This window comes from Rissa tridactyla, chromosome 18 (genome assembly GCF_028500815.1).
Source record: "Rissa tridactyla isolate bRisTri1 chromosome 18, bRisTri1.patW.cur.20221130, whole genome shotgun sequence".
In the NCBI taxonomy this organism is placed as follows: Eukaryota; Metazoa; Chordata; class Aves; order Charadriiformes; family Laridae; genus Rissa; species Rissa tridactyla.
The window spans coordinates 1,653,754-1,924,758 of record NC_071483.1 but is presented as its reverse complement, the minus strand read 5'-3'; the positions used below and the strand labels follow the sequence as shown (position 1 = coordinate 1,924,758).

The 271,005-nt window shown below is 52.0% G+C and overlaps 11 protein-coding genes across 25 annotated transcripts in view; 8 read left to right on the top strand and 3 right to left on the bottom strand.

Moving 5' to 3' along the window:
* The first annotated feature begins 16,112 nt into the window (after positions 1–16,112).
* On the top strand, positions 16,113–20,068 carry C18H1orf216 (chromosome 18 C1orf216 homolog). Its single transcript, XM_054224016.1, has 2 exons — positions 16,113–16,165; positions 17,578–20,068. The coding sequence occupies exon 2, from the start codon at positions 17,594–17,596 to the stop codon at positions 18,434–18,436; it is 843 nt and encodes a 280-aa protein (XP_054079991.1). The 5' UTR covers positions 16,113–16,165; positions 17,578–17,593; the 3' UTR covers positions 18,437–20,068.
* Positions 20,069–58,079: 38,011 nt separating this feature from the next.
* Positions 58,080–69,254, top strand: PSMB2 (proteasome 20S subunit beta 2). 2 transcript variants are annotated; one of them, XM_054223776.1, is made up of 7 exons: positions 58,123–58,252; positions 59,184–59,310; positions 60,733–60,855; positions 61,412–61,482; positions 66,375–66,537; positions 68,050–68,099; positions 69,024–69,254. In XM_054223776.1, exons 3-7 carry the CDS (start codon positions 60,744–60,746, stop codon positions 69,129–69,131), a joined length of 504 nt encoding a protein of 167 aa, XP_054079751.1. In that variant the 5' UTR covers positions 58,123–58,252; positions 59,184–59,310; positions 60,733–60,743; the 3' UTR covers positions 69,132–69,254. The 2 variants fall into 2 exon arrangements, with proteins under 2 accessions (XP_054079750.1, XP_054079751.1); XM_054223775.1 differs by lacking the exon at positions 59,184–59,310 and having other exon boundaries at positions 58,080–58,252.
* A 12,551-nt stretch (positions 69,255–81,805) lies between these two features.
* TFAP2E (transcription factor AP-2 epsilon) lies at positions 81,806–104,549 on the bottom strand. Of its 2 annotated transcripts, XM_054223679.1 has the most exons (8): positions 104,440–104,549; positions 103,879–104,325; positions 103,517–103,568; positions 88,849–89,067; positions 86,068–86,296; positions 85,682–85,800; positions 82,654–82,795; positions 81,806–82,223 (listed from the first exon to the last, which is right to left on the bottom strand). In XM_054223679.1, exons 1-8 carry the CDS (start codon positions 104,464–104,466, stop codon positions 81,935–81,937), a joined length of 1,524 nt encoding a protein of 507 aa, XP_054079654.1. In that variant the 5' UTR covers positions 104,467–104,549; the 3' UTR covers positions 81,806–81,934. The 2 variants fall into 2 exon arrangements, with proteins under 2 accessions (XP_054079654.1, XP_054079655.1); XM_054223680.1 differs by lacking the exon at positions 88,849–89,067.
* A 6,204-nt stretch (positions 104,550–110,753) lies between these two features.
* On the bottom strand, positions 110,754–114,624 carry NCDN (neurochondrin). The gene is made up of 6 exons (XM_054223435.1): positions 114,411–114,624; positions 113,021–114,007; positions 112,590–112,816; positions 112,190–112,414; positions 111,825–111,967; positions 110,754–111,498 (listed from the first exon to the last, which is right to left on the bottom strand). The coding sequence occupies exons 1-6, from the start codon at positions 114,510–114,512 to the stop codon at positions 111,062–111,064; spliced, it is 2,121 nt and encodes a 706-aa protein (XP_054079410.1). The 5' UTR covers positions 114,513–114,624; the 3' UTR covers positions 110,754–111,061.
* A 104-nt stretch (positions 114,625–114,728) lies between these two features.
* Positions 114,729–148,077, top strand: KIAA0319L (KIAA0319 like). Of its 2 annotated transcripts, XM_054223433.1 has the most exons (21): positions 114,729–115,019; positions 116,218–116,384; positions 121,636–122,330; positions 127,709–128,000; positions 130,113–130,214; positions 131,074–131,171; positions 132,361–132,448; positions 133,679–133,771; positions 134,460–134,592; positions 135,720–135,948; positions 136,703–136,826; positions 137,392–137,524; positions 138,421–138,569; positions 138,891–139,042; positions 139,232–139,370; positions 139,708–139,867; positions 142,038–142,180; positions 143,178–143,300; positions 143,839–143,929; positions 144,288–144,379; positions 146,374–148,077. In XM_054223433.1, the coding sequence occupies exons 2-21, from the start codon at positions 116,243–116,245 to the stop codon at positions 146,559–146,561; spliced, it is 3,366 nt and encodes a 1,121-aa protein (XP_054079408.1). In that variant the 5' UTR covers positions 114,729–115,019; positions 116,218–116,242; the 3' UTR covers positions 146,562–148,077. The 2 variants fall into 2 exon arrangements, with proteins under 2 accessions (XP_054079408.1, XP_054079409.1); XM_054223434.1 differs by lacking the exon at positions 116,218–116,384.
* A 9,177-nt stretch (positions 148,078–157,254) lies between these two features.
* On the top strand, positions 157,255–160,269 carry LOC128918766 (interferon alpha-inducible protein 27-like protein 2A). 4 transcript variants are annotated; one of them, XM_054223344.1, is made up of 5 exons: positions 157,257–157,401; positions 157,708–157,776; positions 158,068–158,106; positions 159,675–159,836; positions 160,003–160,269. In XM_054223344.1, exons 2-5 carry the CDS (start codon positions 157,773–157,775, stop codon positions 160,077–160,079), a joined length of 282 nt encoding a protein of 93 aa, XP_054079319.1. In that variant the 5' UTR covers positions 157,257–157,401; positions 157,708–157,772; the 3' UTR covers positions 160,080–160,269. The 4 variants fall into 4 exon arrangements, with proteins under 4 accessions (XP_054079322.1, XP_054079319.1, XP_054079321.1 ...); XM_054223343.1 differs by having other exon boundaries at positions 157,307–157,431; XM_054223347.1 differs by lacking the exon at positions 158,068–158,106 and having other exon boundaries at positions 157,255–157,401.
* A 5,945-nt stretch (positions 160,270–166,214) lies between these two features.
* ZMYM4 (zinc finger MYM-type containing 4) lies at positions 166,215–209,931 on the bottom strand. 5 transcript variants are annotated; one of them, XM_054223339.1, is made up of 29 exons: positions 209,754–209,931; positions 196,121–196,163; positions 195,193–195,723; positions 193,551–193,618; positions 192,786–192,956; positions 189,916–189,994; positions 189,235–189,487; positions 187,484–187,658; positions 187,155–187,367; positions 185,705–185,855; positions 184,923–185,038; positions 184,520–184,792; positions 183,877–184,027; positions 183,429–183,601; positions 182,926–183,076; positions 181,162–181,302; positions 180,831–180,868; positions 179,503–179,647; positions 178,390–178,505; positions 177,869–178,040; positions 176,751–176,804; positions 176,464–176,643; positions 175,850–175,944; positions 175,113–175,284; positions 173,251–173,402; positions 171,791–171,902; positions 170,206–170,454; positions 169,479–169,608; positions 166,215–168,039 (listed from the first exon to the last, which is right to left on the bottom strand). In XM_054223339.1, the coding sequence occupies exons 1-29, from the start codon at positions 209,793–209,795 to the stop codon at positions 167,832–167,834; spliced, it is 4,554 nt and encodes a 1,517-aa protein (XP_054079314.1). In that variant the 5' UTR covers positions 209,796–209,931; the 3' UTR covers positions 166,215–167,831. The 5 variants fall into 5 exon arrangements, with proteins under 5 accessions (XP_054079314.1, XP_054079315.1, XP_054079317.1 ...); XM_054223340.1 differs by lacking the exon at positions 209,754–209,931 and adding an exon at positions 208,548–209,543; XM_054223342.1 differs by lacking the exon at positions 196,121–196,163 and having other exon boundaries at positions 209,754–209,845.
* A 12,149-nt stretch (positions 209,932–222,080) lies between these two features.
* On the top strand, positions 222,081–237,225 carry SFPQ (splicing factor proline and glutamine rich). 5 transcript variants are annotated; one of them, XR_008469737.1, is made up of 12 exons: positions 222,081–222,846; positions 223,186–223,374; positions 223,471–223,772; positions 223,887–223,982; positions 225,352–225,548; positions 225,846–225,930; positions 226,242–226,359; positions 226,576–226,624; positions 226,704–226,825; positions 235,813–235,857; positions 236,149–236,223; positions 237,144–237,225. XR_008469737.1 is itself a non-coding variant. In XM_054223576.1 (11 exons), the coding sequence occupies exons 1-10, from the start codon at positions 222,199–222,201 to the stop codon at positions 235,831–235,833; spliced, it is 1,827 nt and encodes a 608-aa protein (XP_054079551.1). In that variant the 5' UTR covers positions 222,081–222,198; the 3' UTR covers positions 235,834–235,857; positions 236,149–237,225. The 5 variants fall into 5 exon arrangements, 1 of the variants encoding a protein (XP_054079551.1); XR_008469736.1 differs by adding an exon at positions 229,453–232,651 and having other exon boundaries at positions 236,149–237,225; XR_008469735.1 differs by having other exon boundaries at positions 229,453–235,857.
* A 2,896-nt stretch (positions 237,226–240,121) lies between these two features.
* Positions 240,122–241,555, top strand: TMEM35B (transmembrane protein 35B). The gene is made up of 3 exons (XM_054223788.1): positions 240,122–240,245; positions 240,806–240,986; positions 241,078–241,555. Exons 1-3 carry the CDS (start codon positions 240,138–240,140, stop codon positions 241,206–241,208), a joined length of 420 nt encoding a protein of 139 aa, XP_054079763.1. The 5' UTR covers positions 240,122–240,137; the 3' UTR covers positions 241,209–241,555.
* On the top strand, positions 241,250–244,673 carry LOC128919013 (platelet-activating factor receptor-like). Its single transcript, XM_054223957.1, has 2 exons — positions 241,250–241,291; positions 243,615–244,673. The coding sequence occupies exons 1-2, from the start codon at positions 241,250–241,252 to the stop codon at positions 244,671–244,673; spliced, it is 1,101 nt and encodes a 366-aa protein (XP_054079932.1).
* Positions 244,674–266,811: 22,138 nt separating this feature from the next.
* The window catches only part of DLGAP3 (DLG associated protein 3), a 6,622-nt gene continuing 2,428 nt past the window's right edge, over positions 266,812–271,005 (top strand). Inside the window, exons 1-6 of the mRNA XM_054223698.1 lie at positions 266,812–267,831; positions 268,748–268,953; positions 269,364–269,478; positions 269,613–269,847; positions 270,300–270,640; positions 270,768–270,853. Coding sequence (XP_054079673.1) covers positions 266,812–267,831; positions 268,748–268,953; positions 269,364–269,478; positions 269,613–269,847; positions 270,300–270,640; positions 270,768–270,853 — 2,003 coding nt within the window. The remainder of the gene's footprint in view (positions 267,832–268,747; positions 268,954–269,363; positions 269,479–269,612; positions 269,848–270,299; positions 270,641–270,767; positions 270,854–271,005) is intronic.

Here is a 271,005-nt window from a genome sequence, read left to right as displayed (position 1 = left end):
TTCTTAGGCAAAACTTTCCTTATCTTTGGCTTGAGGCCTGCGATTGTAATAATTAGTATAGCTGGATTTGGGATGTGAGGTTTAGGGAGGAAAGGTCACTTATCAGATGTTTTTTGAAGAACAACATAACTAACAGGAGATGTCTGAATATCCAGTTAATTCTTTATCACAGTGTTTGCACTGATTTCTAAGTGGTACTAATTCAGCACAGATTTACTGGGCAAAACCATTTGAAGCTGCAAAATTCAGCATCTTCTCTTAAGTTTGCCACTCCTGCCTGCCACTAGAGAGCAGCAAGAGAATGCTCTTCCTCTGGCAAAAGGGGAAGGAAGAATGATTACAGCTTAGGCTATACTCTTGACTCAAGGGGAAATTCTTAGTTTTCCATGCTCTATGGCGTTGCAAAGGATTAAATTTACATAGACCTGTAACTGCTACATTTTTGCATTAGAAGGTAGTAGCTTGAAGAGCGCCTTTAGAAGGTTGGCTTTGTCCTAGTGGTCTATAGTGGTCTCTCCTCAGCATATGCTAGCTACAAGGATGGCACTTGTTTCACTTTTAGAATTTTCTCTTCAGAACATGTTTTGCTTGTTCTAGAGCCAAGAGTAGAAAAATATCGTTGGCCTTGAAGAGCTTATAAATTGAAATATGTAGAATGGGAAGACTTCTGGCTACGGTTGTTCAGAGTGAATGTTTCCCCCCCTCCCCAACAACCTTTTATGAGTTGAGATGCTGCTGGTGAGCACTAAATCGTGTCCCAGAAATCCCTTGTGGGGCGGTGTATTCCACGTCGTGCGTGGGGAGGCAGGGGTGGGAGGCCAGGGGTGATCCTGTAGGAGCCAAAATCTCACTAGCAGGAGGGGTTGAACATGTCCTGAGGTGCTGCTGCTGCTGCTTATTGTGCCAGACTCCATGGTCCCAGCGGGGAGGAGAGCTGGGGGTTTGGGCTGCCCCTCGCCTGTACTCCCACCCGTCCCCTGACCCGCTCTCATCCATCTCGCTGCCCCCCCACTGTCCGTCTGGCACATTAATACGGCTTCAGCTTCTCATTTTCAGCTATCGATTCAGCTCGCCCCTCCTGGCACTGAGATGACGCTGCTGTGCTAATGGGGAGAAGAATCCCCCCTGTTGCTGCTGGAGGTGCCGAGAGGGGTCTGGGGCCGGGAAGGAGAGGTGGAGGAAGGATTGAGGTGGAGAGGGGTGATGGGGGGGAATGAGGGTCCTGTGCGCAGCCCTGGGGCATCTCAGCCTGCACAGAAACAGCCTCTGTGGGGCCCTCCTGGGCTGAAGGAAAAGCTCCTTCCCCTGCCTTTGCTGCTTTTCCCCTCTAGTCGTGTCTCCTGCAAACTCCGAGCGGTTACAGCTGGGAGTTGGGGTTGGTGATGTTTGGTTTTGGCTTTGCATGGCTGCAAAAAGTGGCTGTGCCTTGGTAGGACACCAGGGTTTTCATCCGAGCTGGGCAGCTGTGATAACTAACACCTCTTTGTGCCTCAGTTTCCCTTACCTGTGCAAGGGACAGGACTAAAGCCTTTGGGATCTGATCCAGTCCTCGTCTGCGGTGTGGGAGCATCGGTGAGAGGAGCGCTGCCGAGCGGGTGATGTTCCCTGCCGAGCCTGCAGAGAGAATGAGCCCTCAGGAGTACAAACGGTAGTGGAGAAATTAAAAAAAAAAAAAAAAAAAAAAAAAAAGCTTACAAGCAGAGGAAGGAGCGGCCTTCGCTCTGTGTTAAAGGTTAACATTGCAGACACGTTTATAATCATAGCTTTCACCACCGCACGGCTCCTGGGGGGCTCAAGGCAGTCACTGAATTATGTTTTCTTTTCCCCCTTTTTTTTTTCTTCCTTTTTTGCCAAGAGACTGAAAGGGGGAGAGAAAAAAAACTATTTGTTTGTCTTGTCTAATTTAATTTATGTTATTTATCAAATAGACAGGTTATTTGGGAAACCAGATGGACCCAGGCTAAAATCATCAGTATTTCCAACATGTGAAAAATTATGTCAGAGTGGACACGTGAAAAGAAGCGTGCTGTACGTTTTGTGTGTGCTTATCACGTGAGCTTCTGCACCTCGTCTGTCCTGCACCTTTAATTACTTGTCCCAGACCCGCTATGAGGGTTAAAGGACAAAAAGTCCTCCGGGCATCCACGCGTGGGGACAGGAGCGTGTCTTCCAGAGCAGCCCTGGCACAATTATTTACCTTCTCTGGCTTTCAGCCCGCTCCTTAGCGGGTGCATCCTTTCTCCAGGAGTGATGAACGGCGCACGGTTTTGGGCCCATGGAAATGGCTTTAGCGTGCGCTTGGCTTCGGAGCGGAGCAGGTGATGTTTTCAGCATCTGCTGCTTTTCCTTTGCGTTCTCCCTTACAGTAAAAGGAAACACGACAGAGCAGCAGAAATGGTTGTAGTCGAACTGAAAGGGAGTAGATAACTCAAGAAATACAGTGTAAGAATATAGTAAAACAAGAGCCCTGTGTTACTAACAGGCGCGTGCTTTCCTCGCTAAGGAGAGAAGGGGGGAAAAAACCCCTGTGGCGCTGGTGCTGCCGAGGTGTTGCCTTGGGCCGGTAGGAGTGGGTGCTGGCGCTTAATTAGTGATCTGAAATCAAACGGGGAAATCGACCTTCCCTCCCTGGGACCCGCCAGCTCCTGCCAGGAGCCGGGCAAGGCTGGGACTCCCCGATCCGAGCGGAGCCTGTGACATGGGAAGTAGCTCTGGCAACGGGGCTGGGTTTATTAGGTGACCTGTAAAGAAAAAGTTTTGTTCTACATTAACTATTAGTCATTAGTATTAATTATGACATTGCATGTGCTCTGTGTGGACAGATGGTCAGTCCTTGGGGGTTGTTATTTTCTCTTGTATCATCCAGAAGCCCAATTTATGGCTAACTCCAGCTACGCTTCTCCAGGCAGCAGAGATCTAAACCAGCTGTAATTAAAGAAAACGACATAAAAGATTGCAGCGCGGGGAGGGGGGGGTGAGAAGCAAATCTTACAGCTTTGCTAGAGATTAATTTTATTTTTAGCTAATATTTTTCTCTCTGCTCCTCAAGGCTCTTTTCATGCAACACGCTCGGTGCTGCTTCCCTTAAGAGTGGCCCGTTGATTTTCTTTTTCAGTATTTGATGATGTTCGTGCAGGTGGTGATGGAGCAGCCGTGTCCGAGAGGCATGTTCCCTTTGGAGGGGGAGACAAGCATGTGTTCACGTGTGTCCTCGCACCCCCCTGGCACGTCAAAAGCCGCTGGCAGCACCCAAACCCTCAGCTCTGCCACAGGGGGCTGCTGCGTGGAGTCCGGGCATCCTGCTGCATCCTGGTGTGGCTGGTTGTGGCCGCTGGGCCATGCCCAGCCCCAAGGTCCCTGCCTTGGGATGGGAGATAAAGGGACCACCCGCCGCTTTGGGTGGCTTTTTCCACGTGAAAAATCATAGGTGGTGTCATGGGATGGTGCCACCGCTTGATTCTGCTGTGGGGCGACTCGCCGAGGCACCCCGAGCCCGCTGGATGGCAGTCGCCCCGCAGCAGCAGCCCCATGGAGAATCCAGGTAGAATTTTTGGCATCCAGGATATTTCCCATCCCATCCCGGCCGCAGCAGGATGCACAGCCCCGGCTCCGTCAGCCACGGCTGCAGACACCCCAACCAAAGGCAACGCACAGAAGATAATTAAAGCAACAGGCAATTATAGCTGCCATGTGTTCCCCATTTTTGCATGACGTGAGGGCGATGCTCTCAGTACAAAGCTCTGCGCGAGGCATCCGGGGAGGGGGTGGTGGAGGGGGAAGATGATCTCACTGGCCGTATTTTGGTAGCCTTCGCTCCACTTGCGGGTTTGCTGAGCTTTGGTGATCCTCGGAGATGGGATGACACGAGCCCCCAAATATGATAACAGCTCCCGAGGCTGCGAATGGCCCCCAGCCTGATCCGTCGCCCCGTCCCCTTCTGCTGGCAAGGGAAAAGAAAAGGAAGGAAGAAAAGCTTAGACGGGGTCAACGCAGTTGGCAAAGACCCCTAAACATCTGCAGGGGGCAAAAGCAGGGGTGGAGGAGCCGGATTTGATACTCATCAGCCAGCAGTGAGGCCCCAAACCCTCTTGAAGTCTGGAGGGGTTGGGATTTGTCTGTGCTGGTTCTTCTCCGGGGTTCCTGCTGAAAGCCTGTGAGCAACGTGGCCAGTGTCTCCGGCTTGAATGGAAACGAGATACCAAAACAAACCCCGTTGTGGGGCTGGTGGTGACCTCGGTCCCGCAAGACCTTGAGAAACCATCAGGCGTGGAAGAAGGGCAGAGCAGGGATGCGCGGGGGCTGGCACAGACCCGGCTGATGCCCACGGGCTGGGGGGTGAACCAGGCACCGGGTCTGCTCTGTAAAGGAGCAGCTTCATCCCTAGAGCTCTGCCATGTTCACCGTGGGGGTATTTTTAATTCAGAACTCAACAGCAAGATCCACAGCCAAACCTCGCTGGCTGTGTGGGTGTTGCCGGATCATCTGCTGTCACGGTGTCAGTGGAGCTCCCGGAGCCCGCGGCTGCCTGTCCCCACTGCCAGACACTGCCGAGGATGGTGACTGGAGGGGGGACACGTCCCCATGTCCCCACAGGGCACCCCATGAGCCTGGCACCACTGCCCGGGGTGACGGTGTGAACCCTGGCCATGGGGGACGAGCAGGAGGGGACATGGTTCCCCGCTCTGCCCCAGTTCCCCCACGGCCCCCGGGCTCTGGGGGTTGAGGGCGGCAGAGCCGGTGTCGCCGGGAGCCGCACAGGCACCCTGCGAGGGGAAGAGCATCGCTCCCAACATCTGCTCGGCGTTTGTTTATCTTTCATTCCTGTTCCTGCCCTGCCTCCCCCCTCCTCTTTCATCCTTCCATCTGCACAGGCCTAAAAATAGGGTGGCAGCCCGACTCGGTCTGCTCCTCCTCAGCCCTTCGTGACATCAGAGGGGTCCTGGTTGTGGCCCGGCGAGGAGGGATGGGACCCGCCGGTGTCTCTCCGGTGTCCCTTTCCCACCATGGAGCGGCGATGCCGACCGGCCGTGCCGGGGTCCCGGCACCCCCTGAGCTTTGCTCCACACAGGCGAATGTTCCCGGCTCCCCGCCCTGGCCCTGCGCACCCACCGCTGCCGTGGGGACGCCCGCATCCCGCCAGGAAGGAGCCCGGCTGCTGCTGGTGCCGACTGCTCTCCTTCCACACACCCGGCCACGTGCTGCTGCCCTTTCACCCCCTCCAACCCCCTGTTCCCGCTCGGAGCCCTGGCTTTGTCCAGCCGGCTCTCCTCGTTTTAGGCCATTCATTTCAGATCTGCTTTGTGTTTGCTCCCCCCCGGCCCCGTTCCATGAAGGCTCCTCTTGTTCGGCGGCGAGTGCTGCTGGGGGGCAGCTGAACCCCGGGTCCCCACTGTCTGACCCAGCCACCCCCCGCCAGCCCGGGCTGCCCACCCTGGCGGGATGGGGGTCCTTCCCGGCTGCAGCGTCCCTTGATGGGTATGGCCATGGCAGCCTGGGCTCACTTAACCCGGGACACCAAGTGCCAGCCCCAAAATGCCCATCCCGGGCATGGGGGGGCCACACACCGAGCCCTGTGTCGCCCCCGGCATCTGTGCCCACGCATGGCCCCTGCTGCTGCGCCCGGGGCAGGGGGGGCAGCGGCTGCCACCAGTGCCTGTGGGGCAGGGGAAGAGCAGAGGGGGTGTCCCCCAGCTCCTGGCTCCTGCACCCCCCAAAAGGTGCCTGGGCAGAGCCACAGGGACCCCCTTGCTGGGGCTACAGCGGGATCTGGCTCTGCCCCGCAGGCTGCTCCACGGGTCCCCATGGGCGACTCTGGGGGTCCCCATGGGCAGCTCCGGGGGTCCCCGTGCCTCCTGCTCCCCAGGCGGGCTCAGCCCCCGAGCGTCTCCCGGGCACGGAGCAGGGCGAGCATCACTTTAGCACTTCCCCATGTCCCCCCGCCCCTTCCCCAAGTCGCTATGAATAAATCATTGTTTTATTAAAGAGAAGCAGCTGCTTTTTTTCTTCTTCTTTTTTTTTTTTTTTTTTTTGTGACACTCCATCCATACCCACGCGAGCCCTTTGGCACATGCTCGAACGCCAAAAGCCCCATTGAGGGCCCCTGAAGCATAGCAATTGATACACAGAGATCCCCAAATCCTATTCAGGGCCCGCTTTTCTGCACGAGCAGCCTCTAAACAGCTAATTCACTGCTCTTTTTGTCGCCAGGGTTAAGTGGTTAAGTGTGTGTGGATCCCATAAAAGGCCTTTACTCCATGAAAAGCTATATTTACATTGTAATCACCAAAGAACTGTTTAGGCGGTCAATAGCAGGGATAGAAAGGGGCAGCGGCGGCGGGGGCTCGGCGGCGTGCCCCTCACCTCTCCCGCTGATCCCCCCGGAGTAGGACTTTTGTGGGATTACGTCCCCCCGCGCCAGCTGCCGGGGGGCCGCGGGAGCCGACGCTCTTTGTCTCAGCGCGGAGCTGGGGACAGCCCAGGCACCCGCCGCGCATCCCCGCCATGGCACCCGGCATCCCGCATCCCGGTGGCCCCGGCCCCCACGGCAGGGATGGCACCTCGGGTTCCCGCCGGTCCGGGGGCCCATCCTGCACATTGGGGCCAGGGGCCGGGGCCAGCAGCGTGGGCAGGAGCCCCTCTCCCATCGCCATCCCTCCCGCATGAAGGGTCCAAGCCCCAATTACCCCATCATTAACTAACCTCCCGTCGTTATCAGCCAGGGCCTCCCCCGGTACCCCTCTGTGTGAAGTATGAGCTAAAATTATATCACTTTAACAAGATTAATTGAGCACAGCGAAGAATGGCACAAGCTAAATTAATTCACCGAGAGCGAGGCGAGGGCTTCCCTTTCCACCAGGAGCAATTTCCACATAATCAATTAGATGATGTTCCAACTGATATCCCCGTCGGGGAACGCGCCTGCTCTCCCCACGCGGGTGTGAATATTCATAACGGCTACAATTTAAGAGTAAATACAGTAGAAATCCCCCGGCTCCCCCTACAAGCCCCCCCCAGGTTTGTCCAGGAGGGACCAGCACCAGAACAGCCAGTGGGAATGGGATGCTGCATCCCACCAGGCACAGGGATAGGGATGGGGATGAGGGTGGGGATGGGCTGGGGATGAGGATGAGGATGAGGATGAGGATGGGGATGGGATGGGATGGGATGGGATGGGGGCGAGGATGAGGATGAGGATGAGGATGAGGATGGGGATGGGATGGGATGTGATGGGATGGGATGGGGATGGGGATGAAGATGGGGATGGGGATGAAGATGAGGATGGGGATGGGGATGGGGTAGGATGGGATGGGGATGAGGATGAGGATGCTGCCAGCCATATGCTGAGATCCCTGTTGGGAACAACTGCAACCCACACCGGTCCCACTGCACACCGTGCAGCGTGAGGTGGCCACAGCCCGTCAGACACTGCCACCAGCCCCTGGGTCAGTGTGGGGAACAGCAGGGAACACGTGCGCCATCAGTGGGTGCTCCCTTCCCCCTGCCATGTTTGTCTTGTCTGCTCCTGAAAAACGGAAATTAAAATGTTTTTATAGTTATCAATTACACACACCAACTTTTTCTGGTGCTTAGTGTGAGCTTTACGATAGAACAAGTTTATAAGTGTTTTACTGCACCCTCCAGCCCTATGGAAGCTGTAATTGCGAGGCTGAACAGGCTGGTCAAGCGGAGGAGGCAAATTTCCCCAGTGGGCAAAAGTCACCCCCCCACCCTCCATGGACGGGGGCTCTCGGCTCCAGGACGGCCTGGACGATAATTTTCCCCCGGCACGAGCCAGGACAGGGGTGCCTGGTGCCCCACGTGTCCCTGTGCCTGGCAGCACCGCGGCTCTTTCCAGCATCACCCTTTGCACTGGCAGCACGGCCGGAGCCTGCGGCACCGGCACCGGCACCGAGCCGTGGCCCTGCGTGGCCGAGCCGCTCACATCACTGCGGGGTTTTGTTTTCCTTCTGGTTTGGCTCCTGCCTGGATTTTTCAAAGGCTCTGGAGCAGCGAGCGCCCTTCCTCCCCCGGCCGGCGCACATTGTTCAAATTAGTGCCTAAATGAAAGGATATTGTTGGTTCCTGTTCGGAGATAATAACCTCGGTAGCAGAGGGAATTTCACCCATGCAGAGAGAATTTGCCGGGCTGTTCCTGCCTGGAGAGTCCCTCGCCAGGGTCCGTCTCGCCGGGACCCAAACAGGCTGATGGGAACGGACCCGCCAGGAAGCAGGGGTTTATCTTGGCATGCCGCTCTAATTGCTGAAAACTCTGCTTTCTGACCTCAAAAACGTGCCACTGCTCCCTGTCCGGTGCGGGGGCACCTGTGGCACGGCAGAGCCCGGCCGCGGCCGGGATTAGCACCGCAGACCAGCAGCTGCCGGCCGCCCGCTCACGTCATCCCTGCCGGAAAGTGCTCCTGTGCCCGAGTGCCCACGGGATTTTGGGTTTCCCTCTCGCTTTCCATCCCTCTGCCGTCTCTCATGGCTTGGGGACACTCAATCCCCTCGCCCTGCTGTGGAAAAGGAAGGAAGAGGAAGGAAAATGAACCCAGCCCGGGAATTCCAGTGTTTCTATTTTTACTAAAAAGCAGAGGATGTCAAGCATAAGGAAAACGTCCTTTTCGGTTCAAAAGGCGCTTTCTGCCGCAAAGGCCGTTTCTGCTGGGGGGGGCCCGGCCAGCGCCAGCACAAACCCAGCGACTCCCTGTGCCACACCGGGGCTGGCACCTCCGACGGGCCACCAGCATCGTCCCCGGTGGTGGCGTCCCTGGCAGCGCCGGTGGGAGCGTGCGGCTCGCAGTGACACAGGGACTGCGGCGGTGGCGGCACCCGCGTGGTGCCGGTGCCGGGAACACGGGGCGGTGGGAGGCCCCTGCGGGACCCCGCTCCTCGCAGCCGGTGCCGGCCAGATCCACACCCTGCGAGCAGAGCCCCCGTCCCACCTGGCTGCAACGTGGGCAGACGTTTAATTGTACACCCCCAATTTTAATTTTTTCAGCCAGTTTTGCTCTGATTGAATTTTAACAGATGTTTTGACTTGTTATAGGTGAAGCTGAAGGGAAAAAAAAAAACCCACCCCAAAGGGTTGTTTGATTAGAGCTTGTTCAAAGTTCTCCAGTGGGGCAGTTTCCACATCAGAAAATTCCGACTATGTGCAATCAAACATTTAATTTCCATGAAGGCAATATAAGATGATTTCTTCAGGTTAGAGTCTGTTACAGTTATTAATCAAAGCGGGGCAGCTGAAACGAAACCTTTTATCGAATATTGTGACAAAGGGATAAATTAAAGCATTTATGGAATGCATCAGATTTGTGTCCAAGACTGAAATTTCAAAAATCCTGAAGTTTTCTGCATTATGAAGTCCAAATGTGGAGCTTTGCTGTTTCAGGACAAGTGTGCAGCAGTTGGGGGGGTGCAGGGCGCCGCGGGGCCGGGACCCTTCTGCGGGGGCGCAGGGACGGTGCCGCCGCTGTGCTGCAGGACGGGGAGCAGCGTGGGACGGGGACGGCACGGCCCCGAGGGCTGGCACCCGCTGTTTGCAGCGTGGGTGTTGGCGAGGGCAACGGCACCGCCGTGCCTTCCCAACCACACGCTGAGCAGTAATCCAGAATCCGCGGGCATTCCTGCCTTTATTATATTAATTTTGAACCCGGAGCTCCCTGCCTGGAGCACCCTGGTGTCACGGGCTGCGAGCAGCCGGTGGCTGGGTCCGGCGTGGGCAGGAGACGGCCCAGGGATGCTCCAGCCGAGGAGCCCACGCTCAGAGCACGCAGCCGCGGATACCAACTGATGGGACAGATTTCCTTCAGCGCCGCTGCCCTGGCACAGCCCATGGATGGCGATCCCAGAAAAACGTATACGCTTAAATGCACGCAGGGATTTTCATCCCTCCCCAGGCAGATCCCTCCGATGGTGAACTTTGGTTGGAGCCAGACTCGGAGAGCCCCTGGGCTGGGCTCGGGATGTGGCCCATGGCCGGAGCAGACGCGGGGACCCCGAGGCAGGGACGCGTCCCGCGGCGCGGGGAGGTGACACCGAGGGGCAAAGCCGTGCAGAGCCACCAGCCAACGCAGCGAGCGCCGGTCCCTCCCCCTTCCTTCCCATTTCCCAAACAATTTCCTAATCAGACCTTTCTGTCTGGAGTTTATTAGTGATTCACAGGCCAAGAGGAAATGGTGATTTTTGGGTCCCGCTCTGATGGAAGGGGTGGAGCTGGCGTCAATATTCCCCTTTTGTAGCTCTGCAGCGGATAAACCCCAGAGGAAAGGTCTGCGGGACACCGGCTTCACTCTCTTGGCAGAGCACATTCCCCCGGACCAAGAGAAACCCTTTTTTGGGAGTTGGGAAAGCAGAGAGGAAAGAGGCTTCTCCCTGGGTGCGGGCGGGGGGCGAGGGGGGTCTCTCCCAGCCAGGTGACGGGGCTGTGTGTCCCAGGGACGGAGCCGGGTCCCCATCACCGATGGCTTGTCCCTCCGGCGGGAGGTTCACACCTCCACTGGGGTCTCTGGTCCCACAGCCCCTTCCTCAACCTCCTCCTCCTCCTCCTCCTCTCCCCAGTATCCCAACGCATCCCAAGGGCTGATCCTTGGGGCTGGGAGCTGCCGGGGGGAGCGGACTCCGACCTCCAGTCCCATGGATACCATCTGGCCTCTGTGGGATTCCCAGCTCCTCTGAAACCCAATCTGGCTGGGGATTCCTGGCATTTTTCACCAAATACAGCGCATCTGTCACTGCCTTTGATTCTGATTGAAATACAATTTGGTTTACAGGTAGATGGCAGTCAGCGGGACCAGCCCGGGCGCCGGGGCTGGGGGGCTGGGGAGTGAGGCTCGCCCAGATCCTCCCCCCTCCACCTCCTGCCCCTTCTCTTTGAGTGGTGGTTTCCCCAGAAAACCCCTTGGGGAATGCAGGCGATGGGATGCTGCACGCGCGGGCACTGCAGGGATGGGATGGGAATGGGGACAGGGACGGGGATGGAGCAGGGCCAGGCTGGCAGCGATGCTCAGCTCCCGCTTCGTCCCTCGAGGCTGGTGGCTTTGCCGGCCCCTCCCCGGAGAGGAGCCCCTGCACTTGCACAGCCCAGGGGTTGCTTTTCTTTCCCTCAGCCTACAAAAGTGACCAGGATCTACGAAAATAAGAGCATTGTTTTTAAATTTTGTGAGGCCAAGACGACAAGCCCTTTATAGCACCCTTCTCCTCCTCCTCCTCCCTCCATCACCACTCCGGACGTTCGGTTTTCCAGCCCCAACCCCGCAGTCACAGGGTAGCGTGATGGTCCCAGCGGCTCCTGGCCCCACCGGCAACATCAGTCCCGAAGCCCCTCGCAGCCAGGGACGTGGCACGGCCACGCAGCCCGAAGATGTCAGTCCATGGTGTCCCCCGTGCCCACGTCTTTGCCCGGCTGCCGGGCCCCGGTTCCCGCCGGGTGCTGGAAGAGCGGCTCCTCCGGGACCCCCTCGCCGCCCCCCCCATCATATTTACTCGAATGTGTTTACAATTACACCGAATGCCGAGCCGCCGGTGCCGCCGCAGCCGGGCCGAGTCAGCGGCAGGGCAGCGCGGGGTTGGAGGTCAGCACGCTGTTTACTTTAATTTCTCTGAGAGCTTTTTGGGAGATTTCCCTCCTCCGTTATTAAACTCAGATGAGCCGCTGGGGAGGTTAGGTCGCATGTGGTTCAGGGCACTTTTTTCTTTTGTAATTTTTTTTTGGCAATGTTTCACCCTTAACTCTTTCGGGACGGGTTCCCCCCCTCAGCACCGGGGTCCCGGGCTGGTGGGACGGTGGCTCCTGGGTGCCCGGGTGCTCTCGGCCACGAAGGCGCCCGGCCGAGCCCCTCCCAGCATCGCTGCGTGGCCGAGCACGGCCCCACCATGGCCATCGCCCCCGGCGTGCGCTGCCGGCACGGTGCCCCGTGCAGGACAGGGTAGGAGATGGGAACCGATGGGAGCCCAGGAAGGGGAAGAATGTGGAAATCTCCCAAAAAACATGTTTCATTTCCTTCTAAGCGCTCCAGCCTCCAGCCCACACGCCTCCCCCCGCACGCAGCCTCCCCCTGCACCAGCGCTCACTTGCTCTCCCAGCCCGAGTGCTGGTGCGCGCACGCCGGGCGTGCAGTGGGTGTGCGGTGGGTGTGCAGTGGGTGTGCAGTGAGCGTGCAGTGCGTGTGCAGTGGGCATGCAGTGGGTGTGCAGTGAGCGTGCAGTGCGTGTGCAGCGAGCGTGCAGTGAGCGTGCAGTGCGTGTGCAGTGCGTGTGCAGTGGGTGTGCAGTGAGCGTGCAGCGAGCGTGCAGCGAGCGTGCAGTGGGCGTGCAGTGGGCATGCAGTGAGTGTGCAGTGAGCGTGCAGTGGGCATGCAGTGGGTGTGCAGTGAGCGTGCAGTTCATGCACATGGGCACGCAGTGCGTGGGCGAGCATCGCTGTGCACGCTGGCCTGGGGAGCAAGGTCGCAGGGTCTCTGCCCTCGGGCAGGAGGAGGCAGCCCCTGCCTGGTGCCGAAGGCTCTTCCTCTCCCTCCGCCATCCCGGTTCCCCAACCCACCCCTCGCTGGGCAGCTTTCAGCTCCCCAGTGTCTCCTTCCCAGCAGAGAGGTCGGACACAGGGCTGACACCACGCAGGCACGGGGCCAAGCGTGAGGGCTTCTTCTGGGACCAATTTTGTTCGAATCCCGTGGCACGTTGCATGGGTTAGCGGGACACGCAGCAGATGAGAAGCAGCCTGCCCTGCGCATGGGGCGAATGTGGGGCGCCAGGCGCTGGGTTTGAGGACGATTTCCACCACAGGCAGTGCCGGGTCCCGTCTCCAGCGTTTCCCCGCAGCAGTGCCGTGTCTCTGCTGGTGCAAGGTCCCAGCGGCCATGAAGTCCCTGGGTGCCAGGGGGTTCCTGTGGCCAGGACGCCTGCTGAGCCCAGGGGAAGGGTGCTGCATCCAGGGTCCCAGGGACCTGCTTTGCTGGAGGAATCTGGTGTCAGTGCCCTCTGCAGTGGCTCTGGTGGGTCACCCCCGCACTCTTCTCCCCTCTGAGCCCCACGGTGCACTGTGCTTATCTCGCCTGGGACGCCCAGCTCCGAAACCCCAGCACACCATGCCCTGCGCTTGGTCTTCTTAAATTATTTTTAATTTCCTGGAGGGAGAGTTTTTAATTTATTTCTGGAACAAAGCAGGGGAAGTGGAAGGGAAGACGACTTTGAAATCCATCACTAAGCCCCCTCCACCTCCAAATCTTCTCTTTCCCCCTGTCCCAGCCCAGCCTCCCCGTGTCCCTGCGTCCCCTCTGTCCTGCGCCCCAAGCTGGGGTCCCCCGCTGCCGTCCCCGCTGGCAGAGTCCTCGGGGCGGGGGGCAGCTGGGGCTGAGGGGCCGGCTGGTTCGCAGGGAAACGGAGCTGTTTTCATTGCAAGCAGCAAATCCCTCTGGTCTCCATCAGATACAGCTAATCCTGGGGCTGGGGGTGCTGGGCTGAACCTGAGCTGCACCAGTGCAAAACCAGCCCCGGCGAGACAGACCCTGCAGCCGCTGCTCCCGGCCCCCTCCGTGAACCCGGCACCCACCCGGCTCGCGCCAAGGCTGGCATTTTGGGGAGGAACCCCCAAAATGGAGGTTCCTGCCAGCAGCAGCGACGCCGGGGCTGATGCGCAGCAGGTTTGAGCAGGATCCGGCACGTCCGCACCCACCGGCCCCGTGGGAATTCCTGGGGTGGGGATGAGGAAAGCCAAGAGAGGAGCAAACCCCACTCCTGCCCCGCGAGCCAAACCGCAGCTGGACTTCCATCTTCCTTCTGCTCATTGAAATCTAAACCCATGATGAAAAAAGGCCTGTTTCAGCTGTGCCTCCTCTCAGTAAACCAGAGGAGAAGGTCCCTGAATGGATGAAACCTTCCTCCTCGCTCTCAGTGACGAATATTTAGCTTTGCTTTGAGTTCAGGCCCCTGATGGGAGTGACACACAAGCCAGCACGAAGACGCAAACACTCAGCTCAAGGCAACGCAGAGCGGAGCCCATTGTTTGCCCAAATGCTATTTTCTTTCCTGCCCATTCACAGACGCGTCTGAGCCAGTTTCTGCCTTTCCTGTGTGACAGGAAGGTTTTGTTTCTTCAGTCTCGGGCTCTCCGAGGAGCAGTGCTGCAGCCTGAGCACCCCAGTTACAGCTCTCGGTCCCACCCCACCGATTCCTGGTCGATGGAGGTGTGGAAGCCTTCGGGGCTGGAGGAGCCAGGAGCAGGAACGGCTGCCTAGGGGTCTGTCAGGCAGATGGGAAGTTAAAAGAACTTACTTATCACTTATTAGTGTTATTCCAGTGCTCCAAACCCTTGCGATGTCATGGAAGAACATCAGCTCTCGGCGTTTCTCCCCCACATCCCACCTCCAACAGTCCAGAGCTTTGGAGAGGATCTTCATCCACCCTGAAACCCCCTTCATCCCCTCCTTCCTCCTCCTCGGGGGGGGCAAGGGGTGCCGAGCCCTGGGTGAGATTCACTTTGGATGGGGCGGGCTTTACCTGCGGAGCCCATGGGGTGACGGCGCTGTGTTCATGCCACGTCTATCCCAGCGCTGCCACGGGATGCTGGTGAAGATCAATCACACTGGGTGGACCCCGCAGGAGATGGGAACATCCCTGCTTGGGGCAGCTCTGCGGGTAACAGGGTGTCTGTGACACCCCGGCTGCCCCTGCCCTGGCTCCCAGCCCCAGGCCACCGGCCTTGCCGCCGCGTGGTGCATCTCCCTCCGGCCCCACAAAGCCTCTTTATCTCCCAAAACACTCATGGTGCTTCATGTGACCCCCGGTGCCATCCCGGCACTCGTGGGAGCCATTTGATGTTGCTGAGCCTTTTCCTTTCCCAGCGCACAGACACCCCAGCTCTGCGCGAGGGGAATAAAGGCCCCATTGAGAGCATGGGTCCCGCCAGCCCCCCCAACCCCATGGGGACCTGCTGAGGCTCACGGGACCAATGGGGCAGGGGCTGGGAAGGAGTCAGTGTGTCCGAACCCCACGGGATGCACCCACACGCACCCAGCCTGGCGCACGGCTCCGCTCCCACGCTGGGGCTGTGGGTGGCGGGAGGGCTCCAGCCCATGGGCCCCCTGCCCCCTCCGAGCCTCTCCTGCCCTTTTCCCTGGGCTGACACAGGTGGAATCATAGTGTCACAGAATGGTTCAGGTTGGAAGGGACCTTAAAGATCATCTCGTTCCACCCCCCCGCCCTGGGCAGGGACACCTCCCACCAGCCCAGGTTGCTCCAAGCCCCGTCCAACCTGGCCTTGAACCCCTCCAGGGATGGGGCAGCCACAGCTTCTCTGGGCAACCTGGGCCAGGGGCTCACCACCCTCACAGCCAAGGATTTCTTCCTGAGATCTCATCTAAATCTCCCCTTTCAGTATAAACCTGTTCCCCCTCACCCTATGGCTCCCCTCCCTGATCCAGAGTCCCTCCCCATCTCTCCTGGAGCCCCTTTAGGGACTGGAAGGGGCTCCAAGGTCTCCCCGGAGCCTTCTCTTCTTCAGGCTGAACCCCCCCAGCTCTCTCAGCCTGTCCCCACAGCAGAGGGGCTCCAGCCCTCCCAGCATCTCCTCTGACCCCGCTCCAACAGCTCCGTGTCCTTCTCATGTTGGTGCCCCAGGGCTGGACACAGTACTCCAGGTGGGGCTCACCCCAGAGCGGAGCAGAGGGGCAGAATCCCCCCCCTCGCCCTGCTGCCCACGCTGCCGGGGATGCAGCAAGCGTTGAACTTCATGATGTTGGCATGAGCCCACCTCCCCAGCCTGCCCAGCTCCCTCTGGATGGCATCCTGCCCCTCCAGTGTGTCGACGCAGCTTGGTGTCATCTCCCATGGGATGCTACGGATGAATGTAGAGGCCCGGCACGTACAGATAGATAGATATGTACGTATATATTTATATATAGGTGTGCGTGCAGGGTGGAGGCGGCGGGCCGGCCCCGGGAACAGCGGGTAGCTCCGTCCCCCCCCCGCAGCATCCCGGGGGCGGCGGGGACCCGTGCGGGTGCGGGACCGGCGGGCAGCCCCATCTCCCCGTCCCGTCCCCCCCGCAGCATCCCGGGGGCGGCGGTGGCGCTCGGAAGTGCGGCCGTGGCGCCTCCCCACGCGGGGTGGCTTCCGCTCCCACCCGCGGCGGCGGCGGCGGCGGCGGCGGAGCGGGCCCGGGGCAGCGGTGAGTGCGGGGCCGGGGCCAGGGCGGGAGCGGGGCGCGGTGGGGGCCGGGGCGGGCTCGGGGGGTGGCAGCCCCCCATCTCCTCCCCGCGGTTCCCGGGCGCGGTGCGGATGCGGGCGGGGGGACCCGCCGCCGCTTCTCCCCGCCGGCGTTCGGGGAGGGGGGGGGGGATGTCTGCGGGTGCGGGGCCGCTCCTCGGCTCCCCCCCACCCCGGGGGCTGCGCATCCTCCCACGGGGCATCCTCCCACGGGGTGGAGCGGGCTGATGGCGCAAATGGCCGGTGTCATTTGAGGGGGGGGGGGCGGTGTCTTTTGGAGGGGGGTCGGTGTCTTAGGGGGGCCTGCAGTGCATGGTCCCGGGGTTCCAGGCCTTCGGGACCCCCGGGCCACTCCCAGGCTTTCGCCCTCCTCCCTCTGGTGCCATCCTCGCCCTTGCAAACAGCACTCGTGGGTCTGAGCTCTCCTAACCCCCGCCATCCTGGGTGCCGCAGGGCACCGCCAGCCCTGGGGTGCGCAGCCGAGAGGGTGGCAGCTGGGGGGGTACATCTCCACGGCTCTTCCCTGCCCCTGGCTGGGGCCATGGTACTGCTACGGCCCGTGTCCCACACCCCGAGCTGGCCACGCTGCGCCCTGGACCCCTCCGGCCTCTTCGCTGCTTTCCAGGGGTGAAACTGGGGCATTCAATGGGTTTTCCTTCATGCAGTTCCTGTGGGCACGTCCTTGCTGGGGGAGAGCTCAGAGATGGGCTCTCAATGCCAGTGACCCAGCAAGAAATGCTGGGTGAACCTGAGAAATGCTGGGAGAACCTTTCCTTTCCCGATCCCGTCTGCTCCCTCTCTGCTCCCTGCAGAGAAGGACGCGGCCTGGCGGGGTTACCAGTCTGGGCACTGGTGGAGACCAGACCCGACCCACAGCCTGCCCGAGGAGTGATGGCAGAGTTTGTGCAGAGGAGACCGGGCAGTCTCACCTGCTTAAATACATCTTATTGCTGTTGGAAAAGCATCTCCTTCCAAGCCAACCTCTACCAGCACTGGGAGAATTGCTGCTACCGCGCGCTCGAGAGTGTGCCGGCCGCATGCCGGCGCCCTGCGATGCCTCCAACAGTCACCGCAGGGGACCCACGGGAGCGTGGGTTTGGGCTGGAGCTTGCAGGGAGGAGAGATGGGTGGGGGGTGCCCGCCCCGAGCTTCTGCACCAGGTGAGAAGTTCTCCCTGGGTGATGCTGCCTGGGGACAAGCTGAGAGCGGTGGCCAAACGCCGGGCAAGGATGAGCCCATGACTTGGGCTCCGTAGCTTTAAACAGAGGCACACAAAGTAAGGGAGCATTTTATCTCGCTGTAGGTGGTGTGAGTTCTGGTTGTGCCAGCCCGCGTGCCCCGCAGACGCGTTACAGCCCTGCCTCTCTCTTGCAGGCAGGAGACCGGCAAGATGTTTGCCATCTGCCCGCCGGGTGTCCCGGCGAACGCCCCGTTCCGACAGGGCCGGGGGGGCCCGGCGCTGGGCATGGCCGTCCCAGGGGCTGGCTGCGGGCAGGACTCCAACTCCAACTTCGTGGGAGAGGTGTGTGACAGCAACGAGAACTGGAGCCAGCCAGCGCCGGCGTCCCCGCCGGAGGAGGGCTCCAGCCGGAGCGAAAACACCACAAATCCGTCCGATAATCTGCTGTTATTAATGCAGAGACAGATGGCCCAGGGCCGGCTTAGGGATGCCGCCCCGAGCCTGGGTGCCACGCGGCTGCATCTCCCCGAGCCGGGGGTGCGCAGCCCCCCCGAGGGAGCCGAGGTTGGCGGGACAGGGGGCCAAAACGCCGCCGCCGAGGAGCCGGCCGAAGGATGCGGCAAGCCCCCGAGCTCCCCCGCGGAGGACAACGGCTATGCCAGCAGCTCCCTCAGCATCGACAGCCCCGACAGCGCCTGCGGGAGCGCCTGGGACCCTCCCGCCACCGCCCTCCGCCCCGGGAGCCCACCCCAGCCGGGGGAGGCCGAGCCCGAGCCGGGGACCCTCTTCCCAGCACTGGCAGAGGCCGTGCAGCACCTGCAGGACAAGGAGCGCTTCAAGGAGCGGGAGAAGGAGAAGCACCACATCCAGCTGGTGATGTACCGGCGCTTGGCCCTGCTGCGCTGGATCCACGGCCTCCAGCAGAAAGTCGTGGACCAGCAGAACCGGCTGCAGGAGAGTTTTGACACCATCCTGGATAACCGCAAGGAGCTCATCCGCTGCATGCAGCACGGCCCGGCGTGTCCCGCCGGCACGGCCACCCCCAGCCCCTGACGTGCCGCTGGCGTGGCCCAGTCCCAGCCCTCACCCTCCCGGCCGGCGCGGGGCTGGCTGGTGGCATCTCGGTGCCACACGCTGATGCAGAGCACTCGCCGGGCGCTGGGGTGCCCACCCTGCCCCTTCCCATCTCTCTCCAGCGTAGCTGAGGGTCCCCGAAGCATCCATCTCAATTTTCCCTCTGCATGGGAGCTCGTCGTGTCCCACCAGCCTGGGGACCGTGGCACACGGGGCTGGGTAGACCTCAGGACCTTGTGGTTTGCTGAGCCTGGAGTGACGAAGCTCGTCTTTTACATCTAATTTATGGTCAGCGAAGCTTTTAAACATACCTGGGCAAAGCCTTCAGCACGTGCTTGGGCACCAGCACAAAGCTCATGTCATCCCCCGCATTGCGCCCGCACCGGTGCGCCCGTTTGGAAACAGCCCAGCCAGCGCTCAGCATCGCTCCTGCGTTCGGTGGGGGCAAAGTGTCCCGAGCTGTTCCCCGGGACTCGCCCCGCTGCACCGCCTGATGGGGCACCTGCAAAAGCTTCGCAGATAAGATCTAAACTCATGCAGAGAGATGGGGAGAGAGAGAAAAAAAAACATTCTGAAGAGTGACTTCAGAATGCTTAAAAACAAATTTAAGTGTCAACTGATTCAAATCCAATATATTTTTCTTTCAGATTCAGTATTAGAAAAGAGTTAATTTAGATTTTTCCTTACAGCCACTATGTATATATGCACATCTGTCTGTCGTGGGAGATGCTTTAACACGGTGCATGATCAGGAAGCTGCTTGCAAACTTGTGCTGTTGGTGTTTGTATTAATTTATCATTTGAAAGCAAAGAGAGTGTTTTTTTCTAATCTACATTTTTTCCAGCAATGGACTGCATGCAGAATACAAAGAAAAGTCGTCTTAAATAGAGATTAAAAAGGAGACGCTGTGTGTGTTTGCTGTGTTTGACTCCGTGTGAACGTGGCGTGCTCTGTTGAAGTTGCTGATGTGGCAGGAGCGCAGCGGGGCGGTTTCGCTGGGAGGCGAGGGCTGAGCCTGCCCTGGACGACTGCGCGAAGCCAGGCACTAATTGCACGTCTCGTCTGCGACAGGAGGGTGAGGAGCGATGTCAGAGGTGCTGTATCCCCAGCCAAACTCCTTCCTGCCGCCGGTCGCAGGAGTGGAGCCGAGAGGCGGCCGGGACCCCGCTCTGGTGCCAGGAGCAGCGTGTGGCCAGCGGAACGGCACGGCCGGTAGCCTGGGCAGATCCCAGCCTCACCCACCGCCAGATGCTACTGCACCCCGAATAAACCACCATGGCCGAGCGCGGCAGCGGGGCCGGGGCTGCACCGAGCCTCCTGCCGTCCCGTCCCGCAACGGGCACAGCCGGGCTCTGCTGCCGCCTGGGGCTGCTGCCGCCGGTAGGTAAAATATGGATCTCTGTAAAATTCCACTTCTGAAAAGGATGTTTTTTTGGTCCACTGGGCTCAAAGCGACCTGTGCCACTCTCTGCCCCCAGCGCTGGGGCCAGAGGAGTCCAGCAGCGTCCCGGCAAGGCTCGCGCTGCCTCGCTGCCCTCCCGCTCGCTCATCTCCAGCGCCGGTGTCATATCCCAGCCCTGTGATCGTGGGCATGTCGCACACCTTAACGAATAAAAGCCTTGCAGGTGAAAGCGCAGCGCCCCGGGTGGATTTGTTCCTGCGTGGCCCCTGACAAGCCTGCCGGGCGTGCAGCGCGGGGAGCAGCCGCCCGAGTTCGCCGCCGGAGCGCGGGCGAGCGGCAGGTTGATGTCCTGGCACCCTCCTCCCGTCCCTGCATCCCTGGGCGACGCGCTGGGACAACTCCAGCGGTTCATCCCTGCTCGATTTAAACGCCGTTTTAGCTTTTACAAACGGCGGTGTGACGCTCCTCCCGTCTCTCCCCGTGGCCGTGGGGCGGCGTGTGGCGGGGAGCCAGCGCCGGGGGTGCAGGATTTACCCCCCCTCCCCGCCCCGGGAGAGCCTGGTGGAAGTCGGGGGGAGCGGATTCCCCGGGCAGCCCCCGCCCTGCCGCGCTGATGGGGACGGCAGATAAAAACACCTGAGTATTGACCCAAAGGTGACTTCGCCTCAGGCCTTGCAGAGATTAACTAGAGATGAAAAACCCAAACTGCAGCAGGCCTTTGAACCTTCCTTCACCTTTTTTCTACCCCCCACCTCCCCCGGCCCCCCCTTCCTGCTTCTCCTTTACAGCCCCTGAATCTGTGGGAATTCCGGGATGCAATAGCGCCTTTTGCAGGGGCTGGGTTAGCAATTCAGGAAGGGCAGAGCGGCTGCATTTTTCTGTCCTCATACGTGCCCTGCAGCTGGGGCTACCAGGAGGTTGGTCCTCAGCCCTCCGGGACACGCGGGGGCGTGCGGGGGCTCGGGTACGGGCCGTGTCCCACCTGGGCTGCTGCCCACAGAGCTCCGGCAGGTTCAGGGGAATGCGAGACCTCCCAGCCCCGCAGAGAGACCGAGCGATTCTCTGTTTATCTTGGTCAAATGCTTTACACAAATAATTATTTCCAAGGTAAATATTGTGAAAATCCAGATTATTTGCTCAAGAAATGAAAGAATAACTGCGGGAGCACATCAAAGTGGCGGATCTGCTCCGTGAGCGAGAGGCTTCCTCCTCAGTTATTGGGAGCCCCGATGCTTCTGCCCCCGGAGCTGGTTTGCGATGGCCAGCGCTGATTTGCAAAATCAACTTCAGACAGAGTTTTTTCCACCCCCAGCTCCGGTGCCCAAATGAGATTTGGGAATTAATTAAAAACCCGACCAACCGAAGGCGAGGGGGGGGGGAAACAATAAAGACACAAAGAGCTGCAGGGCTGAGCCCGGGCCAGCCTGGGGGGAGCCGGGACCCCGCTCTGTCCCCGGGCACTTGCACCCCGGGGGGCTGTAACGCTGCAACCCCTCCCTGCGCCCAGCGCTCAGCCCCCTCTGCGGGGACAGGTCCAGCCCTGCGCAGGATGGGTGCAATGGGCTGGGGATGGGGACAGGGATGGGGGACATCCCTGGGACAGGGATGCGCCCGAGGACCACACCAGGGATGTCTCCATCCTCAGGGATTTCCAAGCCCCGGTGAATAAGAGGCTGGATTCTCAGCTCACAGAGGGGTAAGGCAGCTCTTGTGGGGGCTCCGAGGAGATGCTCCAGCTCCAAACCCCCCCCGCCAGGTCATTGGGAAGACTGAGCATCGCCAGCGGGGTCTGGATCAGGCCGTTGTGCGGGGATGGGAGAAGCGAGGGGCCACCTCGGGGCTGGGGCTCGCACGTGCTCGCTGCCCCGGCACACGGTGGGGGGGACGAGCTGCGGACCCCGGGGCGCGGGAGCTTGAATTTCCATGCACGGCAGATGGGGCCCTTTGTTTTTAAGGACTCCTCTGAAAGTTTATTGTTATTATTACATTAAATCCCTGTAACACTGGACTGGTTTTACTGCACAAAGCAAGATTTGGCAAACGTTGCCTTTCTTTGAAAGGTAAAATAATAGCATTAGAAAAAATAATCAAGTATTTATGAAGCTTTGGAGGGAAATATTTTACCTTGTAATTTGAATCCATTCTAACCCTTTCCAGTATTCTATGCGCTTAAAAAAAAGGCTTTAAAAATAAAATCGAATGATGTGATAACTGATGCCATGAAAGTACAAAAGAAAATTAATCATCTCGGGCCATTATCCAGAGATCCAGACTGGGACATACTTAGAGCATCCCGGGATCCCCTGTTTATTGTGTCTCGGAGACTTCCAGATCTCTCATGTTTGGTTTGCAGCGGGAAAAGGGCTTTCCTTTGCTCTCGGCTGGCAGGAGGAGCCTGGCCGGGGTTGCTCCCCTCGCCCTAGACCCGCCAGCACCCAGCGTGGCGAGGGGCTCCGTGTCCCCGGCAGCCCCGGCTCCCGCTGCCACCATCCGTCTCGACGCTACCCCGCGCACGGAAGAGCGAGGCTGCCCCGAGAGATGATCTCAGCCCTTATAGGATCCATATGTGCCGCCGTGCCGGGAGCACCTGCTGCTGCCTGGGAGGGTGGTGGGGAGCAGGGGGGCTCTGTCCTCGCCGCGCTCCAGGCTGGGCTCAGCCATCCCGCCTGCGGGCATCAGCCAGGCGGCTGAGAGCCTTTTCCACGCAGCCCCTGATCCGGCCTGGAGCAGCACGGATCCTGCAGCCCCCTCCAGACGGCCGGGAAGCATGGGTGGGGAGGCAGTGGGGAAAAGGGAGGGGGTGCGGGTGCAGGGCAGCGGTCAGTGGGGACCTGCCCTCCTCCTCCCTGGTGAGCGTCACCCATGGGACACCCAGACGAGCGGCCTGGAGAGAGCTCGGAGCGCGGGACGCCTTTGCTGCTCCTGCCTCTGAAGCAGAGAGGCGCTCCTTGCCCAGCCAGGCTGCGTTTTCCTGCAGCGCTGGGTGAGTGGCCCCGAGCAGTGGGCGCCCGAGGGCCGGGGAGACCCTGGAGACTCACACGTGGCCCTAAGCCTCGGTGCATCCCTCCTCTTCCAGCAGCATCCGCTGGGACAGACCCTCCCGGCCACCAGACCTGTCTCTGCAGCGTTTGGGGACTGTCCCGCAGGGATGCTGAAGCCATCCCACAGCCCTGCGCCTGTTGTCTTTCCTCTCTCGGCTGGGCGACGGCGCGGGTCCAGCGCTGGGGCCGCATCCTGCCCCGCGCTGGCTGAGGAGCTCCTGCAGCCCGCGAGCCCCCGCGCGTCCGCTGCTCGGTGACCCCTGCCAAAGCTGAATGTAAACCACTCTGAGCTGTTCCGTGCCAGCCAGAGCAACGATGACATTTCAGCTTATTGGGGCAGCAAGCGCCGTGCTCAGGATTCAACCAAAACCGCTCAGCCCTTTCCCTACCCAGAGTGCTCCAGGGTGTGGCTGGACCAAGATTCACGTGATTTTTCATGCTATTCTCATTTTGTATTTAATTTTAAATGCATTACATTGGTGGTAAGAAGATGGTCACCTCATCCTCCTGCTTGAAACAGAGCCAAGCAGCGCCGAAGCTGAGAGCTCGGGGTGGGAGGGGACTGCAGGCAGGTTGGGGATGTATCGGGGTCTTCCCCCCGCCCGCACTGCGAACGTGTCGGGGCACATCGCAGCACCCCGCTGCCCGCCCAGGGCATGTCTAAAAACTCGGGATGCATTAAAACCCGGGCATGGTCCCAGCTGGATAGCGCAGGTCACACTGCAGCCGCGCACCTGCAGCACCTGCAGCCCCTGCAGCCCCCGCAGCCCCCGCAGCCCCGTGCGCTGCCCACCCGCAGCCAGAGCCAAACCGCGCCGGGACACAGCCAGGCAGGTGGGCGCAGCCCCGGCTCGGTGCGTCCATCCTCCTTGCCATGGCTCGGACGTTTCTTTTCCTCCAAAGCTGTTTCTCCCGCATCCTTCCCAGCAGTGCCGGGATGGGCGAGACCCCGAGAGCTCGGCTCTGCCGCGGTATCTGATGAAAACGCAGTTTGAGCCTGCCTTCTTTAATGATTCCCTTTGAAATGTTGTTGCTTCCGCACATCCCCCTTCGGGGTAGAATATTAAGCAAGAGCTTAATTGGAAGTTGGAAGAAAATTGGAAGTTCCAACAAGAGCTTAGTTGGAAATTCAGATTGTTTTCGTGTCTGTTTTCATTTACATTTTAATGATAGAAAAATCTTAGAAATCAGCCTATTTGCAGCACGACTCCTCAAAAGAAAAGGGGGGGGGGAATCACCTGCAACCATCTAACCTTTGCCCTCTGCAAACAGCACCAGGAGCTGGGGGTTGCCAATAACTTTCTGGGTGAAAATGCTCTTTGCCCCGTTCTCCTTGGCTCCCGTCCGTGTCTCCTGCCCAGGCAGCGGAGATCGCAGCCGGCAGAAATGGGCTCTCGGGCACGGCTGCGGTGGCGGGGGCTTTGCCGGGGGGCAGCGCTGCAGCACGGGGACGCCAGGTGGGTGCCAGTGAAGGGGACACGGGGCGAGCAGCTGGGTGCTCTCTGTTGGGACGGCTGGGTGCTGGAGCCAGGGGGGCTGGGGGCTGCTCCAGGAGCTCCCCGCACCCGCAGGAGGAGGCGGAAAGGGGTCTGAGATGTGCCCGGGCCTCCTCACCCGCCTTGGGCGGAGATCGGGGGGATTTTCCCGCAGGGATTCACCCCGCAACAGCGGAGCCCCGTCCCGGGAACCGGCCGTGCTCAGGGCCTCGCCAGCAGCCCATGGCTCTTCGGATGATCCAGGCCTCCCCGAGAAAACAGCTGGGAGTAAAGATCACTAGAAGAGGAGCAATAAACTCTCGGTTATTCTTCTGCCATGGAGGCCAATCAAGCTGCAAAGAGTGCCTCAAGGCCAGCCGTACATCATTATTTCACAGCGCGTTCCCCGTATGATGTAGTGGCTGTCTTGCTGGAGGGAATGCCTTCCTGGGCTTAAGCATCAGCACTGAAATATCGAGAGCCCTGGAACCATCGGTTTGAATCCCAGAAGCCTCGATGCTGCACTTTATTCCTCCAAGGGGATAATAATCCGAGTGCCACGCAAGCTGGCTGTCTATGAGCATTTAATTGAGGGCTTAAAAACAAAGGTTCTGCTTGGACGGTCGAGAAACACCGACCCAGCCCCAAATGGGGCTGCAGAGCTCTGCCGGCTCCCTTTGGCCGGGACGGGGGAGACGACCCCCCCGGGGACTGCTGAACGTTGGGATGGGGCCGGGGGCTGCCCAGGATGGGTCCGGCTCAGCCGTGACACGTGTGGGACCACGGCAGCGCTGCTGGCACTGCGGGCCTGGGGACGCTGCGTGCCGCGGGAACGGGGAAGGCTCCCATCGGGGCGGGTGGGGGGTGGCTCCAGCTTATCCGTGTTCAGATTCAAACCGGAACGCCGGCTCTGAACAGCCCCAGCTTGGCTGCCTTCACCGGCTCTATCTGTGTTTTCCATCTTGGAATCTCCGTTTTTCTCTATCCTGCCTTAATTTCTCTGCTCTCTGGGCAGGGCCGGGAGGGAGACGGCAGCTTCCAGTTCCCAGTCATGGATGGAGGCCGCCTTTTGCACTAGAGCAAAACAACAGATAAATGCATTTGAGGTTTTTTTAAGTCCGTTGAGGAGTCAGATAATTTTGTTTTGCCTTCCAAGAGCCTCTTTCCACCCCACGGCTCCAGCCCTGCCCTTGCAAGTGGCACCATCTGTATTTTTACGTCTGAGTGATGCTGGCGGGAGGAGCGAGCGCCGGAGCACCGTGCCACCGAGCCGTGCCAGGACCCGGCCGGCGGGGATCTGATAACCGCGCCGGCCCTTTCATCTGCCGGGGAAATTTCATTTCTCAAGCCATCCGAAAACTTTCCAGGGTGGGGAGATCGAGCTGATTTCCCGCCTCCTTTGTTTTCTCCAGGAGGGCGAGGAGGGGGATGTGGAGCCTGCGCAGGCACAGGGGGACGCGTGCCCCGGCAAACCCACCGAAACCCGGCGGATAAGACGGAGGCGCGGAGAGAAATGGAAACTTTTTAAAAATTCATGAAAAACGAGGAATACAAAGGCGAATTAAGAGAAGCCAGTAGCGTTGGGCTGAGTCTGTTTGGTGTTGATACTGTGCAGAATTAAGCCACACTGGTCTTTCTTGTGGCCAGAGGGTAGGAAAAGGGCTCCCAGTGGAGAGGACCCAGCCCGGCGCTGGCGATGCTGAGCGGGGATTGATAACCCGGTGCGGGGGGGGGGCGGCGCGGCTCTGCCGGATGCAGCTCCGGGCCGAAAAGCCTGCATTTATCCCAGCGATAGCAGCCAAGCCAGTGCTGCAGGCCTTGGGGGTAAAAAAGGCTTAAAACCCCATCCTTCATTCATCAGGCAGCTGAGACGGAGAGAGGGAGGAGGGGAAGACAAAAATAATGGAGAATGAATTAAGAGTTGGGAGAAACTGTGTGTGTGGGGGGGGGTGTGCTGCCATGCCCCAGATGAGGGGCTCAGCCCTGCCCAGACCCCCAGCCCCAAAACAGCAGCGGGCAGGAACCCGGGTGGGGAGATGCCCACCCCACGCTGTGCCCAGGAGAGGATGAGGACATGCCTTTGAAACCTGGCTGAGATGTCGCTTCCCAATCCCCAGATAATATCCTTCCCCAATCCCGGAGCCACCCGTGCCGCCTCCGCGGATGCTGGCGGGCCGAGGGGCAGCGATGGGTGCTGGGGTGCGGGGTCCCCTCGGCTGCCGCCCCTCTCCCGCGCCCTGGTGAGGCCGGGCAGCCACCGGGCATTTTGCAGGCAGGGGAAGGAGGGAGCAGGGACGGGGGGGGAGGTTCATCAGTCACTTCTCGTGGAGCAAATAACGCAATGTGACAGCGAAAGGCTGCTGAGCGCAGAGAAGAGGGGGATGCACAGCTCTGCCGCACAGAAAGAAACCCGCCATGCGGAGACAATGCTGCCTGACAGCGCAGGCAGGGACCCGCAGCGGCCCGGGGAGGGCACCGAGGAGGGCACCGGGGGCTCTCGGGGCTGGACACGCTCATTGCCAGGACACGCCGACCCGCTGGGAGGCTGCCTGCCCCCCAAAACGCCCTGCCTGTCCCCCCAAAATGCCCTGCCCGCAGTGGGGAGGTCCCTGCTGCCCACGTGGGCTCTGCCCACAGCCCCCAGCTCTCTGGGACATGCTCACACTGGGGGTGGCTTGCCATGGAAAACTTTCAAAAGGGCTCACTTTGGTTGCACACTGGAAGAAAACCAGATTTTAAAACCTTGAACATTTGATGAAACAGTTCTTGTTCCCTGGCCAACCCCACTTCTGAGCCCGTCGGCTGCAGGGCCAGAAGGGACCGTGACGAGAATCGAATCTGACGTCTCACCCAGCACGGGCCAAAGGAGCTCACTCAGAACCTTCTCCACCAGCCCCACAATTTCTGACGGCACCGTCGCTTTTGGGAAAGCATCCATCATCTCCGCAGCTACAAACGAGGTCCTGGGCACATCAATTAACTTCGTGCACCCTCCCAGGTTCAAAAGGGCGATGACCACGGCAGGTCTAAGAGCAGATGTAGAAATCCCCCTCCCTATTCCCTGTTATGGGATCAGACACCTAAAGTACTTTTGGGGACCTGATGGACCCTAGGGAAGACCCTCTCTGGTCCGTGGCAGCCACCCGATGGCCATGAGGGTCACCCCCCCGAGGACCAGAAGTGCCACCGCCCAACTTCTCCCCATTGACAAGGGAGTCTCCTGCCAAGGTGCTTAGTAGGTCCAAAGCACTAGGATTGCACTGTGGAAATAATTCACATTAGGCATGCGTGTAATTACAGATATTTTATCCAAACAGGAGGAGCTGGAACATCACTGGGTATCTAGGGAATCAGCGTGCTAGATGCAAAGTGGGAAGCGATGTGGCGGATGGGCGACAGGCCCGCCCCCCCCAGCAGCACGACACCGACCCTGCGCGGGGCTGCGCGATGGGACAGTGTGACAATCAGTGTCCTGAGTCTGTGCCACTGGCTTGGGTGTCCCAGTCAAGCTAACTCCGGCGGCTGCGTCCTGCCTCCCGAAAACAGAGCCTTTGTCCTTCTCCTCCCCTGCTGTCCCTCCCACGGACATGGCAGGTCACGGTGGGACAACTGCCCAGGCAGCGGGTATCCACCGAGGGCGTCTTGCATCCTAAATGCTTGGAGGTGGCACACTCATGTCGCAGCCTGCTTGTTTGCCACCTCTTTTCAAGCCCTGCCGGAGGAGAGCTTTCTCCTCCCTGTCCTCTCTCCCTCTAACCGAATTATGTAGTTTTCACTCTTATTCAGGAGTGGGACGCTCAGGGGCTGAGGCTTGGCTGGAGAGATGCTGTGAGAAATAAAGACGAGCTGTTGTACCCGAGGCTGTTGCAGGGAAGCTGGGGTCCCCCGAAGGTCTGTTTGCCCAGAACACGATGAGCTGGTGTGTGTCAGGCAGGGCTGAATCCCTGCCTGCACCGCCGCATCCCTGCCTGCACCTCCTCATCCCTGCTCTGCCGTATGCCTGCCTGCACCGCCACATCCCTGCCTGCACTGCAGCATCCCTGCCTGCACCTCCTCATCCCTGCCTGCACCTCCTCATCCCTGCTCTGCCGTATGCCTGCCTGCACCGCCACATCCCTGCCTGCACTGCAGCATCCCTGCCTGCACCTCCTCATCCCTGCACCACCGCCTCCCTGCCTGCACTGCCATATCCCTGCCTGTACCACCATATCCCTGCACCTCCGCATCCCTGCCTGCACCACCCCATCCCTGCCTGCACTGCAGCATCCCTGCCTGCACCTCCGCATCCCTGCACCTCCGCATCCCTGCCTGCACCACCCCATCCCTGCCTGCATCTCCGCATCCCTGCCCCCCCGCATCCCTGTCTGCACCACCCCATCCCTGCCTGTACCTCCACATCCCTGCCTGCACCGCCGCATCCCTGCCTGCACCTCCTCATCTCTGCCTGCACTGTAGCATCCCTGCCTGTACCTCCACATCCCTGCCTGCACGGCCACATCCCTGCCTGCACCACCAGGCTGGAGTGTGCACCCCCTCGGCAGCTCGAGTGCGGAGGACGAGGCCGAGGCATCTCCTGGCCGTGGGACCTGGCAGCTGGAGGGTCAGGTCCGAAGACCTCCCAGGACCGCGGCGGGAGCCACCGGGAGAGCTGTCACTCGAATCTGGCCATGCTCCCCCAGGCCAGCCCTGCGCCAGTTCAGCTCTGAGCAGGTTTTTCATGCCCCAGGTTGGGTTTTTTTACTTGGAACCAGCCCAATCCACCAAGTTTTGCATGATTTTCTGCCTCCGGCTCCAGGCTCTCCAGAAACTCATCCTCTCGGCTCGTGCCAGGCGCCTGCCGCCAGCTCCCGGTGCTGCCAAAACTGCCCTGGAGGCTGCTTGCGACTCGCCAGCCCAAAGCCTGGGCACGAGCATTGCCCCATGCTCAGCGGCCCTGCGGGGACGGGGACAAGGATGGGGACGAGGGGGGGATGCGCCCCAGGGCATGGGCTCATCCCTGGTGCTTGGGCAGCCGCAGCCGTGCCGGTGCGGAGCGTGTCGGAGCAGGTTCCCAGCAATGAAGGTGAAACTCGCAGGGAGCTTCTCCCAAATGAAAGGCAGCCCCTGGAGCAACCTTTCCTCGGGAATTACCCTGCTGATTAATCTCTCCCGAAGTGACTGGTGATAAATGAAGCGATTCAGGGACTGACCTGCCAGTGGGGTTGGATTTTTTTTGGGGGGGGGGGTGGGCAGGGAGGGATGGTCTCCTCTCCCTCCGCTGCGTTTTGGGCTCTTCCCAGACCCAGCACCTCCTAAATCCGTATCGGGGAACCAGCCCTTTCCTGGCTCCTGCAGCTCGGACCGCACCGGGAGGAGGTTGTCCATGGCCACCCGCCATGCGGGGTCTGTCCCGGCTCGGGGGGGGCCGCGGGGATCTGGGGAGAGGGTGCAGAGCCCAGCGAGCCCAGAGCAGACCCCGTGCAGACGGAGGGGCGGAGGGCCCGGGGTGCCGCCGCTCTCAGCTGCGTTTGGTGGTCCCTGCATGTAGCAGGGGCTAATGCGTGTGAAAAGCAGATTTATTTTTGCCTACGTTTCATATTCTTCATGCTCCACAGTGGGAGACAAAGGATCAGCTCTTCAATGGAGTCCTAAGAATAAACCTTAAACCTCATCAAATCCAATCCGGCAATAAAAATTGCCCAAACAAAAGGCCAGGGACTCAGGGTGGTGGCAGGGGCCTTTTCGCCACGATAACAAGTTTTCACAAGACTGTTTATCCGCACAATTTGGAACGACACTTAAAATCTCTAATCCCAATAGGCATGAAAGTGCTTGTCCTGAGCAAGCAGGTGGATTGTCCCGCAGCGGCCGAGTTGCCAATGATGCTCGGTGGCCGCCGCGGTGCCCGTGGGGGTCACGGGGAATGTGCTGAGACGGGGCAGCTGCAGCCTGAATGCTTCTCTTCAACCTCAAAGCCTGGGCTCCTCTCCCCCCACACCCCTCTCCATCCCACCCCCTATTCAACCCGCTTTTAAAAAGGCAGCAAAATGGTTACAAGGTTTAAAGCAGAGGCGAGCAAAATGCTCCACAATAGGGAGGACAAAGGAGTGCTGCGGGGCCGGTCCCTAATCCAGCGCCCATGGCAATGACGCCCGGACCCTCTGGCTGCGAGGATTAAACCCGCTGCCAAGGGGAGGGTTTAGCGGTGGGGCTGGAGGGGGCGCGGAGGGGTGTCCCCCCCACCCCCAGCCCACCAGAAGGGGCTTTCTGCAGCAAGAGCCCTGCGGGGCGGTCGGGCCCCCCCCAGGGACTCGGTGCAGGAGGAGGGGTGGAAGCGGGGAGGCAAAGGGGGGGAACCGCTGGCCCCCTTTCCTGGGGGAAGCAGCAGCGATTCTCGGGATGGTGCGGACCCCGCGGAGGCTGGAGGTGGGATGTTGGGAGCCAGCTGAGGATGCAAACCCACGGATGCAGTTGGGCTCGGCAGAGATGCTGAGGGTGGAGCAAGAGCCACCATGTCCCCTGCCCAGCGGCCTCTCCAGACCCGGGGAATAATTGCAACAGCCCAGGGAACTGCAGGGCAGGATCCGGCCCCGGCCACATCCCGCAGCCGAGACCTCACGCCCGGGGGTTCCCTGGGACCATCCCAGGCTGCGGCTGCTGCTTGTTACTGCTCGTCTGTGGGCACCCACGGTGAGACCATCGGTGCCAGGCATGGGAAAGCACAAAGATGTGAATGCTGCGAAAAGAAATTGAGCGGAGCTGCACCAAGGGGTGAAAGACGTGAGCAAGGACTAGCAGAGAGCGTGGCCACGGGGCCGAGTCGTCGCGCCCCAGAGAGTCCCTTTAGCACCGCGGGACGGGCAGTGGGTGCCCTGCGGACAGGACTGACGTGTCTGACGCCGTTTAATAAATGTCTGTCGCTCGTCAGAGCGGGTCACAGCCCCTGCTGCCGCCCAGCCAGCCCGGTTCCTTGCCCTTGAACTGCTTTCCCAAAAGAAATCCTTTATTCCTCCTGCTTTTACACAAAATCCTATGAAGTGTTAAAAGCAAATGGCAGCTGCTAAGTAGCCCAACTTGGGGCCTTCCAAGGCTGCGCCACGAGCTGCCGGACCGGCTGCTTTTCCTTTATGGCTCTTACCTCCAATCTCCCGACTCGGTGCTGTGCCGGGAGCTGGTGCCACGGTGCGGGGAATCTCCCCTCGGGGCAGGGATGGGGTGAGCCCTGACCCCCCCAAAAGCAGTGGTCCCGTGACCACCAGAATGGGTGGCTCGGACACTCACAGCCTTTCGCCCCCCAGCCCCAAGACCCGCAGCCCCGCAGCATCCAGCACGGTCTCAGCTCCCGCCCCACGCTGCCCACTCTCATTTTAAGAAAATCTCCTGTCTCTGGGCCCAACATTCACCCCAGCGCCCGGGAAAGAAGCCGCCTCTCCCCATAGCATCGGGCTTCTCCTCTGTCTAAAGCTGCTCTTGAAATTAAGGTAATTATTTTTGCAGTCTCTGCTTCTGTGTTGCTGCTCCCGCATTATCTGCCGGAGCAAGGTGTTGTGCCCGCCTGGCGCACGAGCAGACGGCAAGGGCTGCTAATCCCTTTAGCACCCCATAACTATCGCCGAGACAGTAACGGGGCTCAGGATAGAACCAAACTGACATCCCTCTCACATGTGGGAGCGAGGAGAGAGGTGTCGGAGGGTCCTCGATGGGAAGCGGGGGGGGCTTGGACCCTGCTTGGGCCCTGCAGGGTGTCAGGGGACGCGTTATGGTGGCAGCGACACGTCCCACCGGCTCCTCGCCGGCACTCAGGGCAGATGAACGTTAGCACAACGCCACCGAGCCGTGTCTGCGGGTGACGACTGTGACACCCCTAATTGGCACCGCTGCCCGAGCCCAGCACCCCACGCCCGCTGCCAACCGGTCGGGGCATGGCGTTGCCGCAATGGAAACCACCGCTGGGCTCGTGCACGAGATGCCCCAGGTGTCCCAGGGTGGCAGGGACATCCCGGGGGAAGGACGTTAGAGGAGGGGTGAGGGATGTGCTGCATCCCGCTCCCCGGGGCTCGGCTGTGCCACCGTCCCCGGCTCCCGCCTGGGGTGCTCCAAAGCTCTTGTGTAAAAAGGCATTTAATTACCGTCAGCGCCCGAGTCCCACAGCACATAAACTGCTCTCCCTCTCCCCAAAGATGGACTAAGGGCAGGTCAGGGCTTTGGGCCATTTTCGGACACAGATTCACCATCCAAAGGGAAGGACAGGGATCCTGGGAGCCGTGCTCGCCAGTGTCGGAGCAGCCTGGCTTGTTTTTAACGGGTGGGTAGCGGAGAGTGTGGGCAGCGACTCAACCCCTGCACAAAGCCCAGAGTGAAAATCTCCTCTACGCACAGTTGTGGCCACTGGAACCATGTTTCGACACAGTCTGAGCCAGGCCACATCCTCCTTCCCTAAAATAATCCGCGTTTAAAACAACCTCTACGGAACCAAAGCAAAAGCAACACCCTATTTGGCCAAGTCGTTTATTTTTTCCCTTCCCAAGTTCACGGCAAAATTAAAGCGCTTGAATAAAGTTGGGGGGGGGGGGGGGAAGGAATACAGTGAGGTTGTGCTTTAAATTAGCATTAATTTACAAAGCCCAGACAGACCCGCTAAGCAAATTGTGCCCATTAATATATTAACAACAGATTTTCCCCTACTGCTCCTTTGGGTCCAGAGTGTAAACAGGGGCTGGTGATTAAGGCTTTTTTTTAATTCTAAGAGCCTGAATGACCGGGCTGGACCCGGTGCAGGGTGCCCACAGCCGCCTGCGTTCGGGAGGGTGTCAGGGTGACCTCAATAAAGTAGGTGACCACGGCACCTCTAATCCCCTCTTTTAATTGATTACTCTCACCCAGCCCCCGAGGCCATGAGAATGGGGGACCCACCCTCTATAGATTAGCACCCTTTAGTTTACAGATCAGCCACTTTTTCAGTCCTTTGCCCTGCAGCAATGCATGAAAATAACACTAATCTCATTAAGGACAGAAGGGAGCCCTTCAAAGTTTATTAATAATGGGAGCAGACAGGGAGAGAGCCAGGCTCTGGGTCAGATTTCAAAGCCGGGGAAGTGGCAGGAGCTTTCCAAGGGCCTGGTTTTGCCAGGGAAGAGGTTTTTTGCCATGTTTCAAGCCGGGTCCGGAGGCTGCCGAAGCCACCGGTGGGCGGCGAGGGGACCGGTATGGCTCCAGGAGCACCGGGAACCCCCTGATGTGGCTGAGCAGGAAGGGCAGGACGGTTTGGCCGCTCTAAGCTATTTATTTTGTGTATCGCACAGGGCTGTCTTCCCTGCAGCCCCCTCCAGCCCCCAGCTGAAGAATTTCTTAAATGACTGCAAGATCTCATCACCTGCAAAAAACTGACAAACGAGACCTTAAGCTTTAACGGCCAGAATGAAGAGGCCCACGTTAAAGAAGAGATTAAGATTTTCAAGACTAAAGCAGCCTCATAGCCCTGGTTTTGGTGCTTTTATCCTTTTTAGGGGGGACCGCGGAGTTCCTCCCAGCGCTCCCTTTGCTGGGCTCTGGCTGCAGCCAGCAGCACCCAGCCCCCAGCGCGGCGTCCCTGGCCTGAGGGGGGGGCCACAGGCTTGGGATGCGTTAACTGGATGGGAAAGCGAAGCTTTGCTCATCTCCAAGCAGGAGAGACCTCCAGGCTTCTCCCTCCATTTGCCTTTCCACCAGCGGGAACAGGCCAAGCCCCCTCTGAGAAGACGCCCCGTAGGAGCTTCACCATTACCCCGCTCCCCATCCAGCGAGAGCAGAGAGGAGCAGCCCGCCTTGCAGACACCTCTGAAAGAGTATGGGGGCAGCTGCCAGGCCCCCCACCTAAGGAAGAAGCCTCCAACTCAGTGTAAAAGCCCCTGCCCCTGCTGTGCCTCCTGTTTATGCTCCTTCCCCTCCCGCTGCCCAATTATCACCCTGTTAAACCGCACAGCTGTGGGGACTTTCATCTCCAGGCTTCTGCGCTGCAGGTTTTAGCCCAACCTCACACCACTGGTGTTAATGGGAGCTGCAGGATCAGCCGCCCTCCGGAGGCTCAGCTCCTGCTCTGCCGAGGGGTGGGCTCCTGGAGGGGCACCTCCATCTGCCCGGGCTTTTGCTAGAGCGAGGTATTATATTAATTAGTGGGGAGGAACCCAAAGGATGGTCTGAAACCCCAAGGACCGGAGCGGCACGGTCCCTACAAGCCGATGCTGGGGCTGTGCCGGGGGGAAACCCTGGAGCGGGGCAAAGGCTGCCCATTGCTGCAGCCTGAGGCGGGAATTGGCTCCTGGGGGCTTCAAGGGGCCGCCGGCACCCGGCTCCAGGCTTCCTACATGCAGTTCCCTTCCCTTTCCCCTTCCCTCGCCACGGGATGGGAGACAAAACCCCCTTTGTCAAGTGCTTTCAGACCCAGGGCTTCCAAGATCCATGCCAGTGAAGAGCAGGCTGTTCACTCCAGCGGGAGCAGTTCGTGAGAGATCACCCAATTTCTTCCAAGCTGCCCCAATCCCCACAACAAAGGCCATGCATTTTTAAAGCACATTCCGCGTACAGTGTTCCCAGGCTGAGACGCGCTTTAAGGGATGAGCCTTGATTTACTGCCTGACTTCGAACGGGAGACGAAGGTACAAATGCTGAGCCCTCTTCGGGAAGCAGGACCTCGGTGCTGCCAGACCAGACCTCCACGGCCGGGATTTCCCTGCGGGATCGGGGCGCTGGGACCCCGACCGCCCCTGTGGGATGCTGTAAATCCTGGGGGATTTACCTCACCTGCGGGATGGCGCGACGCGGAGGGAGGATTTCCTCGGGTTACTGACACACGGGGGCTGGAGCATCCCGTGCCTCGCTGCTGGCGCTCGGAGCTGCACGGACCACCCGGCCCCAAATCCATGGGGCTAAATCCAGCGATGCAGTAACCCCCCACCAGAGCTGGGGTTTTGGGGTGCAACCCCAAGGGTTTGAGGGGAGCTTGGAGGGAGGACGAGCCGGAGCGAGAGAGGAGGGAGGGTCCCGGGCTGCGATCCCTCCAGGCCTAACCTAATCACCATCGCTCTGCATTATTACCCTGCCTAACGCGGCATGCTTTTAAATAAAATATGCAAAGATTTCTCAAATTATTTCCCCGGGGCAAGCGCGTTTTCTATCTTCGCTCGTGCATGTTAATCTGAAAAATGCAAATTCCGCACACACCCCCATCTGTTGGGGCTCGGCCATTTATTAACTTTTTTTTTTTGAATGCAAAATGTTTCTTTCTTTTATATATATATATATGAAAAAGCAATGAGTTTTGTTATCTCTGCCCCTATTTTATTTCATTTAGAGAAAACAGGTTTTAATGGATAAAATAATAATAATAATAATAAAACGGCCCTGAGGTGGCAAGGATTACGACTCACTCAACACCGGAGTTTTAATCAGAGATTGGCGTTGGGGAGGATTACGGCTACGAGAAGGCTGGGCCTGTTTTAAGAAGAAATGCTAATGTGCAGGGAACAAGATTTACTTATTTATTTATCTGGGCTGACTTTGATACTCCGAGCTGAGCCAACAGCACGTCCCAAGAGGCTGTGGTCTTTGGGGGCGCATCCCCCGGGATGCAGGGCTGTCCCTGTCCCCATCGCCTGCCCGGGGGGGTGACGGGTGCTCAGGGGGGTCCCCTGATGCCGCCGGGAGCCAGAGCAGCACACGGGAACCCGTGAGCGCCCTCGTCTCCATCGTTAGGGCTCCTTTGCAAAAATCATTAAAAACACCAAGAAAAAAGCAACCACAGACCAAAAAAGAGGGGGAAGAAGGACCCCAGCGCGGCGTTTTCCTTGACACGAACCCGATCTGACAGAGCTGCGTAATTGGCAGCCTCTGCCCAGGAGAAGCCCACGCACAAACTTGCTCCCAGACGGAGCGATGCCCCGTCCCCCTGCCCCCGGGTGGTGGGGGGCGAGTCGGGGACCACGGCTCCGGCACGGCCGCCTTGGGGAACATCAGCCTTCACCTGAGTAATGAGACAAAAACCAGGGAAAACACACATGAAAAGGAAGGGAAAGAGAAACTCTTAGGAAATAAGATCAAAGTCCTGCCTTCAAAAATGTTGTCCTGCAGCTACGAAGAAACCCAGATAGACCTAATTGCGGCAGCCGCGCGCAGTGCTCGGTGCAGCGCCGGAGCAGGCGCCGGCCGTGATGGGGGTCGGCCTTGGGGGGCACCCAAAGTCCCAACCCCCGACCGGGAGGGACAGGAACACCAGGGACACGCTGGATTTGCCTTTTTTTTATGATTTTGGAGTACTCCTGGCCCCATTCCCATGGGGCCACGGAGCTTGGGAGCGATGCGGCAACGAGAAGAAACGCGGTGCTGGTCCTCGTGCGAAGACGGGCGAGGGTGAGTGGGGTCCGCTGGCCACCTTTAAAGCAGCTCCCCCTCCTGTGCCAGCTGACTGGGCCTTTTCTAGGGGATATTCCTGTGTGTTTTTTTTCTTTCTCCCTGGCTGGATGAAGGAGCAGAGGGAAGGTGCTGGCTTGGGACACATTGCATTGTGTATTAAATACAATTTTATTCACATAGTTCCCTCTAGACATTTGAAAAAGAAACATTGGGTAAAACTCGTGGCCAACTGCTGGGACGCGGCACTGTGCGGAGCAAGTTTATGCACAGGAAATGGTTACAAAGGAGAACAAAAAAGGAGCTGCCCAGAGCCTCTGGGGAAAAAAGTCTCTCTTTTGGTCACCTAGAAAAGAAACTCCAGAGCTGAAGCTCTCCCAGGCTTCCCCGTGCAGCTTCCCGAGCCAGGACCAAGAGATGGAGTGGAGGGAGCCCAGCCCCAGCGCGGGGCGGTGGGGGACAGGGAGACCCCAGGGGGCTCGGATGGGGCTCATGTGGGTGCCGACGGTCTCCGGAGCGGCTCCGGGCAGTGTAGAGGGCCACCGGCCCAGGCTGGCTATTGCAAACCCCCTCTGTTTATTAACATGTTGAGCGCACAGATTTATTCTGCAGGCAGACACTTATTGCTTGCCTTCACGCGGGTCTGGCGCAGGGTGATGAATGAGCCGACAGCTTTGCCTCCTCTCCGTCTCCTCTCCAGCCCTTCCTCCGCCTCTGGCCCTGCAGCACCCTCCTCCCCCAGCCCACCCGTGGACACCCGTCCCCAAGGGGAGCCGGGGGCCCAGGAGCCACGGCACCGATCCAGACCGACCCCCGCGACGGGTGCCTGGGTGCCCCGGTCCCCGCTGCAGTGGAGGGAAGCAGCTGGCTGGCCCTTTAAAGCCTTTTTTTTCCTCTCTTGTTAAAAGATGTCTGGGAGGGGAGCTGCCAATCTGAAAAATGATCCTTTCTTTTTTCCATTTTCTTCCTTCTCTCCTTCTAGCTTGTGCTCATCTGTTCAGGTGAACCGCAGGCACATTCATTAAATCTCTGTCTTTGACACCTCAGCTGCTTTGGAGCCCTGGGCTGCTCTTTCTCTTTCCTTTCTGCGTGGGTTTTTTTTTTTTTTTTTTCCCTTTCCCCATCTCCGAGCCCGCCTGCTCAGCACGCTAACGCAGCGAGAGCAGCCGCAGAATAGTTAACTAAGCATAACTTCAACTGCGCGGCCGGTTTTGCGGAGGGTGCTGGGTGCAGCAGCCGTCCCTGGGGAGCATTGGGGCACTGCGAGGTGCCACCGCCAGCATCGGGGTGGCAAGGAGGGGAGGGTGGCAAGGAGGGGATGACGGCACAGCCTGCACCCAGCCAGCGCCCGGGGCCGCGGCCAGCAGCCAAGGGCTTGGCTCGCTCCGCTTCCCCCAGTCCCACTAAATCCTGTTACTCCCTGCAGGAGCTCCTTCCCTGCTCCCCACCCGTTCCCGGCTCCCCAAATCCACCCGGAGCACCCTCTGCCCACCCTCCGCCCACCCTCTTTCCCCTCCCGCACCCACCCGGTGTGTAAATCCCGTCCTGACGGGGGGCCACCGGGACGGCTCAGCAGCTGCAGACCTGCTGCTCGGCCGAGGGGACGCAGCCCGGCTCCAGCAGCGCGGCTGCGGCTGCCGCTGGATCCGCTTCTGATGGCGAGCGGGGCTGGAGCGGGGAGATAACCCGCTTGCTGCCGCCAGCAGTGATTTGGCCTTGGCTGCGCTGCTGCGCTGGCCACAGGCCACGGTCCCTGCCGGCTGCTCGCAGCCCTGGAAAGCCCCAGCGTCAAGTGTGGTGGCGGGGGGGACGAGATGCTCTGGCCATGGCCGTTGCACGTGGGACAACCCCTTGCACCAGCACAGGTTGAGACTGACCTGCTGGAGAGCAGCTCCATGTCCTGGGGGACAACAGGATGCCCACGAGCCAGCGATGGGCCCTTGTGGCCAAGAAGTCCAATGGCATCCTGGGATGCATCAAGAAGAGCGTGGCCAGCAGGTGGAGGGAGGTCATCCTCCCCCTCTGCTCTGCCCTGGGGAGGCCACATCTGGAGTGCTGGGTCCAGTGCTGGGCTCCCCGGGTCAAGAAGGACAGGGAACTGCTGGAGAGGGGACAGCAAAGGGCTGCCAAGATGCTGAGGGGACTGGAACACCTCTCTGATGAAGAAAGGCTGAGGGATTTGGGTCTTTTCAGGCTGGAAAAAAGATGACTGAGGGGGGATGTCATCAATGCTTCTAAATACTGAAAGGGGGGGTGTCAGGAGGATGGGGCCAGGCTCTTCTCAGTGGTGCCCGGGGACAGGACAAGGGGTAACGGGCACAAACTTGCCCCTGGGAAGTTCCACCTCAACAGGAGGAGGAACTTCTTTGCTGTGAGGGTGGCAGAGCCCTGGCACAGGCTGCCCAGAGAGGTGGGGGAGTCTCCATCTCTGGAGACATCCCAGCCCCGCCTGGAGGCATTCCTGTGCCACCTGCTCTGGGTGACCCTGCTCTGGCAGGGGGTGGGACGGGATGATCTCCAGAGGGCCCTTCCCACCCCCACCATTCCGTGATCCTGCGTGACAAGGGATGGCCGGGGGCTCAGGGCAAAGGGGCAGGAGCAGAAAGCATCGCTCTGGGAGGGAGCTGGGCAGAGAGCTGGGGTCAGACCCGGACACCTCAGGAAAGCACGTGTCCAAATCCCGGCTCTCCCCGGGATGCAGCTCCTCGCACCCAGGGCGCGGCGTGGCCGGCGCAGGGACACGTGTCCTGCGGGAAGGGGACAGCCCGGTGCAGAGCAGTGAGTGCAGCTCCGGGAGCTCAGCGGGGCTGGGCCCTGTAAAGCTGTGAATTCCTGCAGAGTTTTGTTAGCGGGATCAGCGCGCAGCCTGGTGCCCTGCTCCGAATTAATTATCCACTGACACGATTTCGCTTCTTTCCCTTTGTGTTATTTTAATTAACAGAGATCTCCTCCAAGCAAGCCAGCTGTCATGTAAATTGTAAAACTGTCAGCATGTACAGGAACTTAACAGGGATTTTAAGAAAGCCTTGCACAAAGGGATGTGCTACTTTCCCTTTTTGTTTTTTCTTTCTTTTTTTTTTTAATCTGGCACATTTGTAAAGTTGAAAAAAAGTGTGAAGGCTGGGGTGGGGCTAGAGATGGAGAAAGCCCAGCTTTTATTTTAGATCTGTTTCTGGAGGCAGAGGCGAGGGGCGGAGGTTCTGCCCAAGTGCTTCTCATCAGCATCCCTTTCTCGCAGCCGCCCGGAGCCCGGAGCCCGGAGCCCAGCCGTTCCTCCCAGCTCCCTTCCCCTCCGCCCGGGCAGAGTGTGGGACGAGACCAACTGTAGGGAGGGCTCAGCATCAAGTCAGGCCAAAGCGAACATTCATAGCTTTGCTATAATTAATCTGTTCTGCGCCTATTGCAGATTCCACCTCATCCGCATTCGTCCTGAGCTTGGTGCGACAGCGTGTGCCACCGGGCTGGCACCAGCTCCCCGGTCTCTGCTTCTGCGCGTGGTTCTATCTCAGCTTGAGATTTTTAACTACGAGCTGAAAGGAGCCAGTTCTCCCTAAGATCGGGCTCTGCAAACCAGCAAAACCGTGTTAATGGGCCCCATATGTCTTTGGTTAAAAGCTGCTTCAGCAGCAAGAGCAGCAGATGCAGAACCGCACGCGTGTAGACGGAGGTGCGGGGGGGAGTTCATGCGAGGATACTCCATGGACATCCCATCTCCCCCGAATGACAGCAGAAGCCTGTGGTAACCCTGCAGCGATCAATTAATAAATGTTTAGGCGAAGTCAATGAAGGTTAGCAAGGCCCCGGCTCAACGGGAGGCTCAGAGAGGGCAGCAACAAGCAGAGATGCTCTGGAACAGCGGAGGGCTCCGGTAGACACGGAGGATACGGGAGCCCAGAGGGAGATGTGCCGGGGCAGCCGGGGGTCTCTGCACATTGGTGGGACCTCACGAGGATGTGGGGCAGCGGGGATGCCCACGAAACCCCCTCCCTGCAGAGAAACCCCTCAGGCACCCCCAGGCAATACGAAGGTCTGCGTTTTTCTCCCTCCCTGATTTTAGGTGCAGATCAACAGCTCTGGGAAGGGCCCGGCTTTTCTGCAGCGTGGCTTTCCGTGCACGTCTCGTCCCTACGGGCTATGGACCCGGGTTAAGTTTGGATGAGGATTGAGCTACTTAATTCTGTTTCCTCCCTTCCTCATCAGAAATTATTTTCATTGTCCTTTCAGAACAAAGCAAGAAGATTTCAAACCACATTTTGGTGAAGAAGGAGGGATTTTCTTTCCCAGCAGCAGCCAGGGATAAAAGCCTCGAGACAGCTGAGAAAGCTGCGGCATTAAAGCCCAAATGCCGAGCTTATCCGGCGAGCACAGCCGGGCTGCGAGGGGTCCGGCGTGACGCCGACAGTTTCCCAGCGAGGCCAGTTTCCCAAGGGCTTGGACATGCCTATCACATATGGAGGTCCCTGCTCAGCCCTGCTTGCCATGCCAGGCGTGCTGCCTTGTCCACCGAAACAAATGACCTTGAGCAGAGCTGCGGGTCAATAAAATAATTTGCTAACTGATCCATCTTCTGTGGCAAACAGATGAATCAACTTCGGCTCCCTGGGCTGTTTTATGTACGGATGGGAGAGCCGTGAAGTTAAAATAACGTGTGCGTACACATCCATCTCCATGCCATAAAAGGATGGCTCCGAGTGAATAAATTTGTGTATTTCAAGACAGGAAAAAAGCCTCTTCTGACTTTGTGAGGTGGGTGCCCTTCCCCAGCACAACGTGGCCCAGGCCGCCCTCTCCCTTGGTGCTGCGTTGTGCCCCCTCGTCCCCGCTTTCTGCCCGTCTCCCCCAGCAGCTCTGCTTCCCCAGCCCATCCTCCAATGGCCCTTCCCAGGGGTCCACCCTCGGCCACCCTGTCCCTGCCACCACCTCAATCCTCCAGGAGGGACGGATGAAGGCTCCGATCCCCAGGGCTGGGCTAAAGCTTCATCCACGGGAAGGCAACTTCCAGCCGGGAGCTGGAGCGAGGTGGGAGGCAGGCTCTGCTTTTACTGGTCTCCCGGGCAGCAGAGCACTAAAAGCAATTAAGAAACAGCCATTTCCACCGAGGTGACCCATCATCCCGTGGTGATTGGCAGGGGGTGGGAAGAAGCTGGAGCGAACGGGGGGAATGCAGAGCAGCCGGCGCTGCCTGGACCAAGGGCTCGTGCGCACGGCTGGCCGGCGTCTGTCTGAGCACGGCAAACTGGGGCACTCGGAGGTACAGGAGCAGAAAGGCCCCGAGGCAGCCTGTGCTCAGTGAGCCCCTAATCACGGCGAGGTGATTAATGCCCTTCTGCTCCCGTGCGTCGCTGCTCCGTTCCCGCACTCCCCGCTCCCAGCCCTGCTGCCTCGGCAGGTCCCGCACCGGTGGGCACCAGGCGATCGGCATCGCAGGGCACGGGGATGGGTTTTCCCGGTGCCGGGAGCAGGGATGGAGCTGGCAGCGCAGGGAAAGGGCAGGGCAGAGCCAGGGCTCTAACCCTGGGACTCATCCTTGGCCATGAAATGGGCAATGGATTAATGGCCATCGCCTGGAAAGGGGGGGGGTTGTCACTCAGCACTGAGTGGGTGACGCCAGGGCTGAGGCTGAGACCCAGCTCCTGCCCCACACAAACTGCCCAGGCAGGCTGGAGCTGCCCCGTATCGGTCGGTTTGCGATCAATCTGATGAGCACGCTGCCTTCCGTTTTAGGCTGCTGCGAAGGAATTGGTGGCTGGGAGCTGGGGACAGCCCAAATTTAAGCCCAGGAGCCCCCCAGGGAGTTGCATCCCAAGTTTCAGTGCTGAGGCAGACGTTGCTGGGGATAAAAATCCCCTGTGCCCCGCTGCTCCACCTGTCTGCTTTCCAAATCCTTTATTAGAATTGCTGGCACAAACACAATTTTGCAGGAGGCCCCCGCGAGCCGTGTGTGGAGCGGGAGGAGAGGTGCTGGTGACCATCCTCCGCACCAGAGACAAGCCTGGTGCCCCGACTCCTCCTCGGAGAGCCGGAGCTCAGAGCTGGGGGTAGGAAGGGGGTGTCCCGGCCCCCCCTTGCTGCACCAGCACTGGCTGATCCCAGCACTGCATCCAGCTGCAGGATGGAGCCCTTCCCAGGGGATGCAGGGTTCTGGCACTGCATCCAGCTGCCGGATGGAGCCCTTCCCAGGGGATGCAGGGTTCTGGCACTGCATCCAGCTGCCGGATGAGCCCTTCCCAGGGGATGCGGGATCCCAGCACTGCATCCAGCTGCCGGATGAGCCCTTCCCAGGGCATGCGGGATCCCAGCACTGCATCCAGCTGCTGGATGAGCCCTTCCCAGGGAATGCAGGGTCCCAGCACTGCATCCAGCTGCCGGATGAGCCCTTCCCAGGGGATGCGGAATCCCAGCACTGCATCCAGCTGCCGGATGAGCCCTTCCCAGGGAATGCAGGGTCCCAGCACTGCATCCAGCTGCCGGATGAGCCCTTCCCAGGGGATGCGGGATCCCAGCACTGCATCCAGCTGCAGGATGAGCCCTTCCCAGGGGATGCGGGATCCCAGCACTGCATCCAGCTGCAGAACTGAGCCCTTCCTGGGGTATGCAGGCGGGATGAGTTCCCTGGCCGTGCTCCCCCGGCTCTCCCCAGCAGGTTAGCAAGGTTAGGCACAGCTCAGCAAGGTTAGGCACAGCTCAGTGGCAGCAAATAATAAGTTAGTGAGCGGGAGCGTGTGGCCGAGCTTATTACAGGGAGGTGAGAGGTCGCGTTTGCACGTCCTGGAGGTTAACAAACCCGGCACAGCCACCCCCAGGGCAGAGCAGCTGCTTTAGCTGGACACCAGAGATAAAAGAGAGCTGCTCAGAGGGCTTGGAAAAATAGGATCCCTTCCACAGGGCCACGGGAAACACCTTGTGCCTCACTCCTCCTCCTCCTCCTCCTCGGCCGGCAGCCCAGGGGAGCCACGGCGGGCAAAGCTCGCTCCGCACCAGGATGGCCGCAGGGCACTTCCTGCGAGCCATTAAAGCAAGTTGGGTAATTAATACCTTCCATGCATGAGGAAAAATGAAAGGCAGGTGGGAGGAGGAGGGGAGGGGAGCAGAGAGGAGGCAGCTCCATTTCGAGGGCAGTCGGGGTGGTTTTCCCTCGGCGTGTTGTGCCCGATGGGGAGACTCCCACGCGCCACAGCCTTTGCGCCTCTCAGGCACGTTGTGAGCAGCCAGGTCCCACGCGGCACCGCGATGCTGTCGGACCGTGGGTCTCACTGCTGCCTGGGCACCCCACAAAGCCATGCAGGATCTGAGCAGGATCATAGAATCATAGAATCGTTAGGGTTGGAAGGGACCTTAAAGATCACCTAGTTCCAACCCCCCGGCCATGGGCAGGGACACCTCCCACTAGATCAGGTTGCTCAGAGCCCCGTCCAGCCTGGCCTAAAAACTTCCAGGGACGGGGCTTCCACCCCCTCTCTGGGCAACCTGGGCCAGTGTCTCACCACCCTCATGGTGAAGAACTTCCCAACGTCCAGTCTGAATCGACCCATTTCTAGTTTTAATGCATTCCCTCTAGTCCTACCATTTACCTGACATCCTAAAAAGTCCCTCCCCAGCTTTCTTGGAGGCCCCCTTAGGATACTGGTAGGCCACTCTAAGGTCTCCTCGGAGCCTCCTTTTCTCCAGACTGAACAACCCCAACTCTCTCAGTCTGTCCCCATAGGAGAGGTGCTCCAGTCCTCGGATCATCCTCATGGCCCTTCTCTGGACACGTTCCAGCATGTCCATATCTTTCTTGTAGTAGGGACCTGTGCTGCCCTGACGGAGCCACTCTCCTCCCTCCTCTTCCTCCCGGCCCCATGGGGGGCCAGGCTGGGGCTGCCCACGCTCTGGGCTCGGACCAAGCCGGGTCCTCCAAATCCCACCAGAGCTGCCAGGCTGCAGAGGTCCACGGGAAAGGCCCCTCAGTGCTAAAGAAAGCTCTATTTCAGCACCTTAAATACAGTTTCTTAACAAACAAAATGTTTATTTTCTAAACAATAATAAAAAAAAAAAAAAAAGAATTCCAGCCTCGGGGTGGTTAGCGAAATGGCTGCAAGCTCAGTCGAGCGTGTGTCCATTACTGTCCCCCCGCGACAAACCCCGCCGCGTCCCCAGCGCGTTATTCCAGGAGAGTGACTGACAGACCCCAGTCGATGCTGGTTTTGGTCTTAAACACACGCGTTGGCCCTGGTTCGTCGGGAGGAGTGAGGTGTCGGCGCCTGGCTGACAGGCGGAGAGAGGGCAAACTTTGCCAAACGGGTGTTTCTTTGCAATATATTTTCTCTTCTATCAGCCTTGTGGCACGGGAGCCGGGCAAAAGCCGGGATGTGGCAGTTAGGAAGGTTTCGGGGCATGGGTTATTTTGCATTTTCCTCTTTAATTTGTGTTTTCTGTAGACAGAATAACTGAGAGCTCAGATATTCCAGTAGTCTTGTCCTGCTGGAAGCTGTCAGACACGTCACTGTGGATGGATCAGGTCACCCCGCAGGGAAAGGTGCTGCACCGCCGAGAGCTGCTGGCAGGAGAGAAGCCCTTTGATAATTTGCTGAGCTATCGCAATTCGCTGCGAGAGCCGCAGAGCTCCGAGAAACCCTGAGATTCTCAGAAATGCAAAATGGGAAACTCCTCTCTGGCTCTTGCACCAGCATCGTGTAGTTCTTAAAATTATTAGAAATGGCACCTGCGAGATGAGTGAACCCAGGCTGCTGCCGGTTTGCAAAATACCACTCGGGTCATTTTTTTCCCCACTTTGAGCACCATTTTGTCCAGCCCATCAGTTCGATACATCTCCAGCGCCCGTTTCTTGCTTTACCATGGGGTCAGGCATCAAAACGGGACTAGTGGCAGATAAATAGCGTTTGCTGCTGCAGCAGCCCTGGCAATCTCCCCTGCACGGGGCACGATTCGGCCGCCCCGACCCAGATTCTGGTGGCTCATTCGCGAGGTGACGTCTTTATCTCCACATCTCTGACCCCTGCGTGCCGGGCGGCCTCCAGCCTGGCCAGAAATGAAGGTGCTCTGACTCGGAGGTCACAAGTTACTGAGCCGAACTGGGAAAGAAATTCCAGGAGAGCAGATTGGGATTGTTTTAATTAAAGGAGAGAGGCAAGGGGAAGGGGGGGGGGGCAAAGAAACACTTCAGCAATCACACAGCGTTTTCCCCCTGCAAAGACGAACGGTTTGAGGTAGGATTAAGAAGGCTGAAATTGTCTTCTTAAAGGGAGGTAAAAACGTGGATGTTGAATGATTGACAAATAAAGGGCACTCTCCTTTAATTTAAATATGCTCCTAGTTTGTGCAGAATATGTTAATTTATACATTGCCTAAATAGCCAGTAGCTATTGTCTGTAAAACCACATCAGATCAGGGCAGCAGGGCAGTTAATGTACTGGCTAGATGTTATGGCTGGTCAGTGAAGCGATCCGAGCTTCCTTCCACTGGCTCCCAAGCTCTAAATGGAATAGCTGAGCTGTAAAAAACTGCCAGGGGCATAAACTGAAGTTCATTCTGTCAGCCTTCAACAGGAGGAGGCTCTCCTTCCCACAAGGACCCCCGCGTCCCCTCCGAGCCAGCCCGGCTCCCGCCCCCCGCTGACCCCGGCACGGTTCCCCTCCCGCCGGGAGCGAGCGGAGCAGCCCCCGCAGCCCCGCGAGCCCCCGTGCCCCCCGCAGGGCTGACCTCGGGGTGACGGGGTACCCGCAGCCCGGCCCAGGAGATCGGGGGATGCAGAGGCAGCTCCCAGCCCTGCACTGCCTTCCTCTGTCCCCTGTGCTCCCCCTGTGCCTCGGTTTCCCCATCTGCAGGCTCTGCCGGCCCCTCCAGCCCTGCTCTCCTGGGGCTTCGGTCATGTCTCCTCTCTCTTGGTCCCACAGCAGCTCTTAGCGCATCCCAAAGGTCCTCTTCCCCTCCTGCCATGCCAAGCCCCGCTGTGGGGGTCCTCAGCTTCCAGCGGAGCCGTGGGAGTCCAGCTGCATTTTAACACTGTGACATTTGACAGCTTCTGCCCCAAACAAGACCTGGGTGTGATCCATCCCTGACCTGCCTGCACCTCTGCCGTCACGTGCAGCCACGACTTGGTCTGGTCACTAGAGCAATTTTTAATGCTTCTAATTAACAGGATTCTGAAGCTAATTAAGACAATCTTTCTTGTCTCATTTAGATCTCTCCAGGAGCGCCCACCAGGGCAACGCTGCTTCCCGGGAGCCTTCGCTCACCTCGCAGCCCTCAGCCCAGGGCTGCCGTGTCTCAGGGCACGGGGCTGGGATGTCGCCTTAAAGGCTGACAAGTCCTGGGACATAACGCTTGTCGAAAGGACCAAACGATCAGCACCGAACCTCAGGCCCCGGAGACTCCGGGAGCAGGCTCCAGCCCTCCTGGTCCCCCCCATTCACTTCTTGTACAAACCTAACGACTCCTAAGGGGAAACCGGCCTCTTGCCTCCCGTGTCAGCCCAGGAAACTGGCGATGTGATGGGCTCGTCTTACTTAAAAAAAGTCCATCTTCTGCATTCCCGATGTCTTCCCATAGATCAGTCTGGATTAAGTTTCGAGTGATATGATAAGTAGTAATAATACTGCTGCCTTGCCCCTAATTATTTTCAATATAATTACGTACCCTCAAGAAACCTTTTAAATAGCACACTCTCATCAGCGCTCTGGTCCAAGGGATTCATTTGTTTCAGGAAAGAAATATTCTTGGGGCTGAATCCTTCATTAGTCTTTACTAGAGAGACTCCTCCTGAAGTCAGCAGGGAACGTGTGCCCCCTCCGAGTCGGGGGGCTCTGCCCAGCTGGCAGCCGGCCACCAAAGGAAGATTTCTGCAAGCACCTCAGAATTCGGTTTGTTGGCAGCACAAAGCATTTGGCAAGAAAAAAAAAAGCCTGGAAGTCTGCTGGAAAGTATCAGCGAAAGACTCCTGAGTTTCACTGTCTTTTATCAGTTTATCACGCCTTCTTTTCTCGTGTTTTAATCCCCCAGAAGTGCTGCAGCTCTGATGTGCGAAAGAAAAAGAGAGATTAGATGCCTTGGCTGCTCAGCTCGGGCTGTGGGGCCGGGTGCCCAGCATCTGCCTGGGCACAGGGAGGTGCCGAGGTGCCATTTCACCCGCCGGCCCCCTCCCAACCAGCTCGGTCTGACGGGGACCCGGTTGCCCAGCGGCCACGGGTGCCCACGGGTGGGCTCTGGGGTGTGGGACGCAGACTGTGCAGAGTTGGGTTCTCACTGCTGGGGTTCAGCTGCAGCTCGGAACGAGCGGGAGGGCTGGGGAGGGACACTTCCCGAGCACACCCCGTGCTTGGGGTACCGGTGCTTCACCTGCGCGACTACAGCCTGGGTGCGGAGTGTGCAAACCAAAAACCATCACGTTACCGCGGCACGCTGCCCTGCCTTGAGATCAAAACCAGCAAGGAACAGTGCGTTTGGATGGGAAGAATTAAGTGCACACGTTGCATTTATGCAATATATTTGTTATACCTCAAGGGTGTCCGTTGTTTACTGAGCAAATCAGCTCTTCACTCAGGGTACTCTCAGGCAGGGTCCTGACTGTGGCAGCCCTGCGGAATTTCCTGTAAAAGCAAGATGTTCTTGGCTGAATTTTCCACTCTCCCCTGTACCCGCTGCCGTCCCACCCCACCGCTGGCAACACGTCCAGGGGCTGGGGTTCTCGTGCAAGCCCACAGCCCAAATCCCTCCTGATGCTCCTGCCTTCCCCAGTCAAACCTGTGGGATGCTCAAAGCGGAATTCAGTTTGTGGGTTTTAAGCCATTCGTGACCTTTTAAAGATGAAAAATCTGTATAAAGGGATGTTTTCCCATGATCTTTGGTTTTATTCACTTGCCGGCACAACGGTTGAGAGCCCACTGGGACTTGGATCCTGCAGAGACTCTTCTGTGCCCAACGGGGGTCCCGAGCCCTCCCCTGGGATCAGGGGGTTATTCCTGGCAAGGGAAGCATCTGTGTAGGTCAACGCCCGCTCGAGCCCCTAGACCGGGAACAGGTACAGCAGGATCCCTGAAATCCTTTGGGAAAGGGAAGACTGTGGCTGGGAAGTGAAAACCCAGCCCGGCCCTCCCCGTGCATCCCCACACAACCTTCATTTCAGACTGTCCCAGGGTTTCAAATCCAAGGGCACGTTTCCGAGGAAGTTATTCACTGAAATAGTTAATGGGAAATTATACCATCCCCCACCTCGCTCCCCCCAGCTCACCACCCCTCTGAAAAAAAATCAGAATAATAATTAAAAGATGCCTAGAAACGCTCTTGGAAGAGCATAAATTCTGAAGATGAAAGTAAATGATTAAAATAATTAAATACTTCAAGTTGACAAGCAGAAGCAGAATCTTGCCAACGGACATTTGTCGGTAATTAGTTAATTAATCCTAACACAAATTATAAGCCATAACAAACCAGTCAGGCTGAACGCAGCCGGCTGTTCAGAATTAAACTTAGAAAAAGAGGGAGTGAGAGAAAGAAGAAAGAAAAGTTTTAAGCTTCTTGCGGATCTGAGAGAAGATGCTGAGCAGAAGCTGGTGTCCCTGCGGGAAGAGCACTCGGGGAGAGGGGCTGGGGCCGGAGAGCGGGTGATGGAGCGCTCCTCTTCCCTCCTCCGCTCTGGGGATGCTCCCCGCTACCCGCCCTCAGCCCTGGCTTCACGCGGGGAGACCTTCCAGCGCCTCTCGGTCCCCTCCGCAGCTCCCACCCGGCATCTCCATTGGGAGTGTAATGATAGGACGAGGGGTAACGGTTTCAAACTGAAAGAGGGGAGATTTAGATGAGATCTCAGGAAGGAATTCTTTCCTGTGAGGGCGGTGAGCCCCTGGCCCAGGTTGCCCAGAGAAGCTGTGGCTGCCCCATCCCTGGAGGGGTTCAAGGCCAGGTTGGACGGGGCTTGGAGCAGCCTGGGCTGGTGGGAGGTGTCCCTGCCCAGGGCAGGGGGTGCCACTGGATGACCTTTAAGGTCCCTTCCAACCCGAACCATTCTGTGATTCTGGGATCTCCGGGGACTTATCTGCACCCTGAGCCCTGGAGGAGCGCTCGTGTCCTGCCCGCACCCCTGCGTCTCTGCACCGCTGTGGGTGACAGAAAACGAGCGCAGAAACCAGCACACCCGCTGGGAGAGGGGACGGGCGGGCGCTGGTGGCCCAGAGAGCTCCTGCGAGGCTGTTGGGGGTGATGGATGGAGATGGGGAGATGAGATCCCAGCTGGGCTGTGTGGAGCAGTGGGATGGGACAGTCAGAGCGGGCAGTACAGAGCAGGACTCAGGATTTCCACCCTTTTTCTGTGAGTAAATGTGAAACAAAGGCTTCCCAGTTCTGTTTCCAGCTCCTCCACTGACACCAGTGTCACTTGGCCAACCTAAGAGACAAGCTGGTCTGTGCAGTCGGGGTCCCCTCAGGTCCCCGGGCGGACGGTGACATTAATCCAGTTTTTTCTGGAAGATGAGTGTGGGCCAGCACCTCAGAAGGGCTCCGTCTTGGGGCGCAAACCAGCTGCCCATTAACACCCTGGTTTAGAAAGCGTTTCGGAGACAGGCTGCGATAGCGGGGTCGGTGCCCGGGAGCTGGGCCCAGCCAGGGAAACTCGGTGCAAATGACACCAGGCCAGGGGTGGCCGCCTGCTCAGCGGGGACGTGGCGAGCGCCGAATCGCTGGGCAGAGGGGGAAGAGGGAGCCGCCGCTTCCCCTCGCGCGGTGGGGAGAGGTTAATGAGCTGCCGGCTGGTTTCCCACCTACAGACACCTTGGCTCAAGCCCAATTTTCAGCCCTAGATTAAGTGATCCACGGGCAAGACGCAGTGAATGACAGCTCGTACGCGGCAGCGGACCTCTGTGTTCACACGTCGAGCTGGGGCTGTGGATGCACTGAAGGGCCAGGCTCTGCCCTTCCTCCGGCACGAAAAGGCTCTTGAAGAGAGCGGAGATGGTGCTCCTGCCGAGAGGACCTGCGCATCCCCGGCACGGGGACACTTCTGCGCCACAAACCGGGCCAAATGACAGCTGGCAACGCAGTTTAAGTGATAAGTGGGACATAGGAGTCGCAAATGGGTTTTTATCAGCAAGGAAAAGAAGCCACGAAATATTTTGAAAGAATAAACAGATGCCAGGGAAGTGTGACTTTCCAGATTGGCAGAGGAACTGCCAGCGACTGATGTGCCACGTCTGGGTACGTGTCTTGTGAGGGGAAGCATGAACATGTGAGCACACAGGACCATCTACTGATGGGTCTTACACGCGGAGGAGAAGGAGGTTGTTTACAAGACAATAGGAAAATTGAAGAAACGTAAGGCTCATCTTTTTTTTTTTGGCCAAAACTCTCCGAGACGCACGCGAAGTGGGTTCCTGTTTGCCATAAAATCCACCCAGAGCTTGGCTGAGGAGAAAGTTTTATTCCGCATGTGTGTGAGCATGTGTACGCGCGTGTTCTAAGTGTTTTGCATTATGTGAGCTCTGACCTTCAGAGGGGAACAGAAGGAATATTTTCCCCCCTGAGGCTAGAGTTGTCAGTGAAATGTCTGTCTTCCTTAATAATTTCAATCCGGGTGACAGGGGACAGGGCATTTTGCTCTGAACGAACGTACTGTAAAAACTGTCAGATAGAATTTGTCTCAAGAAGCAACATTTCTATCTATTCAGGGTCATAATTACAGGCATCTTATGACCTGTGGAGCAGCACATTTTTCTCAACTGAAAAAAAAAGGAGTCCTAAAATAGGTGGTTTGGTCTCCTGCAGAGTTTCGGATTAAACCTAGAAGGATTCTAACAAGCAATGGTGATGTCCAGCAGAATGCTTTCTTCGTTTGTTTGTTGGGGTTTTTTTTTAAATCCAGAATAAACCGTGCACAGAAGTGACGTAGCAGAAAAGAAGGGATATAAATTGCCATTCACTGGGCCGGAGTAATGGCCTATTTCGTCCCATATCCTGTCTCCTAACTGCCTGCCGCTCTGAATTTCCTCAAAACTGACAGTGGCCAGCGTCTTTTTAATGAACTGAATAAGTAACTAAATGGGTAATTAACCAAATGAGCATGACAATAATTTGATTGTGCTTTCCCCACTTTTAAAGCACAGGAAATGGTAAGAAAAGTAATAATTCAGTGCCCAGCAGGAATTCAAACAGAAGGACAGAGCTAGAGGAGCTGGGGGGGAGCTTTGAGTAGATGTTGCTGTCTATAAATCTCCCACAACACTGCAGAAATCTCTGTTTGTTTTGTTAAACGCTCTGATTTCTTGATTTGTGCCTCCTCAGTGGGGGAAAAAACCGATCCAATGACATGAAGCAGCTTTACTTTTTATGGTTTAATTTTACAATTAGCAGTGGTTATGAAGTAGCTCATCCCGCTGGCCCCCGCGGAGCTGTACGGTGGTGGGTCACCCCCCGCCAGAGCGAGAGGCCGCGGTGGGATCCCCAACCTGGCTTTGCAGCATGGAGCTTTTGCAAGATCACCCTGCAGTGCCTGCTGCCTCCCCGCCTCCCCGGGAAGCTTTGAGCAGCAAATCAAACTTGGGAGAGGGAACCAAAAGTCAACACAGCGGGAAGCAGCTGTGATGCTCCGCGCTGCTGGGGAGGCTCCAGAAATGGGAAAACTGGGAAATAACGCTCCCTGTGCCTGGCCATCCCAGCCGCCCGCCGTGAATCTCCTCTTGCCCGCCACAAGGAGACGATGATGACCGCTGCAGAACCGCTCAGGAGCATCCCGCCGCGGAGCGGGGCCCCAGCTGGTCTCTGAAAGGTTCTCACCTGCAAGATCAATCCTGCCAGAGACACAGAGAAGCGCTAATCAGCTCTATTGACGGGGCAGGCGGCAGGTTACAATCCATTTTCACCTGCACACTCCAATGGGTGCCCCGTTCTTGCCATCACAGGTGGAGGGTAAACACTCTGCAGCGGACCCGGGAGCAGGGACGCAGAGCACCCCCTCACCCCCGCCGGCAGTGGGGCTGCTGTGGGATGCCCACGGGACTGACGCTGCCAGGCATTGGCATTTCCCAACAAGTTTGGCAAGAGTAAGGACTCTTAGGAAGGAGTTTTGCAAGGAGGACACACTCCCTCCACGCTGACCTCAGCTCGCAGGAGAGATGAGCAAAACAAACACGTGAAAGAAGAACTCTGCAACTTTTGCTAGCTAAAACTTCAGCAAGTGCTGTCCTCCCTGGGGACCCAGAGCCATCTTGAAGGGAGGACAGAGACAGAAGCAGGCTTGCACCGGGGTCTTCCCACCAGCCTGGGAACAGAAGGAACAATGCAAGGCTTGTCCCTGCCCAGCCCTGAGGAGAATCTATTTCAATATACCATGTTTAGGCCCACAGAAAGTCAGCTTGAGGAGCTCTGTGGAGCCCAGACGGAGAGATTAAGAGCAAAGCTCCACGTAAGCCTTGCAGAGTTCATGCCGGGGTTGTGTGATCCAAATGGCACGCGCCAGCAGCTAGAGTGGAGCTCAGTGAATCAAGACATTACTATTCCTAGCCAGTCTGCTAACCTGCCCTGTGATCTCCGCCAAATCACTGCTCCTCTCTGCGCCTTCATTTCCTGCACCTGAAATAGCAGGAACACGGGGATCCTTTTCTTCTCTGGAAAGCAGGGAGCTCCTAGCAGGAAACCTTGTCTAGGCGTGACAATAACTGGAACACCATTCTTACTGATACCATATTGAGACGGATGATAGCAAAGGGCAAAAGCCAGAGCAAACGCTAGTCAAAAAATCTCTAGAATGAAAAATACCTCCCATACTGCAGTCATGCCTCATACCCCAGCCCCACGCCTGCTGGGCTGCCTCACGAGCCGGGGATGGAGCAGAAAGCCCAGCCCCGATGCTTCAGGCCAGCCCTGCCCAGCTTTGGTTCGGCACAGGGCAGCGGCAATGCAGCCAGGAGGGCCCAGCATCACTCTTCTGGAAGGGGAACGGAAACTTGGAATCACCAGATGGGAGACAGAGGTAGAACCTGCAGAGTTTTCCCCTTCCTCTGCCACATTTAGGGCACCGTGTGCCCTCTGAAGAACGTTCTGCTCTTATAAAAGGTGGAAGAGCTAGGGATGCCAGTTGTTGGGCAATTAGCCAGCAGCCTCGGCGTCCAGCAGGGTGCTTGCTCCTGGCCGAGTGACCACAAACGTGTCACAACTTCCCTGCACAGCAGATCCTCTGTCTAGAGCGGCGCTGTACCTGTGCCGCGTGTGAATTCGCACGGTCCCCATGCCCCCAGGTGCATGCAGACCTGGGACGGACCCTGCGGGAGCCCCGGTAAAGTGCATTGCTGTTTACAAATGTCACAAGAGCGGCGAGTCTGCGAAGCATTAACACAGGAACCGCGCACCGTCGGAGAGCAATAGCACTCAGGGTACCGGGCAGCTGAGGTCTGGCTGGTCAGGTAAAAACTGTGCAAAAGTAGGGAAAACAACTGCAATATCTCACAGACAACGTGTGAAGGGGTAAAAAACAACAGGGAAGAAGAAGAAGAAATGCTGAAAGGTTTGCAAAGCCAGCTTATGTCTTCACGGACACTCGTTTTCCAACTGGTGATGTAATGACTTGTCTGCATTCCCTGCTCAGCTCTGGGCTCTCTGCTGGAGCCGTCAGCACCTCGTGAAGAGACTGCGATGTTTTCCTCTGTAAATATAATCTTAAATGAGGAAGAGCTGGTCATCCTGCGTCACTGGAGATGAGCAATTCCTGCCTGGGCCAGATCCACGGCTGGTGCCAGCCCCAGCAGCTCCAGTGGCTGTAACGGGGCTCGGTGGGTGTATCCTCAGCACAGAGCTGTCTCTGGGCTGCACTGAGGACTCTTTTTACTAACTTTTATTGTTTTATAGGCTTCCCCACATGATTAACTGCTCGTCTGCCTCTGTGTAGAAAACATGACAGCTATTCATCCTGGAAGCTTTTCTATCTACTTCTCAGCCCTCCCGTTTTTCCCTCTCTCAACCAGTCTGTCCTTGCCAAGTTTCCTGGATCTTTACACCGATGTGTTGGTGTACAGCAGCCCAGGGAGTTATGGCAAATTACGCAATAAACTCAAGCTGCTTCCTCCTGTGTGGGTGATCTCTTTTTTCCCCCTTTTTTTTTTTTTTTTCCAATTTCAGGGCTCCTTACCTGAAGGGTCAGCCTTCCTGTTTTAGAAGATACCACATTTCCAGCTAAAGTATATTTTACACGCTGTAATGGGAGGATGGGAGGGCGAGCTCCCCTCTGTCACAGCTTCTCCCTCACTGTGCTCCCATTGCTGCTTTGTATGGGGATCCTTCAGCTCCACAGCTTATCTGGACCTACCGAGAAAAGACACCTTGAGGACCACAGAGTTGTTGGATATCCCCGTATATTGGGTGCAGGATCTCAGTATCGGGTATCTCAGTACATACGAGAGTTTTACGTCGGCTGCTTTGCACCGCTGCGCTATTCACAGCTTCTGGTCTTGGAATAACCCCCCCCACGGCTGCGTAGCACACGCAAGGGTAAATACACATAACCACAATATTTATCTTGAAAATAAAATAGGCAAAGGCACATTCAATTTTAAGACATATCGCAGCCTTTAATGGAAAATATCCCCCGATTCCTGCCAGGCAGAGATGTCCTGCTGTCCTTCTTATCCCCACGCAATAATGTCACAAGTGCCTTCACCCCAGGAAGAGGGGTAGGTGCGTACTGGATGCACGCGTGCTTCCTAAACAGGGAAATTCAATCTGTCAAGAAAATTCAATAACAACCTTAACATTTAATTGTACCCTAGGGCCCAATAAAAATCAACAAGGATGGTAGTTGTTGATTTTTCGTTAACCTTCTCTTAAAAAGGTCTCAAAAAATAACTGCTAAGCTAGACTGCCTGGCTGTATGTACATGTGCAAGACGGATGGAGTTCTATAGGGAAAAATGTGTTTTAAAACTTCAGATTGGATCCACACAGAAAATACTTAAGCACTGGCACAGAGCTTGGCCATTGTTAGGTAAACGAAAACATCCTGTTTTGATTTATGCACGTAGCACTCAATTTAACAAGTGTAGCTACAGGCAATTGGAAAACAGTCAAAATGGTGAATTTGCTGCTTGCGCTCATTTATACTGTTTCCTGAAGACAATTTGCTGTTGCTTTTTGGCATGTTTAGTATTTTTTAAACCACACAAAGGTTATGCCCAGTTCTCATAATTACACAGTGACTTTCTTGGTATAGGTGCAGTTGGGCGCTTGCCATGTGCTGTAGCATCCAGAGTTTTATTTCCCGGGGCTGCCTCCTTTACAGCAACTGCCCGGGGCGGGGGGGTTAATGCTTCGGTGGCCCCTTTCATTAGCGTGGGGCTCGGTCTTTGTGGAGCTGCACTTAGCGAGCGCGTGAGATGGGGCTCAGGCAGGGGCAGAGACTAATCAATAAACCAAGTGCCAGTTGGAGTTACTCTGCTCGTCACGATGGCGCCTGCAGTTAGACAGTGTCCAAGCCATTAGAGTATTTGTTTTGTTTCTCTTGTTATTAATTATCTACATTACAGCCACACCTGGAAGCTTCTGGGTGCTGCACAGCCACGTAAGACAAGCCATTTTTTGCCCTGAGAAATTTAAGTAGATTGAGAGTGGGGGGGAAGGAAGGGAACAGCAGAGAACAGCATGTGCTGATGGGCGGCTGTCAGAACCCACGTCCAGCCGGGTGATGAATACCACCCAAGCTCTCTACCTGAGCTCAGGGAGGAGCTCTGAAGCCACCAATTGATAGAAAAATCCGCAGGCACATCAGCAGGTCAGCAGTTTTCCTTGGTGGCTGGCATGGATAAAAAATCCCCTTTTATTGGCTGAATAGGTGAGTTAAGCTAGGCCTTGCCCCTCAGACGGTGCGGGGTTCTGCTTGGGGTGGTGTTCAGGGCGGCAGGAGGGGCTCCGGACCGGCCGGGCTGAGTGTGCACTCGCCGTCACCGGCTGCGGACCGGCAGGCTGTCGCCGCGGGGAGCTCGGGGCTCGGCTCCGCACGCAGCTGGCACTGCTGGCTAGTCCTGACACAGAAAGATGGGCAGCAAATAAATCACTCCATCGCTCCTGGAAGGATTTCACTGTCTCTTCACAGTTCAGTTCCCTTTGACTACATAGATCAGAGGCTGCTATGCGTCATGTATTTCCAAAAGAATTTGTGCCTAAGGAAAAGCTGCTGTGCGAGCTGGGTTTAGTGTTTTCTTTCCTTTCGGAGCTCCACAGGCCCCGGCATCAAGCTGCCCCCCATTCGCTCTAGCCGAGACCGCCAAACCAGTTTGGTTTTACTCCGGAGTGTGGGGTACATGTGATTATCACCACCCCATTGTCCGCACTGAGACTCTGCCTTGGGGATGTGCTCTTCAGTAGCAAACACTGTGTGTTTTTGCTGGGAATGGCGCCAAAGATCCAGAATTCACAGGATTTTTGTTCCGTATCAAAACCTCAGGCCTTTTGCCTGACAGGAAACCCAGCTTTGACGGACACCTCCATGAACCAGAAGTGTAGGAGCCCCACTGTCCCCAGAGTGTGTGACTGGAACGCTGTGTCCAGTGCTGGGCTCCCCGGGTCAAGGACAGGGAACTGTTGGAGAGGGGACAGCAAAGGGCTACCAAGATGCTGAGGGGACTGGAACACCTCTTTTATAAATAAAGGCTGAGGGATTTGAGTCTCTTCAGTCTGGAAAAAAGACGACTGAGGGGGGATCTCATCAACGCTTCTAAATACTGAAAGGGGGGGTGTCAGGAGGATGGGGCCAGGCTCTTCTCAGTGGTGCCCAGCGACAGGACAAGGGGTAACGGGCACAAACTGGAACATGGGAAGTTCCACCTCAACATGAGGAGGAACTTCTTTGCTGTGAGGGTGGCAGAGCCCTGGCACAGGCTGCCCAGAGAGGTGGGGGAGTCTCCGTCTCTGGAGACATCCCAACCCCGCCTGGACGCGTTCCTGTGCCACCTGCTGTGGGTGACCCTGCTCTGGCAGGGGGCCGGACGGGATGATCTCCAGAGGGCCCTTCCAGCCCCTGCCAGTCTGGGATTCTGTGACTGCGCCGGCCTAAGGCGGAGCGCGCGAGCACATCGGCCGCTCACCCGCAGGACGGGCCGATCCCCGCGGGACGGGGCTCCGTGAGGAGCGGGCGGGAAGCCCACAGCCCACCCAGCGCCTCACGCCATCCCCAGGCCCTTCCCGGGGCCGCCCCCCGGCTCGCTGGGGCCAGTGCCGTAAGCGGCGAAGGGACGGGGAATATAAAACGGGGGGAGCAGCGCCCGCCCGGCCGCCGCCATCGCCCCAGGCTGCCGCGCGCTGCCCGCGCCGCCCCACGTGACCGCGGCCCCGGCGGCTCTCGCGATCGCTGACGTCATCGCTGCGCGCCGGCGCCTGCGCGCGCGCGAGCGGGCGGGGCGGCGGCGCTTCGCTGTGTCACGGCGCGGCCTGAGGGGACGGCGGCGCGCGGGCGGCCATGGAGTACCTGATCGGCATCCAGGGCCCCGACTACGTCCTGGTGGCCGCCGACACGGTGGCGGCCTCCAGCATCGTCCAGATGAAGCACGGTGAGAGGCGAGGCCCGCGCGGAGCGAGAGGCCCTGTGAGTTCTGCCCTCCCGCGGGGCAGGCCCGGCGGGGAGCCCCGGCCGGCCCTGGGCGGGCAGGGTGCCCCCGGGCTCCGGTCATGAGGAAGCGACAAGGGGTGAGCTCCCTGTGTGCGGTCAGGCAGCTCTGAGCCTCTGGCGTTGGCTGCGGCTGAGGAAGCGCTGCTGGAATGGGCAGGTGTGGGTGAAGGTGGAGGCTGCTGAGTGTTTGGGTTTTATTCATGGATCTACTGGATGGAGAATGGCCCTGAGGAGGAGGACTTGGGGGTGTTGGTGGATGAGAAGCTCAATTTGAGCCGGCAAAGCCACTCGTACCCTGGGTTGCATCCCCAGCGGGGGGGGGGGGGGGGATTCTGTTCCTCTGGTCTGGGGAGACCCCCTTGCAGTGCTGCCTCCGGCTCTGGGGCTACCAACAGCAGAAGGACACGGAGCTGATGGAGCAGGGCTAGAGGAGGCCACGGAGATGCTGGGAGGGCTGGAGCCCCTCTGCTGTGAGGACAGGCTGAGGGAGTTGGGGGTGTTCAGCCTGGAGAAGAGAAGGCTCCGGGGAGACCTTCGACCTTGCAGTCCCTAAAGGGGCTCCAGGAAAGCTGGGGAGGACTTTTTACAAGGGCATGTAGAGATAGGATGAGAGGTAATGGCTTCAAATAGGAAGAGGGGAGATTTAGATGAGATATCGGGAAGAAATTCTTTTCTGTGAGGGCGGTGAGCCCCTGGCCCAGGTTGCCCAGAGAAGCTGTGGCTGCCCCATCCCTGGAGGGGTTCAAGGCCAGGTTGGACGGGGCTTGGAGCAACCTGGGCTGGTGGGAGGTGTCCCTGCCCAGGGCAGGGGGGTGGAACGAGATGATCTTTAAGGTCCCTTCCAACCCAAACCATTCTGTGATTTATTGTAGGAACTGCGGGCCGATCTCTGTCACTCAGAGTGAGCCTAGGTCTCAAAGGGCTGGTTGATCAGAGTTTCCAAGCCTGAGCCCGTATGACTGCACTGTGTTGGGTTGTCATGTTAACTTACCTGTTCAGGTAAGCCTTGACTTGTTAACCCAAACCTTGCTCTGTACCGCAGGACAGTTGTGTTAAAAACTGCACAGGGATAACAGGGAGTGAGGTTAAATGCTTGGTTGTGTCTAATTCACTGATAAATGTAATTAATGGAAAAAAGGGAATACTGAAAGGAAAAGCATCAGTGAAATTCATAACACAAGCCATGTAAGGCAAACTGTACTACGTTTTGGATTTCTTTATTTGGTAAAACATCTGGGGGGGAAACAAATTTCAGGTATTTGTTTAGAGTATTGGCATTTACTAATACTTGCTTTAGTTTGTAAGTCAATTGCAAGGGCTGATCAGTGTCCGTGGCCTTTCCTGAGCTTTCAAGACACGCAGCTTCTGGGGAGTTCTTAAGTACTTTAATAACTCTTGAAATCATATTAAGGGATTGTGACACTTCATACCTGTCTTGAAGCAGAGATTATTCAGCAGCATTTAGTAAACTGAAAACAAAGTTCTGAGGTGGAGATTTAGTGTTCGGTAAACCTACCTTCAGTATAGAGAAGTGGCTTTCCTTTCACACCAACAGCTACTTGAGTTTTTCTGTCTCCAATATCTAAGTGCCAGCCTGCTCTGATTAGGTGAGAGTGCAGCGTTAGACTGTGCACAGAATTGTCTGCAGTGTTATCATGACAACTTGAATTCCCTAAAATACACAGAGGCAAGTTTTTAAAACTGCAATTATGAGTAAAAGTATAGCTTATTGTTAATTAATTTCCACGTATATCAGTGGGCTGTGTTATAATTTATAATCAATACTTGAAGGTTCAATTTTTTTACAAAAAATAATGACAAGCAAAAACCTGTTTCTGAAAGTCTCGCTTGTCTAGATTGCTAATTTTTGAGACAGTCCTGGATATCAGGAAGAGGAGCATCACTTGGCATGGAATTTGTTTCTGGATTTCCTAAGATTGCTTTTGTTCAATGCATTGATGTTTCAGCTTATACTAAAGGATTTGCTTCTGATGTCATATATTTAGATAAAGTAGAATGGTCACTGAGTAAAATTCTTATTCCTGAACCAAGGAAGCGCCAGGCATAATGTTGAAGTTTGTCAGAACACAATATTCTGTGTGAAGTTTTAGTCTGTTTCTGTATCAGAAAGATCATGTATTTCTGAAATGCCTCCCTTCCTGAAGGGAGCACTTCGTGCATTTTGGCTTTGTTTCTCCCGGTGATGTGTTTAACAAGTCTTGTGTATTGTGCCACCAACTGTGAGACACTGAATGTTAGGGTTTGCTCAGGAAGACTTTCTTGGTAGTGCTCCAGGTCATAATGTAGTTATGCAAGTCTCTTACGTGTTGCTTATGAAAGATCATGATGTGTTATGACATTGGCAAAATAATTTATTCTTTCTCATGACCATGGCTCTTAATGTTATTTTTCTTTGCCTAGACCATGATAAAATGTTTAAGATGAGTGAAAAGATCTTACTCCTGTGTGTTGGGGAGGCTGGAGACACTGTACAGTTTGCAGAATACATCCAGAAAAATGTTCAGCTCTACAAAATGAGAAATGGTGAGTGAAGAAGAACAGGTACTCACTGACGGTTTGGAAGCAGAGTTAATAAGTGTAGTTAACAGTTGAATGTTGGTGGAAAGTTCTCAAAGCTTCTCTATCTTTAAGGATATCTGCATTTTTAGTTTCAGGCAAAGGTAATAGTTAAGGAGGGATGAAGAAATGAGATTGGATTATATAGTATAAACCTAGAGGTTTCTCCAAAGCCCAGCTACCCTATTTGTAATATAAATGACATAACAGATTTGTTGGTACAATATTTCTTTTAATATGTCCATTGCAGGGCAACTGTTATCACTTTTCCTGATGCACTGGACTGAAAAATGCAGGCCACGTGTCCATAGTATTGTAATTTTTTGAAGCTATGTGTTTTAATGGTCTGTACAGGTATGAGGGCCCATTTTATGCTTGTAGCTTTTAGAATAAACTGGAATTAGATGAATGACACTTTGTCATTAGAGAATATATGGTTATTTCAAAATAGGAATGGGAAGTCAGGAAGTGAAAAGAGAATATAGATTTGCACTGTTATCAAATACACATATTTCTTCTCCAGGTTATGAATTGTCTCCTACTGCAGCTGCAAACTTTACGCGGCGAAACCTAGCTGACTATCTTCGGAGTCGAGTGAGTAACAGCTGAAAGATTTTGGCAAAGGCTTACAGGGGAAAATTTCCATTTTTAAGTAATGGAGTCTGATGAAAAAGGTGTGGTGGCTTCTGTCTTTAGTGATGAATTCACTTTGCTGAAAGGATGTTTTATTAAAAAATAACTTGATTTGCTTATTTAAAAAACTTATCACATCACTTATCAATAACTGATACAACTATAGGCTTAAAATTCCAGCCTTGGGCCCAATAAACATTTTGTCACAAACACTGCAGACAGCTAAGTGAATTAAGCCTCTTTAACATTGAGATAAGGTTGTCAGTTTTCATGCAAATGCACTGAATCCGTTTAATCTTCTTGGAAAATGATTTAATAGAGCAAAGCTGTTTGATGTACTTAGCAAAACAAGTCCCTTTTGTAAACAGCAACATGAGGCTTTCAGTAAATATCAAATCCAAGTTGGAGCTGTATTTTCAAGTTACTAAACTGCAATTACTGATTTTTCTCATGGTAATCTTTTCAAAGTATGAAAAGATGTCATGAAGGGACAAACGGACTTTTAAAGATCCAAGGTTGGGAAACATTTCATTAGCATTCTTCTCAACACGCTATTTGAAAAAAAATTAAATAGGATGTTGAGAATGAAGTTGAACGACTCTGTCAGGAATAGGGCATGGGGTAAATTAACAGCATACTGCCGAGAACTGAAATGATGTTTTACAAAAGCAAATAAAGGCCAGTATTAACATTAGAGCTGTGTTGTTGAGAATTATACACGTGTGGAGTGAGGTCCAGAGTCTTCTTCAAGAACTTACCCACAGAAACAGCCTAAGATCACTCTTTTCATTTCTGATATGGATGACAGCTGAAGGTAGCAAGTTTTCAAGGTACTGAAGTTAGAACGAGTCACTAGAGCTCAGTGCAGTGTCTTGTCTCAGTCTCATACATGAAATGCTACTCTTGTGGTTTAAATGACTTCAGCCAAACACATGGATTAAGCATGGTTGGTAGATGATGGTTGGCAGTGATGCTGCTTGCTTTAGCTTTTGCTCAGGTGTGATTTGGAAGGTGTGTGTGTGTTTTGTGGAACTCTGTGCAGTTTTTGAGTTGATGTGGAGGAGCAGTGCTGCTTTGTGCCTGGCCCAGATGACTGTCAGCTGCCTGAGACTGGTGGCTTCTCTCAAGGGCATCTGACCTGCACAGATGGTGGAGGTGAGGCTGACACTGAAATGTCCTGCCCACTAAAGCAGAAGCAGCCATTTCTTACATACAATTTAAAGTACCACTAACAGGAGTGATTTGAGAGGCTTTTTGGTGAACTTGGCCAGCAGGATGTGGCATTGATGTGGCACTGTCATCTTTCTCTGTGCCACGTCCCCTGAGGCCTGATCCTCCCCGTGTCTCCCCTCCTTCGTGAGCCTACGCCTGTCTTCCAGCTCACCTGCTCCAGATGGGCAGCACAGTGGGGAGGACACTGGCAAAAGCAGATGTGTTTATTTACCGGAGACAAAATGTTGTGCTGTTGCAGATGGCAGTGCCCTGGAGCAAGCGGCGCACTCTGACACTACTGTCACACTACAGTGATCTCTATACTGGAGGGAGAACTCTTTTTCTTTGAACATAGCACTTAATGATTTGTTTGTGGGATTTGGAACTTGACGATACAAACCTTGCCATCAGAATTTTTTTCCTGTGAATTTTGTTACATTTTCCTCGTAATTTGTGGGATACCAGAAGGGTTAACACTAGCTCTCTGTATCTATTTAAATTGCATTTAGGATTCCTGGAGGCTACTACTTTAATTATGTGGATGATAAAAAATGAAAAAGTAAAACATGCCACCACCTCCTGTTAGGAGCAGGGAAATAGTTTAGAAGTAAATAGTTTGGTGGGGTAATGGTAGTTTGTTGCTGTATTGCCATTTACTATGTGAAGCCATTTCTGTTATGGAGCATTAGAAGATACGTAAAGGGGAGCAACAAACACTGAAACAGTAGTTTTTCAGACATTATACTGTTTTTGAGTCCCAGCCCAACATAGAGCTTGTTCTGCATTGTTAATCACCATCTGGATTCCTCCCTATGTTATCTAGTTCGATTTAATTTATGAACCTTGTGGCTTGTGTAGGCCAAGTTCCCGATGTCTTGGGGATTGCCCTTGTAAGGCAGCACCTTGAAGTTCTTTTGGTAGAACGTATCAAGTGTATACACTGGGCTTGTAACTTAAGGCCCTTTCATAACTGTGCTCTCTTCTTTTACTGAATAGTTAACATGTGTTTTTTCATGACATTTCTCTTTTTAAAACATGGGTTTTATACTCCAGCATAGGATCTGAGAAGAATCTTCCTTGATTTCCATTTCTATGTTGCAATTGAGGCAAACCTAGAAACTGCGTTTGGGGCCAAGGGGCTTTCACATAGTTGAGCAGGGCAGTAGTTCCTCTTCCACTGTTACCCACTGCAGCACCTTCACCTGCTGAATCAAGGGCTGAGTTGAATACGTTTAACATACTATTGAGGTTGCCTGGTGGTGGGGATCAGGAAAAATACCCACCCTGCCCCTCCAAACCCGATGAAGTTCAGTTTCTTGTTGTGATGCTATGTTTAATTATAGGTGACAGGGTCTGGCCTGAGTCCAAAGGAAGACTGTCAGTTCCTCTCCCCTTGTCCACGCTTGGCAGGATGCTTCCTCACGCCCACCTTTCCCCCCTTGCTGTGACTGTGGCTTCCGCCAGATGTCACACCGCTGCTTGTCACCGCCCGGCCTCCCACTGCTGAGCTTGTTGGTTTGGTGTATTTATCACAACTGTTCTCTTCAGCTGTAAATTTTGAAGAATTTCACACATCTCTTAATTGCTGTGGTTATTTTAAATCAAACAGCATAAAGTGCAAAGCTACTTGGGATAAGAAATAGTGCCTCTAATAGCAAGGTTAAGTTTTGGGGAAAAAAAAAAAGATAATCTATCCTGGAGTGTTAGTCGTCCACTCATTTGGTAGCCCTTTAATTGCACCAAGCTTCTGAAGAGTTTAGAACTGTTGGCGTGGATTTGGTTACAAAAGCCAAGGCTGCTGTTGGAATGCACAGAAGGAATGCCAGTCCCAGCATGGAGGTGTTAGTCCCACTAAGGCAGCACTAAGAGGTGCTGTCTGCAAATTTAATTTGTAATCACTGACTAGTAAATAGATGATGTATATTTTCTGATGTTTAAATCCTACCTCTCTTGAATAATCGCAAGGCCTGGGGGACACACTTTTTTACGTTTGAGTTTTAAGAAGATGTCTAATACACCATTAGCAGGAGAACTTACAGCTGAAACACAGCTTACAGATTTGTTTCAGTCTGTATAACACCATTTATTTATGGTTGACTATCTCGCATATGCCAATGTTGGTAATTCAAAGTCACACAATAATTTGAGTGATCTTGTGTCATGGCTCTTAAATATCAACTTGTGTGATGTTTCAGAATAAATAAATGATGAAATACAGACTAATTAAACGAATACAGCTGCTTGGTAACTTGGTTCCAAATATTTTTGAATGCTTTGAAGATTAAATCACACAATTTAGTGTTTGATATATAACTGTAACCTGATTTCTTCTTTCTACCTGTTTGGTGGAAGTGAAAATATAGTATCCTGTAATATTTTTTTGAGTGCAAATTCACTGTGCTTATTATCAAAATGAAGTTTTTCCTGTGGTAATGTGTTTGCTTGTTCCAATCTGTTGTTAGTTGCATCATCGGGTTTTTTCCCATTTTTTTTGCTTTGTTGATCTAGACTTTCCAACATTTTAAGAGGTACCTTCTTCGTATGATTAATAAGAAACATTATATAAATGTGGAAATACTGGAAGGATATAAAAGCAGTCTTAAAAAAAAATATATAAAATTACCAAATTTTCTTCTCAGCCTATATTTAAAAATAATACAGTGCATGCCTGTTTCATGGTCTTATGAAGTACACATCTTGGAAGAAGATGTATAGGGACATCTGCTTTATTCATGATGGTGGAACACACTAAGCCTAAACCACGAAGGAAACGGCAAAGGAATTGCTAAACTTGCAAGTACAGCACAATAAAAAGGCATGGTTACGTTAATGCAGTTGCATTGTATTTCTGGATAAGATGTTGATGTTTCTCAGTCTTATTGGATAGGTTCCTGCTGAAGTCATAAACAAGAATCAGAGGAGACAGTAGCTAAAGCAGACTAAAGTTTAGTTTAAGAAAACTGTTTCCAACCAAAGACAAAAGCCGCAGATGTTGCAGTGTCTTAATTTTGGATAGAAATAAATGGATTCCTTAGATGATCTTCATTCACTTGGTCAAGTTAGCCTAATATTAAAGATTAAACTTGGTATGTGCAATAAAAATCAAACTATCAATTAACAAGACAGCGTAATACCATATATAACTGTTTGCAGTGTATGTAAACTTTCATATGCTAAAATGGTCTATGGTTAGCAGTAGCGTGACTGAGAAAAGAGCATGGTAAATTAACAAAGAGGTCCTTACAAACTGCAAAATGTTCACAGTGTGCTTGCATCTTGAAGTAAAGATCCACAATATGGTGAGATGAAAGAATCTGGTGTGAAAACATAATTAAAGTTTTCTGAAGTTTGGATGTGCCACGAGAGCTTTTTTTTAAAAAAACAAGCCCAAACAGTAATTCTCAGGAGAATCGGAGTTTTATGGCTTTATTTGCTTTTGCATTCCATGTGATGAAGAGACCTAATCTTTTTTAGCTTGAGATGCATAATCTCTTGCAGACAGTACTGATGTTGTTGCTAGTAGCGTTTATGGCAAAGAATTGTGAAACCAAGTATGTTGCTGTTCTGTAGGTGGCACGGGGAATTGAGATTCGAAGATTCGGGTGTGGCTGTTTCAGTGAAAACATCCTTTTTCTCTGCAGACCCCTTACCACGTGAACCTGCTCCTGGCTGGCTATGATGACCACGAAGGTCCTGCCCTTTATTACATGGATTACCTTGCGGCTCTGGCTAAGGCTCCCTTTGCAGCACACGGATACGGTGCATTCCTCACCCTCAGCATCCTTGACCGCTATTACAAACCAAGTAAGTGAAGTCTATGGAGAAGAAAATTCGCCTGTTGCTGATTAATAAATTAAAGGCTTAAACTGAGAGATTGACATTTGCTGACTCAGATGGACTAGTGCAATTGCTGCGATGCTACAGATTTGAATGTGACTTTTTGTTAGAATAAGTGTAGCTTTAAAGATTGCCTTCTGTTTTTGCTGAAACGGTAATGTGAAACTAGTCAATTCCTTAAAGTGTTTTCCTGTTTGAAGCATAACAGACCATAAGTGAAGGAAGTTTCAATTTATTCCAAAACATGACTAGACTTTCCTGGACCATTAGCTGCTAGTAGTCTGTTTTTAATAAATAACACTTTGATAACTTTATCTTCTACTTGCTTGCCTGTTGGCTATGACATGTACGTTTTCCCAGAGTATCAATCCTTAGAGGGCAGTTCCAGATCCTATTGCTCCATATCTTAGATTGGCATTGTGGGTGATATATTAAAAACATACAAGTGAAAAGATATTCCTAGCAAGATTATCTTCAGTACTCCGAAGTGGTAGTGATGAAGATTGGTTGGTTTGGTTTACAGTTTTATGCATGTGGTAGCTCTTGAGCGTAATTCTTGTGCACGTCTCTACCTGTCTAAAGTTTTAATTTTAGAATCATAAACGAGTTCTTGCACTGCCAAGGAGTAAACATGGCCCCATCCCCACTTTACAGATGAGGAAATGTACAAAGCTTGGAATATTGTTAGTCTGACATCGTTGGCTTTAGCTACAAAACTGCTTTATTGCTGTGCACAAAGCTGAGTTTAATCTCATAGCAGAGATGTTAGCTTAGTAATCCTTTTGTCTGTCTCCTGCAAGAAATGTAGCTATAAACGGACAATTTTATTCTAGTGGGACTTCTGCCTGAACAGGGGATGCAGGTCTGGAACAAACTCTGGAAACAAGTTTTGTGAGATCTGAGATGCTTAGTCTTCTAGTCATGTCCCTTGAAAATGATACTGCTCTGTTTTCATCATTCCTTGTGAAAAGAGGAAGAATAGTGAGCTACAATACGTTGTCACGGCTTGCCATCTCAATGGAGTGCTGGATTTTATCCTAATGTGTGAGAATAGCAGGGGCATCACACACGTGCCTTTCCCATTATTAAAACTAATACCCAGCAGGGAACGTAGCACTAAAACCAATCCCCGCCTACTGTCACTGACTTGCAGCCGGCTGTGGACAGATGGAGCTGATTTAAAACTGTAATAAACTCGAGGAGAGAGAGACGGCTGGACTTCTCCAAAGCCCAGTCCCTGGCCATGGGAGGCAGAATTCCGTCATGCTTCCCATTCAGTGTAACAAATCGATTCTCAATGGCTTGTTGCAGCGTGAGCGCTTCGGTGCAGGACGTCCTCAGTACATCTGGAAAGTGTTTTCTGTGAGCTGGGAAGGAGAGGTTTTGGTGCTCAGCTGAAAAGTTGTTTAAATTTAATAAAGTTTCTGTTGAGAGGGATGGCCTCTAATTCAATCAATCTGTGGATGTTTTCTCTTTCAGGTATCACACGTGAGGAAGCTGTGGAGCTCCTAAAAAAATGTCTAGAGGAGGTGAGTTGCCAAACTTAGGCCCTTATGATCTTGAGAAAGGAATGTTTGTTTGCATTCATTTACTGATATTTTCCTGTTCCTCTTGTCGCATTTTTTTGCTGCCTTTGCCAGAAGGGGTAATAAATGCGCATTGACCAGATGTGAAATAGCTACTGAGGAAAAGGATTTGTGGGCACTTGCGTTGTCTTAGCATGGTTCATGTCCTCCAGAACATAAACTTGAAGCTTAATTGCTTTGCTTTACTTTTGCTTCTTCCATGCTTAGCATAATATTGATACAGACAGTCTTTGACTCTTTCCTTTGATATTTCCTCTGAACAGAATGCAAGCATCCTTCTGCTACTTGTATTGCACTTTATACTAGTATATACTTCTAAGCGTACTTCTCTTCCAGCTTGTGAATTGGTATCTGAGGTAAAAATTTGACCTTAAAGTTGATGATCAATTTTAGCGTAAACATAACCTTTCAGACCCCAAGGCTTTTATTATAGGAGAATATTCTTTATCCTTGTCTCTAAGAGGTTGAATTGAATGTAACTGGGAAGAAACATCTGGAGGAATATCAGGAAGAAGTGCTCTAAAGAGGTTCTGTTTGAAGTATCTTTTCAATACAAACATTTGTGCCCTAAGTTGTAGCCCACTCTAGAATTCTTCCTGCTTAAATGTCTTCCTTGTTAACAGGCTTGTGTATTTTGCATGTCTAGCCTGGACTTGTCTAACATGGCTAGTTTTAAAACGGAGAACAAACTCATACTAATTGATTCCTGAGCAGTGAAAAAACCACTCTAGTTCCTGATATTTCAGGTCACTAGAACCAGAATGGAAATTTTGATGTGCAACAGCATATTCCTTAAATTATGCTCTTCTCTTTTGTCTAAGCTTTGAATGAATCTCATCTCTTGTCTTTTTGTCTTTTGTTGAACAGCTTCAGAAACGCTTCATCCTAAATCTGACTTCTTTCAATGCCCGGTTCATTGACAAAGATGGCATCCATGAAGTGGATAATATCCCCCTTGCAAAAGCGATGTCCTAACCCCTGAGGTCTTTCTTCAGCAGTCTTCTTTTTTGTTCACTTTTGGTTTTTTCTATTCATTTGAAGCACACAAGTCATGTACTGCACTGGGAGATCGAATAAAGATTGACGTTTATATAGCCAGTTTTATCTTTTTATTCCACTGATCCTTCCTGAGAGTATTTAAGCAAATCATTCCACAGTGAAGGTGGAACGTGATTTACCGTTAATGGGTGCACATTCAGGTTACTTATCTTTCTTTCCTCTTCCGAGATTTTTACTTCCCCCATAAGTTTTCTTGTGTGGGGGGAAAACTGGTACTGTATTTTCTAGCTGATAATACGCTGTCATCCACTCTCATAATTAAAGCTCAACAAAAAACAGGAAAGCGTTTCGTGCTAAACATACAGCACCTACTTTATTTTTCCAAAGATGTTACCACGGTTTGCTTTATAAAATAATAATCAAGTTTTCAAAGACCTAATTTGCTTGTGTTATACTTTGTTTCAGTCTAATCCAATTGAAAGGTGAAAGAACAAATTTTCAAATAGACTAGATATTAAAATGCTAGTGTCATTTTTAACTCACCTGGTCATGGTTCTGTTACTGGGAAAGAATATTCTGCTAGCACAGTAGGCTCATAACTACATTAAGTGTTTTAAATACAAACCGATGTATCAATTGTGGGATTTTTCTTAATTCATGTGTGTCTATATTTAGAAGAACGTGAAGTTCAACGACAAATAAAAGTGCAGGACTTCTCATAAATCTTTGAATTACTCTCCACTAGCTAGAGCTTTGTTTTCCTGAGAACAATCACTGATGTCTAGGCTGTAGATGATGCTTCTGTGTAAAAACTCCATTCACAGAACAGCCTCAGATAATTATCGTGTGGCTGATACTTGTGGTCTGCCCAGAAGTGATTTTTGGGAGATTAATTGTCATTGAGACTGCTTCCCTACTTGAATTGTCCTGGAATTAGTTACCCATGTACAGTGCTCTGTTTGGGTGCTCATTTTATGTTTGAGTAAGCTTGGAAAAAGAATCTTGGCAATAGAAGGCTGGATGTGTAGAAGATTGTGTGCGGACTGTGTTACTTGCGTGGCATGGCGTAACACCTCAGCTCTCGGTTGGGAAAGGTGAGTGACAGAGTAGCTGACTGCCTTTATTTGTCAAAGCTTTTTTGGTCTTGCCATGGTAGTGCGTTTGAGAATGTTGGTCTCTTCCCCAAAAGTTTGTCAGTCTTAAAGACCAAGTTGTCCCATCTTACTGAACGTGTGAGAACTGGATTAGAGACTGAGACTTAATGTCACAGAAGAAACTTGCAGCTCCAGTGCCTTAACTCACCCTGCCTCTTAAGACTGCTCTTACTTAAATCCATTTTTTAACTGAAGTCCCATCGTGCTTTGTAGTTTAATTTTTTCCAGAATGAGTTTTATTATCAGCTGGTTTTGTTGTAGCCATGGCTGCAATGGCTTTTATTTAAAGCCAATGGCATATAACTCTGAAACATTTTGCTGAAATTTACTTTTTCTTTTAAAAACCTTTTCAAACCTCTTTTACCCTGTAAGAAAGGAAGTCCCAGCCTGATTATTTTCTCTTGGCAGGTCACATTAACATGAGTAGGGTCTGAGCGTTCTAGTTCTGCGACTGAAATCTCACCCCTTCATCTTGCATTAATGTATTTGTTTAGCTTAATATGCAGCATCTCTAATTTATTTTACCGCTGATGTTGAATGTTTTTGCAGCTTTCTTGTCTCTCTTTTCAAAGTCGTCGTCACAGCGTGGCTGAGCTGATGTGATATTTTTGTCACTGCATATCGAAGTAGTAATGCCTGGAATATTGGAGGTATTCGTTATTCCAGAACCCAAAACTGGGGTGTGGTGCTATTAGATCATGTGAGTCTGGCAGAGAATCCGCCTGGAGTTTTTATTGGCGCCTATTTGCATGCAGGTGATTCATAAACATAAAACAATTATTCCCTTGCAAACACCCTTGCTGGATTCGGGTTGGAGTGGAACATATGTTTTGCCCGAGGGCAGGGACGGGGGCTGAATCCCCCATTGAGGGGAAGATACGAGGGGTTGCATCAGAAGCCAACGGAGCAGCAACCTCCAGGAATGAATAAATACAGACCTTTATTGCAAAGCAGAAGAACAAAAGAATCGGCCTGCAATGAGATTGGACTCCAGCCTCTAATGAAGTAGATCCTTTTGAGGGCTTTCCAAGAATTTACACTTTTTAAGGAAAGGTGTAATACGCTTGCTGTGTAACTTTGGATTGTTTTAAAGGTCTACAGTGCTGATCTTTTAAATTCAGAAACATTCAAGTTTAATTTTTGACAGTAATATATGGAATCTGTTTTAAAAATCAATGTTTTAAGTTTCTCATCTGCATTACTTAAGGAGAAGAAAACTTCATACTTGCTCCAAGTTTAGCCCTAAAGCTTTTGCAAATGATATTTTGCCCAGAATCCAGGAATCCCTTTTGGAAAGAATTCATCTTTCCATTTGAAAAGCATCTGTATTTATCACGACAGGCCTCTCTTGTGTAAGAAATCTCTGGAAGAACTGAGCACTGCAGGAAAGTACTGCTTTTAGTAATAAGTTTTTTTTGTTCTTTGTATTATTAAAAAAAAAAAAATGTCGTAAACCAAGGTAAGGTATTCCTAGGGCATTGTAGGCACAGTGAGCTGTGCTGTTTTGCTTTGGCTGGTAATTCTGACCATATGTTTTAGTACCAAAGCCTCAGGGCCTAAAGAGTTAACAAGGCACTTTTTCTCGTGTTAGGTTTCCTGTTTAGAGATGGTCTGGTCTCTTCCTGAGCACTGTGGAACAGATCACTGCTCCGGCTCATCTCCTCAAGGGCTCGGGGTTTGCTCCGAGATTGGTTTACACGGGAACAGATCCTCTGTGCCTTCGGCCACGGTACGTTGGGAGTGCTTTGCTGAAAGAAGGATGTGAGTGTAGGTGCAGTGCTCATGGGTCTCTTTCTTGGTGATGAATTATACCTTTTCACGGAAGAAAATCTGCATTGTTAGACCTTCATGCCTACTAGAAACATTGGCACAGGGGGGGGTCATCAGTACTCCTGCTCCCACTGGCATAATTGTGCTTAGCACAAGTTCGTAATGTGGTCGAGACAGTTCTGCCGTCCTAAAAGTGCTGGCTAGAAGTTGCCTGGAGTGATGGATTCTCCCTGCGTGGGGTGGCAAGTGACAGCCGAGCACAGAAATTAGAATGCAGTTAGAAATTGAAGTGGCTGAAAGGTTAAAAACTACCTCCCTTATTGCTGTATTCAGCTTTTATGTGCAACTACAGGGGGGGGAGAGCGCCCCAGGTTGATTCACCGACACGTTTCCCCAAGATTTCTCCAGTCCAACAAATCGACGACCCTGTTGAGTTAAACACACCAGGAGACGCTTCAGCCGTGGGTGGGTGAAATGCCTCGGGCAGGGCTTGCTTGTTCTGTGTGAAGCTGAGGGCTCTCCGCAGGTGAGCTTGTAGAATTAGTGAGCCACTGTAGAGACTTCCCAGCAGTAGAATAATCAAGATACAGAAATAAAGCATGTTTGGAGCAATCCTATAGAGTATTGTCAGCGCTCTTTGACTTCTGTTCGTGGTGCAGCGATGAAACAGTCACTGGCAGAAACTGCAATAAAATGGAGCTGTTGCTTTTCAGGGTGAAGATGTAGGAGCAGAGGGGAGGGATCAGGCTAAACTCTCCCAAGGATGTGTCTGCCTTTGCTCTCGTCTCTAGTTCTGACTGCAGGCTCCTACAAGAAGTACTAGCCCATGCCAGGGCTGACATTATGGATTATGCTCATAGAGTTTAGGATTTGGTTGATTCCATTTTCCAATCTGCAGCAGGGACAGAATATTCCTTTTGCATAAAATAGCTTGGTGTCTAAGGAGGGGAAAACCTATGACTTTGCTACCTGTGGAGCACTGTATATACCGTGTCTGTAAATTTATCCTATGCATAAAAAGTTTATCCTTCAAGCCATTTCTAGTTCTTTTCCTATAAAGGTTTAACCTTATATAGAGTTTCCCTGTGTTGTTACCTGTCTGCCCTCAACAGTCATTAAGGACAGGAAATTTTCATTCGAGCACTGGTCAAACTAAATGGACAAGTTGTTTTAACAGATTTTAAAAAGCAAAATGGAAATGCTGGAATTAAAGCATGCAACTCCTTTTTTCCATGTTCTTGACTGTTGGTTTGAGCCTCTGTGCGCTCCTGACTTGCTGAGGACTATGTTAAAAATAAGTTAGTTGTCTTGAAAATGTAAAGTGACAGTTTAAGCGTTTTGTTTCTGTGCTAATGTGCAATTAGGTGGTTATCCAATAAGGTTATTCATGTCATCTAACTCAAGACAGCTGTGGAAGGAATAGAGAAAACCCTTCGCTGTTGAGGAATGGTGAGAGGGGAGAGAATATTTAAAAGGCTCTGTTTCAGAATTGCCAGTATGTTCTCTTTCCCCGTGTAATATAGCGAAGCATTAGAGGTTATCAAGATTTGTGAAAAATTAAATTCTGCTGATCAAATCTATAGGCAGGTGAAACTAAAACGTGGATAGATCTGAACGCCAGCAAATGCAGTATGAGTTTGGATCTATAAATTAACTAAGGCAACCGTACAAGGTGGGGCCACCTTGATAATCTAATAGTCTGAAATAATGACTTGGCTAAGTGTGTTTTGGTTTGGGCAAAGTACATTTTGCTTAGTAGCAGCTTCCTTGATGGCATCAAATACTTCTAGCGTTTGTGCACAAACATAAAAATAGTGCATCTCCTTTGATTTACAGAAGACAGAGCAGGCTCCATCGTATTTTGTGTATTTTTAGGATTATTGACTGTCCTGCTATAGCAAATCCCCAATGGCTCTGAGTTTACACGATGCTTCATCTCCTCTTGCAGATGTTGCATTTTGAAATGCAAGCCTTGCTGCCAGACCTGTGGTTTGTGCCGCAAACCTCTGCGTCTCACAAGCCTCTTCCCTTCAGCAGAGGGCAGTGATCTTGCGTGCACGTCGCCGCCTCCTTCCAGCGTGTCTGGCCTCTTCATCTCCGTGGGGATCGTCTGGTGGTCACAGACTCGGCCTCACGGAGAAGGGGCTAATGCCTTCTCCAGCAGTGGCAGAGAGGAGGTACCGGATTGTTTCTTCCCTTGGAAGATGCACACTTTGTTTTTCACAAGTGCTGGACAGTTGTCCCATGAAACAGATAATCATCCATGTTTTCACAAGTGAAGGCTAAGATAGCTTGTGAGTTGCCAAAACAACTAAAGAGAAGCTGGAGTCCATCTTCTACTACTTAGTCCAAGCACTAACAAACACAGAGATAAAGTACATCTTTTTTTTTTTTTTTTTAAGAAAGTACCATTTTCCCTTGCAAAACTGCTCTTGAAGTTTAGTATTTCGTGCTTGAAATGAAGATGCTCACAGTATTTTATAGCAGCAGTATGCTGGGGAGGAAAAGCTCCAGCACTGTGTGAACCTATTTTCAAAGAACTTTCTGTGATCCCACAGGAGGAAAAAAAAAAATGCTTAAGAAAAAAAATCAGGAGAAGTCTGAAATGGCTGGTTTGGAATGTGGCACATTATAACACATTCATTTGCTTCTACCCAACAAACATGTAGTGTGCTGAGGCCGTGGCTGAAAGATATCTTTATGGCCCTGGGTTTAGCAGAAAATGCACTTGTCTGTATAATTAAAATGTCTGCAGTGGGAGTATATGGGAATCAGAAACTTTAAAGTACCTAACCAGACTCTGACATCTGGGAATTGGGAAGACATTTCCTAAGCCGTCAGATCACTTTGTGGTTTTCTTTTTTGGAACGGCAGTTTCTTGAATCTTTGAAACTTCTGTTACCGGGCAAGGCCAAGTACAGGATATAAAAAGATCTCCAGGGTTTAGTTATTTCTTATTTTCTCTCATTTAGAGTGATAACGTTCAAACCTGTTTCTCTTTTCTTTTCTTTTTTTTTAATCATCCTTAAAATTCTGTAGGTCTGAGTGGGCACCTTCAAGAAGAAAACAGTTAAAACTGGCTTGTAACTTCATTTGTCTTACAATATTCACTTGAAGGACACGAGAAACCTGTCCAAATCGTCAGACTTCGGGCTTTAGTCTGCTACATCTGATATTCCTGGGTTCGTGTATTTGTGTTTACCTTAGTGTTTATTGCCCGTGCTTTGATGAAGCATCAGGAAGGCTGGTGGTGTGAACACTGCCAGAGGTCAGCTTGCCTTCATCTCCCATGTTTACACAAGGTGGTTAAAGATTTGAGGTTAACCTCTGCTGATGTTTTTAGGAGCTGTAAAGCCATACGTTTTTGGTTTTGGTTTCCGCGTTGGCTCCAAAATTTGTGGAGAACTAAACCAAAAGGTTCTTTATGTTCAAAAGCTGTGAAAAAGCTTATTAACACATGGCGTTAATAGGAAAAATCTTTGCCCTGAACTGAACAGAGCTATTTTTCCTCGCGGCACTCGGCTGAATTACTCCTTAGATTCAAAGGCACTATGACAACTTTTTTTAAGAATACTTTAAAACAGGAGTGTTCATTTATTTTTTTTAATCTTTTCATCAAAATCTTCAGACTTTACCAGGTAAGACCTATAGTGTAGGTTCTCTAAACTCTCCATCTTTCTTCCAAGTGTTATGGAAGATGCTCCATAGGATGGACAGATTCCCTACCACTTTTGCCTTGCTCATTTTGCTGGGGACAGCTGAACGCTTCACAGTTTGCCTGAATCCTGCCTTTTTCCCTGGAGCACGCGTGGCCATGCCACCCGAGGCGGCGATGAGGTCCCCATCCCGTGCTGGGCTGTGGCTGCTTCTGGCTCCGGAGAACTGTGCCGAACCCCGACTTCCTCACAAAGAGCTCCTGAACGGGGCAGAGTCAGAGTTATCTGTGCTAAAAGGCTCGTCTGATGTAGCGTGGTAATTACTGCGTTCTTCTGGAGGCTCCCTATGATGACCAAATTAGCAGGAAACTCTCAAAGGTATAATATGCTCCTGACGTATGACAGGGCTGGGGGAGAGGAAATGAAATGAAAATGGGTCAGGAGTGGGAGGCCTGGGCTGCAGCAATTCCCGCTGGTGCCAGGGTCCATTTAAGAGTCAAAACAGCAGCACATTACAAGGAGGGTGTAGAAAGGCTGTTTTCATTGTCCGAACTGAGCAAACTGGCCTTTCCACCGCTCTCCCCAGCAGCCCCGGCAGCACTAACACCCCGTGTGGTGCCTCCCTCCTTTGAATGCTCTTCTGCCGGCGTCCTTGCGATGAACCAACAGGCAGCAAAGTAGGACAGGGATTCTTAAAGAAGATAACTTTTGTCATTGGAAATAAAATAATAAACTTATAGTCTATATCTTTGAAACAGACTGTTGAAACTAATTTTGGGCTTTTTTGTAGTTACAGTGCTAGACTTGAATTATCTGGGTTTGGATCCCAGCTCTTTCCCAAAATCCCTGTGTCTCCCTTTGCAAATCACTTTAACTCTGTGTGTGGCATGTGTTTCTGTAGGATGCAGGTAACTGTTTCCTTTGTAATCTTGTCTACTGAAATGGGAATGTTGGGGTAACATCTCTTTGCACAGGGCCTAATACAAAGGGGAGTTGATGTCTGATGGCACAACAAGGTCTTACTATACTGTAAACATAATCTTCCTGAAACAAATAGTGGGATATGCTGATTGTGTTGGAGCGGATTAGATGTTTCATAGGAAATGCTCCTTTTTTGAAAATATTTGCTGCATGCTGAGAAGTAAACCTGTTGGGAAAAAAAGCATCCCTGGATGCTCAAATCCACATAGGAAATACAGGTAAGTCCTCTGTTTACAATTCCACGTACTTGTCAGAAACTAAGTCAAGTCTCCAAGGTGTGATGAAGCGCTTGTGAACTCCAGAATAAAAGCAGGCAGTATTTCAGCCACCAACGTTCTGAAGCTCGAGTAAAAACCTCCATGGATCCATTTTGATCAGGTCTGTAACACAGAAAGTTTGACTGTGGAAGACCTGGAGTGGTGTATGGAAAAAATGGGATTTAAAACTTACAGTATGCACTTGAGAATAAATAAATCCAAGCTACCATTGCAGAATTAGCTGAAACTTGTGTACTCTGCAAGGAAAATAAATAGAACCACATAGAATACAGGAAACTTTGGGTGTGGACAGAGGAGGATGGTGGACTGATTATCAGTTGGCTTGGGGTTTGTTTTTTTTTTTTTTTGTTGAGTGCAGGTCATTCAGTCACACCAAGAAAATGCTGCCTCTTGGGGATTCTTTAGCCAATTTAAGGCTCTGTACAGTGGAAAAACTCGAGGGAAACCCAAGGCACTTCTGCACGGACAGAGCCATCAGCAGGTGAGAAGACTGTGGCATCCAGACACATCTCGACGTGCCGCAGAACTTCTTGACTTGGAGCAGGAGCTTGATCTTTCTCTGAACTCATTTCACACCTCAAAAAGAGCTGAGCTGTCTCCATTTAACAAATTTTCTTTGGCTATAACCTTTGCTACTGAAATGAAGCTGTCCTTATGGGAAATACTTTTGAATTTTAGGGTATAATTTTAGCCTTTTCTCTGCTGCAAAAAATCAAATGAGAAGCATCAGAAGGCGTCAGGATAAAGCCCTACGAAGGAGCCATGCAGGATAACACTGGCATCGCTTTTGCTGCCTGCCTGTCCGTCTCGGAGGTTACCGGGATGCTGCAGCTCTGCGATTATGGGGTCAAAGCTTGGGTGTATATTCCATGTCTGGAATTATTATTGCTATTTATGGTATCCTGATGAAAATGCAGTGATGCTCAGGTGGCCGCAGTGGGAATTCTTTGCAATATAAAGGAGGTCAGGCAGGAAGACCAAAATGATACCTTCTGGCTCAGCGTGTTCGGATCCCATGTAATGACTGGGCTTGGGCTGTTTCTCCCGAAGTCTGTTAGGATAATTAAGGCTACAGTCGCATGCTGCACATGACTCTGTGCTATCTGTCTGGGCTGCCAGATCAATAATCTCTGAAACGCGCTTGCACCCTTGCAAATAACACTTGTTTTACTGCCTGATTTGAAAATGTTTTGGGTTTTGGTGGTTTGATTCAGTTGCACTAACAGGAAAAACTTCCTTTGCTCACTGATGGTGTGGCTCCTTGGATTCTCTATGTAAAGTTTGGAATTTAATGAACTCTCTCATATATGAAAGAATGCATTAACTACAGGTCAGCAAAGTCTGGTTATTGTGTCGGTTTAGTACGGAGAGCTATTATTACCCTGTTGCTTTTAAGGTAGCCTGCTTAAAGGTAATTATTTAGTCTATCCGAAGCCATGCAGAATGCCAACGCAACCTCTGCCTGTTTACGTTAAAGGTGCGGTAGAAAGTCACAGGTCAGTGTTAACGTGGCTTTACCCGCGGGAGAGCTGGCTCTTGGGAATGAAGAGGTTTTGTTAATGTTCTTCTTTCTCGCTTGTCAAGGGTTGTCATGTGGTTTCCCTGGACTTGTCGTTCATTCAGAATTAATTCAAAAAAGATTTTTTTTTTTTTTTTTCAATTCCCCTTTAGGATTGAAATTCCAGAGTGTTCTATAACAAGCGTAGAAACCATGGGTCTGAGTCTATTTTTACTCTTTGACACAATCCCACGTATTTTCCCACGATGATATTTGTAATCAGTGTGGGAATTTGTACCAGGGTTGAGCCATGAATTGTGTAAAATGCCCCCTTTTTTTTTTTTTTTTTTTTTTCTCTCTCCCATCTTAGGATGGAAAGGCAAAGAATGCATCAGGGGATGTTTGACAGTGAGCCGGGAGGGGAACTCGGGTACTAACTCATGACGAACAATAATTGGCCTGGTACAACCTCTGGCAGCCGTGCTCTTCTCAGGCATCTCTGCGGGCCTGCGGAAATGAAGATGCCCAAAGTTTTAGGATGTTGAAGTCTCAAAGCTTTTAGAAAGTTGATCCCACATGACACGTCCATCGTCAGTCTTGAGCATCTCTGGTAGAATCAACAAGTGAATCCAAATCATCAAACTTCCTCCCAATTAAAAGGTAATGGGTGGCATCCTGGTCTTTCGGGCACCAGACTGTTCCTCATAAAACATTCAAAAGCCTTGCAGTTACCCGAAGAGGAAAATAAGGAGGGAGGTATTTTTCCACCCGATGGACGTGGCATGTAATTACTGTAGGCATCTCCTGATCCTTTGTACTGCTCATCGCTGCTGTGTCTAAGAATTCCTTGATATTCAAAGAGTGCCCAAACGAAGTCAGGTTTTCATACTATGATTACATTATGAAATTATATTTCACGCCTGTATATTACAGTGTGCACACAGAGACTTTCATCATGTATTGGAGTGTAGTTTGCTCTTCTCTGATACTGTGCACCAGAGGATGTCTACAAATGGAATTATTTCAGGGTAGTTATCCTAAATAACTCCACGTAGGGTCCACGTAGGGAAACCTGTGTTGCAGCAGAAAAGCACCTTACTCTCCTTTATCATAATCCGTTTTAAACGTGGATTATGCTGATGCAGAACAGGGCCTCCTATTTTGGAATAATTTTAAATAGGAATAGTTTTCTGTGATTTCGGCTTACACCCTGCATTATCCAAAATAGCTTTGAAGTGTAAACAAGCCTCTAATGTGTCTGTAGTATTTCCATTCTGCTCCCTGGCTCCTCCTTGTTCCCTGGCTCTTCCTTTGGGAAGGTCCAGAGCAAACCCAGACCTGCAGAGCCTGTCATTTAGGTCTCTGCTTTCACAAACCTCATACCAAGGGACGTTTCCAATCCGATTCCCAATTTAAATGCATCCCTAAGCTTTTGAAGGGAGTATTTAGTTGCAAGTTTCTGACTCTGAGCCATCCCCACAAATTATATTAGTACGTAAAATATTTCCTTTCACGCTTTTCTAAAAGGCAAATCCCTCCGGAAGCCTGGGGTCCTTTTTGGGACTGTTTGATTATTTCTCTGTTATCACCGGCCTATTCTGCAGCCTCCAGAGAAAACTGATGGGTAGAACCCAGAGAAAAGTCCAACAGAATCCCGTGCAAACACGTGTGTGCGATGCAGTGCAATCTGTGTTCTGGTTTGTTAATCCTTTTCTAAAACTTCCCACTGTTTTCCTTGTATTGCCAACCTCCTGTGAGTACAAGGTGGCTGTTTTCAGAGTCCTGTCCTGAACAAGGCCATAGATGTAGCAGCTGATTTAGCGAGCTTCATTGCGTGTAGCTTAGTGGGGTTATTTTATCTGCTAATTTATCGCTCCTTGCCTTGATACCATGAGGTCCTGCTGCAGCTCCTCACAGACAGGTTTGGATTTGACTACCCTGAGTAGTTCTGGAGCATCTGCAAACGCATCATTTCACTATTCATCCCCGGCGGTACCGCAGGCGCCGGCCGGCTCGGCTGCCATGGCTTCCGAGACCGGGGCATTAACGCCGGCTCCTGGCGTCCCAAACGCTTTATTTGTGACTGCACAGGTCAGTCAAACGTCAGCCATGGAACTCGAGGAGATTGTTTCTTAAATCTAGGTAATATTTCAAGATACAAGCCCAGGGGTAGAAGGATCCTTGTTCACAAAGACGATGGAGGTGCTTTCTTCGAATAAAAAGAGGTTTATTAAGATAATGAGAATGACATCGTGGTGTGGGTGTTGTACATCTATTGCAGCATTAAGAGAAACAACAGCAAGTACAAAATCCTGCAGAACTTCTATAGTCATTATCATCACAGCCTATCTCGTCCATGCTACAGTTTTGTGTATCCAAAACTTCATTCCCATTTCTAATGGCAGAGAATCCAAGGACTTTCATTTTAAAAAAAAAAAAAAAAAAAAAAAAAAAAACAAACCCAAAAACAAAAAAAGCAAAACAAAAAAAACCCAACTCAATTTGATATAAATAACTCACACTGGACATTTTAAAACTTTCAGATTTTAATTACACATAAATAAATATATACAGATTTAGAACAGTTCAGTTTGGCCTGGTTCAAGTTCTGCTCCTTGTGCTTTATTAATTATTATTAATTTTAGAAACTTGTGTGCTGTTATCTGTAGGTCGTGGAGTTTTGCTTAGTCCTGGGTTTAACTTCGCCTGCTTTCCCCCCGGCTCTGACCGCAGCAGTCGGGAAGGGGCTCCGGGAACCGGGGGCCTCGCGGTTTGTTCCCCCTCCTCGTGCCAGGGCTCCGGGCTCCGCAGCCCCGGGGAAAATCCACGCTGAGTCTCAGTTTGAAAACTGTAAACGAAGTCTGAAACCGCTTCCGATCCAAAGCAGTTCTGCTGGCGACTTTCTCTAGGAGTGGGCGGCGGGTGGGGAAGCAGGAAGGTTTCCGCTGTGTTCGCCTGTCAAAAGCAGCCGATAAATCCAGGTCCAGCCAGCGATCCGGCTCCCTGCCCTCTGCCGCTCCGGCCTCGCCTCCATGAGGCTTTTGTTCTTTCCTCTCAGTTTTTCAGTTGGAACAAATTCCTGGAGCATGTCAGGATTTCACTACGGGTTTTTTTTAAAAGAAAACGAAATAAAATTGCACATGACTTGGCTTCCTGCATCCACGATTTTAATTAAAAAAAAAAAAAAAAAAAAAAAAAAGCAAACCCCCAAAGCCATTAACCTGGCTTGTTTTTTTTCAATCTCACTACGTCCATTAGAGTTGTTTTCTTCTTAAATTCTTTAAATCTTCTTTTTTTTTTTTTTTGTCTTTTCTTTGTTTGCTTTACGCGCTTCATCCCAAGTTCAAATGCAGCAGTTCAGAAAACAGTGCACTGGACCATCTTTCCCCCCCATCCCCCTGTGCTCTCCGTTGGGACCGGGGAGAGGGAGGGAGACGGCACCTTATTTCCGATGCTTCACTTCTTTTTCTGAGCCTTTGGAGTCTCCGGCCGTGTGCCCGTTCCCTGTGCTGTTCATGAACATTTTATCCAGCCCCTTGAGGGACTCCACCAGGTAGTTCTGGAAGGCGGTGAGCGCTGCGCAGATGGCGGGGCCCCCGAAGCCGTGCGTTATCAAGCTGAAATGAGTCAAACAGCTCTGGACGCCGGGCTCGAGGATGAGCGAGGGGCGGCTGTTCCCCAGCGGCGAGCGATCCTGGGCTATCAAGTCTGCAAACTCTTTACAAATTTGCCTGCAAGAGAGAGGTTTGTGTTACTATAGATGCTGTCGGGAAGCTGTGTTTGGGGTCTCTTTTCCCGTTCCCTGCCTGAGCGGCTGCCTCCCCTCCGGGGGTTTTCGGCTCCAGCCCTGGGGGAAGCCCCTGGGTGCAGAGTTGGAGCTGGTGCAGCTACTGATGCTTTGAAGGGGCACATGTGGCTGTGCCAAAATGCTCCCTGGGGTTAGGTTTCCCTCTCCCATGTTGGAGCAACCCTTCAATCCATGCTAACTATCCACCTGGCTGCTAACGATCAATCCATGCTAACTGTTCACCATCTTCCAGGTCTGCGTGCAGCGTATGAGGCCATCTCTTCCCCGCAGAAGAGTAAGCTTTCGGGGCTAACGCTGCCCTTCTGTGCTGCGGGTACGTAACACAGCGGTGGCGTGTTGCCGTCTGTACTCACTTGGTAGCCAGCAGCATGTTTTTCCTGGTGTGGAGCTCCGTGGGGTCGGAGTGCTGTCGGCACAGGTACTCTGCCGCCGCCTTGGCTGGGAACTCCGTTTCACACACGTACCCAAAATCCCGAGCCAGGTGAACGGCTTCGCCTACGAGCAGGACAGATCGACAAGCTGTGTCAGCCCCCGCCTCAAAGGGGAGCACTTTCTGGGCAACTTCAGCCTTATAATATTTCACTGAGGTGCCTTATTTCTGCTGGGACTGGAGCGCTTTCCCAGTTACCACCCAAGAGCTCTCTCCACCTTTGGCTCTTGCTGCAGAGACACCACTACGGGTTTCTTGTACTCCTCTGTAAGACAATTAATCCACGTGGGTCTCAATGACCCGTTGCCAACTCTAAACAGAAGCGGGTTCCTTCCTTTGCTCGCTTTTAAAAAAGCATGGAGACAGTGCTGGAGTTAGAGCAGGGTGAGGTGTGACTCTGGGCTGCCCCTCCACGCGGAGGAAGGGCAGAGGGGTTTCTCACTCGGGCGCTTCCCTCGCTGCTTCCTTCTCTCCCCGCTTCTTCCAAAAATCTCCTGCTTGGCCTCTCCCAACTGAGCAGAGATTTAAAGAGGGGGCTGGAGGGTGAAAAAGCGACCTGAGCCCCGTGACCGCAAGATGAAACAGGGATGTGAGAACGGGGCAGGAGGACGGGGGTTACATCCCCCCGCAGCGAGCGGGGGCCCTCGGGCGGGACGCGCAGGCAGCGTATCCATCACCCCGTGGAAATGCCCACCCATTGATGGAATTGATCCATCTCCAGGCGTCCCCGTGGAAATAATCAGAGCTGATGGCAATTGATCATGCCCAACACCCGAAATCCCGGTCGGGCAGGCAGAGCTAATTTGACTTGCCCCCCTGCTGCTATTACGTATTAGGCCATCCATCCTAATAGCATTAACCCAGATCCCAGCACAGGCTGCCCTGCTCCCGGGGCTCCGGCTGTGGAGCCGCGTTATGGGGAAAGTGTCTGCGCTTCCCGCATAACGATAACACTTTCCGCTTTATCTCCTCCTCCAAAGAAGGAGCAAATAAGGTAAACCTAGGGAATCGGAACTGCAGTCGTCTGCATGTTAAAAAAGAATCAGAAAGTAATAGCTGCTGAAAAACACTTATTGTGATGATAAAAAAGGGCTGTGTGACCTCACGGTGAGAGCCAAGGCTGGAGCCAGGGTTTATTTCCACCGCGAGTGTGTGCGAGTGGCCACGCAGCTGCACGTGCTAACGGCAGTTTGGCTGCTGTTTTGGAGAGGTTTCCGCAGCGGGGACAAGGCGGGCGGCTCGGAAAGGGCTGTCAGAGCCCAGGGGAGGAGAGCGGGCGCTGGCGGGGCAGGACGTCAGGGCTGGCAGAGCGTTCGGTCTGAGCGCACCCAGTCTGAGGGCTCAGGGGTGTTTCTGCAGTTGAACCGGGCCGAGCTGCTCCCCCGGGGCCGAGCTGCTCCCCCGGGGCCGTGCTGGAGCTGCTCCCGTGCAGCAGGTGCCCCAGAGAGGGCGAGCGCTGGGTGCGGGTGCCGAGGGCTCCCAAAGGAGCCTGCGTTTCTACCTGCAGCCCTCGCAGCGCTCCCTGGGCTCCCCGGTTCCCCTTCTCCCCCATCCGTACGAACCGCTGTGGGTCAGTGTAAGAAAAAGTCTATCGTTAGTCCTCGAAAAACACCCAGTATTTTTTTTTTTTAAATGAACAGCCGTTACGAAGGCAGAGGCGGGGAAACAAATCAAACCAAGGCAGCAAACGTCCACGAAAGAGGGTGCCTGGGGCACAGGGGCCCAAGCCAGTTTCTGCATGTCGAGTAATGACAATGCAACAGCACCTTCCTCTGGGTGAAACATCTCCCAGTACCACCACACTGAGGTGCAGGAGGAAATTATATCCATCAAGCACCCGTGGCACCGCTCTCTTAGTTACTGCGAGCTGGTAAGCAGCAACCAAAACATCAGCAGCCACCTGAAATCAAAATGTACATTTCTTCCTTCCTTCCTTTCTTTCATTCTTTTCTTTCTTTTCTTTTAATGGAAATCAGCCTTTCATTCAGCACGAACCAACTGCCCTCAGTAACAACCTCCGCCTAATGAAGCGGGTCATTTAATTTGCCGGCAACAATGGAGATGATTTTCTATTCAGAAACTGCAGGCAGCTGCCTCCAACACGCTGGGCGCAAACACAATGGATTCCAAAGCTCGGAGGGAGCCGGAGCTGTCAGTGCGTTTGTTTGCACCCCGTGTCCTTTTCTCCCAAGGTGCAGTGGCCACATCGTCATTTCCATAGGGCAAAAAGTGGGAGGGGAGCAAATAAAGCGGCTCCAAGCAGGGGCACCTCGCACCTCGGGGCAGGTCGCAGGCTGCCCGCAGCACGTTTTCAACAGCCAGCCCTTTCTGCCACACTCGGAGGGATGCTGCTGCCGCCGCCGGCTTTACCTCCGCCTGCAGCACCTCGGAGCTGCGGCATCTCCCCCGTGTCCCGCTGGCGCCCCGCTGTCCCAGGGGAGGAGGGCAGGGCTCGGACACGGGGCAGCTCCTTCTTACGGGAGGCAGGACCCGGCCCCGAGCGGGGCGACGGAGCCTGGACAGAACAGGTCCATGTTCTGAGCCGTGTCCTAAGCAGGCGCCCGGTGCTGCAGAACGGCCACTAGACCCTTGGCAGCTTTATTCAAGCTTTTCTGTATTTGGTTTCTATGAACCTGACTAAGTGTTACGAGAACTAGTTCCCAGACGTGACCGGCACGCTTAGACCCAGCCGAAAGGGAGCTCGCAGCCCCGCTCCGGCTGCGGATGCCCCTTCCCTGTGGGCTATGACTGGCCCGACAGAAATGTCTGAGTTTCGGGAGGCAGACGTGCTTGAATCAGCACGGAGACTTACACCGGGATATTTCCAGTCTCGGTCGGCGGCGACCGCTGTGTACTTTGTTTTAAGCGTTCTCGTTTGTGGAAAGCTGCAAATGAAGGGTATGGGAGTTCCGGCACTCCCATCCTCTGCCGGCGCGGAGCGTGACTCTTACCTTCCACCAGGGATGTCAGCAGGGTGACGTTGGCAGCTTTGCGCCTTCCCGCAGGTAGATTTAGTCCGATTTTCTCTAACCTTTCCCTTAAACACCGACCCCCATTTTTTGATTTTGCTCTGCAAAGAGAAAACAAGGAGGGGGAAAAAATTACAATGTAATGAATGTTAAAATAACGATAACTAATCCCAGTTTAAGCTTTTTAGGTTTGATGGGGAAGAAGAAAAAGCAACAAAAATGCTACTCCCCAATAGCCACACACCGGAATTTCTCGTCTCCGTTAATCGGAGAGGTACGCGCTGGTGCTGAACAAAAAGTCTGCTGTATTCCCTGTATTCCCGCGTGTGGCCCATCCCTGTGTCCCGGGGCTCTCAGGAGCAGCTCACCTGCGGAGGACCCCTCCCAGGAGGGAGGCGTTGAGACACTCGGGGGGCGAGAGCCTCCTCTGCACCTCCCCGACGGTCACCTTGTACTTGGAGGTGGAGCTGAGAAGAGAGAGGCGGCCGGGCACGGAGCAGAAGACCTCGTTGGGATTCGTCACCCCTCCGATCAGGCCATCTTTGTTCATTGACAGGCTGGAAATGGTGGTGCCGTTGGCCTTCGAGGGGATGGGCACTGGGAGACAAGGGAAGGAGAGAGAAGACCATGGCTGAGAGACTCCCGAGCCGGGGACGCTGCTCGGTGACTCTCCTGCAGCTTTCTCGCCCCCAGCGCCCGCGCGCTGCCATCCGCGGGGCTGGCTGGGGTATCTGTTAGTTCCTTATTTTCCTCAATAAAAGAAGAGAGGTGAGGTGATGAAACTAAATTAAATAAAGAAAAAAAAATATGGAAGAAGCCTGGACGCTGCTTTCGCCTGCTTTCCCACGCCTCCCAGCTCAACTGTTAATTAAACCCAAGGTTTTGGGCTGGTCTCCCGGCAGGCCGAGGGCTGTCCGCGGCATCGCCGCCCGGACCCGAGACCGGCGTCCCCTCCCTGCCCGCTCTGCGGAGGCAGGTGGCAGGCGAAGCGCTGGCTGCCGCTCCTCTCCCGGCGTGGGGACGGGGTGGCAGCTCTGGGCGCGCGGCTGCGTCCCGCCGGGCGGGACCGGCCGCCACCACCTCCGCACCCTGCGGAAACGCTGGGCGATGCCAGGGCGGCCGAGAGCCGTGTCTGCCCGGTGTGCGCCCGCAGGAACCCGTGGAAAGAGTTTCTTTGACTTCAGCTTCGGGGTCAGCCCCACAACAAGCCGCAGCCCTAAACTTTCCTCATCCCTGGCTTAAAGGAAGCTTGAGAAAATCAAACCCAATTAATCCAGCACAGACTTCCTTTTACTTAATGGGCAGAAGCCAGTTAACACCAGGGGTTAGACAGGCAATGGCGACTGCAGCATCGCATCGGGCCCATGGCATCGCACCCGGGGTGAAGTGGGCACGGTTTTCCCATACGTCATTCCAGTAAGAAATGTTCTTAGACGCAATAAAGCTTTATAGGTAAAAACCGTGGCTGAAACCCCTGCCAAATCTCTTTGGCTTTTATGTTCTGAAATTAACAACCAATTTAACTCTGGAAAAAAAAGAAAAAAAAAAAAAACCAAACAGGTTTTGAAAGAATCCAAAGAGTTCTGCAAATGCCATCGCTCCAGATCATTCCAGCCCTGGCATTCTTTGTGGTTCCTCGGTAATGGCTGTTCCACTATGCACATTCGGATGGTTCCTGCAAGTAACGCAGCAACGAATACCGGGGCGAGGTGCAGGTTTTATAAAGGAAATACACACGCCCAGAATGAAAAAGAAAACCCGAAAATTAATTGGGGAGGGTACGTAGACTGGACCTATTAGGGGGCGCTTACAATCAGCATATTGTAAATACAGCTCAACAACTCGTTAGCGCGGCAATAAAAAAGTAGCACATGTTACATAAAAACGGCTAATGTTTTAAGACTAAAAGATGAATGGAAAGGAGCTAAGGGACGTTAGGTTTCCTCTCAGTGTGAAACTCGGACAAAGCCGGGGGACGGAAGGGCAACGTGCGCTGGTGCCCCGCTGGAGTCAGCCACGGCTGTCGCTGCTGGAGGGACGTTCAGGGAAGAACCTGCGTGAGAACATCACCGCGCCACGAAGGAAACCGGCGCTACTTCCAGGAAGCAGCAACTTCAAAGCTTTCTTCCACAGTCCCAGAACAGGTTGTACTTGTCTCTAGGGGACACCCTTAAAATAAACAGTCAGAGCATGTTTTACAAACACCCGTGCAGCGCTGCCAGGTGTGCGGCAGGTCCCGGCACCCCGCGGATGTGGGTTCTGCCGCAGCAAGGGCCACCCCAAACCAGGCACCCCTGGAGAGCTGCTGTTGCTTGTCGTATCAAACGCTTTGTCTGTCCACCACGAGCTCTGCGCAATTGATACGCTCCTTTATTTGTGCATGCCTGAAATCATGCGGTGGCGTGCATTCAAGCCGCATGCGTGGCTGGGGACCTACATACGCACGAGGGGCTGGAGAGCCGTGCAGGAGAGTGGGGAATCGTGTCTCACCACGCATGTCTGTGACACATGGCATCCGGGGAGGAGGCAAACCTGGAGCCTACGGAAAACCAGGCATGGGATGGGTCCGACGCAGCGTGCGGGGAGGGGGCGGCAGGGCGGTGGGAAGGCAGGGATGGATGCCGGTGCGTAGCGGGGTGATGACATGGAGACACCACGGCACTTTTGCAACACGTACTGGCATTTTTAGGAATGACCCTACTGTCAGAAACAACCCCCCTGAAGCGCTGTAACCCGGAGGTACCGCTGCGGAGGTCAATGCCCAGCGCAGGCAGGTCGGCCCCGTGCCGTGCCACAAGCCAACCACGCGGGCACGGCACAGAACATGAACATTGGCATTGCTCTGCTGCCTCCGGGCCTCCGCCGAGGCCCGAGCCCCGTCACACTCGGCACATGCAGGCACGGTTCAGGGCCGGCCGTGCCGCGGAGAGCTGGCACCCTCGGCAGCGGGGCAGGGGGGATGCGAAGGGAAAAAGGGAACGGGTGGGTGGCCCGGCATCCCGCGGAGGTTAGCGGCAGCGCTGGAAGCTGAGCCGGTCTCTCGAGTCCTGTAACAGTGCTTCATCCATTAGACAGCGTTGCCTCAATACAACAAAAAAAAACATAGCCACATTCGCCATTAATTATTAATTATTGTTATTTGGCCTCACCTGCTGCTGTTTGCCTGGTCTGATCTGCAGCTTGTTTGCCCATAAACATGCTGCAGGAGGGAGACAAGCTACCATTAAAGCCTGACAGCTTTGTTTCCTTGGCTTTTGGGGAACCAAAATTGTCTCTCGTCATCTGAGTAAACCAAAAGTCCCCCTCGATCTTCAGTTGCTGCTTTCCTGTTCCCGCAAGCAGCAGGTGATCGGAGCACCTGAGCCAGCCTGCAGACGAGAAGGAAGCATGAGAGCATTGCGGGCGGGCACGGCGCGCAGCCGACAGCCCAGCGCCCCGGCACGCCGGCACGCCGCCCCCTGCGCCCGCCGCCGGCTGCGGGACCCTTCCCGACCCGGACGGGGACATGCAGGCGCCCGGCCCCGCCGGGAAACGCTACGCGCTGCTTCGCGCAGCCTCGTGGCGAGGGTTCGTCCCAGCTACGGGGCAGAGAAAGGAACCGCTGGGGCAGAGATGGGGGGGTCACGACGACGTTTCACCAGGTGCCAGATAGCCACAAGGCAAGCAGGAGGCACTCGGTGCCGCCGTGCCCGAGCAGAGCAGCGGCCGGGCAATGCACGGACCTGAGCCCCACGCAGCGCTTTGCAGCTGGGAATAGAAATGTCACATCGGCGTCACTGCGCTGGTCACCCCTTCTGAGGTCTCCTGGGTTCAGCCATGGAGACCCCCATCCTCGGAACGGGGGCAGGACGGCGCCATTCCCTCAATAAGCCGGCTCTCGCCCTGCTCGACCCCACGGCAGCGGCTTGGGCAGGCTCAGCGCCCGCTCCCGACCATGGGGAACCGGGTTCTCAGCAGAAACACGCTCCAGAGTTGCTCATTCGTACAGTGATGGACCGACGCATCGCGCGGGCTGACGGGGAAAGGGTTAGCTGCCGTGCCCAGGTGCCTGACCCCCTCCCTCCCGCCCTGTCTGATGAGTGGGACAGGGCTCAGCTGGGCCCCCCGCCCACCCCGGGCTGCTAGAAAGGGCAGGTCACAAGCTGCCCTTCCCTCTGCGAGGCTGTGCTTGGGTTGATTCGGCCAAAGAAAGGAGAAAAAGGGGACATGAGGCTTTTAGCAACGGCTCAGAAAACTCCTGGGGAGCATAAGGTCTTTTTTTTCTTATGTCTGCCTTTGCTATCTGCTATTATTATTTCCTAATTGGCCCTACGTGAGCTCTGCAAGCTGCGTGGTAGATGGGTGAATGGAGGGGGAGCTGGGGAAAGGCTGTTCCCAAAAGCTGGGAGCTGCAGCCGGGCCCGCTGGTGCCGGTGGCCTCTGGTTGGGAGCCTCGTGGCAGAGACACCGCTGGACCGGGGGGACGCGAGGAGAACGCGAGGTGACCTGCTCTGCTGTGCTGCTGGCGGAGTTGTTTCTGCAAGAAACTGGGGGCTTTTGAGAAAATGAGCTGCCAGGTGGGTTAGTGTCACCCGGGGAGCTGGGGGTGGCAGGAGAGGGACCAAAGCCCAGGGCACGGCCCTGGCAGGACGAGTGGCTGGAGAGAATGTAGATATGGCTACATGGGGGAAGCTAAAAAAAAATAATCCTAGTCTGTTCCCTGAAACCCCTCGGTCATCAAGGCTTGGTTGCTTCGCTTTGCCCACTTAAAGTTTTTTTTTTTTTGCTCTTTCTTTTAGCTGCCAGGCACTCCTGAGAGGTTTTTTTTTTCCCCCATGGAAGAGTTGCTTAGTCCAGATTAATCCTGCTGCTCCTAATTCGGCAAATCCAGAAGGGCCGGGCTGGTGGGGCTGGTGCTCGGCTCCTCACACAGAGGTGAGCTCGGCTCCGGATTTCACAAATGAAAGCCCCAGTGAAGCGTTGTGCCCCCGTGAGCCCCCGCTCCTGGGGATGCTGCGGGGCTGCGCAGCACGAGTGTTGGAGGGATCTGATGCGAGAGGGAAAACTGATTTTGAAATCAGGTTCCACTGACAGACCTCAAAGAGCTTCACACGTCGCTAATCCCCAGCCCAGGGCTGGTACGGGACCAGCCACTTAAGTCATTAACTGGCTCCCAGCGCCTGGGTGAGCTGGATCATTACTGCAGCTGGGGAAAATTGAGGCACAGAACAAGTTAAATGATTTACCAAAGATCAGGCATATGGGCACGATCTGAATGCATGCACTTCTGGTCGGGGGGAATGCTTTTATGAGCAATCCGGGCTTTACAGCGCTTTCTAGCACTTGAGCAATAGCTATAGAAAACTGATTAATTACGGCCTCTGCTTTTATAACTCCAGAACTTTCTTTTTAATGCTGTGCAATATTTGTCACTGCATCATCTTGTCCCGTGATGCTCTTGTATTTTGAAGTTAGCCGCTGAGAGTGGCAGCGTGTCAATAATAGCTGTACGATGCCTTGCTGAGTGAGGGAAGGGAAACTGTCCGCACTTCATCCGTATAATGTCACGGGAGGCGTTTCCATGGGGCTCCGCATCTCACTGCCTCCTTTAACGCTGCGGGGCAGGTACCCCTTGCAATACGTTACACGTTTCACCAGCGCATCGAGCAGCCAGGCGCAGTGACGCGCTCCCCCGCCAGTCGCCCGTCCCGGTGCTACACAGCAGGTACCCACGGCTTCGTCCTCCCTTCGAACCCGCGAGGCTGGTGATCTCCCGTCAGAGATGCCTTTTTTTTGTGCCGAGTTGGATCTAGTTTGTCTTTTAAACACACCTTGGGTCTAACTGTCAGGTGATGCAACTCGCACGACTCCGCTTGCTGTGGCATGAAAACCTCTGATTCAGCAAGTGATTTCAAAACAGCTCCTGGTTTCCAAGAACTCCAAAGGCTTTGTCCCTTGACTCTCCTGAGCTGGAGATGACCCTGTTGGCGTTGTTCCCCCCATGTCCTGGGCAGGCCGGGGGTGGTGGGGAGCCCATGGCTGGGACAGACACAGCCGGCTCCCTGCTCTGCTGGGGGATGGTTTTATGAGTTTGGGCCTGACTGTCTCCAGCAACAAAATGGAGATAATAATACCTACCTGGGAGGGATGCTGTGATACCTCATTAAAACTTGCCAGGTGATCCCTGGATGAAAGATTTCTCCAGGTGAGAAACCCCTGGGTGGTAAATGTAGCCCGAAGGAGCCAGTCCAGCGCCTCAGCACAGGATGTGAAGATGCTCCTTGGAGAAGCGGACAGGCGTGGAAAGGCAATTCCCGTGACCATGAGGTGCTGGTACCTCCAGCCACGCCGTGGGTGTGATGGGATGCCGCAGCCTTGTTTCTGCGAGGGCTTTTCAGGAGGTATTGGGCAGCAGGGTGATAGAGAAGAAACACTGCTGGGCTGGGGATGGCTGGGTTGGGATCCAGCCTAGGGAGGAAGGAGCTTCGTGCCTTCAAGGCAAAGCATGAAGTTTCTGACCCTTGTTCTGGTTTGCAGAGGTGGGTCCCTTGTTTTTTTAAGTTCCAGGTACAAAGAAGAAGGAGCAAAAGAAACCCATTGTTCAAAGGCTTTTGCTCAGGGAGCCAGAAAGCCCCGGAGAATTTCCTGCTTTTCCCTGAGGAGTTTCCGCAGAGACGATTTGCAGCCCCGCGCCTCTGCCATCGGCCAGGCTGGCGATGCTCCGTCCCCAAGCCCCCGTCCTGCTCCCTCTCCTTCCCCATCCGCCTTCACAAACCCTTGTGTCTGACACCACCGCTACGATTCCTGGAAACGGCCACTGTTAGGAGTAAATATTCAGTGCGGAAGGCGCGTCTGCAGCCCAGGCTCAGGCTCTGCGTGCGGGAGCCGCGGGATTGCGGTGCCGTGCTGGGGGCTGACAGCGCACCACCCGCTTCCGGGGATTTCTGAGGGGAAAAGAGATTTTTGCCTACAAAAAGATGAAGGACCGACTCATTTCCATATGAGAAACGTGCTACCTGTCTGCAAAATGATTTGTAAGCAGGAAAATTTGTGGTACTTGGAAATTGAATTGCTTATCGTGGTGTTATTTGTTCGGTTCCATTTCCAGCTGGAGCTCAGGGTGCTGCGAGGGGAAAAACAAGTCCAGAGGGAACATGCAAATCGCTGCCCGTCTTACAAGTCTGTTTTCTTCTTTCCTTGGATACATTACAGGTAAATCCTCCTCCTCGGCAGCGCCGAACCCTGGATATTGAAGCTTTGGTTGCAACATCTCTTTCAAAAGTGGGAGTGTGTTACGGCTCAGATCGCATTTTAAGGAGGTATCAGTTAATCCTTTTAGGAGACTACGTGGGGCAAAGCAATCTCGCATCTTCAGCCACCCCGAGAGCATCTCAGCCCCCCGGTCCCTCTCCAGGGACACGCGGGGGCCGGCTCGGCCGCGTCGGGCATCGCTGCGGGTCCAGGGCAGCCCCAGAAAACTCTGCGTGTGCTGCCCTGCGGAGGGGACGCCCGCAGACCTCCTTTGGCTGCTCCTCGCTGCAGCCGCTGGGATTTGCTTCCACGATATTGCGGGTCCGGTGACAACAGCCCCAACCCCCCCCTTCCTGGGTTTTGCTCCCCCCAGCAGCTGGGGGTCCTGCGGCTCTGGCTGGGGGGTGCTGGTGCACAGCCCCCGACGGAAGGCGCTCCAGAAAGGCGAGGGATTGCTGCTACCTTTCAGGAAGAGCTTTCAGTGAACTGATCTAACCTTCGTTTGAATGTCTCTGATGTAAATTATAAGAGGAGATAGGTATTATAAAGAGGTATCTGCATGTGGGTGTGAGCCAGAGGCAACTGCTCCTGCCGTGGCGTTAGAAGCCCTCTTTCGCCGAGGAGGTGCTGCGGAGTTCAGCTGCTTCAGTTTCCTGGTGTTTCAGCAGAGAGGTATTTATTGATGGTCCAGGGAAGGAGGTCAGTGCCATCAGCTATATTTCAAACCCGCAGTCTGTAATTATCCTTTCTTCCTAGAGGGGATTATACAGGTATTTTCTTTATCTTGAACGCACAACCTGAACCAAGTCCCCATGTCAAAGAGCCTCTCTAGGAAACGCTGTAATCGGCCCAAAGGCCTTTTCAAATGGAAGGATGGAAAGAATCTTGGGTGTTTTTTTTTATCTCTGGGCTTTCCAGATTGCTGAGTCCCAATAGGGAAATAGATCTCGGACCCTTGGAAGAAGAGAGGGAGCAGGGACGCAAGTCGGCAGCCTCAAACTATTCCCATGAGAACGCTGATCAGGAGAGGTCCCATGCCTATGCAAAGCTCCCATACTTAACATTTTCTTTCCCATGCAAATCAATAAATTAGGTTACGAACCAATACTAAGGTGCCATATGATATTAATTGCATTTTTCTTTCTGTGCCTCTATTTCACCCAGCGAAGAACCTGCCGTCGTCACTGCAGGTGTCTCCGGGGGAGCTTTGGGATGGATGGATGGGGCGGGAAGGCTCAGCCTCCCCGAGACGCGACGTCTCAGTTACGGATGGTACCTGCTTAGTGCATTGTGCCTTGATAGGAACGGCCAACCAGTATAACAACAGAACTTACTCAGAGCCCTGCAAAAGCACCCTCTGCTCCTTCGGGACTGGGAAGGGGATTAGTAAGAGGTTTGCAATTAATAATTTCGGCTAATGCATTTCCCTGCTTTACTGTTGGGGAATGACTCGGCTTCACGTGTGCTGCTTGTTCAGATTATTTTGCGAACTTTTTTGGAAACTGCTGATGAACAATTTGTGGTGAGTTCCCACACTTTTCCCTGCCGTGCTTGGTTTGATGGATTGGGCCGTGCTGTCTGGGGAGCCTCTGGAAGAGCGGCCTGAGCAGTGACCTGGGGAATGCCCCACGGGAAAGCAGCAAATATTAACGATTAAAATGTCCCCCTAATAAGGGAAACCCAAGTGCTCAGACCTTAGCAGGAAATTAATTAAAAAGGGTTTGGATTCTGCTTTTGAATGCCCAAGTGCATTTGCAGATGTTTATTGCGTGTGGGTTTTGCTGCCCGTTGCAAGAGCTGCTCTGGTGCCGCAGCATCCCCTTCCCAAACGCTGCGCTTCCCGCTCCTCCCGCTGCAACCCCATGTGAAAAGCCACTTCAGTGCAGTAATTCAGATTATTTCATTCCCCCCTGATTCAAAATTGTTTTTTTCCTCTCAATCTGCAGCTAAACCCTTTCGTATCTACATTAGAAAAATGACAAATATTTAAAATTCAGACCAATTGCTAACTTGCTCTGGATGGACCTACGTAGCTCTGCCTCTGTTTTTACGGAATTCACATGTTTCGCAGCACGAAACCACGCAGGTGTCGGGGGTGCAGGAACTGAATCAGGAGGCTGGAGACCCCGAGGATTTGGGCCAAAGGAACCGGAACCCTGCACTGCTCCGAGCTGATGCCAAGGCAAGTTTTTCACCCGAAGTCCCCCACAAGCCCGGCGTGGCCGTGAGCGCTCCCGGACCCGCACCCCCCCCCCACATCGCTCTGCCCCGTGGCATCAACCGGCACAGGTTTATTCATTTAGCAGCACAAACTCCCATTACATTTTGGCAACCAGTCTACGGGATCTTTATGTGTTTAAACAGTATAATCCATTTTACAGTAACATGCTTGAGAGGTTTTCCCTGTATTCCCTATAGAAGCGCCTGAATTTGTGTGGCTTGGATCTACATAATCTAAAAAGGGAGAACAAAGATGCAGTGTCTTCCGCAAACGGCGGCAGATCCTATGTAAGCCACGTGGCTGTTGCTATCAATTTGTTAAAATGTATTTAGATTATTGAAGGGCAAAAGACCCTTCAGCAAAGATTAGGCATTAAAAATAATGGGGGGGGGGGGAAAATACTTCACTTGATATAGAACTTGCTGCCAACGCGCAGAGCGTGCTCCGAGCCTCCAAGGGCAGTGGAGCGGCTCTGTGCGTTCACCCGGGGATCGCTCTGGGGACAGGCTCTGCTTGCCCACTGTCACAGCGAAAACGCCTTCGCTTTTCCTCGCTCGGAAGCTGCCCTGGGTTTGTAATGCCTGTGCGTTGGCGGGATGTCCGGCAAAGCTGCCTGGTGAGCACCATGTCCCAGCCCGGGCTGCCATGGCCACACCGGGAAACCCTCTGCAGCGGCCGGGACCCACCACAGAGGAGCCCTTGGGAAGGAGTAACATCCGTATCTTCCTATGGGAAAAACTCTGACCAGCCACAGAACCAGTGTGGGGAGAACCCAGCCGGCGGCGCGGGAGCACGTGGGTGACAGCGGCACAGCTCTTGCACCGTCTACAAACCCTCTGGTGACGTCTCTCCGACGACAGCCCCCGTCTCTTGCTAACTTGGATCTTGGGCTTGAAGCAACCCTGAGAGGCCTTGGTCGGATGCGTGGGGCCATCTCGGGGCTCGCAGGGAGCCCTGGGGACACGCCATCCCCACGCAGCCGCCTCCCTGGGGACACCGCTGGCTCCCTGAGACCTGTCCAACCAGTCCGGAGGGAATAGGGCCTGACCCCATCCCTGCTCCCTGGCGCCTCGGCACTTGGGTGACTGATGCCAGATAAATGCCTGAGATAGAGGGTGGGGAGACTCGGCCGGGCTGGAATCCCAAGCACGCACCGCAGACGCTGCAGGAGCTGCCGTGGCTCTTTGGGCTGCAAAGGTGAACCCGTGCCAGAGCCCCCCGAGCCACAGGTGCACCATATTCTGGGGTATTTAATCACAACGGGTGGTTTGGGCTCGCTTCTGGCCATTCTTTCTCACTTCCTTGTGCCTCTCTGCTCTTTTCCACCGAGACCCAACACTTCACCTCTCTCCGATACCCAGACGCAGCAGAGCTCCATATGGGAGAGGGCGCAGAGACGAGAGCTGAGCATGCAGCAGCTCTGAGCGTTATATCCACATTTGCTAATTAGTTCCTCCATTAAGAATTAAAATAAACAAACAAGTGGAAGGACAGCAAGAATGAGTAATTCCCCAGGATCACACAGGAAAGGGTGGGATGGTTTAGTGGTTAGGGTGCTAGTCTAGGACTTCAGAGAACCTCGTTTGGGCTCTTCAAATAATTAAGATAGATTGAAAACTTTTTTTTTTTTCCTGAGATCATGTATCTTGGAATATCACTAAACAGGAAGGAAGGGTCTACATTTGCCTCTGCTCTGCTGCAGGCTTGGTGTGACCCTGGGTTGGAGGCACATGAATGAGTCCCCGTGGGTCTACCTATGTCTGTGACCCAGGAGACGAGGCGCATGCCTGCTGCGTGGCACTGTCTGCAAAGTGAGGATCCCCCTGCCACCTCCTCCATGGGGACAAGCACCACGTCACTCAGCTGAGGCTGCTCCCGGTGGCCCCGTTGCCAACCCGCCCCCCGTGGGAGCCAGAGCTGTGGTGTGACATGGCCGTGACCCACCACCCAGGAGGGTGGGAGCGTGTGCTGTGCTCTTCCCTAGAAGTTTCCATGCCTTTACACGGTTCTTCAAATTACAGAGGGAGCACACGGGGTGGCAGGGAACAGCCAGCCCCCGGTGACCCCTTTGCCCGTGAGCACGGATGGCTGCAGCCCTGGCAGCCCAACGAGCACCGGCCAAGCCACCCAGCTGCAAAAACAGAAACCAAGAAATCGAGGAAGAGCTGCCCAGAGCCAGCCCAGCGCGTCCCCGGGGCTTGCTCGGTGGAGGCCCGTGGAGGAGCATCACCTGGGGTCCAGCTGAGGACAAGTGCTGCTGGTTTGACTCAAGCCACATGCTAAAATGCAACCCAAGCTGGCTTTTCTGAACCTACCCTTTAAGAACTGCTCTTTACTTCTAACAAAGAAAAAAAAAATTCATTTAAAAACATCTAATTAAACAGTAAGTCATGACAAGGTACATGAAACTTGGAGATAACACATGCCTGGGAGGCAGCGGGGAGGTTGAGACAAAGCCCAGCGCCTTCACCGGTACCCGCGTGTGTTATCTCACATGAACACACACCTGGTTTTATCCTGGTGCAATTATGGGACATTAAAAATATAATTTTAATGGAGGAATGGTGATCTGGATGCAGTTCAGAGTAAAAACTTTCTTTTAAGTTTCTCTGTTTGATTAGTAGGTGTTCCTGCCGCGCACGCCCGTGTGCGCAGGGCAGAAGCGCGGGGCTCGGAGGTGTGCCTGCCATTTGATGCAGGCTCTATCTCCCGGTGTGTGCGAGGGCTTGTCTGAACTTTAAAGCCTTCGTGAGCAGCGCTAACGCAGCAAAGCTTCCAGTCAAGACCCGGCTTGTCCCAGGTGAGCCCCTTTTCCCACTCGGGCAAACTCCCGCAGCAGATGGAGCCGGAGGGGGTCGGGGGGGCTCTGCCAGCGGAGCTCAGCACCCTGCCCCTGCCTTCAGTCCAAGCACCGCTGGCTGCGGCTAGTCTTATAAAAGACGTGTCTTCGCAGCCCCGGGTGTTTTAGAGGATGACCTCATTTATTACCTTGCTCGTCACAGGAAATGATGTTTATCTAATCTACCATTCTTTCAAGATTTTTTTTCTTTTTTTTTTTTTTTTTTTTTTTCTCCCTGCCACATCTGGCTTCCCGCGGCATTTCTTACAGCTCGGTTCCTCCCCGTGCTGAGACCAAGGAGAAATGGCACCGCTGCCGCCACGCCAGCACCCGGGTCCCGCCAGCAGCCCTGAACGCACAGCCCACGGGGAGATTTTCCATCCCAACCTGGAGCTTGCATGCGGTGGCGAGTGGATCTAAGCATCTCGGTCTTAATCTCCCTCCTCTGCTGCATTCTTTAGTAGTGACAGCTACTTCTTGCAGTATTTCTAAATGTGGGCTCGGAGCACTCCGAGGCACAGCTTTCCCTCCGTCTGTCCAGCATCCCGCCAAACAGGTCCACATTCCTGAGCAGAAACGCTAGCATGCCCACTCCGGAGCGGCCGAAAAGCCTCGCATGGAAATTTAAACAAGTCACAAACACGAAAGCGAGCGCAGCGGCCGAATCCTGCTGCCTCAACGCCAACCTGGGGAGTTCATTCCCCACCAGCCGCGTGGTGCCCGTGGGCCGTGCACGCCTGGGTGCCAGCCCGAGCCCACGCTGGCTACACCCTGCTCTGGGTTGTAAAATGCTGCAGCCAAAACGCTTGCCCGCAAGCGGGGTGCGCAGGCCCCTGTGGCTCTGCTGCAGGGCCCCGACTTGCCCTGACTCACTGCCAGCAGGACCCCAGGCTGCTCCCGCACCCCAGCGTGCCCCCAGGCTCCCACGGCCAGGGAACGAGATTTGTATTTTTCTTTGTAATAAAAAGGCTCTATCAGAAGCTTTGGGCTGATCCTGAAGGGATGTCAAAGCAATAAAACCCCTCCTTGTTTTACGAGCAAGCTGCAGGATTTTTTTTGCTACCAAGCGCAATGGCGTAATTCTTGGTTTCATAAGCAGAAAATCACCCTCTCCGCGCTCAGACAGGGAAGGACCCACACCAGGAGCAACCGCTGCTCAGGGCTCGCTGGGTCTCCAGCCATTTGTCTGGGGGGGGTCGTGGCGGGATGTGAGTAACCGTCCCGGGGCATCTAAACACCAGGGCAGCAGGTGAACAGAGCAGAAAATGCCTGTAGGTGTTGCAGCCTAAAGCAGCCAAAGCCCCGGACTAAACTTTTTTCAGAATTAATTTTTCTGTTTTCAAGTCAAATATCTTCCTGGTCTTATATAAATGCTTGGGAGGGGGGGGGAACACAAAAAACCAAAAAAACAACCAAAACCTACCAAAAAAAATCCACCAACAAAAAAAACGAGACAGCAAATAATTTCTGAAATATTTTCGAAAAGGAGGAAGAACGAATAAATGTGTATACAAAAAAAAAAATATTCATAAAGGCTCTTCTCCCCTATTCGGGATTTTACCCGTTTAATTCTCAAACTAAACATAGCCCCTGTTTGTCGCACCAGTACGGGGGAAGCTCACCCTCCGTTTTCCAGTGCTGTTCTCCGCGCTCCGAGCGAGATCCCAGCTCTGCCTCCACCGGCACCCGGCCTCCCCGCCGCCGAACCGGCCCCCCCCGCCCCGGCTGTCCCCCGGGACCCCCGCAGCACCCGCGGCTGCGCCCAGCGCCCCCGGCCCGGGGGCTGCCCACGGGAATCACCAACCGACAGCGAGCGTGGAAGTTCCGTTTTGAACGGCTGTTTCCAGCCCAAATCTGCCTCCCGGCGCTGTCCCCGGGGCCGCGGGACGGGGACCCCCGTCCCCCCACGAGCCTTGGGAAAAGCCCCCCGGGGTGTACCGGGGCGCTGCACCCCTCAAGGTCTCCTCGAAAATCCCCTGTAATGATATTAACTGCTAAAACCGTTGAAGTTTATTTAAGAAGGAAAAGGGGGAAAAGCAAACACGCAGCCAGGGATACTCTGGCATCGCGCTGCGGGGCTCCGGGCCGTTCCTTCCCCGCGGGGGGACCCCGCAATCCCGGCCCCCCCCGCGATGGGGACGGGCCCCGGAGCTCCCCGGGGACGCGGGAGGTGACAGGCTGCGGGGACACCGCCGGGGGCTGCGGGCGCTTCCCTCCCGTTTCCAGCTGGTTTTGAGCGGGGGTCCCTGCGCTTGGCTCGACTGAAAAGCGGCGGCGAGCCCAGGAGTTAAAAGGTGACTTGGGGGGGGTTTGGGGCAGGTAATTAATATTTTTGTTGAACCAGGACAACAGTATCTCGGCAACTAATTAAGGAGAGATTTATCTGTTTTCACATGCACAGATTTATATCAGGTTTCTGTCCGAGGGCCATACCGTCAGGAATTCAAGGATTAATCATCCCCGGTGCGGTATTTGAGGTCTCGGCGCGATTTATGACAAAACTGCTTTTTTTTTAGCGTTTCCCCTCACTCCCCACGGAGAGAGAAGCACAAGAAACCCCGCTCTCCACCCGCACACCTCCTCGCCCTCGCCGCCTGCCTGGAAACCGCTCGGGATTTCTCTCTGATATTTTTATTTTTGGGGTTTTTTTTCCGAGGGTGTAATTCATTCCGGCCGCGGGGTCCGAGGCTTCGCCTCGGGCTCACCCCTGGCCCCCGGGAGTCAGCTCAAAGCAGAGCCAGCGAAGTAAGAACGACTCCGTGTTATATATTAAAAAAAATTAAATAAAGTATGCTGTAAAGTAATAAATTCGCCCGGTTGGAGCGGAGGGCAGCGGCGTTTGCCGCTCCCGCCCGGCAGCTCCTGCCCGCAGCGCTTCCCCCGAACAGGAGCAACCCCCCCGGTTATTTTGGGGACACGCAACCCGTCACCCGCCGCTCCCCGCTGCCGCCCGGGGCCTGTCCCTGTCCCCGGGGGTGATCGGCCGCCGGGGCTGCGGCAGGATCGTTTCCCCCCCGCTTCGACTGCGGCTTCCAGAATTCCCCAGCTTTCTTTTTGAGGCACCTCTTCCAGAGCCGCCCCGCAGAGAAGGGGGAGCGCGGCCATGGAAATACGGGGGACCCGCGGGAGCCCGGCCCGAGCCCCGGGCAGCGGCGCAGGATGCGGCCCCCGGTGCTGCCGCCGCCCGGAGTGGGACCGGGGGGTCCCGGACTCCGTCTCCGCTACGAGAAATCCCCCCCCGCGCCTCCGTCCCGCGGCTCCCGGGGTCGCTGCTGGCTCTTTGGCGGGGGGGCGCCCGCGTCCCCCCACAAACACGCTTTGCTTTGGATCTATGGATTTCTCAGGCTGCTCCAGCAAACTCGGGGCTTCGAGCAGAGCCGGGGACACCCCGGCAGCGCATCGCCCCCAAGGCTGCCGTCGGAATCCGATCATTCTCCAAAATATACTTTGCATCGTTATTCCTAACGCAGCAGGGAAAAAAAAAAAAGAAGGGAACCGGAGTGGGAAGAGCAAGCATCCGCAGGCACAGGGGCTGCAGAGGCACTGCACCCACAGCCCCGCTTTCCAGCCAGGGTTATTTGGTTTTTCCTTTTTTTATTCCTTTTTTCCCCTTTTTTCTTTTTTTTTCTTTTTTCTTCTTTTTTTTTTTTTTTCCCCCGAAACAGGGACTGGAGGATCTGCAGGCACAAATCGGGCACTAAACAACAACAAATCCTCCCGAAGGCAGGCGAAAATTTCTAAGTAAGGGCGCGTTTCGGGGAAAAAAAAAAAAAAAAAAAAAAAAGAAGGGGAAAAAAATCCCAAATCACCGTAACTTCAACCGAACTTCCAGACAAATATTGCCATTGCCGTATGTTTTCTGAAGGCACCTCGAGCGGGGCTGGCAGCCCCAGAGCAGCGAGCGCAGGGCCGGCGGCCCAACGAGAGCGCACACGCCGCTTGTTGCAACCATCCCTCGTGCAAGGATATTTAATGAAATGCCTCTCATGTGCTCTAATTAAAGCTAAAATAATTACGGTCATTAATGCTCCACTGAAATGCCGCGTGTAATGAAGCTGTGTTCTTAGAATAACAATTTTCATGGAAAGGGGGCTGTAACGCACCGTGAACGCCGCTCCCCCCGGTGTAACGACCGCCACCGCCGATGTCGGCGGGGGAGGACCCGCACGATCGGGATATTTTTCCCGGTTTGCCGGGGCTGGGCAGTTACCGGGGGGTTCGGCTGCGGCTGGGCCATGGGAAACATCCCCCGAGCGGTGGCGGGACGGGACCGGGACCGGAGCTCGCTGCAGCCCCGGATGCTGCTACCGACATAAACCCTCCCGGTTTCAGCGGCGTTTTGCCCGGCCGGGGCCAGTCCCCGCTGCTCCCGGGGCTCTCGGCGTTTCCCCCAGCAAGCCCGCACGCCGCCGGGCTGCGGGCACCGGGCTGCGGGCACCGGGCTGCCCGTCTTACCCTCCGCCGAACCCTCACGGGCGGCTGCGGTTTCGTTTGCCCGCCTGTGCTGGCGACCGTGCCACCGAGCAGCAGCTAAACACGTCCTTCCCGTCTACATATTTTTGTACAAAATCGCGGGGAGAAGCCAAGAGCAGCGCTTGAATATTTCATACGAATTTTCGCCCCGAGCGGCCGCATAAATCGCTCACGTCCCGTCCCGTGTGTCGTGTCCCCCCCCCCCCCCCCCGCTCCCAGCAATGCCCCGGTGAAGTTTTTATTAGAAAAATATTTTACCGAGTTGAGCTGTTTTCCCCGCGGGGCTTTGTCTGGAAGCAGAGGGGCTGTTCCGCGGGTCGGGGAGAATCGGCAGTAAATTAGGAGAGGCGGCGGGAGAGCCCGGGGGCCGCGCCGGGCCCCTGCCCGCAAGTCCCGCGGCCCCGCAGCCCCGCTCCGGCCCCGGGAGGGAGCGGCTGGTCTCCCCGCCGGTCGCCGGGGCAAAGCCCCGTTTCTGGAGCCGCAGACGGGGAGTCCCCGCAGGCCCGGGGTTGCTGCCGAGGCGGGGGCCGAGCCGCGGCGGCGGCGGGACGGGGGCGGCCGCCCGAGGGTCTGCGGGATGCTCCCCCGCCGCGGGGACGGGCAGCACCGGATCCAACGGCCGCGCCACCTCCTCGCCGCCGTTAAACGCGTCCTTCCCCCCGGTACGAACCCCGCCGAACGGGCCCGCTCCGCCGTGACCGGGAGCACCAGGAGCTGCCGCCGGGGCATCCCCGGGGCTTCCCACGCAAACCGTCTGCGGCCGCCGGCGGTGCGGGCCCCGGGGGCTCACCCATAGCCGGACCCGTCCGTCCGGGTCCCTCGGTCCCCGGTACCGGGAAGGTGCGGCGGCCTCGGTACCGGGTTGGGGGCTGAGGGACGCGCTGGCCCGCCGGCACCCGCCGCTTTCGTTTCAGCCTCGCCGGAGACAGCCCCGGGAGCGGCCCCGCGGGACGGGTGTCGCGGTGGGAACGCGACGCGGGGGGAGCCCCGAGGGCAGGAGCGGGGCGCGGAGCCCGGCCCGGTGCCGCGTCCCGCGGTGCCGCCGCGCTCTTACCTTTCTTGATCACGGACTGATCGAGCAGGTTCATCCCGCCGTCGTCCACGGCCTGAAAGAACCGAAAGAAGAGCCGTCAGCCGGCGGCTGCCGGTGCGGGTGGGCCCCGAGCGGTCGGTGTCCGGTCCGCCCGCTGCCCCCTGGCCAGGAGGAATCGTTCGGGCACGGACGAGCTCCGGTAAGCGGGCTCCCAGCCCGGCGGCTCTCCTTGCCCGGGGGTAGGGACGCCGTAGGGCCCGACCCGGCCCGGCCGGGATCCCCCCCAGCCCCCGGGGCGCACAAGCGGCGGCGGGATCGGTCCCCTCCGTTCGGCATCCGTCCCCCGCGACCACCCCACTGTCCTCCCTCCGTCCCGCCGGTACCTGGATGTCCTCGATGCCGTGGTGGCCGAGGCCGTGGAGGCCCAGCGGGCCGTCGGCGAGGCCGTGTCCGCCGTCGGGCAGCCCGTGGAGCAGGCGGGGCACGGCGGGGTACTCGCGGCGGGGGTCGAGCCCCAGGGCGCGGTGGGTCTGCGAGAGCAGCCCCGCGTCCTCCTGCCGGCCGCGCTGCGGGGGCCAGGCGGGCTGCTGGTGCTGGTGCAGCGGGCTGAGCGCCGCGTACGGGTCCCCCAAGTGCGGGTAACCGGGCTCCTGGCCCTGCGGGTAGGGCAGCGGTGGCTGCGGGTACGGCGGGGGGAAGTAGGGCGGCTGGAAGTCGGCGGCGGGCGTGTGGCAGAGCGGCGGCGCCGAGCCGTAGGGCGCCTGGTTGAGCGCGGGCAGCTGCGGCAGGCGGGCACCGGCCGGCGCCCCGGGCAGCCCCTCGGCGCGGTCCTGCGGCGGCGGAGACAGCGGCGGTGAGGCGGGCGCGGACCCCCGGCCCCGACCCCCGCCCCGCGTCCCGGCCCCGTCCCATCCCGCCCCGCCCGCGCCCCGTCCCGCACTCACCATGCCCGGGTAGCTGTGCACTAGCATCGGTGCGGGCCCGCGGCGAGCCCCGGGCGGGCCGGGCCCCGGGGGTGCCCCCGTCTCCGCCCCTCTATCCCGCCGGAGCGGCGTCTCCCATCGCCCGCCCGCTCCACTGCGCCGGCCCCGACTCCATGCACGCCAGTTATAGCGGCGGGGGCGCGCCCGCCGCGCCGGGAGCGCGCGTCAGAGCGCGGGGACGGGGACGCGCCGCCCGCTCCCGCGGGGCCCCGACGTCTCCCGACGGTTCCCGACGGCTCCCGACGGTGACCGGGGCGGGAAGCGAGGGGCTCTCGCCGCCCCCGGGAGCGCGGCCGGTGCCTCTCCCCGCGCCGTCGGACGGCCCCGCTCCCGCCGCTCCCCGCACCGCTCCCGCGTCGCACGGGGCCGCACCCCCCCCTCTCCTCCCCGGTGCCACCCCTGGCTCCCCCCGCCCCGGGCCGCGCCGCCTGAGAGCCCTGTCGGGGAGCGCCCCGGGCCGGAGCGGGTGCCGAGCCCCGGGGGCCGGGAGGGCCCGGGGGTGAGGGCGGGCTGCGGGGCTGCGGCGGTGCTCTACGGTTTGACTTTATTAGCCCGAGCAGGGAGCGGGGGCCCCGGCCGTGAGCACAGCGAGAGCCCCGGCGGCATCTGCAACCTCCGCCCGACGGCGGCCGCAGCGGGGCCCGGGGCCGGTCCTGCCGGGAGAGCCCGGGGGTCCCCCCGGGGCGCTTCCTCCTCCTCCCCGACGGGGAGCGGAGAGCCCCAGCCCGGGCCTGGGCAGAGGGAGAAGTGTCTGGGGGTGCTCCGGGCCTGGCTCCCTGCCCGAGGGGACGGGCGGGAGGGCGGGCGAGAGAGAGCGAGGGGAAACCGAGGAGCAACGACAGGCAGCGTGTCTGCCTCTCCGCCCTTCCCTCCCTCCTCCAGCCCTCCCTCCTCCTCCTCTCTATCCCTCCTCTTCCATCCCTCCCTCCTCCATCCCTCCTCCTCTCCATCCCTCCCTCCTCCTCTCCATCCCTCCCTCTCTTTGGGCCCTCCCTCCGGGGCAGGGCGAGGCGAGCCCGCAGCACCGGGTCCTTGAGCACGGCACCGGGCACCGGGCACCGGGCACCGGCGGGACTAGCCGGGCGGACGGGGCGGCCCTGCCAGGGGGCACAGAGTGACCCCCATTGACGCCCCCCCCCACGCCGGTGCGGTGATGCACCCTCATGGCCATGCGGGGGGTGCAAACCCGCACGCACACCCGCCCAGCCCGGCACCCACTCGCGGCACCCGCGGACACACGCACACGCTCACACACGATCCCCGGCCCCATTGGGCGCCCTGTCCCCGCGGGGTCCCCGCGGTCTCACCGTGTCACCCGCCGGGAGCGGGCTGCCCGTGTCTGTGCAGGAGTTTCCATTGGTGGCAGCGTGAAATTTGTGTGTGAGCAGAGAACAAACCCTTTACCCCCAACTGTAATACACCGTGATGTGTGATAGACATTAACAAACACAATCCCACATTGCATTTAATTTAATTCCACTCTTCCTGCCCCGAGCTACAGCTCCCTTCATTTTCATTTTTCCTCTGAATTCCCACAACTCAGACCTCTTTGATTTCCAGGTTTAATTAACAATGCTCATTAAATGAATTTTTATTCATTTCTTTTAATATTACCCTGCCACCTGTCTTTAGGAGGCAAGGGCTGATCATTTATTCTAATTTATTTCTATTAAAGATGGCATTTAAGGGAGGGAGGAGGGATGTGTAGAGGTGTAAAGGGATGATCTATTCAAATCTCTTCATCTCCCCTCAAATGCTGTTGAACGACGCTGCTCCTGAAAGTTCTGTATTTATTTTCCACCAGATCTGTTTCATTTGCTAGGAAAAATTGGATTGGACATGCTGTATTTTGCAGTTATGTTCCAGTTCATTCTTAACGTCCCTTGCTCCTCTAGTCCGTATAATGTTGAGCCTTTATTCATCGGAAAGAGGTGAAACTGTGCAAAATCCGTTCGGGAAGGGCCGCGAGCTGGCCTGCACACGGGACCGCGGGGTGAGTGGGGGGGATGCTCCCTGGCAGCAGCTCGGAGGGAAGCTGTGTTTCCACCCAAAAATGAGACAGAGCAGAGGAAACCTGCAGCACTGACAGACAAAGGGAAGGCAAAACAAAAGGCAAAGCTGCCCTGCTGGGGGTAAACTGGGCTCGTGGCAACGTGGGGGCCTGGGGCAGGGGGCTGGGGCAGCCCGAGCCTGGTGGGGCCATGGGGCTGCCAGGCGTCAGGTTGGGGCTTCTCATCCCCCCAGCCCAGTGGTGCCCAGGAAGGGGACAAGGGACTTCGCAGAGGACAAGAGCGAGTGTCTGGCTGCTGCTGGGGGCTGTGTGTGTCTGTGCCAAGGGTGAGCTCTGACCACTCCTCCCCTCCGGGCTGGGTGACCCCCAGCAGCTCCTGCGCCTGGCACCCCCTCCACAGGCAGCACAAGCAGCACCTTCCCAGCCCTCGGATCCTGCCCAGCAACACGGTCAGAGCCCTGCAAGCACCCAAACGGTCCTTGCAAGGCGCCTGAGACCTGCCCAAGTCCCCCGCTGCCCCGTCCCCTCTGTACAGCTTTGCTGAGAGCGTTTTCACCCACCTGGTGACGAGGACAAACTAAAGCTGTGGCTCTCCCATGGGCAGCCATTAAGCCACCAGCGGTGATAACGAACAGTTATTTGCTTTAACCTGTCCCTGGCCAAGGACTGTCACACCGGGTGCTGCTCACACGCTGTCCCAGCAGCTTCCTGCTCCTGCTACCGGTTCAGCATGGCCAGAGCAATTGCTGGGGGTCACCCGAACACAGGGAGCTCACACGCAGCTCCCCACTAGCCACGTTTTAGCCTCCCAGTTTAAGGACCACCTGCACATCCCGCTGCGCTCGCGTTTTGCTCTGCCAAACGTCCTTCATGTTTGCAACCAGAACGACGTGATCATGCCGAGGTCCTCAGCATGAGACCAGCCCCCTCGCCCCCCAGCTATGGTCTGGGCCACGTCTCCACCCCAGGGACCACTTGTTGCATTTGCACCCAAGCCAGAAATCTCTGAAAAACTGGTTTTGTAAGAAAGGTCCCAGTGCTCCTTCCCAGGGAGATCAATGCGTGCATCGGCTCTTCCAGGAGCGTGCAAGGGGCTTGAGGCAGCAACCTCTGCTTTCAGGGGTCAGCAGCGAAAATACCTGCCGGGCAGGGCAGAAGGGGCATGGAGACAAAAGTACTGAGCCCAGCTCTCTGCCCGAGCCGGAGACAAACTGGTTCTTCCCCAGAAGCCCAGCTCCCATCAATACCTCAGAGAAATGCAGGCTGCCCCTGCCATTTCCCACACCCCCTTCCCAGGAATCCAGGTGGGGAAGGAAGCTCCTTGCTCCGGGGCTGGAGAGCTGGGCAGGGCTTTGGGGAGAAGGACGGGGGCCCTGTCGAGGGGTGGGCAGGGAATGGGGCAGCCCCCCCTGCTGCTCAGGCCTCCCACCCCTCTGACACCTTGCGGCAGGAGGTCTGTGGGAGGGGGCTGTGCTCTGTTCCTGCAGCACAGCAACCAAATAACAACCTTATGAAATATTTAATTTTATTGCCAGTGCTTTTGGGGTGATATGAATAAACACAGTAAGATAATGTATGCCATGGCCGGGTCTGCAATGGCTTTATGACATTTAAGCTGTCAAAGCGAAACAGAATGTGCATCTGCTCCTCTGGGGCCTTATCCATCTTGTCCAAGCCACGGTGAACGATCATCTTGCTCCTGGAGAGCTCGCCCTGGTGTTGAAAATGCACTGGGAGATAAAGCACGGTTTGCTCTGGGTGTTGCTGGCTGCAATCCCGCTCCGTGCTGGGATCTCAAAGCGCTGTGGCAGACAGGGGACATGAGGTGATGCCGTCACCCACCTTTCTGGCACTGGAGGATTGATGCCCACAGATGCCAGCTGCCGGTGGTGGAACCTGAGGTTGGGCTCGCAAAGCTCGGGCTGGCCGAGGAGGGACCCTGCAGCCTTCGAAGCCTTGGCCAGGCTGTTGGGCCACCGTCTCCCTCGCACTGGGCTGAGCCGCCCCGGGCACACCAGGGCCTGCAGACTGGCACAAGCGGAGTCAACAGAGACACCCACACAGCAGAAGCCTCCACCAGCTCCAGTGCTCTCCCCTCCTAAACGTGTTGTTGTCAGAACCCAGGGGTCCTGGGGGGGCAAACCAGCCTTTTAGGGGTGCTCTGTCCGAGAACGTGTTTGGGAAGTGGTGTCCTGGGACAAGAGAGCAGGGATATTGCTCAAGGAGCCCTGGCATCTACACAGCGCATCTCCTCTGGAATACAGCTTGGTAATATCCCAGGGCAAGGCCGGTGTCTCACAGCGCGTCCTCTGTCAGCTCGTGAGCAGCCAAGAGGAGCGTGTTGCGTGTTATGCAAAGAAACAAGTATATGGTGAGCCATCAGGGTCTCAGGGAGGGTCCAGCTCTGGCAAGGCATGGCTGGTGCTTCCCACACCTGATGGGACTTTCCATTGAAGAGCATGAGAATAAGGGGCAGGTGCTCCTCTCCAGGCACCTGCTGGTGGCCAAACCCCACTGCCCTGGGATGTGGTGATAGATGAGCTGGAGAACCTCCCTGGGCTCCTGGTTTGCTCCCAGACAGCCTGCCTGGGAATTAAAGACCAGCAGCCAAAGGCCTCTGGGTCTAGGACTGCTCTGGTCTTGGATGGGGTCCTGCAGGCCCAGCCTGGATCTCTGTCAGGTGTTGTGGAAGCTCTGACCACTGCCGGCGGGGATGAACGACAGCCAAGCCAGCTCTGCTAACCACAGCCATCCCAGCACAGCGCTAGGGGAGAGGAGAGCACCCTCCTGCTGATACAGGCACGTATCTCTCATTAGTGCTAATGATAGCCTTTCATTAATAGGAAGCCCACACCCTTTGACCAGAGGCAGAAGAGCATATGGGACTGGGAACAGTTGAAGGTAAAGCATTTGAGGGTTTGGATGTTTTTTCTGACGATCTGAAATGGGTTTCTGACTCCTCCAGTGCATTGATGTTTCCCCGCGGTGCAGGGCTGGGGTGTTCTTGGCAGGACGGGCCGACTCTCCCAGCCCACGCTCCGGCAGAGTTATGCTCTTTTCCAGGGCCAGGAGGCTCATTTGCCGGTTTGGCTCGCATCGCTTTCTTCTGGTAGCACCTGCCTTTGTTCCAACTTGCATTAACTTTTCAGGGCTGAGCTGGAAAGATCAGAAAGATACTTTTCCTGAGCAACAGCAGACGCCTCCTCTCTGGTCGTGTCAGGCATTTGCTTTTGTAAAACGGTGAGCTAAAAATATGTATAAAGCAGGAATCCGCCCAGACTCAGCCCTCCTTTTGAAACAGCTCCTCTCTTGATTTTCTCTCTATCAGACGGTTCCACAGCCCCCAGCGTGAGTTTTGAGGGCAGCCAGCATCAGTGCCTGGCTCTGCCCGGAGAGCCATCCCAGCGAGGCTGCAGCTCCCAAAGAGCTCCTCGGCTGACACCTGGTGGAAAAGCCTTCCCGGCCCCAGCTGCAGCCACCCTCCCCCAGACAAGCCCCCAGACAAACACCACCCTGCCCTGGTGGCTCTTTCTGGGGGTCTTTACGCCAGGGCTCGCACGGCACCCAAGAGCTGGCAGCCCAGGCGCAAAGCCAGCAGTGCGAGTGATTTACTCCCCCATCGTACATGTGGCTTTTCTCTTCTGCAAACCAAACCACTCCTCGGTCTGCAGGGAGTCACCAAGGTGTAATTCACTCATTTCTGCTTTCACAATCCGTACCGAAGGCTCTAGAGAGCCCAGGCTGCTGCAGGCTGAAACCCTCGCCCTGCAAGAGTGGAAAACTCCCCCTGTACATCCCATCCCTGCAGCGAGAGGGAGCCTGAGCAAAACCAAATCCCCACGGCCGTGCCTCATGCAGGGGTTTTATAGCGCAAAACAGGCACCAGCACGTGGGGCAGTGAAGGTTTTCTGGGCATGAATTCGGAGTTATGGCACCAATCGAGAATATGAGCCGGGGGCGGGGGGGGAAGTCACCCCACAGTACAGCAAAAGGGCCTTTGTGCATCTTCACCCCAGAAGGGGACAGGTCTGTACCAAGTCACAGAGTTATTCTCACTCCGTCAGTAAATTTTAAAGCTTTTCCTGTTCCTGGCTTTTGCACCTTTCCGCGTGTAATGCCAAGTTACTTTACTAACATGTGCAGGGCTCTGACATAAAATAAGGTGACATCCTGAAGGGCTTACTGGGACAGAACTGGGAGACCACGTTAAAGGGAGAAGCAGGCAAGCTCCCAGGGCCCTTTCTGGGCAGAAAGAAATCCCAACACTGTAGGAATTTGAAAAATGAAGCAACAGAAAAAACCTTTAATAATAAACCAGGCTGTTTTTAAATAGAAATACTGACAGAAGGTCAAGCATGTTGAAATGTTCTGAGGCAGCAATAGTCCCGCACCTCACGTTGTGGACAGTGCAAATCCCACCGAGCTCTGCTGCATCACTCCACTTTTATAAAGTTTGGTCATTTAAATGTTTGGGTTTTTTTGTCCCCATCTGGCACCAAAGGGCGCATGAGAAGTGTTGAACGGATCTTGTGCAGGTGTCTTCGTTTCCCACAGCAGGGTGCTGCTGGCTCTTCACTGCTCAGACAGACGCTGTTCCAAAGCTGCCATACCATAAAGGTTGGCCCATTCCCCACCGTGGTGTGACAGGATCGCGTCCCTGCATGGCTGGCTGGCCCTGGCCAGCTCTACCAACACGCCCTGGAAAGCGGCAATGAGTTCAAAATCCACCGAGGCTGGAGCAACGCGGGTCAGGAACTCTGAAAGGCTTTCCAGCCACCGTGCCTGGAGCACGGCTTGCGTCAGGCAGGGGAAAAGTGGCACGCAGCCGGCCAGCGCCTGCATCCCCAGGAACCAGAGCTCACGCACGTCAGCCCAAGCGCTTGCGTAGGCAGGAGACACGGCTGCGGCCAAGGCCTCACTACCGGGGACTGCTTGGGCAGTGTGGGCCTGGGAGAGGAAGCAAATGGCAGCTCCGAAAAAGTCCTTGGCAGACTGGGTCTCCTGCAGAACTGCAAGAAAAAGGAAATGAATGACGTGATACAGAGCTCGCCCGGCCAAAGGAGGGACCCTTCGGGGGGTCTGCCTGCAGCAGGGCTTTCAGGGAGAGCAGAATACCGTCCTCCTGCCCTAGAAATCTCTTAATCCCAGCCCATCGGCCTACTGAATTTCCTGCATATTCCTTGCTCCTCCAGGTTTTTGGTTTTGTCGCTTTTCCAATGACAGAAACTGGACCTGTTTCCCTTGTGTTTGCTTTCTGCAGACCAACCACCCAGACCTGGTCTCTGCCCACGCACAGCAACATGCAACTTACTTTGCCATTGAGAACTCTCTTTACCTGCTGAACTTGCAAGGATCCTGGCCATCATCAGGCCCAGAGTAGCAACGTTGGCTGCTAGAACCAGGTGATCTTTCTGGGGCAGCAGAAGCGGAAGAGACTTCAGCAACAGCTCCATCAAGGAGGAAAAGGTTTTTTCTCGCCTAGACAGAAAGCAAACCCTGAGAGACATTTCCTGAGCAGAGACAGAAGCACCTGAAAATGTCAAGGTTAAATGCAGCACCAAAAAAGTAATGTAATTGGTGTTGAAAAAGGGATATCCCTGTTTCAGCATAGTGTCTTGAAAGATCCTGCAAGCCCATTTCACAATGCAGCCTCTTTCTTCCCACTGACAATCATAAAGCAAGCTCCTGCGGCTCTGTTACCTGATGAGATCCGGTGCAGTCACGACCAGGTTAAGGAAAATCCCACACGCTGTCTGCAGACTCATTTCAGTGCTTGTCAGTGGAGTTGAGGACTCGAGCTGGGAGGTCAGCACCTCCCACTGATGGAGGAAGTACTCACACAGCAGTGCTGGTGCCCCTTCCGAGATGAGGATGTCCCGGGGCCTGTCCTCTGCTGTTAAATGGCAAAAGCCAGGTAGAAGAAATCTGGAAGGGGAAAGAAATTGGGAACATGGGCTAGAATGGGCCTTAGCCCTGCATTTACATCCAAGTGGGGGGAAAAAAGAGCCATGGAACTGGCACTGTAGGGAGAACGGAAAATAGAAAAAGATTTGAGCAGGTTTGTGCTAAAATGCATCAACTCTTTGCTTAAAATACACACCTCAGAGCATCCTGGGGTAAGCCAGAGCCCTTGGTGCTGACCAGCTCTGGCTGGGGAAGACTCGCAGCTGGGCTGCCCTCTTTGAAAAGCTTCTTGGCGTAATGAACGAGGAAAGGCAAGAGCTCACAGATTTCCTGCTTGAGGGAGGATGTCTCTTCTGCCATCCAGGCTCCAAGGATTCGAACAGAAGCAAATATGAAAGGATCTTGTAGTTCCTCCTGCTTAACCTGCATGAAGAAGAAAGACAGGGCCGTTGTTCTATCAAGCTGCCACAGGTATGAAAACCGCAGCGGGCCAATACACACATTTTACTCTACACAGCTATGGCCGTGAGCTGCCGAGCACCCATTAAGCGTCCCCATGAACACCCTATCAAAGCCTCCTGAAGAAACCCATAAAAACGTGCTGTTTGCTTGAAAGCCCTACATTACCTGTCTCAAGTAGAATATTACAGCTCCAAATGCCTCCTCCATGATCCTCATGAGCTGCACTTTCTGCATCTCTTCTAGCAGCGGCTTCTCTTCTCTCAGGCACTCCTGGATCCCCATCTCAATAAGGATGTAGCAGGCTGTTACCACTTCTTTCTTCCCCTCCACCTCCAAGGGATCTGGCTCCTCTAGGGTCAGGCGGACCTCCACACACGCTAAGTTCACCAGCAAGGCCAGGAACTTGCTGCCAGCACTCCCTGCTGGGATCCACTCTGACCCACAGGCCTGCACGAGGCAGGCAGCAAGCTTCAGAGCAGGGTCCCGCTGTGACTGGCTGAGTTTACTGCCCAAGATGTTAGCCAGCCCTTTGTAAAGTCTATGGAGGCACTTGCAGCCCTGCGAGTCCTGTGTGAGGAGTGGCGACAGGGGGATGAAGTGTGGCAGAACGTCACACAACTCAAACTTGGTCATGTCTTCAGTCATGAGAAAATCATTGGAGAGCTTGCTCAGCACGGCCAGGAGATGTGGAGCATCTCTCTGCCAGCACCTCGCCTCTGCTACGGCCAACAGCCCCAAGAGCAGCGTCAAGGCACGGTCAGAGCCATAACTGCCATTCAGGTAGGCCTGGCACAGGGCAGACACCGTCCCTTTGGTCACCAACTCTCTGGGGCCCCTGGTAGTGGCCACGACAGCGCTCAGGCACTGGTATACATCATCGATCATGGACGTGCTGTCTGGATTGCAGGGGGAAACCAGGATGTCATTGAAGGTTGGGATCTTGTTCAGGATCTGGGAGTGACCAGCTAACTCTGGATCGGTGCAGAAACATGCCAGAAGCGTAAGGCCCAGTGCCCGGAAGGTATGCTCGGGGCAGCCGGCTGGGGGCTGCCGGGAGGTGAGCAGGCGGTTTGGAAATGTGAAGCCAATTGCGTCAAAGATCTGGCGACGGGTCTTAGCATCTAATTCTCCGGCTTTGACTGCTTTGGTCACCTGTAAGCCAAACCAGGAGTGAGTGCGCAGCACTGCAAGAGGCTGTGCTAAATTTATAGGATTGAATGGGGAAAATAAGAAGCCTAAACAACCTTCATTAGTACAGAAAAGTGAACCCTTAACCACTGGGCTGGGCACGTGGTCTAAGGGCTCATCCAGAGCATTACCAGAGTGCTTCAAGAGCCACAAACAGCAATGACTAACCCCAGCGCACCCAAGCCAAGGCCGGGCTCCCCCCACTTTGCTGACGGGAGCACCGAGGCACTGAAGCACCTTGCCCCGGCGCCAGCACGGCTGCGACCGCAGCTCGGCCGCTCCCGTCTCCAGCGGCGGGTTTCGCCTTCCCCCCCTGCCCCTTCCTGAGGTGATGGCGCTCGAGGGTCGCCCCGCAGCGGCCCCTCACCAGCAGCAGGGCCGCGAACTGCTCGCTGTCGTTCCTCGCGTCTCTGAGCACGCCGAGGCACCTCTTCAGCGTCGAGTGTCCGTCTGCCGGGTCCGACGCCATGGCCAGGGAGGGCGGTTGGCACCGGGGGCCTCTCTCAGCCCCTTCCGTTGCCGCTCTTCCTCCCGCGCCGCCTCTCAGCCAATCCGTGCGCCGCCGCTGCGCCACCAGCCAATCGCCTGCCGCCTTGTTGGGCAGTGCCCGAAGCCACCTCCTCTGCGCGGCCTGTGTGGGCAAATCACCTGTGACTGCACGGCCTCCTCATCCGCTGGCTGCGGGAGGGCGGCCCGGCCCCGCCCCGCCCCGCCCCGAGCCCGCACAGTCGGCCCCAGAGCTCCGGCACCCACGGGAGGGTCCTTGCAGAGGCGGTCCCTTGTCCCGGTCTCGGTTCCGGGAGGTGGCGATTCAGCTTCCGGGTGAAGGGTGAGCGGGCACCCGCCGCCGCCGCCATGGCCGCGGGGCAGGAGGCCGCGCTGCCCCCCGGCCCGCCGCGCTGGAGGCCCGGCCCGGCCCCGCCGCCCGCCTGAGACCGCCGAGGAGCCGCCGAGCTCGCCTCGCCATGCGCCCCTGGTACGTACCCGTCTGTGCGCTCCCTCCTCCCGGCCCCGGGGGCACCGACAGGCTGCGGGCGGCTCGGGGCGGGCTGGGGGCCCTGTCAGCGGCTGGTGGGCGCCGACGGGCCGGCCCCGGATCCCCCTGGACGGTCACCGCGGGAGCCTGGGGCCGGCGGAGCGGAGAGCCGGGGGGCCGGGAAGTTTCGTGAAGGACCTGTTGTTGGGTGAGGAGCCGCGGGTTCGCGTGCCCCCTCGTGAAGTTTCGCCCCCGGGGCCAGCCCTGGCAGCGGCTCTTCCATACCGGGCGGCTGGGGGGAATTCCCTGGAGGTTTAACGCAGGATGAGGGGTTAAGCGATGCCCTGGCAGGTAGAATCACAGAGCCGTAGTATTGCCTAGGTTGGAAGGGACCTTTAAGATCATCGAGTCCAACCATCTCTAACAGTATTCCCTTTTGGTTCTTCAGAAATGGCAGGTTTAACTCCTTGTGCCCAACAGTGCTTCGTTACTCTTTGAAAACAGTTAATATTTATTACTTGTGAAATAATTAATGTTTTCATATCACAACACATAGAGCTAATTTAGATTTCAGTAACATGAGGCTGTAAAAGTGCCTATGGCATTAGAAAGGCTGATAAGGAGCATCAGTGCTTTTCTGATCTCTGCCCTGTGGAGCAAAATACGAGGCAAAACAGGTCTTTATCTCTCTGTCTCTCAGTGTTGCTGGCTTCTGGTCTCTCTTTGTTTCTGGCTGGTACCAGCCAGCACCAATGTGCAAGCGATGACATCGCCAGGCAGATGTGCTGGGTTTATCAGTGCCTGTGTTATTTATGCTCGTGGCGCTGGCTGGGTGTCCACTGCCTGTGGCATATTTGAAACTGAAATTTCCCGGACGCATCTTTGGAATCCAGCAGACTGTGGTATTAGATATTTTGCCACTGAAAGCGGTGGAGGAAGAAATCACAAGGCTAATGGAAAAGGCCATTGTGGTGGCCTGCTGCAGTTGAGCCCTGGAAACTTTGCTACTACGGATTTTACTTTAGTATTGTGTATCAATAGTTACTTAGCAGCACCTGGACTAAGTCACAGCAGATAAGACAAGAGATTCATTTTCCTTTGCAAATGCCCCGTGCTTTTCATAATGTCAGCTGAATCTGTGTGAGAACATATAAATTGCCAGTGGATGGTTTGTGTTTCATATCTTCTGTGTTTCCAGAACTCCGCCGCAGCCCACAAAGGCCATGGAGAAGAGGTTGGAAACCAAGTTCAGCATTAGCGCCCGATTTCTGTCACGATACTGCCTGGGAAAACCTGCAAGGGAGCTGAGAAGTCTGTGGCTGTTCTATCTGTGCGCTTGCCTGTGTGCCTTGTGCTCCTTAGCAGGTGATTCTTCTGTTCTCTCTGGAACTGTGTCTATATTTTTTATTATATTTATCCCTCCCACTTGTTTAAAATGTTCTGAGAGGAAGGTGATATTACTTGCTGCTAGACATTGTAGCTGGCTGAAAAAATAAACAAAACCCCACCCTTAATGGTTATTAAATGAGCTGGGTAGGAGAAATGTGGAGCACGAGGGGGTCACTTCTCATAACGCTGTACGGCTCTGATAACCAACTGCTATTTTGAGTCACCAGGTGGTCAGCAGCAGGGTGTCTGTCTGTCCCACAGCTACTGTTGTGCGTCTTCACATGTGCTGCTGGCCTTCGGGCACTTCCCTCTGTCTGTAGAGAACTTTCTCTGAGCTGAGAATCTTTTTTCTGCAAAATGAACAAGTGATATTCTGGAAAATAATTTCAGCTAAGTAATACTTGAGGCAAGTTGGGATGGCAAGAACGTTTTTTTAGCCCTCAAATGTTTAACTCTCACCAAATGCAGTATGTCAATAATCTCTATTTGCCTACAGGCAATTGTTATGTTTGGGTTTTTTTATATCCTGTTCAAACCTGAGTAACCAGCCTCCTGCTCAAGTAGATAACCGAGTTAGTGGCTTGTATGGAGGTTTTCACATAATGGATTGTGTGGGGATTTTTTTCATTTAAAAAGTTCAGATTCTGGCTTTGCAGAGAGATGTATTAAGTTCCTGTGAGTGTTTTGAGGCCATGTCTTCACCAAGAGGTGGTATTTTTACAACGCGTGCATGTAACGTTCACCAGATCCTAGTTAAGAAAGTTTTGTTCTGTGCCTTTTTTTCCCCTCTCTTTTCAAGTTGCAGTGAATTATCAGTTCAAGGCAGTGGTGACTTCAGTATATATCAACCCGTGTGACAGCAGCCAGCTGCTTTCTTTCTGCTGGAAGTTTGCTATGGCTTAATGGTAGCAAGATTTGAAAAGAGGGTTGTTTTGGTTTGATTCTCATTTAAATATGTGGACATGTTCTCTAGGCTGCTGCAGCATTTCTGTTTCACCAGGCCTTCCTAGACACTTACCGAGTGACAGATTTGATTAAGCTAATGAGCTGTGTGACCTTAATCAGCTAATTTAGAACCTGGAAAGACGTATTTGTATTCCTGGTCCTAGCAAAGTGTTCTCAGCATTGTGTGTTTGGATGGTGTGTCAGGTGGATCGCATGTTTCCTTGTAGACTGGGCTTCCTGCATGACGTTTCCTGTCTTTAGTAGGATTTTAGAAGCCTGGAGCTGCCAGTCCTGCGTTGCTCTTAGGGGGTGTTCCGGACAGTGCTACAGTATGTGTGACATAATTATCCTTAGGTGGACACTTTTTCCACTGTAGAGTTTTTGATCTTGTTTGTGTCACTGAGGCTGCAGGGTTTGTTAAATTGAAGGGGAATTATGGCCGCCTAGAAATTTAGCGTGATCATGTGGAGTTGTGCAAGAGGAACTGTGTTGACATAATTGGTTACATGTGACAGATTAAAAAAAGTCTATAGAGTCAAGTCTTTAATCATTAATCTGATATCAAGAGGGATTAGCTGCCTGAGCAAGTCTGTGAACCTTGAGTTTATTAATAGAAACTGTTCTTGTCAGTTCCATTCCCCTGCTGTTCTGCAAAGTTGTGAGCTGCATCATTGGGACAGGAACTCCCAAGTTCCTGAGAAGGGCAGCGGTTTTTGTACTGATATACTAGAGAAGAAAAAAAAAAAGACAAAAACAATATTAAGAAGTGACAAAGCACACCCGCTGTACAGGTGTCTTGTGATTTGTGTTGTGCTAGGCTGGGTAGATTGCTGGGGCTGAGGAAGGAACTCGTCCTCAGGGATGTTGCTGCTGACGGGTTTCTCGTGCTTTTCTCTGAAGCTGCTGGCATTCATGGTGTCAGTGAACCAGATTTACTGCTGGTCTCACCCACCCTGCGAGTTCCTGTATGCGTGTGTGGCTGCCTAGGGTCCGGCACAAGGAACTGGAAGGGACTGAACAGGCTGCGTTCTCAGTAAGCAGGAACTAGTAACTCTGCCGGTACTCACAGCTGCCTTCTCTCACTTCATGCGGGTCCGTGTCTACTCAGTGCAGGTGCTGCACCAGGTTCTGTGGAGCTCCCCCTTTGCCTTACTTAGATGAAAATCAGCATGGTTCTGTGGAAAATGTATACCTAGAATGCCGGGTTGGTGTGTTGTGAGTTGACTGTTCTCTTCTGTCATTCCTGAGAGTTAACTGAGTTTTAAGCTATTTGTGTGCAGCAATTCAGAAACCACATTGGCTAATTTCAAATAAGCATGTCCTAGGTGGGCATTAGCAGAGTTCTGGAAATGAAATCTGGCCAAGTATAATTCAATTCTCTGCATCTTGGTTTAGCAGTGGGTTAAAAGATCTTTGAAGCAGAATGCTCTCAGCATGGTAGTGTTGTGTCATCTGGGCTAAGTCATGGCTCTGGCATACCTAGGAGATGCTTACAGGGATTCAGGTTTTACATTTTAGGTGAATAAGTAAAATACTTGTGTATGTAGTGATTTTTTCATGGGGGATATTTTCCCTGGGCAAACTTTTCTTTTAAATATGCCCCGTTCTGTATGTGCTTAGTTTTAAGCCTGTTACTAGAAAGCTGCTGCTGAATTTCCCTGCGTTCTGTAGCAAGCCTTAATTTGAGTGGTATGCATGAGCCAGGGCTGACATCTGAGGAGCGATGGATGAGCACTGGTCAAGGAGGAGGAGAGAATTTAGGGATGTGGGAAGCAGCACATTTCCCTTTTGCACAGGATGTATTAGGGGCAGAGCTTCACCTTTAACAGAAAGTGAATTTTTTTAGGCTAAACTGATGGTTAAAACCCTCTTGAAATTCACAGCAATAGTATTATTCTGCCATTTGTTATTTGTTTCTCTAAGTCTGGAGGGAGATGTGTGTGTGTGTACACACATGCACCTTTTGTGTGTACACCACCCCTTGCCTCCTACTCTGTCCTAATTCCAGGCCCATCAGGTCAGTGCCAGGTGCTTGTCACTGCCTGTGTGCGTGGTGGTGTCAGGGTGACTGTCAGCCCGAGCACTTCGGGGTGTAATGAGGTCGGTTGTTGCCCTGGGGCAGACAGGCTGCCTGTCTGTTTGCTCTCGAAGGAAGGGCCATGTGTTGATGCAGCGCGACAGGGCTGATTTTAAAGGTGCTGTTGTCAACTTCTCTCTCTGTTGAACATATGCAAAGTTTCATCTACATGTTGCAGTTGGACATTGGTCACTTGAAGAACTTCCCTTCCTTCTGTGCAGTTGTGGGTTCAGACACCCGCAGGGAGCTCTGCTCCCCCGTGACTCAGTCACAGATCTCGAGTGCGTTCTGTTGGAGCTGATGCTAGCTTTCTGGAGCCTTGTCTTCAAACTGCCTTTGCTGAGTGGCTTCACAATAAGCTATAAATAACGCTTTTGCTTCCTGCTTTCTGATGTCTCAAAAACAAACTTTTCCTGGTGGTGGTGTGAGTTCCCTTTTTGGGTTAAAATTCTTGGTGTAGGAGGAGATTCCACACAAAAGGTACATGAATATGGCCATCGCCCTTTATTTTAAATAAAGTGGCTAATCCATTCTGGGTGAGAAAGCCCTTGTATGTGGATACCTTTAATGATCAGGAGTAGAAAGGCTGTTATACCTACTGCGGTGTTTGGGATAGAAATATGTCCTCTGTCTTCCCTGCTTGCTTTCTTTGGTCATACAAGGTTATCTAGGACATAAAAGTTTATGAAAGTGCTATGACTTTGCTCTTCCTCCTGCACCTGGCGGTGGTATTAGCTGTGATTCAGAGGGTCAGAGTTCCTTGCCATCTCAGTAGTGTGAGGTAAGTGTCTTTGTGGCTGGGGTTTAAAGTCCTGAAGTCAAATGCTTCAGGTAGCCCAAAACATCTGCATCTGTCTGTACTGTTAGGGTCTCTCAGAGACTTTTCCAGGATTGATGCTTCAGGAGCTTGAGGTTGACCACTGCTTGTGAGCTTCAGACTTGATCAGAAAAAAACCTCCCCCTCTGCACTTCTGTCTGTGTTGTGGTTGGCACTTGGAAAGCTTCCTGCTACCTGCGCCTTTGTTTAGTTCCCACTGCAGTGAATGTGGGTATAATGCAACATGAAATCTGTGTGTGTTCAGTTACTGGAATAGTAATATGTTACTGAACTTTTCTTTATATGCTGTCGAGAAATAGGGATTGAGGTTTTATAATTCCAATTCAGACTTCTTTATTTTAATGAAGAAAAAAGTTTCCCATTTGTGTTGTGCTCAAGAACTCCATTCTTGACAAGCAGGGAGCCATATCTGGAGCATAGTCTCCAGCTGCACCACTTAGAGTCCAGCGATGTAGTTCGTAAAGTAATCTTCCAGTGACCTATTATCCCTTGGATGCTGAACACAGCACAGTGTAACAGTCCCATAGGTCATTAGTCTATTTTTAGGGAGTCCTTAATCTGCAGAGCGCTGAATTTTGGAAGCCTTTAATCCATTGATCCCTGCAAGCACTCTAATTTTTCATGCTAAGAAAAAAAAATAAATCCATATGCAAAGCAGTTGCTGCTTTACTGCTGGTCTGAGATCTGAAGTAACTTGTCTCTTAAAAAACATGTTTGACAGATAATTTCTGTTCTAGGAAGCACTACAGTGGAGCAGGTGGTGAGGATAGGCCTTGCAAACCTGCGTTCTAGAAAATGTTAGTGACTTCTCAAATAGAGTCGTTTTCAGTCAAGTCACTTGACTTCAAACATCAGTATGGAAGAAGAAAACATGCCTCGTTCATACTATGAACCAAGCCAGTGATGCTGTTTCCAGAGTTCTCCTTCAAGGCAAACTATGGGCAGAGGGGCAATGCTATTTCCTGGTTACAATAAGAAACTGTACTCGGGGTTCCTGAGTTCAATTTCTATCTTTTAACTTGCTGCGTAACCTCAGCCTCGCTGTTCAGTCTGTGCCTTATGGTCTTCTCTGAATCAGGAATGTTTCTGGTTTTGCTTCTTTTGTTGTAAATGGATTTAGCTCCATTGCTATCCAAAAGGGTGGTGGGTCCCGTTGATTAACAGATTATTGCTTAAAAACTTGTTCAAGTATTGGATACTGAGGGCAGGTATAGATTCCAAGAAGCTCCCATTTTACTGTCCTGCACCCTCTCTCCCGCATTACTCCTGTACCCTAAATTCATCTTGACAACAGGGATGAGGATCTATTGTCGACTGCTTTAAAGAACTGAGAATTGTCTTTATTTGTCTTCCCTCCCTTTTCCCAGATGCAAACTGGAACAGATCTAAATGTGAGCCGGGGAAGATCCTGTTTGGTGGCCGTTTGAGATTGTGGGAAGATCACCATTTACAGCTTCTGGAAGGATTTCATACCGTACGGTCCTGTCAGACTGCTTGCTGCCAGAGCCCCACTTGTGATGCATTTTGGTTCTTCGAAAATATGTGCATCCAGGTGAACTGCACTATGCCTGGCATGTGTCAGGTGAACAGGACTGGCTTTTCTGACTCAGTTTTGGTGTTTTTAAAGAAATCACAAAGCATAGAGCACTTAAAGTTTCAAACAGAAGGTGATGTGAAGACCTGGTTTCACAAGTGGTTGGACTGGGGCACCCCTATCCAGGGGAAAAAAAGACTGCGGAGGTCATTCCAGCAGTGGAGCTTGGCAGGTAACAGGGTGGAACCCCTGAAAAGGGAGATAGCAGCAAGCCCCAGCAGTGAGGCTGCAGCCAGCCTGTCAGATAGCAAATCCAGAAGCAGGCGAAGTGAAGCAGAGCGCTTGAAGGATCAAGTACTGAGGCGCTTAGTGGCAGACAGGCCTGTTCCTGAAGGCCATCCAAGTCAAAAGGAAGAGTCACTGACAAATGGACAGGATCCGAGAGAGCAGAAAACCAAAAGCCCATCCCCTCCTAAAAGCAATAATGTGACTAGATTGAGTGATGCAGATGGTGTTGGCTTGCCACAGGTAAGTGTGATTGCTGGGGCTGAAATGGGGCTTTCTTGGACAGCTGTCACCCTCCTGCTCAATCTCGCTTTATGTAGGCTTTGACTTAAAACTGCTGAAGTGATAGGGTACCTTTCTGGATGCCTGCTCTCAGCCTCCTGTCAACAAGGCAAGGCCAAGGGTTGGGTTTTTTATTTGTTTTTTTTGGGGTGGTAGGGTTTTTTCCCCTCCTCTACCCAGCTGGGATGAACTGTCTTTGGGAAGGTGAGGGGAGATGGAGGTCATGCTGATGCTTATCCTTTGTATAATCATACAGCGTACTTGCCAGATGAGGAGGAAGGGTGAGATGTGATGTCAGTGGGAATTGCCCGGGAGATGAAAACTGTTACCTGCGAGAGTACCTTTTCAGATGCACAAAATAAAATAAGCTGTTTTCCTTTGAGTGCTGAATCGAGGCAGTTAAATACATTATTTTATAGATTCATGCACGGAGTTAGCAGTGTACTTCCATGTCAGCCTGCTTGCTTGAGTTGGCATCTTAATGCCAACTTCTTTGTTCTGTTTTTAAGACCGCTTCAGTTTGTCAAATCCACAAAAGCTTACATTGGCATTGGTTGAATGAAACCAGTTCAGTCTCTACTCCAAACATGTGCAATGTTAATCTAGTAAATCTAGATGTTAGTCCTAAAGAGAAATTGGCACATTTCAATTGTGAAATGATGTTTGTATTTTTAAATCTGCAAATAGTTTTTTTGAGCCTTATCATGCAAAAAAACCCATGCACTTGTGATAGCGAGATAGAAAGAATTATACTTTGTGAAACTGTTCTTTAAATATCTTTTGCCGTATTTCTAGGATTTGGCACTGTTGAAGCCTGCTGCCTTTCCCTGTAGTTATGTTTTTGTTACGGAAGCTTGACTGAATTTGTTTCTCTCCCTTGTATTCAAATCTTGGTTCCAGGTAGGGCTGTGACTGGTCCAAGCCACCACCCTGCGGAGCCGGATGTGGAGAGCGGCCAAGGGACACCGCTGAGAGCTCCAGGGCAGCCTGGCTGGCGTGTGGAATCACGCACTAAAACTTTACAAATGTTTGATTTTCCAGAACCCCACAGCATTTAGGGCTGACGCGAGATCTCGGCTTTCTCCCCTGCAGTATTGCAGCATTTCCACCCTGCCTGTTCTTTCCGCCTCCTAATAGCTGAGATTTATGCAGTGACCCCATTCTCTCAGTTGTTACGCATGCGGTGTCTGGGGAGACGTCTTTGCAGCCAGCCTTAAATGTTTTCTCTTGTTCTTGGGTAATAGTTGTTGTATCTCCCTGCTTGTTCAGTTTGAAGTGTGGCATTCTGAGTTGTATTATTACTGTTCAGTGCCTGTCCAGTAAACTGGTTGCAAATATTAAATTACAGGGATTAATCAGCTTCTGAATATTGCTGAGTATCCAGGATTTCCCATCTTTAGGAACCACTCTCCATTGTCATCAAGGTGCACTGTTGGGATGTATGCTGAGGACAGGTTTTTATTCTCCTTACTGATTTTATTGCTAGTCAGAAAGTCCAGATCTCTTGACAAAATGCAAGTTCATCAAAATAAATACTTCCTACTAAAGTATATTGGCTGTGATGGAATTCCTGGCAGTCGCATTTTTGAGGTTTAGGGTAGAGTTTTTTGAGGAGGAGAAAGAATTAAAAAATCCACCTTAACAGGAGTATTGAGTCGAAGCTGGTTCTACACAGCCCTGGGCTAATTCCTTGATTATTGAACCATCCAACTTTCACTGGCAAAATCTGAGGCAAGTTCTGCAGCTGTCCTTGCATTTCTGATCTGAGAGCAGTTTAATTTAGGCCAAGGATATAACATTCAAGGCTGCGTACTTGGGACGTGGCCAGCCTTTGCAGGAGGGAGATGCTAAAGCAGGGAGTTTTCCAAGTTGGTTTGGTTGTGGGTCAGAGTAAGTAAAGTTACACACGTGATGAAATCAGCAAAGTTTCACCTGGGCTAGATTTGGTCCAGTACATGGAGCACATGGATTCAGCAGGTGAATGCCAAGCATTTAATACTGTATTCTTAAAGAAGGTTAGGTTTGGCGGGTGGGCTGGAACGTGGGGAAAATGCTGGATCATTGCTGCATGCAAAGCAGTTCATACCCGGGAGCATCAAACATCTGAAGTGGGAAAGGACATCTGAGGTCAAAGTGGCTCTTCACTCCTCTCTACAAGGGGCAAAAGAAATTAATGTGCATATTCTCCCCTTTTGTTGATGAGCACTGAATGCGCGGCAAGGCAAATCCTTTCCTAGAGACTGAGGGAAAAGTCAAGTGACTGGTTTAGGAAGACATTGCCTCACTGAGTTTTAACTTTCCTCTTGCAGTTCTCATAGCACCAGAGCCATCTGCAATGTCCTTTGCTAATGTGCAGCTAGCTTTAATTTGTGGTTTTACTGCATCCATGCTATGGAACCAGAGATGGGTGAAGGAGAGGGTACCAGGATAAACCGCAGTGCACCCTGCTCATCAGCCCTTATCTAAGGGAGAGAAATTTGTGTTTTTCCATGAGCGAGTGACATCTTCCGGGCACCAGTTTTTTTCTGCCTCATCGTAGAAATACTTGTCAATATTAAAATATGGCACTGCATTTAATAGCCAGTTAGGAGAAGTATTTAAGCGCAGCGCTGCTGATGAGAAGGGCTGCTGCAGCACTGCAGCAGTTCTGCAGGCAGGCTGTGGAAAAAGCTGCAGCCTTTAAAGTGGAGTTGTTAGAGCCGGAGAGCTCATTCCTGCATTCCCAGTTCTGGCTACTCTTGTCCCCAGCGAGCCCGGTGTTTGGCTCTTGCTGTCCTGTTTCATGTTGGTGCTGGGCGATATTTACACTGCAAGGAAGGGGGAAAAGTCTCTCTTCACAGCCAGCACTAATTCTGTAATGGTTTGTGACATTACCCACATTTTTGTGTCTTAAGAGTCTTCACAGACATGGCACCTTGTGTAAACAACTAAGGGCACAATCTCAGCTGAAAAGAGCCCATTTTTTAAATTCAGAACAGGCTTAGCAAAGTGATGCCCATTTAAATTAAAAAATAAAAGAAAATTGCGGAAGACGGGTATTTTTCTTTCAAGTAACATAGGTTTGGTGCGGATTCTGATGCACATAGCTGCTCTAGTTCTATCGTACAGACAAAGGACTCTCAGATGCGGAGACCAGGTCACTTGTCCCACGCCAAAGGCAGTTAAGGATTGGAATCCAAGGTGTCTGACACTCCTGCGTTCACTCGGGTCAATGTGCCACTTCTCTCTCTCTTCTAAGCTAATAAGGTAGGACAGCTGGCAAACTTCTAGTCTCCTCCTCATTTATCCTCAAGAATGAAATCTTCTTTGCTTTAAAGAATTCAGTGTTATGGAGTAAAGATAAGAAATGTCTCGGCTTGCAAGCATTAGAGGCATTGTTGACTGTTATGTTGCCCCAGGCAAAGCTTATCTAACTCAAGCTCTCCACAGACATTTGGCTGTCAGTTCATCCTCAAGACTTCGGGGAGGAAGAGGATCTCTCTTAGCTGTAAAGTTTGGGGGTTTTTAGGCGTTAAAAAGTGAGCCAAGGAAGCATCCAGCTCACTGAAAATATTACCGAGCAAAGTGGGGGCTTGGCCGCTGTGCCCAGTGGGCAGATGCTGGTCTCCTGCGTGCTGTGACGGCTGGTCCTACCACCCGTCTGGGTTGACTCTTGCTAAGCAAAGAGTGCTTCCCCACAGCAGTATGAAGTTATGGAGACCACCTGCTCCTGTGTCTTTCCTAAAGAGTCTGTCTCAAGTGTCCAAGTTCCTGCCTGGCTGCTCCCCTCTTGGTGTGCCAGTATTTCTAACTTTATCTTACTCGCTTGCTTGGCAAGAGGGAGTCAGTGTCTTGAGTTGGCCAGAGTTCTGGGTGGGTGTAAGACAGTACTGCTGGGGACCTGTCCTGAGGCCGCCGATGAAGAGCAGCACAGAGCAGTAAGCCAGATCTTGCCTGCATCTTTGCTTCGAAGAATCTGTAGGTTTTTTAAAGATAAAGGAAGTCCATCAAAAAAGCAGACAAATAAAGAAAAACAGCTTACGTCTATAACACTAACAAACGGTGTTTGGTTCTCTGGTCCGTAAATTTCAGACACAAATAAAATGTACAAATGAATTGAGATGTTTTGCATCCTGTGACTGAGGCGAAGTTCACTGAGATATGGGGAGACAAAATGATTTACCCAAAACTGCAAAAAAACCCCTTCTTGCAGAGAAGCCTTCATTGCTGTTCCTGGCCTGGCCAGCTGTTGCAGTATGTGCAGGATGGCTTTATTTCTTTATTTTTACAACTGGCACTTAGTGTTTACTGAGGCCCAGCCCATTTACTGCTGAGGATGTTGCCCACCGTGGTCTAGAGCGTTTTTACAGTTCCCATTTCCTGGCCTGAATGCCAGCAGCAGAGTATAAAAGCTTGAGAATGTTTCCTCCAATGTGAGCTTTTGATCAGCTCCTCTAGTGGGGAGTAGTGGTGGGCAAGTCAGCTCCAAAACACTTCCCAAGTCAAAGATGGTAATTTGCTCCATTTTAAATATTTAGCAGATGCTCTCAAAATAGAGTTAGCTCCACAAAATGTGCTACACACATGTACTTCATGGTGGAAGGTGAATTGTCAAGAGTATTGCCTGGCAGGCGAAGAACTGGAACGGGGATGGGTACTGTAAAAGGAATTTTTCTGATGAAAGAAAGGAAATTGTTACTGCCACTTTGATTATTTTCAATAAAGTGGCTCATCCTGTAAGGATGTGAGCAAACTTTGTGCCCGCCAGCTCGGCTCCCTGCCCCAGCAGCATCTCCTGTGGCGTGCACGCAGGGAACGCTTTGTGTCCGGTCACCTTGCTTTGAAGAATGATTCTGAAGTAAATTTCCTCTTGCTGCAATGATTCGATTATTACATAAAAATGCCATTGCAATCCTCCTGCTTTGTGCTTGCCAACTGCACAGCTTTAGAAAAGGGAATATGTGGCTAGAACAAATGGGCCAAATGGACCCCAGTTCCCGGTCCCTGTCTTTTGCTTCTGTCTTATCCACCTCTGTGTTCTCTTAGCTCCACTCGCTGCAATTTTGAGCCTAGATCTTCTGTCAGGTTTGCCACATCAACAGCTGTAATACTTAAGATGATGTAGTTAAACCTACGGTCCTAACCAGTGTTCAGCAGACATAGACATGGCCTATGGAGGAAGAACACAGAGAAACATTTTAGAAGAGAGAAGAGGAAGCAGTAAAACATCCTGCTTCTGGGAAAAACAAACCGGGGACTTTTCAGCCTCCCTGTCTGAAGGAGATGAAGTGCAACAAACGCATTAAAACAAAACTGGCATTCAGCATTCAATCAAACTAAGACAACTTCTTTCTTTACAGATCCACACAGGAACATCTGCACCAGCACCCTCGGTGTTGGCTACGCTCTCCAGTCCTGTAGCCCAGGGCTTGACGGCCACAGGGAAGATGGAGAAGCCTGGGCAGCCAGATGATGCTTTAGTCCATCCTCACTCCTCCGATGTGTTGCCCACAGTCAGCCTCATGCCAGGGAAAAGCACGACGAAGACGCCGACGGCTACTTCTGTGCCAAGTGGAGTTCCCACAAATGGCAGCGTTTCTACAGTCCAGACCAACACTGCTGCGTCCCCAGGTACTACTGCCACCACACCAGGTGAGGACCTCCAGTGCTCCAACAAGTGTCATCTGTTCAGGTTTTGTTGACAAGCCATTGCAGCATTGAAAAATACCAGATAATTTCAGAAGTTATGGGACCTTTGAAAAAGTGCTGAGCTGCATGCTTCAGCACACGTTCCGGTTGGACCCCGTGTGCTCATGAGGTCTGAGAATGGGACTTCGGCATCATAAATCTGCATGTGACCGTTGGATCTATTTCCAAGAGCAGCTTGAAAGTAATGGTGATATCCTAATTTCCCAAAGTGAAAGTTGAGGTGTGGTGCAAAGCATAGTGCCGTGAAGCATTCCTTCAGTAGTCTTGACACACCGCTATCTATCAAGCTGAGCAGAAACCTTAATGTCTGCTCAAAATGGGGTGTAACTGATTCTTTTCCGTCCCTGAAATGTCAATGCACAGTCCAGCCATGGCAAACAGTGTCCTTGGCCATTAGCCCATGCTTTGCTTTGCAGCAAAATGATGTTTCTCTTCACACTGGTGTTCCTTAAAACAAACTATTGAAAATGTATAAAAGCCAAAACGTGCTTTGGACAGCTCTGTTAACTCACCCAGGCCATTAGCCCACCCTGTAAGGAAGTGTGCTTCCAGTGAACGGTGCATACTGGTCGTGTGATATCTCAGAATCCAGTTAATCCTGTTTGCTGAAGTATTCACAGCTGAATTTCTTTTGAATTTAGGGTTCCTTTTCCTTACAAGGGAACAAATGGAAAGTGTAAAGGGAACACTGCATCCAAAGACATTTTTGGCAGGAAGCTGATTGGGTGCTTGTGCTAATAAATTAATACTCTTTTTAAGGGCCTACCCTCGCTAAAACTGGAAAATATATTTTTAAACGTCTCAGTGGCTCGTGTTGGAAAAGTAACGTAGCCAGGGCCTCCTTGTTTTGCTAAATAATACAAAGATGACGTGAAGGGTTGTTTTTCCAGGCAGGGTTTTAGGTTTTCGTCTGTTTGTTGTTTTTTGTGTCCTTTTCTTACTGAGATCAGATTTCTTTTTGCCTTGGAACTCTTTGCAGCTGAAAGACTGATGGAGTTCTAATATCTCAGGATCTGGATTAATTGGGAGGGGGAAAAAAGAATTTGATGAGTTTGTTTTATTCTAGTTAACTGGGTAATTCCAGTAGCTAATAAACAGATGGAAGAAAGGCTAAATGGCATTTTCTCCATCTTTTTTAACTTGGATTTTTTGTGCGTATTTCTGAAACATTGTCTTTGACAGGGTCAAACTAGGGTAAACCAACTTTAATTCCTATTTTGTATGCATAATTCCCAGGCCCAGTAATAAAAAGACAAAAAGAAAGCAAATGGCAAAGGAAGAGGAGGATGAGGAGGCCGAGAGGTACTCTTAAGAAATGTGGTCAACTTTCTGGTTACCTTAACGCTAATAACAAGCAGAAAAAAAATGTCACCAGCCATAGTTTTCAAGTCTCTATCCTGTAGTCTTTAAAAACATGCTCCCTGACAACTTATTTGAAATAGAATGTCAAGAAAATGCTTAAGCAGGGGTTGAAATGAAAATATAAATAAACGCAACAGGTTTGTATTTTGAGTTTCCATACTCAGTGTGGTAGCTATGCATTTTTTTTTACAAAAATCTCTTCAGTCTCCAAGCAGTTTCTCAAAAAAATACCGTGGATTCTTCATATATTTGTGAAGATCTGAAATTGCAGTTTGGTACGTGGAGTGTTTGTCTTGCTGTGCCATGAGACTGCAGCTGGGTTCTCTGCCAAAAACCTGCCAGGGAAAACCCTTCCTGTCCTGCTGGAGCTGGGGGGGCAGCTTCCCCCTTACAGAGCCTGAGGGTCACGTTTCAGCTCTTAGGAAAAAGGAGCAGGAGCTGCACAGTATCTGCAAAGAGAGATGACTGAGTAATTTTGGGCTTGTCTTAAAATTGTAAAACCCTATTAGTGCTTTTGCATTAACAATGAGAGCGAAACCTGAAACGGCAGCTGTATTGAGTGACGGCATGTTTACAAAATACAGCCATTTGTAGCTGGTTTTTATTCCACAGATTCTGAAGCCAAGGCGGATTTTAGTACGTATCTGACTTTTTTTCCTGTTCCTCTTTCAATTCTGTGCTTCTCCCTCTCAGTTATGAAGGAGCTGGTGGTTTCTGCTGGAGACAGCGTCGAAGTGACCCTGCCAAAGAATGAAGTTCAGCTGAATGCGTTTGTGCTTCCTGAACCACCACCTCGTAAGGCTCCCCTGGGAATTCTGCTTAGGGCTTATAACGGTGGAATGGCAAATAGCATTGTATACAGCATTAAATAAGGACAATCTTGAAAATGTCTTTTATCAGAGAACACTTAACTGTAGAAATCTTTCATCCTGTGCTATTACCTCCTGCTGTCTCTCACAGAAAACAGCAATACACAAAAAAACATTGAAAATTCTACAAAGTCATTAGATTTGGGTGATGGCATATTCTCAAAGCGGTTAGTGAGGAAGCAGTGGATCTTCAGCATCTATTCATGATATTTGCTGATCGGTGACAAGCTGTCTTAGCAAGTGGTCTCTCGTTTGGTGGATTGAAATTTGATGTGCGGGGTTGATATGCTGAGGAACGCATTTCTATATGCTCCTCATTTCATCATGCGAATTGTTGCAAGTATTTGTAAAGTTTTTGTCTATAGCTCTGTCCACAATGGCAGCGGGAGACCGCGGCGGAGAGGCAAGCACGTTAGGTGTTGTGCAGCACCAGGGATAGATGAGACCCGTTCCTCTTCAAACACTGGCGTTATGTTCTGTCTGCAGGATTTGAGGGCACAATTTTTCTCTTATTAGCCTGAAGCTGTGATTGTTCCAAAGCTCTTTAATGCCTTAGAGGCTGAAAGACGGGTTTTGGCTCCAGAGTAAATGTGTTTAGAAGCACAGATTGTCTCTTTTCCTGGGTATATTCCCAAAAAGCTGCAGCCCAAATTCCAAGCTGTCGCATTTCTCCATAGTGCAGCAGAATGTGCCTTGTAAATGTTTAATACCTTTGCTTTTATTTAGCGTGGCAGAAAGGCAGTCTTTTAAAAACTAACATCTGGACTTTTTTTTTTTTTTTTAAGGAACCACTTATTCCTATGAGTGGGAATTGATTACTCATCCAAAAGACTACAGTGGAGAAATGGAAGGGAAGCACTCCCAGACCCTTAAGTTATCTAAGGTAAAGCTTTTGCTGCTTAGTATCCTGTTGTGTGAAATGCCAAGTGGAGAAGACGAGGACCCTGGCAGCCAGGAAAGACTCGTGTGTGGTTTCAGGATGAATAGGAAATTGCATGATGGGCAGGCAGCCAACATTAGACTGCAAGCCCTCTTCTAAGTCTCTTATAAAAAGGAGATTGATCTGGCATGAGGGGAAGAAGAAATTGATTTCAGAATCTAAAAGCTGCCTACAAGCAGTGTGTCAAGCCATACAAATGGCACAATTTAACATTAACAAAGGGTGGCAAATGTTTCTGCTACTGAAACATTCTGGTGGTCTGTTTAGGTCTGAAGCCTCGTACTACCCACTGAAAAAGGGACTTCCTGATTCCATTAATGAGAGCTGTGGACTGCCTTGTTGCACATCCCTGGCTGCTGCTTTTAGACAAGTTCTAACAGTGAAAGGATTGCCAGTTTCTGCACATGGGGATTCTTAACAAGGGAATGGCTTTAAATATTGTGTGAATGTACAGTTCTGTATTTGAGACGTTCCTTTGAGCATCTTGGATTCTGCTGCGCTCAGAAAAAATCTACAGGCTCCAGTCACGATATCATGCAGAGAAAAGCCCTTCAAAAGGAGCGTGTCTGTCTCTATCAGGGTTTCAGCCTTTTTGGATACCATGGTTGTTGTCCAGCAGTGACTCTTTGCCCTCTCTTATTGGTTCAACAGTGAACGATGAAGGGGCGACTGCCTGACTCATGTCGCCTAGAAGGAAGAGAATAAATTCTTTCCTTTGTAAAAGCACACAAGAAGAGATTTTCTTCTCTTACGTACAGCCTTTCTCATCTCAAATGCAATCTGCTAGTACAGATTCCTGTGGCCAGGCAACCTGAACTAATTTCTCTTATCTCTCTTCTGTTTGCCTATTGTGGCTAGAAAATAAAGCTTGACTGACAATTCTGTGGCACCTGTGTTAGAAAGAAATATTAGTCTTCGGTTTCTGCATAGCCATTGTAAACTAAAAGATACGTAACACCATTTGGCGTGGAAGCCGTCCCTTGCTGTGTATGCATAGGTTGCAGCATAATTGCCTGTTTTATGCTGCTGATGTACTTCTGTGCCAAAGCGTGGTAACTCGACCTTCTACTAGCTCCTGACAAGGTGCTACCATCCTGAAGGTAAATAAGCTTTTGTGTTTGTTTTCTTCCAGCTTACTGTTGGTCTGTACGAATTCAAAGTCGTTGTTGATGGGGAAAACGCACGTGGAGAGGGTTACGTGAATGTTACCGTAAATCCAAGTGAGTTGGTGGAATTGTGTCTTTCCTTAACTTTGTCTGTCTCTGGTACCTGTGTCATGGTGTTTTGCTTGTTTGACTGGACCCTGGTTTAGTAAAAATTCGTTGTACTGTGAACTCAGGATATTCATACGTGTATTAATTCATTTCCTGAGATCTGAAACTATTGCTAATACACGTAGCTATTTCTGCTATGCTGCATACGGGCCAACCACTCAATTGAAGAGCTGGAATACTGATACAAAAGTGCTTAGCAAATGCCTCACCCTGGAAGGCCACTGCTTCAATAAAAACTAACTGTAATGGGGTAAAAAGCTTATAGCAGCAGGAGCAAAAAAAGAAGGGAAGCCAGAGCTTTGAAGGTCCTTTGGAGGTTCTTTTCTTCCCTGTCCAGTAAAGAAGTGTTCCCAACCACAGGCAGGTTAAGTCAAATCTCATTCCTTACTGTAAGACGTGGTTTGCAGATGAGCTGGGGTAGATCAGTAGCTTGTGCTGACTGTCTCACCAGGTCTCACTCTTTAGATGGTCTGTGTAAAGAGGGAACCACCTTTTATGCAAAAAAGACTTTATTTTGCACACTTCAGCAAGACTTTTTCTACAACCTTTGTGGGCAAAGAAGTGTTCTTGCACTCCCTAAATTAGCAAGAGTGCAAGGCTGGCCTTTTGGATGCTGTTACTGATCACTTCCTTATAAGCAGTGAATCTGCAGCTGGCAGCATGCATCAAAATCATTCATTTTTCAGAGCAGCAGCCAAACTTTGGCAAGAAGCTCTAGGTGCTGCTCTGTTAGAATGGTCTGTGCTGGAATGCTTGACCCAGTATGGGAGAACTGATGCTGTGCAGCCATTTGCAGAGCACTACTGTGGCAGTTCACCTCCTTGCTTTTTTAAATTTAAAGTTTGTTAGCACTGTTTCCCCGCATCGGTGCATAACTTGTTGAAAGCACGAATCACTGTCCTTGATTGTGCCCCTCTCTGCAGTCGGTCTGCTCAGTGGCTGTCTTGGAGCTGCGTGGCACAGCAATTCCACGCTTTGGACTCCTCTCCTGGACTCGCTGACTGCAGGACAGAGAGGGTAGATGGGGCTGGGGAGAGGAAAGAGGATGTGCAATATGTGTTCTGCTTGCTACTCCTGGTGCACAAAGGCAGAGTCGTTTTGCAGAGTTCCTTGGACAGGGCTTTGTATCGTGATCTGCCTGTAGATGTCATTGTAACAGCTCGGTTGTTGTTGCAGAGCCTCGGGTGAATCAACCCCCTGTTGCCATCGTGTCCCCACAGTTCCAGGAGATTTCACTGCCAACCATTTCAACTGTTATCGATGGCAGCCGTGAGTACCCACTGTTTTAAATGCAGTAGTTTAGCAAGCCTGGTTTCTGTGTGTTTGCTTCTGAGCTGGCCCTTTGGGTTAAGTTTAAGAGGCACTGGCTGCGACACTGTCAAACATGCTTTAGTGAAAAGAATCAGCTTCTCTTGCCAGGAAAGGGGAATACACACATGACAGCACCTCTCCATGTTTCCTTTTGAAGGACACTGGCCTGAGTCAATCTCCTAAAAAAGGAAAAGCTCTAGAGGTTGCTGCTCAGAATAAAAAAAAATTACTGTCGGTCAAAATTATTGTTCTCTTATGTTAAGCTTCAGACGTGTTAGTTAGCCAACACACCGCCTTTACTCATTCTGGCCCACACTAGAGCTTTTCAGGAATCTCTTTAAATATGTTCAGGTTGTCTTACTCCCAACTCATATCATTTTGTTAGTGTTTTATTTTGGGGAGATTTTTTGTCTTCCCCCAGCACACATGCTGACCTGGGAGTACGGGTGTTCGAGTAGACCTGTGAAACAGGGTAGAGGAGGGTGTACAGTTTGGGTATCTGAGCAGAACAGACACCTCTGGGCTTGGGCCAAAAATGCCTTTGCCCACTAAGCCCAATACTGAAGTAGGGGACTGAACATCTGGGTTTTATGAAGCAGCATTTTCCAATTCCTTGTGTATGTATTTTCTTCCATAATTGAAACAGAAAGCACTGATGATGATAAAATTGTCAGCTATCACTGGGAAGAGCTGAAGGGTCCTTTGCGGGAGGAGAAGGTTTCTAGCAATACTGCCATATTGACGCTGACCAACCTGGTACCTGGGAATTACACGTTCAGGTAGGTTATACCTGGAAGAGTTGATCAGTTCTCATCCTTGAAGAGTAAAATTTACAAGATTCCTGAAGTGTTAGTGTGGTTTCAAAAAAAAAAACAAACCCAACTAAACGAAGTAAAACAAAAAGAACCAAAACAAAACAAAACAAAAAACCAACATGGCAAGAACTCTTATTTTGTGATGTACTCTCTACACTTTCAGGTGGTTTCATAGCTTTTCACTTCAGAGGAGATAAGCTACCCAGCTACCTTTTATTCTTAAGCTGTAGCGCTGGTTTGAGATGATGGCAGAAGGGAACGTATGGTCTGCCAAAGCTGCAAAATGTCTCTTGAAATGTCAAATCTAAACTGTTTGGGTAAAGGCTTAGGAAGAAATGCAGTCTTGCATCCAGTTTTTAAATGCAGTGTGTTTGTCCCAGATAAGTGAAGGAGGCCTAGTGGTTTTCTGCACATACCCGAGTAATAGATAATAGCCGATTTTACTTTAATATTTGTTCTATGTTTTTCCTTTGGTCTGCATTTTGGTGTGATGTCCGTGCACTGCATCAGCACATCTACTTAAAATAAACCTGAGTACCTGTAACTGAACACTGTTTTCTTCTTAAGCAGTTGGTATTTGAACTAATCAGATGGACGTTCAGATCTAGATTTAGCAGAAAGCAGTTCTGTTTTGTGGTACGAGCCTACCCGAGGACGCGTACTGTGTTCAGGCACTTGTGGGTTAGTAATGAACTTCTGTGCCCACGTTAATGAGCATCTGCTGTTGGGAGGCAGTGTCACACTCAGGGAGGTCTTTTCCATCGCAGCTGGGTATGTGAAAGCTGATGATCTTTCGCTAGCACAGTTTTGTCTTGGTAGCCGGTAGTTCAAGTGAGAGATGGACATGACTCTTGAATTTTTTGCATCTTTGAGACTGATAATTGGGCATTTCAGGGAAGTTTCTATTCAGAAAAAGCACAGTTGCCTCAGACCATAGGATTTTTTCACTTCTTTAAAAAAATTACTATCCCGTGTTAAGTTTTTAACTCTTCTTTTGCATTTCAGTTAACTCCAGCCAGTGTTTTGTATTCAGTTCTGATAAGCATGACTATTCACTGCTTTCTCTTTGGGTTTTTTTCTCCACTCATCAGCCTAACAGTAGTGGACTCGGATGGCGCCAGCAACTCCACCACTGCAAACTTGACTGTGAACAAAGCAGTGGATTATCCTCCAGTGGCAAATGCGGGCCCAAACCAAGTGATCACCCTGCCTCAGAACTCCATCACCCTCTACGGGAATCAGAGCACCGATGATCACAGCATCGTCAGCTACGAGTGGCTCCTCAGCCCGAACAGCAAAGGGAAGGTGATGGAGATGCAGGTCAGTGCAGATCTCCTGTGCTCATCCTGGATTACTCGCTAGCTGGCTTTTTTTCTATAATAAAACCATTTTTAATTGACTGTTAGCAAACTTTTCTTATAATCCTGCAGAATAAGCATGTGATGATTAAATGTATACTTAAGACTAAATCCATGTGAAGCTGATATTGACTTAGTGGCTGAGCTGGAGTGCACCAGTCTAGCTAGAGGTTTTCACTGGCATCCTGTTTCTTTTCTTGAGCAATGCAGTTTTAAATACTGCTCAAGAACTGGGGGGTTGAGAGAGATGGGAACGTGATGGCTTTGGATTCTGATGTCCCATAGAGCAGGTCTCAGCCCAACTCGATCGCACCCATATATCTCGCTTTTCCATGTCATCGTTTTTTCTTTTGACGATTATTACTACTGCCAAATTTATGGAATAGGAAAGTCCATGAATCAGGTTCTCAATGTGTATGATTTGTACAGGGCTCCCCAGAGGTTTTGCTTGAGTTGTTATCTATTGAATCTTAAAAGGTCTGAACACCTGTATGGCATTAGTCTTGTTACATTCCACAACAGTGTCCTTGTTGCTCTGCATAAACGTACCTGTAAGTGCCTTGCATGCTTAAGCGGCCCAGACTTCTGGCCTCATAGCAGGAGTTAATAATAAGCCCCAGAATCTGCTGATAATCGTTGTTTTAGAAGCAGAGTCTTCTGATCTATCATCATCTGTGTAAGGATTCTTCTTAATACGTGAATATGTTTTCTCAAAGGGGGTGAGGACACCAGTCTTGCAGCTCTCTGCAATGCAAGAAGGTGATTACACTTACCAGCTGATAGTGACGGATTCTGCTGGGCACCAGTCCACCGCAGAGGTCACTGTGATAGTCCAGCCGGGTAAGCTGCCTTTAGCTGCTTTTTTTGCCACTTCCATTCCAGGGGTTAGAGGTGAGCATCGATCTGCCAACGTACTCCAGATTTTATGGTAGCTTTGTGTTTCCTTCAGAAAAGCTGCTCTAATTTAGGACCGTTCTGGGCTGGTATATTGCTGATAAACCAACAAAAGAAAGTTTCTAGAAATACTGCCTTTCTAGGCTGTTCTCTTCTTTTACACAAAGTAGTCTAATGACATTATCCCACCATAATGGCACAATCGTATTTCCAAGCAGCTGCCTCTGCCCACAGTGCTTGGTCCTGGGACAGGAGCAGGAAAAGTGGAGTAATGCTTACAGAATGAGAGCAAAAATCACAGCTCTTTGATTTCCTTCTCATTTTATTGCAGATGTGTGAATGAAACGCTGACCTGAACTCGTAACTGCTTTTAACCTCACATTCTCTGAGTACAAAGTTCAGATAATGGGCAAGAAAAATACTAGGGATCATGTAGAAGCTTCATAATGCTGGGGTTTTAAGCTCCGCCTTTTATGGCATGTGTATGAAAAATATTGCAATCCTTTTTCAGAGAACAATAAGCCCCCGAAGGCAGATGCTGGTCCAGATAAAGAATTAACTCTTCCTGTGGACAGCACCACTCTAGATGGCAGCAAGAGCTCAGATGACCAGAAGATAGTCTCCTTTCTTTGGGAAAAAACACGGTGTGTATCATCTTCCAGACTGTTCTTAAGCAAGTGTCTAGATCTTTCATTTAAAACAAGACACACAGCCACATAGTTCCCTTGCGTTAAATACTGGTCACATCAGGCCTGACAAGCTTTACCAGTGACTAGAATGAGACAAGGATCTATGTTTAATCAGAGGGAGGTGGAGTTTTGTTTGAGCATTAGAAATACTTTTGCCTTCATCTCTAGGCCTGACTCCCGTTCTCAGCATGGCTGTGGCATATAAAGGAGACGGGCCATGTTTGAATCACAGCAGTGTAATGTGGTCTTGGCTGTATGAAGGGACTGACTCTTGTAATCAAATAACAGCAGGGCCTTCTAACTTGATCCTTTTGCAGCATGTTTGAATAGGCAGTGTTGTTTTCTTCTCGTTGTCATGCTTCCCTTCAGACTATAAATTCCCTGAAGTGCTTTAGGGGATTCAGGGAAAAAGCCTGTGAGCAACTTGCAGGAGCTTTTTCTGTTTGCTAATGCAAAGTCTGTGCAAGCCTCTTATAAATGAAGGAACTATTTTTGCACTCTGCCTTTTCTTTAAAATATTGCTTTATTGTGCAGTTCACAAGCCAATTTTGCTGAAAGTACCACTTTTTGTAAACCCTACTTAAATGCTGGTATCAGTGCTCCCCTGGTTTAAAAATAACCAAAACACTAAACCACCAGAAATTATGCTTTTTGTTCCAAATGTTCCGCTTACTCTTTTTATTATCTTACTGTAACCGGAGAAAATAATTTTGCTTTTTGGCATGGACTCTGTATTTCCAGGCGACTGGCTGTTTGCACCCCGTAAATTCTGCTTGAGCCTCCTGTTTGGCTTGAGGCTGGCTCCCATGGTCCGCGCAAAGTTTAAGTTCATCCTCTTGTGCTTTGATTAGGGGCCCAGATGGTGTCAAGCTGGAGAATGCCAACAGCAGCATTGCCACTGTAACAGGCCTTCAAGTTGGGACGTACGAGTTTACTCTGACAGTTAAAGACGAGAAGAACTTGCAGAGCCAAAGCTCGGTCAACGTCATTGTCAAGGAAGGTACGTCCAGCCATGAGCAGAGCTGCCGGAGACCCAGGTTATCTCTGAGCAGTTCAGCAAACCCTGTGTTCAGAGGCACAATAAGAGCAAGGGATGGGTGAAAAATAACGTGGAGAGCACTGAAACGGCCTTATTTAAATCAGGGATTTACCCCTTTCTGGAGGGAACAGTATCTTCAGCTGAATCCCACAGTGTGTAATTTCCTTCTCTTCCCCCAGGGTTAGATGGGGATTTCCAGGTTACAGGGGAGATCTAATGCTGTAGTTTTTTTGTTGGGCTTTAACAGATTTTTCTCCAACTGTTTTCTTTCTGTTTGCTTAGAGATAAACAAGCCGCCAGTTGCAAAGATTGCTGGTAACGTTGTCATCACCTTGCCCACAAATACAGCCGAGTTGGATGGATCAAAGTCCTCTGATGATAAGGGAATCGTCAGCTACTTGTGGACCCGGGACGAGGGGAGCCCTGCAGCTGGGGTGAGGTTTCTCTTTTAAATGGCAGTCTGCAGCATCATAAAAGTCAGCGAGAGGTAGCGTTGACAGCTCCTGAGGAAATGTAAAGCTGATGGGTGCACCTGTTACCTTTTAGTGATAGCCTTAAGTATGATGATATATCACGCTAGTCTGATCCTTTGTTTCTGATGCTTATTTTGCTCTGCCTTCCAGGAAGTCTTAAATAATTCAGACCATCATCCTGTCCTTCTCCTGTCCAATCTGGTAGAAGGGACCTACACATTCCACCTCAGAGTAACAGACGCCAAAGGAGAGAGCGATGTGGAAAGGAGCACAGTGGAGGTCAAACCTGGTGAGTCCGGGTTTTGTGCTGTGCCATGTTTGTCTGCGGTGCATTCGCAAGCCCTCTGTTTGTCTACAGCGTACTGAGATTAAAACATGTAATCTAGTCCAGCTCAGAACTGTAGAAGGTCAAAAGTTTTGGGGGATGTGATTGTATTTTCATGTGGTTCTTGGGGGCTCACTCTTACCGTTGCCATTACCTGTGAAAATCATAGACTTGTATCCCTTCCTACAGTGAGGTTCTGTAATTTTGTGTTCAGAGATTCTGGAAAGATAATAGAAACCTGACTTGTACCCAGACTGTTAAATAGAAGTTCTAAGATCTGTGTTATCTACCCTCTCACTAGATCCTAGGAAAAATAACCTCGTGGAGATGATTCTGGATGTTAATGTCAGCCAGCTGACCGAGAGGCAGAAGGGTATGTTCATCCGACAAATAGGCGTTCTGCTGGGGGTCCTCGACTCGGACATTACCGTGCAGAAGATCCAGCCGTACACCGAACAAAGGTAGGGTTTGTCTGTGAGTGTACATGGGGGGGATTGCATAAAGGTTTTGTAAACCAAGAGGTATTTTCTCTTGGGAAGCAGATTGGACAATCAGAACACGTGGAGATTTTGCTTAAAATGGATGTTCCTGCTTACTTGGGTCAGAGAAGGTCTTGGCCAAGCAGGTCTTGGGTATCTTCCCCTCTGGAGATAGTGCATTGTCCTCAAAAGCTGTTTGCTGCTGCTAATGTCTCTGCTCCCAAATCTATAAAATAAGAACTAATCTGATTTGGTTTTGAAAATTGTGAAGACTATCTGAAGTATGTTCTACAACTGGACAGATAATGGGGCTTGGTACAGGGTGGTTTGGTGAAGGACTGACGCCAGACCAGAGGTGGTGGTGTAGCAATGCCCTCAGCAGCAGCCCTGCATGCCAGCTTTGTGATATTACGTTAGCTTTACTGCCTACGCAACTGCTTCAATTTAATGTAAAATAAAATGTTGAAAGCCAATGTAATTTTTGTTTGAAGAGATAAGGAAAACTTGGGTTTGATTGCTGTTCAGCTTACAATAAACTACAGCTGGTCTCTTCTAAACAAGTGGAAGTTTGCTTATAGGCAGGGCTGTTGGCCAGGGTCGAGTTGCCGGCCTGGACAGTGTTGCTCAGCTCCAAGTACAGCAGCCAGCAAGACATACAAGGGATGGTTTAGCCCAGCTGGATCCTGCCCATGCTGCTTTGGCATGAAAGTACTCGATCGAGGTTAGCTTTCCCCCTCTGTACAAATGGCTGGTCTGGGAAGTTCACTGTTCTGCAGAAAACTTCAGCGACTGGCGCTGTAGTGTTGTCACAGCAACAGCTGCACATATCTCCATACTAACAGCGGCCCATCGTACTGTAGGTGTGTTTGAGGATGCCTGAGCATGCATGTGAGTGGCACGGCAACAAACTTATCGAGGGCAGAGTGGTAATTTGCTGAAATAAGTGCAATATTGCACTTATTTTTTACTAAAAATGGAGTAGTTTTAAGGTAGATAAAGCACTGAAAAAGATTTCAGAGACATGCTTAAAGTCATGCAGCAAGTCAGCAATAAATCTGCAGTTATACTTCAGACACTCGTGAGTTCAGTAATGTATCGATTCCTTCGTGTCCACGTTGCCTGCTGTAGCAGTAAAATTAGAATTCATTGTCCGTGCAAACCTAAAGAGCGCAGCCAGCAGTTTCTGTGGTAATATTACCTTTCTATCTCTGCCATGACCAGGCCGGTTGCCGTTGTTCTTCACTGTGTAAGGCAGGTAAGGGATTCTTGTAATTAATGCTTCATTTGTTTATATGTTTATTACGTAGACAGAACAGTGGGAAATGTTATAAAAGAGCAGAGATTATTTTCAGACAGATGGCTTTAAGATCCCATTTTTGCCTCAGCTATCAAAGTAACTTGTACTGTTTAAAAAAGATCTTTTTCCCCCGGCTGCTGCTTTTTTCACATACTCTGAGGGCTTCACTAATATGATTTTGACTCATAGGCTTACTGGTAATAATAAATCTGAAACATCCAAGCATCCTTTTGCGGATCTGCAGGAGATACAGGGCTCTGCAGGGCTAGCAAGCCTAGGGGAGCAAGTTCTTCTATCATAAAGCTAATGCAATAAAAGATGCAGAATACAGGATTCTCAACACCTGTGCTTTTTTCTGGCTATAACACTTTGCGCATTCAAACTAACCTTCGCAAAAGACTGTAAACTTTCATTGTCTTCTCTGATCTTGGAGCTCTGTGCTGAGCGGTGAAATGAGCCCCCAATTTCCATGTGTAGGAAGGTCTGAGGATCTCACAGTGAGGGAGGGAGGAGATTATGAAAATGGCAGGACCTTAAAGTTTTGGGGAATTTCATGCTTAGCATGAACGTGCAAAGATGTACTTGGTGGCATTTGGAACTAGACTTGACAAAACCATTAGCAAACTCAGGAACAGTCCAGGCCGAGCTTTGAAAATATGGATGAATCAGATGTCCCAAAGGGTCTTCTACTGTGTGACCGGGTCTACTGTTATTGCTTCCAAGATGGAGACAGAAGTCTGGTCTTCAAATAGACTTGGGATTCTGAATAAGTCCGTCTAATGACAGACTGGGGAGAATGGCTCTCTGCCCGATGTTTGGAGAAGCAGCAGATAATTGTTTTTATCTGACTTCTAGCACGAAGATGGTGTTTTTTGTGAAGAACCAGCCTCCCCATCAGATATTCAAAGGACGAGAGGTAGCCTGGACCCTAAAAAACGAACTACGGAAACAACAGTCAGACTTCCTCATCTTTCGGGCATTAGAAATTAACACAGTCAGTAAGTAAGAGTCACTGTGGTACAAGTTAACATCTTTTCCTTTCTTCTCAGATGCCTGCAAGAATAATGACCTTCGTGTGTGCTAAAACACCTGGGTGCGCACAGACATACGCTCACTCCAGTAGCTTTCATATGTTAGAAAATGGGAAACAGAAAAATAAGTCTGCTAGACGATCCATTAATCAGTTATTTACCAATTGATTCTGTCTATTCACTATTCAACTTCATATAAATAAATGGTTACTTGTAACGTTGCTGGGAAGATAAAAATTCACAAAATCAAAAGCAGATTGATGCTTATGAAACTAAAATAAAGCGTTAATGGAATGCAGCCAATGAAATGAGTGTCATAATGAAAACAATAAAACCACAGATCTTGGTAGCTGTGAACATACTAATTTCCTCTCTAGCACATACATCAATCTGAAGGAAATGTTTCCCTTCAGTTTTTTACAAGTTTACATTAGAGCTGTTTTTCTTTTATGAGCGCCATCCTGAGGATCATGTGCTAATCAGTTAGATATTTTACACTAGAATTATGTGAAGTAATTATTTTCATGATTTTCTGATCTTACGGTTTTGTGGCCTTCAAAAGCCACTCTTCAGTTCTGTTTGGTCCCTTTAAAGGATCTATTTGTTTCTTGTGTATCTCATGGGCTGTGTTCAAATTTGAAAATCAAAACCTTACTTAAAAATACTTAACAAATACACAAATTCCATAACTTCTATAGCAAAATCATGATTTATCAGGCAAAATTGTCTTAGCGTGTTACGTCTGTTACATTGTGAGTGAAGCAGGACTTTCTGATTCGGCATGAGACCTAGGTGCTTATGTTTGCACTTCTTAGATCTAAGCCAAGAGGATGAACTACAGAGTGACGAGATTCAAGTTAGAGCCCTATGGGGGCTGGCGGTGTTGTAACTGTGGGAACTGTACTGTCCCATTTTTGCCTCACGTGTGAGTCATTTAGTTCACTTTGCTGGTTTTGGTCCCTAGCGTGTCAGCTGAACTGCTCTGAGCACGGTCGCTGTGACTCCTTCACCAAGCGTTGCATCTGTGACCCCTTCTGGATGGAGAACTTCATCAGGGTGCAAATGGGGGACGGCGAAAGCAACTGTGGTACGTGCACCCTCCCTGGGATTGTTCACCTTTGGAAAGCAAACAGTGTTTGAAGCCCCGGGCAGGCAGAGTAAGAGGTACCCACCTTCTCCCAGTGTCTGTGACATGACGCTTACACAGGGAGATAGTCCCTGCCCTGATCTCGCCACACGTTACCTTCTAGGCCGGTGATACTTGATAGAGAAGCGACTCCTCTTCACACGCTCTCAGTGAACACTCACTAAGAGTTGTGTCCATTCTTAGTGTATAAATCACACCTATTTTCTGTCGTGCTCCTGCAGAGGCTTTCCTGCCACAGGAAAGCAAATTTTATAAATAACACACATTGAAAAACGCCCTTGTGAGTGAGTCCGCACACTGGATCTCAAGCCTCTGGCTTCCGTAGGTGAGTTAGCGGCGCTGTCAGTGATGGACACTAACCTCTCATTCTGCGAAGGGTCAGGCCTTTTTTCTTTCCCAAGAACAGTCATCTAAAGCGCACACTGTCAACTGTATGAGGTGCCAAAACGTCTTTATCTCTGGGGTGTTTTGCTTTCAGAGTGGAGTGTGCTGTATGTGATCATTGCATCCTTCGTCATTGTGGTTGCCTTTGGAATCTTCTCCTGGATGGTGATCTGCTGTTGCAAGAGGTGGGACTGAGGCCATAACCCCCACTGTATCGGTGCTTCAGGGCCAAGTAGCTGCATTAGGAGGTGAAAGATTCAAACCCATTGTCCCAGCAGGTCATCTGCTTGGCCCTGGGACGTTAGTTTTTGTCACTCAGTGATTCGTGTGGAACGTTGAGGTCCTAGAACTCTGGGTTCAGTTAAGAAGCAAGATTTGGATTAGCCTATGAATGTGCAACTAAAGCTACGTTTTTCATGTTTTGCTTTGGGATATGAACGTAATCTGAAATAAGCAAGTACTCTAGCTTTGAAGGTCAGAGTTCTTTTTCTTCTGGCTTTTTTAGAAATGGCCTGCCTCTTAATTCCTTTTCTTCCCCTTTAGACGAAAAGGAAAATCCAAAAGAAAAAGCAAATACAAGATTTTGGATGCAACGGATCAAGAAAGCCTGGAGTTAAAACCAAATCCCAAAGCAGGTAAAACATGAGAGGGAAGAGCTCAGCGTTTCCAGAATGCTGACTAAGAACACTCTTCCTCAGTGGACTTAAAATCACAGAGTGAAACAAACGTGTTGTTAGGCACTGACAGATGAGTCTCAGAAGATCTAAGGGCTTGTTTCAGGTCTGTAGACAGGGTATTTAGTCACGTTATCTAACTCCTTGGTTTAGAAATTGGGGCTGAAACTGGCCTGGTCCTGATGTCTCCACTTCCTATCGTAGAAGTAGTAAGTGGATGCATGTAATCTGTGCCCAAAACTGGGTCTTGACTATAACTTCTCTTGTTCAAAAGTTTCCCGCTCTGTTCAGGGAGTTTGCTTCTTGCCAATATGCAATTCCTTGGCCTTGCTCTACAGCAAAGCATGAAGTCAGTGTCACTAAGCTGTTCACTAAACTGATGGACTTTGGCTAGTAAGCAAAGGGGCAGCGAGCAACCTGAAAATACTCATGGCCTGGAGAGAGCAAGGTTCATCTCTGCCCCCGTATTCTCCCACCCCAAATGACTTGTTTATAAATTTATTCATTCTTGTCCTTGTGGGCATCAGGCTCTGAAAGTTTCACATTTTAGCTCATCCTCTAATTTTTCCAGGAAACAGAAGATGCTTATCTCAGGGGGGAGACCCATGAAGTCCTCAGTGTGGCTACAGGCCCATTCCAGAAAGGCAGTTATTTGTCTTCAGTGTTCTTAGCCAGCATTTTCCTGTCCGCATTGCTGTCCTCAAGAGTGCTTGTCAGGTGCTTTGCAGAGATCGTTGAGTTATTTCAGGCTGGAGCATTTTTGCTGTGATTGTATCTGATACCTGAACCGAGTGTGGTCACCTGCTGACTGACCAGGAAAGGAGGGAGATGTGGGAAAGGATGTGCAAACAGCCCCCCAAATGCTGGGGAGCACTTCAGCTGTGGAAATACATGTTTCAAATAAGAGTGTGCACCTTGGTTTTGTTTAGAGGAGGGGTTATTTTAGCTGTGTGTGGAAAATAGTCCCTTATCCTTGATCAGTGGTGGAAAAATATCTGCTCATCCTAGTGTTATCCCATTTAATGGCGTTCCGGCAAAGTGAACGGTGCCTAACGCCAGCGTTGGAGGGCATTGCTGCGACGGAGCTGAGCAGACAATTCCTCTGAGAACCCGGCCATCCCAACTGCGCAAATACAGATACCCTTGAAGAAAACCCGGGTGTTTTTTCCTCCCTCAGCACCCAACTCTGCTTTAATCTGACCATCTGTCACCTCGCACAGAAGAGCCCCACTGTTAAATAAAGGGCTCATTGTTCTGCAGTCTGTAGCAAATGTGCCTCAACCGTTTGCTCTCTGGTAACCAAACTCATCTTGCTTCTTCTGAGGCTGGCTGCTGACTAAAGTCTTTTTCCCTGCTAGGTATGTCCAGGGAGCATTCCGCTAACAGAGAAAATGTTGCAGTTCTCCATTAAGGAAAAGCTAAATTTAAATATTTCCTCTGCTGACAATATCAGTAAATGTGTCTCTCCTGTCCCTGTGCATTAATCTAAATTCAGCCTGCTAATTTATCTTTCTTCCCTTGCAGGCAAGAGGAGCAGAGATGAGAGTAGGGAGAGTAGTAAGAACGCGATCTTCCCTCACACACCTGCATATTCTCTTTGCTACAGCCGTTAGCCCTCAGAGAGCTTTCTAGGCAATGCCCCGAGCAAGGTCAGGGAGACGAAGCTCCCCTGTATACTCACAGCCCCTTCTGGTAACATAATTTGCTTGCTTACGTGTTTGTTGTGCTTTGCGCTATCTCAAAGTGTGTGTGTGACCTCTGTCGTGCCCAAGTATCTGAAACAGGATCGGTTTGGCTTCCGCGTTTGAGGAAGTAAGTGCCAGACAAAGGAAAGTCTGATTAGGCTGTCCCTTTGTCATGATAGAAAAAGGAGACTTAAAGGGGGAATGGAATAAGGTGAGGTTGTTGATGAATATTAAAAGTCTTTTTAAGCTGGGAATCTCTCTCCTTCAAAGGTGGCAGACAGAAAGCCCAGGTCCTCAACACTAGCCTGATGCACTCGGAGTCTGAACTGGACAGCGATGAAGCCATCTTCACGTGGCCTGACCGTGAGAAAGGGAAGCTGCTCCGTAGCCAGAATGGCTCCTTGCGCAATGGACAAGTGATGCTCAAACCCAAGAACCAGAGGGAGGAAATCCTATAGCTCCTCTCAGGCGGCCTTTTGCTGGAGCTCAGTGGGAAAGGCCATTCCCGTCCCTATCCTACAAGGGCCTTTGGAGGCCAGTTTGATTAGGAACAACGCTGCTAACTCGTTTCACAGAAAATAACTTTGTGGGTTTCTTTTCATTCAGTTAAAACTGGTTGTACTTGAATTTGAACTTGAAGGGAAATCAAAGGGAGGAGAAGGCAACTGTGAACCCCAGGCGACGCGTCAGGAAAGGACAGAGCTGGCATCTGGAGAGCGGCAGGACAGAACCACTTGGAGCAACTGTGAATGTGCAGGACCCTCCTCGCCCACCTCAGACTGCAGCGGAGGAATCGCCCATGGACTCCCAGCTCACTGGCCTTGGGAGCTCCTCGGAGAAGGAAGGTCAAGGCTGTGCTTTGAGCTGTGCTCTGAGCTCCCTTCAGGCTCCAGTAGCCCACCATGGGCTACTTGTGCTGTCGAACACCTTTCTTCTCTTTTACTCCCACCTTCCCTAATGGTTTAAGCACTATTTTAATTTAGATTTGTCCTTTCACATGCACTTGGCTGCGTTTGGAGTGTAGAGGAGGGGGAATCTAAACACTGTGGTCACCCTCCATCAGCTTGCAGGTAGGAGAGGGTTTTGTAGCTGTTCTAAATTACTGTCAGGCTTTTCTCGCTGGGAGTGTTGATGGCACGGTGCCTGTTCAGATGTGGAAAGCTGACCTATCTGTGGTAATTGGCTGGGCGCGCAGACCCCCTCCCGCAGCGAGCTCTCCTGCTGGGTACCAGAGCCAGGAGGGGCCACCAGCCTTTCCTGCCTGATGGCTGGCTTTATTCCAAAGCTGTGAGATGTTGTTCAGTGGCCCCAGCACCTTCTGTTGGTCGCCAAGCCGTCCGTGAGTCTGGACATTAACCATATCTTAGTTATGAAACGCCATATACTATGGGGTTTTGGGTTTTTTTTCCTTAAAATTTGCACAAGCCAGGCAACCAGGGGTTGGTACCTTCAGTTCCCAGCAGCAGGCTGCTCCCTTGGCTGGCAGCTTAGTGGCCTCATGTTCTTACGGCTGAAGAGCCCTGTGTGCTCCTAACGTAGAGCGAAGTACACGCTTGGTGTCCTTCAGTCGGCGGAAAAGGGAACTCTCGGTACCTGAGGGCATCGCGTGGTGAGCGCCAGCAGCGAGTGGCCAAGTGTCTCTGGGAGGCAGGCGTGTGGCGGTCCTTTCCCATACCCGCCCCTTTGTCTCACTGTGCTGCTTTCATGAGTTGCACCCCCGTCCTCGGGCAGAAACCGGCCTCTTGCTGGCATGAAGGATGCTCCTCTGTGGATGGGTGGGCAATTTATTGCCTTTCTTTGTGTTTAATTTAAAAACTGGAAACTTGTTTCATTGGCTTTTTTTTTTTGAGCTATGAAAGCCAAAAGGCTTTATCCTCCTTGGTTGTATTTATATTGCTGCACTACTGATTTGTGTTGAGATAGATGAAGATTAAATACTATTGAATGCGAGGGAACATTCCCTCACTGAATGTAGTCATGGCTGCTGCTAAGTTTATTTTTCTGGGCAATCAGCTGTCTTCCTCAGGCACCAGCTCTGGAGCCTGCTGCTCTCCCGAGCACCGAGGCATTACCCTCCTGCCCTCCTGGTTCCGCCGGGCACGGCGCTCGCCTCTCGCTTGCCTGTGTCACGGCGCGGGCCACCCTCCGGCTCGTGTCTGGCACACAGCTGGTGTTCTGAGCCAGGCTCCCCCTTCCTGGGCTGCTCCCGCACCCGCTCTCCCGACGGCTCCCTCCCTCCCAGCCCGCCCGGGACCACACACAGGGACGCGGACACCGCGATGCTCCCCGCGGCGTGCTCAGCGCTGGCTGCAGCCGCTGTTGTGAGCTGTGTGATGGCCAGACGCTTAACTCTTGGGTGACGCTCCCCTCTGGTGCGTTTCCCTTTGTTGGGGTGTAAAATGAACAAACTACGAGGAAAGGAGGCCTTGAAGCCGCAGGGGTTGATCCAATGTGGTCCTGGGACTGAGCCTGGAAGCGGGTTGTGCTGTTAGAGGAGAGCCGTGGGACTCGCGCTGGTGCTGGTCCTTGGGGCACGCGTCCTCTGAGCCTCTCGCTCCCGCCCGTCCCAGGGATGTCCCCCTGCGGTAGGTCGGGGCTGGGGACGGTGGTTCAGCCATCGGGTGCTCCCTGCTGCAGAGATTGCTACCCTCACAGGAGACGCAGAGCGTGCTTTCAAGCGAGACTGGCTTCTTGTTACGGAAGAGAGAAGGATTATGATCTGTTAACGCCAACCCCTTTGTTTAGCTGAGGCCGTTTTCTTCGTCCTTACACTTCTGTGGGGTACCCAGCGCTTGGGTTGGGATGTGCCGCCCGCCAAGGCTGGATTTCGTGGTGGGCTGTGGCGCTCCCTCCGCGCCGAGCGGCTCGGTTAGGATGGCTTCCTCGCTCCTTAGTCATTTGTCATGGCTGAGCGCAGGTTTGTGACAGCGCATGGTGTGAGCTCCATTAGACTTCTGGCTCCCATCAGCGTTCCTGGGCTGTGCAGCCCTTTTCCTCGCTCCACACCTTAACCCGCGGTGCCTCTGAGCCCTCGCCTTCGCAGGGCTGTGAGAAACGGCGACACGCAGCAACTGGCCTTGTGGGAGGGCGAGGGCCCGTGAAGCTGACGGAGGCAAGGAGACCCCCCCCAGGCTGAAGGCAGTAGCTTTTGGCCCAGCATAGGACCCCCCTGAGCCGGGGCCGGGGCGGACTGTCTGCTTGAGCGCGTGTTAATGCAGAGCTCTCCCAGGGTGTGTGCGTGGACAGCAAACGTGTCGGCTTTGAAATCCCTTGCCACCCTCTCCTCCTCCCCCGTGGCGTCGCTGACATGGCTGCTGGGTTGTCACCCGAGCACCGCGAGCGGGGCTGACCTTGCTCGGGCAGGTTTCTGCATCGCTATGCATTATGATTTCACAATTAGAGACACTGGCTACAAGTTACCCACGTGGGGAAGTTAAAAGCTGAGACATCTCTTACGTGAACCCTCAGCTTCACTTGGTTTTGTTTTCTTCTTTAAAATGTTCAAACACTGGTTAAGATGTTTCACGCAAATGTTGCATTCTAGTTTTAAAATAGTTTGCTCTTAAACCTTTTCTTCATTCTGTTGTAGCGGGGGCTGCCCAACCTGTCTGAACTTTGGTTTAACAATGTTTGTTGATTGCAGTGTTACTTGGATCAAGACTAAAAGTAATTTTTTTAAACAAAACGTTTCTTGCAAATAAACAGGGAAGATGTTTTGCTGCTGCTCAGCTTGCTTCTTTCTCCAGTTCCAGCTGTGGGGTGGTTCCCAGTGACCCCACTGTGCTCTGTGTAAGCATCCCAAGTCCCCCCTCGTTCCTTGTGCCCGGCAGCGGGCTCTGGGCAGGCGCTGCTGGACGGGGGGCTGCCTTTGCTCCAGCCCCCCATGGCTCGCAGTGGGGCTCCATGGCCAGCGTGGCCACCGGGGCTGCCAGGAGCCTGCTTGACAGACGGCCAGCTCCGCTCCTTGCCCAGCGGCCAGTGCAGCAACCTTGACATGTTGGTCACTGTGCTTTGCGGAGGGAGCAGGAGATGCTGCGGGCCCTGTGCTTGTGTTTTGACCCCTGGTTTGTTGATCTGCCCCAGCTTTAGCACAACTGTAATTCGCTTCTGCTATTTCAAGTCCACTTTTGGCCTAAGCCCCCAAAGGCTCTTGCCCCTGGTCTCCTGCTGACCAGGTCCGGAGTCCCCTGTCCTGCCTGGGGCTGTTCCCTGACAGCCGAGGCAGGGGCCGACTGCTAATTTTCACTGGAAAGTAAAATAACAGCAGCATTGGGGCTCAAGCTGCACCCACACCTGGGATAACTGTTCCTCCCTATGGAGCAGAGGAACATTTATTAATTAGTGGAGTCCTTGAAGGAGATTAAGAAGGCTGCCCAGCTGTCACTGGGGCTGGCTGCTGGAGGGAACGCGCTTTAGCACCTTGGCAGCCAGAAGGGACCCGCGGTGGCACCACGGGACACGGATTTTTCAGAGAGGGGAGGAGGCTCACCCTCAGAGCTGCCCTTCAGTCCGTGCGCATCTCACGCGGTGCAGGGGTTTGCTGGAGCCCTCGCGGTTCACGCTGCTCAATGTCACCGAAGGACAGGGGCAGCCAAATCTGCTGGGCTCCCCGGCCCTCTGCCTTCAGAACGGAGCTGGGGAGAGCCCGGGTTTCTCCCTGCCCCACGGCAAAGAGCTGCTCCTGCCTGTGGCTGCGTCCCCTCCCTGGGGGATCTGGGTCGGGTCTGGAGCCTCCTGGTTATTTGGGAGAAATCTCAGAGAAATAGGTTTTATTGCAGGAGTTTCACAGCTCAAGAAACCGACGCAGTGGTGACCGCGGCCAAGGCAGCAGCTGGAGGACTCTGCCCAGCGCCGCGGCGGCTGTTCCGGCGTTCCGGGGGCAGAGCTGCCCGGGGAAGCCCCGGGGCCCCTCGGGAAGGGGGTGCGAGGATGCGGCCGCTGGCACTGCGACGCTGTGGGCGGCCGAGGCCGAGAGCCGGGTCCCAGTCAGAGCGTGACCGAGCCGGGGAGCTCAGTGCAGCTGCAAATACAACCCCCAGCTCCGCTTCTCCCTCCCTAAGCAGCGCCCGTGGTGAGGAGGAGTTAAAAAAGAAAAAACCTCTGGCAGAAGCCTGGGGGGAGAGCAGAGCTTTGGTTTTTTCTCTCTCCACACACATTCTCACCCCTCTGCTTGCACTGTCCTTGCTCCGACCATGTGGATTTGGCGCTGCTCCCCAGCGCCTTCCTCTCATTAGGATTCCCTGAATTGCTGCTGCTTTACCTCTTCCAGCCGGGCTCTCCCCAGCCTCGGCGGCCGCCCTGCCAGCAGCTCCCGCACCGCACCTTGCCAAGGCCCCCACAGCCCTGGGGGGGGACACGGGTACGGTTATGGGAATGGTAACGATCTGCTCGTTAAGCTCCGAGGTGGCATCGCTGGGATGATGGACGTGGGCAGCCCCTGCCAGCAAAGGGCACTGCAGGGATGCCGGTGGCTCCTGGGGAGCTGGGGACACCGCGGCACTGCCAGCACCCCCCGGCCATGGGGGCTGCCCCCAAGGCCGTGTCAGGGCGGCAGAGCAGGGACAGGAGCGTTCGGCCAGGATTTGCAGGGGGCTGGGCTGGAGGAGCGACCCTGTGCTGGCTGTGTCCCGCTGGGAACGGGTCACCCTGCCCCAGCCCGCCCCACTCCCCACCGCCAGCACCCCACACCTCCCTCCTGGCCAGGCACAGACCCTGCCGTCGTCCCTGGGTCGCTGCTGGCCCCATGGGGCAAGTTACAGGCATTTTGGGGCTAGCGTGGCTGGCTCGGGACAGGGGCTTTGCACAGCATCCCTGCGGCAGCCGCCTCTTCCCTTCTCCTGCTGCTCCTCCTGCCGAAGCAGGGCCCCGAGGGGCGTCGGGGTGCCATGCGGGTGCTGCCGTGCAGGCCCACGGGCGCCATCACCCTCCGTCCATCCGTCTGTCCGTCCGTCCGGGGCCCGTGCGCCGAGTGAGTCCGTCTTTCCATTGTTCAAACAATCTCTTTTCCACACTCAGTGCCAAAGCCTCCCCGCTTGCTCCCGCACGCGCCAGTATATTTAGCTGCCTCTAAGCCTCTACCTTTCCTTATATAGGAGAGGCCAAACGAATTTCGCACTCTCATTATTAATAGCCTGAGAGGAGCTCTTAGGAGGCTGCCAAAAATAGCAGGCAAACAGAGCGCACCCGGGGTGGGGAGGGCGTCGTGGCAGGCAGGCAGCCGCCGGGACCGCCGCGGGAGGCAGGGACGCCGCTGCTTTTTCTGGCTTTTCCCGTTGGGAACCCCACTAAGGTGTCTCCTGGCATCCTGCCCCTGCTGCAGCCCCGAGCTGGGGGTCCCCCTCGCCCCGCCAGCCCTCCGCAGGGAGAGGTAGGACCGGCCGGAGCCCGGGGGCGGCGGGGTCCCGGGGTGGGCAGAGCAGCCCCATACCCGCCGCCTGTGCTGCGCCGGGTGCTGGGACAGCCACCTCGAGGGTGTTGGGGACACCCAGAGCGGGTGGCCCAGGGCAGCCCGGGGATCCCTGTCCCTCGGAGGTCCCCCCAGCCCAGGGGAACCCCTGTGGCTACGGTGGTGACAAGTTTCACCCTCCCGAGCACCCCACAGGCTCCGCTTTGCCCCCTGAGCTGCCCCGGGCTGATGCTGGGCCCAGCAATGCATGCCGGCTCTCCCCATGGCGTTGCTCCGGGACCCCCACCCGGGGGACACAGGGCAGGTGGCGGGGGGCAGAGGCGCCTGGCTGCGTGCGGCTGGCAGCCCTGGCTGCCTCGTCGAGGAGGGAGAGGGTTTCTCGGCAGGGATCGCCCAGGCAGTGTCCCCGGAGCCAGGACACACCACGAGCCCTGTGCCGGGGCACCGAGCCTGGGCTGGGGCACGCGAGGAGAGGTTGCGGGGTGGCCAGCGAGTGGAGGGTCTTCACCTGCACCCGGAGGCATCTGCATCCCAGGCAGGGTCTGCCTTAAATCCCTCCCTCCCTCCCTCCCTGGCGAGGAACTTCTCCCGCTGAACTGGAGGATGCTGCAAGCTCCTGCGGACGAGCCGGAGGAGTCCTGTGGCAAAGTCAAGGCGAGCGGGGAAGCGGCGTGCTCCTGCCGGCTGTCACCGCTGCCACCAGCCGAGCCCGCAGCCGGACGGTGTCACCTCCAGGACCGTGAGTGACCGTGCGGGGTCTGCGGGAGGTGCGGGGTCTGCAGGAGGCAGCGGGGCTTTCCCTGCCGCCGGCGTTTAACCTTCAGCGAGCCCGGCCGGTGCTGGGATGCTGCTGCCGCCGCTCGCAGCCCCGCGCTCGGCTCCTGGCGTGGGCAGGGAGGGGGCAGCCCCGGGGCTGGGGGTCATGGTGGCCCCCCACTGCTCAGGCCAGGCAGGGCAGAGGAGCGGGGGCAGCAGCAAACTCTCCGTGGGGTTGTGGGGGGGCAAAGGGGCACCCCCAGCAGGTGCCAGCTGCAGGGGGGTGGGTGGGGGGTGCTTGGGTCGGTGGGCAGCGCAATGGGCCTGTGGGTGCACCCCTGCAGCGGGTCTGGTTGCCCCCTCCCCAGGGAGACGGGTGCCCTCGGCCTTGCAAAGTGGGGACTCCCCACACCGGTGGGACGGGGCGGGAAGGGAAACCCAACTCCTGGGCACCTCGGCATTGTATTTTGGACACGCACGGGGGGAAGCGCTGGCCACCATGGCTGGGTGCACCAGGGCTCCACGGGCCACGCACCCGCAGCCCCGAAATGGGCAATGCCTGCAGGCGAGGGGGGCTGAGGTGCTCCCCCAGGCACCCCCCGGCCAGCGCTCCCCTCGCACCCACCTCCCTCCTCATTCCTGAGCTTCTTAGTGTTTTATTAAGGCGCTCAGCGGCTGGAGTGGCTGCTGCAGTGGTTTTGCTGGGGATGGATGAGCCGGGGGGAGATGTTGGAGGAGGGGGGGGCAGCGCTGAATAGTAAAACTTGGAAAGGCCCCTGCGAGGCAGCGACTGCAGAGCGCGGCCGGGCACGCGGCGCCGGGGGGAGCGGGGAAAAAAGATGCTTCCTTTTATAGACAGGCTGGGGCTGTTGGGTGCCGTGCAAGCGTGTGGGTGCCACCACGGCCGACCCGGCAGCCCCCCCCGGCTCCTCTGCCTCCCCCCTGCAAGGCCGTTTGCCCCCGGTGCCGACAAGTCGCCCTGCCCGGGGCAGGGAGCTGCTCTAGGGGCAGGTGGGGGACTCAGGCTCTGCCTAGTTTGGGGGCTTCTGGCTGGTGTGGGGGCACGGAGGAGCTGTGGGAGCGGGGCTGCCCCAGGACAGAGCTCCCGGAGGGCTTCTGCTTGGGGACGCTTCAGCGTGGGGACACATCTGCAGCCGTCAAGGGCAGTGCTGGGGCTGGGGAGGGCTCGGCGCCGCCTGCGGGGCTGGGGGCACCTCCAGGACTGCGGAGGAGCTTGCACTGGTGACCGGACCATTTGGGCACAGGGAGGGCTGTGGGGCAGAGATGGGCTGTGGGGCAGGGCAGGGGCAGGGAAGGGCGTTGGGAGCGTGCAGGGGTGGCCTGGGCTGGGATCAGGCGAGGCGAGGTGGCCCGGATGCGGCGAGCATCCCGTGGAGCTGGGTGCAGCTCCCCAAGGTCATGGAGAGAGCCCGGCCGAGGGCTGCGGGGACCATGCCGTGGGATGGGGTTGTGTGGCCCCCCCAGGCTGGGTGTACCTCCATCGCCGCAGTCCTGGGAGGCTGCCCAAGGTCAGCCGAGGTGGCTGGAGGGGGGGTGCGAGAGCCCTGACCCTGCTCCCTGGCTCCCAGCGTTTGGGGTGGGTGCGGCCGCTGGCTTTGGGCTCCTGCTGTGCCCCAACAGCCCCTGGGATTCCCTGCCCCCCTACAGCAAAGCTCTGCGGCAGCATCCCGCTGCGCTGCGGGGCCGGGGGAGCCCAAAGGGTTAAGCGGGTGCATCTCTGCAGCCTCTGTCCTCAGGACACCTGCTCAGTCGGCTTTTTGAGGGGGGAACAGGGGTGCTGCTCCGGCTGGACGTGCTCTGCCCCACCGCTGCTGCTGGGATGGGGACTTGGGTCCTGGGAGCCAGGTCTCTGGGGTCCCCAGCACTGAGTCCCTGGGGACCAGCCATGGCAGAGGCCCTGGGGTGCTGGTGGAACATCCTGGGGAGGCCATGGCTGTGCTGGCAGCAGCCCTGAGCCCCGTGGTTGTTGCTGGTGTCTCTGGGGGCCACCAAGCAGTGTCTCGGCTGCCTGTGGGTTCTGTGAGCGGGCCCAGTGCAGTGAGCGTGTACTTGGCACCCACCGGCTCCTTGGAGAGAGCTGCAGCGCCTGTGGCCACGGCTCCTGGCGCTGAGTCACGGCCATGCCAGGCCTCGCCAGCCCCGTGTCCCTCCTGCCTGTCTCCGGGCCCCCCACGCACCCCTAGTCCTGGGAGGGGGCAGGGCTGGGACCACCAGGATGGCTCCCTGCACCCGCCATCACACTGCTTCACCTGCGAATTTAGGGTTAGGAAGGTCACTGGGGTCAAGGCAGGGCTGGGCTGTGGTGACATTCACCCCTCGGTCACCCTGCCCTGGCCACACCGTGCCGGGGATGGGGAGTCCCCCCGTGCATCCCCCTCACGGTCTGCAGCCCCTGAGATCTCGGCTGAACCCCCCCTCCCGTGGGCAAAGGCATCTCCAGCCTCCCCTGCCCAGAGCTGGGGTGGGGGCCCAGACCACACCACCCCCCCCCCCCCCCCCCAGGTCCTTCTCCTGGCCTTGCAAAGGAGCCAGGCAGGGTGGGGGGAGGTGGGTCCCCCCCAGCACTGGCCACGGCTGCACCGAGCTGCGGCTGCTGCTCTGGCACTCGGGCTGCGGTGGGGAGGGGGACGGGGAAGTGCGGGGTGAGGGTGCTGGGGTGCTGCAGGGCGCTGGCGCAGTGCGGGGTGCCGGGAGGTTGCATGCTGGGTCGATGGGGGGGTCCCCCTGCAGATGCGGCCCCAATTGCAGGCACCCACTTCCACCGCTTGTGTTGGCTCACGGGACACAGCACTTGGCCCCGGCTCCGTCTCCTCAGAGGTGCAGCCCCCCACGGTGCCCCATGGCCCAAACTGCTGAGCCTCACCGTGTCCTGGGGCATCCCACCACCCGCGAAGGGCAGCCACCGGCCAAAATACTGGGCGGCGGGCGCATCCACAGCCTGAGCACCCCACGGCCGGTGCAGAGGGTCTGTGTCCCAGGCACACGCGTCGGCCGCGGCGCTGTCTCGCTCTCCGAATGCAGGGGTCCCCTTGCTCTGGCACGGTCGCGGGCACTCTGGCACCGTACGGGCAGTGCCACAGCTGAGGATGCACTTGGGGCCGGGCGCAGGCAGAGGCTGGATCCGGGGGTGGGCGAGAGATGCTCCCCACAGCCCCTGCCCAGCCTCGGGCTTCACTGCGGCCGCTGGCTCCTGCCAGGGTCCCAGCGCCGCCGGGAGCGGTGTGTGGCCCCGCATGCCCAGCCCCATGCTGCCCACCTCTCCCTCCCAACCCTACATACTTCTTCATATGCCCATATGGAGTCGGCCGGCGTTATGGAATGTTAAGAAGTATGTATTTTTGGGCTGGGACCCCAGCGCCGGGACCCTTCCCCACCAGCACCAGCCCAGGCGGCGCCTCCGGAGAGACGGTGCGTCCCTGGGGCTGGTAAAAAGGAACCAGATCAACTTGCAACTGGATTTGGTCCCCTTCAACCAGCTGCAGCGGCGCATTCGCTACGGCACCTGCTGCGCCCCCGCCGCCCCAGCCCGAGGGGCTGCCGCCGGGTGGGCTGGCTGCGTCCTGCCCCAGGAGGGCTCTGCGTCAGGAGTGGGCGCAGGGAGCTGGGAAAGGGGGTTTGCAAAATGGGATTTAGGCCGTTTTTTGAGGCTGCTCGAGGGAGGGGAGGCAGCCGGAGGGGCTGCACCTCCGCCGTCGGGCGGGGGACATCTCTGCGCTGCCCAGGCCACCCGCGCTGCCCGTTGGCCTCCTCGTAAACCGCGGAGCTTCAGCGGTCCTGAACCCTCGGGCAATGCCCCATAAAGCCGCAGAGACCACGGCACAGGCGTGGGGAGCCTCCCGCGCCCGGCGCGTCGTGCCCACCGCAGCCCCGGCACCCCCCGTCCCCGCGAGGGGGTCGGGGGCAGGGTGTTCCCCGGGTCGGAGCCCCGGGGGCGGGGGAGCCGCGGCCCCGCTGCCCGGCCAAAGGTGGAGGGCGGTTCCGCCCCAGGCTTTGGGAAAACGAAACTGCGCGGAGCCGTTTCTCAGGAATTCGCGGCCGTGACGTCACCCGAGGGCCGTGTCGCCAGCACCGGGCACCGACGCAGCTCAGAGCGCTCGGCGGCGGCGGCCGGAGAGGTTGGTGGCACAGGGTGCCGGGGCCCCACGGTGGGTGTTTGGGGACGCCCCTTTTCCCGGGGGCGGGGTGTTACAAAGGTGGGGGGCTGCTCACCCCGCTGGGCTGGCGGAGCGGCCGGGGAGCCCCGGGCTGGGAAGAAACGCGGGGTCTGGTGGTGGGGGGGTGGTGGGGTGGTGTCTCTGCTTTTGGGGGGGGGGGTGACGGGGGCTCCTGGGGGACGGGGGCGGTGGCTGTGGGAGCTGTGGCCGGCCCCGCTCGCCGCCCCCACCACCCTGGGAGGAAACTCTTGCACTTGTTCCCCGCAGGACCAGGCTCGGAGCGCACCCCGCACACCTCCCGCTCCAGCGCTGCCCGCCCAGGACAGCCCACCATGGGTAAGCGGCGCGGGGGACGCGGGGCACCGGCCCCTGGGCACGCACCGAACCTCCCTCCGCTTTCGAGCGGGGGCTGAGTGGGGCCTGAGGGGCTCGGGCCGGCCGGGTCTCCCTCCCCCACACCTCGGGGAGGCGCCGCCCGGGCGGGGGGAGGCGCCGCGATGCTCCCGGGAAGGGGCAGACGCGGCTCCGGCGGGCAGGAGGGAGCCGGGGGTGCGGGCAGGGGGTGGAGGAGCCCCCCCCGCTGACAGCCCTGCCGACTGACCGCCCGCCATCTCTCCTTCGTTACAGGTTTTCTCGGCATTGTCATGGGGGCGACCGCAGGGCTCGGTAAGGCCCTGGGGGGCGCGGGGTGGGGGGGGGCGGTGCCGTGCGGGAGTAAATCACTTTGGCGGGGCGTCACGCCGCAGCTCTGCCCACCCAGGGCCCTGTCGGGGGGTGCCGCCCCCTGCCCAAGCGCTGCCCCCAGCGTGCAGCACCCCCTTGAAGCCCCCACTAGGGAAGTTTGGCCCCGGGACCTGCACCACTCGCTCTGTCCGGGCTGTCCCGGCCGGGCTGGAGCTCTGCCTCCACGGCCCCCCCGTTTCGGGGCTGGGGGACGCGTGTGGCTGAGGAGTGACGCGGGTTTTGCAGCCTGGGGACACGCACACACCCCCCCCACACACACACACCACACACCCGGAGCCTTTGCATCTCTCCCGTGCCCCCCCGCTGTATCTGACCCCCAAATAAAGACCCCTCGACGCAGTCTCCGCATCCTCCCCCCCCGCCCCACGTCGTGATGCGCCGAGCGGGGCCGGCCCCGGGGCGGGACGGGGGAGGGTCCAGCGGAGCAGCCTGGTCTGGTGGGAGGTGTCCCTGCCCCGGGCAGGGGCTTGGAACTAGATGAGCTTTTAAGGTCCCTTCCAACCCGAACCGTTCTGCGACGCTGCGATCGGCAGCGCTCGGGTCCCTGCCCGGTGCCATCGCAGGGCTGGCAGCGGGGACCCGGCCGGGCTGGGGGCTGCCAGTGCCGGGGAGGCTTGGGGTGCTGCGGCGCGGGAGGGGGCAGCGCTGGCCTGAGCCTGAAGATGTGTCCGCAGCCGCTGCTACAGCCCCGCACGCCTCCTCTCCTCTCCTCTCCTCGCCTCGCCTCGCCTCGCCTCTCCTCTCCTCTCCTCTCCTCGCCTCGCCTCTCCTCTCCTCTCCTCGCCTCGCCTCGCCTCGCCTCGCCTCGCCTCTCCCTCTCCCTCTCCAAGACTAGGGTGTCCCCATCTCCTCACCCCACAGCCCTCGCTCCCCACTCTGACACCTCTGTCATAGAATCATAGAATCGCTGAGGTTGGAAGGGACCTTTAAGATCATCGAGTCCAACCTTTAACCTACCCTGACAAAAGCCACTTCTAAACCATGTCCCTAAGTGCCCCATCTACCCTTTTTTTAAACACCTCCAGGGATGGTGAATCCACCACCTCCCTGGGCAGCCTATTCCAATGTTTAATAACCCTTTCAGTGAAGAAATGTTTCCTAATATCCAATCTAAACCTCCCCTGACGTAACTTGAACCCGTTTCCCCTCGTCCTATCACTTGTCGCCAGGGAGAAGAGGTCAGCCCCCATCTCTCTACAACCTCCTTTCAGGTAGTTGTAGAGGGTGATAAGGTCTCCCCTCAGCCTCCTCTTCTCCAGGCTAAACAACCCCAGCTCCCTCAGTCGTTCTTCATAAGGTTTGTCCTCCAGACCCCTCACCAGCTTTGTCGCCCTTCTCTGGACACACTCCAACACCTCAATGTCCCTCTTGTAGCGAGGGGCCCAAAACTGAATGCAGTAGGCCCAAAACTGTCCTTCCTGGGCGCGTTGGTGGCAGGGGAGATGTGGGTCGCAGAGACCCCCCCTAACACCGCGGTCTCCTGCCTGCAGGATTGGCAGCCGTCGGTGTCCCGATGGCCATCGGTGCGCTGGGGTTTACAGCAGCCGGCATCACCGCTGGGTCGGTGGCTGCCAAGATGATGTCGGCAGCTGCCATAGCCAACGGCGGAGGAGTGGCTGCTGGCAGCACTGTGGCCGTGCTGCAGTCCATCGGTGAGTGGGGAGTAAAAGGAGTTCGCACAATGTTTTACAGCTTTGCTGTCAGCCGGGCCAGCTTCGAGCCATTCCACTTGGGGGAGCTCCCCCAGGCAACGGGGGGCAGTGGGGGCCCCATGCTGGGGCTGGGGGGCTCGGGCTGATTCCTCCTCCTCTTCCTCAGGGGCAGCAGGAGTCCCCACAGCTGCGAAGGCTGCCCTGACGGCCATCGGGGCTGCCACCGTGGCTGCTCGGTTCTGACGAGCTGTGACCGCACCAGGCCCCTCGCTGATGTCTGCTGTGACCGCGCAACACCAGACCACTGCTGGGACACCCCCCCCGGACCCCCACTGGGACCCCCTGCATCTCTCCCATGCTGTTGCGGAGGCTTACAAGAAAATTAAATCAGGGAGGTGATAAACTCAAAATAAACTTTATTCTAAGCAAAGAACTTGATGCTAACCAAAATTCTTTAAGACTCCAACATAATTAATAAACCACAGGTTCAGCATGTAAAATGGAACTAATACTACGTAGAGGACGTAAGAATTCCTGAGTTCTGGAAACGAGGATCCAAAATGTGCAGTTGCTCACCGAGTAAGGCCAGGGCTCTCAACCTGTCTGGAGTTACTGTGGGCAGCGTCCCGATGCACGGGGAGCGTCCCCAAACTGTATCCCTGCTGCTCAGAGGGGACAGACCCAATTTGCCCTCTGCGGGGCTTCATTTATACCCAAATCGAACCTGGTGTCTGGTCATACTTGGTCACGTCGGTCCTGGTTTGGCGGAGGGACGTTCCTTCCTCATGTTGGTGAAGTGTACAGGGAATGGAAGTCACTGCGCGGCTGCGAGAAGCTTTGGCCCTTAGCGGGAGGGGGTAGGGGCGGGGGTTGAAGGGGTGGTCAACCTCCAGAAACAACACGTGTTGTTTCCCGTTGTGTGTCGTCCCCCCCGTCGTCATCGTCCCCCACCCCCACCCCGGCACTGGCTCTCCCTGGCGATCAGCTGGGTTTCAGTCACTGTACTCTCTGTAATCAATTACCGAAAGTAAACGCATGAAGCAACAGCCTTGGGCAACAAGCGGACACAGTATTTCCCTGCCGCTGCTGCAGTTCACGCGCCATCATTCTTAATCCCATTTCCAATTTTTCCCTGTCTCCTGCAGTGAACCCCAGCTATCCCTCTGGAAACCCAGCTCCCCTCAAACGATGGTAGGAAAGTGCCAGCTCTGTAATAATAACAACAACAACAATAATAATGATATATTAAGCCTTCATTAGAACAAATGCTCTCCCTTGCACCCCGGACACCCCTATGCTGCCTCTTGGTGACCGTGGCCACACCAGGACGCCTCATTCTTCAGGCTGCTGGGAATATTTAATTGGCAGTCGTGTAATTTTTTTGCTTGGGATCCGTATGTGTTTTCTCACACCCTCTTTCATCCCCAAGGCCCGTCTCCGCTTGGCCGGGCTCCGCTGGCTGCACGGGCACCCGCCTGGCTCCAGCCGCACCAGCGCAGTTCAAAATAAGTGTAAAGCAGCTGCATGATCGGGGCCTTAAACCCTGCCCTGAGTAAAGCTCTGGTGGCTCCTAACGCCGAGGAGCCTCGGGGACCTCACTTGGGAAGCCAGGAGACGTTCCCTGCCCTTACTGGGAGCCACATCAAACTCTGGGTAACGATGGCGTTTCCGTGTCACTTGTGGCTCTTGGGCGATTCTGGCCCTTCAGGGCACCGGAGCGAAGGCGATGCTGGGTCCCACATGGGGGGGGGTCCCACATCGGGCACAGCTCCAGCAGCCACCGGTTCCACTGCATTCCATGTGGGGGAGATGCCCCAACGACTCACTGGTGATGGATCTCATTGCTGCTGCTCCCAGAGGCTTCAGAGAGGAGCAAAACTCGGTCTGCGGTTTTGGGCTGCGCTACAGCCACATGGGGAAGCCCAAGCCTTGCTGGGGTAAGATATTAAGCTGCTATTTAAATACTGGCTTAAAAACAACCAGACCCTTCCCCCCCAGCCCTTAAAATCTGCAAGATTCTGCTTTTAAACTTAGATTCCAGCATCATACAGGAAATGAGGATGTACTCTTTTATTAAGGTTAAAGTTTTTTAATCACTTTTCCAGAATACAGATACGATTCAAACAAAAAACTATTTTTGGGGTCTCAGTAATTCACTTATTAATACCATACATTGAACTCTATAAATTCTCATATAAGAAAAAGTCTTTTTAATATAGGTTATGATGCACTGGTGGCCTATTTAAATCTTTTGAAGTGACACTTTGCAGTTATATAGCACCTTTCATCACGGGGCTGCAAAGCGTCCTGCAGAATTTAGCCTGATTGATTGGTAATGCCCAGACGAGGTAGGAGAAGGCTGGCCAATTTACAGCTGGGTACAACCGAGGTACAGATTGGCAAGGGACGAAACCTGGGGCCCCGTCTCCACAGCAGCAGCGACGCGGCGTGTACGCTGGGTCCTGGGCTGCAGCACCCGTCGGTGGCTTAAAATGGGGAGAAAGTCAAGAGTTTTGCCCACACCCTGCTCTTAAAGGAAGAAGCCGGGCTCCCAGCTGGTCAAAAAGACCTTTCCAAAGACCTTTCCAAATTGTTCTGGCTTTTTGTGTTATAAATAGGTTCAACGCGCTCCAGGGCTCGTAGATCTGAGACCCCAGCTCTGCTGTTCGTTTGGATATCTAATAGCCAACAATTAAGCCCAGAATTCAGCCAGCTGTCGCTAACGCGGCTGCTGCAGCGGCATCCGTGAGTCTGAACTCCGGGCAGCTGAACCGGGTTTGTATTAAAGTTGTGCTCTTTGGTGTTTGATGCTTTGTTTACCTTAACTGTTTAATTCCCTCTGTAATAAATTCCCTCTTCCCCTCCAAGCAGGTGACAATCTAAGATTGGTCGGGTTTTGTTTCTTTAACAAAAACTGTATCTCTGGTGAAAAACCAATAGCTCAGTGAATGTCCAACCAATAGCTTAGTGTTATGTCCAAGAGAAATTTAAATTTAAGGCTAGAAGAATCCAAGATGCCCAAGTTCCTTCAAGCCTTTACGGCTCTTAAAACCATTCTACAACCTCGCAGCACTCCCTGGACCAGCGCTAGCACTGGTGCCATCGAATGAGCCCTAACGACCTCCATGGCAGCAGCATCTATTGATGACAGCTGAAAAACAAAATAGCTGTTGCAGGTTTAGCAGTTTGCCACGAAACAGCAGACGAGCTGGCACGCGGGAACTGAAACGCTCCTAAATTCAGGTTCTCTCCAAGTTGGCCCCATCTATGACCCACGCTCACAGCCACTAGTTTGTCTTAACAGCATCCAACTGAGATGCTTTGAATATAAAATGATGAAACCTAGCCACTTAAATATCCATGTTATTCTCTCGCTCAGTACAATCGCCCACTTGGCCAAGGCAGCCCAGACGTGATAAGAGCGTCCCACCCCCGGTAAGAGCGTCCCACCCCCAGACCCTTCCCACACCCTCCGGCTCCTCTGCCACCACTCGCTCTGCTATCACTCGCTCTTTCTGGCACGTCCACAAGAGTTTCCTCATAAAACACAACGCAAAAGTTATCTAATGCTTCTTGGAAATGGCAGGGGGAGGAACCTGAAGATAAAAATGTAAGATCCTAGAGCTCAGCCAAGTGCTATGGGCTTGACAGGGGAGCCACAGGGTGATGGTGGAGGGGATCTGTTCATGCCGGCGGTCAGACTAAAGGAGTCATTTCTCCTCTTAGTTCAAAAAATCCACCTTCTAAAAGAAGGGCTGGAGTCAACTCCTTAAAAAACACAACGATATTGCGCAAAACCACTCAACCCCTGTTTTCAAGCCAACCGTTTCCTCCCAGGGAAGAAAAGCAGAGCTCGCCCTGCCCGCCCCACTCATCTGCAGCCGTCCCGCTGGGCAGACAGACTGCTCTCCGGCCGGCGACCACAGTGAGCTGAGAGGAGGTGGTCACGCAGGGACCGGCCTTGCCATTTCACCCTCTGAGGAGGAGGAGATGGGAAGTGGTGGCTGCCGCCTGCTCCACGCACACCCCCCTCGGCGAGGCAAAACCGGGTCTCTGGCCTGCAGCACAGCACATGCCCATCCGGCTTCACTGCTCCCAAAACTCCATCTAGACTTTCTCCCCAGCAACAGTCCACGATTTTTACACATTTTTTTGGTGCCCGTACTCGGTTACGAAACACCATCCTCAAAACTGGATGGTTTCCTTTGCAAAAGAAAGGAACAAGCACCGCTCAGTAGCTCAACTCCTCAAAACTCGTTATTTCTTTAAATCCGGTAAGGCTGGCGATGCTCCAGGGGACGTGCTCAGATGAGCAGCTATTTAATAGAAGACAGCAAACATTAATTTTGCCTCTGCTCTCTTACGCACGTTTAAAATGGATGACACGTGAAAGACAAAAAGGGGGAACTTGTTGCGCCGACGGGAGCAAAACTCCAGCCTAGACAGCGAGCGCAGTGCCGGTGGTTTGAGACGGGCATTGCAAGGATTTTATACGTGAGCATTTGTTCTGTTGGGTTGGTTTAAGGCAACAGTGAAACTACTGCTCAAGGGACTGAGAAGAGTTACGGAGATTGTCACCAAAACCCAAGGGCTTTACTGCGCGTTCAGAGTCACTCCCGTGACCCTGGCACTAACGCCTCCTCTGGAGCCGTGCCTCGGCGGGAGCACCCCCGGGAAAACGCCCGGCAAGGGACCTTCTGCCCTTTCCTTTCAAGTCTCTGAGGAGCCATCACTCGTCTGGAGACTCCTGCCAGAGAAACCCAGGGGGTCTCTTTTAGATCAGTAGTTGGTAGAATAACTCGTAAGACACTTTAACTTCTTTTTGCACCTAATTCTGTGGCATCCAGCGTGCCCCCGGTTTCCTTCTTTACTCCGGCGAAGCCAGGAGAGAGCGGCAGGTTGTCACTGAGAACCTGGAGGCAACAGCCAGGCTCCAGAAGCATTTTAACCGAACACCTCTGCAAAATCCAGAGCCTGGCGTTAGCAGCCAGCACTGTGAACGCAGCCGGTAAGGAGCAACACGACGCAGCCCCGCCACCACCCCGAGAAGGGAGGGGACTCACACCGCCCGCGTCTGCTGCGGCAGGCGGCAGCAGGACACCACGGCCACAGAAACCCTGCCAGCAGGAAGCAGCATCTCCTGGTTTTCTTTCTCACGCTCATCTTTGTTAACAGTTTCTCTGTCCACACTGAGACTACAGCATGATTTTTCTCCTTAAAAGAGTATTTCAAAGTAATAAACATTGTTAGCAAATGATTCGGGTATGTTCGTTACAGCCAACTTTGTCTAAGCGTTCAGAACTTTCGTCCTGTGTACATAAGCTATAAATCTATTTTAACGCTTCAAGGTAATCCAGCTTCTAAGTCAGTGTGAACTCCAGCTGGGCTGACTAGAAATCGCTCGAGGGGCAAAGATCGCCCAGGTACCTCCCAAAACACGCAGACGGCTCCCAAAGGGCCTCCAAGCAGAAGGCGTCTGACCCGAGAAACTGAAACTACTTCTGTCCATTCCATCATCAAACTGCGCTGAGCCCTTTCTCACCCCCGAGCTACTAAGTAAAAGGAATTTGCACAACGTTTAACAACTCTGCCGTCAGCCAGGCCAGCGTCAAGCGATTTAACTTTCCCTGCTGAGAGAACAGGAAGGGCAAATATCTTTCGTTCCAGGGACCTGGAAAAAATTAACGCATGTCAGAGCGTTCAGACAAGAAAGAGTGATGGTCTTCAGAGAAAGAAGAAATGAGTACGTTGCTTGTGAGATACAAACATACTACTTTATGGGAATATTTCTGTTAATGTCTATTAAGGGAAAACTCAGATGTGGTTTATAATTTTTCAGACAATCCCCACCCCGCGGGGTGCCTGCCCTCCCGCCAGCTTGTCCCAACTGCTGCTTTGCTTATTCCCTGGGGGCTGCAGGGCAGGAGGGAGCGGGCAAAGGCAGCCAAGGATGCGGCACTCTCGCAGGGGATGCCCAGGAAATACAGAAATTCCTGGATCCTTCCCCTCTCCTACTGCCATGGAGGTTCCGGGCACACCTGCATGCAACAGAGAGAGCTCAGACTTCTTTTATCCCCCACAGACCTAAAGACTAATCTTTCCAGAATGATTTTATTTACCCCGAAGTGTTCTATCAACCACCTCAATCCAAAATACCACACCTGCTGGCTGACTATTTAATATAACTATGGGGAGGGCCAGGTCAGCGTTCACAGAACGAGAAATCAGCCTCCAGGAGCGTCCCTGAGCTGCCGGGCGCCGGGGCGGTTGGTGGCAGGGTACATGTTACAGCCGAAAGATCTCCCCCGGGAGCGCTGGGCCAGGGCACGGAGAAAGCAGCATCTTTGATCAGAAATGACAGACACAGATGGGCTTCGATCAGACAGAATCAGGGGCAGGTTTACTTTTCACATAGTTTTCTGTATTAAAAAATACATCAGTGAAATCTGTTACAGGCAGGGACAGGACTACCGAGTACACAACGTCAATAGACTACTTTCTGATTTTATTTTTGTTAAATTACTTTTGTTACTGCTAAAAAAATAATTAAAAAACAAAAACAAACAAAACAAAAAAAAGGGAAATATAATTCAAGGCTGTCAATTTTCATCTCTTGAAATTTTAGTGACAAGATCAAATATCAGACCCCTGTTACAGAAGATGGAGAACTGACCAGAGCTAGATAAAAACCATACAATTCTCTTTTTTAAAAATAGTTTGGGTTTCCAATGATTTTGTGGCCACTGGTCATCAGAAACACACATCTATAGCTTGAGAAAACGGAGATAGAGACAGTATCTGATAATGTCCCGTCCTCTAAACACAACGTGGGAGCTTTTCTCTTCAAAAAGACACAGTAACAGCCAAGCCTTAAAAAAGTCTCTTTCGATTTCCAACACTATGACTAAATCTCTTTGGGTGGGATGGGAAAAAAAACACACATGGTAATTTTCTACCACAGTTCCATTGTCAAAAGTAATACTGCATCCTTTGTACAACACTGCACGCGTTGCAAAGGTGGAAAGAGAAAGAGTGCACGTTACCTTTCATTTGAAATGACAAGGCCCTCCAGATTTGCCTTTATAAAATAACCCAAAACATAGGAGTGGGGAAAGAGGAGAAAGGAAAGCTGCCGTAAGGGGAAAAAAAATTTCCGCGCACCACAGTATTTGCTAGGTTATATCGACAGACTGCAGAGCTACTGGGCTAGGGAGGGGATTTTCTGCACAGACCCCAGGACAGTCACTCTCCTGTACATACCCCAGAAACGTTTGTCGCGTAACATGATCGCTCTGAAGTTCGACCTACAGCACCTCTTCCACCTCGGAGACCCAACAGAGCGAGAGTTGGTATCATCCCGGAGCGAGAGCTAGATTCTGGCACCGTGTGACCATTTACGAGCAGCCAGACGGTTGCCCGTTTAGATAGTTTCCCTGGCAGACATGCCGGCTTCTGCCTTCCTAACATTTGATCCCAGTTTCAAAAAAATTAGAAAAGCGTATGTGTACGTGTAGTTATAACGGAAGGTGACTGTCTAAATACCACCACTATTTTCTCCTGTCCTCGTGAAGAGCTCTAGGATCTCCACGTGTTCTTTGGCAGCAAGGACTGCCAGCCATCAGGCTGAGGAGTCACCTGAGCCACAGTCTAGCTCTCCGTGCCCAACAGTGTTATGGTAGATTTTACATAACCATTTTCCTTAAAAAATATCTCACAACTTTTTAAAATCCTAAACAGATGAAGGATTTATGCACCACTCAAACGGGTTAGTTCGTCTTGAATTTGTTCAGAGGATTTATCGGTGCCACAGGACATTGTTTCTTGAAGCTTACACAGCTCGCTTCCTTCCAGTTCCAGTTTGTACATCCACTGTGGTTCAAAATATGCCTGTAGGTGACATTATCTTGGCTTATTTGATACACATTTTCCAAAGGCTGGACGTATTCACAGTTTGGTGCTTCTGATGTGTATTCAAAGGAAAATACCCCACTTCAGTTAGTCTGATAACTCGATATCAGAGTCCTCTGATTTGACTTTGGCAAGTTCTTCGTGTACCTCCCTCACCATAAGAATACGCGTTAACATGATGTCCAAGGTTCCTGGGTCTATTGGCAATGTGGAATACCACATGGGGCTATTGGGTACACAGGAGCGCTCAGGCTGAAGGTAAAATACATCACTCCTCTGCTTCACACTTTCGGAACTGCCAACACAAAGAGGAAGAGCACATTATTGGAAGGCAGCACTAATAGTCCGACTCACAAAAACGTTAAGGAAAAACAGCAAAGAAGAGGGAAGTTACACTGAGACAAGATCACGGTAATTTAAACTGTAATTCAAGTCTTTTTGCCAGTGATTTGTTTGCCCCCTTCAACTTAGGGAATGGTTAAGTTCTTTCCAGCTCACTTAGCATTAGTTGCTTATAAAGAAACAAAGCAAATGAGTCACTTCTTTACAGATGTGGTTCTTCAATCACAGCATCATCCAATTAATGGTACTAGCATCTTGATACGATTGATAGACGCGCTTCACATTCAATCTCTGAATTAAACTGTCTCTGGTATTCCAGAATTGCTGTGTCCTTTGGCATGGGGAATGTTCAAAAGCTAGCAAAACTAAACCCTAGCCTGCCCGCTCACAGTGCGGAATGGTAAGCCCATGGAAAGAGACTGACCGTCTGACCCTGAGGCAGCTTTCAGGCTCTGGTAGGAAGACACAAAATCCTCTACAGCAAAGACCTCTCCTGCCTGGCTTGGGAGTATTCACGTTAAAACAGCAAAGTGAATTTTTACTGCTGCTTGCACCGCCGCAGGGGCTCAGCTCTGATATATGATGAGGAGCATGAAGATGTTTTCCCAGCCCAAGGACAGCTAAAAGCTTCTAAGGACATGCAAGTGAAGACAAGGAAGGTAAGAAGAGGAAGACAGAGTCAGGACAGATGCTGGGCACACCTTCGCCTAAGTAATGGGACTATTTGTAGTAAGCTCAGTAGGTGCATTTGGAGGGTGATTTACTGGAGTTTCAGCTGACACTAATGAGATGCTGTTTCACTTTGCACGTGTATTTCCTTTGAAAAGAGAAGAACATCATATTCTACCTGCTCAACGATCTAACTAAAGTTTATATAGAAATGGGAGAAAAAATTATTTATATCTATGTGCTTGCTACATAGTCTCATTTCTAACTCCTAAATAAAAGTTTATCTAACATTTCAGCAGGCAAAAGCTCTCAGCAGTTTTACCTAATTCACACTTTTCCTACCCTCTTTCACAAGGAACATGATGTCAGGGTGTCAGTTAGAAGCTTCTCAAAAGAAGGGTCTCGTATGGGAATTAAAGGAGATGAGAATGCCATGGTCACTGCTGTAACGCCCCCCGTTTACATTTACACCCTGTAGATGTGTAAGCAGGCACTTAAAGAATACTCTCTCTCTGTAACTCAGTGTCAGTAACAAATACCACCTGAGTCTGGCAGCATCGCTGATGCTGGAAGTCCTGTCAGCGTGGTTCCCCTCCCACTGGGGGACTGGGAATTGGAGAGAGGAGCCCACACACAGCACAGGCACAAAGGTCCGAGTGGGATCCTTGCCCAAATGCCTGTTGTAGTCCACATACAGATCAAAAATCAAGTTCTGTCACTTACCATTTTGATAAGTAAAATTCATAAAGTCGGACTGGACATCGCAGGGGGTTATCTGTATTTTCAGCCATTTCCACTGCTGTTGTGATCTCCTCATCTTCGCTGCGTTTCCTTTTGCCTACAGATAATTTATCTGGATACACAAAAAAAGCATCAGAGAAGTTCAGTGAAAACGGTGCTTTCAAGAAGAAGCCCATGTCACTGAGCCCAGCACCAGTCTGATGGGACTGTGCAGCACACAGAAACACACTACTGGAACCGATTATCTGCCTCGTGCCAAGTCAACTGGTTTGATCTGCTGGATGGGCAAAAGACTGCATATGCTACAGGCTGTCCCCAGCCCATTCCTCCTCCATAAAGTCAGCAAGAACTAGTATCTAGCAGAAAAATACGGAGGATATATTTTTTCTTAATAAAGTAGAATTCACGTAACACGCTGGAACTATTAACTGAAGAAGCCAATAGGATCAAAGACTTCCCTTTTCCAAACACCAAAAAATAGCTGCGAACAGAAATCTCTATTTCTTTGCGTCTGAGGTACAGAGGGTAACCCCCAATCATATGCAAAATGCAAACATGTTGAAAACGAACAGGATAACAGCAGAAGTCAAACTATTCATAGCTCTGCTTACCACATAACCTGTTTTTCTCCCCAGTCCTTTTTAAAACAAGGAGCAGACAACACAAATATGACTGCCAAAATTCAGCTGACTGGAAAGCATTCACTCACCTGATTCTACCTCTTGTTTTTGAAAGGGTGGGAAAAAACGTAAATATGTCATCTTAGTATTATACTTCAGAGTTCGGGTGCGTCTCATAACATGGGCAAAGGATAGTTTCAGGTGCTCACTGACATTCTTTAGTTGGAAGTATTTGGTGTTGAAGAATAGCAGTGTGTTCAATAAAACAATAGGGGAATATGCACCCAGCTGTTTACATTCCCACAAGTGTTCCTCTTCGATTCTCGAGAACATATAACCTAGAGACAATGGACAAAGAAAAAAGAAGAGGGTTATTTATGCAATTTTAGGGCTGTCCCCATATTCAGTTACAAATGAGCAGCTTTTACAGGCTGTCTAATCTAGCAGATTTTCAGACTGTTCCAAAAGCAATGGAAGCATCGTTCATGAGCAGGGTGGGAAGGCAGATAAGAGTAAAACTAAGTAGGCAGATTTTGCCAGAGATGCATGTAAGTCCTCTTTCAACTAACCTTCTGTATTAATGAACTGCATATCAGATTTAATTCAGACCTATCCTAAGCAATTGTAATTCCGATAAAACCAAGAACACGGGGTGCGCGAACACAGAGGGAGCATGGAGAACCACGCTGTGGAACAGCATGATCTTCCAATACCTGGAGAATGGAGAGAAGGATATAGAGGCAGATCGCAGACACCAGCAGAATCTCGCGAATTTCTAATTTGACTGTATTGAACCACAGTCAGCCAACTGCAAAATGTGTAATTCCTAAGACATGGAGCATGAGTTTAAAATGTACCATCACATACACAAATAGCCCACTGTGATAATCAAAGTCAATTAGGAAAAGGAGATATGTGGCTTGTAAGAGATTTGTTGTGAAAAAAAGATCACGGTATGCAGCAGCCCACAAGTAATTGGATTATTTCTGTCTTAAGTAAGAAATTAATTTTCTAAACGAAAAGCCAGTCGTGGATGCACGTATGGAGTTGCCAACATCATTCAAGTTTCTCGCCGATACTCTGATAAAGATCTTACGTAGTAATACGGCTGGTGTCCAGCTTTACAAACAGCACGATCATACTTGAAGACCAATTAAAAATATCTGCAGAATTTAGGATCTCTCAAATTGGAAGTGACTGAGGTGAGAAGAACTTGGAGTTGAGGAGTCAGACAAGATTCCAATGATTTGCTAATGTGATCCTTGGATTTATCAGAAGGAGTATTTCCAGTACCAAGAGGGAAAATACCAGTGCAACCGTACATGGTATTTGCAGTAACTCACCTCCAATACTATATACAGTTCTGGCTACCTGTATTCAAAAAAGATTAGCTAAAACTTGATGGAACAGAAGAACTACCACGTTGACTACAGAACGGGAAACCTTTCTTTCAACAGGGTTGAGAGATCAATCAAAGGCAAAGGTATATTTAATCTGTAACTAGTAGAGACAGACATAAAACCGATGATGCTAGTCTACCACAAACAATTACATGGTGGAGAAAGAAGACTAATGTGAATGCCTCAGATCACATTCTTCTTCATGGCATTGAGAAAATATTAATTTATAATACGGCTTTGTCATGCAGCTACACAAAACAAAAAATTGTCCTACCATTTGGAAGAATTGTAGGTTCCCAGATTTTCAAAAGTTTTGTAAGTTCAATCATAAACCTGGAATAGGGCTCGGTAAAAATGTTATCTATTCTACCATTCTCAAACAGGTACTACAAGAGAAAAAAAGGAAGACATACAGTTTGTGATTATAGAACATTGCAGAGAAGATACAGGCCATCAGATTCTTTTCCTTTCTGATGTCCCAGTGTCTTACGGTCCAAAACACTTTGTTGAACTCTTCAGTAAGATACCAAACCAAATTTTCTGCAGGGACTGGGACCTGCCCAGTATGAAATGAGAGATCTAGGCAAGAATTATTTTTAATATTCTGAGCTCTAGAGCCATTTTCTGAAAAATCATCATCCTCTAAGTGTCAAATATTCTTGAAAAAAGTCTGCCTATATAAACCAGGGGAGTTATTGAATACCCTTCTATTGAGAAGAACTTCACATGCTTACACCTCCTGCCAATCAATACAGGCCCAGCACTAGGCTGCTGAAATAGCTCGACATACAGCATCAATGTGGAAGTCTCTTAAATTCCTGGCAAGCAGCAATTAAAAAAAGAGTTTTCTACAAGCCAGGAGTGTGTATCAATAAGTTAGTCAAAACTGAAACACACAAAAAGGTTGATACTCCTAGACCTCATCAATGGCACTTAGAATTTCAACTCTTACTTTTTTTTTTTAAAGCATAGCCAGGAAAAAAAATAATTACTATAATTCCATGCCTAGTCAAATGATAGGTTTTACATTAGCAGTAGCTTTTGTTTCTTTATCTCCACTGACTGTTTAAGGAAAGGAACAAATAGTCTACTCTAAAAAATAAGTCATTAAAAGAAATATACTGAACTGAGACACTGAGTTTTCAACAGAACTTAATATTATTCTACAACTGTTCTGCAACTGTTTCAAACTGCTGTATACAGGCAGATAGCAAGGACTCATTACATTACTCTCAGCATTCACCAATTACAATGCTATTATTCCCATTTTATTTTTCCAGTGAGTGTTGCCAACACAACAGGTACCTGTCTACCACCAAAGGGGCTCAGTCCTTGTTGGGGAACCTTTTCCATGTAAACTTGTATATTAGAAGAGCATTGTGCAACTATTTTAGATCCAAAACATTCCATCACAAAGCATTTCTGAGGAGACTCGTGTTTCTGCAAATCTCTCCGATGCGTGAAAAGAATAAAAAAGGTACCAAGATTTGTCTAGGCAGAAACACCTTGCCCTCCAGGCCACGCTCTTCCCAACAGAAGCAGCTCATTCACTCTAACCATCAAAAGGTCCAGACAAATTAGTCAAATATGGGATTAAGACAGACTAAGAATAAAACACCAAAAAGATGCATTCTTGCCCCCTCTACAAAACCCAAGCAGCTACATGGGACTATGGATATAAGGCACAAATAACCAGAGTGAGTTTCTCAGTAACACCCCAGTTCCCTGAGTTACCTGCTGAATTCCAAGGCACAAGTATAAAATGCTGTCAGGATCATATTTTTCTCCATTTGGTCTCCGCACCTCTTGAATAAACTGGCACAAGCCAAAACTCAGCTCAGCAAAAGTGCATGAGAGAATGTCCTCCTTGAGTTTCACAGGACGAACTGTGGCGAAGAAAATTATTAGAAAAATTAATTTAATTCAGCAGATTAAATCTTCACACATTCCTTATTATTTCACATGGGCAGAACTGTTAAATCTTCTATCTCATACATGAAGTACCCTGTGTGAGTAGACTTGTGACCTATTTCCTATCTGTTTTCTAACAATTAAATGAGGGTTTAGCCAATAAAACCCAAACCATCAGCACATCCAGGCAGTAACTGAGCAATCAGGCTGCAGGTACGGAAACTGAGCCATTTAAATGTTAGGGATTTTGCAGAACCCAAAGATGTGGCCTGGCAAAGGCTGCGTGTGCTCGAGGCTGGCCGGGTAGGGCTGATAAACAGGCTTCCCCTCTATAGCTGGACTCAGGGAATCAAAAGACAGATCTTGAGCATTTCATAATAGTTCTGGAGACGAGCTGAGTGCTGCATATTCGACTCCTGACAGGGAAAATGAGTTTAAAGGGCCACGTGTGGGATTCAGAAAGGGGAGCAGAGCCAGCAGAGAATCAATCGATCAAAGAATCTTCAATGCAATTTCCAGGCTCGCTTGCTCCGCACCTTACAGAAGTGCCTGCCTGGGACAAGCTGGGAACCTTGCTGGGAGGGGCAGGGGCGGACACGGTCTCCTGGAACTGACTGCAGTACCTGCTTCCTTAGCCACGAGGAGAAAACACAGTACCTCCTGGGATTACTCTTCTTCTGGGAAACAAAACCCAGCTGTTCTCATGTAATGACGTGACAAATTCCAGATAAGAGAGGCAAAAGTAGATCTCGTTCTAACTAGAATTTTTCCCTTTGGGATCTTACACAAGCCCTGCCACGCTTAGTTCTTTACATTGCAGAAGTATTTAACATGGTTTGCTCTCTTCCCCACCATCCCCAAAGAGCTCAGTTATATTCCTAACTCAAATTCTCTCCTTGACTCTGAAAATTTGCCCACAAAACTCTCAGTACAAGCATGTAAGCCAAATGTGAGACCAGGGAAAAGGGGAATTAGACATTGCCAAATCCCAGGACTGCTGTGCTTTTGTAAAAAAAAAAAAAAATAAATAATCCCTAACTAGAAAAACAAACAAAAGCAACGTTTATATTGTCAGTATTATCTGTCACCCTAGTGAGACATAAGGAACAATTGACATCTTTTAAAGTTAATTTCCGACAGGTTGCAGCAGAGAATGAGTAGACTTTTGGAAAGTTTCTTTCCAGCTGTGAAGCCTAGAAATAAAGTGTTAAGATTTTAACTTTGTAGCACACGTTGTTTTTTTACAGCAAACAGTTATGCTGACAAACAAATACTTTGTGAAGGCGTCAGCTACAGATGAAAAAGATGGGGCCAAGTTAGTGGTGTCAACTTAGAACTACGGCTCAGTAAAACTGCAGCTGCATACAGCATCTCTTCTACAAACCAAGAATTACCACATGCAAATGAACACAATGTGGAGGTTAAAAAACTGACATTTCTAATGTTGAAAAGAAATCCGTTTTTTTTTTATAGTTTGTTTTAATAGGTAGCAGATCAATTAAGAATGCAATAGCTATGATTTTTAAATGCATGAAAAGACGTAAGAGAGTATTCCATAAAATCTTTTCTCCACTCATGGATATTTTAAAACTCAGTAGTATTCAATCCTAATTTTTATTTGAGCATATCCTGCCGAGTGCTCTTTAAGTAAGTATGTCTGTTTCCACTGAGAGAGACAAATGTACCGGAAAACTTCAGGTCCCCTTGTTCCTCCTGTGCGTTTTTCCATTGGACCCAGTTTTTCCAGGCGTTTACCCCGTACATGTACTTCAGGGTCATCCCAGAAACGGAGCATCCCGGGTAGGAGCCCTGCATCAGATTCCGGGGCTCTACAGAAACTACTGACTTCTTCCGTCCCTACAGGCAAACAACCAAACCAAAACAAATACACATTTAATAAGCTCTTTGTCTATGGAGGCATAACTTGATTTCACATAAACAGGCCGTTATGCTGACATGATAACAAAATCCTGCTCTCACGACAGAATCTGAATGAATATATAAGTATTTTTAATATGTGGACAAATATGAACCACATTTTACGGAAAAGGCGCAATAAAATACAGTAATTCTCACTGTGATAAATACGCACAGAAATATATTCCTCTCTAGCTACACAAGAAAAAATTGGTTCTTTCCCGTAGATTATGACACTGCTTAAAAGACATCTCTTTTGGAGTTTTTTGAAGCAATACACATTTAAAAAATGTTCTGCACTAAGAAGAGCATTTATTCCACCTAGTTGCAGAGGGTAAGGGAAGAAAATCTTATCTCGTGTAGCAGAACAGGAACAAATATACAGTGTAATTAAATGGAATTGTCATTTTCACCCTAAAGCAGTATTTTTTACTTCTGAGAATAAGCATGCACATAATGTTATTGCTTCAAATGAACAGAACGTGTTCCAGAAGTACTTTCTTACCCGTCTCTTTGGCTGCGGGAAGCCATCTCTATGTCTCCTTCTTGCTCGTGAACGTGAATGCAAACCCAGTCCTTTACTGAGAGGGTCAAATGAGTCTGAAGTCAAATCAACACCATTAAGAGCTTAATTATATGATTTAACAGCCCAGGTAGAAGTGTCAGATACTACGGAATACCTTACAGTTGGCAATCACACCCGTATATTCAAATAATGCTTTACCTTTGAATCGTTAGGCGATATAAGTCCCTTCTGTATAAAGGAAGTAAACTCTCAGAAGAGGAAAAAAGCCCCCCCAGACAGTGGCTGTACTTTTTCAGGCAAACATATATTCTGGTGCACCGGGGACACAAAAGCGGTAGTCCAAAGGAGTCAAGTAAGGTTACCTGCGACTCCTGTCGGGGGTTCTGCAGAATGCTGCCTTTAAAGACAGCAATAATATTTTTAAAATAGTAATTTATTAATTAGTAGAGCTGATATATTGCTGCAGCTTTAAATACCCAGTCTTACGAAACGAAAACACACACCCTTCACAAGCAGACTGCTGGTACAATGCTTACGCAGAAAGTTGTGCGTGTTTTTATACAGCAATGCATTTTTCTTCACGTTATACAGACCTGACGGAAAATCTGCCTCCAGGTCCTGTTCCACATCACCTTTGGAGAACTGCTTCAGTTCCGGCTCTGGCTCCGGCAGGGCATTTGATCGTAAGGCGTAGTGATTTAACTCATCCTCCCAGCTGTGCGGAGTGGACACCGCTTCGGATTCCAGATCTCCACTGTATGTGCTACCTTGGTCTGTAATGAGAGTGATCAGATATACCACATGCTATAGCAAAGGGCAGACGAAACGAGGAGTTTGCAAGAGAAGATACAGATTTAACAAAAAAAAAAATCCAACTGACCTTTCTCAAATATCTTGGGGTCCAGGAAGAGCTCATGCTCAGATGTTTGAGATCCTTAGGAAAAAGAAGGAAATCTGTATCTACAAATGACCGGCAGCTTACATAACTAATACAAAATACTTTGAACACCAAAAAACTATGTATTAAGTCATAATACTAACACACACACACAATGCCTCTTTTCCTCCACTAGAGTTCTCCTAATAGCGTTCTACCTTGGTCATGCTGTTACGGGAGAAACAGAAATGCAGACTAACCCATGTCTGCTTTTCCAAACGTTTCCATCCCTCTGCATTTGTTATTTGAGTCATCTGTAGACAAGTAAGATACTTTGTTGATTTCTTTTCAGCTTGTTCCACTTTTATTACACGGGATGACCACTGTCCAACACTTTCTAACCTCCGTCACTCTCCAAGAATTCACCATAAAAAGCCTGATAGGAAAATATTCTTGTAAAACAGCTGCTCTGTCTTCTTGATTTTGACTCTTTCTGCTAATGCACGATGTACTGATCTGGAGATTACCACCTCTAGCAATCTGTTACTGTCAACAAAAGTCAAATCAGCACCTAGGATCAGGGAAAGGGAACGCCAAAGACATTTAAACCACTGTCAGTGCTCGGTATCTAACGTGGGTTCTATGCTAAGCGTAGCTCTACTGAATATTGACTGCTAAAGCTCTGTGAAATGAGAAAAGCTTCAGAAAGGTGCAGGGATAACCAGCACCCGAGACGGGAACTATGGAGGAAGAGTAAATTAATCTCAAAAGAAAACATGTTTTCAAAACAATGAATAGAATATTGTACACTGAGACAAAACTATCTCCAGATACACAGTTCAGCTGAATTCCCAGAAGGCCGCCTCATTTTAAAAGAATAAGTCATCAAAGTTGCTGAGACATGACATAAGCATTATAGTCCTGTCTGGGTTGGCACTTCACCTGCACGAGTACTTTTATTGTGGAAAATAAAAGTTGGTAAATCAACAGGACCATTTAACTTGGCATGCCGACTGGGGAGCGGCCACTATCGACCCTACATCTATTTCTCTACCTGTTTCCCATGACGAGAGGGCCCCCATCTCATTGCATTTCGTTTCCTTTTTAAAAACATCACATACCACCATGAGAGTGTGTTTTTTCTTTCTCCTCATCTTCTGCAATCATTTCTGCCATCTGAAGGAGATCAGCTTCAAATGGATTTGTGGGAATTTTTTCCTTGATATCCTGAATAGTTTCAATGATCTTATCAGCACTATCCAGGGTAGTTGGGAACAGCATGGGAACTGGGACCTATGGAACACATGGAAAATATTAGAGTATGTTTGGGGGTGAAGGGAAACAGCAAATACACAAAGGAGATTCCTCTCATTTAATCTTACATTTATTTTAGGACTACTGAATTTAATTTTAAAATAACTCCAGACTGGACAATTGGTTTCATTTCTGCAACAACCCCACAAATGGGTAGTTTTGTGTGAGGATGTTTAACCCAACATGATGTGATAAAGAAAAAAATGGCTTCAAGGACTGCAAATGCCACTTGAACGACTAGTCACAAACCCCAGTGACACTGCTCTGTGTCCTGTTCAGCACCAAGACTGCAAACCAGTTCTCTAGTGAAAACTGAAGCATAACTTACAGGTACTGGCATCCCAAGTGGAACTGGTGTGTACTGAGTGTAGAGATGAAGGGGCACTGGCACAAACACCGGTACAGGAACGGGTACCACAATGATCTGGGGTTGAACTTCTTCTTCTATCAAAAATAGAACAAACCAAAAATTGTTTAACCATATGACTGTCTAGTACACTCCAGAGCATCCATGGTAATTGTTTGGACTTCCGCTTGTAACTCAGTGTGCACAGTGCCGCGTCTTGGTTCACAGTCACCTTTCACTTCAGCGCTGCTGTAACAAGTATTAATACTACAGTTTGGAAATAAACAGCACTATGACCTTATACACGAATGCTGGAAGGAAGAGTGGAAATCAGTATTGAATACATCCAGGTAACGTTGTGTTACAGCAATTATCTCACAAGTAACTACAAGACCATAAGAAGGTACCATTAAAAAACTAACTACAGTCTTCCCACTTAACTTTGTCGTCCTCATTAAGAGGTTTAGATTAACACTAGATACTCTGCTTCTATAGTAACAATGATGAAAAAGCCACTCCTCAATGACAGACTGGACTACGTAACAGCCTTTGAAGACGTTTCTGTTTCCTCCTGCCCAGAGGGGGAGCTCAGAGCAAATATGTATGAAATTATCCTAGCAATAGGGACTTAATTTTCAGAGGTATCTGCATCTAATAATTAAAGGAAAGTGAAAGTTGAAACAATCTTTGAGAAATCATGAACTTTACTAAAGTGAGTCCGCTCTTGTGGCTTGTGCTGTCAGAGCTGGGAATTCAAAAATTCCTGCCTGAGGAAAACAAGCTCACTCTGTAGCCTTTTGCATGTCACTTAACTACTGCACTTCATTTTCCACAGTTAAGACGACTGCAGAATGCTAAGGATGAATTAAAGCAAATCTCAAGATTCGTCACACACGAAGCTTTAAGGATTTCAAAGAATGGCAAATGTTTTACATCTGTAAGGCAAACTGCTACTTAGAAAACACCGTAAGACAATCTGAAAACTATTTAAGGTTTTAAAATATGCTAAAAACATTCTCTGTTACATAAATCATGCATTACTCTCTCACCTGCAATACAGACTTACACAAAATGGGTAGGAGATTAGATACGTACCTGTCTGGCATTCTTTGTTTTGTGTGTGAGGTTTGCAGGAGGTGGCCTTAGTCTGTGTGATTGGCTTGCACAATAATGCTTTGTTTTTTAGAAGCCTGGGTGGTTGCGATGGTGGCAGCTTTAGGGCATCTGTCTGAGTACTAGCCTGTTTGGAAAAACACAAACGAGGGCAGAGTCGGTATTGGTTTGAAGGACATCATAAAATTAGTATTTGTTCTCTACTATGCGAGGTTGAACAATTTAAAATGCTCCTTGCTGATAAAAATGATAATTTAAAAACGATCGCAAAAACAGCTTGCAAATGTATTTGGCACCTTCTGGTCTTCACCTCAATTTATTTTAATCAAGCAATAGAGTATTTTTCTGTTAACAGTGCAGCGAGCAAATCTGCAAGTATGTTTGGTTTCTGTAGTCAAACATCCTCTATAAACTTTTGACCTTGGAATCTCACTGATGGCAGGGATCTAATGAGGACTTATCTTAAGATACTTTTGATGACTAAAATTTTGGCTGATACAGATAACCAAAAACCGTAGTAAAGTGATGTGAAACTACTGAAAAGAAACTGAGGTCAAAATAAACACAAACGCTGGCAGTTATCAGTATCACTTCCTGATTACACACAGACTGACTGCGCTTGTACTGAGGTCATGTCCTGCTAACTGTATTTTCAGTCATGCATTCAAACACCAGGGAAAATTCATACTCTAATCCATAAATGACACTTCAGCTAAAAGCAAGGCTGTCAGTCTTCCAGAACCTAAGAGCTATGTAATAAAATCTTCGTATTTTAAGACAGCTGCAAGATGTGTACTACATACCTCAAATTGCTCAAGAATAAGAACTCTGAGTTATTCCCAGAGAACAGGAGACAATGGCTCCCTGCAGCTCCGTCACCACACTACCAGGGGGTGGGGAGGGAGAGCCGAGCTGCAGGAGCCGGGTCAGGTCAGCCCCAGCGGCCCATGCCGGTCCCCTTCCTCCCACGCTAGTCCTTCGGACACCACATCCCACCTCTGGGCACAAAAGGTGGCCCCAAGTACAGAAGCCACACAGGAACTGCTTGAGAACTACAGCCACCTCAAGAGCTACAATTTGACAAGCTTTGTCTTAAAACATCTAATCAATCTGCCTGTGGACACAGAAAGACTTTATACACACAGGCTCTATGCATTTTAAAAAAAGCATCTGCAAGCTGGATGAATTTTAGATCCCAATCACAACTAGGAAAAGCAGTTACAAAATGACGCTGCAAAATTCTTGGATACTTTACTTGTTATGGTACAATCTGGGTGAAAGTGAGAAAAAGAGTCTCTCGTAAAACTTACATCTCCTATTATTTTTGCTGTCACTGTAGGGACTGCACCTGCGAAGAAAAAAAACACAACAGCCCGTGTACTTATCATCAAGGACCATAACCCATACTCCACCGAGGTCAAGAGAAAGAATTCCCATTAAACCTCATTCCCTGGTGTACGTACATAAATTTAAGTCATTATTTATACCTAGGTAAAGGAAGGACAAAACTGTAACCATCTGCGCTGATGTGAAGCATAATGAAGGAGTGGCTGATGTCCTCAGTGGAAGAGATCCCGGAACAATTAGAGATGTTCAGGAATAGAGATTTAAAAGTACAAGCATCATATTCAGCAGCCTTACCCTGTAAAACATTGTTGGAGTTAACCGTAGGCTGGGCAGCAGGGGTGCTGGCAAGGGACACCACGTTTGCTATGACAGGAGTGGAGTCCTTTCTCAAAGAAGGGGGGCCTGATGAGGAAGCTGGTGCCATAGAAAGGTTTGCTGGACAGAGTGAACAGAAGAAAACTAAAATAAGCATACGATAATTTATAACGCATCATTTCTGAAACAACACCCACCCTCCAGATTTATCTCCAAATGAAAAAGCTTGCGGCGTGAGAAGGGAATGTAGGTGTCAAACTGCAGCGTTTCAGTTGAAATAGGAGCTGGTTCCACGAGCAAACTTAAGGTGTTTTTCAGTCACTGAGACATTTCAAAAGTTCACCGTAGCATCAAAGCAGCTTTCTCTTTGTAACAGTATGTGCACTGCAGCAGCACTCAGGAGACAGGAGGACTGGACGCCTCACTGTGCCCGGTACTGGACGTAGGTAGTATGGCAGACAGCTGAGGTCCCGACAAATAATGAATGAGGTGAATTTGATGAGGCTCTCACAGTTAGAGGAATTCTTAGGTTCTTTCCATTTGAAAGCACCGTCCGTTACCACATTACCATGAATGACCACATTTCGTCACAAAATACTGTTCTGAGGCACCCCATTACCCTGTCAGCCCGGGTTCAGAGGGATGCCCGGAGGCAGTTCTGTCATGGCGCTGCACGCCGACCTCAGCTGAAGGCGCAGGCACGCTCCTGGAGGAGCGGACCCCCGACATGCTCCACTGTCCTTACGAACAGCCACATGCACCCACAAGAAAGGAATGTCTCATGGTATAGGTACGGCCTGAAAGTATAAAGTTACTTCTCTATTACTCTTCATCAGGGAAAACAGCTCCCCAACGTAAGCAGCACACACGCACAAAGCTGAAGAGCTGAATATGGCCTGGTGGCTCCTATAAACTTTCAGTTAATATTCTTTATTGCTTGTTGGGTACCTTACTGTTGCAGTCACCATCACTCGGTGGGAGATTATGCCCCTCTTTAGGATCAGTGCTACTCCTGCCCTTTGTTTCGCTTCCTCTTCCTGTCTCTGTGGGCCTTTCTTCCTTTCTTCCCTTGGCATTTCATTTCCTACAGAAACTCACGGTTCCTATTCCTGTGGGCTTCATTCCCACCCTCCTTCCCATTCCAGCTGCTAAAATAATGAGCAAGGAAACAGCTACAGCACACATGAATCTTGGCATTACACTTCAAGAATCAACGCTTAATGACACAGAAATGGTAACGCTTCATATGCCTCCAAACTACATAGAACTGGCTGCTTTAGTTCATAGCTGGAAGTTTGTATTTCCAACCACTAAGTCTACCAATTTCACTATATTTTTTGTTCGTTAAATGAACATTAACATTCTACTGTATCTGGCTCTGTCTTACCAAGTACGGGAGACAAGCTAAGTATTTAATGTGTCTTCAAAAGATATCAGTTCATTTTACCCCAATGAAATGGGCCTTTCTTTTATGAAAAAGTGATTGAAAAGTAAATGCTTTTGTTCCATCTTCCTTAAAATCACAATCTAGATTTGGTATATGAAGCAATCTCATCTCATACCTGCAGAAGTTTGAAATTGTCTGAAGCAAGAGAGAGATCTAAATCCGAGCCCACTCAATGGCAACGGGCAAGCCCCCCAGTAGAGGGTGCATTTCAAAAAGTTCACTGAATCCAGTTTCCAAATAAATGCTTGTATCGCTACCATGCACAAAAAGGCAACACTATTCCCAGCCTGTTTTACCTGTGTTGTTTGGGGGTGGAGGGTCAGAAACACTTTGCTGATTACAGAACAACAGAATACAGAGCAGATTGCAGAAATGCTTGATCTCCCCTTGCCATTTCATGGACTCACTGAGTTTACCTTGTCTCTTACAACCATCACACTTTGCCATCTAGGAAAACAGAGCGAGGGAGAAATTAAACACACTTGTAACAGCAACAAGGAGTATGTGTATAAAAACCTCTTTACACCCTGCTCAGCAAATACAGTGTAAAGAGATCTGCATCATTTTTGCAGTGAAACGCAAAACAGCAGAACCTTCAGTCCCACAACCCACGCTAGGTTTTCTCTATATAGAAAACTGGTACTCAGAAGTTAAGGATTTACTCGTCTCTCACATACAGAAAATACATTCCATGGACACAGAAGTCAGCTACAGGCAGCTCACACAGCTCCTAACTTACAAAGGTTCTTTTGCTAACACGCTTATAATCCAGAGGATGCTATGTGAGAATATCGCTTACCTGGTAAAACAAGACTGTGAATTTAGACATGCACTCCTCTGAGCAAAATTCCTCCATTTTCCCCCCAAAGTGATTCTGGACCAGTTTGGGGGAAGTCTGTAAACAGTAACTGCACATTTTACAGTGGTTTCCCCAGCGTTTAGCCAAGTCATGTTTATAGAGCAGTTTACAACCTAAAAGAAGAGAGAACAGCAACAAAACAAAAGATCCTTCAATATCAAAATGACACTTCCTCGGCACTTCTAGTTCTTATATTTAGTTATACCTGTAATAATTTGTTGAAACATACCATTAAAATGTAAAGTGTCAACAAAGTTCTGTGTTTCTAAAACTAAAAAAACCAGTTTCCTAACCTAAAAAGATTAGGTTTCCCTTAGTATCACTAATAACGTTAAGGCAAAACACTTCTGACTTGATTAATCTGAGACTCAGTCTTGCCCTTTCTTACCTTCACTACAGAATGTCTTATCTATGCCTGAGAACCGCACTGTCTCCTTGATGATTTTCTCAATCCTGCAGTATTCACACAATGCCATTACGCTGCTCCTCTTCTTATACTCATCACAGCAGGTCTTCCCACAGAACTGGAACATTTTACCCTGCAACACAGCCAGAACATTTTGGTTTCAATGCTTCACATCCCAGATAATATATTTTAATAGTTAATAAAAACTCAGAAGCATATTTATTCCCTTGGAAATCAACAACTGAAAGCACTAGCAAATAAGTCTCCCCATTTATCTTTGTAACAAAGACAACACAATTTTCTGCCGAAAGCCCTCACTGATGTGCTTTGTCTTGGAATTAAAAGGATCATCTCTGGGACCAAGAATCAGGAATGTGCTTACCTAGCCAGGCAATCACAGGGTTTGGCTTTTTGGGAGGGTTTTTTTTTTCTGTTTTTAAGATCAAAGAGCTAGTATCAGTATTAATTCTGATAATGGTTAAATGATACCAAAACCAGTTCTCAATTCCTCCATGGCATGTCATAGTAAGCAATAGAGCAGTACTGACAGATCATTGTGTATAAGCTAGAATTTCTTGGGTTTCTGTTGAGAAATATGAGCTTGAAAAGCCCTAATCTTTATTACCTTGTAGTCAAGCAGTTCGGGTTTGGTTGCAAACAGTCTGTTGCAGTGCTGACACCTGAGTTTTACAACAGGGCGGGCAAAAGTGACTTGCTGGGACTGGGCAGCCAGCCTCTGGAGACCAGCTGCAGCGGAACTGCTCATGGAGCTGGGGGACACAGTCGAGGTGGTGCCACCGGCCGAAACCGTTGCCCCCGAGGGAATGCTTACAATGACTTGACCTTGCGACAGAGGTACCACTGAGGAGTTCATTCCTGCAGGCTTGTTGAACAAATTCTGCAGGAAAGCAAATTGAGGAATAAACTTTATTTTACAATATTACGTATTTCACCCATCATCTCAGACATTTACACCATCAATTTACGATTCTATTAATTAAGCTAAGAAGAAATCCTAGATGTCACACCTGAAAAGCTACTACACAACTGTAGCTGCAAAAATTGCGTATGCTCCCATCTGACATAGCCAAGTGATACTGAGGGTTTGCTGAAGTTTTACAGCTGTTGCACTGAACTTGAACACCTGAGGGTGAAACAGAGAAGAAAAAGTGATTTACGCAACACCAAGTTGTATTGCAGATAATTCTGCACCGTGCATATAAAACCAGAGAATCTGAATGACAAGCCAAGGTACACACAGAAACCCAAGATGAAGTTTCTACAGATTCAGAAGCAGACACCGCAGCTGCGGTGCCCGTTGCTTGCCAGATCCTTTAATTAATCTCCCAGTATCCCTAGGATGTCAGTAAGCATTCTTCTATTTTACAAGAAAAATAGCGGAGACTACATTTGCCTGGCTCAGTGCAACATTAGGCAGAGGTAAATAAGCCAGTCGCCCTGGAGGACAGGGGCAGGACAGTCACGGCAGTGGCATGGCACATGTCCACAGAAGTGGATTTGTCTAGCTGGGAAACCCACCAGCTGCACTTGCAAGAGCAGAAAACAGATTAAGGTTAATTGTCATATTTAAGCTCTCTAAAAACAAAGCTGAAATGGCTGTACTGTCACTGTTAATGTTTATCTATGGTGGGAAGCCCTCAAGTTCCCACCTCAGCACCTCCATTGAAAAAAAAGAAGCCACTTCCCACCCCCCCCAAAAAGAATATCAGCCTTAACGCTCAAGACAAATTATGTCTGGATATCAGCTACGTGAAATTATGCTTCTAAAGAAGTAAAAGGATGAACTTACCTGCAGAAGTAACCATTTTTACTCTGTACGCTGACAAGCAGTTAACAGAGCAAAACAGTTCAGTTTTTCCCAAGTTACTCGTGCTCTCTATCATCTCCGCTGAGGACCTCAAAGATTTACACAGTGTGCAAGGTGTAATTTTAGCTGACTTCTGTGGAAACATGGAAATCCGTCATTCATTTGAACCTTAGTATTTTTATTAACCTGGAAATGAATCACTAGCATATAAAACGTGTATAAAAGCGTCTGTCAGTGCACTTAACACAGCACATATTTTACAGCTGTATTATTTATGATGCAGATACCCTTAGTGGAGGTCTCCGGTATGCTTGCTGGATTCACACCTGGGCTGCCTCTGATTCGGGGTAAGCGCTGCCTTTGCAGAGCGGTTTGGAATGTGCCTGGGCTGCCAGGGTGCCAACCACACTACGTGTTGTAGTAGCATGGATCAAGCGCCTTGTATCAGACAACTTCAGGATCAAGCGCCTTGTATCAGACAACTTCAGCTTTTTTGCTGAGAAGCAACATTTTGCTTATGATTGTTAATCCATCAGCTACACATATAAGCAATATTCCCATTTAACACATGAGAAAAAAAACAGAGAGGAGGAGGTTACTCTCTCACCCACAAAACCCCAGAAACTATCAGAATGGATCTGACAATTGAGCTGAATGTTTTTTAAAAATCAATAAAAAATAGGTAACACTTATAAGCTTTGAATGTACTGTATTTTCAGGAAGACTAACATATATGAGCTTTTCCTGAGAGATGCAAAAGCAGCATGAAATCCCCCTCCTTTCCAGATTATTTAATTTAATTTCCAGATTTGTTTCAGAGGATAACTAATGTAGGTAATTTTCTGGATGAAATACTTTCACCGGATTTTTTTTTTTAATCCATTAGGCCTTTCTTGGCCTAAGCGGCCTGAATAATGGGGCAGCAGAGTCAAGTCACAAAACGAAGTTACACTGTCTTATCAGAGGGCAATTTTTCCTAAAGTAATTGCATTAAAATAAGTCAGTCAAAAATAATTGAGCTATTATAATAAATTAAGGTTCTCTCAACTGCTCAGCTCTTTAAGAGGCTCCATTATAATCAAAATTTAAATATTAAACATTTAAAAATTATAATCCAAATTATCAACTAATTATTACTTTTCCTCTCCACTTAATTCAAATGCTACAACCTAATAGAGAATACTCAAACAGAGAGAGCATCTCAAAAGCTGAAAAAAGTCAGAGTCTGCTGCTGCTGAGTGGTCCTTCTGCGTCTCCTCTCACGCCGGGATAATCTGGTTCAGTGGTAACGGAAACAGAGCAACATGTTTGGGCAAAAGGAGTTATCTTAGACCAAGACAATAACTGAAATAATCAGCCAAAAAATTGGGTGTTTCTTAAAACACCCAAAATCTAATCGAGCACTTCTTTTTAATATTCTGTCAAAATATACCTGCTTGTATGCTGTCACACATGACGAACTGCAGAACTTTTTGGACTGTCCCTCTATCTGAAGCATGTGACACTGGCCAGAGCCGCTGTAGCAGTAGCCTCCGCAGTTCTCGCAGCAGTTCATGGTCAAGTTGTTGGCCGAGCGGAACTTGGAGAAGCAGGCGTCGCTGCAGAGCTTGTGTACAACGTTCTGGTAATTCACTTCATGCCTAATCTGGAAGAAAAGAAAGAATGCATAACAAGAATAGAAAGGATATGTTTGTTCTTCTCTGAGATAGCACGTTGCCCTGATCTAAAGGAAATTCAAATGACAAAGAACTTTGCAATTACCACGGCATTCTTCTGGCACATGCTGCACTTGGTCGAAATGCTGTTAGTATGAATAGTAACAACAGGTTTCCTTTTCAGTTCATACGTAGAAAGACAAGACTGGCTGCAGAAATCCTTACTGGAGTTTGTATTGTCAAACTGGGCAGTGATTACATCCTTTGGATTTAGAATGTCTCTATGGAAAAAAGAAAAACAAACAAACAGAGACAAAGAATTAAGGTTGGTTTCACATCAAGTCACTGTCCTCTCTTTTTCTGCAGACTAAACATTCTCTAGAAGAGGGTGGATTCATTTCATTTAAAGCTTTTCTTTTTGCTGATCTAAGTACCTGACTTGATTTTTTTTCCTATTAGGAAAATAGTTAAGAAGTACAATTCTCAAATAGATATTTTGTGAAACATTTAGTACATGGACTTAGGAGTGACCAATAAATACATTGAGCTGTATCACTAAATCTTTTCAAAAGGAACTGGGAAAAGATAACTGTTTTGCAGAGTCTTTACTAAAAACAAATAAAAATTAGAAAGCAGGATATGTGGAGTAATTCCCTTTAACAGAGAAAATACCAATCATAACGGCGTAGGGAAAAACGAAAGGTCACAATTTCTATTCGCCATGTAGTTCAGTCCAAAATGGTCTGAAATGGAGCAGTATTGTAACTTTCGCCCTCTTATCTCCCATCTATAATTATGTTTATTTGTTGCTGGATTTAGCAAACCGAACTTTCTCCTTATCTCTTCTCTCTTTTGAAACAGTTGTGCACAGAAAAGTTTCAAAGCCCTTAAGTCAAAAAGCTAGGAGGAAATTTTCATATAATTTTCTTGGTTGGAAGGATGCCTCCTGCTCACTTGTCATGTCAGAGGCAAACCATTTTTCAACAGAACAAAACCAAGTAACAGCCAAGACTACTAAACTTTATTACAAGGCCTTTTCACACTGAGACAGCCAGTGAAAAGACTAATTAATTGAAGTCTTGAGTTTAAGTTCAGCTGACCTTGCAAAACCTAAAGTAATAAATTTGTTGTTGAAGAAATGATGAAGAAAGCAGCATTTCTTTTGCAAAGTAACTTTCATAACTAAAAATAACACGTATGAATAATTCTCTATAAACAGACTGTAGCACCATCAGTCTGCAAAGTTATTTATTTGCCTCAAGTTATTGGTATAGTAATATGACATCTTAAAGAGTCAGCCACAAAGGTCTCCTTTTGTTAATTTGGAGCTAATACAAATGAACACAAAATGTTAATAATTAAAGTGTTTTCGGAACTGAAGGTTCAGGCCTTTTTTAGAATTTTTTTAGAATCTAAGGAAATATCCTGCCTCAAATACATTAATTTACCCATGTATTTATTTCATTTTAGGGATTTGGTAAATCTATTTTCATCTCGAAGGAATAATACATAAAATATTTTTTTAAACGTACTTTTGTTAGTGATTTTGATAGTGCAATGACATTTTAACATGGCAGGAAAGCGTCGTACCTTTTCAAATAGAGCTCATTTAAATTAAAAAAAAGATGCACACTTCACAACAAGAGGTTTTAAACCTATGTGTGTGTAAAATCCAACTAACGAATTGGAACCAAAAGCAGACAGACCAATTAACAATAACGGTATCGGCCACGATTTTTCTAAGGGAAGCATAACAGAAGTGGCAGAAACAGCATTTTGTGTAAAAAGAGAACTGAAGCCTTCCATTATCTGTTTGAATATCAATTATTACTAGAACAAATTAAAACACGGTCCTACTTTGAGCAGCTTGAGCAGGTTTTCTTGGTAGAAGCTGGTGGGCGAGGAGCTGGGACGGTGTATCCAGTGAGGCACAGTGTGGAGCAGAAGAGCTGGGTCGAGCCTTTCCTCTGGTACGCAGTTTGCCCCTTCTGCAGGATTTTTTTACAGCCAGAACAGGAAACCCGAACAGCTGTGCTTGGAACCGAAGGAAGCATTTTACTCATGCCAGAGGATGCCACAGCAGGCTGGAAACCTGATGACAGCTGTGGAGCTAAAAAAAACCACAGAGAAAACACAGAGTAACTGTTATGTATGTATTACACATAATTCACTTGTGTGCAGGGGGCAAGCACAAAGCTTCTGACTTCATTTGGGTTGTCAGGGTCTAAGGGAGACTTAAATAGCAGATGAACTCTCCACAAACACATGCCCTGTGCTGGTTTTCTGCATAGTAGATTGTTTCAACTACTCTTAAGACTGAGAATGCGCTTTTTACATCCCTTTCACATTCAATTTTCCTACACCTCAAAAATACAGTTATTTTTCAATCTCTGAATTTCATTGTCTCTAAAACAAACTAGTTCTTTTTTCCTTCTGGGGTTGGACACAGCAAACAAAAATGCAGAATAACTGCAAGACTATTTGCAAAGATGATATATTTTACAGATTTAAATAAAGTTAGTCTTGCCTATTTCTTACCAAGAGGACTGCCACTGACTGAAAATACAGCACTGATTTTCAGCTCCCCTTCCTGAGATTTTGGCTGTTGGCCGTACTCCTAAAACAAAGGGAAAGGAAAAGGAGAACAAATACACACATGTAATAACAGGTGACATGATTTCCATTCTTTCATAATGCTGTATTGAATCTTAAGGTGCAGGAAGACACCAATGGGTCTCCTACGCCCGCTCCGAGGGCCAGCTTATAGATGACGTTGCTGCATGAGCACCACGCACAGAACCTGCTCAGAGGTTCACAGCAAACTACAACCACGAGTGTCACGTAGAAATGGAAAAGTGTGGCCGCCTGGTACATTCCCCTTTCCAGCTGTACTCCAAGACACCTCAGAATTCAGGCAAAGCTTAGGAGAAATCTCCACTTTCCATTCACACCAACGCTCCAGCCAGAAGTGCTTTGCAGTCCTTGCCCCTAGTCTGTGAAACAAGCTTTGTCTTCACATTCGTAGATGATAGTAATGAAATAGAACTGGGACCTAGACAGTGGGAAGCGTTCTGTACTTAACCATGAGCTAAGGACCTTGGAGGAGCATAAGGTGAAGCTTCACAGCAGATCAAAGCTGGCACCACTAGAGCCAGACCATCCCAGTCCCTGCTCAGACCGGCTTTCCTGAGAAGGGAATAACCTCACGTTTTCTACAGGATGAGAAAATCCCTACAGACAGTCGCTTGCGGAATAGCTGACGTACTACCAATTACTAGCGTCCTCCACAGCAGCTATTCATACTTTGACACCATGCTTTCTGCCCGTGCTCTCCCTAGAAACCTGAACCATAAAGCAGATTGTAACACTCTACATGTAAATCTTAATAGGCTGAAAAGCATAATCTCTTGGAACTACAGAGATAAGATTTAACCTACTTACAGTCATTTGAGAGCAGCGAGGGCATGATGTCATGTTATGACTGAGCTAAATTCACAGTTGCTGTCTGGCTGCAAGGTAAGCCAACTCAAAATCACTACGCAAAATTAAGCTCTCGCTTCTCAGTGGCAGTGAACTGCTGCCTCACCTCAAGCCACCTCCTAAAATCACACACTAACATCCACAAAATACACGCTTAAACTTAACGCTTCTCTTACTCTTGCGGGAAAATTACAAGTTTCTATACTAAGACAACCAAACTAGTTCTGAATGGGTTTCCCAGGAGAACAGGCAATGAATGGTATTCCTTCATTGTGTGAACCATCACACTCAAGTAAGAGAAGCTTTTAAGCTGTGTACGAGCATGGTGTGATGATGGGGTTTAAAGCACCATTTTTTTTTTTTCAATATTACCATTTAAAAACTAGTTACTTGCAGAAATACAGTTTTTTAAGCATTTTAACTGCAGTTTTATCCTTCGTCAAAACAAGTAAGAGAAACGGAGGCAAATCCTGACATCAACTGTGCGTGATCAAGCATAGTTCCACAGCAGCACAACAGTGTTGAAAGCCAAGAACCTTCAGCCCCCACTATCGGTTACAGCAAGAAATGCTCTTATCTTTCAGGATGCATGAAAAAAATAAAAAACCACCACATTAGTTCCAATCTAAAGCAAAATAAAATGAACCTTCATCAGTTCTCATACTTTTCCAGTATCAGGCAAAGTTGATAATTACAGGATTTTACTCCAGGAATTAATATTATGAAGAATACGATATTTGATATTTAAATTCTTCAAGTCTTCACTTTTACTTATCAATATGATCTTTGATAACCACAGAAATCTTGCATTTCATTCCAAACAAACCCCCACAGCAGATGCCATCTTGGGAGGACAACATAGACAGATTTAACTAATCTACACATGGTTTGACGTTATAATGCTCAAGGGAAAACGAAAACAATCTCACGGACACTGAACAAATCAGAAGGGCAGTGAAATCTGAATAGCTTCAAATACTTAGCTTACTTCTTTATTTTATTAAGCCAAGAGTATAATGGGAAAATAAGAAAAAATGTTGGGAAGACAGGCCCAGAGAGAAGGTATGGTCCAGCAGGGTACACAGAACGATGCTACAAAAACTACTGCCTGCACCGAACACCAGCACTCTGGTGCCGACGCACGTGGGATGAATCACCTTGGGAAGCTCTGCACACCTTTAACTGCATGTAAAGTTTGGCATGTAACCCAAATATTAGCAGTGAGGAGACAGGAATTGCAACACAGATCGTGTCCCTGGTGTCACACGGCAAACCAGTGGCAAAGAGACCGGTTAGAGCTCAGCAATCCTTGTCCCAGCACCGCTCAATCCATAGGTCAGACTTTCTCCATTTTGCAATTACTGAACTTTTACCTGCGTTGTCATAAAAAATGTCAGTCTCAAATGAGAAAGTCACTTAAACACATGCTAAAATTGACTTCACTGACGTGTACATATTTAAATATTTTGCTAAGATCTCTGAGTGTTAATTTAAAACATGAACAAACAACAAACTACTCGCAAAGATAACTTTTAAGAGGGAAGCAGCAGCAACAGCACTGTTTCAACTACACATCTCTAACTATGACTGCTCACAAAGTATTCAGTAAAACATGATTTACATTTTCTCTCCCAGTGAGACCGAGTTGAGATAAAGAGTCTGTATTGCCACAGATTTTAACGATGAAAGTTTTACAGCACTTTGCTTTGTCTCTAACTGAAAAGCAAAACATTTTCAGCGACATGGTAACATGAAATCAAAAAACTGGGGGTTTGGGTTTCATGGTAGTATACGAGGGAAAAACCCTTCTACTAAACTATGTTCTTCAAGTTAAATTTCGGTCAACAAACCAAATAAATTGCTGAATTTACGTCCAGCTTATGCGGTCAGCTGTCAGACCAAAATGAGAAATGCAATGGGAAACTTACCTCGGAATTATCAGGTTCATCTTTAATTTTGTCTAATAGTCCCTGCTGTGGGGCCATAGCTTTATCATATTCGTCATCCAAAGGCTCCTCCTTAATTCTAATATTTGGTGCAAAGGAATTCCCCAGCTCTTGTCCAATAGATTCCTTACTAGAAAATAGGTAGCTAGACTCCTGAAACAATAATATGAAAAAGAATTCACCCTCCTGCATCTGCCACGAGGAGCTGGGCTGCTGCCAAGGGGAGTTTCTGTTGCAGACCAAGAGAAATGGGTCCTGCCACTGGAAGGTGGGAGAAATGATGGGCAGCAGCTGCTGCCTCTGTCTCCCTGCAGCACCCTCTGTCATCCCACCCCCAATCCTCGTCACTCCTCTGGACAAAGCAGAAGCCACCCAGCTCTCTCTAAGTTGGTTGTCAGTGGGGGGATTCGGCTGTTTGGGCAGTGTCTCCTGTTGATACAGCTCTTCCCTGTCTCGGCTGGAAAAAAGGCAGCAGGTCAGATGGACGCATCCAGGTCTAGCTTCGGCTCACCAGTCAGTCAGACCATGCTGAACATGAAAGTGGCTAGCAAAAGAATCCTCAATCCAAAGAGAGGGTCAGCAAAATTTTACAAAGTTATATGCACTGTTTAAGTAGCAAAGATGTCTAAGAGTCAGAAGATCAGCTTTCTTGATACTCAAATTTACACTCAAATACAAAATAAGTATTTCGAATTATTCCAGTATATTGCTGCACTTGCAAAAGTGTTTGAAAGATCTATAGCTTACCCTGAAGTTAGTTTCTGGAGTTTGTGGCGCTAACTGCGTCCGTAATGTTTCTTCTACTTGATTATGAACTGAGGAAAACATATACATTAAATATACATGAATACAGATTCCAACGCATTTCCTTTAAAACTATCTAGAGTCTCATACTGACCCCCAACCCCATAGTCTGACGGCACCTCAGAAGTATTAAACTACTCCCTTTCTCCTCCCTGCAAATAAGACGGTAATCCTTAAAGAGCATTGACATGTTTTTATTATTCTAACGGGTCATTATTTTCCCATTCCAGAAAAATGGTTGTAAATTCTAAGGTGAATTATTCATTCGGAATTTTCCACACCCCAGTGTGGAACTATCCCGTGTTTCGACATTTAAATCAGAAAACATTTTTCAGAGCAACAACTTTCATTCTTTTCTTTGCTGTTCTGGTCTTTTGCCTTTTCCCCCCTTCTCAGGAAATAGTAGATTATGCTTTTTTAGCATGTATCTTTTCAAAATTCTGGATTTGCCTGGATACTGGATGCTGCCTATGAGCATTTACCATTGCAGTTTCAATTACTGACTACTCTACCTGAGGCTGCAGAGCTTTCAGCCACAATCTTATAACCGTAGGCATTTACAATTTTCTGAAATATGTTTTTTTGCACAGAATTATTCCTCACTTGATTTCTACCTGAAGGTAAAACTAGAGAGACATCTTTAACTCTTCGTTATTTTAAAAACATCTGTATTGCTTCTCTGTCCTTTGTGCAACCTGGCAGCACTGATTTTAGGACACTGTTACTAAACATACCAAGTTTAAATATCAGAATTGTAAGCTGTGAATCTGAAGAAGTAGCCAGGAGGCTCCCACTTGTGGGCCAACTCTTTCTCCATACAATCTTCTGGCTAAAATTCAATTGCATGCTTCAGCCTGGTTATTCGTAACTCCCTCATTCACTGTTCTACTGTAACTTTCAGAGCTTGGGAAGTCAAAAGCAAGTGTGTGGGCAGCAAGATTACTGGTGACTGTCAGGCTCCCTCAAATGAGAAAGGGATTACAGGCATCTTTGGCTCTCTCTATGTTGGCTGGACAAAGTCCAAGACACAAGTATCTGAGGAAGAAGGAGAGCAGTCTCCCAGGAAAAGTAGATCTCAAGTTACTCTCTGGCTTGCTTCCTGCGGACACTATTAGCAAGCCTTTCTGTGACACCACTATCAAATGCATACTGCTTTAAATACGAGTACATTAATGAAGAACTTTGCTCAAAAAAATCTTTCCTGGCCATTAACCTAAACTTCGTCATCTTTTATTTTAAGGAGTTCCAAAGTATATAAAAAAAAACAGTGAGAAAAAACAAAAGGAAGCCTGAATTGTCACCCAGCTTGGTTTAGCAAACCACAACAGCAAAGGATGTGTTGAGGCTTTGAAACGAGCTGCGGAGGACGAGACCCCCGCCAATGCTGCCAGGCCCTTTGGCAAATCCTAGTCCTAATACAGGGCTCATCCTATGTCAGGGCTCTTTAGAAAATGCTTTCCTGCATGCAGCTAGGCATATTCTCTTCAACAAGATGAAGTTTTTAATAACTATCCCTGTTGCTCATTTCTGTCTAGCTCTTTCTTCCTCTTTGTTGGGTAGCCAGGTCTACGATGGCAACAGTTACCTGCTTTGTCAAGAAAACTGCTTTTCAATCTAGAATCCATATCTTTAGGCATTTTTTCCAACCGTTTTTCACGTTCTTGAAAATGTCCTTCTCTATTCTTGTCCTTTGCTGAAAAAGTCTCTTTGCCATTATCTCTCGTTATGCTAAAATCTTTTCGAATTGATTTAAATACAGGGCCCTGCTCAAATGGTGAAGTGAGATCCTTTTGGATTGCATTCTGAATCTGAATTTCCTTTTCACTGTCCAATTCGTGTTCCGTAACTCTCTTGCCCTCTTCCAGATGGTCTTCATCATGAATCGCTGAAGAAAGAGTGTCTTTTGGAGTGAAATTTTGATCATCTTCATTGTCACTCCCAACAACAGGTATGCCTGCAAGATCCCCAGAGTTCAGGAAATAATCATCATCATCATCATCCAGCAGCGAGTTTTCAGACCCTGTTCGATTCTGTATTCCGTAAGATATGCTGTCGAGGGCAGGCGTTAAGTTGTGGTCAGCGTCCTCAGACATTTCTGCATCCAGAATTTCACCACCTAGGGAGAAAAAAAACCATCACAGTCAGAAATTTCACCAACTTTATGTATAACAAAGGACGAGTGTAAGTGTCCTTTGCTAATCTGCCTGATGCTGCAATTCCTTGAATACTCTAAGCCTTCTTGGGCCAACGTTATTGATAAAACATTGCTGACATAAGAAACAGTTCTGTCCCATTCACCACACAGTGAAGCAGAAGCTGAACTGAGTAAAACTAACCAAACAAAGAAGAAACATTAACTTCATCTCATTTGTAACACTTGTTGAGAAGGCAAGACAGGGAGGGAACGAGCAGCAAGGGCCAGAAGGGCAAGACAGTCTTTTTCAGCAGCAATGATACTTCTAGGAAACGTTTTGTGAAATTATGGCCTTATATAAATAAATAAAAATACTTACATTTTTCTGTAATATCAAATACCGCATCAGATTTATCTTCAAACTGTAAAAAGGAAAGCACTATATCATTATCTTGGTCAGCTGCCATGCACTTTTCTAAAAAGTATCTGATCAAAACCAACACCAACCAGAAGGATCACAATTCCTCCTCCTTCCTTTCTTGCCCCAAGCAAAGTTCTGTGAACTAAGACTGTAACATTACTGAGAAGTCACATTTACCCTAACAAGCTCAGAACTAGGTAGAAAAAGCACACCATGAAAATTTAGAATTAGCGCTGCTTCCCAGAGAAGGTGGAGGAGGGGAGGGGAGGGAATGTCAAAATTTTCACTTCTACATGAGAAACTTTTACAGGGCCAGGATCATAGATTCTGCCCTCTTTGACGCTCTACAAGCCTTCATTTCCTCTGATTGTTATAAATGGGAAAACAGAAGTATATACAGCTTCCACTGATGCAGGCTGCACAGATCCAAAGGTTTCATTTCTCTAACAGGGAATGTTCCCTTTCCAGGAACAGTGACATTCAACGCTTTACTTCCTACCAGTACCGAGACCGTAAGCGTCAGTAGCAGCGTAACCAAAGAAGCACCAGACGATGACTCCGAGTGCTCTACCAAACATCTGTTTACTTTACACATTCTCTGACAGACATTACAGTTGACGGCATGCTTAAATGCTGTCTTGGAGAAGTACGCATACTCAGCACAATTAAAGTTTTCTTTAGGATGTCCAACTCATTAGCATCCTTCCTTTCTGCCTAAAAGATAACGGCAATTCATTTCAGTCATCTCTCCTTTCTCTGCATCTCCAGCTCCACGCTTTCTTTTCTGGTAGATCCCGCTCACACTTCAATTCTTAAGCCATCTTAAGGAAAGTAATGGGATTTGATAGCAAAGGGATGATCTCTAATTTCATTTAACCCAAGTCATTTACTTGATAAATCGGATATTCCACAGGACTGTGATGGGAAACTATCAGTTTGGTAGCAGCCAGCTCCGGGAAAGGATGACAACATATTGCTACAGGATTCATCTAACGGCAAAGAGTCCATCAGTTTCTTTCCAATCTCACTTGCAGGTCTACAAAGAGAAGCTAGCTCCTTCAGCTTAATTACACACACACAGAATCGCGAGGACCTGTACAGCACTGGGAATACCAAGACAATTTGATGCTGCACCAAAACTTTCCAGCTTCTCTGAGCAGACACTTGAGGCTGGAGAAGTGAAACACGGAGCCCAACGAAAAAAAATGTTACACTCTCCCCCAAGGCTGATGCAAGTCCATTCAGTGTAATTATCTAGAGGAAAAACAGTAAGGAAACACCTTTCAGGAAGGTTTGCAAGGCCTGAGTTCTGTTACTGCTCTAATGATTCTAGGAGGGTCTCCACAGATGCAAGTTTAATGCTGATCTAGAAATCCACTTGCAGTCAGCTAAGTTTAGACTACTGTGAAATTATTCCCGTAGACATTGGATATACTTAGCGCCAGTATCAGATGCTGAGGACAAGGAGGTGTACTGTTTTTATAGAAGAAGAGAAAAGGGAATTTGTTGCCATTTGACAACAATATCAGAGTCCGAAGCCTCGGGAAGCAAACCCGATAGCCTAGGTCCTTTTCTCTACGCTGACCTTCCTTGATCCTTCTCTTGCTTCCTATCAGTAATGCTCTTTCTTCTCCAAAAAAGCCTCAGACAATTTGCTGGCAGGGTGAGAGAAGTTTTCTGTTGAGATGAAGCATTAGATCATCCTTTTCTCAAAGCAGCTTTATATCAAAGCAGTTCTTTGACTCTTCTGAGATCCAGAGTAGGAAATACTGTAGGAAAGTATTCTAGGTTCTACCACAATTCTGGTCACCTTATACATCCAGACCCTCGGTATTCCCCCTCCTCTGGTGATAACGAATCTTTTAATAATAGGTGACAAAACCAGAAATGCTGTTATCAGAAAAAAAAAAAAAAAAAAAAAGACATTTTGCAGTCTGGACCTCTCTTAACTGTTTCATTCAAAGAAATAACACGCAAGTCAGCACAAGGGGTCGCCTGCAGGAGTGCGTTAGGGACTACCATAAATATTTTCCCCAAGTTGGAAAATATTTGCAATGTACCTGGAAGGAAACCAAAACACTTCCCAAAACCAAGGTCATCCTAGGAAAAACAAACCCTATTTTCTTTCTTTTCTCTTTCTTTTGTGAGGCTATCAAAATAAGAGGCCACCTTGAACATTTTCTGCCTTTAAAAAGTTTTAGGACACAAAGGATGATCTGTGTCCTGTGGTCAAAAGCTTCCATTGGAAATATTTATAGAACAGGAACTTTGGCATCTGATAATACCAGCAGTCTTACCTAAGGCACCTCTAGTTTCTGATGCTGAACAGCATCACAACTCCCCCATGGAGTAAATCCAAAGAGAGGGAAGGGAAGTGTGTGTGTACATGTGTATCTACATACACACAAACATACATATATATATATATATGTATCTCCCCAATAAATTATTCATTCCACAACAGTCTATAACTGGACTAGGTCCTGAAATGAGGGCTCATACACTTTTTTTTTCCTGAATTAGTGTGGGGTATTCTGTCAATTATATACACTTATATTCCCTTCCTGAGTCCTATCACAGTCTTGTTTAATGCCATCTCAGGAGGAAATGCTGTATAGCAATAGTTACATTAAAATGTATCACCTTAATCAGTCATATAATTTGGCTTCCACTGGATTATGGTGGTGTATTACACAGAAAGATAAGTAATAATGCCCAACTTACTATTTCTATATTATTCTACTACGTTTCTGCAAAGCAATTCCCTCTCTCACCAGTCCTTACACTTCCTCCTTTGCTTAGTCGTCATCACCCTTAACTCCCCTCATTTCTTCTGCTCAGATTTTTTAAGATTTGGTGATTAAAATGGAGCAAAAGTACTCCAGAGGCAAACATGAAACTGATTCACCAGATGGCATTTCCCATGGGTCGTTTTGGACATATCTAAGAAGAGGCACCTCAACATCCCAGATAACAACAGAATGGAAAGTATCAAGAACTGAAGGTTTCCTATTAAAATACTCTGGGCTTCAACTCCTCAACACAGTCCTCAAAACGCACCCGCCGCCGTAAAACAAAACTCAAGAATATCATATTTTAAACCACCTTCATGCAATCACTTTGGCAAATATTTGTTGCCAGAGAATAGCTTAATGATACTTAGTGCTTTTAAGTAGTGAGCATTCCCTAAGAGTTTAGGACAGAACAGTTTAAGTTTGATATTAGCAAAATTAAATGTTTTAGGATGTATCTTTCTCAGCGACTCTGTCTCACGAGCTAGCATTGTACACAAAGCAACATGCTGCCTACTCAGGTTGTAATAAAAAAATAAATGAAACAAGAATGCAGAAATGGTGACAAAACAACTAGGCATCCCTGGAAGCAATGTGGTTTGCTTTAAATTAACTACACTTTACACAAAGACAGTACTGCTTTTATAAAAAAAAAAATTCCACCAGGTGTGTCTTTTTTTTTATTTTACAATTGTATATTAGATTCTAGGGAAACAGCGTTACATCCTCAGCACTAACCCGTCTTTGCTTGGAGCGGGTGACAGAAGACACTGTTTACACTTTAATACACTGCGCTAATTTGAAATAACTAAAAACCTGTTCCATACTTCAACAACATTCAAAGTTGCCATAGCTTCCATAAATCAAACAAATAATAGATTATTTTTTGTGCAATATAAAAAGAAAAGCTGCCTACGACTACAATCTTGTTTCATACGCAAAATAGGGAATTTCTTTTAAAAAATAAACAAGACAATATAATGACTTTACATATACAGGCAGGTATCTTTCTAGCAAGCCTTTTGAAATTTGATGCTAGGTTTTACCGCATCCATAAGCAAACTGCGGACAGGAAGCAGATGTTAAGAAAACTGCAATTAAAAATAGTCAGAGATGATTTTCAATTTGTTGTCTGTACAGTTTCAGCGTATATACACCGCGTAACCCCCCACTTCAGAATTCATGGAACTGATAAGGAAGACACCATTTAAAAAAAAAAAAAAAAAAGAAAAGAAAAAGAAGTGATTTAAATTGTGAGCTGAGGAAGCATCCCCTGACCTTTTACACATCCCTGAAGGGACGCAGGCGGCCGCGCTGCACCTCTGCCGGGGGAAGCTCCGCCGCGGCGGCAGAATGAAGCAGGGGGTCCTCCCGGGGCGGCCTCCCCCCAGGCCCCCGCACCCGGCGCTGCGTACCTTGGCAGCACCTCGGGAGGGAAGAGCAGAGGGTAACAAAGAGCCAGCGGCTGCAGGTACCTGCTACAGGAACAGATCGGCTGCGGCAGGAAGAGAATCCGGCGGGGTCAGGCGAGCCATAGAGCTCGGCGCGTGGTGACGGGCCTGCAGAGCCCCCTAGCCGCCCTGGCTCCGGGCCGGACCCACGGACACGCACGCAGCCGGGCCGGACCCACGGACACAGCCCGGCCGGACCCACGGACATGCACACAGCCCGGCCGGACCCACGGACACAGCCAGGCCGAATCCACAGACATGCACACAGCCGCCCCGGCTCCAGGCCGAACCCATGGATGGACAGACAGCCAGCTGCCCCAGCTCCGGGCTGGACCCACGGATGGACAGACAGCCAGCTGCCCCAGCACTGGACTGGACCCACAGACACACAGCCACACCGGACCCACGGACGGACCAACAGCCACCCCAGGTCCGGGCTGGACCCACGGATGGACAGACAGACAGCTGCCCCAGCTCCGGGCTGGAGCCACAGCCACACCAGACCCACGGATGGACCGACAGCCGCCCCGGCTCTGGGCCGGACCCACAGACACACCAGAGTCACGGACAGACGGACAGCTGTCCGGCTCTGGGATGGACCGTGGACAGACCGACAGCCAGCCACCCGGGCTCCGGGCTGGACTGACGGATGGACCAACAGCCGGACGGCCGGACAGCCACCCCAGCTCCAGGCCAGACCGACAGACGGACAGCCACCCTGGCTCCAGGCCAGACCAACAGCTGTCTCAGCTCTGTGCTGGACTGACAGCTGGACCGACGGGTGGACAGCCGCCCCAGCTCCAGGCCGGACCGATGGATGGACCGACAGACAGCCACACCAGATGGATGGACAGACAGACAGACAGTCCACAAACCCCCGCCTTGCTCTTGGTAGGTGACGACACGTTTGGAGTGTGAGGAGAGGGAGAGCCCAGCTGGGCAGACACTGCGAGATGTGTCCTTGAGGGCAGCTCAGCCATGCTCAAGATTTCAAAAGATTCTTTTTAATCACTATTCCAGTCTAAGGGTAATTAAATGGATGCTATTTTTAAAGGCAAATCCCAAACAATCGCCTGTACATGTAAAAAGACAAAGGCGGGTATTTTTCAGTTTCTTGTGGCTCCTCATCTTCCTGTTCAAGAAACATGGTTTTACCTTGCATCTCACTCACTTATGCATCCTCCATTTTTAAGTTTCAGGAAAGAAGGTTCAGGTACCTGCTGCTGCCATTTCATTTGTGCATTTTCAGAATTTTGGATGATTCACCAGAAATCATGGGGGAGCAGTTCAGCGTGTAAGTTCGTCGCCCCTTTCTATCCCCAGGTTCTTCTGACATTCCTGAGTTTTCTGAATATTCACAGGCCAATTCCAAACAAAGCCCCTGTTGACATTATGGTTTCCATATCCCTCAAACACGCACACACAAGCTCATGCTGTTACCAACCTACGTGGGCCCAAGTAGCCGAGTCTGTCAAACACACAGAAAGTTACAGCGTGCCTTACTTTTTCTGAACAATCAGTGGTTTTAACCTATAACTACAAAAAGCAGAGGGGTATCCGAGCCCTTCTGCCATCTGCCCACAAACATGGGTTTGAGAAGGACACAGCCTCACGGGGGAAGGATTCACCTTGCAATGGATTCACCAGAGTCTGATGTGCTGGTCTGAAGCCTGCTAGACGTGTGGGCTTTGCAAATTAAGAAACACAGACACAAAACACATACCAAACAAACCAAGACATCCACAATAAAGGCTTTCTTACAAAACCAAAGAACTTCTCCCCTCAAAACCTCACCCCCAGCTATGCATGGAGCTTTCCTGCTGCTGGTTAAGTCACTACAAACAACTGTTGACGCTGGGATTTTGGTTACACTAAATCTCTAAGTGAGATGAAATAAAGATAATTCCTATTTCTCACAGCATATGTCAGAAAAACTAAACTGAAGTTACATGGATGTAAACCCCACCAAAATCAGAGCAGGGTCCATACCATAACAATGTATGTTTCTGCTGTGACACTCACCAAGTACTCCAAACCAAAAATTTCAGTTCAGTTACATATTTTAACAGCCCACAAAAAAGTCGGCATTTCCCAGATTACAAACGTATACTTTTGGCCAAAGCTTTCAAAAGTACAGCTATTTAGAAGATTATGTTCTGCAAAGCACACAATCCCCTTAATTCCATTTAACTTAGAAGCTGAGACGCTCATTAAGAGAGGGCCATCACCGCGTCTTTTAAGGGAATGCCAGTCCCTACAATACAGCTAAGAAGCAACGAGGGTAACAATCTGGGGTGGAGAACCAGCACTACAACCTCAGAAAGGTGCCTCTACTCAATGTCTCCCCCAAGAGGATAATGAACCATGTTAGCAGTTGCTTGCTCCTAGTTACGTTACTAATAGGAGGAAGAAAATCCCAACCCTCTGTAACTTAATCTTTAAAGAAAGTGAAACATGTATAAAACCTAAGTTGTCTGCTTTTCGCCATAATCTGTCCTCAAATAAGAAGCCCACAAGATGGCTTTGCATGCAAACCGGGAAAATTCACAAATGTAGCACCTTCTGCTTGTTGGTAAACACAGCGGGGATTATCAGCCCTCCTTCACAGAAGGGTTTATACGTTAATAGGCCCACACTGGTGAATCATCTCATCTACCATTAGGTACTGCAAGTCTTTTCCCTTCTTGTGAGAGTTTGGTGCCAAGAACAACAATTGGTGGTGAAAACTGGAGAGCCTGTATGTATATTCAGGTCTCTACATTTCAGTATTTCTGTCCTTAAAGAGACAAAAGCAATCAAATGTTCTACTTTATTCTTCAAAATACTTTCCTAACTCAGGCTTCCTTTTTGCGTGTTCCAACAATCCTGCACAGTTCTATGACTTTCTGCTCTCCTCTTATAAAAACTGGTATTTCTCTCTTTCAGGTGGCTACAGTTCCTGTCCCATTTGTAGCCCTGGTTGGCTTCTACTTTTTCTTTTCCTATGAAGGCACCTTATTTGGATGTTCCACCTTGTTTGCAGATAGCATTACAAGTATCCACAGCTCTTCAGAATGACATGCCCGAACACCTGTAAAAACAGGCAGAAAACCACTAGTACTGTGTGATCAGAGCTCCCAGGGAAGCTCCTGTGATTGCTTCACGGAGCACTCGAGACCTGCCCTGGTACACGGACAAACCAGACCATCTGCACAAAACGCCTTCAAGGACACAAACTATCACAGCGAGACAGTACGAACTGCGGCCGCGGCTGCTTGATTCTTCTGCCTGCAAAGAAGCGATGGAGGTGAGGCCGGCCTTGTATAAGCACCCTCCCCACAACGAAACCTTCTTTAAACATGTTTAACCAATCAATTTGGTTAGTTTCTGGATAGCAGAAATTTTGCCAAAACCCACAAAAAAGTGTAATTTTTTCATAGAGCACTATAACAACTCCTACCAGGCAATATTAAAGATAACAAAGACCTGTTAATAGTCTGCAGTAACTAAACTGGATTTCATTAAGACTTTCTTGAGCAAACGGCATCATTTAACGAAGATGAACTCTTTCCACTTCCTTTTTAGACTGCTTTAACAAATATCAAGATTCAAAAAACTTCACAAATAAGTTATTAAAAAAAATAATAAAAGAGAACAAGTACTCAAAAATTTCTCCTGTAGGAATAACTCTGTACAGTTGTGCTAATTCTGTCTCAGGTTCTTCTCACCTAAATTTAGACAACTGAAAATTAGTTTATTAGGCTAGCAATTGAGGTTTCCTCTCTTTCCAATGGAAATGAAGAGATTTCTGTGGCAGCAACTCATCCTGCGCCGGGACTGGGCAGAGGATCATTCAGATGTTGCCATCTCTTCCACTGATGGCAGAAAGAGTCCAGAAAACCTGGGCGAGACTAAAGAGCTATTTTGTGGGTACAGCTTACAGCGTAATGATTGCAAACGGAAAACATTTATTTCTACACTCTCGTTTACACTGCTAAGAGAGTAAAACCAAGACTCTGCTATCACAACTGTTTGTCCTGTTTTTCTCACCTACAACGCGACACAGCATGCAGAGACGGTTTGAGCGCAGGCACAGCAGACTGGACACACAAAGGCAACCTGGCAGTGTCTGCTGGCTCAGAAGGGCCCAGGATTCTCGCACCCTGCTTGGGCTCTGCTGTGCCACCCTCCGGGGCAGTTTGTGCTTTCTGACCACCACTGTGGGCAGCAAAACTCCAAGACATAAAGGCTGGGTCTTAAGTAAGTGCTAATCCTGACGGCTCTCACATCCAAGTTCCTAGCTAGCTCAGGACCAAGACTCAGGTTTTTGAGACTAAACTTCTCCACGCTCTTAGAAGACTTCAAATATTTCTCTGAATCTTGACCAGCTCTCCAAAGAGAAAAGAACCAAATGTAAAATTTAAGTTTGGGGTTTGCTACCAAAAATCTGGTATAATAAACTTTGGCTATAATGATGATCGATTACCACATGTTTTTTACTAAAAACTTCAAAGGTATCAGAAACAACACACTTTAAAATTATCTAATGTGTATGTAAGCCCTTTAATACTTCAAACTACTTTTAAAATTAAAGAGATATATCTAAAGCAGATAGCAAATACGGTAACCCAAACTAAATACATTACCATCATTCTTCAGTCAGTATTTACAGAAAGGACAGAATTATATCACCTAATTTTTGGATTGCTACAAGTTGGGTAAAGCAAAGTTACGGTCCTTTAAACTTTTCATTTCCCTTGAAATTTCAGAGTAGCACCTCCAGAGAGTCAGAGCTAAAGGAAAAGGGTATGGCAATACAGGCCATCTACTCTAGATCAGGAGGTTGGCACCAAGCTGCAGCCTGCTCGACACTTACATCGGTCTCCCTTTTCCTGACACGGCTCAAGAGCAGCTCGTGATAGCAGATTTCAATCTCTTCCAAACTCAGCTGTCGTGTGGCTTTTGCTTCAGCCTGGTACGTGCTTCTAGAAATAAAGTAACCGCTCCTGGGATCAGCAACATGCAAGGATTTGTTTATCACGGCCTCGCACCTACAGCATTCATGAAACACTCTGCTGGACCCTTCCAATAACAGAGTTCATTTTATCCTCAAGTTATTTTCCCAGATTGACTCTTTCTCACTCTCTTTTTTATGTTTCCACTGGACAACTAATTAAAAAACCCAATCTTGCAGGTGTACTCTACCCATCTCCCTCTTTCGCCCCTGCGGAAACACAATTCTTCTCTATTGAAGAACATATGGCAGAACACAGCCTAAGATGATAGACACTGAGAGCGCACATGATCCCGCTAACATATCCTTGATGAAATAGTCTCTGCCAGAGAAGCCTTATTTTGAAGAGTTTAGATGATCGCAGAGAGTAAGTGCTACGAGCAAAAGCAGCAGTGAGGTACAAGAGCACTGCTTTTACGCTGTTACAACACTTATAAAACAGATGATGGAAATCAACTGAGGAGAGTCAGTCATTGACAGAAAACCTTGAGGAAAATTCTCTAGATAAAGCTTGCTACAAGACTTGTTTAGGGAAAGGCCAATGTTAATTGCAATGTCTCGAAGGAGGATGGGATCCAACAGTCATTAAATGAGAGAAAAGTTGAGATAACCTCTTCAAGAACATTGGGAGTGGTTTCAGAATTAATTTCCACTCTCCTAATCAGGCAATGGGCCTTGAAAGGGCCATAAAGAGCTTACTTAACTTCTCTGTATTTTATACAATGTGAAAAGTCCTAATGTAAAAGGCTGAGATCCATTATGCTTATTTTTAGAAGGTGAATTCAAAGATTATGACATCAAAGCATCCTTTGAGAGGTGCACAACCCTTTGCAGAGAAATGTTTTCATCGTCTTCGTACCATTCAAAAGTAGTTCAGGAACAAAACTTTCTAAATGAGATTACCTCCTTCAATTTTTAATTAAAGCCATGCAAAATTAAAAATCTTTTGCAAACAGCTGTTTTTTTGATGTAGACACCCAGGTGTTCACCCATCCACACCAAATCAACTTCCAAGAGCCCAAGTGTCAAATTTCAGTAGTTAGCACTGTACACCCCAAATTCTCCTGTCTATTCAAGGGGTTGACAGAGTATTGTCATAAATAAATGATCGTTCTATTCAAAATATAAACTGCTCAAGACAGTGATATTACCTACCAATTAAAGTTGAAGTGCCACAAATATTTTGATAAACTGAATAAAAAAACCCCAAACATACAAGCAGACATCTTTCAAGTTCATATTGATATAATTTAGTAAATATGAAAAGTAAAATATATTGATATATTTTCCTTAGAAAATACAACAGTTTGATTTTGGGCAGAAATTAAGCTTCTCTAAATAATTTTGCCACAAGAACTTTCCAGATACTATTAAAAATCAAAATTAGACAAACTTCTATGTCAGTCTTACACTGGCAAAATCTTTTTTAGTTTGTTGCTCATTACCGTGGATTGAGCTGAAAGATGGCAAGTGCTTATCAACGGGTTTTGCAAAACGCCAGTTTCACTGTATGTGCTTCTGCAACAATATTTGCAAAAGATTTTAATATTGAAAAGAGCAATTCTGAATGCATCAGCACTTGCTAAGTTCCTCTCTGAAGACATTATTAAATCAGCCTGTCGTGGTTTAACCTCAGCTGGCAACCAAGCGCCACGCAGCCCTATCAGCAGGGTAAAAGTGAGAAAACTCGTGGGTTGAGATGAAGGCAGTTTAATAAAGCAAAAGCCGCGCGCACAAGCAAAGCCAAACAAGGAATGCACTCACTACCCCCCGCGGCAGGCCGGGGTTCAGCCATCCCCAGGGCAGCCGGGCTGCATCACGCCTAACGGTCACTTGGGAAGACAAACACCGAAACTCCGAACATCACCACCCTTCCTCCTTCTTCCCCCAGCTTTACATGCTGAGCATGATGTCAAATATCCCTTTGGGCGGTTGGAGTCACCGTCCCAGCTGTGTCCCCTCCCAGCTTCTCGTGCGACCCTCAGCCCATCACTGGCGGGGCGGGGTGGGGAGCAGAAAAGGCCTTGATGCTGTGCAAGCGCTGCTCAGCAGTAACTTAAATATCCCTGTGTTATCAACGCCTCTTTCAGCACAAATCCAAAACACCGCCCCGTACTAGCTACTATGAAAAAAGTTAACTCTATCCCAGCCAAAACCAGCACAAACGGGAAATGGACCACTACGGGGAAGAGAAATGGGATATGCACGTTTTCCAAGACCTCATTAATTCTGGCTTTGATGGAAGATACACGAGTGTGCCATATTTATGGTATGCTAATCTCATTCTTCACAGGTTCCACCAGCCAGGAAGGATTTACTCCTCCCACCACTCCTCAAGAACATCTCAATGCATAAACTGGTTTTGGGATGAGGAAAGGAGATGAGGAAATTCACCTCTCAGACTTCGAAGATTACAGTCTGGTACAACGCATTACGCTGGTGCTACTATTTATTTTAAAATCTGAGAGGAGCCTTCCTGGCACAGTTAAGATTAACGTCGCTGTCAGACTTGGGACCAGGAAGGCATCTTCCTTCAGGCTAGACTGGCAAGTTGTGTTTTCTCTTTCCTAACTAACTTGCCTGGGGCAATTGCCACTTTCCTGGATCATCCCTAAATTTTCCAAACAAATTCTCTGCTTTTGCAGGAATGAAGAATGTTGTCAATGCCAACAGCACAAGAGGCTTTCCATAATGTACAGGGACATGCGGAGCAAGAACTGATGGAGATTTCTGGACTTACCGTCCAGCGGATTATTAGCCAACCGAGAGAGAAATTATTTTTCCCAAGACCAATGAAGATGATACCAACTTGATGATACGTTTTTGTTATTCCTTAGCAGATAATTGGCAAGCTTAAGAAGAAAAAAAGCAATCATCTTTTTTTTCGTTGGTAATACCAAGTAACTTGACAGATAAATTGAGCATACGAAGGCAATGAGCATGAAGAGACCACTGGTTACAACCTCTCTGAGCAACCTGTTCCAATGCTTGACTGTTCTCATGGCGTAAAAGTATTTCCTTATGTCCACTAACATTTCAATTACTGGGAATGAAGTTTAATTTAAAATTTGTAAAGTTATTGTCTTACAGGCAGACACTTCCCTTTAAACTTCTTGCAGATAGCCAAAATCTCGATCCCCAAGGCTTACACATTTATGTAATAGTTGCGAGCAATTCTGCAAAATTCTTTGAGTTTGCTCGTAAATAAGCGCAAGTGCCTGAAAGACACGGGTCACAATTCAGTGATGATGTTCATTTCTGTAACTGCAGAGTAGACAAACAACATCCGCGCAACTCCTCCAATGAGATCCTGAAGGTCAATTGTTCTGTTTAGCAAGAATTAGTTTCACCGCAATCACAAGTTTCATGTTCCCTGAAATAAATGCAGCAAATTAAACTTCTTTCATACAAAGGAATGGAAAACTTGAGCTCATGTTTTTGTCTTTCTCAAGGAGGGAGAATGGGAAAACTTCTTCATCTTTGGGAAAAGGGAACTGGACAGCTCAGAGTCGTGTAGACTATGGAGCCTTCCACACAACTTCAAATGTGACTTAACCTCGTTCCTATCAGAAAGCTTTTCATCAAAAGTTACATGCATGCAGGAAAGAGGACGTGACTCGTTGCAAGATTATTTTGAGCACTATTTTAAAAGTTACTTTCCCTCAGTTACTTCATGGGCTACAAGGCGTGAGCCACCAAGAACCTTCCATTTGTTTAAAAGACGAAGAATTTCTTCAAGTCGATGAGCATGCCCGGTGTACTTACAGACCAAGCCTCAGGATTAGCACAGCTAACGGTGCTCACACAATGGTTGCAGCTGAGTACCTAAGAACTGGATGGAACTGCCATCTTGGCTCGCTATGGCTTGACATGGACAACTGAAATCAATTTCAACAGAGCAGCAAGAACGTTGTGTTTTAAACAAGGAGACAGACGGTGACGATGGATCCTAGTTAGCTGTAAGTTTATTATTCAAGGGATGCCAAGACGCCGATGAAAACGATGCCTGGACCCTCTCCTTAAGGAAATCTAAGGCAAAACCAAAGGAACCTCGCGAGGCAGCGTGGCTCAGAGGCCAGCGGGGACAGCACCGCTCGCCGGCCCGCAGCCAGCGGCCACACACCGCCCGGGGGCCGCCTGTCCGCGGGCCGGAGGGGGCCCCGCAGGCCGGCCCCGGCCGCTCGGCGCCTGGGGCGGCTGCCGGCCCTCCGGTTCCCCCGTCAGGGCCCTGGACAGCGGCGGGACCGCGGCGCCTCGCACGCCGCACCCCGGCGGCGCCCGGCCGTGGCCCCCTCCCGCTTTGACCCCGCCCCCTGACCCCTCCCCTTTGACCTCCCCTCGCGCCCCCCACTCACCCTGGCGCGGGGGCCGGGCCCCTCCTCCTTGGCCTCCGCCATGTTGCGCCCCCCTCTCAGCTATCCCAGCCCGGGGCGAGGGGCCGGGGGTCACTCCCTCTCAGCCTTCCCCCCCCCTCCGGGGGGCGCCGGGGGGAGGCTCGGCGGGGTGCCGAGGCCGGCGCCGCGCCGTGCTGCGGCCGGCGGGGGCTGGCGGGGGGGGGCCCGGCGGCTCCCTCGGGGCAGGGGGGGGTCGTACCCGCCAGGCCGCGAGCCCTCTTAAAGCTGCAACGACAAGCCCAGCGCGGGGCCCCAGCGCGCATGCGCCGCGCGCCTGCGCAGGCCCGCGTGGCCCCGCCTCCCGCCGCCCCCCCACCTGCCGCGCAGGCGCAGTGGCGCCTCCTCAGGGCCGGGCTGGGTGGCTGCCCCAGGGCGCAGGGGACCGGGGGGGACCGGGGGGACCGCGGGGGACCCAGCATGGGCACCCCCGGGTGGGCTCAGGGCGGGAGTCGCGAGGCTCGTCCCAGGACACGTCAGGCCATGGCGGGCCTCGACTGTCCCCATGGCGGCCACAAGGCCTGTGACCTCGTGGCATGGCCGCCAGGCCTGGTCTGTGGCGGGGAGTGGCGGTGGTGACCCTCTGTGGCACCGTGGGCTGCGCCATCCCTCACGCACCACCGGGCCGAGGCTCTCTGGTGTGTCAGGCCATGACATGGTGCTCTCACCTTAGCGCTGCCAGGCCACAGCACCCGCCTGGCGGTGTGTTGCCTCACCGGCACCACGCTCGCACCGCTGTCCCCAGCATCCCACCTGCCCCCAGGACAACCCCCCTTGACCCAGCACTGGTGGCGGGGCTGCCCCGCGGGATGGACCTGGATTGTTGCGACTTCCCTTCAGGAATGCTCCAGAAGTTGACGCGTTGGACTCGCGGCCTTCCTGTTGGAGGGGGTATGTATTTGTTTATTTGACAGGATGCTCAACACAGTACAAAACATAATTTAACAAAGTAATCGCGATCCAAACGCAAAACAGTGAGAGGTTTTAACGTACCTTTCAGCCCAAGTCTGTTCACTTTTAATTTTGTTTTGCTGTGGAGTCTACCAGCGCTTCCTTCCCATGCTGAGTCTACTGCAGGGTGGTTTTGAAGACGGCATGGAGTATTTGCAGGACATTGGGTCTGTTCCCTTTATTGAAATCAGCCTGAGAACATAGACCGATCTGGTTTTTGTTTGTTGTGCCTCTGCTGTATCAGTCGTGAACGAACCATTAAGTAATTTTTTATTTAATTTAACATTTGTTGGTACAACTGTAAAACAGCCATGTTTTTAATGTTGGAATGGATGGTTTATATTTGACCACATTTTTCCTCATCTGGTGTTGATCAAAAGTTCATATAAGGGTTGTTTCTGCAGGCTCTGAGGACTTAGTCCCATGAAGATTTGCGTATCTATCTAACCTGAAATACCTGAGAGGTCACATTTTGGTTGCAAAAATCAGTGTAACCTTTCAAGGTTAAAACCTAAATATTTAGAAGTTTGTAATGTTGCCTGTCATTTTCATGCTTTCCAATAATTAAGACACTGAAAATATTAGCAAGGCATAGGCCTATTAAGACAAAATTTGAAACTATGCATAAAATACACATTGTTGCCTTTTTTATTGTGGACAATGTCAAATATTACCAGTACCCACAAGCAGTTGATAAGAACAATGTGTTCCCTTCTTCTTACTACTTAAATAAGCAAACTGCTAATTAAAACTTTGTCTTAAAGAGAATTCTCCGCTTCCTAGCTTTATCTGATTTGCACATTTACAGAGTGGTATTAAGCAGCAGCTGCATTTCAATGGTGAATGAAGTGATCCTTATATAAACGCTGTCCTTCATCTGGCCCCAAATGCTAGATACGTAATACTGGGATTCATTTAGGAAATCCTGTCAAGTCTCTCTTTAGAAATGACTGCATTCCAATGACAGTGAAATAATTAATGTAATAATTTAATAAGTTATGAATAATGCTTTTCACTTACACATTAATCCTCATCCTCAAGTATAAAATAATTCTAGTTGATGAGTTATTTTGTGAATTTTCTTGAAGAATTTGGGATTTTTTTATGACAAAAAATTTTATGTGTAAACTGTGTGCTTGATGTGAAATTTAAGAATTATTCAAAAAGTACTTTTATCCTTAGTTAGCTACAGATGAAAAGAATGAATATTTTAATATTTTTAATGGGTACAAAATGTAGTAACAATAAAAGATGTTATATGACTTAATATTTACATTGGTATTGTTTTTTCAATAGCTAGAAATTCTAATATAGCCTAAATATAGGGCTGCCACATGCCAAGGTTCCCTCGGACACGTCCACTAGTGCCCTGAGCAGATGGCGGGACATGTGGATGTTGTGCATAAAAGGCCACTGTGCACGCAGAGATTTCCCCAAAGCATGTGTGTAACAGCACAGATGTGCCGTACATGTGCAGATCATCGGAACACTGAAAATGCACGTATTTCTGAATGGGATTTTCTAGGAAGGCAGAAAATACAGAGAGAGAAAAGAGAGGCAATAACCCTCTTAGAATATAAATATTTATAAATTACCTAAACAATTAGTAACAATGTTGAGAAATCCAAGTATTCAGAAGCCAGGAGGAAGACATTAAAAATGAGGTTGGTTTATGAATTAAGATCTTAAGGATAACAAACTTGCTTTTTCTTTTTGACCTCTGGTATCCGAGACATTACAGTGCACCGCTTTCACATTTTTACTCTTAAGTTTAGAAAGTGTATGTATGTGGGGGGAGTTGTTTGTTTGTTTGCTTTAATTAAACCTGTATTTTCATGTAATCACAACTCCACATGCTCAGGCATTCAGAATAACCTCAAATATGATGAGGCTTCCCGTAACCTCACAAGACTTGACAAACGGTTATAACTTCTTGGGGCTACATTGTAAATTTCCATAGTGTTTAATAAAATGAAAATTTTGTGTAACTTGTTCAAGCATGCGAGCGGGAACCAACATCTTTATTTCATTGCATGGTTCTCATAAGTAAATTAGGGAGTTGATGGAAATATTTGAACTTTCAACACGCAACTGAAAATGCTTTCAGACCACTAAACAAAATATTTTGTTAGAAATAGATCCTGTCATTAAATAGATCATAGTACAACCATATGCTGTTGAAATCTATGCCTGAAGGAAGGTTTGCTTAAGCTGATACTATGGACAGATGAGAGGGTGACAGTAAGCGTGGACCATTTAAAACTAGATCAACCCTGGTGTGTTCTGTAGACATCTCTCAGCCTGTTCTCTGAATAGGGCATTTGAACTAGAGCAGCTTGTTCAGACCTGACTTACTTTTGACTGTGAATGAGCTGTATATGTACTAATGTGGCTAAAAAAGACACTGTATAATATGTAGATAATGTAGTGATGACTAGTGCAGAACAGACCTAGATAAATGCCTGGATAAGGCAGGGAAAAGATAAGATTGTTCCACAGTATTGTTTTTGAATTGCTTTTTAATTTACCCCTGGAGTGCCCATATTATAATCTGCTGCACAATTCTGCGTGAGACTATTCGTCTTTAAAACAGTGACATTTAAAAAAGAAACCATGAAACTCCTTTCACATGCAGGCTGCAGTTCAATGAACTGGATGAATGATCTTTCCACATACCCACGGGCATGCACAGCTGAATATAGATCACCCAGAAAACCTGCCAGCCGTACATACTGAGATCTGGGCACTCCTTCCTCTCTTCCAGTGCAGGTTCTCTTCAGGGAATTGCAGTTGCAGGTGCTTACAGTACTGCTGTGTGTTTGGGGCCAAACACAAATTAATAACAATGAATAATCTTGTTTCCTTTACAGTGAGCTCAGTGAGCATCCAGATAGGACAGGCTTTGTAAGGTGGGCTGAGAAACGTGGCTGTGGCATATGTTGTACCCACAGCTGGGGCCCAAGGACAGCCTCAGAAGGACAATGTAGGATGTACTGTATAAAAATATGGAACTTTGGAGTTAGCAAAGCGTTATGTCTCCTGATACTGCATTAGGAAAGGTTGAACCAGTGTAGATTAGACCAGTGTGGCTGTACTGTCGAGTTGCTCCTGTACAAACACGCTTTGTGCTTGTAACAATGCGCTGTTGCCAATGGAGCTTCCTCAGCAAAATCCAGAGATTCTTTCAGGTTGTCCTCAATCCCTCTGTGAATCTCACCTTTTGCCAGGACCGCGTTTGGCCTTCAGTGGATACCATGAGACAAGGACAAGCATCTAGTCCAGCCAACAGGCATGAGACTTATTAAGAGCAGTGTGCCAGTTCACTTGGCATGTGACACCGACGATGGAACCAGCATGGTGCCGTGTGGTTGTGGGATAAGATGGCCTGGGAGCAGGGACAGAGTGATGAGAAAACTGAGGAAACAGAACTTGGAGATTTGAGGGAACGTGAGAAATGAAGGAGAGGAAGGCTTGGAGTTGAAATGTGGTGCTTTGGGCACTTTCTGGGACAAAGAAGTTGTGGGGGACTGAGAGTGGATGTGAGGAGAGGCCAATTCTATATCTGGTGTGGAGAGATGCTGTAGGCAGTGCTAATGAGAGTGGGAGCTACAGCCTCCCAAAATCCCAGTCCTCAGCACATCTGGACTGGGGACGCCGAGAAGGCTGTGTTTAAACTCAGAGGCAGCTCTGTTGGGGAACGAGGTTGAGTCTTGTGTAGGCAAGAAAAACTGGAGCCCAGCAACTTTATTTCCTACTCTCCCTATTGGTCCCTTGAACCTCGAGACACCCTCCCAGTAGAGCAGTAGTGACAACTCTGGAGGAGATGAGCAGCCAGCAGCTTTTTCTGTCCCGGAGATGGGCAGAACTGCTGAAAACTCTTGGGTTTAGGTGGTCCTGTGCTGCAAACAATTCCAAGGCAGGACTATAATGGCGTAAGCAGGACCAGTGAATATTTCAGTGGAAAAACAATTGGTCGTGGAGTCTCCTCTTGAGGCCTGAGCAGACTCGGAGGACAGACAGCCCCAGGGCCAGCAGCGAGGTGGGTTCGTCTCCCAGCTCTGGAGGTGGGTTTGCCTCACAGCTCTGGAGCTGCTCTGGCTTTGTCCCCCAGCACATGGGGAGATTTGCGTTTCCCTGGCGCTGGCGATGTCAGGGGCTGCCTCTGCGAGGTCCCCCGGGGCTATGAGGACAAAGGGGAGCAGGAGGCTTGGAAACAACAAAGATCAAGGAAAGAGAGTAGCCAAGTTTGAAAAAGCGACGCTTTCAGCGTGCTTAGTCATAGATGCACAAACGCAGGAGGGCTGGCAGAGGCCTATTTTCATCCTGAAACTCCCTCTCACGTCCCAGACTTGCTGGGCTGTGTTTGCTGTTGAGATAACATCCCCTTCCCCCACCACCCACAGATTGCTGGAGGAGCAGCCGTTGCAAAAGGGAAAAAAAAAAAGACAAAAAAAAAAAAAAAGCAGTTGCCTTGCTCTGCCTGCAGGAGAAATGTCAGGAAGTGTCTGGTGGTGGGTGGGATGAAAGGAGGAAGCTGAACTCTAAAGAGAATATTCTAGCTCTGCGCGTGCAAACAAATGCCCCTCTGTATTTCGCTTGATAAGAACATCCAGGAGCAGGTTTTCCTGCATGCAGGCAGGACAGGAGTGGAGTAGTCACACATCTTGGAGGGATTTGAGTTGTACACTCTGCATTATCCACAGCACTCCATGAACTGGAGGGTGAAAAGATGTAAACAGCTGGGAAGAAATACAAGCGTCATCAATAATTAATAGTGCTTTTTTGTAAGGGGAACGATCCAGTATTAATTATGAAGTTAATTTCTATTTGGATGGATTTGTGGGTGTATATGAAATTTGGACCAGGTTTTAAGTTCAGTGCAATCATGCTTTTATTCTAATTACAATAATTATAAATCTATTCTGCATCTTCTTTTTAAGTCTAAATAACACAGGCTTTTGTTTCCAAACGTGCCAGACATCAGTTTTTGCGCACCAAATATGGCAGTTCTCAGATCCCCAAAGTGAATCTGGTTATAAATACAAAGGAGATTGTTTTCATTCATTGTCACTGTGCAACCCTGTGGAAATGTGAAAATAAGCCTGGAACACAGATGATGATAAGTACATTGGACTTCTAAAATCACAGAGTCAACAGTGATGAAGGACCTGAATTGCATGCTTCATTAAATATTTAAACAGATAGCGACCAACACTACCTAGACTTTTACACATAATTCTGTATTATAAACAGCTGATGCTACTCTGTGTCAGTGACTCTCAATCTTTTGTACTCTCTAGCCTTAAAAATTGTCTGTACTTTTGAAGTTTACTTTTTGTACTGGGTGATCTATTGTGAAAAAGTCTATGGAAGAAGCACAAAACTGAGAGGGAGAAGAGAACTGGGTTTCTCATTTAACTATAGACCATCAGCTAGGTACATCCTCGGGACAGTGATGCATCGAGTCTGTTGCAGATTGCGGGTGGAGGTTCCCTTAGAGAGCAAGCAGAAAACTCATCTTTGTTGCAGTAGGTCCTACGCAGTCATCAACTATTTTCGAGCTCTATTTAACTCTTTTCCAGCTATATTCACTCCTTGCGTGTGCTACCAGTATAGATTTATTGGCAAGCTTTTTTCTGATGGAGATCCAGTTTATAGTAACAGACGTTTTGTACCAGGCTCATAGCAGATTCTTGTGTCAAGGCACAAGAGAGGAAATACAAATTTTCTCTTTGCTTTTGTTTTTTCACCTGCTCTTCTCTCCTTGCTGAAAATCTAAACTCCCACCCCACGTAAACTTCCTTCCTGTGACTTTGCCCTGGGTTTCTTTGATCAGCAGTGGAAGAGTTGGTGTTGGCAACAAGCTGTGGTCTCTGAGCACCCGGAGGGGGATGGAGTGGGATTAGTAAGACCTCAATGAGACGTTGTTTTGGGTTGCTTGCAGGCTCTGCTAGGCACTGTAATACCATGATGGTTAGAGAGTATTATTTGCCATAATAAGATGCCAAAGATAATAAAAAAAAAGTGATTGAACCATTAGACTTTTGCAAAATCTGAGTGTGCTCAAGGTCACAAATTTTGCCTAGGATAGATGTCAGGTTGTCAGACCTATAATCCTCTGGGAAGTCTGTTCAGCTGCCTGATGCTACAGCAGTATTAATTTTATCTTTGTCTTCTGAGAGTTACTGAAAAATGACATGAATAATCTATGGAGGTGTTTGGCCATTTCTGTTGTTTGGAGACCTCCTCTTGATTCTTTATTGTAAGTTAAACAGGAATGCCCACTGACAAACTCTGGTTGCTGCTTTTTAACATCACCCTGAATTTCGTGCTGTGACTACATCACTTTTTCCAACTGCAGAATAAAAGTTTATGTGAATACTTCTACCATTTTCACGTTACGGAAAAAAAGTTTTTCTAATTTTCTTATGGTTATCTCCTAATTGTTTCCAATGTTGTCCCTTTTGTGTGACTTTATGTTTTGGAAATAACAGTGGGTAAAAAAAATACACAGAGAAGACATTGCCAGTCTTTAAAGTTATAAGAAATTCATGGCAGTCTGATGAAATACAGCATTGTGAGTCTGCTCACTTTTTCTGCCCCACTTGCATTCTTCGCATAGCCAAACATTAACCAGAAATGCACTTTAGAACTGCTGGTATTTTTGCAGAGCTGATGTACCCGCTTTCTGTTGAGCGCTTGTCTCGTCTGTAAGAATGAAGAACAGGATTCTCTTTAACAGCTGCCTCCCATTCTTGTCACATATTTATTATCAGTGACAAAATTTTAAATTCTCTTTAGAATAGAAGAGATGGAAGCTGTTAACTGTAGGGCAGCAGGATAAGTTGTAGTAATGCATATCTTGTTTCTCCCCACAGCTCAAGGAAATGTATAGATTGATGGCTTTGTCGTACAACTGTGCTGAGTGCTTCTGCAAGCCACTGAGCATCCTTAACTCCAATTGACTTCACTGGAAGGAGAGGGCTCTTGGAGCCTCTTGGAAGACAGACTTGGCATGCTCAACTGTGCCTGCAGCAGACATGCCCAGTGTGTACACGCATCACTCTGCCCACTGGCAGAACACAGCTACTGCTGAAAGAGGAGAAAACAGGCAGCCAGGGGAGGGAAAGAAAGACCAGTTGTTCCAGTGCTCAAGACACCAGGTTCCTCTTCTTGCCTTTCTATGGATTCTGTGATCTTAGAATCATAGAATCGTCTAGGTTGGAAGAGACTTTTAAGATCATTGAGTCCAACCACCAACCTCACACTGCCAAAACCACCACTAAACCATGTCTACCCGTCTTTTAAAGATGTCTGCCTGTCTTTTAAATACCTCCAGGGATGGGGATTCCACCACTTGGACAAGTCACAGGACTTCCCGATCTTGGAGCTCTCTATTTTTAAGCCAGGGTGTGAACTTAAACATGCTAAAGTTAACAAGATGGTCAGATACAATGGCAGCGGGAACTGCGTGAGTATGAAAGATAAGCAGTTGCACTTCTCAGGTTATAGTAGCGATGTATAACATTTCCTTCTTTGTTTCAACCATTCCACTGATTCTTTTTTCAAGCCCAGTGCTTGTCTTGCCCATCCAGCCTCACCAACCAAGCCCTCCCTCACACACACGAGAGCACAAAGCAATGTCAGAAAAGCCACTGAGGAGTAAAGCAATGTTCTTGGATCTGCTAAGCAGTGCAAAGTAATTGTAAACATGCTAGAGATCCCCCCTGTGACCTTCCTTGCCCATCGTGGGAAGGGTAGGGAGAAGGGGGAAAAGGAAAGGGAAAAGAGGAGGGGACATGACTAGGGAAGTTTCCTGTAGCACTTCCTTACTGGTCTGCTGAACGTTTCTTTCACAGAAGACCTTGTTTCTCTTTTATGTGACTTTGATACTAGTTTGGCTTTTGACAGAAGATTCAAAACTACTGCTATTTAAGACATTTCAGTAACTTAATTTGGAGAAATTAGAAATGGAAACTCCTAAACTTCAACAGTGATCTCAACTCAAAAGGTTGAGAGAACAGAGTCACCAGCAGAACTGTGAACTTTTGGTGTCAGTACTGTTCAGATAGCAGACTTCCCTGCAGAACCAATACTACCTTTTCTGTAGACTCTTGAGCCTGATTTGGACCTCTTTTATTCCATGAGCAATCAAGATTATATCTGTTGAAGTCAATAAAGTTAGTGTGCAAAGACCATCAACCCCTCCTTCCCTTCCTTCAGTCTCTGCATTTGCTTGACTATTGCTCTAATCTCTTATCTGGCCCTGCATTACTTTCACTTATCTGGTTTAAAAAATGGCCTACAGGCATATTTGTCATGGTATACAGGAAAAACCTCTTGGAGAGCAGATTTAATCAGTACTCAAGGAGGGAATGAAACCAGTGCAGGAGGGAGAGGAGAACTCTGATGAAGTGCCACATGGAAGTTGCCGAGAGCTGTGCTGTGCGGATGAGGAGCCGTTACAGCAGCCATTAGCCGCTCCGTTCATCCTGCCTCTCGGCTTTATGTACCAGGGGTTGCTCTAGGCATTGTACTTCCTCCTTTATTCTATGAAAGGTGATGCTGTTATTCATGAAACTGTGTTGAGCCCTAGAATAATGAAGCCGTTCTGCAGAAATTCCCGCTGTGCCAGACAGGTTTGGCTGAGTGCACCACAGAGTTGTCCAGCAGAGCTTGCAGCAGGGTGAGGCGCTGCCCTGCACCTTCCGGGTGCCTCTCTGCTCTCATCTCCCTGTCCACTCCTTTTGCTGCCGGATTTTTAAAATTCCTGAGCATCTCTAGCTCTATGACATAGTAGAATTTGTGCAAACAGCCGTTAAACTGTTTCTCTCTAGGTCAAAAATGCCCAGGGAATGCAGACACAGCATCTCCTCACAAGATTTAATTGCTTCTTTAGCGGTGGTACATGTTACTGTGATTCCAGCAATTTTACTGTTTGTACATGGGACACTTACAGAACCTCATGGGGTAATTATTCTTAATTAGCAGGTTGGACACATGCAGCTCTTTCCTCTTGCAATCTGCAATTAATACTATAGAGATAATGCAGATTTCTTCTTGTCAATCTTTTGTTTATGTTTATAGGAGGAGGAAACAGTTTAGGGAAAAATGATCTAAATCAACCGCCTGCTGAGACCCATGCCTTTCTTACCTGAAGATTGCCTTGCGCTCGGTGGCAGCTGAGACACTCGTAACTTCAGACACCTCAGTGTCAGCCCGATTCCCGCTTTCGAATGTTTCTCTAAGGCCTGCTGCAGGTCTTTTTCTCTTCGGTCCTGGACTGCTTCTTACCGTGTCTCAATTCGCTTTTGTAAATTGGTTTGTATGGCGTGAAAAATCTTCAGAAGTCATAACACTGGTGGTGTCTTTTAAGCAGATACTAGTATTTTGGGGCAGGGAAGGGTCTTGCGTTCTCCCTCCTTTTTTGCTTCTCCCAACAGCCCCCGTTAAACCAAACTCACGTTATGTGTGCACCAACCATCCCAATAACCAGATCAATATGAAATATGAAGAGCCGCTTCAAATGTTACCACAGTTGTCACGAGGAGTTTCCAGCCTCAGGAAATGTTTATTTGCAGTGGGACATACTGGGGAGAATATCTCAAGCTTTATTCACCAGTGTTAGTTTATGTACGGGAACAGCAGCTGCCTAGTGTGAATATTTACAAAATAGGTGATTGTTACCAGAGGTCGTTTTTTATTTGAAGTCCTCATAGCCACATTGATGTTTCTTTGATTTTAAGCCCAAGATAAATACTCACATTGCAGTTGCAAACCGTGTAATCATATCCCGGCCTCTACTAGGTACGTGGAAATTCAAAGCTGCTTTGTGGACTTCAGATAAGTCGTACAGATTTATGCAGGACTGGGAGCAGATTTATACTCGTTATTTCTTTCAAAGGATGCTAAAAATTAATAGCTCCCTAAAATACAGTTCACTTATACCTAGGACACAACAAAGGTGAAAACAACCCTTTTACACTTATTATTTTTGGTTGCTTCCTGGACAGCCGCACGCCGGTGGGACGGCAAGGCCTAGCCGGGGGTTGGAGTGCGGTATGTTCCAGTCCCAAATTTCTTCTTCCAGTGCTTTAACCTCTGAGACACCTCGTGGTGGAAGCATTAACTGCTGCCAGAGGGGGGCTGACATCTCCGAGAGAATCCATTTTAAAACTACTTGGGGCTTCCATTCTGCTGCGGCTGGAGGCGGCCGAGGTCGCACAGCCAGCGCAATGCTGCTTTGGGGAAAAGATCCATCTATGGCACGTTTTTCTTTAAAAATATCTAAAGCCACAGGGAAATTCATTTAGTTAAGAATGAAGTCTGCCTTTGCCCGTGGCTTCACAAATATTTATGAGATTGATTGATAATATTTTATCACAACAGTGCAACAGTTATAGTTTCTGTGCAAATAAAGCAAACACGTGGCCCTGGCTTGGCTTTCACATGGGATGGGTTTTTTCAGGCCCGAAACTGAATGTGACACATCAATGGGAGCGCGAGGCAGCGAAACCCTCGAGAAAAGTGAAAGCATAAACATGTCACGTTGTTCTCACGTTAGCCTGTCTCCGTGCAACGCTGCCGAAACCAGTGAGGTTACGTGGACGGAAAGTACTTCTGGCCTGTTTTCTGCTTTAGAATGTGGAATATGGTGACCGTAACCCCTACGAATTTTTACAGCTGCTTTGTTTTTCTGCCCTTTTACAGTTCGGGGAATTGACCTCCACCTTCTTGCTGGCGAAGCAGAGAGAGCACAGAGCCGGACCCTGCGCTTACGGGGAGCTCGGGCATTGCGGATTGCTGCTCCCAGCTCAGAGTTCGCTTTTGGGGCTTCCCGTGGGTGAATAAACAGGAACTTTTTTGTACTAAATTCGCTTTCGACGCAAAGCGAAGCCTGCCGCCCGTGCTAAAAGCAGCCATTCCAGCGGAAGCCTGAGGCAGCTCCGCCCGGGGTGCCGTGCGGCCCCGCAGGCAAGCGGCGGCCCGGAGCCGGCGGGGCCGCTGGGCCGCGGCCTCCGCCGGGCCGGCGCGCTCCCCTCTGACTGACTGCCCAGGCAGCCAATCGCAAGCCGAGCTTCCTTCCTGGCTCCGCCTCCCGCTGATCAAACTGTCCAATCAGCACACGGGAGGTTAACGGATCATCCCGTGCGAATGTCGGCGCTCAAACGAGCCAATCGGCAGAGGGCAGGTTTCTTACCAATGAGATCAAAGAGTTAGCGGAACAGGGACATGCTATTGGTGACTCCACCTATCGGTCCTCGCCACCGAGGGCGATGGTTGGCTAGCGGGGAGGAGGGGGTGATTTCCGGGGGCGGGAAAACTATATTAGGGGCGGACAAAGGCGGCGGCGAGGCCGTTCAGCTCGCCGCCATTTTGAGCAGCGGGCTCTGAGGAGCAGCAGCGGCGGCCGGAGCACCTTTCCTCCTCCTCCTCCTCCTCCACCACCACCACCACCATGTCGCGGGATCGGTTCCGTAGCCGTGGCGGCGGCGGAGGCGGCTTCCACCGGCGCGGCGGCGGAGGTGGTCGCGGCGGCCCCAACCACGATTTCCGCTCTCCGCCGCCCGGCATGGGCATGGGCCAGAACCGCGGCCCCATGGGGGGCGGCCCGCAGGGCCCGGGTGGCCCACCGGGCGGAGGCCCGAAGCCCGAACCTCCGAAGCCGCCCGCCTCGACCTCTGCACCGCCTTCTTCGTCCTCTTCAGCTGCCGCCACCACGGCGGGGCCTGCCGGCAGCCAGACCGGCCCGGGAGCGCCGCCGCCGTCCGCGCTGCCCGCGGGGCAGCCGCCGCAGCAGCAGCCTCCGGTGTCGGCGCCCTCCTCGGCTCCCTCCGGCCCGGGGGGGCAGCCGCAGCCCAAGCCGAGCCCCAGCCCCACCCCGGCCGGCGGCCCCAAGAAAGGACAAGGACAGTCGCCCGGCGGCGGGCCCAAGGGACCAGGCGGCCCCCAGCAGGGGCCCGGCGGGCCGCACAAAGGCGGGCCGGGGCACCGAGGCGGGCCGGGCGGAGAGCCGCGGGGCCGCGGGCAGCAGCACCAGGGACAGCAGAGCCTGTCCTCGCAGCAGGGCTCGGCCGGCGGCGGCGGCGACAAGCTCTCGGACGAGGTGAGTCACGGCCCCCCTCCCCCTCCCCGAGCCACAAGATGGCGGCGGCCGGGCACGGCGGCTCCGCGCGTCCGCGCCGCCATCTTGAGGGGAGGAGCGCGGGCGAAGGGGGGGCCCTGGCGAGGCGAGAGGGACGGCGGCGGTGGCGAGCGCAGGCGGGCTGCGGGCACCCTAAACATGATGTGCGTGTTCCCTAGGTGGCCAGGCAGCTCCCGACTGCGGCCTCGAGGGGTGTGTGGCAGCCTGGGTTTGTATTCGCTGGCGGTGACCTGGGGCTGCTCTGGGCCGAAGCGCGGGGCGGCAGACGGCGATGGTTCAGGCTGGTCTGCTTCTTTGTAGGGATTTAAAGCAAACCTCTCTCTTCTGAGGCGACCCGGGGAGAAGACCTATACTCAGCGTTGCCGCTTGTTTGTTGGGAATTTGCCTGCTGATATAACAGACGAAGACTTTAAAAGACTGTTCGCCAAATATGGGGAGCCAGGAGAGGTTTTTATCAACAAGGGGAAAGGCTTTGGATTCATTAAATTGGTAGGTTTTTGTACTATCCATCCATCCGTTTAGTTCTTACGAAATGGTGTAGTTTACAACTTGGCTTTCTAAAACTGGGTCTTAAACTTTCCTCAGGAATCTAGAGCTCTTGCAGAAATTGCGAAGGCAGAACTGGATGATACCCCCATGAGGGGTCGACAGCTTCGTGTTCGGTTTGCCACACATGCTGCTGCTCTTTCAGTGCGTAACCTTTCACCTTACGTGTCCAACGAGTTGCTGGAGGAAGCTTTTTCCCAGTTTGGTCCAGTGGAAAGAGCGGTTGTGATTGTAGATGATAGAGGTAGATCAACAGGAAAAGGCATTGTTGAATTTGCATCAAAGCCAGCTGCAAGAAAAGCATTTGAACGGTGTACTGAAGGAGTGTTTTTGTTGACTACGTAAGTATTTTGGTGCTTAGGTTTTCTAGTTTTAAGCAGAATAAAATTGTCAGCTTATGGTTTTTCAGAATAGAGATTCTTATGGAGGAGTAAAATGGGTATTTTTTTGTTCAGCACTCCTAGGCCGGTTATTGTGGAACCATTGGAACAATTGGATGATGAAGATGGTCTTCCAGAAAAGCTTGCTCAGAAGAATCCGATGTATCAAAAGTAGGCACTATCTTTTGGTATAGAGTATATAGATGGTGGACATAGTATTGTCCCAGAGTGTGAAGGATTTGGAGTAATTTTTCAGAAACAGGCTTTGAATTTTGAGTAGTACTTTCAGTTCTTGGGGTTTTTTTGATAGTAGTTTGTCTTTAGATAATGCAGCATACTGATTTGTTCAGTATATTCACTAAAGATTACACAAGCAATTTTCTGCACTGTATCTCAAAGAAACCGTAAAGCCTAAGTAGCATCCCAATAACAGATGGTTTTGGTATATGTAGAAATTCCTGAAAATCAGACTTCAACTTGTTGCTTACCCGGTTGTTGAGAACTGCCATCTCACTTCAGGTGTATTTCATGTTGATGATCCCATAGGGAATTTACAAACTGATGTTTATGGAATGAAATGCAAAACTAAGTAAAATTTTAACTCATTCCATGATTCATAAAAACTAGTTGCCTGTGGATTTGCCTGATGAAGCTGACCACTGGGCATAAAAGAGTACATAAGAGCCTATAGGAGTCTTTTTCTAAGTAGCAGTTTTAGGTTAGGATCTGTGTATTAAACCTGTTTCTGTATAAATGTTGTATTTTCCCAGATCGCAAAAGGGAGTGCAGGGGGGAGATCCAGTCAGTCTTGTTTGTATGAAAAAGTGGTCAAAATTACTTGCTTTTATTAAAAACTACAAATAGTTTATAGGGAGTGTCTTTGAAAATAGTGTAGATTAGTATAGTGTTCCTAAAATGTTGAAATGCTTTACATTGCTAATGTATGGGAAGCTTTTGAACTTCCCTAGTTTTGTTCCATTAATTACTGAATTTTAGACTCCAGTTTCTTTATATGACAACATAAACTGTTGGCCCTCAGGCATTTTGAAAACTTCTAAGCTAAAGTGAAGGTTATTACTTGCCTTTAACAAATAGTGCTTTGGGTAAGTTGGCACTGAAGAACTCCATCTCTCTGTATGCTGTTGTTTTGAGCAGCTGTACCTACTTGGGCAAAGGCCTGTCTTGTTTGAGGATTTTGCACCTGGCAGTTGTCAGCAGTGGCATGTCTAAGGAAGAAGTTAAGAGCAAGATAAACATGCAGTAGAACTGTAAGTGGGGAAGATTTGCTTAGGTGTGATAGTGGAGGAGTCTCCATCTTTGCTACGGTAGACATAGAATTTATTTACATGAAATGCGGCTCTTTTAAGTGTGTAAAATGCTGTAGTGTTACCAGCATTCTGTCACAGCAAGTTTTCAATCACATAGTTGTGAGGTATTTTCAGGGCTCCTTTGATGTTCCCTGGTAATTCTGCTAGTGATCTTTTATTGACCTTCAGTTTCCAGGTTTATCTATTCTGAATGAGCATCTTCCTTTCCGCAGGGAAAGAGAGACTCCTCCCCGTTTTGCTCAGCCTGGCAGTTTTGAATTTGAATATTCCCAGAGGTGGAAATCTTTAGATGAAATGGAAAAACAGCAGAGAGAGCAAGTGGCAAAAAACATGAAAGATGCCAAGGACAAACTTGAAAGTGAGATGGAAGATGCTTACCACGAGCATCAGGCAAACCTCTTGCGTCAAGGTAATTGGCCCTGAATTATGTATCGTCTTTTTACTTTAAATGCTAGCTTAAATGTAGGTCTGTTTAATGGGTTAGTGAACAAATTCATGCTTCCTACTGCTAACTTTAGAATTTCAGGCTCAAAAGTGCAACTTGTAGTTTTTCAATTTTTATTTCAATGAAGTGTTGTTAAGAATAGCGATGCTCAGAAGGTAGCTGTCTGCCATAGTGCAGATGAGGTTGATCCAATTCAGATATGATGTGATTGAATCTGGCATGAGTTTGTGAAATAGCTGCTGACAAGCTTCGTTTCTGCAGACCTTATGAGGCGTCAAGAAGAACTGAGACGTATGGAAGAACTCCATAATCAAGAAATGCAGAAACGCAAGGAAATTCAACTGAGGTTGGTTTGGCTTTCATGGGATTTTTTCAGTGTTACATTTGTTGTTTGATTTCTGTTGTTTTATTTTAAAATGACTTATATGAAAGTTTTTATTTTTCAAGAAACACCATTGCTGCTTCAGTTTGTGTATGAGAAATTGAACTGCAGTGTAAGTTTCTCCTTGAGTATTTGAGCATCATAGAGTGCTTTGGGTTTTTTTGCTTAAGTGTAATCATTCAGTGCCTTTTAAATTGCTCATGCAAGTGATATTCGTGAGAAGTGTTGTATGTGTTGCGATGCTGAGGTTTAACAGTCTGCTTTGGGATGATCAGGCAGGAGGAGGAGCGTCGCAGGCGGGAAGAGGAAATGATGATACGTCAGCGGGAGATGGAAGAACAAATGAGAAGACAGAGGGAAGAGAATTATAGTAGAATGGGTTACATGGATCCAGTAAGTGAAATCATGCTTTGTGGATACATTACCACGTTCAGGAATTTTTTGGGTGTATTTTCAAGATTGATGTGTTCTGCTTCCTTTAGCTTAGGTAATGCAATGTCTTTGTGTAGGTGAAGTGGTAGTAGTTGTCTGTACATGTGCTTTTATCTCCTGAAAGGTATGGATTTCAGTAATTGATTATCTGTGCTAAAAGTTGTTTTTTCTATGCAGCGGGAGAGAGACATGAGAATGGGTGGTGCCACCACAATGAACATGGGAGGTAAAGAATTTTAAAATAATTACTTTATGTAGTTAACTTAGTAATTGTCAGAATATGATTATATATTTTTCTTTCTTAGATCCTTATGCTTCTGCAGCCCAGAAATTTCCACCTCTCGGAGGTGGTGGCGGCATAGGTTATGAAGCTAATCCAGGAGTTGGCCAAGCTGCCATGAGTGGTTCTATGATGGGAAGTGACATGGTAATGTATCCCGTGGTGGCTTTAGTTTAGCACAAGGGAAATGTTGTGATTGGGAATTGAGTTCTCTACCAGTGTTCGGATGGTTGTGTACATTTCACTGTTAACTGCTGACTTTCTTGTCAGGTATTTAACATGAAGACTAGCGTGGCAGTATGTAGTACTAGATTAGTTCTTAACCGTTATGATAGCTTACACAGTCGGAAGTTGTTTGTAAGTAAATTCAAATGTGCTGTCAAGCATATTTGCAATTAACTCTGACTTTATTGGACTTCGGAAATTCTGCGTCACTGGTAGGCTTGGAAGGATTTTTTATAAATTCTAGAGAATCTGACAAATTTCATAATTTAAATGTGTGTAGTAGCTTTTCAGTAATTTGACATTCTGTATTTATGGACAAGAGAGATTTTTTTGTTCTCCTTTCCAATGTGTAACACTGCATTTATTTTGGCCCTTCCAAGCCTAGTTAGGATTGATGCATGTTGGTATGGGTATGCTGTTAATTCAAAAATCTGCGCTCATGTCTATTGAAGCAGCAGATTAACCTAAGTAATCAATGGTAAACAGCATATCGCTTACTCTGTATGCTCATGTTTGCCATAGAAGAGCAGAAATGCTGTTTTTTACCTTAAACATACTCCAGCGATCCTTGACTGTAGCCATTTTGTGATTCCTATCTCACAGGAATGATAGCCCGTTCTTGTTTTCCCGTGTTGGGCATGACTATATAGGTAGAATTTGTTAAAGCTACAACATATCTCATGTTCTGGGGTATGTTTCCAAACTGTACTATTTTTGGCACACTATATGTGTGAATGGGCTTTGAGCCTGCTTGGTGTTATCACACTGAAGCAATATGGATGTAGTTTAAAGAAATGCTTAATGGGTAGGATTCAAATCTATGTTGGCTTAGGTGGCAATATTAGTGTGCTTTCACCCTCCTGAAGGGGTGTACACTCTGTATCACAAGCTGAAGTAAATGATTTTTGGGTGGGTTCAGGCCTCTGGCTTAACGTGGTGAGCTACCATAGTAGCTTGTCAGGTATCTTCTGGTTTTTTTGGGGGAACCATATCTTTGGAATGATAACTTTGCAGAGCATCATTGATTCAGTAGACAGTGCCGTTGGCCTTAATGTATCTATATAATCTACTGATACTTAAGCAGTTCCTAAGTTTCCCGTGAACAGTTAGGCAGTCTGTGGTGAATGCTGTGTGCATTTTTCTCCTGAAAATCATGGTACAGGTGCATGCTGAACTGGTGTTATACTTGAAAATGTGATGTGGTCAAAAGGTGTGACAGTAAGATGGTTTAACTGCCTTGAGTTTCTTAGGATGGGGATCTCTGCCACACAGTGCTGTCACAGTTCCTGGGCTGATACCTTTTAAACAGAATTGGAGATAAGCTGCCATGAATTAGGCAGAAAGAACCTAGGTAATCTTTCTGAACTTCCTTTCTTGGAAGGATTGAAACTAACTTTCAGAAGTCAAGAACTTGAAGTGTGAATTTTCAGTTGCAGATACCTTTTTGTAACAAGCAACCTACCATTGTTCTGTTACTCGGTAGTGGAAAACTTGCTTGAAATGGAAGTTTAAAGCTATCTTTGACTTCATAATTTGTCAGTTCTCTAGATTAAATGCTGATCACACCTACTGATACAGTAACTGAATGAAGTACATGCAGCTAGAGGTAGTAGTAAAAATACCTGAAGTCTCTGCTTTATTGCAGGGTAATTTAGCTTTTACATCTTGGTGTGAAACCTCTCAACGCTGTGAAGTTGTGAATTTTCCAAGAGCCTTTTGGTGAAGGTGGGGTGGGAAGGGAGATGTTGACCCTTTGTGCATAGTTCTAACTGGAAACACTGAATAAATTGTAGTTCTTTGAACACGTTTTGCATATTATACAGCAGCAGTTCTGGAGTACGGGGGATTTTAACAAATGCACGTCTTTTGATCGAGCAATTGCGTTGGTTAGATAAATCACTGGTCATTAGCTTTTTTTCACATTTTTTTTCTTCTTGCAATCCAGTAGTGCTCACAATCATTTTTGGTTACTGCCTAAGGCCTCTGCAGTTTAGTCAGCAGACCGTAGTCTTAACCCCATCTTGAAAAGCACATGGTCTCTATTGCAGCACATGCCATTAACTGGTGAGTAGGCATTCTGTTTACAATGACATTTTATGAATGTCAGCTCATACTTCAGTGAACTGAAGATTCGTTCTCTGGCTAGGCTTATTTGTAAATGACAGTGATGCAATCTAAGCTTTTACTGCACTAAAGGTGAGAAGTTTGCAAGCTATTTGCATTAACTTGGTTGAAAATTGCTAGAGCTCATTTGGAAAAGTTGTTAATTCACATCTGCACTAATGCTTACATTTCTAGCACTTCAGGGAGGATCTGTTCTTTGTAACAGATGTATGAGAATGCATCAAGTGGGAACATACCTCAAGGCATGTATTACAATAAACTAATTTTTAAATTACCCTTTTTTCCTTTCTATGTTCCCGGTACCTGTGGATCGACTCAATGGTGATTGTATCGACGAACCTTGACTGCGGAACCTTCTAAAAATATATACTTAACACACATGGACATCAACTACATATAATGAACTGTTAATTCTGTTCCAATAGCGTCCTGAACGCTTTGGGCAGGGAGGTGCGGGGCCTGTGGGTGGCCAGGGTCCTAGAGGAATGGGGCCTGGAACACCAACAGGATATGGTAGAGGGAGAGAAGAATATGAAGGCCCAAACAAAAAGCCCCGATTTTAGATGTGACCTGTAGTTTCATTCCAGTTTGTTTTTGTCTGTCTTGTTTAGACACCAACTTTTTAATTCTTGCATTTTAGTAAGAAAGCTACGTTTTTATGGATGTTAGAAACTTACTGACCTAATATTTGTAAGTGGTCTGTTTGGGCGAGTACAATTTAATTATGTAATGCAGTGTTTCAAAACAAATTTAGCTGTTTTTTTGATGTATAACGTCCCTAACTTGATGGCAGTGTACCTTGTGCCACTGAATTCCCAAAGTGTACCAACTTTTTTTTACTGTGCTTCAAATAAATAGAAAACTAAATGTAGTAACTCTTCTTGCCATTCGTGGTTAAACATACGAGGCTAAATACCACACCTTCCGCAGTAAACCAAGAGTCTTGAGTTAGAGGTCAAACTAGACCAGGGTGTGGAAGTGTCGTGAAGAGTAAGATCTCTTCCCGTAATGCCTCTAGCTAAAGTTTGGGTCAAATAGTAGCCTAACTTTCCAGTAGGTGCAGATTTTTTGAGCATTAATTGTGCTGCAATAAGAAAGCAAATCTTGCAAGTGCTGTAAGATACAATAACTAAAGCTACATTGCAAGCAGTGCAGTATGTAACGAATTTCATATTTTAGCTACGGATAATGGGTGGTGGGTTGGTAGCACTTACCACCTTGGCAGTTACTGCTTGGAATCTTTTAAAGACTTTAAGCAGAAGACTAGCAATGGTTATTTTAAAATAAATTCATAGAATGACTTGTATTGGCTGACTTCCTAACTAAAGGATTATTAATGTGATATTTATATGCTCTTAAGCTGTTTGAGATTACAGGAACTGGCCTTGCTCCGTATTGTATACTCACCTGAAATTGCTTGGCAAAAAGACCAGAAGTGTTACTTGAGTGATTAAGGTTAACTTGCTTTTGTCCTCATGCTAATTGGGTGGACTAATTTGCATAGTTCAGAATACAATCATTTGTATAATGGGGACTGCAGGAACTATTCTTCAATCGTGTAGCTGGTGGGCAAATCCTAAAAACCTGTATGTAAAAATACAGAAATTGGCTTGCTTGCATGATGGTTATCGCTCTTTTATTATTGATGTTTGGAGATAATGCATCAAAAGTAGTATCTGAATCTGGAGTTTAATAGTTAATACTACACAGTACAAATAAACTCCCTTTAAGGTTCTTTTGTAGAAGATCTGATGAATTCATTAGCTTGCTGTTCATTTTATTAAGCCTCAGAAGAATTTCAAAGCATTCTGGACTCATTGATAAGGTAGTTGCTTTGCTTGTTACTACATTGTACCAGATAAGCTGGGAACGTGACTTCCCAGTGCAAAATACCTTGGTGTTAATGCAGGATACTTCAACCTGCTTGGCACAAAGTAGGTAAACTTAGCTTTGGTGTACTTCACAGGATTCCCCAAGCACCGAGCATTCTGTGAGTAGCTTTAATCTTCCAAAGATCTTTCCATTCTTTGTGCTAAGCATTGGCTAATTCTAAATTCTATGCTAAATTTTCTCTGTGGTTAAAACTTTAGTGTCAGATTGCAGTATTTCAGAGTGCAGATGATCCCTCTTGAAGTACTCTTAAGTGCTGGTACTCTTTAAATGAAAAAAATACCATGTTGTGAAATGCTGATACCACGTAACACTGACTTCGAATATGAAGCACACTAAATAACGACTCAGCTTATTTGGTGAATGCTTCTTATTTTCCCAGAAAAGTTTGGGGGTTGCTAACATGCTATAACACTGAATTACTCTTCAGGAAATTCCGAATTGGCAGTTGCTAAACTGCAGGCCAAGTATTTGGGAGTACTTGTATTGGATACTTAGTTTAAAAATCGGCAGTACCGATGCAATTTGCTTTACTGAAGTAGTATTAAATAATGCATATGTTTTCTGGAGGGTGTTCATGGGACACCCGCAAAAGGTGAAGGTGTCTGAGATGGGGAATTCTGAACGTAAACATTAAATTAATTTTTTCAGTTTATTTTTCAGATTACATGTCATTCTTTATTAAAGAGATGCTGGTGCATATCCTAAAGTATGTTCTTTTGTAGTTCTGTAACTTGGAAGAGTGAAGGATGCTGATGTCCTTGTACCTTACAGAGGTGGTCTTTTGGTACCCCTGTTTTGTACATGAGCTACTGTTGCTAGGTATTAAAAATAGCTGAGTTGCAAAACCATGAGTAGTAAATACATTGAAAGATTTGGCAGTTTTCAAAACATCTGAAAGTTTGGTTAAATCTAGCTTTGTTGTAGCTGCATAAGCAGAATTTCTAAAATAATTTCTGCTTTGAGTTGCATGTATTAAACTGGCATACAATTAACTAGCCAACTTCTTTTCAAGACTTTTTAAAGGTGGTGTCTTCAAAGCTGGCAAACATGTCAACTTTAAAATCCGATAAAGTTGCTAAATGTGGGAGGTGAGAAAGTTACGTTCCTTTGATCTGTTCCTATGAGGTTTTGGACTTTTTTCGTAAAATCAGATTTATATATGATTGAATCTTTAAAACCACTTAGAAAAGTGCTTCGTTGGTCAGACCTGGTTTTGGATGGTCTGGATCCCATAATACATTTTTTTGTACTGGACTTGGAGGACATTGGCTGTTGCAATTTAGCTTGCTTTATCAAAATTGAGCCCACTTTGACACTTAGATTTCTAAAAACTGCAGCATGTAGAAACTGGTATCGCTATATATATATATATCTTCACGCTTTCTCAGAAATGAATACAGAATAATCTTATCTTCTGGTGTAGACACATTACACTAATCATTTACACAGCTGATGAGAAACTGAAACTGCTTTTGAGATTTTGTGGTATTTTTGTGGTAGAAAAAATCTTGGCTTCTCCTTGGCAACCATTTACTGTGGCAGCAAGTTTTTGCTGGAGTTTGAGACTGCAATTTACACTTAAAACTAGTGGCCTGCTACATAACTGCACTTAGCCAGCATTTCTGCAGTTCATAACTGTGAGGAACGTAGTACCACAAATGGCAATGGACATTAGGACCCGGATGTAGTATTCCTGCTTGCTCCAAGATTCTCATTGCCGACTGCGTACAGGTAGGTAACAAGCAATATAATATAACTTGGTGACTTTCTATGTAATCTTATACTGTGGGTATTCTGACATCACACTTCTGACTGTGGAATTACAGTGCAGCACTCTTCATACCTGTATGTTAAGCTTGCATCAAAGCTGCGTGGTTTTCGGTTTTAAGCTTTGTCTTGTTTCAGAGTCAATAAGCAACTTGCTGTGATTCTTAGATAAGTATTTTCAGACCCGATTCCTTTGTACATACGACTCGGCTTGTGTGGATTTTTCTTAGTTCCAATGTAATGAAGATACTCTTGGATGAGCTTTGTGGGGAAGAGGGAATGTGATCTTAAACTCACTTTAGTCAACTAGGTGCTATCAGTGCTTAGAAAAGGACTGTTAAAACTTTCTGTAGTGACCAAATGGCCCATCTGCAGCGCATCCCTTTGTAGAGTCTTGACTCAGTAGGAAATGCGTTAGTAATCACTGCTCTAGCCTTGTGTGCACTACGTGATAGTATCTTGCTAATACAATCAGCTTTGAGACTGATTTGGAATATTTTTGAGGACGTACAAATGAGTGCTTGAATGAATATCCTCGTGAGTCGTTTCACAGAGCTTATTGGACATTTCAGTTGTCTCTATTTTAATCTTTGATTGACAAGCTTAATATGTTCCTCTGCTTTTAATTGACAGTGATAAGATTCTATATTTCTGCCTCATAGAGTCATCTTGCTGTAGTGTAATGCTCAATTTCATTTTTCATCAGTCTTGGGGATGTAATTCTAAACTCTTCATTACTAGAAATACTGAATATAGTGTTTCAGGATTAACCTGCTTACATTTCCAGACATCCAGACATGCTGATCTCCAGCTCTTATGCATTAGCTCTTGAACCTGAATTTCAAGGTCCCTTGTTTCAGCACATGATCTAGCTCTTGTCTGATGTTCAGTTTATTTCGGAGGTGTTGTAATGTGTTTTTCTGCTTGTTCTGCAAAGTTCTGCTTTGCATACTTGTTTCTGGTATTACTGTCACATTTGAACCCTTCTGTGTTACCTTCCAGGCAAGACTCTTGCTGGTGAACAGGGTATCTGCTCAACAGCCTTGCCCTCTGCTGTAGCTATCTCTTCATGTTCCATTGAAAGCTTAAGTAGCAGGTGCACCTCAAGATAATAATAACAGGTCTTTGGTTACACCACAGTGAGTGTAGCCGAGCTCCAGCTAGTCAAGCAGTGACACCGCTTGTCACAAAGTCAGTTTGGCTTTTCGTGATGGCTTACTCTTACCTGTGACTAGAACTCAGTAGCAAAACCGATGGCAGTAAGTGTACTGTCATGTAGCAAAACTGAATTATTGATCTTTAAACCGATGCTCAGATCTGCCTAGTTTTTTCCAGTGTGCTCCGGATACTTGACTTGACCTGCAGGAATGTCGTGGAGGGGTTATTGGCACATCTGCCTTGTTCTACGTACTTGAACTATCAGGTTTTTGACACTCTTGGAGCAAGCAATTCGTGACTGGACCATGGGTCTCATACCAGCTCTGACTGTCTGCAGTAATGAAACTTGGTGTGGTAGCTAACTTAAAAGCAAATAGTCATGTCTGCTCTAAGTCAGTCTGTAACAAGTGGGTACAAGAAATGACATTAAAGTGCTTGCATTGTGTTTCATCTTGGTTTTATCTGTGTGTGAAATACACTTTTTCTCAAAAGCTTACCTGTAGCTCAGAAGTGTGGTGTCAGAATACATATGCGTACCTGCTAGGCCCTCAGAGCCAGAAACTGGTGCTGTCAGGAGAGAGCCCAGCATAGCGTGTATGGGGGCTTTACTGTAACATTAAGCATACAAAGTGTTGATTTGCTTGCAGTTTTCCCCATAGCTAAACACTGAGGCCTGTGAGTAGTTTTAGGACTTGAGCAGTAATGGGGTTGCATGTCTCTGTTAATCATTGCCAGCTGCAGTGACATGATCAGGAAGGCCAGTGTTTTGTTCCATTATGTTAAATGAGGCTAAGCATGTTGGAAAGGATGCATTAAAAGTATGCTGTTCTGGGTAATTACTTGGCTTCTTCCACTACTAGCAAGTTTGGAATCAGCTAATTAGCTTCAGATTTTTTTGTCTCCATACCAGCTAGTGGGGCTGTTAAATAGCTGCTTACTGGAAAAGGAAAAAAAGGGAGGATTGGCCTTCTCCCACCTCTGTCATTGCTGCTAGATAATGATTGACATGTTAGGACTTGGCTGTGCAGTCCCGCCAGTGGTCTGTGAATACCCCATCTCTATAAATGTTGCTTCTGAACACCAGTACTGAAGAGCTAACTGGGGAGGGTTGGGAGGAGCGTGGCTATAAGTGAATCTGGAGTGTTAAAAGGATGCACAAAGATATAGTATCCCTTATGCATGGTGTTTGTTGCTATGGCATAGAAAACAAAATGTGCATACTATACTTCTGCTCCTGAGGGCCATGATAAAACCCAGGTGGTGGGTTTGAGACTAAACTTGAACTTTGCCCTGCCTGGTCAGATCACATTGTGACCATGGTGTGATTTGCCTCCCAACTAGAGGTGTGCACAGAAACCTTGTGCGGCTACATCCCTAGCTGCTGACCATCGCAGTTTGCCCTCAACTTAACTATAGTAAAAGGGTGGGTCTTGAGAAGGGAAGAATCCGTTGCCGAGCATAAAAGCAGTCGACTGACAGTGCTAACCCCTCTTAGTGTCTTCCTTCGGCTTCTGAAACACTTCTAGGGCCATTGACCTGAGGGCTGGTAGGAGTCCAGGGGCATTGCACTCCTTCATGAAGGGGAAGAAAGAGGGCATTGCTACAGGAGACAGACTAGGGTGAAATAGTTGAAGTAGCTTGACAAAATTGTTAATGCCTTCACATAAGGGATAGTATACCTCTGGCTGCAATCAAACTTCATTGTACTCAGACTGGTGATTTACGGTTTGTGCTCAGACAAGGTGCAGTTCTTCAGTCAACTACCTGCATATTCCTTCATCTCTTTACAAGTGTGTAGGCTAGCCTATTTCTGCCCCTTATTCTTCCACTTAATATTTTGGAATAATTTGTAAATTCCCCTCATAACTAATCAGTCCATGTATCTTAAAACCTTATTTTTAAGTTAGTTTTGAAATGGTCAGAATTTTTTGTGTATTACTATAATAACTTCAGTTGTTATCCTTTAGGTGAAGATGAAAGCTGAGTGAAACCGGAGTGCTCATCCATGGGAAGTAAGCATAACTTCTGGTCTTGTTCTGAATGGGTGAAATAATAAAGGGTTCTGGACACTTGATGTTCAGTCACTGAGTACGTGTGAATCAGAGAATATTGAGAAATCGGTATACGTGAAATGTGTAGGGTAAAACCCGGTACCTGCTGTCTGTTGAGCTGGGGGATTAACACCCAGACTCCACCTGGGCTTTGATACCTTGACAGCAGGGGTTAAAAATAGCTTTCTAGTTGTGGGTCTGTACAAAAGATTTCAAAATCACTGTGAGTATAACTTCGGAATGTTTTTCCAGTTCAGGAGCTGAGCATGAGCACATCCAGCACGATGCCCAGTGATACGTGGAGGGACCAAGATGACAACTGAGCAAGTGAGTTGTTGGTGTCCTTATACTGCCGTAAGAGCTCGGTAGCCTGTCACCCTGTGATGTATTATGTCGTTCTTGCCTGAAATTTGCCCTTCATTAATCTCAGTGTTATATAAAATTTCTGTATCTTGCCTTTGTTAGAGCTAACACATAACCATTGTTTGAGGCTTTTCAGCCCTGCGGCGGCATCAAATAAACTCTGTCCTCTGAATGCTATAGGTGGTCAAACAAGAAATAACCATTTCTACATTTAGGTTCCAGCGAATGGCGTGGGTGATTGTCAGCAGGGAACAATAGAGCAGTTGCTTCTCTAATGTTAATCTAACTAAAAGTTGCTAAAAAGCTACTCTTCCGAAATATTTTAATGAACATTGAACTTTCAAAGTAACCTGGAAGATGAATTAGGAAATACAAGAGCACAAGCGGATAGCAATTTAGGGAAATAAACTAACTTGCAGAGCTGGAATTAATGACATTTTCCCTCTAACTTACCACTAAAACTACACGGGGGAACATCAGATGTTTAAAATCTTGTGTGAGGAGCAACATGCAAAGTACCTTAAGTCACGAGTGATGGGTAAGTAACTGCTCAGATATGCCCCAAGTGAACCTGCAAGACATGAAGCCGGTGAGATTCAGTTGGTGAATTCCTGTTGAATGGTATGTGATTTGTCACCGCTGCTCTTGTTTCTAGGATGGTAGAACAAAGCCATTTCAGATCTTTGACATTTATAAAGTAGATGAAAATGTGAATGCTGGTCATTTAATCTCAAATCTCTGATGAGAACTTGGGCTCCTAGAGAACATGTGCCAGGTGCATGACCTGTTGTGATGCACTTGTTCCCTTTTCGTGTCATCGTGTGTGGTTTCTGCTGGCGTTTTTAATGTTCTTGCTAACTGTGTGCTGTGCTTTGCACTTGCAGAAGAAGAAGAAGTCTGAATGCAGTGAAGAGGAGCCAGGAACATACAATTTAAAAAAATAAAATATTTAAACTTTTTTATAAATGACTTGTGTTTTATTGTAGAGTGTATACAATGAGTAAGTGATCTGTTCAGCATAAAGTGGTGTGGATGAACTTGAGAAACTGACACAGATGAGGCTGTAGAAGGGCCACAGGCCATGCTGGGAGGGCTGGGGTCGTTGGGTCCTGCTCTGTACTGCAACAAGCACATGAAAGATAACCACTCATAACCAGTAAAAACCTGAAAAATACCTAATACAGTATTTTTTTCCTGCTGGGATTGTGCCATGGGCTTCCCCTTGGAGTTCAAATGGTCCAGTTCCAGGCTACCTGTAGCCCTGACCTGCGTGCAGCTGGAGGAACTTTTGCAAAATTACTAGCTTAATTTTTTTTTAATAAATTACTGTATTTCTGGAAGTTTCACCCATTCCTTCCCCCAGCTGGAGTCCTGTGTACTGCTGTATTCTTACATCACAGAATTTTAAATGTTTACGTTGCCTGGTTGGTTTTTAATAATTTTCTTGGTGATGACTGTAGTAATTAAGCCTGAGATGCTGAAATTAGAGTTCTTGGGAAGCCAGAGAAGTGCTGGGTTTAGTTTTTACAGCACAAGTTACCGTGGTTCGTATGGCTTTGGACAGCTGTGCACATAGGTAGTTCATGCTGTCATTTATTAAATACTAGTCTTTGTTTAAAGACCAGGTAGTTCAATGTGTTAAACTCCGCCGGCAGCAGGCTGTGTGCATACAGCTGTGCTCTAACAAGGTTTTCCCCTGCAGCATGAGGAGCCACGAATGTTTGGCTGGGAACTGCCTTGCCAGACTAGAAAGATCAAAATAAATTGGATTTAATGTGGCGAAGTCATGAAATCCTTGGGACACGTCTGGCTGTCCAAGGGCACAGGATCGGTGCCTGCCTGGAACACGGCTTACCTGTGCTTCAAATCCCAGCCGGGAATGTCTTGGGCTTTGGTTTGTTTACTTCCCTCTCAGGAAGTTTTCGTAACAGAGGAATGTTTTTAATGCTGCATTAAAAGCTGCTTGCTGCTGCTTTTCACTTTTTCATGCAGTCAAGCGATGGGGTACGGGGTAACGCTTCTCTCTGATGTGACTTCATGTTATTGTCCAGGTTTCAGCGAGAAGAGTTTTTGTGGTTCCTCAATAGCCGCACTGCGAGGGGCTGGGGTTCAGTGGCTTTGTCTCCACAGCTCCTGCAGCCTTATGCAGCCTTTTTTCCTCTCAAATTCTGTTATTTTCCAGTAACTTGTCCTAGTTTCCTTTCCACTGTTGCAGCATCAGCTGCTTCCTATGTGACACTGTTCCAGCCTGGATGTGATTCCCATGTTCCAAGTGCTGAACTTCACCCTCCTACAACTCCCTTTATAACAAACTGCATTTTGCTGTTTAGAAATGGGATGTGTTTTGGAGAATGGCAAAAAGCCCCCTGATTTTTTTGGTGCTGGCCCTTCTCATCACCTGGTGGGTGGCTGGCACAGACGTTTTACCCGGTTCTGCCAAATGTTTGATTACTCTAAGTAGCTCCTGTAATTAAAAAAACACGAGGTACCCCAAGGACGGTGAGAGTGTGGTACCAGGCAGGCAGCAGTGTTTATCTGCCATCGTGTCCTTCTGCTGTGGGGGGCCTCAAGCCCCCTGGTGCTGTGCCAGGGCTTGGGAATGGCGTGGGTGGCGTGACCCCGGGCAGGACGGTGACCGGGAGCCCGTCAATGGCACTGGGCTTGGCGCCAGCCAACCAGGGAAGGCAAACACGCTGTGAAATGGTTTTGCAATGTTTGCACAAAAAAAAACTCTGTCCTGGCCCGTCTGCTCTGTGGTAGGGCTGAAACGACAGTACTGGAGAAAGGAGCTGCTGCTTTTTGAGCCCAAAGAGGAGGGTTTTGGGGGTGGGTGTCCCCCGGCAGTGGTGACGAAGGCTCCTTCTGGTAACACCGGCGCAGGGCAGCCACAACCCTGCGCTGCAGGCATGAGGTCGCTGGGCTGCCGCAATCTCTTCAGGATGGGTTTGGTCTTCGTATTCTTTTAATCGTTTTTCCCCCAAGGGACTTCCCGAGGCAGGAAGGGCTGGAGCCTGCCCTGGCCTGTTGCTGTTTATCATCCTGCCGGAGCAGGATCCCGCGAGCGGCTCCTCGGCTGCGCTCGCTGCGTCTCTCCCCGCAGCGCCAGGGACCCATGTGCTGCCAGGAGTAAAAATAGCGCTGCCGCAACCCGGTAAAGCCGCTGTGCCGGGGTCGGTGCTGGTGCAGGCCGGCGGTGCCCCCGGTGCTGCCAGAGAAACGGTTCCTGCTCTTTCACGATTTATTAGCATTAAAAAAACCATTTCCACTTGAGTTCCCGTAACGCCAGTGCCCGGTGGCTCCGCTGGGCGCTGGCTCTCGCCCCTCCGGGGCCGCCGTTCCCGGTGCGTGCCGCGCGGTGCTGGCGCAGGCGGTGACGCGGGACCGGGCGGTGCCCGGCCGGGCCTCCCTGGAGCCACAACAAACCCCCGCTGCTGCTGCCCCGTCACCGGCTCGGTCCCCGACCCCGCGGGGCTCCCGGCCCCCCTGCCCGTGCCGCGGCCACCCAGAGCCACCGACCCTTTGCTGGCACCGAGCTCGACCCGCTTATGGCGCCCACAAAGCCCCAGCTGCGGGGTTTGGGGGAGTTTCCCCCCTTTTTTTGTTTTTCACCCAGCTCTAGTTTGGCAGGAGGATGGTGCCGGCCGCGGGGGGGGGTGTGTGTGACAGCCGCGGGGGGGGGTGAAGCTGCAGATCTGAGCACTCCCTGCCCCGGCAGCACCCCGCGGCTGGAGGGGGATCCCTGCCCCTGCCTGCCCCCGCATGTCCCTCTCTGTTCCAGCCTCCGGGGAGGGCCGGGGCCAGGGGCCGGGCACGGGGCCCGATCCGTGCAGGGCCGCCCCGCCCCGCGCCGCCCGCCCCCGTCCCCGCCCGTCCCCGCCATGGCGGCGGCGTTCACCGCCCTCCGCGTCCTGCTCGGGCTCTTCTTCCTGCTGACGGGCGCCGTGAAGCTCTCGGAGCAGCTCTCGGCCGACCTGCACCGGCACATGGTGAGCGCGGGGGCGGCCGAGGGGGCGGCCGGGCGGGGAAGGGCGAGCGGCCGGGGCTGGGCTGGTTCGGGGGGTGCGGGACCGAGACCCCGCGGTGCCGGGGTGGGCCCTGGGGCGGGGGGGGGATGAGCACTCTGGGGGGCAGGGATGAGCCCTTGAGAGAGGGGACGGGCAGGTTGGGGAACTGGGGTGAGCAATTTGGGGTGCATGGCTGAGCCCATCGGGGTGCTGGGGTGCAGGGCTGAGCCCTTAGTGGGGGAGGTGAGCAGGTTGGGGTGCAGGGCTGAGCACTTTGGGGTGCAGGGCAGAGCCTTTGTGGGGGAGAGGCTGAGCCTGTCGGGGTGCCGGGGTGCAGGGCTGAGCCCTCGCAGGGGGAGGTGAGCAGGTTGGGGTGCTGGGGTGCAGGGCTGAGCCCTTCGGGGTGAGCAAGCCTGAGCCCCCCGGGATGCAGGGCAGAGCCTTTCCGGGGCGCGGGACTGAGTGGAGCAGCCCTTGCCGGAGGGGCTGTGCCCCCCAGCCCCAGGCTCAGGGCAGCTCCGCTCTCCTCCCACCCTTCCCAGAAGTCGGAGTTTGTGCGGTTCGCCGAGGTCTTTCCCCTGAAGGAGTTCGGGTTTGCACCAGAGCCGGGCCGGTACCTGGAGGTGGTGGGCTGGGTGGAGGTGGTGGCCGGGCTGCTGCTGGCCTTCGGGCCCCAACTCCTGCAGGAGATCAGCAACTTCATCCTCAGCGTCATCATGATCGGTGAGAGCGAGTGGGTGCCCACCACCCTGTGCGGGGTCTCGGGGGACCCTCGGGCAGGGACCCCCATCTGCACACTCTGCTCCTCGCCCAGGTGCCATCTACACGCTGCTGGTGCTGCGGGAGCCCCTGGCCATGTGTGCCCCCGCCACCCTCTGCCTCGGCCTCCTCCTGCTGCTCAACATCCGCGGGCACGCGGACCCCCCCAAGCCCAAGTTCGAGTGACTGGAGGCAGGAAGGATGGACGGCTCGGCCAGCGGGAAGCGATGCCCTATGATATTTTCGTGAACGGCATCACGTCCTGCGAGGTAACTTGCCGCTGGTGCACGGTGTGTCCTCTCCTACCGCTGCTGGGGACCCCGGTGCTGGTTGTCCCCACACTGCGGGACCCGGGCTGGTGCTGTGGGACGGTGGCCGTGGCACCGCTGTGGCACTGCCACCGCTCCAGCAGCTTCGTTGCTAAACTCGCACAAAGGTGGCCATCCCTTCACGGTGTTCAGCCACACTGGGCTGGGGTTGGCTCTGCTTTTCTGGGGGCTTTCATATTTTGGAATAAAGCCTCTTGTTTTTCATGTTTTGCCTCCCCTGTTTATTTCTGCTTCCCCCCACGCTGAGCTGTGGGGGCTGAGGGGTTGTCCTGGGTCTGGAGGCCCTGGTCCCCCAGAGCAGCGCATGGGGACAAGGACTGGGGACAGGCGGGAGCTGCTGGCAGCTGGCGCGGAGGCAGACAGCCGTCAGGGAGAGCCCGCACGGGGCCAGGTCCCCCCCGGCCGCCTGGAGACACCCAGCAATGTGCCAGGCCACTTGCTGCACATCCCGGGGGGGGACAGCAGCAGTGCGACCCCCCCAAACCCTGTGCATGGGCAGGCATGTACTTTTGAGGGTCTTGCTCCAGTGGGGCCCTACACCACAGGGACCCCTCCCTCACCCTGGATGAGCACAGCCAACCCCATGGATGAACCCCAAGATTTGAACCCAGTGCAGCACCAGCAAGGTGGCCGGGATGGCTGTGGGGGGACACTGGCTGTCTTGGGATGAGCAGAGGGGGTACAACACCCCCGTACCCCGAGCGGGACCTGAACCACTGTGGGTTGGCACCCTTGATGTCCCAGAGGAGTATCCACAAATTGCAGGACCGTGCGAAGCAGCGAGTGGCATGCTCACAGAGCGTGGGGGGGCCCAGCGTGCTGCTCCCCCTAAATCCAGCTTTGAAGCCAACAAAAGCACTAAGGGCCAGGGGGAGGCAGATTCCAGCTTTGATCCCTTTCAGGGCATTCCCCTTTTCCCCCAGCTGCTGGGTGCAGAAACTTGACCCTCCGCCGCTTTCATCCTGGCGTGGGTGGGGAAAAAGGCCCTGGGAAATGGTCCTAGACGGGGCTGGGGGCACACAGCGGGGCAAGCCGTGCTGGTACCGGTCTGTCCGGCCACCCCCACATGCCCCCAGCCCCGTCAGCCGGCGCAGGGGGTCTTAGCTTGGCTCCAGCAGGGAATCCCCCATTACATACACACGCAGGTGCTCTCCCTACTCCAGCTGCCCTCCGGCAGGCACTAACCTCCACGGGGGCTTGGGATGGCAGGGGGGGATCAGGCAGCCCCTGCCTACCCCCAGCACTTAAAGCCTTCCCCAGCCTGGCTGGATCAGAGCGCGAGGAGCAGCCGGAGGGGACGCAGCTGGTCCAGCCCGACCCGGTGGGGTAAGTAACCGGCTCAGCATGGGTGAGATGGAGCATCCCCCCTGCAAACAGGGGTGGGGGAAGGAAGAGGAAAGGGGGACCATTGAGGAAGCCGAGGGCTCCTTGGGGGTCTGCGCTGACTCTGCAGGACAACCAAAGCGCACTGGGATGAGCCCTGAATCCCCCCCAGGCTCGGCAGCTCATCCCTCTGTGCCTCAGCCCGGCGCTGGGTGCTGCATGTGCCGAATCCGGCCCTGCCGTGCTGGAAAACACCCGCTGGGTGACTCAGTGCCGTTGGCGAGGTGTGGGCAGGTGCTGACGGGAGGTGAAATAGCTGCAGCCCTGGGATACAGCTGTTCATCACAACGTGGTTTTCCACGGCCAGGACCAGCAACCAGCGGGGCGGCAAACCTGCCTCGCGCAGGGCTGGGGGGCACAGGGGGGCTGCTGGCCCCATGCTCGTACCCCCACCCCACGCCGGGGTCTCTCCACTCTGGTGCATGCTGAGCCAGTGGGTGACTTCCCAAGGGTGCACTGCGGGGGGGGATTCGGGGTGCTGGGAGTGGGCTGGGGGCCGGGTGGCCCCCGTAGGCACGCGGTGGCGTGGGAGGTGTTAAGCCCCGCAGCTGCCGGCTGGAGCCGGTGCAGCACCTCCGGGTGCCGCCGGCCGCAGCTCTGCCCTTTGGCTGCCGCGCAGCTGCGCCTGCCACTCCCCGGAGAGCCCTGGCCGGGTGGCTGCTGGTGGCCCCTGGGCTCCCATGTGGTGTGGGGGGATGTGGCTGGGGTTGGGCTGGGAGGGGGTCCCACAGCCCCCCGTCTCCTGAGAGGAGCCGTTGAAGGCTGAGCCCCTGATGACGGCATCTCCATGGGGGGCTCCGCCTCCGGTGCCCAGCAGCTACCGCAGGCGCCAGCCGGAGAGGTCCTGTCTGGGTCAATGTCCCTTCCCTGTCCCTCGAAGGCTGTGTTTGGGGCCGTGCCACTGACTGTCCACCCATCTTCACAGGAGCCTGGGATGAACGGCTCGGCGCCAGGGCTGCTGCCGACGGGACACCCCGGCGAGTGCGTGCCCAGCGACCCGGTGCAGTTCGTGCTGGTGCCCGCCGTCTACTGCCTGGTGCTGTGCGTGGGGCTGCCAGGCAACCTGGTGGCCTTGCTGGTCTTCCTGCAGAGCGGCAAGGTGAGGAAGGCCATCCGCATCTACCTCATCAACCTCACGCTGGCTGACATCCTCTTCAACCTCACCCTGCCCCTCTGGATCCCCTACTACCTGGCTGGGGGGGACTGGCTGCTCTCGGAGGCCGCTTGCCGCTTGGCCGGGGCCGCTTACTACCTGGCGACCTACAGCGCCATCACCTTCATGGCGCTCATCAGCTTCAACCGGTACTGCGCGGTGCAGGCGGCGCGGCGGGAGCTGCCGCTGACGGGGCACCGGGGGGCCGCACTGGCCTGTGCCCTGGCTTGGCTACTGGGACTGGGCTGCGCCGTGCCCACCCTGGCCACCCGACAGACCTTCCCCACCCGTGCCGGGGCCACCGCCTGCTTTGAGCAGCATGGCCGGCAGCGGGCATACGCCTACGCCATGGTGGGCTTCTTTGCCGCCGCCTTCCTGGTGGTGCTGGGCACCTACGCCTCCATTGCCTGGGTGCTCTCGGTGCCCGCTGCCGCCTCGCCAGGCTCCCACCGGCAGCAGGCACGTGCCATGGTGCTGGGGATGCTGCTGGTCTTCGTGGTCTGCGTGGCCCCCTACCACCTCACGCTGGCCCCCTGGGTGGGCAGCCGGCCCTCCGTGCCGCCCTGCGGCCCCCCTGCCGTCCTGGATGTGCTGCACACGCTGAGCGTGGCCCTGCTCAGCCTCAACAGCTGCCTCGACCCCCTCGTCTACTGCTTCTCCATCCGACGCTTCCGCGCCGACCTGGCACGGACCCTGCGCAAGATCGGCTGGTGCCTCCCACTCTCCCCCCCGGCCCCTGCTGGGCCCGTGCCCAGCGTCCGTGCGTCCTCCTTCACCTCCTCATAGCGGGCTGGGCACGGGAGTCCTGCCCCCCAGCTGCCCCGGTGCCACAGTCCTGGTGGGATGGGGTCCCTGGCGCCAGGATAGAGATGGAGAGCAGCGTGGGGGGAGCTCTGGCTTTGTGCACCCCCCTCCGCCTCCCAGCCTTCCCCATTCTGTGCATCCCCACGCGCTCACGAGCCCACGGTTTCCGTTCACACATGGATCCTGCCCTCTGCGTTCGCAGGCGCTGGGAGGGTGGTTTGCCTGGCGAGGGGAGGCAGCGCTGCTGCGCGGGGGGGGCGCTGAGCCGTGGTGGGACAGGATGGGGAGGGATGCCCAGGGAGGGCCCTGTCCCCTCCCAGGGGTCTCCATCAGGAGACATGCATGATCAAAGACACCTGTGGCCGCCCTGGGGGAGCTCTTTGGGGTCCCGTGGCCGGTCCTGTCCCGCAGCATGCCCAAATCCCGCCTGCTCTCAGACAGGATTAAACATTAATGAGCCAAAGGCTTCCCCTTCCTCAGTCTCTTTGCTGGCGGGCGCCTGCGCTGCACACCGAGCAGCGCCAGCCGCTCCTGCGCCATGGGGCAGGGCTGAATGTGGGGAAGCCCCCGGCCCCCCCAGCCCCGGCCCCGCAGCCCTGGCCATGGCTCAGCCCTGCTCCTGCAGCCCCAGCCTGTGCCAGGGCGGCTCCTGCACCAGGGGCTGCTGGGCCCTGCTCCCCCCTGCCCCGTCCCCTGCCCGCGTGGGTGGCCATGGTGGGCGCAGCGCAGCCCCCAGCCCCACGCCTGCCGCCCACCTTCCCGGCGAGCCCCGCTGCGCGGCGGGGGCGGCGGAGCCAGCGCAGGGCCGTGGGCGGCTGCGTGGGTGGAAGATGGTGTTTTCCCAGCCCTGGCTGGTTCCTGCTGCCACCGCAGCCCCGCTCTCCGGTGCTGCACGGATGGGAGCAGCGGGTGCTGAGCAGCTCTGGGGCAGTCAGGGGCAGGGGGGGACAGTGACAGGGGACAGGGGGGACAGGGTGCATCAGCTGCCCCCCACCTGGGGGTCTCACCCCCCAGCACAGGGCTGCTCTCTGGCATGCTCCAACCCACCGGTGCCTGGGAAGGAAGCGGATGGAGGAGGAGGAGATGGGCAGCCTGGGGACCACCAGCATGGCACTGGCAGGGTGGCAGCCGGGCACCGGGACGGTCGGGAGATGCTGTGCCTGGTGGGCAGGCAACACAGTGGGGCAAGGGCAGGTCCAGGGTGCCGGGGTCTCCATGTGCCATGGGAATAGTGCACCTTCCTGACTCAGGGAGACCCTGGCACAGTTAACGTGGGGTGGGCTTGCAGGACGCTGGGGTGCCCGCGGTGCCCAGGCGCTCTGCTCTGGTTCTGTGCAGCCGTGCCCATGGGCTGGGCCGGACAGAGCTGGTCTCTGTGTGCCACAGGGCATGGCCAAGGGTGCCCCTGCTCCGCACCCAGCCCTGGCCCAGCCGTCCTCGACCACCCGCTTGTTCCCCTTTTGAAGTTCATATTAAATTTTAATCCCTTTATGTAACTGCTGAGGGAGGTGGGCAGAGCTCCGCTCCCCGCATGCAGCAGCCATGCTGATAGCAATGAGGGCACCGCGGGGCTGGGCGAGGGATGGGGATGGGGGCTCACCCCCCCCGGGGGCCAGCAGGACTTTTTGGGGGCTCTCTGCATGCCAGGGGTGGGGCAGCCCCAGCTCTGGCTCTGGCCTGGCGGAGTGTCCAGGAGAAGGGACTGTTCAGTGGGGGGCGGCAGGGGTGGGGGCCATGGGGCTGCTGAGCGGAGCACCCCGAGATGGGGGCGGCTCTGCAGAGCCGCAGCAGGGCCCAGATCCGGCCTCGCTGTCCCCGCAGCATCCTGCTGTCCCACTGCCCTGTGCCACCCTGGGGAAACACTCGTGTCCTCCAGCCCCAGCCGTCCTGATGGGTGACTGACGGTGTGACCACTGGTGACAGCTGTCCTGGCTAAGGAGCACAGCGCTGGGACGTGGACACAAAACGCCAGGGCACGGCTGCTTCAAAACCCGCTCCAGGTGCCTGTGTCCCCCCATGTGGGCTGTGTCCCCCCGCATGTTGGGCAGGGGCTCCCACGCGGTGTGGTGGGTGGCTTCGGGGCCAGCGGGGCACAGAGCCTGGCAGGTGCCACACGCAGCTTGGCATTAACCAGGTTATTGTGCCGCCGCACTTCTAACCTGCGCGTGCCGTAATTATTATTATTAGCAAATTACACGGTGAGGTGAGAGGGGCTCGGTGGGCGGGCGGGAGCTGGTGGCCCCTGCTTTGCCGGGGGAGAAGCTGGGCCCCTGGGGGCTGCATCCATCCCGGGGCTGTCCCGGTACCCTGGCACCTCCCGGGTGGGTGGCATGACCACACGCAGGGTTGGGTGACGGGTCCCGGGGTGTCCCTGTCACCTCGGGCTGCCTCAGGAGGACACCCAGGGGTGGGTACCGCTTGTCCTGGTGGGGCAGAGCCCACGCTGCGTGCCCCACGGTGGGCAGCTCCCCGGCCCCACGCCCGGCCCCCGCGGCTCCCCCCGCTGCGGGCCGGGGGTCCCGGGGCGCCGGGAGGCGGCGGCAGAGCCGCATCGGAGCCATCTTGCGCCGCCGCCGCCGCCGCCGCCCGCTCTGACTCCCGGGGAAAATCCACCGCCGTGTCTTGCCTGCGCCGCGGCGGCGGCCCCGCTCCATCCGCGCCGCTCCGCGCCCATCCGCGCTGCACTGCGGGGCCGCCGCCACTCGCATGCTGCCGCCCGCCGCGCTCCCACGCGCGGGGCGCCGGCCCGGGCCGCGCCGGCACCGACCCAGCCGGGACCGACCCAGCCCCGCCGAGCAGCGCCGGTACCAACCGGGCCGGGCCGTCGGGGAACCGCCCGGCAGCGGCCGGAGGATGTAGGCGGCGGGAGCGGGGTAAGAGCGGCGGGGGCGGCGGGATGCGGGCGCGGGGGGCCGTTGTCCCGGTACTGCCCGCGCAGACCGGTGGCCCCGGGGCATCGCCGGGCGGGCGGGGGCCTCGGTCCCGGGGGGAGCCGCGGTGGGGGGGGGGTGGGGGGGCTATCCCCGACGGGGCGTCGGGGCGGTGTGGGACAGACCCCCCGGGGACGGGACGCCTCGCCCGGGGACCCATCCATCGCCGCCGAGCGGGTGCTGGGGGGGAGCGGGGGGAGATGGCAAAATGGCTGGGGGCATCTCACCGGCACCGCGGTGCTCGGCTCAGCCAGCGCCGCTCGGGATCCCCCGGCGGGTGCGGGAAAAGGGGCGCGGGCATCCCCCATCTCCTGGTGCGTTGGGGAGGGGGCTCTCAGCCCCGGAAGGCGACACCAGCCATCCTGGCTCCCTCCTGCTGCGAAGGGCTCGGGCCAGGGTTGGGCAGGCCCAGGACCCCTCCCCAGCCCGGTGGTCTCCCCTCTCGCCACGCTGTGCGGCAGGTAAGGGTTGGCGCTCGGTGCAGGAGCCATGTCCCGGCCAGGCCGGTGTGGGTCCAGGGCTGCCGGCGGGTGCTGGGAGCTGGCACAGAGCGCGAGCCGAGCGGTGACTCTCACCGCGGATCCAGGCTCCGTGGTGCAACCCAGCCTGGCAGGCAAGGAGAGCTCTCCGGGGGCCCCGGTCGGGGTGTCTCTCTCGTCTCATTGCCTTCCTTCTCCCGGACGGTTGGGTTTTGTTGGAGGAGCCTGTCTGGTCCCTCCAGCCCGTGCCAAACCTGCAGAGCAAGTTGGCGCTGGGACCGCTTGTCTCTCTCCATCCCGTGACATCCAGCCCTGCACGTCACCACCCTTCTGGGGTGCAGGGCAGTGCTGCCCGCAGCGGGTCCCTGCCAGCTCCCGGGGCCAGGCACGAAGCCCCGAGTGGGCAGGAAGGGACAGAGCAGGGCCGTTGGGTACCGGTTGCCCCCGCAGGAGTCCAGGCTGGGAGCAGAAGGCCTCCCTTGGTGTAAATCGGGGCAGGATCCGGCCAGCAGTGCAGATTCTCCCTTAGAAAATGGATGTCATTTCCCGTCTATCTCAGCTCCTCGTCTCTGTGCTCCCAGTGGCCTCCCGCACTCGTCCGTGGTTCCCACCCCTCGAGGACCCCGTCTGCTGGGAGAAGAAGCCGGGGGCCGGGCACTGGGAGACGGGCATGGCCATGCTCAGGAGGCTGGAAGGAGACACATCAGCCTTTTCAAAGCATTTATTCAAGCGCCAGTAGGGCCACGAGGGAAAAAATAGCCATCAAAGTGACCATGGAGCGTCTGAGCTGGAGGGGCCCCTCCTGGCTGTGGGGGTGGTGAGAGCAGGGTAATGGGGGTGGGAGCCATGTTTGGGGCTGCCTTGGGCATTGTTACCCCACCGAGCCCGGGCACCAGGACTGGCTCTGGGCATCCCTGCTGTGGGAAGCGGGGTGACACAACCATGGCGTCCCCATCCAGCCTGGGCAAGTTGGTGCCGAGCCCTCAGTGCCCAAATCTCCCTCCTGAGTGCGAGGGCTTGTGCCGTGTGGGCTGGAGGAGCAGCACCCAGCCCTCCTGCCGGGCCTGGCCGCTGGCAGCCTGGGCAGGGTGCGGGGAGGGAGCAGAGAGCGGTGGGGAGCCCAGGCTGGGGGTCCCTGGGGGGGCCTTTCCTTCAGCCTCCCCATCGTTAGTACAGGGCAGAGCCGTGCCGGGGCCTGAGGGACACGCGGCCGTGCAGGAGGCAGGAGGCTGGTGGTAGGTCCCCATGGACCTGCCTCCCCACAAGGGCAGGATCCGGCCCCACGCCGGGGTCTTGTACCCAGGTGATGCTGCTGCTGCTGGGGCTGGGGCTCCAGATCCAGGTTTTGCAGATGCTTGTGTCTCTCCGACAAGCTGATCCGAAACCCTGGATCCCACCCAGGCAGAAATTTGGATCTGGAGCCAAAGGTGACTCTTGGCCCTTATTGCCATCACGGGTGAAGCGAAGATCTGGATCTGAGTGGCGACATGAGGAGCCTGGATCCGGCTCCGGAGCTGAACGTGTGGCTTGTGCTCCTTCTGCCCATCAAATTGGATTTCCTGAAATAGCCTGTTGAAGACCGGGGCCTGGCAGGGACCGAATGACAGGTCACCAGGGGTGTGGAAGCCCCACCACGATCCTGGCTGCCTGCTTCAAGACGTTGGCAGCCAGCAATAATAGTAATATACGGTGCCATTGCCGGGAGAGCGCAGCGCCGGAGAGCTAAGAATAGCAGGCGAGACGTGCCGGCAGCCGGGGGACTCGCGGGGAGGGCTGGTGGCCAGGGGTGCGCGCGTTGGATGTGTCCTGGGGGGACATCCTGGTGATGGGGGGTGGATGGAGGTGGCTGCCTGCCTTCCTCACAGTGGGGAGGACGTCCCCGCGGTACAGGTGGCACGGGGCATGGCAGGTGCCAGTGGAAGGCAAGGGGACGGGGAGCAATGCCCAGTGCCACCGACCCGGTGTAGTGCCCTTCAGTGTGGCCTCGGGGCTCTGCTGTCCCCAAGAGCTGGGGGTGAAGCCTGTGCTGCTGAAGTGCTCTGTGGCCTGGGATTGTGGCCGTCTCAATGGCAGCGAGCAACAGCCCGGGGGGGGCCACCCGGGGATGAAGGAGGGGGCTGGACTCCCAGCGCCTGCACCCCATGCTTACCTCCCCTCTGCCGGGCAGGATCGAGCCCCTTCTGCCCCCCCTGCTCTGCCCAGCGCGCTGGGGCCACGCAGCATCGGCCTCGGGGGGACAGAGGGGACACAGCCACCACGGGCAAGCGAGCCAAGCCGTGGGCAGGCCGGGCTGCTCTCTGCCAGCCGCGGCGGCAGCACGTGGCAGCAGAGCAAGTGCCCATCAGATTAAGGAGAATTAATTTGTACTTTCCCCGTTTCCGCGGGGCCGGGGGTGCTGTGGGCGCCCGGTGTCCCCCTCCCTCCAGCAGCTGTGCTCCCGCAGCTCCGTGTCAGCGCCTCTACAACCTGCCCTCGATCCTAATTAGATTTTCCACGTCCCCCTCCCCAGCTCACTCCTCACCAAATGCTGAAGCAGGAAGGAGCCATGACATGCTTTCTAATCAGCTCCTGAATTCAGATTTCTCTTGGCTGTCGTTGGAGGAGGCTTCTCACAGCCTTTGTCTGGTGCTGCCCGAGCAGGGTGCTGCTCTGCGCTTCACCTCGACGCCGTGGCGATGGGCGATGCCGGTGCCTCGGGGAGCGAGTGGCCACACACGGAGGGAGCCGGGAGACCCCACAAAAACACAGCGCTGTGCGGAGCCGGCCACTTGCAAGAGCATCACCAGCACCCACAGACCTGCCACACGCGGCCGGGTGGGAGCCAATGCCGGGACCGGCAGGAGCTGGGGCTGCCGCGTGGCACGGCGGTGCTGTGCCGGTGATGCCGACTGCTCCCCGCCAGCACACAGCGTCATGGCCGCTGCTGCTGCTGTTTTCCCGGGGCTCATTCTGTGCTGCTCCTGCGGGGCTGGGAGGCTGGTGCGGGAGCTGGGCACTGTGCCCCATGTGCCCGTCCTGGCACAGCTCCGCTGTGGCCGATGCATTGCTGGGTTTGGCTCCTTCCCCGGCACCCGGACCTCATCGGCAGCGAGTTGTGGCTCTGAGTGAAGCCAGGGGATGCAAACACTTCCCAGCGCTGCCAAGCCCCAATTAATAGCCTGTGAATCACGATGCCGTTGGAAGAGCAGATGTTTGTGGCGTGGTTGCCAGCGCTCGGTGTTTCACCAAGGGTCTGTTTGGCCTTAAACCGTCAGCGTTGGGCGGCAGGCGGTGGTAGGAGCCTCGCTGCTTGCCTGGCCCTCTTCCCCGGCAGGGCCGGGAGCCGTTTGGGCTGGGAATTAGCTGAAGTTTTTGGTGGGCAGAGCGGAGCAGAACAGCCTGTCTGTGGGCGTGTGGGGGTGCCGCTTTGGAGCGAGAGGACTGCGAAAGCTGAAGGTACTGAATCCCAACGCGATGCCTGGCGGGGGACCTGCTGGTGTCCCAGCCCCAGCGCTGTGGTCTTGACCCGGGGCAGTGCCCATCTCCCCAAGGGGCTGGAGGGGCTGTGGCGGGACTGGGGGCGTCAGACCCCTCGGTTTGGGGATGGTGAACTGGTTGTTACTGGGGATACGCTGCATGTCTTGGATGTGGCTGTCCCTGCCATGATGGTGCAGCTCGGCCAGGTCGGCGTCCCCAGCCAGCGGGTCAGGGTGAGACCCCATGGCGGTTGGTGCACCCTGGGTTGGTACTGTCAGTGTGGCCAAGCTGAGAAATGGTCTCAGCATTTCATGTCATGACACGCATCTGCTCCGGGCTGCCCCGGGCCCGCTCTGGGTAGGGGGAGAGGGGATGGCCCCACGCAGGGTGCCAGTGGGTGTCAGGGGGGTGGGCGTGTGGGGGGCTGGTGGGGGCAAGGGCTGCGCGCAGGTGCCTGCAGGGTGCTGAGGAGTGGGTGGGTGGGCGCGGGGGGCGTGGGGAGGCTGCGGGGTGGGAGCGGTGGGGGTGCGGGGTGCACAGCGCTGCAGCGGTGCGGGAGCAGCTGGGTGCGCGGGGCCATCCAGGTGCACGGGGATGCAACAGTGCGGATTGGCCGTTGGGTGCGCAGGGCCATGCGTCCGTCTGTGTGTGTGGCCGTGTGTCTGTCCGGGCTTGCAGGGCCGTGTGTCGGTCTGGTTGTGCGTGGCTGTGTGTGTCCATCCGTGCGTGTGTGGCCGCGTCTCCGTCTGTCCGCGCGGGGCTGCGTGTCTGTCCGTCCGCGTGGCGATGCGGCGGTGCGTGCGGTGCGGTGCGTGGGCGTGTGGGCGCTGCTGGCGTGGGCAGTCCCTTCCCGTGGGTGCGTGGCTGCGCACGGGGGTGGCGGGAGCGCGCGGGGGTGTGTCCCGAGCGCGCGGGGGCGCCGGCTCCGCCACCGCCTCTCTCGCCGGCTGGAAGGTGCCGGTGTTGGCCCGGGCACCGAGAGCGTGGCCGCTGCCGCGGGTGGCCGTGACCCCAGGGACGCTCGCTGCGCGGCCTGGCCGCGGCATGGGCAGCCCGCAGGGATTTGGCAGGAAGAGAGCGAATCCAGCCGCCGCGCCGCTTCCGTCCTCCCGAGCCCAGGCGGCCAACTTCATGGCTTAGCGGCGGTGGCAGGGTGAGTGGGGCGGCGGGGGCTGGGGAAGGGGCTGCCGGGCGGGAGGGGAGCGGGGCTGGCTCTGTGCCGGGGCGGGGGGTCCATGCCTTGCAGACCCCCTCCCCCAGGAGAGCCCCGCTTTGTGCCCAGCGGTGCCAGTGCAGCGGATGCGCTGATGGGGGCAGCTGAGTCCCCTCCATCCCGGGCAGAGTGGGAGACCCCAGGCAGCCCACACCCCCGCAGAGCTGCTCCTAACCCTTTCCTGGCCGAGTCCTCCTCCCTGGCAGCCACCTCCTCGTCTGGGTGTGCAGCGTATGGCTCCCGGCCAGCCCTCGCCCAGACAAGCCTCGGCACAGCCTTGAAGCTCTCCCGGCTGGGATGGGGAGCTCCCAGCCCAGTGGTCTCTCCTCCCTTTCCCTGCAGCCCTGTGCTGGGCCGGGGGCTGCATCTACTGGGGCCGGAGGCTGCAGGCACTGGGGCAGCGTGCGCTGGGGCTGTGCGTGCTGAGTCGCAGGGTGGGCTGTGCCTGAGCTGAGCTCACCCCTGGGGGCACGGTGCGCTGAGCCCTAGGGACACGGTGGTCTCAGGATGAGGGAGGTGGGGACGCCATTGCTCCTGGCCCAGCTCCGCACGGGGCCACGCTGTGCTGCCTGTCCCCGAGCCGTGCAGCATGGGGGGCCGTGGCTGGCTGGGAGGGGGCTGTGCACAGGGGAGGCTTTGCTGTACGCTCAGAAGTGAGGGGATGTGCCAGCCTTGCCTGAGACCCTGTGAGGTGGGTGTTCATTTGCCTGCTCGTTGTGTCCTGGAGGGCTTTTCCTACCCCGCTGCAGAGCAGGGAGCAGAGTCCTAAGGCAGCCGCACCGAGCGTGTCCCAGCAGTGTGGGGAGTGGGTCAGGGCTGCACCTCCATGTGTGCAAGGGACAGGATCCCCTCTGTCGTGTCAGTGTGTTGGCCTATGGATGGAGCTGGGGAGCCCTGGATCTGCCTGCCTGCCTGCCAGACGGCCCCGCTGCTGGCGAGCGGCACAGCCGGTGCCGACATCTGTGCTTCGAGCCCTGCTTGTCTTTGGTTCGCTCCTTGGCACAGTCACAGTGGCAGTTGGGTCCCTCCATACCTCTCCGTGGTTTTCCCCCACCACCTTTCCTCTCCATGAAGAGAGCCTGTGTTCTCCGGTGTGTTTTCTTGGAGGGGAAACTGAGGCAGGAGGGAGAGAAGTAGCAGAGCCCACACCTGATCCCCACCATCTTCAGGCTCGGTCTCACGCTTCACCTCAGGTTGTTTTTTCCTGCCAAGCGATGCCAAGAGCCAGGGGGAAGCGAGGGCATCCCAGGACACAGCCCACGGCCGTGTCTGCCCGGGGCACAGGAGCCGCCCGGCTCCTCCTGCCGCCACCTGGCGCGTCCCTGGCCTGGGGCTGTGGGGCGGCTGTCTGCAGCGGGGGCTGCCGGGCGGCGCGGTGGCGCTCGTGTCAGTGGTGGTGCTGGTGTCAGTGGTGGCCACAGTGGCAGTAGTAGTCACAGTGGCAGCGGTGGCCATAGTGGCCATGGCGGTGGCCGCGGCGGTGGCGTGGCGCTGGCCTTGGTGGCGGTGGTGGCGGCGGGCGGCCGCTGTCCGCGGTGCTGATCCCCCCGCACCGCGTGTCCGGACGGGACAAGGGCAGCGTGTCCCGGCCCCTGGGTCCCCCCGGGCTGCGATGGGCGCGCTGGGGCTCGGGGTCCCCCTGGAGACGTCCCTGGGGACGTCCCGGCCCGCCCCGGCCTTTGATGTGCGGCAGCTCCAGACAGGGCTGGCGGGACGGGAGGCCGATCCGTGGCCGTGGCTGCCACCCCACGCCCTGGCTGCCGGGCTGGGCATGGCCTGCCGCCTCCGGGCACCGCTGATTGTCCCGCTGTGCAGGTCGGACGGGGACCGGGTGCCACGAGTTGGGCTGGCGAGTGGGGCAGGGCAGAGCAGGCCGCCTGGGGACACAGGCCACCAAGGCTCCATCACGCCCTGCCAGGTTTGGGGCAGGCTGGAGAGGTGCTGCCGGCTCTGCTTGGTGCACCCAACTGGGCGCGGGGTGACCGATGTGGTGTCCCCGGGGCAGCACTGCTGGCTGGGGACACTGTAGCCACCTCTGCCCCTGGAACCGTGTTCCCAACCACGGTGCCAGTGCTCCCAGCACAAAATGTCAAACCATGCAAATGAGGCTGCGGGAGCGGCTGATTGAAGGGCCCTGCCCCGCCTTGGAGTTGCAATCAAATATGCAAATGGCTCCCGAGGAGGCTAGTGAAGGCTATTAATAGCAGGGGATGAGGCTGTGGGAAAGCATGGTGTTCCTTGAGAGGATGAGGCAGGGGGATAAGCTGGCTCACCTTCTCCCTCTGCCCTGCATGTGCCACCTGGGCAGGCACCCACCTTTCTGCCAATGTCCTGGATGGGGTGGTTCCTGCGGGAAGCCCATGGACACCAGGTATCGCTTTGGCCCCCATGACCCTTTGTAGGCCATTGCTGCCCATGTGCCTGCACTCGTGCCCAGTGTCCCATGAGAATGGTGTGCATCTCCGTGCCGAACAGCCGGGAAACCCCGCGGGGCAGTCACGTTTGCTGAAAATGCCAGGCTGAGATTTTTCCCTTGGGGAGTCTACCCTCGAACAAGGAGGAATTAGGTACCTGGGGGCACCTGGGTGCTGCTGGGGGGGGTTGCTGTGGCTCGGGCTGGCAGGGGGAGCTCAGCCTGATGCAGGCATCTCTGTTTTGGTGGAGGGAGGGAGCTAGGGAGGGCTCCTCCCAGCCCCCCATCATTCATGCTCTACTTTCATCTCCCCTTCTGTCTCTCCTGGTTTCCTTCCGTTGCCTCAAGGCAGAGGATGTCCCTCTCCTGCCAGCTCCAGTGTGAGCACGAGGCGGGTTCCCACTGTGGTACTGGTGGGGACTACACTGTCCCCAGTGTCCCCAGCCGGTGTGGGGGGCTCAGTGCGCCTGGGGCTCCGCCACAGTCCCTCTGCCCTGTCTCACGGGTTTCAGGAGCTGGAAACCACCTGACCTTTTTAGAAAACTGTGGAAGTAAGGCTGGAGACAACAGTAACTAATTATTTAAAATCTGAAACTGGCATAATTAGCCCAATTAACAGTCTCAGGTGACGTCTTATTCCATCTGATAACAGCCTGAGGAAGAGGGAAATTAATTAACCTGTCAGCCTGACATTTGTAGGTCACCGCTGGCTCCTCGCACCTGTCCGGGTGGCAGCAGGGACAGTTCGGGGGTGCTCGCCCCACTTGGTGCAAGGTGTCTGCGTCTTTTGGGGGCCTCGGTGCAAGGGGGGGGGCGGGGGCCTGTGCATGAGCCAAAGCGCCAGCTGGGGGAGACAGGTTGGGGGCTGGTAGGGGGGGAGAGGGTGCTGTGGTCCGAGGCGGGGTGATGGGCAGGGGGACGAGGCTCAGCATCCCCTGGGAACGCCACCAGCGCAGGTTCGTTAGCGAGGCGGCAGCTGTAGGCCTTTAAGGTTGCTGTGGAAACGGTGCTGCTCGTTACCGGGAGGAGCCTCCTGCTTCCCAGGCAGGGCCCCCCCCCCGACCGCTGCGGGAAGGGGACCCTCGCCCCGGAGACACCCGGGACCTGCAGACCCCGGTGTCTGGGGAGGGAGATGGCGAGGTCATGGCCATGCACATGCAGGCGGGTGGTGTTGGCTTTGCAGCTCCCTGCCGGCCAAGCCCCCTCTGGCACGGACACCCCCCAGCTCGTCCTTGGTGTGGCTGGTGGTGCCAGGCAGGGCTGCACACGCATGGAGACACGCATGGAGGCACGCATGGAGACGCGCACATCCCTGCACAGTGTGGGATGCAAGCGTCCACACCTCCCCGGGCAGCACAGCAGTGCCCCTTCGGGACCCTGTCCTCGCACCTCCGCTGGCATGCGGCCGTGCATGCTGCTGTCACGGGAGCATCCACGTGTGCCCAGGTACCTTCCTGCACCACAGCCTGGCACCTCTGCTCAGCCCGGCACCGGGGCCGCGGTGCCATGCTGCCTGCCCTCCCCGGCATGGGGACCACGGGCTGCAGAACGTGCCGAGGCAGAGCCCCCGGCTGCAGCCCCCCGGGCGGGTCGGTGAGGCCTCGGTGCTGCTCTCAGCTCTTGGAGTTTTAATGAGGTAAATGGTATAAAAAAAACTCCATTTGCCCTAAATGCCCATCCCTGCGTGAAGCTGCTGCGGCGCAGCCCGCGCCCACCCCAGGAGCTGGGCAGGGGGCTGTGGGGCTGGGCACACGCGCCTGGGCTGGGCACGTGGCAGCGGCAGGAGGAGGAGGACGAAGGCGTTTTAGCACATTTGCAATCATTTCCCTCCTCCCCCCCAAGTTTACAGCTTACCTCAGCGGCTTATCAGCCTCCAATCTCATTAAATCAGGCAAATTGTAGCATCTGATATTTTATGGGGATTAAGGTGTGCGCCCAGACTCTATAATTATCAGCAAAGATGTATTTACAATACCTTGTTGCTAGTAAACAAAAAATAACTTCAGATCAAAGTGCTTTTACAGGGAAATAAATCTGCGGATAGAGCCCTGCTGCGGCACGCGGCGGGGAGACGTCGGCTCTGCCCGGGGTGGGTGGGCATTGCCGGGGGACGTGCTGGGGGCGGTTTGGGGATGTCCCTGCTCCCATGTGGCTGCTGTGGTTCCCATGTGCTGGGGCTGTCCCCAGGCTGGTGCCCTGTGCCTGGGTCTCTCTTGCTGGCATTTCCCGTGGGTGCCTGGTGGCACCCACCCCTTCAGCTGGGGCTCCGCCGGGGTGGGGGGGGACTTCCACTCCGGAGACCTCCCCACACGCCTGCTGACGCAGGACCGGGACTTATCGTCACATGCCTGTGAGCGGCGGCGGTAGCACCTTGCCCCTCCGTTTTTCACCGTGGTGGGAGCGCTGCGGATTACCGATGCGGTGATGCTGGTTTATTGCTGCCTGAAGTGGATTTATCAGCACGGTGGGGCCCGGGCTCGCCACCGGTGTAAATCACTGCAGCGTGGCTGGCACGAGTGTGGTGGCTGCCTCCCGCTGGGCCAGGGCATTCCAGCCTCCCCGGGGCTTTTTGTGGCCAGGTTTCCTGTGGGGTCGTACCCTGCACACCCCGGCTCAGCGTCCCTTCTCCGTCTCACTCTCCTGCCTGGTGTGGTGGAACAAGGGAAAAATGGTGATAATGCCACAGACGTCCTCCAGAAAGGGCTCTGAGGCAGATGAAAAGCCCTACTTAAGAGTGAGGCCATTATTATTAAAAACTCGGAGCGAGGCTGTAAATTCAGCCGACACAGCTATTACGGGAAATGAACATGCTCCTGTGCCGGATCCAAGGCTGCCCAGGTGCGGGATGGGGACAGGAGAGCAGGGCTGGATGGCAGTGCAGCTGCTGGCTGGGTCATGTCTGCAGCCTTTGGGGCAGCATGGCCGGCGGGGGCAAAACCTCTTGGCAGGCACCAGCTCCATCTGGGCTCACTGGGATGATTTCTTGGCTTTTCTGGGAAGGTCGGAGGTGTGCAGGAGGGGACCTGGGGCACGGGTCTCCCCCGAGCTGGAAAGGAAGTGGCTGAGGATTGCAAAAAGGCTGAGGCCTGGCTGAAGCTCAGGACAGGGGTGATGCAGGCTGTGAGGAGCAGGGCAGGGGCTGGTGCCAGGGTTGGGCGTGGGGAGAGGGACCACGGGGCTGGGCAGGACCCGCTGTGACCGTCCTGGCACAGGGTGGCTGTGCCCATCTGGGAAGTGTCCACGGGAATATTGCACCTTGGCAAAGGTTAAATTAAAATAAAAATAACCCGCCGCCGTTTGTCGCCCGGTGCCTGCCGCCAGGTCAGCAAAAGGCAGAGCTGCCACGGCTCCCGCTCCATCGAGAGACCTTTGCCACCGGCATTGCCACCCCACAAGCAGGACAGCCCTGGGGCTGGCAGGATGCGGGTACCCAGCATGGCAGAGCTGGGTGTGGGGCCAGGCAAGGGGTCCTGTGGGGACATGGGGGGCCGTGGCCATGGGCTCGTGGTGCTGCCTGTGCCCGGCTCGGGAGCTTCTGCAGGGGAACAAGCTTTGATATAAATATCTTTTTGCTCAGCGCACGACCTACTTTCCAGACAATGCCATTAGCCTCCCGACTCCCTCATTCATCTTCCGCCGTCCTCCCCCAGCCCGCCCCATGGCAGCACCCGCGCCAGCGCTGCACGCCCGGCCATGACGCGGTGAGGCATGATGGGCACCCGGCTCGGTGGCACCCTGGGGACCCCTGTGCTGGGGCTCGGGGCCAGCTGGCAGCCCCGGGCTGGCAGGGGGCTCTTGCTGCCTGGCCCCTGCCCCTTCTCTGGCCTCGCAGGGGATGGCCAGGTCCCCTTCGGGGTTTCTCCACCCCATGCCAGAGGGTGCTCAGCTCTGTCATCCCTTCCCGCTGCCCCAAGCCCTGTTCCCTGGCACAGTCCATGCCCTGGCTGGTGAACAGCCTCATCCAGGGCCAACCTCATCCAGGGACAGCCTTGTTTGGAACATCCTTGTTGGGGCGGGGGGCATGGTGAAGCAGGCAGCAGCCAAGCACTGGCTCTGGGCTGGCCCATGGGCAGCATGTGGGGGCCAGGGCCCCTCCTGAGCTCCCCCCGGAGCATCCCTGGCGCTGGGACCAGGCACGTGGTTCATCTGGGACGATCCCACGGGAGCTCCCACATGGTAGCAGAGGCTGTGCCGTGCAGTTGGCGAGCGGCTGGTGGGATTAGAGGCAGGTTGGGCAGAGAGTGCTCAGTCCCACCGGTGTGGGGCTGCCTGTCCCCCCTGGCCCCCAGTGACAGCCCTGGCATGGTGTCGTGGTTTCCAGCTCTTTTCCCCTGAGAGCTGGAAATGCCTGCCTGGGAGGCAGGCATCCCTGGGGCCCACTGCCCGCACACCTCCATGTGCCCCGGGGCCAAGCCCCGCTCCTCCCCTGCAGCTAAAATTAAATATTCAATTTGTATTGCTGGTAAATCCTGTAAATCTCTTTTATCTCTAAGCTCTTGTAGCAGGAATATCGGTGGTGTAATCTTCGCGGGGGCCCATCCCGCCACCCTTTGCAGCTCCCCGGCTCGGGCCATGCTCCCCTTTCCCCACATCTCCTGGTGGGATGCTTCGGAGGCTGGTGGTGGAGCGGGACCCCAGTGCCTGCAGCAGAGCACCCCCCGGCACCCGCCCTGCCTGCGCTGCCTGCTGCTGGGCCAGGGTGCGCCTTGTCCCCAGGCTGTGCGTGAGGGGGATGCCAGTGCCTGGGACACCGACGTGGTCCCACCAGAGTGTGCCCCATCCTCGCCGTGCCCCTGGCTCACCAGCCGTGTCCCCCCCCTCACTCTGCCCCTCCGCCAGGCCCACGCTAAGAGCATTGTGCAGAATTATGTATTTAAATATTTAGGTTTTCATCAGCTTTGCAAATTAAGCCCATCCATTAAAGCGGCAGTTTGGGTTCTCTGCTGGTGAGCTGGGCTGCAGCGTGCCCCGGGCTCCCTGTGTCTGTCCCAGCCCTGGCCCCAAGGGACCCCGGGGGGGGGAATCCAGCCTGGGAATGGGGCATGGTGCCCTGGAGCATCCCTGCTGGCGCAGGGACCAAGGGCTCTGCTTCCTTGCCATTCCCAGGTCCTGCTTGCTGGAAACCCCGGCCCCTGCGGCCCCACTGCGGGAAGAGCCGCGGGACGGGACGGTGGCTCAAAGGGAACTGGTTGGGGTGGGTGTTCTTTGAGGTCGGAGCAGAGGGTGCTGTGTGCCGGGGAAAGTGGGGTGTGGAGAAATGCGGGTGGGAGGTGCAAGCCCTGGCAGCGCCTGGCGGGAGTGGAGCCGGGGATGGAAATGCCAGCATGCCCGGGCGCTTGGCGGGGATGGGCAGGGGTGCCCAGAGATCATCGCTGCCGCCGTGCTCAGCACTATTGCCGTGCTGCCCCGAGCTCACCAAAGCAGCTTTGGAGTGATCCCTGGCTTAAGTCATTACACCGCGTGGCCCCGGAGATAAGTGGCTTTTTAAGGCCAGGCAGCACAGCCCATCCTGCCGGGAGCATGGGGCTGGGGAGGGTGACATGGCGCAGCCCAGGGGGGCAGGTGGGGAAGCGGGGTTTCCCCGGCACCCTGGCACAGCCGGCAACGCCTGGGGGGCTGCCATGGCCCCCATAATCCTGGAAAGGGTCCTCTGGTGGGGGCAGGTCTAATTCCGGGGGATGCCCGGAGCCCACTGCCCGCTGGGGGCTGTGCTGGGCACTGGAGCAAGGTGCCCGGTGGAGACATGGGCAGAGCCCCCTGGGCGAGCATGGCGCCGGGGGATGCCCCTGCTCATCCCTTCCTGTTACTGCAGGTAAATGTTGGGTGCGTTGCTCTCATGTCAGCTCTCCGTCCCGCCAGGCTCCCCGGAGTCACCTGCACATCCCCCCGTTCCACCAAGCGCTGGAGGGGCACCGGGGGGCTGTGCCGCCTGCTGCTGGCCCCAGGCAGCGCGGGCAGATGTCGAGTGCGTCCGTGGGAGGGAAGCTGTCCGTGGGCATAACCAGTGATGGGTGCTCATCCGTGCGGCACAGCATCCGTGAACCCTGCGTCACCTGGTACGGGCTGGGGTCCTCGGGGCCCTGCCTGGCCTGGGGGTCCCTCCGGGGTGGTCTCCAGACTCAGTTGGCTGCACTCCTGCCGCTCTGGCCGAGGGGTCCCACCTCTGGCAGTCGTCTCCCCGTGTGCCCGTATCCCGGCTTCTGTAGGCAGGATGAGCATCGCTGCAGGGCCAAGCGGGACCGAGGTGCCTGTGCCTTGGGGACAGTCACCCCGGCCAGCCCTGCCTCTGCCCCCACCCACCCAGGGATGGCGTGGCCCCTTCCCTGTGCCACCTCTTTCCTTCTCAGCCAACTTCTTTGCAGGCTCTGGCTGCCAACCCCGGCTGCTCCCCACTTGTAGAGGGCTTTTGGAGACGTGGTTCTTCCACTAAGATCCGGGTTTGGGCTTTGCAGGGCTGGAGTGCCAGGCTCCCTGCTCCCTGGCTTTGCCCCAGCAGCGCTGGGATGCTCTGGCTCCCTCCAGCTCCGGGATGCTCTGGCTCCCTCGCACGTGCTGGCAGAGGACCGTGGCTCTTGCCCTGGGGGAATCGTCTCTGGGGACCAGGGTGTCCGGGCAGGCGGTGCTGGGCTGCACACGCTCTGTGGGGCGGGGGGTCCCGCTCCCCCCGTGGCGGCGGCTGGAGTCACCTGCGTTGCGGCGGGGAGTCCCAGTGCTGGCGGCCGTGCCGGGATCCCTGGCAGCTGGGGCGCGTCGTGGCCGTATTTCCTCGCTCTGCTCCAGGAGTAATTGCTCAGATGGGGACCTGGGGCAACTCCCATCCCTCTCCCGGCATGGTAATGAGTCAAGAAGACTCAAAGACAAATGGCTCATTAAGAAGCAGTGCTGCATTGCAGGATTTTTCATCCCACCAACCGCTGCATCAGCAGAGGCAGCACCTCTCGCGCTCGCTCTCCCCAGCCCTGGAGAAGGAGCTGTCAGGCAGCCGGTGCCAAAATTAATCATGTGCTTAATAACCTGCCCCTCCCGTCGAACGGCTCGTCCTCAGCCTCCCCGTGGAGTGGGGCGGCAGTGCTGGGTTTGAGCCCCGGGGCGCCATGGGTTTGGTGCCTGGGAAGTGCCCGTCGGCGCGGAGGGACATGCCGGGGCAGGGCTGAGCCAGGGGAGATGCCCCCCGCCATTGGGGTGCCAGGACCCGTGGCCCAGCTCCGTCAGGGTGCCTGCCGGCAGTGCTGGGCAGCACGATGCTGCCGGCCCCTCTCGGGGGCCTCGGTAAACACTTCTTGCCCCGCTCACATTTGCAATTCTTCAGCTGGTACTTGTCCTCCATGACTTTTTAAAAATCTCCCCTCATCCCTTATTTACAGCGGTGGCTGGTTGGTTCCTGCCCCTCGCAACCTTCTCCAGGCAGCGCCTGCCTGCTGCCCGCTCGCCTTCCTTTCCTTAGCAGATTTGGTTTCCTCATTGCATTGAGCCCCTTTGCTGCCATCTTTGCATCCTGCTCACTCCCTTTTCCCCTTTCTCCTTTCCCCCTTCCCTTTCCTTTTCACTTTTCCCCTTTCCCTTTCCCTCCCCTTTCCTCTTCCCCTTTCCCTTTCCTTTCCCCTTCCCCTTTTCCCCTTTTCCTTCCCTTTCCTCTTTTCCCCTTTCCCTTTCCCTTCCTCTTCCTTTTCGCCTTTCGCTTTCCTTTCCTCTTCCTTTTCCCCTTACCCCTTTCCCTTCCCTTTTCCCCTTTCCCCTTTTCCCTTTCCCCTTCCACTTCCCTTTCTCCCCTTTTCCTTCCCTTCCCTTCCCTTCCCTTCCCTTCCCTTCCCTTCCCTTCCCTTCCTTTTCCTTTCCCTTTTCCTTTCCCCTTCCCTTCCCTTTCCCCTTCCTCTCCCCCTTCCCAGCTCTTACTTACCAGGGTGCCAAACCTCTCCCTAACAACACTCCTCCCTGCCTGACACAGCTAATGAACCAGCAGTGAGCTGCTTTCAGCTAATTCAACTTTTAAGAAAATAATGACTCGGCGCAGAATTATGCACTAAATTAGGCGATCTCTTACTAAGCCCCTCTTTTTTTTTTTTTTTTTCCACAGGCTGAGTAAATTGTACTAATACAGCCTAATAAAATAACAGAGCAATTAGTAATAAAATAAAATGTTTGCTTTCCACAATCCTTCTCGCTTACAACGAGTTGGGAAAAAGTAAATAGATTAAAAGCGCGGCGTAAACGACCTGGCAGTATTCCATATTTATTTTCTTCCGACAGCTGTAGATCAAATTTGCTCAGCTCCGAAGTGGGAAGACCACTTTATTTTATTTTTTTTTCCAGGCTCCAGCTCGCGCGTGGTTCCAGGCGCTCACGCTGCGTGTTTGTTCTCTCCTGCTTTCATCCCCAGCCATAAAGATCCCCAGCAGGACCCGCGCTGGCAAAACCTCGTGCTAATTTGCAAAGCAGAACGGGCCGAGCTCGTGCCTCTGCCGGGCTGGCGGCCGGGAAAAAAAATCCCTTTGCTCGCGCTGGAAAGCCGGGGTGGCGGGAGGAGGCTTTGTGGAGCATATGGCCGGATCCAGAGCAAATCAAAGTCAATGGCAAGGTGGCTGCTGGGCCGGCTCCATCGCCCGCTGGCAGGGAATTGCATAAGAGGCTGGGGCTGGGGCTGGTTTTTGGGGCTAAGCTGGGCAAAACACGTGTCCGCGGCCGTGCGGAGCCGTCCCCATCGCTACTGATGCAGGCAGCGCTGCCTACGGGGTGGCCTCAGGGGAGGAGGGAAGGCTGAGCTGCTAAAAAAATACACGGGGAGCGGGGTCAGGCTGGTTTTGGGGAGGAACAACCCTTGCTCTTCCTCCCTGGGCTTCATCCCCCTCATGTCGCTCCCCCAGAGCCTGCTGCCCCTGGGAGACCCAGCGCGGAGGAGCTGCCGCCGGCCGGGGCCATGAGGACAGCATCCCCTTGAGCGCCGGGCGGTAAGTGCCACCGACGGGACCCTGGCACGTGCTGCCCATGGCGGGGGCTGCTTGGGAAGGGTGGGGAGCCAGGACCCCCTGGGCGCAGGGCCATCAACCCCGGCTCTTGGAGTTTGACCTGGAAATCTTGGAAAGCCCAGCTCCGCCCCGTGCCAGGGTGGTTTGCCGGGAAGCAGAACCGCCTCTACCCAAGGGCCCCTATGGGAAATTAAGTGAGGGGGCTGAGTTTTGGCACGGCCCACAGTGCTGGGGGGCTACAGGCCCCTCTCCTCCCTGTGCTGGCTCTCACAGTGGGGGGAGACGTGGCAAGAGCAGGTGTCAGAGGGAAGGTGGCAGAGGGGGGAATTGCTGGTGGGAGTTTCTCCAGGCTTTGGATGCAATAAAGGCAAGAAGTGAGTTATTTGTAATGGTAATTACCCTCTTCCAGTTTATCCTAGCACATAATTGTGTGGGCGGTAGGTTCCCACTGGTGGTAATTACCCTGGTGTTAAATGGCACAAAATTCAGCCGGGCTGGGTTTTTCCCCGTTTTGAGTCTGCATTTTGGTGTCGCATGGCCCCTCCTTCCCGAGGGCTGTGCAGCGTGAGCTGCCATCAGTCTGGTGCAGCTCCGGCTCTCGGCCGCGGCCACGAGCCGTGCTCCGGCCATCTCCCCTGCCCCGCAGCGCAGCCCCCTGCCTGTGCTGCCCACCCTGGACTGGGGAGAGGAGTGGGCTCAGCGGCTTCTCCTGCCCTCTGCATGTGGCCATCCCCGCCGGGACATGGGACGGGGACCCTTGTCCATGCTGCCTGTGCTGAGACCCACAGCATCGCTCCCAACGCCTTCCCCATCCCCAGGGTGCCTGCGGGTGCCTGACCAGGACACAGGCACCTGTGTGGCTTTGGCAAGCTGGTGCTGCCCGGGATGTAGCATCCTTCACCATGGCATGTCCCCATCCTCTGCCAGGGCATGTCCCCATCCTCTGTCCCATCCCGCTGCCCTGCGGCTGCGGGAGAGCTGCGGCGCTGCCTCGCCGGTGCGGCGGCGGGGCCCAGCTTTGTGTAATTCCTCCCCCAGCGGAGCACAAAAGCCCGCCAGGCTGGTGGTGACGGGCTGCTCAGCTATTTTGACTCCTTCTTCCCGCCACAGCGGCAATATTTGGATCAGCTGAGAGCTTCCCTCCCCGAGCAGGAGATGGTAGCTCAGCCCGTGGAGGCAGAGCCGGGCTGGGAGCCTGTCTGTCTGCCCGTCCGTCCGTCCTGCTGCCGGTTGCCGGCTCGATGCTGGGGCAGTGGAGGCAGCCCCCTCCCACGCTGCTCTGCCCGCTCCTAATAGCAGCTCTCCTGTGAAAGGAGAGGCATTTCTTTTTGTAAGAGGCTGCAGCATCCTTCGGTTAAGATGCAGCAATTAGGGAGCCTCGTTAGAGCAGGAGCGCGATTGTGAGGGCGGGGGGAGAGGCGCGGGACCGAGCCATCCAGCCTTGAAGCTGGGAAGGAAGAAGGCGGCGGCGGAGGCTTATTAGGGCAGACGTGTTCCCCGGGCGCTGCCGCGGCCCCGTCTGCCACTCGCCACCAACGCGCGCCTCACCGCCCGCCCCCGCGCCCCTGGGGGCCCCCAGCCCTGCTCCACTCCCGGCGCTCCTCGGGCACGCAGCCCCTCCCGGCATCCCTCATTCCCAATCCCCGCGTGTCCCACGGATCCCGTGTACTGTGGGGACTGTCCCACGGTCACCTTTCCCTGCAGCCAGACTCGGAGACAGGCTGCCCACAGCACTCTGCCCAAATATGATAACAGGAGCATTAACGATGCCTGTTAATTAGCCACGCTACACTGGGGAATAAGTAATTTCCTCATTTACAGTCATACCAAAGGCTGAGCCTTTGAGGGACCGTAAGGAAGACAAACCTCTGTGGGTGTGTGCAGCCCCACTGCTCCGGTGTCCCGGCAGCCGGCGCGGGGCTCAGCCCGGCTCGATGCCGTCCATCCTCCCACTTCCACCTAGGAATGCCCTGCACGCAGCGCAGCCGCCTCTGCTCCCTGGCTCTCCATCCGTGGGGGTCAGCGAGGCAGCGGGGGCTGGCGGGATGGCCGGTCGTGGGTCTCCATCCACAGCCGGGTGCAGCAGCTGGGGCTGCGTGAGGAGGATGGGCTGGATGGAGACATCAGAGTGCGGCCCCCCCGCGCCCCGCGGCAGCTCATTAGCAGCTCTGTGAATCGCAACGGTTGAAAAACTCAGCCAGAACCGTTTTCCTAATGGAGAAACACTTCATAATATTTGGTGTCGGAGAAGAAAACAAGTTTCTGATGATGGCAGCGTGTCCTCCCTCACCGTCTGCAGGCCCTGTGCTGCCTGCATCGCTGCCGGCAGTGCCTTCTCCTTCCCATTCCACCGTTGCGCTGCCCTCTCCCAGCAGACAAGCTGGGGGTGACCCTGGGTGCCTGGTCCTGGCGCCGTGCCCGCCTCGTCTCGTGGGGAACCAGGTTTTTGGGACCCCAGCCCGGCTTCACAGGGGCTCAGGTGGGGCCGAATCCTGCCCTGGGAGCTTCCCAGCACCCTCAGTTGGTTCCTGTGGGATGGTCCCAACATTTTGCTGGCGTGGGGGACATGGCGGGGAGTGTGACGCCATGCCTGTCCCTGTCCCCACAGGTGAGCCCGCAGGGATAACCCTGCAGGATGCCGAGGCTACGGGGCGGGTGCTGACACCATGAAGGGCTACCATGGGGAGCGTAGCCAGGCACAGCCCTCCTCCGGCCACCGCTGCCGCTGCATCCCAGAGAACTGCGAGCATCCCGCCGACTACATCCAACACGGCCCCGAGGGCCGGCCGCCGTACCTCCTCAGCCCCAGTGAGCCGTGTTCCCTGGAGCATCCCTACTGCCCAGCGCGGAGCCCCGGCGCGGCCAGTGAGTGCCCGGGCGGGCCCCTGAGCGAGCCGCCCTCCACCAGCGCCAGCAGCACCTTCCCGAGGATGCACCACGCGCAGCAGCCCTACGACTCCTGCGACGAATGCATGGCGACCGCCCACCCCGCCAGCAAGATCAACCGCCTGCCCCCCACGCTGCTGGACCAGTTCGAGAAGCAGCTGCCGCTGCACCACGACGGCTTCCACACGCTGCAGTACCCCCGGGCCGGCGGCGCCGAGCCCCGCAGCGAGAGCCCCAGCCGCATCCGTCACCTCGTCCACTCCGTCCAGAAGCTCTTCGCCAAGTCCCACTCCCTGGAGGCGCCGGCCAAGCGGGACTATAACGGCACCAAGATGGACGGCCGCGGGGACGGCTACCACCACCACCACCACCACCACCACCATCACCATCACCAGTCCCGCCATGGCAAGCGCAGCAAGAGCAAGGACCGCAAGGTGGACTCCCGGCACCGGTCCAAGATGATGGGCTGGTGGAGCTCCGACGACAACCTGGACAGCGACAGCAGCTACATGGTGTCCGGCCGGCACGCCGCCGACCAGGGCACCCAGTACTGCGTGGACGCTCCTGAAAGTGCCTTCAGAGACTTGACCTTGAAGAGTCTAAAGGGCGGCGGGGAAGGAAAATGCCTGGCCTGTGCCGGCATGTCCATGTCTCTGGATGGCCAGACGCTCAAGAGGAGCGCCTGGCACACCATGACCGTCAGCCAGGCCCGCGAAGCCTACCCCAGCGCCGGCGGCACTGAGAAGACCTTGATGCTTCAGGAGGCAAAGGCCAAAGACCGAGCGTACCAGTACCTGCAGGTGAGGGGCCAGGCAGGGAGGGGGGCTGCCGCCTCGGGGACTGCAGCCGGTGATGCCGTGGGGCGAGCCAGGGCTGGGACCCTCCATCCCGGCAGCCCATGGTGGCACAGCGATGCTCCAGCTCCAGCTCCACTCCATGTCCCCAGCGCCTGTGCCCCATCCCCTGGGGTCCCACGCTGGTCCCCGCTGTCCCCTCGCCGGCAGTGCAAAGCCCCGTCTGCTGCCTCCCGCCCCTGTGCCCGCTGGATTTGGGGTCAGACCGGCTCTGTTGGCTCAGGGTGGACGGTGGCCCTGCGCCCGCTCCCTCCTCGCAGCTTTTATCCTGCTTGTGCCTGGCTGGGTGCCACAGCCTGCCTCGTCACTGGGCTCCCTTCTAGGTCACCCCCCCTTCCAATTAAAAACTAATTAACTCTTCTCTCCCTTTCCCGGGGGAAGGAGACAGGGAGCGGCAATGCCGTGCTACCCGGGGGCGAGGGCTGGCCGGGGCTCTGCCAGCAGTGGGGGCATTGGGGCAGGGTGACAGCCCCGCCACTCTCCCCATGGGTTGCAGGGGACGCCGTCCCACTGCCACAGCCCGGTAAGGACCCCGTGGTGCCGGCGTCAGCGGCGTGTGGTGGGACTGGCAGCTGCCACGTCAGCCAGGCGGCTGCACGGGCATGGGTGGGATTTGGCCCGGCCGTGCCTGCTGGGGGGGCTGCCAGGTGGGAGCAGCTGCGCTGGCCCGTGTTTTGGGGCAGGGGAGCCATGCTGGCACGTGCACACCAGGCTCGGGCCATGCGTGCACACCGGATTCGGGTCATGCATGCATGCTGGGCTCGGGCTGGCATGTGCCACATGGCAGGCACAGGGCTCGGCTCCGCGTCCCGGCCATGGGACCCCAACCACTGCGTCCTCCCACGCTTGCCTCCTGCCCCAGGTGCCGCAGGACGAGTGGAGTGGGTACCCAGCGGTGGGCAAGGACGGGGAGATCCCCTGCCGGCGGATGCGCAGCGGCAGCTACATCAAGGCCATGGGCGATGAGGACAGCGCCGACTCCGACGCCAGCGCCAAAGTGTTGCCCAGGGCGGCCACGCGGCGAGACAGCTACCGCCGCTCCTCCAGCGCCGACCAGGCCAGGACCAAGTAAGGGCTGTCACCTCCCAGCCCTGTCTCAGCACCGCAGGTGGCAGCGGGGCCATGGGCTGGGGGTCCCTGGGAGCAGCCGGGGGGGGACACGGCTGCGCTGGGCTTTGGGATGGGACCCGCTGCTGCAGCTGTGAGCAAAGGTTGGGGAGGAGAGGCACGTTCAAAATGAGAAGGCTGGGATGTGACCCAGTCCTGGCAGGTGACAGGCTGGCTCCTCATCCATGGCCCTGCTGTGTACCCCCCTGGTGGCCCTGCATTGCTGGGGGACAGGTCAGGACAGCATTTCGGGGCAGTTAGGAGCGTGGGCAGTGGTGGTGGCCAGCGGGAGTATCGCTGCGTTTCCGAATGCTCTGCTTGAATGTGTTGCTTTTGGTGCAATCCCTTCTATTCCCACTGTCTCTCATTAGGTTTGCAAGTAGGCACTATTCTGATTCATATATCTGTAACTGTCCCAGCTGCTGCACGCCACCGCGAATGCTCCCGCGGGGACAGGGCTACGGGCGTTCCTTCACCACCGGCCAGGTAGGGTCCCATGCCATGGGCGCCGTGGGGCAGGTTGGGGCAGGGGGGTGGTGGATGCTCCTCTGAGCATCTCCTGCCCCGCTCGGCCCCGTCCCCGTCTCGCTGCCCCCAGCCTCACCCACCGCTCTCCCCAGATCAACGATGAGCTCAACCACCAGTTTGAGGCCGTCTGCGAGTCGGTTTTCGGCGAGGTGGAGTCGCAGGCTGTGGAGGCGCTGGACCTGCCCGGCTGCTTCCGCATGCGGAGCCACAGCTACCTGCGGGCCATCCAGGCGGGCTGCTCCCAGGACGACGACTGCCTCTCGCTCTTTTCCATGTCGGCCCCCGCCGGGCCGCCCATCACCAGCAGCATCCTGAAGCCCAGCACCTGTGAGTCCCCGGGGGGTGCTGGGGGCTCTGCCGCGTGAGGGACCCCCGTGTCTCCCTGCCTGCTTTCCCCGGGCACCCATCAAGGGCTGCTGCTGCCCCTGCTCCTGCTGCCGGCACAGGACATGAGCATCTTGCTCATGGCTCAGCCCTGATCAGAGGGCTGCTCTGTGTCCCCTGCACCCATCTGCTATTCCCTCCTTCCCTCCGCTTCTTTCCCCCTACTTTGTTTCCCCATCTCCACCCCTTGCCGGGTGCTGCATCAGCGTGGCCAGCATGGGTCTGGGGTGGTTTTCAATCCCATTCTGGGGATGCACTGGCCAAAGAGCCCCTCTGAGCTCCAGCCCGGATCTCAGAGCAAACCCCTGTTCCCCCGGGGCCCCCATTCGCGGCGGGAAATGAGCAAATGTCTGTGTTTTCACGCGCCTTTTCATCCTGCGCCTCTCCCACAACAGCCTTCAGTTACAGAAAAGCTCCACCTCCCATCCCTCCAGGAACCAAAGCCAAACCCCTCATCTCCGTCACGGCGCAGAGCAGCACCGAGTCCGCCCATGAGAGCTACCTGCCCGGCGAGGTCGCCCGCAGCCCCGCCTGGTCCAAAGACACTGCGGCCCGTTGCAACTCGGCCGAGAGCTTGGAGAGCTCCAAGGTGACGGCCGTGGCCCTCGACCTGCCTCCGGTCCAGCCCCGCGCCGCTCCCAAGCCCTCCACGCTCATCATCAAGGCCATCCCCGGCCGGGAGGAGCTGAGGAGCTTGGCTCGGCAGCGCAAGTGGCGCCCATCCATTGGCGTCCAGGTGGGCTTCTCTCCTCCCTGCGGGCTCTGAGCCGGCTCCGAGCCTGCCCGAGTGGTGCGGGCGATGCTGAGCCTCTGTGCTGCATCTCGGGGCTGCCCTCCAGCGCTCTCCCTCTGCCCCTCGGCAGGTCGAAGCTGTCTCTGACTCGGATACGGAGAGCCGGAGCCAGAGGGAGTTCCATTCCATCGGGGTGCAGGTGGAGGAGGACAAAAGGTACCACACGGCCGGGCTGGGCTGAGACCTGCCGTGCTCACTGCACTGGGGGATTGGGTCCCCCTGGGGCTCCCCGAACTTCCCCGCAGCATCTTTTCCCTCTCTCCTCTGGCTGAGGCCCCCAGAGCTCAGCACCGTCCCCATCCCAGGCT

What these genes read in the sequence shown, in the direction of transcription:
- LOC128919013 (XM_054223957.1), top strand. Translation starts at nt 241,250, where the DNA reads ATGCCCTATGATATTTTCGTGAACGGCATCACGTCCTGCGAG. An exon ending in ACGGCATCACGTCCTGCGAG is followed by an intron (nt 241,292 to 243,614) that starts GTAACTTGCCGC and finishes TGTCCCTCGAAG; the next exon opens with GCTGTGTTTGGGGCCGTGCC.
- C18H1orf216 (XM_054224016.1), top strand. Translation starts at nt 17,594, where the DNA reads ATGTTTGCCATCTGCCCGCCGGGTGTCCCGGCGAACGCCCCGTTCCGA.
- KIAA0319L (XM_054223433.1), top strand. Translation starts at nt 116,243, where the DNA reads ATGGAGAAGAGGTTGGAAACCAAGTTCAGCATTAGCGCCCGATTTCTG. An exon ending in AGACCCTTAAGTTATCTAAG is followed by an intron (nt 131,172 to 132,360) that starts GTAAAGCTTTTG and finishes GTTTTCTTCCAG; the next exon opens with CTTACTGTTGGTCTGTACGA. An exon ending in GGACGGCGAAAGCAACTGTG is followed by an intron (nt 143,301 to 143,838) that starts GTACGTGCACCC and finishes TTTTGCTTTCAG; the next exon opens with AGTGGAGTGTGCTGTATGTG.
- TFAP2E (XM_054223679.1), bottom strand. Translation starts at nt 104,466, where the DNA reads ATGCTAGTGCACAGCTACCCGGGCATG. An exon ending in GACCAGGCAAACAGCAGCAG is followed by an intron (nt 86,297 to 88,848) that starts GTGAGGCCAAAT and finishes CTTGTCTCCCAG; the next exon opens with TGCCCATCCCCTCGAAGGCC. An exon ending in GCTGACATCCCTGGTGGAAG is followed by an intron (nt 82,796 to 85,681) that starts GTAAGAGTCACG and finishes TCCTGCTCGTAG; the next exon opens with GCGAAGCCGTTCACCTGGCT.
- PSMB2 (XM_054223775.1), top strand. Translation starts at nt 58,162, where the DNA reads ATGGAGTACCTGATCGGCATCCAGGGCCCCGACTACGTCCTGGTGGCC. An exon ending in TGACCGCTATTACAAACCAA is followed by an intron (nt 66,538 to 68,049) that starts GTAAGTGAAGTC and finishes TTTCTCTTTCAG; the next exon opens with GTATCACACGTGAGGAAGCT. An exon ending in TAAAAAAATGTCTAGAGGAG is followed by an intron (nt 68,100 to 69,023) that starts GTGAGTTGCCAA and finishes TTTGTTGAACAG; the next exon opens with CTTCAGAAACGCTTCATCCT.
- SFPQ (XM_054223576.1), top strand. Translation starts at nt 222,199, where the DNA reads ATGTCGCGGGATCGGTTCCGTAGCCGTGGCGGCGGCGGAGGCGGCTTC. An exon ending in GCGACAAGCTCTCGGACGAG is followed by an intron (nt 222,847 to 223,185) that starts GTGAGTCACGGC and finishes GCTTCTTTGTAG; the next exon opens with GGATTTAAAGCAAACCTCTC. An exon ending in GAATGGGTTACATGGATCCA is followed by an intron (nt 226,360 to 226,575) that starts GTAAGTGAAATC and finishes TTTTCTATGCAG; the next exon opens with CGGGAGAGAGACATGAGAAT.
- TMEM35B (XM_054223788.1), top strand. Translation starts at nt 240,138, where the DNA reads ATGGCGGCGGCGTTCACCGCCCTCCGCGTCCTGCTCGGGCTCTTCTTC. An exon ending in CCGACCTGCACCGGCACATG is followed by an intron (nt 240,246 to 240,805) that starts GTGAGCGCGGGG and finishes CACCCTTCCCAG; the next exon opens with AAGTCGGAGTTTGTGCGGTT. An exon ending in CCTCAGCGTCATCATGATCG is followed by an intron (nt 240,987 to 241,077) that starts GTGAGAGCGAGT and finishes CTCCTCGCCCAG; the next exon opens with GTGCCATCTACACGCTGCTG.
- NCDN (XM_054223435.1), bottom strand. Translation starts at nt 114,512, where the DNA reads ATGGCGTCGGACCCGGCAGACGGACACTCGACGCTGAAGAGGTGCCTC. An exon ending in TTACCCCAGGATGCTCTGAG is followed by an intron (nt 112,415 to 112,589) that starts GTGTGTATTTTA and finishes TTCCCCTTCCAG; the next exon opens with ATTTCTTCTACCTGGCTTTT. An exon ending in GATCCTTGCAAGTTCAGCAG is followed by an intron (nt 111,499 to 111,824) that starts GTAAAGAGAGTT and finishes TTTTTCTTGCAG; the next exon opens with TTCTGCAGGAGACCCAGTCT.
- ZMYM4 (XM_054223339.1), bottom strand. Translation starts at nt 209,795, where the DNA reads ATGGCGGAGGCCAAGGAGGAGGGGCCCGGCCCCCGCGCCAGG. An exon ending in TCACAGTCTTGTTTTACCAG is followed by an intron (nt 183,077 to 183,428) that starts GTAAGCGATATT and finishes CTGTTTTCCTAG; the next exon opens with ATGGCAAAGTGTGATGGTTG. An exon ending in TCCCGCAGCCAAAGAGACGG is followed by an intron (nt 175,285 to 175,849) that starts GTAAGAAAGTAC and finishes GTTTGCCTGTAG; the next exon opens with GGACGGAAGAAGTCAGTAGT.
- LOC128918766 (XM_054223344.1), top strand. An exon ending in GGGGGCGACCGCAGGGCTCG is followed by an intron (nt 158,107 to 159,674) that starts GTAAGGCCCTGG and finishes TCCTGCCTGCAG; the next exon opens with GATTGGCAGCCGTCGGTGTC. An exon ending in GGCCGTGCTGCAGTCCATCG is followed by an intron (nt 159,837 to 160,002) that starts GTGAGTGGGGAG and finishes CCTCTTCCTCAG; the next exon opens with GGGCAGCAGGAGTCCCCACA.